Source organism: Schistocerca serialis, chromosome 7, assembly GCF_023864345.2.
Source record: "Schistocerca serialis cubense isolate TAMUIC-IGC-003099 chromosome 7, iqSchSeri2.2, whole genome shotgun sequence".
Classification (NCBI taxonomy): Eukaryota; Metazoa; Arthropoda; class Insecta; order Orthoptera; family Acrididae; genus Schistocerca; species Schistocerca serialis.
Window position 1 is genome coordinate 181,312,479 of NC_064644.1, and position 288,358 is coordinate 181,600,836.

Sequence of the window (288,358 nt, forward strand, 5' to 3'; positions counted from 1 at the left end):
AGGGACGGGTAATGTACAATATGCACAAGAGCCGAGAGGGAATAATAAGAGTGAAAGACCAAGAACGAAGCGCTCGGATTAAAGAGGGTGTAGGAAAAGGATGTAGTCTTTCGCGGCTACTGTTCAATCTGTACATCGAAGAAGCAATTATGGAAATAACAGAAGGGTTCAGGAGTGGAATTGAAATTAAGGGTGAAAGGATACCAATGATACGATTTGCTGATGACATTGCAATCCTGAGTGAAAGTGAAGAGGAATTCAGTATCTCCTGAATGGAATGAACAGTCTGATGAGTAGATAATATGGACTGAGAGTAAATCGAAGAAAGACGAAAGTAATGGGAAGTAGCAGAAATGAGAACAGCGAGAAACTTAACATCAGGATTGATGGTCACGAAGCAGATGAATATAAGGAATTCTGCTACCTCGGCAGCAAAATAACCAGTGACAGAGAAAGCAAGAAGGACGTCAAAAGCAGACAAAGACGGTCAAAAAGGGCGTTCCTGGCCGAGAGAAGTCTACTAGCGTCAAACATAAGCCTCAATTTGAGGAAGAAATTTCTGAGAATCTGCGTTTGGAGCACAGCATTGTATGGAGTGAAACATGGACTGTGGGGAAAACCGGAACAGAAGTGAATCGAACCGTCTAAGATGCGGTGCTACCGACGAGTGTTGAAAATTTGGTGGACTGATAAGGTGAGGAATGAGGAGGTTCTGCACAGATTCGGAGAGGAAAGGAATGTATGGAAAACACTGACAAAGAGAAGGGACAGGATGATAGGACATGTGTTAAGACATCAGGAAATGACGTCCGTGGAACTAGAGGAAGCTGTAGCGGGCAAAAACTGTAGAGAAAGACAGAGACTGGAATATATCCAGCAAATAATTGAGGACTTAGGTTGCAAGTGCTGCTCTGAGATGAAGAGTTTGGCAGAGGGAGAAGGGAAAAAAAGTATATAAAGTGATGCTTTAAGCCCTGATTATATTACAGTTATCACAAAATACCTAAAACAGTATTACAATGGAAGGAATTTATAGAAACACCCGGCCAATAGAACACAATTTTCAACGTATTACCATATGTGTCAACATAGCCTCTTTGTCTTTGTGATGGCCCTAATTCGGCGAGGAAGTTGTACACAAGGTGCTTCAACTATCTCACGGACATTCATTGTTAATCAGACCCTGTTGAGCTAACAAATAACGAGAAGATTCCAGAATGAGATTTTCGCTCTGCAGCGGAGTGTGGGCTTATATGAAACTTCCTGGCGGATTAAAACTGTGTCCTTGACCGAGACTCGAACTCGGGACCTTTGCGTTTCGCGGGCAAGTGCTCTACTGAGCTACCCAAGCACGAGTCACGCCCCGTCCTCACAGTGCACACTCCGCTGCAGAGTGAAAATCTCATTCTGGAAACATCCCCAAGGCTGTGGCTAAGCCATGTCTTCGCAGTATCCTTTATTTCAGGAGTGCTAGTTCTGCAAGGTTCGCAGGAGAGCTTCTGTAAAGTTTGGAAGGTAGGAGACGAGGTACTGTCAGAAGTAAAGCTGTGAGGACGGGGCGTGAGTCGTGCGTGGGTAGCTCAGTAGAGCACTTGCCCGCGAAACGCAAATGTCCCGAGTTCGAGTCTCGGTCCGGCACACAGTTTTAATCTGCCCGGAAGTTTCAACGAGTAGGTTGTTTGCTACGGTCTACCCCCTGTTCCTAGTAGGTCTCTACATTTCTGTGGGATTTATGCCGTCGCCACACGGGACGAGGCAGCTAACTCTGACGTGCACGTAGACGGATACCCGTCACGGGACACAGGCTGCCGTCGGCAAAGGCCAGGAGCTGATTAACGTGTTTTTGCACTTTTAGCGCCATCAAGCCGGACATGTCGGATTTATGTGGCTCGCAAACGATATAATTTGTTCACGCAAATGGATGCACATGGAATTCATACGTTAGTCCTACTAAAAGGCACATTTGTAAATAATAGATTTCATCTATCAGTCGTCCTTTTGAAATTTTATTGGCAGATCTAGATTTCAGCTAGAAACTAGCCACTCTCAATGCACTATCGTTTTTGATCAATGCAAATACTAGTATTCAACGAACTGTGGATGAAGCCCGACCAACAGGCATTACATGCATTGATCAAAAATGATAGTGCACCGAGAATGGCTAGTTTCTAGCTGAAATCTAGATCTGCCAATAAGATTTCAAAAGGACGACTGATAGCTGAAATCTATTATTTACAAGTCAATATAACAGTCGCTGCGTGCAACAGCCTTCTGAATGGAAGGTAACGTGATAAAATGCACATTTCCTTTTTTGAGGATATGCTAATCATGTTGTTATGTCTGTGGCGTACAGAAATAAAAACTTCATTAACCCGGACGTCTAGTAAGACAAAAGGAAAGATACATGTCTACTCCCGGAGGGACATCAGCTTACAAATGTTCACCTAATGGAACAAACTCCCTCATGATAGAGAGCGCACTTATAACATCAAATATTACAGAAACTATCTCTACAGATTTCGTGGGAAACTCCATAAGATTTTAGAAAATGCGAAGGTGGAAAAAAATTGAATGCATCATGACGCGAAACCTCTTCCATTCCAACTCGTAATGCCTCAACCAACTATGCTTTACTTTTTTCTTTATAAGTAAAAAGAAAACTGCCATCTTAGTATGGCGAGTAATACCTGTTCTTCACGTAAAGGAATGTAAATCGAAATTTTCTATTTTAAAATGTGTTCTTGCACAACTAAAATTGGCTCCTTGCCGAATATGGGAAAAAGATACGAATAATATTGATAGTAACTTAAAGATTCTTTTGTACCTTGTGCTGAAACTTTTTTTTCCTATCTCAGCGTAGTGCCTGTATAAAATTTCTTCTTGTTGTATGTTTGAGTTTGTGGTTTTTCCACATTGAAACGTCCCCTTTTGAAGAAATTATACATGACTGTGCTTAAACTGACACACAATATTTTGTTAGAGCAACGCAATCTGACTTTCAAAATTCCCTACAAAAGAATGGCCCTGACTAACATTAAACTATACCTTTCACAAATCACTTACCTCACAAAAATCTTCGCTGCTCAAGCTACTGCAATACAGCGAGCGCCACTACTGCCAGCTAAATAAAAGATTCAAACTATGGAAGGCACTAACTACTGATAGGGATAGTTAGCAAATGAAAGATATTAATAGAGAACAAACAATGTATTTACCTTGATATCATCATATATAAATATAGCAGTTCATGACAAATTTCAAAACTCCGCCATCTCTCTCCCCACATCCACCACTGCTGGCGGCTCACCTCCAACTGCGCAACGCTATGCGCTGTTCACAGCCAGCTGCCTAACACTACAATGGCGAGTATTACAACAATGCAAAGCAGCCACAGACTGCACACAGCACAGCCAGTGATTTTCATACAGAGGTGGCGTTACCAATATAAGAACCTAAGCAGCCTACATACGAGAACCTAAACAGCCTACTTACATAGCCCCCAAGCTCCCCACAAAAAATTTTACAAATTGGATTGGGCAGTGGCCAATAATGATTTGATAAAATTTTTCATAATTACAATAACAAAGATATCAAATGCACACACTTATTGATACAATGTTGGTCAAAAGCTAAAATTTTCTCACAGTCCATAAAGACAGTCCTGATCGTTCATTACGGTAAAATAGTAGTGTTTTTCTCAAAGTCTGAGCAGTAGAAGAAAATGCACATGGAAGTAGTGGATTTCCATGCAGTCTTGAAGAAGTAGTGTTGTCCTTCCAACGGAAAGACAGTGCTGACTCTTGAGATGCTGACAGGTAATGGGCCACAACAGAGCAAACCAACAGCAGAGTCATTCGACAGTTTGAAGAAGATTGGTAGGTAGGTCATCACAGAGCAGACCCACTGTAGTCCTGGTAGAGATTATGGTATTGGTGGGCCACCAGAGGTGCAGACCCACTGCAGTCCTTGTAGAAATAATGGTATTGGTGAGTCAGCAAAGACGCTGACCCACTGTAGTTTTTGTAGAGATAATGGTATTGGTGGGCCACCAGAGGTGCAGACCCACTGTAGTCCTTGTAGAGACGGCCAGCAGCCATCTGTTGCGACTGTGCAGGTGCACAATCACCATTGAAGAGTCCATAAACCACCACTTGTGCACTCACAAAGTTTTTGGAATTGTCCTTAGAATAAGCAATGCTGTTAACCAGTCCCTTGCTCAGTTGTTAACACACGTGCAAACACTAACAGTCCCTACTTCTCACATATTGTCCATATACTATGACCAACAGAAACGTGTGCAGTGAAATACAACTTAATTTGAAGAACTGGTGTCTATACGATTATAAATTTACAACATGAAAATACAATTACAAAGGTAGAAAATACATCATTAAAGAACATAATGGTACAGATAACATTTGTAGTACAGGCTTTACGAAAGAATCGAAATAATATATACCTCAGTGTTACAGGAATTATGACATGAGTACATACATAAAAGATCACAATAACTTTTGAAACATCAACTTCACACATGAGCATTAAACAGAACAGAATTAATAATGTCTAACATCTTTACAAAGTAAATAACATATTATTAATGCCAATTATATTCGAGGATAACAGTATTCCTCATCATAGTGAATGTAGCTTAATATTAAAAGAAGAAAAAATTCTATGAAACTACACAGAGACAGGAAAAAAACAAATACACAAGGGTACACAAACACATAGTGGGATAACACCAATAGGAAAGGACAGGGTTCGTTTTCAGTGTAACATTTGGTACTGCAGTCCAACCCAAAACTTCATATATCTTTCCTCTTATTTCATCCTTTGTTTCCACCAAAAAAATTCTATCTAAGCATGCTTTCTGTATTTATATGTTCACACATTTCTTACCTCAACATTTATTTCCAAGAAAATCCTACCTAAACCTGTTTTCTGTACTTTTTTTCGTATAACTTCTCAATGCATTTCTTATAAATTTATAATAGTTAGTTTCTTATATAGTCTCCTCTTAAACTAACTTAAATCTACTGAGCTCAGATACTAAACTAAGGGACGAGGCAATGCAGCAGCACATAACAAATTAACACAAACAGCAATGCAAAAAAAAAAAAAATGGAAAATTGCAAAGCAAGCTACAGTAAATATAAATTACCAAGCAATGCAACATTACAACTAATATGAGCCAATGTACAGTAACAATAAAAATAAGTCAGTAGTAAAACTAGCTTAACAGAGTAACACAATTTAAAATTCAGTAGCACTATGCCTGGCAAACAGCAGCAGCAAATACAAAAAATATAAAAAATATAAAACTTATATCTATACATGACAAAGCTCAAGCAGAAAAGATATTACAGTAAAAACAACAATGCAGATAAGGGAAGTGTATATTCACATCTTAATGTCTATGTAAATTAAAGTGGTGCACCACAACAACTTATTATAAAAAAAATATTACCATGAACTTGAAAAGAAAATTATGTGTCCAGTTACTGTTACTAGTCCCTTCTTATTGTTCTTTCCTTTCCAAGTGCTCCTTTTTTTAAAGAATGTGGATTACAAAATTATCATTTAATAGATCTGTTGACAGAAAGTGTTCACATTAGCAAATGCATCTAAGTTTATTTTATAAAACTAATGCTGTAACACAGCTGGAAAACAGGTATCAAATGAAATAAGCAATTATGCAAACCAAAGCATAAAAATATCATTCAATAGTCATGTGACATTTCATAAGTTAGTAGAAATTCTCTCAACTCTCGTAGAAAGACGCTTGTCGTAATCAGGTGTGCAGATGTAAAAATATTTCTCGTCATTTCATTAGGCATTTCAGTAAATATCATAAATTACGAGCTCCACAGTATGCTTTCAACAAGGAAATGTCAATAGCGAGTATAATGGCCTCCCCTTTTTTTTCTACCTGTGCCGCTGAAAGGCTAATGGCTTTTTTTTCGGGCGGCTGTCGCCCAGGTGGGTGCCCGCGACGCATTACGTGCAGGTGGTCACTTAACTTTCTTACGGAAATATTTACGACAGCAGTTTCCGCTACAGTGACAGTCTCATATAAAATATTTCACAGGTCAAGAATTTGCGTTGCAAATGTGTAGAAACAAAATGCTATTGATATAACAGTGCCCAAAAAATTTTCGCCAGCATTGTGATACATTCACGCATTTACACACATTTCATAACTCTTAAAGTACGATTCTTGGTTTCCAACAACCTTTTCCACAAATCAGAGTCCCTAATCACTACTCATTATTCCTTACCTTATTCGTCGACACTTCTTCAGTATTTCATCATAAGAAATATGTAGCATAATCAAACTCCTCATATACGGTATCATCATCTTATTGATCATAAACACACCTCAACAGAATAATACACATCGTCATCGTAATAATATCATTACACTTCAGTCAAATCTCAAAATCGTCGTAGCTTCCTCCAATAATTTCAAAACCTAAAAAATTCTCTGCTCATGTCAAAAGTGTCATCTGCCTCAAATGTACTTTAAAAATCATGATCTCATACCAAATACATCATTCAAAGCTCTCATAATATCACAATGGGTCCAAAAAAATATGAACAGTTCACAAAGTACAGACAAAATACAATTTCATAAGTGTGAAGTAATCCAACTCTGTAATTGCGTAAACATCTGTCACTGACGTAGTAAAAAGAATGTTTGTTTCTCTGTCAAATAATCAGATAGCTGTGTAATTCTGTGTTCGAGAAATATGGTACCGAAGTGTAAAGTTGTATAAGCAAATACCATATTAGCTAGGGCTCTTTGTGCTTGCCAAACACATGGTACACAAAGTAAGCGTGTACCCCCCTGAGGATTATTGTAATTATACCCTCAGGTGTTACAGATTACAGCAATGGAATGAAATGTATCACGGAAAACTTTCTTTGTAATTCAAAAATCTTTAAAAATAAATGTTTTAAGTACAAAATTAATCACTCAAATACGTGTCCTGTAGCGCTAAATATGCGTCTTGCTGTAAGATAATCTCTGTGGAAGTGTCGTAGTTATCGTCCTCCGAAAGCTAAGTTCTGCAGAAGACAATGTACTTACCTCATGATAAACGAAAGTGAAATGCTTTGCGTATAGATATCTTAGTTATTACGCTTATTGTTGTGGTGAAGAACGTACTGTGCTGTAACGTATTGTTGTGCTACGGAAAACCCTGTCTCATTGTAGCTATACTACAAAAGTTACTACTAAAACATGTTTTACTTTCCAGAATAAAACAGAAAAACTGTGCAGATATAAAACAGAAACACCGCAAAAGCAACATTGTATATTGTCACTCATTAGTAGCGTCGTGATAAAATCGTGTAGCTGTCACATAAACTAACCACTGTGTCATCTGGTATCTCACAGAAAGTACTTTAAATCCAGAATATATTTTCAAGTAAACCAAAATGTTGCATTAAAATCTCATTAGCAGTACCAGTATGTTTTAAGTATGTGAGCCTTATGGTCATTACGTAATCGTGCCACTAACAAACAAGAATGTACACACACAATAACGATGTGTCGTCAGTTCACTATAACAATGCATTCTTAATTTCTGTTTAAATAAGTTCTCTTGGTTCTTGACTGGATATTTAACTTCAAACATTGTTGCATATTAACAGATTCTAAGTCTGACAAAGCATACTAGTAATGTAAAGTGAAAAGTTATATGGCAAAGACAAAGTTAAAAAGCAGATTATCTTTCAATAAACGGTTTTACATGTGAAATGTGGTGTAAACCTTTACTCTTCCTAGTACGCAGAGTTTCAACTTCAACGCAATTATCATGTGGTATACGTCGGATTCTGTAAGGTCCATTGTAAACTAGAAAGAATTTGTGACTCAAGTGTTTCTTCTTATGTGACAATGAATGAGCTTTAATGAGAACTTTCTGACCAATATACAATTTCTTTGCATTTGCTTTACCGTGTAGTTTTCTCCTTTTGTCTGCTGCAGATTTTATATTTTTAAGAGCCAAATCAATTACGTCTTTGTGTCGAAGTTTACGTGTATTTGGGAAAGGTACAAGCTCTCTGATTCTGTTCGGTGGTTCTTCATTCTTTAGTACAAGAGTAGGTGGTAAAGCAGTGGAATCATGAGGCATTTCATTCAGCACATTTTGAAATAAGTGTAAATATCTGTCCCAATGCTGATGCTTTCTGTGACAATAAAGTCTGCAAAGCTTATTGATTTCTTTCATAATCCGTTCAGACGGGTTACAATGTGGTGAGTACAATGAAATAAAAACTGGTTTGATTTTATGATTCCGAAGCATGCGTGACCAAACAGCAGATCTGAAGTGAGGTCCGTTATCTGAAATGACTTTGCTAACGTGTCCAACTTCACGTAAGAAATTTTTAACAAAGGCGTTGGATACAGATCGTCCAGTGGCTTTACGTAACGGAGTGAAAGAAACAAATTTTGAAGTAAGTTCAACAGCGACTAAAACGTACGAAAATCCATTAGATGTTCTGACAAGCGGTCCCAAGAGATCAACAGCAGCAAATTCTTTTAATTTAGAAGGAATAATAGGAAATAACGGAGCACGATGTGAGACAGTAGATGGTTTCGCCTTTTGGCAAAGTTTACAAATAGACAAGACTCTTCGAATTCTCTTTTCCATATTGTTAAAATAACAAGTCGTTCGAAGAATATGATAACATTTTCGTGGACCAAAATGTGCGTAGCTGAAATGAATGTACCAAATGAGCTTATTAACAAAATCGTCTGGAATGCAAAGTACCCATAGCTTGTCATCAACAGTGCAGCGTTTGAAGAGTATGTTGTTTCTAAACAGGTAATAATGCCGAATCTGTGTGTGTGTCTTTTCATGCCATTTGCTCTTGATGTCTTTCCAAATCGGATCTTTATCTTGTTCATGAGCAATGTCCTTTAAAGATGTGGTGATGAAGTTTTCAAAGGCGACTTTCTGAATGTAAAGAATACTGAAATTTTTCTCGAGGTTGCCTTCTGTGTTACTTTTCTCAAGCCCAGCCGGTGCGCGTGACAGTGCGTCCGCAACAATGTTCTCCTTGCCGGGAATGTAGACTATTGTGAAGCGGAATTCTTGCAGAAACAATGCCCAACGTTTTAACCTGTCATGATTTAATTTTGAAGACATAAGAAATTGTAATGCACGATGATCACTGTATACTTTTACGTGCTTACCAGAAAGAAAGAAACGGAATTTGTTAAATGCCCAAATGATAGCCAAAGCTTCTAATTCAGTAACGGAATAATTTTTTTCAGATTTTGTTAGCACTCGGCTAGCAAAAGCAATGGTTTTCTGAACGGTAGTGTCATTTTCTATGGCTTCTTGAAATAAATGGGCACCAAGACCGACTTTAGAAGAATCCGTGCTAAGGCAGAAATCTTGTGACAGATCTGGATGAGCTAGTATTGGCGCGTTAAGTAGCGGTTCTTTCAAAGAATTGAATTCCAACTGTGCTTGTTCGTCCCAGTTCCAAATAGTATTTTTTCCAGTGAGAGAACAAAGTTTTGGTGTAACAAGAATTTGCATATTCAGAAAACGACGGCAAAAATTTACGAGACCTAGAAAACTGCGGACTTGTCTTTTTGTAGATGGAACTGGAATGGCTCTGATTGCTTCTAACTTTTCAGGATCCGGCTGAATGCCTTCAGAAGAAATAATATGACCCAAAAACTTCACTTTTGTCCTACCGAATTCAGACTTTTCCAAGTTAACTGTAATTCCAGATTCTGCAAAAATATGTAACACGATGTTGAGGATGCGATTGTGTTGTTCCCATGAGGCTTCTGCTATCAGAATATCGTCTACATATAAGGTGATGTGACGTTTTAAGAATTCAGGTAATATGGAATTTAGCCCGCGAATGAATGCTGCTGAAGAAATGTTCAAACCAAAAGGAAGTTTCCGAAACTGATAACAAACGCCGAAACAAAGGAAAGCTGTGTATTTTCTACATTCTGGATGAAGTTCGATCTGATAAAAGCTGGATCTGAGATCAATGGAAGACAACACTTTTACACCATTAAAATTTTGAAGAAGTTCTTCCATCGTCTGCGGCCTGTCTGTTTCAGGAATAATGATAGTATTGATTTGTCTCGAATCTAAGACAAGCCTGATCGATCCATTTTTCTTCTCAACAACATGTAACGGATTGTTGTATGAGCTTACTGCAGGCTCAATAATGCCCTCGTCAAGCATAGATTGTATTTCTGTTCTAACACGGTCCCTATAATGTGCTGGAATTACGTATGGTCTAACACAAAATTTAGTATGCTCACGAACACGAAATTGGTATTGAAATCCCTTGATTGTTCCTGTTTTGTGAGTAAAAACTGTGGAATGTGCTTGTAAAATCTCAAAAAGGTCCTGCCTATCAGTGTCATTACAATTCTCAATTGTTTGAATTTTATTCTGAATTAACTTATTAGTGTCAAATGCGCCGTCGATATCATCCCTGTCAGTACTTGCAGAATGATTGTTAGCGTCAAGTTCCGTCGAAAATTCCGAACTGTTGTCTAACAGGAGGTAAAGCCGATTAATTTCTTCGTCATGGTTTGAGAGCCAATCTTCAAATTTCAAAGCTACTGACTTACCTTCTTTTTCTAAAGTTATTTCAGCATCGTGAAAGTTTAAGATTGCTTTGTATTCATTCAAAAAGTCTACTCCCAGTATAATTTCCGTCGACAATAATGGAACAATAAGAAAGTTCATAGAGAAGCTGTGGCTTTGACAAAAGAATTCTAAGATGGTTTGTTGGCGTACATCTACACTTTTTCCAAAGATTGCACCTTGTAATTTAATCTTACGTAACGGAAGTGTGGGGCAATCGTTCGATTTGCTGCATTTGCTAAAGGCTGTTTCACTGATTACTGAAATGGGACTGCCAGAGTCAAGTACTGCCGTAAATTTTACGTCGTTTACTGTAATGTGAATCACAGGATATGCAATGTTGTTATGTTTTACGTTGTGTTCTTGGAGTAAGATGTCCCTAATGTCTTCCATTTTTACGTAATTACTAGCTACGGCAGCTGCGTCGTCAGTTTCATAAGTACGTTTTGTGGCAGCCAGCGGTGTGAGTCATTGCCTATGGTCTCTTTGTTGGCGCGCATCGTTATTGGGGATTGGAGACCTAACTTCTACAAATTCACCGTGACGAGAAGGCCCTGCTCTGTTTGAATCCCGCCAGTTCTGATGCAATTCAGGTCTGTCGTTACGATCACATCGTCTGTCGTCATGTCGGTAGTTCCTGTAGTTTCTTTCTTGTCGGTTAAGTGGTGGAGAATTTCTCCCTGAATCGTAACTGCGCGCTGGACCGTTGCGTCTAAAGTTATTCTGTCTCCCGTAATAATAATTATTTTGGTTCCCATATTGTCTGTTTCTCTGATTGTCTCTGTGATAGTCACTACCGCGGAGAGGTGATCTTTCCCTGTAATTATTACTACTCTGCCAACGGTTGTCATACGGGTGGTGTCTATTTTGGTCACGATTTGCGTTGTAAGAATAGACCTGTCGTGTCCAGTTATTGTTTCTGTCGTCACGGAATTGTGACGGATGTGACCTGTAGTGATTGTTTTCCTGTTTTCGCATCCCGCGACTGTCTGTGTCAATTTCCAGTTCTTGTAACAGTCCCTGAAAAGCCTCAATGCTTCTTTGCAACGTCCTGCTAAAATAATATGTCGTAAATGTTCAGGCAATTTGAGTAAGCAAATGCGGATGAGTTCTGAGGGGCTGTATGGGTTTGAAAGATACTGATTCTTATGCAACATGTCTTCAAAATATTTCACAAGACTGGAAAATTCAGATTGTTCGAAATGTTTCATCATTATGATGCCATGTTTTACTCGGTCTTGTGTGGCTTGAGACCAATATGCTGAGAGGAAGGCATGGTAAAATTCTCCTTCACTGTGGCAATCGTGAATGACTGATCGCATTCTTACAGCTGGTTCATTCTCTAAGTAGCCACACATAAATTCTAATCTGTGTTCTAACGACCAGTTGGGAGGAAAACAATGAGAGAATTGATGGAGCCATGCTTGTGGATGAATGTCGTTGCCAGAATTCTTAAATGTTTTGAATTTACGTGTAGTAATGAACAGTTTATAGTCAAAATCGTCATGTCGGCGAGTCGCATGTCGGTCATTGTTACTTCGTTTCGGCGGTTCCATCTCAAAATCCAATGCGCCTTGCCAATTTCTTTCATAATTTCCGAAGTGTCCTGTGTTATTATTTTGTGTTTGTTCCGTATTTCTATGTCCCTCTTCCCGTATTGGAGCGCGAGTGTCCTCTGAAATACGTAATTCTTGTATTACCTGCGTCAACTGATCTTGTACTTCCCGGATTTCTCTTTTGTACTGTGTATTGATTTGATTTTGATTTTGTTTGAATTTTCTTATTTGTTCATACTCTTCTGTGTCAGTGAAGGCTATGGGTCTTGTGTCATTCAGATCATCATCTACCTTTGTAGATAAGTTAGTGACCTGATCCGAAAGTTCGGCTACTTTCTCCGATAGTGTACTTATTTCCTCCATGTGTCTTTCTGAACCAATTTTCAGGGTATCTACTGTGTCCTTTAAGTTTTCCTGAGTTTTTGCAAGTTGCGTAACCGAATCGGTAGATGCAACTGAGTCAATCTTAGCCCACAAGGTCTCATGATTGTCATGAACAATAGTTTGCAGTTCTTTTATGGCTGCTTCGTGATTCTGTAATGCATTTTCATGCCGCGAAAAAATAGGTTGAAAATGCTCACAAATTTGTGTTTTTACGTCATTACAGACTTTTTGACATTTCGATTCGATGTTATATAACTCAGTGGTTAAATCTTCACGTGTTTGTTCAAGTGTAGTGTCTAACTTTTTGAGATTTTGTTCCACTGTGTCTAACTTTTTGAGATTTTGTTCCACTGTGTCTAACTGTTGCTGTGTTTGTCTCTGGTGTTGTTCCATTGTGTCTAATTTTTCAAGCTTTTGTCCCATTTGTTGCATTAATTGTAATAACAATGCACTGGTGTCTGAAACATGTTCCTCAGTGCTTTTCGGCAGTGAAGTTGCACCGGCAACATTCACATTTTGACAAGCAGAAAATGTGTCTTGACTCATTTGAGAAAACGGTGAGAACCCAAAACCTGAGTCTACAGTATTTGCAAAATTGTGTCCTGTCATTCCCGATTCCTGAGGCAAGCTGTTGCCGACCGATCGATCGATAATGCGTCCCTCTTCACTAATTGTTTCACTGTCCACGCCATTGTTTGCCGCCTGCTCCATTTCCCTATGCACAGTTACCAAATTACTACTTTGAATGTCTGTTAATTCGTTACTCTGCGGCGCTATCACACTGCTTTCGTCTTCACTGTCATTTCTCAGTTTGCTTTGGAGCCTAGTATTACGTTTTTCACACGCCATTATTGTCACAATATTTCACACGACAACACAGAAAAGCACAATTTGAAGAGCAAAAATAAGAGAACACATTAACATAGCACTGAAAATAATATTTAGTTAATTGCAAGCGCAGCTGCGAAAAACTTGCTGCAAATCTACATGAATGCCACAACTGTTTTACTGTACAACAATGAAAAACTACAACTACAAAGGAAATTCTCTCTATAATTGCGCGCTAGCAATAAACAAAATCTACACTAATAACACAAACTACAAGAAAAAATCAGAAGATTCCAGTGAGGTATCCTCGGCTAAGGGTCGACATATGAAACGTCCCCTTTTGAAGAAATTATACATGACTGTGCTTAAACTGAAACACAATATTTTGTTAGCGCAACGCAATCTGACTTTCAAAATTCCCTACAAAAGAATGGCCCTGACTAACATTAAACTATACCTTTCACAAATCACTTACCTCACAAAAATCTTCGCTGCTCAAGCTACTGCAATACAGCGAGCGCCACTACTGCCAGCTAAATAAAAGATTCAAACTATGGAAGGCACTAACTACTGATAGGGATAGTTAGCAAATGAAAGATATTAATAGAGAACAAACAATGTATTTACCTTGATATCATCATATATAAATATAGCAGTTCATGACAAATTTCAAAACTCCGCCATCTCTCTCCCCACATCCACCACTGCTGGCGGCTCACCTCCAACTGCGCAACGCTATGCGCTGTTCACATCCAGCTGCCTAACACTACAATGGCGAGTATTACAACAATGCAAGACAGCCACAGACTGCACACAGCACAGCCAGTGATTTTCATACAGAGGTGGCGTTACCAATATAAGAACTAAGCAGCCTACATACAAGAACCTAAACAGCCTACTTACAACATCTTATCTTAATTTGAGTAGTATGTCAGTTTCCAGATGTTGGTGTTCTGAGTGTGGTGTCTCCCTGTTCTAAGACGACAAGCTGCGATTTTTTCATGTGCTTGTGATATGTTATTTAGTACTAGGTACTGACTCAAAAGAAAATGATTCGCTTCTGCATCATAATTTTCAACATGTTACCATATGTGTCAACATAATCGCTTTTTCCACTTATCTTTGCATGTTCATATTCCATATAAGCACAGTACTCTTCAAGTATTGGTGATATAATCAACGGTGTGTTCCAACCAGCGGCATTGTGGTTCCTACGGGGGTATCTTTTTTTTCTGGCCTTGTTAACTGATGTGGACGTTGTGCAGATCCTGTGCCGTGATCAGTATGTGAATTAAGGTTTCCATGTGACAGCATGTGACACAACTGGTGTGGGTTCAGGTGGATGACGTGGAACATCTCATTGGTGATAAATTTGTCGTTAGTGATTAGATACCATGTAGACCGGACGCGTGATGGTAATACAGTATTATGGTTATTTCTCCGGATGGTATTCCATTTAGCTTGCTGCTATTTTTGAATTTGACTGTTTTCTCTGTCATCTGCTGTGAGAAAGGTATAGATTCTCGTGTTGGTCTAAGGTGGACGGATGTTGTCAGCTTTTCGTTTGTAGGTAACTAAACTCGTTGTAGTAGAGTCTAATATGGCGAAAGGTTAATTGGTAGCATTATACTGCATGGCCTCCATTCTGACGTTAAGTTCTTAATTAAGCTTGGTATGTCATTGCTGATAGTTTTACGCATGCGGATGTTCAGTAATGTCCGACATTTACGTCTGGCACTAATGAGACCACGTACTCCTCGTGCTGTTGGTAAGACCAACGTTCCATAGCTGTAGATAGTCTGATTGTGTGCACTCTTTGCAGGAGATCCAAGTCCCTGTCAGGATAAGTTCATGTTGTGGCTGTGATCTAGTGCAACATGTCTGTCCTGTTTTTTGTCGCCATCACATCTGGTACTGCGCCCCAGTAAACTCCGTGCTGTGCTTTCGTTGCACGCCAAACGAGATGGGTAGCATCACCAATGCCTCCTCCTATATGGAGCACCGTCGGCTTTCTCTTGGTTAGCTTCGCACTGACGAAGGTGTTAAAGACGTTCAGGTTCCCCACTTCTGTCAGATCTGCTATGGATTTAACTGCTAAGCAAACGTAGTCAGCATAAGCAATAGAAGCCACTTTCTCCGTTCCGATGTTGATTCCAAGTAATCACTGGCTGATGCGTAGAACGCCATTGCTAGGAGACAACGTTGCCTATTACATATCGCGAATACACATACTAAAAACAGTTTTGCCTCACTTCGGTTCCGAGAGTTTCGGAGCCTGTACAGAAAATTGGAATAGATATCAACATAAACATCATTTCCACAGTTTTTATTGCTAATGAAAATCACACATTGCATGCTGTACCACCATACGGCGAGAGCTTCAGAGGTGCTGGTCCAGATTGCTGTACAAACCGGTACCTCTAATACCGAGTAGTACGTCCTCTTGCATTGATGCATGCCTGTATTAGTCGTGACATACTATCCACAAGCCCATCAAGTCACTATTGGTCCAGATTGTCCCACTCCTCAATGGCGAACCCTCAGATCCCTCAGAGTGGTTGATGGGTCACTTTGTCCATGAACAGCCCTTTTCAATCTACCCCAGGCATGTTCGATAGGGCTCATGTCTGGAGGACATGCTGGTTACTCTAGTTGAGCGATGTCGTTATCGTGAAGGAAGTCATTCACACAAGATGCGCACGATGGGGGAGCGAATTGTAGTCCATGAAGACGAATGCCTCGCCATTATGGTTGCTCTATCGGTAGGAGGTTGGCATTCACGTATCGTACAGCCGTTACAGCGCCTTCCATGACTACCAGCGGTGTACATCGGCCCCACAAAATGCCACCGCCAAACAGCAGGGAACCTACACCTTGCTGCACTCGCTGGACAGTGTGTCTAAGGCGTTCGGCCTGACCGGGTTGCCTCCAAACACGTCTCCGACGATTGTGTGGTTGAAGGCATATGCGACACTCATCGGTGAAGAGAACGTGATGCCAATCTTGAGCGGTCCATTCGGCATGTTGGGCCCATCTGTAACGCGCTGCGTGGTGTCGTGGTTGCTAAGATGGACCTTGTTATGCACGTCGGGAGTGAAGTTGCCCATCATGCAGCCTTTTGTGCACATTTTGAGTCGTAACACGACGTCCTGTGGCTGCACGAAAAGCATTATTCAACACGGTGGCGTCACTGTCTGGGTTCCTCCGAGCCATAATCTTTTGGTAGCGGTCATCCACTGCAGCAGTAGCTCTTGGGCGACCTGAGCTTGGCATGTCATCGACAGTTCATGTCTCTCTGTATCTCCTCCGTGTCCGAACAATATCGCTTTGGTTCACTCCGAGACGCCGAGACACTTCCCTTGTTGAGAGCCTTTCCTGCCACAAAGTAACAATGCGGACGCGATCGAGCCGCGATATTGACCGTCTAGGCATGGTTGAGTTACAGGCAACACGAACACTTTACCTCCTTCCTGGTGGAATGACTGGCACTGATCGGCTGTTGGACCACCTTGGTCTAATAGGCACTGCCCATGTATGATGGTTTACATATTTGTGAGGGTTTAGTGACATCTCTGAACAGTCAAAGGGACTGTGTCTGCGTACAATACCTACAGTCAACGTCTATCTTCAGGAGTTCTGAGGACCGGGATAATGCAACACTTTCTTTGATGTGTGCATTGGTTCAAATGGCTCTGAGCACTATGCAACTTAACTTCTGAGGACATCAGTCGCCTAGAACTTAGAACTAATTAAACCTAACTAACCTAAGGACATCACACACATCCATGCCCGAGGTAGGATTCGAACCTGCGACCGTGGCGGTCGCTCGGTTCCAAACTGTAGCGCCTAGAACCGCACGGCCACTCCGGACGGCGATGTGTGTATTATTTTGTCAGCCAGGTGGCCAGTAATCAAGATATGCGATGTATTGAAACGAATTGCTGCAGTAGTTGACGAAACGTTAGCCGAAACCCATGTTCGTCATTGTCTTAATGATATATTCATGATTTATGAGTTCATACGCTTTTTCAAAGTCTATAAACAATAGCGTGCCCGTGTCTTCATTGTCCACCAGAGTACAAACTACATCCCCACATCCCGTAGATCGCAGGCAGCTGATATCACATTGCTTCCAGGTCGTGGGGTTTTCCGAGTATTTTATCTAACACCGTTTGCTTTCCCTGTTTCACATTCCTTGTTATGATTTTAAAGTCTGAGTCGTGTAAGGTGATTGGTCGCATTTCATGTATTTTTTTTTGCTGTTTCCTTTTTTTTTATGAAGACGCAATGAAGCCTTATTTGCGTTCTCCTGGTACAAATTCAAACTGCCACAATTCATTCACAAGCTGGACTAATGTTGGGGCCAAGATATTCCATTAGTGTGTAGGCTGTTGGGTACAGGAGGTTTTCGTTTCGTGGCCCTGAGCACGGCGTATTGTATATCGTTTTCATTGACTGAGGCCTCAAGTGTATCACTGTCGTCACGTGACTATATGCAGACTATTTCATGAACCACTTCGGAGCAGCGTGCGTCACTGATCTGCTGCCTGTCGTAAAGTTCTCTGTAGTATACATGCGACGAGATATCGAGGTGTCTTGTAACTAGTCCCCGTCTCATCAACAACCTCTTCAATTAGCTTTCTGTCGCGGCAAGTTTTATAAACTGTGGAACAGTGAGGCCGTTTCTTCTGACACGGTGTCCTTTGATTGGGATCGTGTTATGGCGCCTTAATTAGTTTACTATACAGGTTCGTAATTTTCGCCTTGTACTTGTTTATATGGCAAGAAACGTCATCAGCTGTGTTGTCGGTGGAATGATATTATTCACGGATACATGACAAGTTAAAATTCTATTACCAGAATGAAATTTTTACTCTGCAGAGGAGTGTGCGCTGATATGAAATTTCCTGACGGTTTAAAACTGTGTGCCGAACCGTACCTTTCGAGGGCAAGTGCTCTATCAACTGAGCTACCCAAGCATAACTCACGACCTGTCCACACAGGTTTGATTTCGGCAGGACCTCGTCTTCTACCTTCCAAACTTCACAGAAGCTCTCCTGCGAAACTTGCAGAACCATCTCTCCCAGAAGAAAGGAAAATTCTATTGTTTGTTTGCACCAATAGGACTTCTGCAGAGTATAACTATGTACTGTTGATCTAAGTTTCGGTTTGGCACTGTGTAGCCACTATTCAATAATCGATCTGCATTGGGTTTGAGAGCGCTTTACTAGCTCCTACGACCGTAGCAGCAGCGCGGTTCCTCCGGACTGAAGCACCTAGAACCGTTCGTCCACAGCGGCCGGCTTCAGTGTGAACTGTGACGCTTATTTCCAAGCTGTCATGTCACTTCTTGTCGTTGGTGCTGTTACGCTTATTTAAAGAGTCTATGGCAGGAACGGTGGATTTGATAGTGGTGTTGTCCAACGTTGCATAAGATGTACCTTCTTCCCCAGCAACAGATTCTTTCAGAGCTGAAACACCCACGAAGCCGCGTGAAGGGGAACTAAGTTCAGGAACAAAATTAGATTGCGCATCGCTGTAATGTCTGCTTGAGCGTCGGACATTCCAAGTCAGCTCTCACAGGGAGTGCTTTAATTTGCAACACTTCAGTTACTGCCGCAGCGGCAGCGATTGCTACGTCATCGGGAGGGCGCACGACCGACACCCCCGGGATAACAAGGCCGTACAGCAGTGTTAGTGACGTCACACTAAGCGGCCCATAGCCGACGCAGCAGTCCACGGACACCTCCGTACAGACGCGCCTGATGCTAACGATCTTCTCTCCGTCATACAGAAAGGAGCCAACTATAATTCGAACCAAAGACCAAATTATATATATTCTTGTAAACAGCATAAAGGTTCATAACGAAATACCGATTACATATACGGGCAGGAATAAGTTTAATCGATTGAGGAACTTTGCCACTATTTTATAATTGTCAGAATACTATTTAGCTTTAAAACTCGCATACAGGTGGTGACAAATGCCAACTGACAGCAGGACTTAACATTTTCAAGCTATTACACTGAAAGTAAATTATCTTAAACACTGTCATACATAGCAACACCCGCACAACTTTCCTTTACAATAAGGTAACAAGAGTTCGCTTTATCTCATAAAACACATGACTATTGTGAATTTACTCATGTTCATGGTGACAGCTCTTTTCAAGAATTTTTACAAATGTATCCCCAGTAATAAAGAATGGAAACAAAAGATAGATATCAAATATTCTCCTTTTAACATAGACATCACTGAACACAAGATTCTGTCTCGCACTGTGATACTAAGGGACTGCTCTTTCCTTTAAGAAAAGCCTGACAATTTGAAGTTCACTCTGCTATTGAAGATACACTTCTTGAAACAATATTAAAAATGTTATGAAAGGTAAGGAAATGAAAAACAACCAAGTGCATTACATGTAAGAATGTGAGCAAAAGGCTGAGGCTCTCTTTACTTACCATTTTCAATCTCTCTACAGATTTTCCACGTAGAAATCACCAACTGCAAGTCTCATTATTGCTGTCTGTTACTAACAAAGTGCTTTTCTATTTAGAAAACCTGACAATTTGATGTTCATTCTGGTACTGAAGATACACATTTCAGAGGAGTTCTAGAACCTATTCCTGCCCGTATATGTAATCGGTATTTCGTTATGAACCTTTATGCTGTTTACAAGAATATATATAATTTGGTCTTTGGTTCGAATTATAGTTGGCTTCTTCCTGTATGACGGACAGAAGATCGTTAGCATCAGGCGCGTCTGTACGGACGTGTCCGTGGACTGCTGCGTCGGCTATGGGCCGCTTAGTGTGACGTCACTAACACTGCTGGACGGCCTTGTTATCTCGGGGGTGTCGGCACGACGGTGTCGCCGCGCGTAAACAAACGAATGGCGACTGCGGCATACTGAGCCTGGGCCTGCCTCCGGAATCTACCTTTTTTTTAAATCTCATTTTGATCGTTTCAACTGCTGGGGACGGACGTCGCAAGACATCCGTTTCAGTTCGTCGTTGATCCATTAACTCAGTTTTTTATTACAGAGGGCAGCTAACCCTCTGACCGAACACGCTGAGCTACCGTGCCGGCTGTCTACCTTGGCAGGCGGCTGTACCCTTCGTCCTAGCGGACACTCCGCCCTAAGATGGCAGAACAAGTACGTGGTTGCCCCTCGTAAAAACTACGAGAACTTGAAATCCGGACACTTTGAGAAAGGGCAGTATGCGGGATTGTAAATCAATTTTAACAGTTCTCACACCATTATCCATTTTGTAGCGCGTGTTACCTCCACAGCCTGTTTAATGTACACCAGATCAAGTTCAAATGGTAACACATGCACTTTTACGGCTCCGAGACGTAACCAAGCGTACGTAATGTTATCACGAGTCTCCTCGCATAGTTTCGTACTCGGCATCCACGTTAGTGTGTACACATTTCTTCGGCAGATTTCCTCGTTCCGCAATTTCACCGTGTGTACGTCACTCAGGAAGTCGTATGCCAGTCCACAGACGTCTTCTTCCGGTACTTTAAATGTTCCCAAGAACCAATCTTCAAATTCGTAAATGTTTGGATAATCCGTACTAAAACTGGAACTAAACTTCAGTGTAGACTTTCGCACTTGAGATTCCACTTGAAATCAGAGAGTAAATTTGTGACTTGCATTGTTGGGAACGCTGCGCACACATAACCGGCCACTACAACCGCGCGGCGGCGACAGATTAAACTTAAGGTCTAGCCGCCACATACTTTATGTTACAATTTCCTAAAGGCTTTAACCGCCAAATTTTTATTGACATTTAACGATAACAAATAATAACAAGAAGGACACGTTTTCGAAACTCTTCAATGAGTCGTCGCCTTATTTCACCTTAGCGGCATGACACGCGAATTATAACGTGAAAATAGCTAAGTATGCAGATTCTTTAATCACCAATACGATGTTTACCGTCATTTTATTAAAACAAATCGTTCTCGAGGCATTCAGTGTGCTGGTTCTTAGAAACAGCATATATTCATAGGCTGCAACGTATAACGTAAACCCACCGAATAAGGGCTTCTACTGAGCACGACAAATATAGTATGGGGTCTCGCTTTCTGCTTGTGACGTAGGGAGTGTTCTTGCTTCCCATTGGTTCTAATTTACGTGGCACGTTTCCGAAATATCACAGAACTTGTGTTTAATGTGACAAAACGGGTCCTCCACGAGAAATAGGAGAAAGTTACGTCACAAAACTCGTAGAGCGCAACGCTAACGTTAGCGGACCGTGCATCCGAACGTTGAGCGTTGAGCGTGCCGAGTTTCTGACGTCATAGCGTGGAATAGCACGTTCAAGAGTCTTTCGGAACGTGCAGAGCAATATCTGGCATGTCAGATATTCTGAGCGTGCGTCTGAGCGTTGACCAATGAGATGGCACAACGCCACCTACGTCACACGCACGCCGTCCCCCTTCAGTACAGAGTTGTGAGGCGTCATATTGGCATTCATTTCAAGAATATACGTACATATGCCGTTTCTGAGCACAAGAAAATTGAGAATCACTGGGAAACCCGTTGTTAGTTGAGTGATTCGTTCTAATAAAATAATGAGAAACATCATATTCGTGGCAGAAGAATTATTGTAACTTGAGTATTATGAGAGTAGGCTATTTGAAGGCAGCGACTCACTGAAGATCCACCCAAAATGCATTGTTCTTGGTACAATTTGTTATAGTTAAATTTCTGTTAGTAACATGATTATCTACGATTAACGTTTTAGCAAGAGTAATGCAATATGATTAAGTGCAAGTAGCGCGTTGTTGGATTAGCCTAATGAGTAGCATCTCTGTCCGGTAGTGAGTTTTTGTTGGGACGGTGGATCGCGTCTTAACACTTCCAAATTTTTTCCTAACATTCGCGTTTTGTTTGGTTCTGATACTTTACTATTAGTTTAATATAAGTATATGCTATAATAATTGATGTTATGTAAATATAAGTTCACCTGTTTTTGAGGGGTGACTTTGTTCGATTGGCTTAATCTACAGGACAGCTTGCGGTACTTGTATAAAGATATTTTGCTCCTTTTCCTTTTACGCTTCGTAATTCATATGTTGCAAAGATTCTGCTACTGGGTAGGAACAGTAATAAAGTAAGACTGACCTTGGGGTTTTACCAAAATGTGGAAATGATGAAATAATGTTTACCTTATGCGGAGAAGTATTCCAAATTTGCACCGCAGTGTTTGTTCAAAATGTTTCAAATGGCTCTGAGCTCTATGGGACTTAACATCTGAGGTCATCAATCCCCTAGAACTTAGAACTACTTAAACCTAACTAACCTAAGGACATCACACACATCCATGTCCCAAGGCAGGATTCGAACCTGTGACCGTAGCGGTCGCGCGGTTCCAGACTGAAGCGCCTAGAACCGCTCGGGCAGTAGTGTTTGTAATGGAACTTTTATAAACCTGTGTTCTTATTGGTTGGACATGGTACTTTCCTTTTCGTGGACGATGGAGGAAATGTGCGTTTCAATAGAGCTAACGTGGGAATTTTACGCGCGCCCGTTGATTATACAGTGTGATTTACGAACTAGAAACACCCCTCAACTGCCGCTGCAGTGAGTTGCGATCGCGTATACCACGTTGGGGCCCACGTACCGTATGCACAACTCGCATATTTCCTGAGCGTTCAGCAGCACGTTGTACGTTCGACAGCACGGCCATGTGCCGACGGCTTAAGGTCGAGCCACTCGAGCAGTCGAGGTCCGATAGCGTGCCTGGCTGTTGTCACCTCGGAAGACGAGATTATCCACACCGCACTCTTCATGAAGACGCTGAAGAAAGGCCAACACAACATTACCGAGAATGCTGAGATAAACCTCCAGTTTCATGTTCACGGTAAGGTGGATAAGTGAGCCAGGGTCTCGAAACGACATTCACCCCCGAAAAATCCCAGAACCACCTCCAGCCAGAGCCACATCCGCTCTACACTATGAGTTGAACGTCTTATTGGACTGTCGCTTCACTCGACGTCTTGCACCAATTGAACGAACGCCACGCCTGCCGTCAGCAACTATCCAACTGTGTTGGCCCATTGTAGACATGTGCCGCTACAGCAATGCCTCGACCCAAAAGGTCTGTTCTTCACACTTCCCTTCGCAATATAACTGATTCAGATAGACCTCCTTCCACTGAACAGCAATTACTGTCTCGGATTTGAAATCGATTGTCGTCGACAGGAGTGACACTCGTCTCTAGAGTCTGTCGGTAAGCATCTTTTTACGACTATTCTTACACTATGCTACGTGGTTGCGAGTGATACACCACTTGTTGTAGTCATGTCGAGCAGACCTCGTTGATTCACTAAGACATCCTGCAACTTCATTCTTGGTGCCATTCCTCCACATCGTCCTTCTTACTGCGCTCGTTCCATACAGCTGACTGGCACATACTCACCACTTCATTGTCATGTTTTACGTCAGAGGTGGACGTTCGCATGACTGCCTGGTATCAGTACTGCATTATACAGGGTGTTAGAGGTCTAACTGCAGATAATGTGATCGTTGGTACCATAATATATGTCCACTCCAGTGTGTGTGTTTCTCTTTACGTCTAACACTCATCCCACAAACAGGTCACATAATTTACTACCTGATCCTTTCTGCACAGTCGTAACTGCACCGCTAAGTGGACTACAACTGTCACTGTAGGCTACACGTTTTGCGTCCATGCGTCCACCTTTCGTCACCTGACCTGCTACCCAGGAGAAAGTAACTGAGAGCTGTTCGGAAAGTAAGGATCGATCGGTCGCGAAATGGAAACCGCAGTGATAATCAAAAATGTTTTATTTGCAACAGTTTGCTATACCTTCCAGTTACTTCTTTACATAGGCGTCGCTCCGACTTAGACATTTTTTCGTAACATTGTACCATCTTTCCAACACGTTATCATAAAAAAACAGCTGCCTGTGGTTTCTGTACGCTGGTCTGCTACAAAATGTCTTCATAGCCAGCGGTTCACGTGAGCAGAGAGCCAAGTCCAGACTGCATGATGGTTGATCAAATATGTTCCATCTAAAACGCTGCAGGGGCGTCCTCATTGCCTCTGAAGTGTGCGGCCAAGAATTGTCATGAAGGAAGAAATGTTTGAGAGTTACGTTTTGTGGGGTTGCATGAAATCAGGAGAAATCTCTCGGACCCATACTTAGCGGCAGACACTGTTGGTCTAGGCATCTTAACGTGCTCACTGTGTGCTCACAAGGGGACCTCACCATCGCACCCCCCTCAGATTTAGTTATCAGTTGGCACAGTGGATAGGCCTGGAAACACTGAACACAGATCAATCGAGAAAACAGGATGAAGTTGTGTGGAACTATGAAAAAAGTAACCAAAATACACAAACTGAGTAGTCAATGTGCAAGATATGCAACATCAAGGACAGTGCGAGCTCAGGAGCGCCGTGGTCCCGTAGTTAGCGAGTGCAGCTGTGAAAAGTTCAAGGCTTCCCTCGAGTGAAAAGTTTAATTTTTTATACAGCCTATACAGGAAAGAAGGATCAGGCGTTGTACAATTTTAGTGTGGGAGTAGACGTGATTACCATTCCTCCAGGTTGGACACCTCTTGTGCAACCGTTAGATGTGTTTGGTTTTCGGCAAGTGAAATACTTTGTGAAAAGAGTCTATGATTTTGCGAAGCTGTACAGGTACACAGAGCAGTATTGTTTACGTGATCGTGTCTCAATTATCAAAGTTCAGGCACTGAGACATAATCAACTTCGCTCTCCAAAATTCCAGGACATGTTCAGATTTGCTTGGACATATGCAGGATTTGACGGACTACACACGGAAAAATTTGAAAACCTTAAAAACATATGTTTAGACAGAGCACAGGGAAAACTGTGCGACTGTGAAACTGTTGCATTCATTTGTTGCTGTTTATGTGACTAACTCTTACGTTTTCATCACTTTTTTGGGGGTGATTATCACATCCACAAGAAAACCTAAATCGGGCAAGGTAGAAGAATCTTTTTACCCATTCACCAAGTCTACAAGTTAGGTGGGTCGACAACAAATTCCTGTCATGTGACGCACATGCCGTCACCAGTGTCGTATAGAATATATCAGACGTGTTTTCCTGTGGAGGAATCGGTTGACCTATGACCTTGCGATCAAATGTTTTCCGTTCCCATTGGAGAGGCACGTCCTTTCGTCTACTAATCGCAGGGTTTTGCGGTGCGGTCGCAAAACACAGACACTAAACTTATTACGGTGAACAGAGACGTCAATGAACGAACGGAAAGATCATAACTTTGCCAAAATAAAGAAAGTAAACTTTTCACTCAAGGGAAGCCTTGAACCAAGGACCCCTCGTTCGACAGCGGCTCACGCTAACCACGGGACCACGGCACTCCTGAGCTCACACTGTCCTTGACGTTGCCTATGTTGCACATGGACTACTCAGTTTGTAAATTTTGCTTATTTTTTTCATAGTTCCACACAACTTCCTATTTTCTCGATTGATCTGTGTTCAGTTTTTCAAGGCCTATCCACTGTGACAACTTATAACTAAATCTGAGGGGAGTGCGATGGGGAGGTTCCCTTGTCAGAACTAAAAAGAGATACGTGAAACGATCGACAGGCTTCCTAGAGACTGCTCAACACATCTGTGCAAAGCTGCTGCGGATTTTCACTGTCATTTCCATTTCGCGACCGATCGGAGCTTACTTCCTGAACAGCCCTCGTAAGCATTAATGAAATCTCTTGGCACTACTCCTTGTAGATACTAACCTATCTAGAAACATACTACTCCTAGTAGTTATAACTGTTAGTCTGCAGATGAAGTACATACCGATATAATGTTGTTCAGTTCACTGTCTTCAGTCATCAATAAAAATATCTGCTCTCATATCCCTAAAACCCTGTATGTAGCGCTCCAAAGCGACAAGTGTGTAAAATTTTGCAAACTTATGTGAGGTGTTTGATCTGGTCTGAGGACCTGGAGATCTCAATATGCCCAGACCAAATCACTGAATAAATGAATAAATAAACTTTGAACCTATCGTTGCCTGAAGGAGTTATGCTACATCAAAGAATGCTGAAGGGCATCTTTCTACATCTGAAAGATGATGTTTATTCATATATCGTGCCAGTCTCATAAGAGTCGCGCTAGTAGCGTCACTATAACGATGCGGATCAGGTTTGCTTCAAATACACACAACAACGGTCGTGGGTATAAGTTACCTTTGAGCCAGGACGTGCTGAGTAGATGTTAATCAAGAACGCCATTAAGGCGACAAAAAATGCCGTTCTCAATAGGGCTACGAGAAGGATGTTTCTCCTGAGATATTGCTGAAAGACGTGGCAGAAATGTAGCTGCCGGCCGCGGTGGCCGAGCGGTTCTAGATGCTTCAGTCCGGAACCGCGCGACTGCTACGGTCGCAGGTTCGAACCCTGCCTCGGGCATGGATGTGTGTGATGACCTTAGGTTAGTTAGGTTTAAGTAGTTCTAAGTACTAGGGGACTGATGACCTCAGATGTTTGTTAAGTCCCATAGTACTCAGAGCCATTTGAACCAAATGTACCTACTGTACATGACCGCTGGCAGCGGTAGTCACTAGGATGTAAGGGTACAGGCAGACTGGGCTCCGGACGCTCACGTGACAGTGCCGGGAGGGAAGACCATCGTGTCCAGCGTATGGCTCTGACGCATCGTTCAGCAACTGCAACAACAATTTGAGCAGAATTTGGCATCACAGTGACACAATGAACGGTGACTAATCGGTTACTTCAAGGACAACTCCGAGGCAGATGCCATCTAGCATGCATTCCACTGACCGGAAACCACCACCATTTGCGATTTCAGTGCTGTCAAGCTAGAGCTCATTGGAGGGCAGGGTAGAGATCTGTTTTGTTTTCAGATGAAAGCTGGTCCTGCTTCAGTGCCAGTGACAGTCGTGTTTGGTTAGAAGGAGGCCAGTTGATGGCCTGAAACTAACCTTTCGGCGTGCTACACGCACGACATACACCTGAATTTTGTTTTTAAGAAGTGGAGCCCCTCCACGCCCACACCGGCATGATGGCCAACTCAAAAGGTCTACTGCCATCTGTGCATAAGGGTTAGTGTTCACTAAAGTGAGGTGTCGCAGGATGTGGGTACTGCGATGTTTGCGTACGTCTGGTTAAGGTTAACCATTAATACGCGCTCATCTGGAGACAGATTGGGTCGAAAGTCGAACGAAGGGAAGCGGTTTGAAGGTCAGAGGGAAAAAAGTGTCAAGGCACGCGCCAAGGAAAAAAAACCTCTACGATAGTTAGGTCGGGTAATAAGAGCAGTAGCAGATGTCTTGCGGACTGCGATAGGTCATGCAAGGATGAGTTAGAAGCGGGTGCCATGCAATCGGATACCATCTCATGCCAAGTGTTCGTCATAAGAGATCAGTCCGTGACGATATTGCAGCACTGTGTGCTAGAGTTTGAGCTGTGAGAGCCCAATGCCGTGCTGTCAGTGGTGACTACGCGCGGGAGAGGGTCCAGGTCGTCCATCGGTGTCTGGTGGGCGTGCGTCGAAGCCAAGCGCCGCGGCTGAGTCTATCCCGTGTGGCGGACGACGTAGCCCATGCCCTTGAGCGTCCTGATCGCCCCGGTAGCCCACTCGTCAGAGCAGAGCTGCTCGGAGCCGACAGGCTTCGGCGTTGTTGCGGCGCGTTCCGTCTTCTTCGGTGTCCAGTGTGTCCGCCGCGGTGTGTCCTTCCGCCGGCTGCTACGTCAGGGGAGCGGCGGCTGGCGTCTTCTCTTCGCCTGCGGCGTCCGCACAGGTGTCGTGCGCCATCTGCGAGCGCAATTGCCGCAGTTGGCTGCATGCCTCCTCCGTCTCTGCAGTCAGGGTGGCCTTAAAGGCTGCCCTATCCGCGTCCATGGCTGCTTTGGGGTTATGGTCTGGATTGCGATATTGTTTGACAACAGGAACATTCTCGTGGTTGTTCCAAGCGACCTGAGTGCAAATTTGTAGTCATTCTGGTGCTTCGACCTGTTGTGACACCATTCATGAACAGCAGTCTGCGGCGTGTTTTCCAACAGGACAACGCTCGCCCAGCTACCGCTTTTATAGCCCAACAAGCTCTACAGAGTGCCGACACGTTATCTTGGCCTGCCCGACCACCGGATCTGCCTCCAATCGAGCACATATGAGACATCATCGGATGACAACTCCAGCGTTGTCCATCACAAACAGCATTAACCGTTCCTGTATTGACCGACCAAGTGCAACAAGCTTGGAACCCCAACCCACAAACTGACATTCGGCGCCTATACAACACAACGCAAGCGCCCTTGCATGCTCGCATTCAACATTTTAGCATTTACACCGGTTATTAATGTACCAGCATTTCACATTTGCTATGGCTTATTTCACACTTGCATTAAGCTGCGATTTGCAATGTTAATCACTTAAAAATGTTACCTAGACAAATGTGTTCCCGTAATTTAATTAGTCTACATTAATTACTTTTTGCTGCTGCGATTTTTCCCCTTCAGTGCAGAGTAACGTTGTTTAAGTTGAAAGGGTACAGTACTGCCCAACATAGAAAAGACGTGCAACAACATACTTTGTTGTTCTTGTCAGAACAGCGTTTTTTATAGAATAACACTATTTTATTTAATACACCGAAGCCAGTTACCAATGTAGGAAAGAAGGGCAATTTGTATGTTTAATTATTCAGATGTGCACTTCCTTAAAATAGATCCCTGATTCCAGTTTGGTAATGTTTGTGAATTGAATGAATGGCTGGTCGTCTGCTGACCCCAGATAGTGAAGGTAGATACTGTAATCATCTTTGAGACGGTTCTCTGGTCACCTTTGGCCGAACCAAAGAGAGGAAGTAGACCAGAGCACCAGAGGGCCTGGAATGTGGCTGACCAATACGGTGGCAAGGCCCTCCCTCACTTCTGCGGAAGCGCGGGATGACCGCATGAACGGCCATGTTTCAGCACTCTGTCGTTGGTTCCTGAGGTGTGAAGACGTGTTCTATGTGTGCTCCAGAAAAACGAAGTTAAATGAAAATGGTATGCAAGTAGAATATTTAGGTGTAGGTGAACTAATAATTTCTCTTTTCAGAAACTTTTGGTGGGAGGCTGATGTAAATTGTTCTGAGAAAGATAGGCAGATAAAAATTCATGGAGAACATAGGATTCTTCGGAAGTGACAAAGAAACCACGTGTTGTAATGATAAGACGAAATACTAGCGTGTGGTAGTATTAAGATGAAATACTTGCGTGTCTAAATCTAAGTTGAAAATAATTAAGATTTCCGTGTGCAGAACTTGAATTAGAGGAAAGCACTTCCACTTGGTAAGTACAGTGTGAGCATCAACCTGACTATGAGACAATAAAAAGAATTAGAAGTGCTTGTGCTAGCATTCAGTTGAGGATCCATGTGTGAAATAAATAAGATACCAAAACTTCCATTATGAGATACATTCGTGTGATGCCAGTTTGATATTCAGATACTCTGAGAGTGAATTAAGGTGAGTCAGCCATCTACCCGGCAACACCATGAGGGTTGAATTGCACAGGGAGATGTGCACAAATCCTCCAGAGTTTTTGGTAGGAAAATTATTACGTGGGTCAGTGACGTGTGAATCTGGGATGACTATTGTTTGGTGTGGGAAAGCAGAACGAGTATAAAACAAAACATTTTGTTTTTAGAGATGTGTTTTATACTGTTAGTGTGATTTATTATGTGTATTTAATCTGTGTGATTTGTATGAGACAGTAGCGAAATTAGTGGGTCAAGCATGATTTTCCCTAGTACAGCACGAAAGTTAGTAAATTCGTTATGTTGCTAATGAATGAGAGTATGAGAGCGTGGGAGAGAATGAAGTAGCAAAAGATTCCTTACCAATCCAGAAAGTGCACAGTAGAAATAGACAGAAACATTACGAGACCATAGTATAATGCCCATTGGGTGGAGAATCACTTGTTTTACTATTGTGTTAAAGTGTAATGCAAGATATTTTGCAACATTAGCATGAAAGAATTTATTGCAATATAAGTGGAGATATATCAGACAAATAGTGGTCTTCTTTATTGAGTTGTGGGTAGCCATTTTGTTGAATTATTTCACCATAACCTCCATTTTCTTGCGGGGATGTCCAAGTTTTGGATAAAATATATACCACAGGAAGGAAACGTGTCCTTGCCAGAGTGGAGTGAGTCCATCAGAAATGTGCACTAACTATTAGCCAGATGTGTTATCCATTCCGTTGCATTAAAAAGTAAGGACGAGAATAAATTATAGCTTAACTGATAGGCACTACGGCTCATATTTCAAGCATAGTTTCAGTGGGTACGATAATCATGAAAATATTTCTGATGCACTCGCTTGGCAACCCACTCATCTAGTGGGCCTGACTATTGGATGCCACGGAATGGGGTAGGAACCTCCCTAAGTGTATTAATGTTTAAATGTGTGGATCAATATGTCGTACTGTGACGCGTGCATGTATTGGTGGCAGTAGCGATTGGTCTTGACCATGTGCTGACGTGCGCAGGACCCGCAGCCGGCTCCCTCGTGGTCCGGGGTTCGAGACGCGCTTACCCTCGCGCGAGGCTGCCCCCAGACCGACTACGACGGCTCCGAAGACTGCCTCTACCTCAACGTGTATGTGCCGGCTACGGGGAGTGGTCCTTTCCCCGTCATGGTCTACATTCACGGTGGCGGCTTCTCAAAGGGTTTTTCCTTCAATGGTACTCCACACTATTTCGTGGAGAAGGGCGCTGTGTTGGTCACAACCGCCTATCGTCTCGGTGCCCTTGGTAAATAAATCGTTTTATTTGCTTCAGGACAGGCGTTAGCTACGAATATTTTCGAGAAATCCAGAAGATTCTGGTCTTAAGGGAAATCGATTAGGGCGATTAAACCAACACAGAATCGTGCGACGCCGAAATGAGCACAGTAAGAGACAAATCGAAATCTTACGATCGATACTTAAAAAATCTGTTTATGATGGTATATCAACCTGTGCTTTCGCTGTTTGGCAATATTAGCAAATTTCGAAACCACTGGAATGAAACAGAAATCAATATATTTTCAGGAGGGAGTGCCCAACAACTTTTATACATTTGAAAAATGTCGTATTATCGTCTTGAGCTGCTGGTAAAATACTTTATTTATACAACCAGTTCCAATCGTCTGACCATCATCAAGTTCATAGAATTATTCACAGCATCATGTTAGAAGAAATATAAACTCGTTATTGCCAGTTCATAAAAACATAGACAATACACTGTCATCCTATCGCAATATAAAATACGTCGTTGATCTTTAAGAACTGTGCTGTGGAGTGTACACACTCACGTTAAAACTGCAATCCTGTTATGAACGTGTGATCTCCGCATCACAGTTTTTATAGATTTTCGACATAATTTCTATTAAAATATGGTGACAGTCTATTGTTAATGGATTTATCACCACCGCTGCCACCAATCATCTGCCAAGTCTTCAGCAATATCACATGATGCTGCGAGTACTTTTATGAACTTGATGACGGTCAGACGACTGAAAAGGTTGTATAAATAATTTAACCAGTAGCTTAAGGCTGTAATGTGACATTTTTCGGATAGTTAATACGCTCAAAAGCTTAGCTTACATACTTTCTCCCAAAAGAGAACTCAGTTCATGTGCTGTAACCACGACATAGAAAAATTGTCCACAATTGATTTGAGGGAGTTCCGTACTTAATATTCCAATGCGAGTTCCTTGAATCTACTGTGGAAGAAATAAATATGGAACAGAGAATTTCTCTATAGAAATTCAAGCACACAATACAAAAAACAAACTCTACAACATAATTACAAATTATAAGGCCCGTATGTCTGCAAAAATCTTATATTCATATCTTATATTCATATATGAGGGGCGATCAAAATACATTATTGGCCATTAAAATTGCTACACCAAGAAGAAATGCAGATGATAAACGGGTATTCACTGGACAAGTATATTATACTAGAACTGAAATGTGATTACATTTTCACGTAATTTGGGTGCATAGATCATGAGAAATCAGTACCCAGAACACACCACCTCTAGCCGCAATAACGGCCTTGATACGCCTGGGCATTGAGCCAAACAGAGCTTGGATGGCGTGTACAGGTACAGCTGCCCATGCAACTTCAACACGACACCACAGTTCATCAAGAGTAATGACTGGCGTATTGTGACGAGCCAGTTGCTCGACCACCATTGACCAGACATTTTCAATTGGTGAGAGATCTGGAGAATGTGCTGGCCAGGGCCGCAGTCGAACATTTTCTGTATCCAGATAGGCCCGTACAGGACCTGCAACGTGCGGTCGTGCATTATCCTGCTGAAATGTAGGGTTTCGCAGGGATCGAATAAAGGGTAGAGCCACGGGTCGTAACACGTCTGAAATGTAACGTCCACTGTTCAAAGTGCCGTCAATGCGAACAAGAGGTGACTGAGACCTGTAACCAACGGCACCCCATACCATCACGCCGAGTGATACGCCAGTATGGCGATGACGAATACGCGCTTCTAATGTGCGTTCATCGCGATGTCGCCAAACACAGATGCGACTATCATGATGCTGTAAAGAGAACCGGGATTCATCCAAAAAAATGACGTTTTACCATTCGTGCACCCAGGTTCGTCGCTGAGTACACCATCGCAGGCGCTCCTGTCTGTGATGCAGCGTCAAGGGTAACCGCAGCCATGGTCTCCGAGCTGATTGTCCATGCTGCTGCAAACGTCGTCGAACTGTTCGTGCAGATGGTTGTTGTCTTGCAAAGGTCCGCATCTGTTGGCTCAGGGATCAAGATGTGGCTGCACAAGCCATTACAGTCATGCGGATAAGATGCCTGTCATCTCGACTGCTAGTGATACAAGGCAGTTGGGATCCAGTACGGCGTTGCGTATTACCCTCCTCAACCCATCGATTCCATATTCTGCTAACAGTCACTGGATCTCGACCAACGCGAGCAGCAATGTCGCGATACGATAAACGGCAATCGCGATAGGCTACAATCCGACCTTTATCAAAGTCGGAAACGTGATGGTACGCATTTCTCCTCCTCACACGGGGCATCACAACAACGTTTCACCAGGCAACGCCGGTCAATTGCTGTTTGTGTATGAGAAATCGGTTGGAAACTTTCCTCGTGTCGGCAAGTTGTAGGTGTCGCCACGGGCGCCAACCTTGCGTGAATGCTCTGAAAATCTAATCATTTGCATATCACAGCATCTTTTTCCTGTCGGTTAAATTTCGCGTCTGTAGCACGTCATCTTCGTGGTGTAGCAATTTTAATGGCCAGTACTGTGTTTCTGTTAGAGCGTTGTTCCGATGCGGGTATATAAAAACCGACGTGTAGGTATTTGTGTCTTTTCGACGTGCGTGCGGTAAATGCAAGTATGTGAACTATGACGACGTTATTACCAAATGCATTCAAACGGGAGCAATGTGCTGGTATTTTTCTTAGCTGCCGAAATCCAAACGCCGGTAGACACCCAAGGGAGGAAGAAGAATTTGTATAGGGGAGATGTCTCCCGAAAACCACCGTAGTGGAATGGTGTGCCAAGTTTCGTGCTGGTCACGATTCGACACAAGGTCTGGGAGGGAAGCAGAAGTTCCGCCAAGCCAAGTGGGAGACACTGGAGCACCCGCCCCAGAGTCCCGATCTCTACCATTGCGAATAACACGCATCGAGTCCCTAAACGAAGGCCTTGTAGAGTCGACGACTCCTGTCGGTCAGGTATGTGCAGGAGGCACTTACGGATCTCTCCACTCAGCTGGACACGGTATTTTACCAAACGGATATCTTCAACCTGGTGCATCGGTGGGATGATTGCCTCGAAAGACTGTATACCAATTAGGTTCCTTTCGGAGTATGGTGATGCATTAGCTCCATACTTAACAATCATATACAACCTTTCGGTAGACGAAATATCCGTAGCCAAAGACCGAAAAGTTGCACAGGTCACACCGATATTCAAGAAAGGTAGTCGGAGTAATCCACTAAATTACAGGCCCATATCGTTAACGTCGACATGCAGTAGGATTTTAGAACATATATTGTGTTCGAACATTATGAATTACCTCGAAGGAAACGGTCTATTGACACACAGCCAACATGGGTTTAGAAAACGTCGTTCCTGTGAAACACAACTATCTCCCTATTCACCCGAAGTGTTGAGTGCTATTGACAAGGGATTTCAGATCGATTCCGTATTTCTGGAGTTCCGGAAGGCTTTTGACACTGTACCACACAAGCGGCTCGTAGTGAAATTGCTTGCTTATGGAATATCGTCTCAGTTATGTGACTGGATTTGTGATTTCCTGCCAGAGACGTCACAGTTCGTAGTAATTGACGGAAAGTCATCAAGTAAAACAGAAGTGATTTCTGGCGTTCCCCAAGGTAGTGTTATAGGCCCTTTGCTGTTCCTTATCTATATAAACGATTTTGGAGACAATCTGAGCAGCCGCCTTCGGTTGTTTGCAGTTGACCCTGTCATTTATCGACTAATAAAGTCATCAGAAGATCAAAACAAACTGCAGAACGCTTTAGAAAAGATATATGAATGGTGCGAAAAGTGGCAGTTGACCCTAAATAACAAAAAGTGTGAGGTGATCCACATGAGTGCTAAAAGAAACTCGTTAAACTTCGGTTACACGATAAATCAGTCTAACCTAAAAGCCGAAAATTCAACTAAATACCTAGGTATTACAATTACGAACAACTTAAATTGGAAGGAACACATAGAAAATGTTGTGGGGAAGGCTAACCAAAGGCTGCGTTTTATTGGCAGAACACTTAGAAAATATAACAGATGTACTAGGGAGACTGCCTACACTACGCTTGTCCGTCCTCTTTTAGAATACTGCAGCGCGATGTGGGATCCTTACCAGATAGGACTGACGGAGTACATCGAAAAACTTCAAAGAAAGGCAGTATGTTTTTTATTATCGCGAAATATGGGAGAGAGTGTCACAAAAATGATACAGGAGCTGGACTGGAAATCATTAAAAGAAAGGCGTTTTTCGTTGCAACGGAATCTTCTCACGAAATTCCAATCACCAACTTTCCCCTCTGAACGCGAAAATATTTTGTTGACACCGACCAATGTAGGGAGGAACGGTCACCACGATAAAATAAGGGAAATCAGAGCTCGTACGGGAAGATATAGGTGTTCATTCCTTCCGCGCGCTGTACGAGATTGGAATAATAGAGAATTGTGAAGGTGGTTCGATGAACCCTCTGCCAGGCACCTTAGCGTGATTTGTGGAGTACCCATGTAGATGTAGATGCAGACGTAGAATCCTCACGGCAATTTTGCGTGATCAGCATACCGATTGTGGACTGTACTGACTTCGAACGGAAAGGTGTTGATCGCCCCTTGTAGGAGGTGATATGTGAGATATGCTGGGTGAGAACAGATGGATACAAACCAAACTCAAATGAAACAACAGAAAAATTATTCGACATCGCCGCATGGATTCGAAAAAGAACATTAAAGTCTTAGGGGAGCATCCACAAACTCCCAGCAAACTCCCACGAAATTTTAAGATACTCGTACAAGCAACAACTCCGTATTCAACACGTTAAAAACGATTACATAGAGTTCAGATAAATTCATCGGACGTTTTATACAGAAATAGTACATATAAGGCCGGCCGGGCTGGCCGAGCAGGTTCTAGGCGCTACAGTCTGGAACCGCGCGACCACTACGGTCGCAGGTTCGAATCCTGCCTCGAGCATGGATGTGTGTGATGTCCGTAGGTTAGTTCGGTTTAAGTAGTTCTAAGTTATGGGGGACTGATGACCTCAGAAGTTCAGTACCATAGTTCTCAGAGCCAATACATATAAGATTTTGACAGATGGGAAGTGCAGTCAGACTGAGACAGAGAAGAAAACAGGTGCAAAACTGAGTTAAGAAAGTAATAGAACTCACAGAAAAAATTAGAGCTGCATGAAAACTCAGAACATCGCATTATCAAGACGTGAGTGATCATCATGGTCCAGTCGCACATTGTATACACCGATGTACATTTTTACCACCTGCATAATAGCATGTTGGTCAACTCTTGGAACGCAATGATTCTGCATGGCATGGAATTAAAAACTCCTCGGTAGGTCTCTGGGTGTGTCTCGTTTTTGGAAGTGTCTGGCAGCAGAGTTCTACGCACAGGGCAGGGAATTCCCGTAAAATAGGGTCAGTTGTTTGTGTGGCGGAGCTGGTGACCTATGGCGTCCTAAATGCGTTCTGTTGTTTTGTGATCAGGTGACTTTAGTGGACAAGACACGACCGTGAATTAACTATCCCGTTCCTCAAACCACAGTGGCATGATTTTGGCCTGGTGACACGAACAGCTATCCTGCTAGAAGGGGCATCCTTGTCAGGGAAGACATGAAGTATGAAGGGCTGCAGGTAGCACACAATAATGTTCACACAGTCCACAGCTGCCATGGTGCCTTCGATTATTACCACACTTTCCATGGAGGCCTAGATGAATGTTCCTCATACTATAAAACGAGGGTGAGTCAAATGTAAACCTTAAATTTGTAATAACAAATCGAAATTTCGCGCCGTTATCCTGTAAGTTGGTAAGCGTGCTACAAACAGCGTGCAGAGTGGCCTGTAGGTGGCAGCATAGTGCAGATGCACACATACCGTCGCAGTATCAGTATAAAGATGGTCGCCCCACTTGCGACTTGCACCAGGGAAGAACAGCGTTCTGTTATTCGGTTTTTCGGTAGTGAAGGTGTGAAACCTATTGAAATTCATCGACGAATAAAGGTTCAGTGCAATGATGCACGTTTGTCACAACAGCAAATCTATGAATGGAGTAGGAAGTTCACAAATGGTGTGACTTCAGTGGAAGATGCTCATCGTCCAGGCCAGCCACAAGGAGTTGTGACTCCACAGAACATTGCAGCAGTTGAAGCCATAGTGAAGGAAAACCGCCGAGTGACACTGAATAACATTGCAGCATGTTGACAGATTAGTCACTGGTCAGCACATCACATTGTGCATGATGTGCTCCGGTTTCACAAAGTGTCTGCAAGATGGGTGCCATGGCAGCTGACTCCTGAAATGAGAGAACGACGTGTTGATGCTTGTGAAGAACTTCTTAGGCGCTTTGAACGAGAAGGTGATGGCTTCCTTGCAAGAATCGTTACTGGGGACGAAACCTGGGTTCACTTCCACCAACCGGAAACGAAGAGAGCGAGCAAGGAATGGCGCCATTCCTCATCACCAAAACCAAAGAAGTTTCGAACAGAACCATCAGCAGGCAAGGTTATGCTGATTCTCTTTTGGGACGAAAAAGGCGTCATTTTGGAGCATTACATGCCTAGAGGGACCACTGTCCCCAGTGCATCATATACAGATCTCCTAAAAATCATCTGCGGCCTGCAATCAAATCAAAGTGACGTGGATTACTGTCAGCAGGTGTCCTTTTGCAACATGACAATGCAAGGCCCCACACTGCCCGTGCAACAGTTGCAACAATCACAGACCTGCATTTTGAGTGTCTTCCTCATCCACCATACTCACCGGACCTTGCCCCAAGTGATTTCCGTATGTTTGGACCACTCAAAGACGCAATGGGAGGAGAAAAGTTGTTTTCTGATGAAGAGGAACGACACGCGGTGCATGAGTGGTTCCACGGACTAACAAAAGTTTTCTTCCTAAAGAAGAAATTTATGCACTTTGTAAGCGCTGGAGGACTTGCATTGAGCATGGGGGAGATTATGTTGTAAAGTGATACAGCTTTGTACTACTTCTGCACAATAAATAAAATTTAAAAATATGTTTAAAGTTTTCATTTGACTCGCCCTCGTACTACTCTCACCAGCCTGCATCCGTAGCGCGGTGTACGTTTCCAGCTGCTGTTCGCCTGGAAAATGGCTATCCAGACACGACTACCGACCTTCTGCAACAAGAAACGTGGTTTATCCGACCAGTTGACACATTTATATTCATCCACGGTCCAGTCTCGTTGATCCTGTGCCCACTGCACAATGTCGTTGGGTCATCATGGAAACACGTAATGGTGTCTGGCGAAAGAGGCGTGTATGGCGTGAAACGTCTCAGAGCAAACATCCTGCAACAATCATTAAAAGGGTCCAGGAAGGAGGCCGGAGCGTTACGGTCTGGGAAATGTGACTCGACACTGTATATAAAAAAACATTTTAGGGAAGACTTCGTAATAACACTGCCTAAATTAGGGTCTCTGATCATAAACTTCTTGTGGGGATTCCTGAGGAATTATCCGAAATCGGAAAGAAAATTACCCTCCAATTAATTGCTTGCAGCAGAATTGTACTCTGTAGCCTGATCTACAACAAAAATAGTTCAAATGGCTCTGAGCACTATGGGACTTAACATCTGAGGTCATCAGTCACCTAGTGTTGGTGCACAAATTCAGGCACCAGCTACGGAGAACCCATACTCAGCAACGTTCGCTGAATCGTCGTTGAGGGACACTGTAGGTAACCCCTTGGTTCATCTGGGCGCTCAGTTGCTCAACAGTTGCTCGTCTGTTCTGTACACATCTCCGCAGCCGTCGTTTACTCCATTCATCTATGGCTCGTGATGCGCCACAGTTGCTTTGGCTTCAGTTTTGGATAGACCATTTTGCCATGCACGGTATGCTTTAACCACGGCAGTTTACAAACTTCACTGTTTCCAAAATGCTTCCAACTATTGTTCCGGAAGCCAGTGATCATGTCCTTTTGGATGTCAGATAAATCGCTCCGTTTCTGTGTAACGACAACGACTGCACTGTTCTCCGTGTCCCCTCCCCCAAAACCGCGACACGCTTCATTTACCCTCCACTGCTAGTGCTGCCACCTGCCGCCTGTGAGTGATTACTGCACGTTGACGTCGAACGTAGAGGAACAACGAGAGAGAATAAAAGATTTGAAATGCGGTGGTACAGACGAATGCTGAAAATTCAATAGGTACATTGAGTTGGTTCTATGGATTTGAGAGATATTAATGAACAGGCGATATACAGAGGCACCAAGGCACTGCTAAAGGAATTGTGCATGTAAAAAAATGTACGGACCAAAGCTTGAACACAGTAAAGAGGTTCAAGTGGATGTAGGGTACTGCATATACATATGTGCTGAAACCTACAGTAACAAGTAAACATTCTTTCAATTACAGTATTTGTTAGTCATCAAAAAGTGGAAGGATCTGACAAAGTTTCAGAAGATCAGTGTCTATCACAGGATCCAGTAAGTGGCACTTGATATTAACGTAAGAAAGTACAGAGAGCACCACACGACCCAGACATCGCTAGAGCATCTATCCGGTGAAAATGTTTCCGAGCCTATCATCCGCAGTCGAACGCTGCTGGCGAACTCCTCTGGGAGTAGAGCATGACGAGGCAAGGCATTGGGCAAGTCTATGGTTCAAATGGCTCTGAGCACTATGGGACTTAACTTCTGAGGTCATCAGTCCCCTAGAACTTAGAACTACTTAAACCTAACTAACCTAAGGACACCACAAACATCCATGCCCGAGGCAGGATTAGAACCTGCGACCGTAGCGGTCGCGGGGTTCCAGACTGTAGCGCCTACAACCGCTCGGCCACTCCGGCCGGCGGCCAAGTCTAGCAGAGGAGACTGATAGTGTCCAGTGGTGGTCGTAGAAGGAAGACGGTGGCATAGCATAGCTGACGTGGACCTTCTTGAAATGGCTGCAGGAAGAGCATTTATTTCCATCTGCCCTGTTGGCAGTTACATCGCCAGTTTTGTAGTTCCCCAGGCGTGTGAATTGCATTTCTGGCGGTTACGTTCTGCAGTTACTTCCGCTTCTGACGGGGCCGCTGAACTACGAAAGCTACGGTTTCTGTCATCGATACATCTTCGTCCGTCGACGAAGAAAAATGTAAGAATATGAAAGACTTGCACGAGATATGCTGCACCGTAGCGTCTTGAGACTGATCACTATAATGGGATGTTAATATTTGATAGGGGTGAAAGTAATGCTATTACTGCTTTTTCTTTTAATTGTCTTTATTTTTTGTTCTTGATTTCTACTAATTATGATATACTTGCGACGAGTGGACTCATTTCCATACTAGAGCCCAGTACATGGTATGTGCTGAACAACAGCAAGATTTGAGCTTCAGAAACTTAAGATCATTGTCCCAGATTGCTTTGTTAATCGAAAGAAAAATAGATGCAATTTTTTCATTCGTTTAGAATCCAATAATCATGCCCAGTCACCAACACCTCTCTCTACCAAAAAACGATATGCGCAGCTCGCTTTGTCCAGACATCTTCCCTAAAGAAAACGTTACAATGGTCTCCACAGCCGAGTCAGATCCACATTACGTCAGTCGGCTGATGAAGGTATTATCTAGCATTGAAGAATATATGCAGATTATCAGAGGTTCTCTAATAAAAGGGATTTATCTCAATGTGAAGTGCACATCTTAGCAGTACCTGATATTTATGTTGTGGAGATCAATTTTCACTGTTTTCACACCTTACATACCATAATGAAATAACGAAACAATAATCAAGTCTTGCATCCATCTTCTTAGGAGTTTCAAACGTCGTGCCAGCCCCATGGCGGGAAGGAGTTGCTAAGAGCTAGCCGAGTCACCTTCCGCGATGCAGCGTTTCGGCCCTCTATGATTAGTGCCGGATGCTGCAATCATACCTATATAAGTAGAAACCACACCAGCCCCGGCAGTTAGTGATTTTTACTCCTGACGACGATGCGTAGACAGTCTTGGTACGCTCGAGTATTTTATCGCAAACGATGTCTCTTGAAAACTGAGAAGATCTTATTCAAGTATATTGCCGTGAAAGACTCTGGCATAAATCTTCCCTCCACAGTAAGGACGCAATGCGAAATACGAGATTTTTCAAAAAAACTGCACAGAAGAAAATCACAACTCTGAGGTCACAGTAAAATGACACTGGCGTTTATAGAATTGTTTCCATGTTGACATGAAAGACAGTTTCGTAAGTTCGAATCTGCTGTCATCTTAATAAACTGCTCTAGGCATGGTCCAAAACAATCTGTATTCATTTATTATGATAGTGAGTGTGCAGTTTTTTCCAGTATTTGACACGTTTTAGATCTCTAATAAATTTTCAATCCCACAGTCATATTTGTCTATCGTGATGTCCTTGCATGACCTTTTCGCAAATGGAACATACGGCTGGTGATGTGCTGACGAAGTATTCCATTATGTGAAGTGGTTCACTGTCTTCAATGTAAAACAGAAAATACATTTAAAAGTTTCATGTTTTGAATGAAACAAAAACCATATGCATTACATTCTAAAGATTAAAATGTCAGGGTATGACACTGTGTCGTCCTATCCAACAACTATAACCTGCACCTATAGGAAATTGATAATATGACTCTGAGTACAGCATACAAAGAAACCATAAAGAGTCATCTAGCAGATGTAGCTAACTAGACTCCTCTGGCTAGTTTTCTGTTGTTTCTGTGCTGGATTTTTTATTTTTGTTTTTCAGAGCAAAAAATTCAGAAACTAGATGATAAGGAACTTGTATATTGGATAAACAAGGTAGTTGACGTCTAGTAGTTCATATTTGAGAGATTTATGTGTTGCTGGCATGTGGTAGGTTTCATGAGCCTGCAGAACGATGACATCCCGGGCAATGCGGGCCTCAAGGACCAGGTGCTGGCACTGCAGTGGGTGCAGAACAACATCGCCGCCTTCGGTGGGGATCCTAGCAAGGTCGCCATATTTGGTGAGAGTGCTGGTGGCGCCTCCACATCACATCTCTTCCTTTCGCCAGCGACCAGAGGTGAGAAGCACCCCTTAAGTTATAAAGGGTATAAACCATATGGATTCATTCAAGAACTATAAGACTTCTAAACCAGATACAGAAAGAAAATATATCACCTCATTAGACGGAATTAAAATTTTTCCTCACTTGCCTACTCCACTTGTGTTTGTCTTTGAGTTACCAAACTAGTGTCATAACCTTCTTCATCAGACTGTCGGCGTTTATGTGAAATCCTTGACTGGGAAGTTTAGTCTCCTTGTCATTATTGTTTACAGACATTGTTATGCACTCTGTCATTCTCTTTAGAGTTCCATCCATTTTTCTCAATTCTTTTTATAAATTTTTAAAGTTTTCTATTAAAAATATTGTAAACTAATCTGTGTTTCAGATGTTAATTGAACCCTGGATCGTACAGAAATTTGGTATCTTGGCTCTACATCAGTATTCAGCAAGAGACAAATAGTATTTTCCCCTTGACACAGTATTTGGTGTTGTTCATCTTCCATTTAGAGACTCCAGGTTGATTTCAGTGCACAGCAGCAGCCCAACACCAGTAAATCAACTAAATTTTTCTACTCTTTGACACTTTGGTACAGGTGAGAGCTGGTAGCGAAAGTTAGTGTGTGCGACTGACTTTGTTTTCTGCTACTGTACTATGAAGCTCGTTTATGATGGACCTTGATTCGATACCGTCTGGATCTGTATCCTCCACCAATCTCAAAACATGCAGCATAAACGTAGTACAATTGTTACCAACGAATACAATAAAGACAGTACACACAATACATAATCCTGTCGTATCAGTAGACAGAATCACTGAATAGGCAAATCAGCGGGAAACGTGTAGTGTTGACTCTAGTATTGGAATTTCGTTAACTAGCGAAGCACATGACGACTTAATTATTATTAGTTTTTAATCTTAATAATAAGATTTGAGTGTAGCTAATTGAGCTAACTATTATGATTACTGTCTTATGTGTTCTCTCTGGATGCGAAAGGTGCATTCCTCACAAGGTATAACAATATGTTATAGTAAAGGTCACTTCTTTAGTTAAGTCATGCTACTCTTGGAATCTCTTGGTGCTGTCAATGGCTAATGGATCGTAGCTGTCGTACTGTATGTTAAAGTTAATTTGAAAACTTTGCCAGACAGGGCTAATTCAGAAGCACAAGTTCGTTCTACAAGTCCAGTGATTCATTCGATCCACAAACCGCCGCTAGTACGATTGTAACCAGAATCATTAATGTGGACAGTAACACGTCGAAATTCCCTTTTACACATGTGAGTTATATTCTCATAGTTCGGTAAAACTTATCCCTACTACTGATTATTACATTAATACTTAATCCCATCCAAAACTCGGACAATAAGTTTACAAAAATTACAAAATTGCTCCAACGGCGTCTCTAGACAATACAAATCATCTATCCAGACCCCTCTCCAAGCAGAATTAGCAGAAAGAAATTTCTATCTACGTTAATATTCCAGGAGTAAAGCCTCGTCGCAGTCCACAGTGTTCCAATTTTTGTTTTCTGAGAACTTCTATAACTCCTAATTAAAAAGATGGAATGCATTATCATTAACCCCAGATTGTATTTGTGCAACTTCAGTATCTCAATATATCTCTGTAATATATCCGTGGATAACAATTGCATGACTGAGTAGTATAAATCAATGAATGTAATTTACAAAATTTATTTTTTTCTTACCGTCTTGCTTCATGTTTCTATTCAGTGGCATCTTCATCTGCTTATACAATACGTCAAGAGCGGCGTTTTTTAAGTACCTGTTTTCATTTCTTTAAATGTGACTGTATTTCTTCACTTTGTCTTAACACTACGTACGTCGCAACGTACTTACTTAGAAGCTGACACTCTGATGAGAGATGACGAGGGATTTGAGGTCATCCAACTCTGACAAGCGAGCGGATGCGTACAGGAGTGAGATAGCAGTTGGGTCAGGCTGAGATTTTTCAGGTCTCCGTGATTTGAGACAGTACAAAATGAGTCCCATGTCAGGCTAAGGAGATAGAGATGGAAACGATAAGGATATGAGAATCTGGGTTAGCCTACTGGTCTGCCCTTAATGCTTCTTCATGTGTTTGCCATGAACATGGAGAAGAGCACAGACACAGTTTTATAAATTCAGTAAGTGTAGTACATAGATAATGCGGCCAATCAGTAAATAAGAACAATAGCCACACCGTCCTATAACTCTCTCAGGATTCGGGCATACAGAGTAGCAACGAATGGTGGTACAGACCACAGGTCATGGAACAGCCAGATCCGGTTTTCTTAATCGAAACCTTAGGGTCAGTTGCACACTTCACCATGGAAGTGACAAACAGAAGCACGTACATGAAGACAAATATACGGATTAGATCAGTGACCATAGTCCAAAGGTACGTACACGCAAGCTTTACATGTCCTTGTTACTGTGCAAGCTTACTTGAATGTAATGCTCAATCACACAGTATCTGCTGCAGGCCGTTGTTAATACGAGGCTGCTGTATGCAACTCTTCTCCGTCTGGAACTCTGATGTTTGAGGGCTTCTATATACGGTCTTTGGGCCTTTTTGCTTGTACGTGTTACATTTCTGCATCGCCTTGCCTTCAATTCGCAATCAGCGAGAGTGAAATCATCAGTTCCTCAATGCATATGACCTCCTACTGAACTGACGAAAGCGGCTTGCACTGTATGTCTCCACTAAGTTACACGATCTACTACAATAATCATGGTTAGGTAATTCTTCTTTTCTTCTGGCAGCCTTTAATGAGTCGGCCATTGTAGTTTGGTTTCTGTATATTCTTAGCGTGACGCCAATAAGCAACAGGTAATTTGAACGGCGTCTAGTTATTTGCACATTATTGCGTTTCACTCAGTCTCCAAATATATAAGTAATTGTATTTATACGAATAATTGTATTTACAAACCTAAGTCAAATCCTGTCCCACCAAAACAACAGAAACACCAATTCAAAATTGCTTTGAAAAAACGTAGAACGATCATTGGATACTGACTAATAGGATTCGCACACAGAGGCATTAGTCGTGAAGTATCAGACTCTGTTTTAAGTGTGTTAGTCAACAGTCTTATTGATTATTACTGTTTCTTATCAAGTTTTTGTTCGAGAATCTCCGATCTTAAAACCTATTGCTCGTGAAACACAGGTAGCTGTCCTGAAATAACAGCATGATACAAAATTTAATCTTCTTACGAATATTACATACAATCAATGCAGGACAGTAGGGGATAAATTTCCTTTGTGATTACTACATGTGATTATTATATGTGAGTCATCCATTTTCGTTGGAACTTCTCGACAGGGCTCTTCAGCCAAGTGATCATGCAGAGTGGAGTAGCGACGACCCCCTGGGCGCTGGCTAACAATCCTCGCGAGAAGGCATACCGCATGGCAGAGGCGCTCGGTTTCCAGGCGCAGGGGGGCAACCACACTGACGACGACGACGTACGGTTGGCTGCCTTCTTTCGCGCTGCCAACTACTCAGACCTCATTAACGACACCTCAATCACACTCTCGGTTCTCGTAAGTGAACCATGTACTTTAATGAACAAATTACGCTCCAACCATATATTCAAAGCATATTGTTGTCGTTGTTGTCTTCAGTCCAAAGATTGGTTCCATGCAGCTCTCCACGCCAGTCCATCCTGTGCAAGCCCGTGCAACTCCATATAGCTACTGTGAACTGTATCCATTCCAACATTGTACTGTACTCAAGCCTTGGCTTTCTTCTACTGATTTAGCCCTCCTCCCCCCCCCCCTCCCCCCTGCTCCCTTCGATTACCAAGTTCACAATTCCTTAATACCTCAGGACACATCCTGTCAATCGATCCCCTTCTTGAGTCAAGTTTCGCCATAAATTTCGTGCTTTCCCAATTCGATTCAGTACATCTTCGTTCTGTATTCAATCTACCAAACAAATTTTCAACATTTTCAACTACTTTTCAAAAGCTTGTTTCTGTTATCAAGATTACATGCAGTCCATACACACTGCCGGAAAATATTGGTACACCCGGAAAAACGACGTCGATTTTGATCCTATGACAGTATATGCCAGCTGGTGGATGGTACTAAGAAAAAGCACTCCGTCTTCAGGCCACGAGTGGCCTACCGGGACCATCCGACCGCCGTGTCATCCGCAGTGGAGGATGCGGATAGGAGGGGCGTGGGGTCAGCACATCTCTCCCGGTCGTTATGATGGTATTCTTGACCGAAGCCGCTACTATTCGGTCGAGTAGCTCCTCAATTGGCATCACGAGGCTGAGTGCACCCCGAAGGTGGATGGTATACGTACTGATAATGGTTTCAACGTCGTCTGCCAACAGATAATAACAGGGCGCCATCTGTGTCTACCCTTTAAAAGGGGATTCTCGCAGGTAGAGGGCTCAGTGTGTTGCAAAAGTGTGAAGCAAGCAGGCAACCATATCACGGAAGTGCACTCGTGCTTCCTATAGCCAAATGAACGAGTTTGCAAAGGGTTAAATCGTGGCCGACCGAGTGGCAGAATATCCTTTCGTTGAACTGCCACACAAGTTGGACGTGCTGCATCAACTGTGCAACGACGCTGGTGTCAGTGGTCACTTGTACATTCTCTCGCCCGTAGGCGAGATTCTGGACTTCCAAGCAGCGCCGATTGTCGTATTGTAAGGGCACCAGTGGCAGACTGTCCAGCTACCACAGCGCAGCGCTTGTGAGCCCAGACGTGTCAACACTAACGGTTGCGAATCGGTTATTAGGAGTGAGACTGCGGACATGCATACCTATAGCCCGTCTTCCACTCACGCCACAGCATCGACGTGCCGTCAGAAGATAAACTTGGAAGATGGAATGGCGTGCCGTGGTCTTCAGCGATAGAAGAAGATACTGCCTGCACGCAGTTGATAGTCCTCTGCGCGTGCGTCGTAGACCTAGTAAGCGCTGTCTCGTAGAATTCATTGCCCATTACACACCGGTCCCATCCCAGGCCTTGTCAGATAAGCCACAACTCTCGTTCAGCTTTGGTGTTTGTTGGGGGTGGGGATGCTAACCAGCGCTCGGTAAGTGCGGGATGTTGTTAGACCCGTTTTCTCGCCTTTCTTGCAACAAGAAGGTAATATGTTGTCCCAACAGGAAATGTTCACCCACACACTGGCCGTGAAATTCAACGTGCTCTGCAAGACGTGCAGCAACTTCCGTGGCGAACACGATCTCCAGACTTGTCTCCAGCCGACATGATGGGACGAGAAGTGAGTCGCGCGACTCGGCAACCAACAGCACTTACAGGACTACGTGCACAGGTCGAGCAGGCGTGGCAAAATGTATCCGACGAGAGTAATCGTCATCTGCACGATCGATTGGATGCCAGAGTCAATACCTAGGGGACTGATGACCTCAGATGTTAAGACCCATTGTGCTCAGAGCCATTTGAACCATTTGGTCACTGATGTACACCACAAGCAACAACGAAACAAAATAGAAGCAAGTGGTCCAGACCTCTTGATCTAATCAGGAAAATCCTTTGAAATCGGAGAGCAGAATCATGGAAATACTATCCAAAGAATACTAGTCATTCTGAAACGAGATATTGTTACAGCTGTAACCTAGTGTCTTGTAGTTACACACTACCCTAGGTAGACTGTTTCCATACACATTATTTTAGGAAGTTTGTACTTCAGGCGATATCTCGTGTCAGTTATGACGAACGTATCTCGTTTATACCAACGAGTAGATGATGACTTTGGTACTACTAAAATTTACAGGAGAACCGCTGTCCACTATCGCTGGCGTTCGTACCCGTCGTGGAACCACCATCGGACTCGGCGGTGATCGTCGAGTCTCCAGCAGAGATTCTCAGGACCGGCAGTTACAACCAGGTGCCCATAATTGTGGGCGTCACTTCCGCAGAAGGCACCGTCGTACCCACCTGTAAGTAACATGATCTGTGCACATTCCCTGCTATGCTTCGTCTACTTGAATCAAATGTGATTCACATGCCACTTTTGTAATAGTTGCATCTATACACTATACTGTGGTGAGGAGGGGAGGGGGGGGGGGGTTCTATTGTCTTCTTCGTTATTCTGATTACGATTTCTGCGAAGGTCACCATGTTTTGATTCAGGTCCAGATGGAACCCCAATTCGGTTTCATAGAAAATATTCTGTGGCATTAGCCCCTTACTTAGCTTGCGTTTGTCGTTAATCTCTCGCACATAAAATAATCCCAAGCGACTGGAAAAAAGGTAAGTGACTCCTGTGTATAACAAAGGTAAAACAACGCTCTCGCATAATCACGGACCAATGTCCTTTGGTTTGCTGCAGAATTCTTGAACGCTTTGTGAGTTAGAATACAATAAATTTCGTTGAGACATAAAAGTTCCTGTCCAGAAATAAGCACTGATTCAAAAAGCTTCGCTAGTGCGAAACTCAGCTTGCCACTTTTCTCACTTGATTTCCTACAAACCAAGGAAGGAGAGCAACAGGCAGATTCCATGTTCCCAGATTTCCGGAAAGCGTTTGACGCGGTGCCTCACTGTAGACATTGACGAAGGTCCGAGCATTTGAAATACGTTCCTAGATACGTGAGTGGCTCGAAGCCTCTTTAAGTAATACGAGGGTAATCCCAAAAGTAAGGTCTCCTATTTTTTTTATAAGTACATAGACCTGCGAATATCTACAGTGGTTTATATCAGTTTACAACTTGAACATGTAGCTATTTTTCGACATAATCACCATTTCTGTCGATGCATTTTTGTAGACGCTGTGGCAATTTTTGTATGCCCATGTCATACCAGCTCGCCACCATGCTATTCAGAAAGTTATGAGCGTCTTCCTTCACCTCGTTTTCGGAGCTGAATCGCTTTATGGCCAAATGTTCCTTTAACCTAAGGAACTGGTAATAGTCACTGGGCGCCAAGTCAGGACTGTAGGGGGGGTGAGTGATTTTGTTCCACTGAAACTGTTGCAGGAGAGCAACGGTTTGCCGGGCGATGTGTGGGGGAGCGCTGTCATGGAGAATGTGTACGCCCTTGCTCAACATTCCTCTTCTCCGGTTCTGAATTGACCGTTTGAGTTTTTTTAGAGTCTCACAGTACCTGTCAGCGTCAATTGTGGTCCCTGTGGGCATAAAGACCGCTCTCAAAAAGCGATTGTCATGACTTTACCGGCAGAGTGTGTTTATTTGAATTTCCGCGGCTTTGGCGAAGAAGGATGCCGCCACTGGCGTGATTGTTGCTTGGTCTCAGGTGTAAATTGGTATGCCCAGGTTTCGTCACCCGTGACAATTGAGTCCAGAAAGTTGTCCTGTTCGGCTGCAAAGCGATGAAGAAATGCGCGGGAAGCATGTTGTTGCCGCATGTGGTCCTCAGTCAGCATGCGTGGTACCCATTTTGCGCACACTTTCCGGTAGTTCAATGTTTTCGTTGAAATTCTGTCAGCGGTGCTTCGGGAAACCTCAGGAACCAAAGTGCAGAGATCATCCAGGGTGATCCGCCGATCTTGAAGCATGCTTTGCTCAACCTTCAACACTGTCTCCTCAGAAATTGACGGTCTCCCGCTCCTTTGTTCGTCGTGAATTTCGATCCGACCAGCTGCAAACTCTCTCCACCACTTACGAACATTTTTGACATCCATGCACGACTCACCATACACGTTCGTCAATTGGCGATGGATATCAATTGGCGCAGTGCCCTTTGCGTTCAAAAACCGAAGAAATGCGAGCAATTCGCACTTGACGGTAACATCCAACGGGAGCACCTGTCTCAACGCCCTCCGCCACACACCGTTGGGTGGCTTGCGGAGTATCAATGTAGATGTAGATGTAGAACGGCTGCCAAGCCAACACTGAGCGCCTCGGTGCTGTGTGCGCATGTTTACGCACAGCGCGTGAAGCACTCTTCATAACAGTGTGACCAATTGCCACACAAACAGAGTTCTGTACTTATAAAAAAATAGGAGACCTTACTTTTGGAATTACCCTAATACAACTCACTGCGTTGTCCTCGACGGCGTGTGTTCGTCAGTGCCCCACGGATGTGTAACAGGACTGCTCTTAATCTCTACATACATAATGATCTGACGGACAGGGTGAGCAGCAATTTACAGTTGTTTGCTGATGCACGGCAGTCTACAGGAAGGGTTTGTTGTTGAGTGACTGTAGGAGCATAAGCTGACTTACACAGGATTTCCAGTTGCTGTGACGAATGGCAATTTACCCTAAATACAAAGAAATATAAGCTAATACCGATGAGTACGAAAAACAATCCTATTATGTTCTAACACAGCATTAGCAGTGTGCTGTTTAACAATCATATCGACTATATATCTAGGTGTAACGTTGCAAAGCGATCCGGAATTAAATGAGCACATGATGTTGGTAGTAGGGAGGACGAATGCTCGACTTCGTTTTATTGAGAGAATTTTGAGAAAGTGTAGCGCATCTATAAAGGAAACGGCGCGTAGAATGCTAGTGCAACCCATCCTTGACTACTGAGCGAGTTTTTGAGATCTCCACAAGGTCGGATTAAAGGAATATATCGAAGTAATTCAGAGGAGTGCTGTCAGATCTCTGACAGGCAGGTTCGATCAGCACTCGAGAATCATGGAGGTGCTTCGGAAACAACGCTCTTTTCGCGAGGGACTACTGCGAAAATAAGGGAACCAGCATTTGAGGCCGACTTCAGATCGATTCTACCACTATCAACGTGCGTTTCGTGTAAGGACCACGAAGATAAGACGAGAGAAATTAGGGGTCAAAAGGAGGCTTATAGACTGCCGTTATTCCCTCGCTCTATTTGCGAGTGGAACAGGAACGGAAATGACTAGTAATGGTACGTGGTACCCTCCGCCCTGCACCGCACAGTGGCTTGAGGAGTAGGTATCTAACTGTAGTTGATAAAGCAGTCGGTTCACAATAAAGTTCGATTACTGCACACTCCTGAATAATGCTAAACTCTGAGCCATGTGGATATTGGTCGTCACATCTGCTTCAGTTGCCAATATCGAGAGTGGAGCATGGAAAGTTCTAAAGCCTTTAATGACCTTCGTAGGGCAGATCATAATACTTTTCATTTATTATCTTGTTGATGTTTGTTTACGTTGTCTGTGATGAATCTTCGTGTAGTATTGACATGGCAAGGAAAAAGATGAACGAAAATAATTAGATGCCAGTACAGACTATATCTCAACAAACTCCCAATAGACCACCAGACTAACGTGTCAATCTGACATTGATAGTTCGGGAATTTAAAGAAACATGTAAGTGCACGCCACAGGAGTCAGAAACTCTTCATCCCTAGTCCTGTAGAAGCTGCTGGACGCACATTTTATGGACTTGTAGCGCGCAGAATCCGGGTGCTACTGCAGAACTGTCTGTTTGTTCTAGTGACCGAAGCAAAGATCGCGGACTTGAAGGAGAACTTCACGGTGCTGATCGGCTCCCAGCTGCCGCTGCCCACGGAGGAACAGCGGACTCGTGCTGCGGAGCAGCTGCAGCAATTCTACTTTGGGGACGAGGGCTTCTCCACGGACGACATGCAAGCCGTTATTGATGTAAGTATATGTCATTCACCACTCTACTGTAGCAGAGAAATCTTCTAAGGTAGTGCTGATATGACGTCAGTCTCAGAGTCGATTTGAGAGGCAAACTTAGTTTGCCCACTTGGAAGAACCACATCCTCAACAACAAGTTGAGGTTGTAGGCTTCTGAAAACAAAAGAAATGTTTCAAAAGAGTTGCGTGCGTATCTCTACCTGAGGACCAACTTGTTTGGAATGGTTTGGATTGTAACATGAGAGGTGCTCATTAAATCGATAATCATTAAATGGAGTTTATTGGTAGTGTCGTAGAAAATACAAAATAAAAAGCTTGTGCTTCCTTAATTCTGTTATCTTGTATGTAATATAATAATACGAGCAATACATGACGGAGCCTCATCATTCTGATAGGCTCTGAGCACTATGGGACTTAACATCTGAGGTCATCAGTCCCCTAGAACTTAGAACTACTTAAACCTAACTAACCTAAGGACATCACACACATCCATGCCCGAGGCAGGATTCGAACCTGCGACCGTAGCGGTCGCGCGGTTCCAGACTGTAGCGCCTAGAACCGCTCGGCCACCACAGCCGGCTCATCATTCTGACTCTCCGTAGGGAAATCACGACAAAAATTACTGTGTAACTCACAACTTTTAAAACGTTTCAAGAGTTCTTATTACAGAATGAGTGAAACATTATCTGAGTTAGTATTTTAAAAAGGGGTAACCATCATTTGTCATTACAATGACAATAATCCATCGAAGTTTATTGGTCCCGTGTTATTTGTAGACAATAACCATCAAACTCATCGCTACATCCAACACAAACGATTGTAAACAGGAATGACCTTTCTTGCATAATATTTAATCTCGTGTATCACCACAGAAAATGGATTTGAGATCGATTGCCGCGACAGTCCTGACAATAGTAACAAGGTTTCTGGCTTCTCTCTATTCTCATTTAAGTAGAAACGTCCAGTATCGTACGTAAAAGGGTCGTACTGAATCGTGGTAGGGTAAGAGATTAATCCGTAATATATTTGATCTTCATGATAAAAGCACACAATGGAAACGCACGTGATTACGTACGATGACGAACCATTCTATTGCGATTCAATACACATTTCGGATTTTAGTGCATTTCTCAAATGCTTCTGCAGTGGGGGAGTCTTTCAAGGGGTGACTCAAACTGAAGATTAATTCCCGTAGAAATCAGTTGTTTGTTACACAAAATTTCAGTTCAAAATAAAGAACGACCTTATCAGAGATAAATCTTAGATTACTGTGGTCTTCTATAGACATGAAAAGACATTGATTAACTTAATTACATTGATCAGCAAGAGCACTTCTCGATAATAGGTGGGATGTAATTTACACTGGAGAGAAGAAAGCTGCAAGATGAACATGCCCTTTAAGAATTTAATTATTCCGCTAATACCTGTTCAAGGAAAGCATCACCCTGTATGTGTGGGTTCATTCTATTCAGGATAACTGGTGTCACACGATTATTTCAGAGGCTAAGAATGGATAATGGAAACAGACCACTCACGTCAGCAAAGTTAGTTAACTCAAGTAAAATTCATTAGAAGAGCTTTATATTATTGATATGGATATTCAGTATGCTCTTAGAATCGAGTTCTCTCTGGTAAAAGGAATTATTAACCGTAAAACACCGCTTTGTCCCCATGTGTTCTCCAGCACCACACAAAGGATGGACATGATCCTACTAAACGTTTGCTTCGAGAAAGATAACAACCAGATGGCTTATGAATCATAATGGTAAAGCTCGTTTACCGCGACTGAAAGAAGAAATAATAATTAGAACTCAAGATTACTAAGGATCGTATGTTGTGACTTGGCAAGACAGCCAAGCCACTATGAGGTAGCCGAAAGGCACGCGTTTAAGCTCACGCAGACTGGCGTGAGGTCTGGAACAAGGTAAAGTAATTATACTATCAAGAAAAGTACGTAGCTGCTGGAATACTTAACTTTAATCCATAATTGGTGAACATCTGTCTGACTGTACATGCATCACAAGATAAATGGCAAATGATAATGCCGCCTTGCTAGGTCGTAGCAAATGACGTAGCTGAAGGCTATGCTAACTATCGTCTCGGCTAATGAGAGCGTATTTTGTCAGTGAGCCATTGCTAGCAAAGTCGGCTGTACAACTGGGGCGAGTGCTAGGAAGTCTCTCTACACCTGCCGTGTGGCGGCGCTCGGTCTGCAATCACTGATAGTGGCGACACGGGGGTCCGACGTATACTACCGGACCGCGGCCGATTTAAAGGCTACCACCTAGCAAGTGTGGTGTCTGGCGGTGACACCACATCGTACATGGGGCACTCATTCATAAAAGATACAAAGTCCGCTCCACTACTAGAATTTCGTTGCCGTTAAGCATTTCGTTCAATCATTACTCCGCTAAACTAAGAGCACTGGCTAACTGAGGCAAGACATGGAAGATATCGACAGATAGGACAAAGAACAAAATATGAACACAAGGCCTTAATTTGAACACGAATCTATTGGTGTTCAGTATTCAGCGGGAATACTATTTACCAGAAACTGAAAATGAAAGCGCTGATACTTTCAACTAAGAACACCTTCACTCACACAACTCAATCCGTCTTATACAAAGACCATTTTCCAAACGAATCGCCACACTCACACGTCGAAGTCTGCAGGAAGAGAGTCCGCAAAAAAAAAAATCTAGGTTCCTCTCGTCCGTTGAAAAAGCGGCCTCCCTTTTTCCTCAAGGGCCCTAGGCTAGTCAATCGAGTAAAATAGAAAACCGAGAGAGCTCACAATCCGCGGTGTTTTTTTCTTCTTTTTTACTGGTAAAACGGAAAGACGAGTAACGCTCAGGATTCGCTTCACGTTATTTTATTGGAGCTCAACTGAGAGGAAAGGAACATAAGGTTGGTGTGGACACTATTGTGAGAAGGAAACTTCTCTGATGTACTCGGCACACACACCCATGCTTCCACATCATGCAGATAAAGAAATCAGGACCTGGAAATGGAAAAGGAAGAGGCTGCTCATCTCAACAGAAAATAAAACAAAACGAATCATTGCACACTTGTCCTAAGCATCGTCGTGTATTGAAGATATGATAGTGAGAGCAATAAAACAGCGCCACTAAAAGGCCATGAAACCATAAAACTACGGAAAGTCATTGAAGTATAATTATCTCCTTACCAGGGCTTTAACATCACTAACATATTACGGCGAGTTTATATTTCCTACATTCTTGTCCTCACTGCTTTACTGCCTCCTCTACCTGAATAGATTTTCAGCAGTGTTCCACCTCTCATCACCTTTTCTCCCTTAAAAATTTGATTTTATCTACTGCGGAAGTCAGGATTTTCATACTACTGTCTAACATTAAGATAAAACAGCCACTGATCGCAAACTGTTTCATTTGCCATAACTGGTTTCGATTCTCTGCCGCGAGCACCGTCAGATTACCCTGCACACAACGGGATTAAAAGTACGGATCGGTAACACAGTCAAACACCAGTGGCTGTTTATCTGAATACTATTTACAACGGTCACTACGTCCTCGGTAGGCCATGCCTGCGTTTGCTACTATAATAATTAAAGCCTTCTGAGAGCGTCGAAATAATGCAGTGGGTTCAATCCAAAAGATTACCTTCATATTAAAGACTAAAATTAAAAATTTTTGGTATATGCTTTTGTGCCTGTATGTTAGTGGGATAGTTTGTGGTAGTGGGATATATGTTGTAAACAGCAGTGGTAAATGTATATTGCGATAGATGCCTGCAGAGTTGTCAAATCATTAACAAAGTGAGAAATGACGCACTTGCTACAAAAAAAATGCGATAAGGTACAAATACTCTTTTCGTCAAAACAGAATAGTAAGTTAAAATGGCATGGTGAAAGCACGATACGTCCCACCTTACAATCTTCATTTATTTTACTGTCATAAAATTTTCATTTCACTTACTGGAAGAGCGTGAATTTATAACTATCAAGAGTTTTATTAACAACGCTGGCGCACAAATCTAGGAACCAGAAAGTGAGGGCAGCTGAAGAACGACAACATTCACAGCGAGCTCAGATGGCGACGGACGACCACAGAATCAATTTCGACTCATAATTGCCATCTGAAAATAGTGAGAGGTACCGCGAAAGACAGACAAAGCATTATGTTTCCTATTCCTAGTAAAGAAAACATACTATAAAGACTGCTAGGATAGACTGTGTTTCATATGCCGAAAATGCGCTTATTTTTTTGTCTTTCATGTTTACGTCAGAGTATGTTGTCCATCGCTTTCCCAGTGAGTGATTCTGGAAGCTCTGCGTTTCATTCATCTGGGGTTGTTGTAACCGTCTCGTTGGAAGATACGAAGATAAGTCTTTTGCGGTCCGTCAGGAGGTGGACATATGGAAGAATTCTGTAGAGATCTGTGAGGAGATAGATCGCGCTCTTTTCAAAGGAATCATACCGGCATTCATCTTCAACCATTTTGGAATACCACGGAAAACATAAGCATGGAGGACCGGATGGAAATTTGAGGCGCTCCTTCTCCCTAATGCCAATTAAGTGGCTTAAGCACTCCGAATAAGCTGTGTTTCCCCTATACTGGTATTGTAAGACGGTTCAAATGGCAAACATTTTATACGCTTGTTGCGAAACGCCGCGCGGGATCAGCCGAGCGGTCTCAGGCGCTGCAGTCATGGACTGTGCGGCTGGTCCCTGCGGAGGCTCGAGTACTCCCTCGGGCATGGGTGTGTGTGTTTGTCCATAGGATAATTTAGGTTAAGTAGTGTGTAAGCTTAAGGACTGACGACCTTAGCAGTTAAGTCCCATAAGATTTCACACACATTTGAACATTTTTTTGTTGTGAAACACTATCAGGACAGATGTCTCTAGTGCTACTTTGTATGTGTTGATGCAATTAACTGCTGTCTCCCAAGTATTTCTACAACGTAACTGTTTATTTGCAGCTGTTTTCAGACTTGTACTTCATACAATCAGCGGACTCCTTCGCTAGGACCGTAGCCAACTCCAACAGCTTACCTGTTCACTTCTATTTCTTCGAGTACAATGGAACTGGCTCTACAGACTATGGTATGTGTTTGTCGTGAGACGTTACTGTTGCATGTAAATATATTATGTTCCTGAGAAGCATAATGATTACATTTAGTGTGGTATTAATGACGGGCCGGCCGGTGTGGCCGTGCGGTTCTAGGCGCTTCAGTCTGGAACCGCGTGACCGCTACGGTCAGAGGTTCGAATCCTGCCACGGGCATGGATGTGTGTGCTGTCCTTAGGTTAGTTAGGTTTAAGTAGTTCTAAGTTCTAGGGGACTGATGACCACAGATGTTAAGTCCCATAGTGCTCAGAGCCAATTGAACCATTTTTTTATTAATGACGTAAAAAGTATTACCGAAAATTTCGTAGTTCTGATAAACAATTTATTGCAAGGAGTACCTCCTTGTGTGCAGTATTACTCTTACAACGTGTCACATAATCCTAATCCAGAATAGCTTTAATTACTGGGTAATACTGCTAGTTGTCTAAATCTATAGCATTTTGCTTTCAGTGTGACGTATTACTCAGTACATAGTTGTCAGTTTTGTTACTTCGAATTTCATAAAGCAATATAGCAGAGACTGAACCTAAATAACTGTCAGCCAATTGCTTTAGCCTATGCTACTCACGCGCATATAAAGGATGAGCCTTTCTATCGTTTCAGAACCTCCGAAGCAACGAATATGACCCTGAAACAATCCAACATAAATAAAATAAAAGGCGGTAATGTTCCAGAATGCTACTATAAATGTTGCTCGACGTGTTAGATTAACAATAGGTCTATTTCGGCAAAATCGTCATCTTCAGGTTATCTGCAACTAAATACGCTTTGTTAAAATTGTAACATCATAACTAATAACAACTTTATTTTACTTTAATTATTGAGTAATAGTGCTAGTTGTCTAAATCTATAGCATTTTCTTTTCAGTTTGATGTATTACTCAGTTCATAGTTGTCAGTTTTGTTTCTTAGAATTTCATAAAGCAATATAGCAGAGACTGAACCTAAACAACTGTCAGCCAGTTACTTTAGCCTATGCTACACAAACGCATATAAAGGATGAGCCTTTCTATATATCGTAACATTATATTTAATAACAACTTTATTTTACTGTATGCTAGTACCTACTTCTACACTCCTGGAAATTGAAATAAGAACACCGTGAATTCATTGTCCCAGGAAGGGGAAACTTTATTGATACATTCCTGGGGTCAGATACATCACATGATCACACTGACAGAACCACAGGCACATAGACACAGGCAACAGAGCATGCACAATGTCGGCACTAGTACAGTGTATATCCACCTTTCGCAGCAATGCAGGCTGCTATTCTCCCATGGAGACGATCGTAGAGATGCTGGATGTAGTCCTGTGGAACGGCTTGCCATGCCATTTCCACCTGGCGCCTCAGTTGGACCAGCGTTCGTGCTGGACGTGCAGACCGCGTGAGACGACGCTTCATCCAGTCCCAAACATGCTCAATGGGGGACAGATCCGGAGATCTTGCTGGCCAGGGTAGTTGACTTACACCTTCTAGAGCACGTTGTGTGGCACGGGATACATGCGGACGTGCATTGTCCTGTTGGAACAGCAAGTTCCCTTGCCGGTCTAGGAATGGTAGAACGATGGGTTCGATGACGGTTTGGATGTACCGTGCACTATTCAGTGTCCCTTCGACGATCACCAGTGGTGTACGGCCAGTGTAGGAGATCGCTCCCCACACCATGATGCCGGGTGTTGGCCCTGTTTGCCTCGGTCGTATGCAGTCCTGATTGTGGCGCTCACCTGCACGGCGCCAAACACGCATACGACCATCATTGGCACCAAGAAAGAAACGACTGTCATCGCTGCAGACGACACGTCTCCATTCGTCCCTCCATTCACGCCTGTCGCGACACCACTGGAGGCGGGCTGCACGATGTTGGGGCGTGAGCGGAAGACGGCCTAACGGTGTGCGGGACCGTAGCCCGGCTTCATGGAGACGGTTGCGAATGGTCCTCGCCGATACCCCAGGAGCAACAGTGTCCCTAATTTGCTGGGAAGTGGCGGTGCGGTCCCCTATGGCACTGCGTAGGATCCTACGGTCTTGGCGTGCATCCGTGCGTCGCTGCGGTCCGGTCCCAGGTCGACGGGCACGTGCACCTTCCGCCGACCACTGGCGACAACATCGATGTACTGTGGAGACCTCACGCCCCACGTGTTGAGCAATTCGGCGGTACGTCCACCCGGCCTCCCGCATGCCCACTATACGCCCTCGCTCAAAGTCCGTCAACTGCACATACGGTTCACGTCCACGCTGTCGCGGCATGCTACCAGTGTTAAAGACTGCGATGGAGCTCCGTATGCCACGGCAAACTGGCTGACACTGACGGCGGCGGTGCACAATTGCTGCGCAGCTAGCGCCATTCGACGGCCAACACCGCGGTTCCTGGTGTGTCCGCTGTGCCGTGCGTGTGATCATTGCTTGTACAGCCCTCTCGCAGTGTCCGGAGCAAGTATGGTGGGTCTGACACACCGGTGTCAATGTGTTCTTTTTTCCATTTCCAGGAGTGTATTATTGTGGTTTACAACTAATCCAGCGATGCTGTATGATTACGATTTGTTTATTCATTTGTTAATTATCTATGGAGTAGTATTATAATCTTTGTTACGTTTTTGTAGTGTGTATATTTCTCTGTTTTTGTTTTATTACAACTAGCCCGAATCGAGCTGTAAGATTTCAGTAAAGTGATTTAGAAACTATTTATGTTTTAGGTCCGTTTGTTCGTTTAATATTTTATCAGTGTCTGTATGTGAGTGTATAAAGATTTCGATTCCTTCCAAAACACAATCAAAATCTTACATATAACACAAAAGGGAATTAAAATCAACACTATTAACACAGTTCATCTTTTGCTTTCTTTTCTAATAGAAAATTGGCAAAATGAATACTTGGGCAGTACTGTGTTTGTTAACTAGTAGTATATATATGGTTGAGTCTTGGTTTTTTTATAATGTGCATGAAAGATTACAGAAAAATATTTTTACTGTCACTTGTAAGACGGAACATTTGTTTTCTTAGTGCCAGTGTTGATTAAACATACCTGGATGTTGAACCGTGTTGTGGCCAGCTGTAGTGAAATTCCTCTTACAATGAAGTGTGATGTTCATTAGTAAACGAAGAATTGATATTTGGTTCGGTAAAAGCACAAGCATGCTCCACACTGTCATGCACACGCTCCCTGCCGCAACACCAGAAAACTTTCATGTCAACTGGCTCTGGCCACGGAAAGCTGCCTATTATATTCCCACCTATGTTTGTTGTACGAATGTTTGCAGGTATGAAGCATGCAGGGGAAACTCCGTATCTCTTTCCGAGCAACTCATCGGGACCAGACACGGACTCCAATTCCAACGATGGGCAGGTGGCAGACCTGTTGGCAACTCTGTGGACCAATTTCCCCAAATACAGGTAAGGCATGACAATAAGAATTCTACTTATTTAATTTTGTCGAGCAATGGATTCCTAAATCAATAATGACTTGAAAAGTTTGTTAACTAGTGGTATTTAAATACACTACTGGCCATTAAAATTGCTGCACCACGAAGATGACGTGCTACACACGCGAAATTTAACCGACAGGAAGAAGATGCTGTGATATGCAAATGATTAGCTTTTCAGAGCATTCACACAAGGTTGGCGCCAGTGGCGACACCTACAGCGTGCTGGCATCAGGAAAGTTTCCAACCGATTTCTCATACACAAACAGCAGTTGACCGGCTTTGCTTGGTAAAATGTTGTTCTGATGCCTCGTGTAAGGAGGAGAAATGCGTACCGTCACGTTTCCTACTTTGATAAAGGTCGGATTGTAGCCTATCGCGATTGTCGTTTATCGTATCACGGCATTGCTGCTCGCGTTGGTCGAGATCCAATGACTGTTAGCAGACTATGGAATCGGTGGGTTCAGGAGGGTAATACGGAACGCCGTGCTGGATCCCAACGGCCTCGTATCACTAGCAGTCGAGATGACAGCCATCTTATCCGCATGGCTGTAACGGATCGTACAGCCACGTCTCGATCCCTGAGTCAACAGATGGAGATGTTTGCAAAACAACAACCATCTGCACGAACAGTTCGACGACGTTTGCAGCAGCATGGTCTATCAGCTCGGAGACCATGGCTGCGATTACCCTCGACGCTGCATCACAACCAGGAGCGCATGCGATGGTGTACTCAACGACGAACCAGGGTGCACGAATGGCGAAACGTCATTTTTCGGATGAATCCATGTTCTGTTTACAGCATCGTGATGGTCGCATCCGTGTTTGGCGACATCGCGGTGAACACACATTGGAAGCGTGTATTCGTCATCGCCATACTGGCGTATCACCCGGCGTGTTGGTATGGGGTGCCAAGGTTACACGTCTCCGTCACCTCTTGCTCGCATTGACGGCACTTTGAACAGTAGACGTTACATTTCAGATGTGTTACGACTCGTGGCTCTACCCATCATTAGATCCCTGTGAAACACTACATTTCAGCAGGATAATGCACGACCACATGTTGCAGGTCCTGTACGGGCCTTTCTGGATACAGAAAATGTTCGACTGCAGACCTGGTCAGCACATTCTCCAGATCTCTCACCAACTGAAAACGTCTGGTCATTGGTGGCCGAGCAACTGGCTTGTCACAATACGCCAGTCACCACTCTTGATGATCTGTGGTATCGTGTTGAAGCTGCATGGGCAACTGTACCTGTACACGCCATCCAAGCTCCGTTTGACTCAATCTGAATTTAACGACGGATGGGAAGTGTCACTGTCGCCCGTGCCAGCGTACCTATTCGGAACTGCAGGGGCACCCGCTGCCAGCGAAAACCCTGTGGGAGCCCCATTAGAAAGTCAATCGTTGCCACCTAGTATTACTAGTGGCACGATTCCGCGATTTCGGTCTTGCGCAACATCCTCAAGGCCGCGTGCGGGCCAGGACGTGCCTGACCGGCTTGGACATGTGCCAGATGGTGACGCAACTCCTATGCGCCGCCGTGGGTATAAAAAGAGAAGCGATTCGTTTCTTATCACAGTGGATGCTTCTTCTGTTGGTGGAAAACAACACTTTGTTGTTATAGGTACTTTGATTTTAGGCAAAATCGTAATAGGGCGTTGTGGTACAATTATTAGAACCTCAATAAACTAACCTCACAAGTCATACCTCAGACGCACAGCCGAAGGCCATTATAGAAAATGGCCTCACAGTTAGTGAGGTCTCCTGATCAGGGTAGAATAAGTATAGGCTTGTATACAAGTTATCAAAAGAGAAGTTGCATTGGCATTGTAAATGTTCATATGAATTTTGTTTTCGTTATTACGGCCAGAGGTGGTTGTTCTGGGTACTGATTTCTCAGGATCTATGCACCCAAATTACATGAAAATGTAATCACGTGTCAGTTCTAATATAATATATTTGCCCAATTAATATCATCTGCATTTCTTCTTGGTGTAGAAATATTAATGGTCAGTAGTGTATTATCCCGAATATATCATAAATTGTATACCAGTAACCGCATAATAATCAATAATAATGATGCTTAGTCACTGGAAACGGAACGTATTTGTAGTAACAAGTGAAATGATCAGATAGTTTAGAAGACATTCTGGCAGCCATGTTTTGAACAAATGCCTTCACTAACAACTTTTATTGATTTGAAATCTTTGGTTCTCTCTGTTGATCTCAGTTATGTGTATGACATATTCTAGAGAGATGAGCTGACATACAAACAGGTAATTTTATTTACCATTGTATCTCAGGGCCTAGTCCAAGCCTGTGTTTTTCCTAATTTGACTACTTGGAAAGACTACATGTAAGGCATTTTGAAGGTAATGTTCCCGATTTGCGTTTGGTATGAGTGTGTGTATGGTATGGTTCAAATGGCGCTAAGCACTATGGGGCTTAACATCCGAGATCATCAGTCCCCTAAACTTAGAACTACTTAAACCTAACTAACCTAAGGACATCACACACATTGATTCCGGAGGCAGGATTCGAATATGTGACCGTAGCAGCACGGCGGTTCCGGACTGAAGCGCCTAGAACCGCTCGGCCACAGCGGTCGGCTGTACGGTATGGAGTTTACGTTGTTGATAGTCGTGAAAAAGAAGGGAGAGATTGAAAAGTCATGTCGGCACATAACTTAATCGTCTCGGACACCACCACGAGGGTCGCCGAAAGTAACACTTTCATTGGAGGGGTTATCGAAAGCAGATCACCATCAAGTATCTCATGCCTCAATACTCCAGTGAATTTTGGAACTTAACCCAGAACATCGACGTAAAATTTGGTGATGAAGACACGTACACCATAGCTTTTCACCCAATCCGGCAGAAAATGACGATGGGAATCCCTTCACCCGTGACTGTAACGTCTATATAAGAGATTTGTAGATTATTGTAGCGGACGTCACATCCAGTGACTTGCGGGGCAGAGCACTATAAACAAAAAGATTTCCATGGGCTGTCCACAAGACTTCATAAGTGGTCCGTTGTTTTGGGATCTTAGTATTGAACCCTACTATATCTGTCAGACGAGCAGACGCCACTGAACGTGTTGTTGTACACGCAGATGACATTCTAGTAGTTGTGTCTGCAGACTCCAGGCGAGACTTGAGGCAATGACGAATGATGTGCCTCGCTCAGCTGCTGCATTGGTGCAAGGACAACAAACGGAAGGGAAGACTTTCTCTCCCCAGAAATCCTTTTTTGAGGCTTCATGGAAACCCTGCAAAACGCAGCAGTATTTGTAGGTATTTAAGTGTTCTTCTAGACGAGAAAAGAAACTTCCTAGGAAATATAAAAGCTGGTACTCAGAAATCGGCTAATATTATGAATACGACTGCCCGTACTGACACTGCTGATTATAAACTGCCGTTGCTTGTGGTGCGATTATATCACGAAGCTATCTTCTACATCGTTGCGGGCTTCCCTGTCAGAGTCTGGAGGCATCGCCTTCGACAAGGAAGCTGCGAAACAATACTGCCCCCAGTTCACTGGAGCGTGCTTCTGAGGCTCACCGGCTTCTTGCGCACTGTACTGGTGGAGGCCTTTTTGGTGATTCACGGGATACGTCCCATGGATGTCGTTGTACGTTACAGGGCAGTGCTGCATTGGTTGGGGCGTGGGCAATGTGATCGAGCGTACGAGGTCACATCACTCATATTGCTGATAAAAGACGTTTACATGCCTGCAAGTTAGATGAATGGCAGTCTGACTGGAACACTAGAAGCACTGCATGTTGACAATCATCGAGAACAGCTCCAAACTGTGCAACACTTCTCTTACTCGAGATGTGGTGCACCTATTGACAGGTCACGATTCATATCCCAAACATTTGCATCGTGTGGCATGTAGTAACACACCAATCAGTGAATGTGGACAGGATGCCCGCTAATCATAAGTTTTTCAAATTTCCCCTTTTTCAGGAAGAGAGATATTGCAGACTATTAGACTAATTGACCGAAACTTGTGAACCACAGTTACTATCCAAGATGAAATTTTCACTCTGCAGTGGAGTGTGCGCTAATGTGAAACTTCCTGGCAGATTAGAACTATGTGCCGGACCGAGACTCGAACTCAGGATCATTGTCTTTCGCGGTCTAGTGCTCTACCATCTAAGCCATGTCTCCGCAGTATCCTTCTTTCCACGACGGCTAGTTTTAAAAGGTCTGCAGGAGGGCTTCTGTGAAGTTTGGAAGGTAGGAGACGAAGTACTGGCGGAATTAAAGCTGTGAGAAGGGTCGTGAGCCGTCCCTGAGTAGCTCAGATGGCACAGCACATGCCCATGAATGGCAAAGCATTCCGCTTCAAGCGAAAATTTGACTGTGGAAACATCCCCAGGCTGTGGCTAAGCCATGTCCCCGCAATATCCTTTCTTCCAGGAGTTTTAGTTCTTCAAGGTCTGCAGTAGAGCTTCTGTGAAGTTTGGAAGGTAGGAGACGAGATACGGTTAGAATTGAAACTGTGAGGCCGGCTGAATAATGGTGTGGAAAAGAATAAGAGTACATATCTGGTCTAAACATATCATTAATGACATAAAAACTGATTGCGATGCGAATTCGGCACTGTGTTAAAGGGGTTTGTAATTTAGAAGCACGCACGTCTGGGTTGAAACTGCAATGAGCACAGTTCTGCCGACGTCTAGCGTATTTCCCTTTAATACATTCTTCCACAAGGAAACGAGTAGTAAATGTCCATGATAAGAATCAAATGGAATTAAAATAAAAGTGACTATATTGTAGCAAACAACAAAGAAATTGTATAGTATGTGATGACCCTAAACAATTTTACAGTTTTAAATGATCTTACTCACATAAGAACTGGAGCAAAAATAAATAAAAATCTTGTAACGAACACTCATCAAGCAGCAAATCAGAAATGTATACTATGATAATTTATAAAACAAGGGAATTTTACTACACGAAGCTTCAAAGTAAATGTAGGTATACATAGCTGAAAGAGGATATTATTTAACAAAGATTCTTATGCAAACAAGAAAGATATTTCAGATATGAAGAAAGTTAAAGAAACGAAAATCTCAAGTGGAACAAGGCAGCAGTGAAACAGGCAACATTTCCAACAAATGATAGAAGGAATGTTAGAGAATGTGTTGGTTTAATCTAAATTATGCGTAAATAGATTCGAGAGTATGTGAGAAAACAACGTCAATTTGCATAAAAGAAACAATTGAAAATAGTGAAATGGTATGGAGAAAACAAGTAGAAACTAGTGCTGGCTAAACGTCACATTCCATTTCTTAAGATGACGTAGCTAGCAACATTGTGTTGTTTAAGAAATGAATCTGAAACAAGAGCAATAACGATGTGATGATTAGATGCTGGTGCTGCAATAGAAATGCAGAAAGTTAAATAATACGCGAAGAACTTGTTGAATTACTTAAGGAATACAGTTCTAGAAAACTGGGAAAATGGCGTAATTATGGTACTTCGCGAGGCAAAAACTTTTCTATCTATCCACTATCTCTCCATAAAGGACAATGCCCTTGAGAAACATTTGTACACTGAAGAATGTATGCGTCAGTAAAATGCTTCCATTTAACATCGGCATGGCAGTGGAAAACTCAGAAATAGATGAGGAACCAGGATAGGGAATAACATAATTTTATCACCCAAATCATTCTTATCAGTCCAAGTGGAAATTTTCAGGTCTTTGAACTGCGGAAACTGTGCTACTGAAACATACGTATACCACCTTTGCTTAGGTGACAACATTTTGATGTTTGCTTTTAGTGCAAATAAAATTCCACAACTAATGTGAAACGCTAGAAGGGCATCTTTGAGTGTTGACCAAAAAATCCATTACCGTAATACTAAAATTATCTATGACCAAAACATGGAAATAAAATACTTCAGATGAACAATGAAGTTGTACTACTGTTGCTGTACGTGTTTTATTTGGGGCAGCTGTAGACAACGACTCGATGGATGCAGAAAGAAATTATCGAAAGAGTTGGTATGGCCTCGTGTGCACACAGTAGAATAATCTATATTTTCGAAACTAATATTCTGATTTACTGTATCTGAAAAATGGAAAGTTTACAATGTGGATGTATTTTAAGCATTAAGATTTGGCATTCAGACGTCGACATTTAACTGGAGGCTGTTCTACAAGCAATGAAGCTTTGCATTTTTATGGTTATAGCCTTTTCACCATATTGGACTACTCAGAACGTTAAAAATCAATGACTCCTTTTACCAATATTTTATCCTACACTATTAGTTGATTTCAGTACGTGGTCATTATCTGTTGCTTCATAAATTAAAAGTGTGAACTTGAGAGCGTTGTGATTGAGTGAAACCTACTATACTCTGAATCGTGGAATGATTTCATCATAGGAACTCCAGATACGTCCAGTGGATGCATAGTGAGACTGTATTTGTTGATGTCTTTCAAACAATGTGGTACCGGTACAGCTTTATATGAAAAAAGGAACAACTCTGAATAATAGTGACAAATCTAAGATTTTTTTGTCTATTGTGATATAGATGGACTATGTCAAGACACATTATGAATCCAGTATCAGAGCCCAGTTCAGTCAAAGACCACGTGTTCATACATAAAAGCTTTAAAAAGTATAAAAAACCATACCAGTCTACTACAGCACAAGTAGTTCTAATACGTTGTGTGATTAACAGGAGTACCAATGCAGCAATGATGGTACCAGCAACTTCCGTAAGACGTGAATGAGCAACGTCATATAAAACTGCTCTCCGGCAAGGGCGTTTGGAGAAAGACTGTGAGAACAACATGTCTCATGGGATCATTCCAGACGTGCCCTATGACATTAATGTAGGGGATCATGCTGATAATTTCTAGCGCTGAAGTGTTTGATGCTGAATATATTCACCTGCTAGACGAACGCTGTGCTGTCGAAGTTTTGTCGACATACAGAAACGTTTTCTGTAGACAGTTTTGCACAGATTGAATCCATTTAAAGAAGGGCATCGTGGAACCACCAAGTTCTACTGTACTGAGTACGTATTTCCAGATAACTAATCTCTGGTAAGCAGAAACCTGCAAGTCATGGCTTAATACTACATCGCCTGTAAGGGAGGCTCTTAGGTGTCAAAGTCTGTTCCATATACGTGCTTCTATTGTATTACATGCAATCCAGCAGCCACCAAGTGCAAAAGTCTGTACAATAAACTTACCAAGTTTATCGTACGATTTCGTATAGACAGTACACTTAACACTGTAATAGGCTCTCGATTTTGCACAAGATGACCGCTGGAAAATGTATAACAGACACGTGTGTATATGACAGATTCTGAAAGTAAAAAGAGTCATGTATTTGCCCCCTAGAAACCTTCCTTATACTTACTACACTGTCAAACCATGACTAGTTCCCTGGAAATAAAATGTTATCTACAGCGACTTGAGATGTTTCCGTGATGCCTGTCTTTTGTACAGGGATGCCATCTTCTACATCCTCAGCATGAACCAAATCAGCAACATACGTTCACTGCGTGGTCGACACATTCTTTTCACAGATGTTTGTCAAATTTCTCACTAGATAAAAACACGTTAGCTTTGCTAATGAAACAGACTCACCCAGTAGAATAACGTTTGTCATCGACCTTAGTCCAGTGTACATGTTAAGAGCCATTTGAAAAACCTTTCTGTTGTGACTGGATGAAAGTGGTACGGCTAAATTGCATGCCGCCTTCCCGAAGTCTTCTGCGAATAGTTGTCAATAACACTATTATTTGAATGTATTCGTAAGAGCTCATCGTGATTTGATGGTATCGCATTCTTAGTACCATAGATAATAGCAAAAAATAACGGTCCTTCCCTGAATCCTCTGAACGTTGAATCCATGGTCAGGAATTATTGCCACGAACACCAGAAGGGCAAGCTATTAAACACCTAGCGATTCTTACTCTACACAGCTGATATTGAACTTCCATTGCTGCTTGTGGCAAGAATACGACTTCACAATGCGAGGTGTCTTCCTTTAATCCCACAGCATCCAATGTACTCTCAGATAATCAGATTCTGCCTCTTTCTCGGTAAGGATGATACTGTTATGATACTGTTAATCATTGCATTATGCCGTACCGTAAAAAATTTCGTTTCCGTTCCGACACACTTAAGAATTAAGTGCATTTGTCGAAGTTCAAGGAGAGCAGCGTCATTGTAAGTTTTACCTCCCACAGGTATGTACAATTTATCACACGGCTGTTTTTCGTATTCCAGTGATCCGGCGCCATCCGGAAGTCCAGTGGTGTGGGAAACGTTGACGGCGAATGCTTCCAACTATCTGGATATGCAACTGGAGTTTACAACACGTCAGGACGTCCTCAAGGAACGGATGGATTTCTGGAGAGATATACTAGCTTCTTAAAGAGTTGAATGCTGTGATATTATTTATTATGTTCTGCTCACTGCAAAATACATTTTAATGCGTTTAGTTTGAAAACAACATTTAATCACAATGCCAGTCTGAGTTTCATTTCAGGTTCTGACCCACAGTTTCTTATTTAAAATTTTTAGATGTGGATGTTCCAGCGGTGATTTGTCGTTTGTAGTCCAGCATGATACAGTAAGTATGTTTCCATGCTAAATGAAGTGCCCAGTTTTTTTCATATTCCGAGCCCTACATCTGGTTCTCTCATACAAAGATCACACACTAACTATTCAAGTATTTTTTATGAAAATTATTTGTAGTAATTAATATTGTTTCCTTGCAAAAAATATGAAGTTACACAGTTACTTGTCACCTGAATCTACTCGAAGACTTCAGAGAAGAATGCACCTTTAAGTTCCAGAGCAAGTGATTGAGACAAATTTCGAGAAATTTTGGAACACTCAAACAGAGCGAAGCGTGTAAAAAACACGTCCTGTAAAAACGCGTGTTCGGAAAGAAAATAGTTGTTGAGATATGTACCATTTTAAATTTTGTGTGGAGAACGGTCAGTCCTCAGTATTGTAGGCCGTTTCTTTGTTGACATTCACTGCTCATTATTTCACGCTTATGTTTGTCTCTTTAGTAAGTCGTGAGACACCAACAGTATTTTCAGCACTCCTGGCATTACAACAAGATTAGCAAATACAGAAAACTGCAACCAGTCCATTTTCTGAAGCAGTTATTTCTTCCCTGAAACTGTTTTCGAATTTTTTTCAGGCTCATCGTCAGACGATGTACAGGAGGTTACATAGCTATTTCAAAGTATAATGCTGGGTGCTGGCTTGCAACTGTGTGGGTGACCTTTGTTTTTAATATCCATCTGTCTACATCCATTGCGATGGACAGTTGGCATCACATCACTCTCTTTTACAGGATATGTATGTGTATACTCTGTAATATCGAAACTTTGGCAAAATCCAGCATGTGTAGTACAACTGTCACTTGTTACAACAAGTATAAGTCATTTTGCAACAGGCGTATTCATTCGTTTTTTATTAAAGCTTAAACTCGAATCTCCGTAACAAAATATCCGATAACTGACAGCACCAGAGCATTACTGTCACGACAGACAGGACGGGAGGGGGGAAAAAGTCCCGTGAAATTCAGTTTATGTCAACTGCGACGCTGTGTGACAGCAAACGTGAATGCAGTAACTAGGTACATGCTTGGAAAAGTATGCAACCAAGTTTACTGTCATCTACATATGTGCCTTAAGTCACTTGGATGAGACATTAAACTTCTGTGAAATATAAATGAAAACTGAACTCCATTGAAAAATAAAAACTTTATATTCTAACTGGATAGGATATTGCATAGGATATAGTCTTAGAAATCAGATAAATCTTGAAGAAACACCTTGAATGTCTTTTGATATGTGCAATGAAAGAATAGCTTCGATTTTCAGTGCCACGTTTACCAGGTATATTCTCTGATGAAACTTTGACAACTAGTGGAATTGTACATATCATATTCAATTTGTATAAATTGGCTTTATTCAGCTAGCCCATGTCTTCTCTTTCCGTAACAAGCTTCTAAAGTATCAGAGCTCGATAGCTTTAATTTGTAAACTCCCACACTTGTTCCTTCATTTTGTACGCATGCAAATATCGCTAGCGAGCAAACACTCATTATGTCATATCGTCTCTAAATTCTCGTACCTACATAGACATGGAAGTTCGATCTCCAGTCTAGGTACACCAGATATATGGTGCGGAAAGAAGTCAGTTTTATTGTTTGTTTAAATTAATTAGGAAATTGAATACTGTTAACATTCTATGGCTGGTGTAGGCTATTAAAAACTATAAATTAGCATCTTACTACTCCAAAAGCACAATGGGGTTATAAACAGCTTTCAAAGACACTTATATGTATAAGACGACAACTTGCTAAAATATGTATTGTAGTGCTATCTGTTTCGACCATACGTCTCTTCTGGCAGACTTAAATTTCTAAAGTCTGCAAGATGATTACTTACGGTCAAAACAGGTAGTAGCACGATAAATACTTTAGCAGGCTGACGCCGTATACATAAAAATCTCTTTGATCAGAACCTAAAGAAAATTTTATCCATTTTTATGTCTGTGAAAAAAAAGTAACCGTCTTAATGAGCCAGTCAGACACTTCACGAAAGATGCAAGCACAAGACCTTGTGTTAATTTTTGGTAATCAATGAAATAATCAGCGAAACATTTCAGAATGGATCATAAAAATATCTAAATCGGCTATTTGTATAACAATATTTTGGCTGAAGAAAGATCATTCATTACTTTTTATGTACAAAATAACCATATTCAAATTTATACACACGATCCGATTGAGAAAGGACAGTAGCTAGCAACACACCTACAGTTATCACACTTCGCACACTCCCTACGGAATATTTTCAGGAGTTTTAGAGAGATTAGAAGTTAATGTGATAGTGTTCAACATAGAGTGGCGTTTTAGTTGTCAACTTTAAGGAGTTTGGAAAGAAATAACATACAGGAAAACTTCTTAATATTTTCCATGTAACGTCAGCAATATACCTGGGAAAGAAGTGTGCAGGGTGGATGAACCTTTTTGTCACATTTTTATTTGTGAGTACTAAGTTTACGTTTGTTCAATTTAAAAAGCAGTCTCAGATACTGGTGGTCAGCTACACACAATAGACGATGTGATAGTTCAAAAGTGCAGTCTAAAATAGAAACACAAAACATTCAATGATGTCACAATAAACAGCTTCAGAAGAGACCTTCAGAATATCAGCCGAAATGAAGTATACAAAGGAAGCGACGGAAAGTCTAAATGCAGTTCATTCCGAATAAGTTTCTCTTTATCTCCGACAGAGGTTTCCCATTTAAAACTGCAAATATGGTATCAATAAAGTGTCGAAAAAACCTCGTATATCCGAAGACATCAACGTGTACGTAACAGTAAAATACAGTCATACAAAACAGTGAGAATAATCACAGGAAAGCAAATTCTTTCGTTTTATGGAAGTTGTTATTTGTTGAGGAGATTTGACATATTAAGCTGGAAAGAAATACACTGTAATACTGTGATCAACAAAATACTAGGACACCTGATGCATTTTTTCTTTCTAAACGAAAAAAAAAATCGTTTTACACCAAAAGATTTCGCTTCTCTCGTGATCAAATGAAGGTAACGAGCGTTGTAAGGTAAACGAGCGGGGTAAGATGACTAACCACGTACTGAAAGTTCATACTTCTAACATGTAAGGAGCATACTCAATCGGGTGCCCCTAACGTGTCACACGGCGAGACACTAAAAACTTGCACAGTGAAACCACTATCGTCAGTGTCCGTAAAACAACTGCCATATACATTTTATGTGCTCACTGCTTGATGCGTTATTAATATTCATGACTTTCAAATAAACTCTTGTAGAAAAACTGGATTGTGCTTAGCTGGTTGGGAGGATTCACACATGTAATGATTTTGCGTTCAAAAATGTGTCTGAAATCTTATGGGACTTAACTGATAAGGACATCAGTCCCTAAACTTACACGCTACTTAACCTAAATTATCCTGAGGACAAACACACACACCCATGCCCGAGGGATGACCCGAACCTCCGCCGGGACCAGCTGCACAGTCCATGACTGCAGCGCCCGAGACCGTTCGGCTAATCCCGCACGGCAATGATTTTGTGGTCCTGTTGTTTATTAATTCCTTCAAAGGCTGTAAGCCTATTGCAAAATAAGAAAATTTACCGCTCTGTACATCAGAAACGGATCCTGTTAACAGTAGTGTCTGCACGGTACGATTTAGTTTAGTCGGCTATAGGAAGTTATCACGGCTTACGCAGACACCATGCACTTTGTGGTTCCTTACTTTTTCAGTGATTCGTTGAAGCTGAAGATTCAGTGTGAAATAGTTGTCAAATCTGTGGCATGAAATAAATATTTACGTAATATTCGCATCCGTAGAGTGCCTTGAATAAGTAATCAGTAAACCGCAGTCGTTACCCCTTCGGTTCTATATGTCTTCGTTGGCCATGTCATTTTAAGTTTCTCTGTAGGCCTATAAACAAATGGGTGAGAGGAGAGGTCGTTAGGCAAGACACAAGTCACCTAAAGGGACCTCTGTTGCTGCTTGATCTTTCTCATGCCAACATTGATTTTAACAGTATATCCTTTCTTCACCTTATAACGTAGTCTGCGACACCCTCTTAGTTCCGTGTTACTAATTGCAGTTTATGGTACGGATCATCACGAGCAACCTCCAAAACTTATCAATAAATTTGTGTTAGAGGCAATGCAGACTTTTCTTCTCAGGACTCCTACAACTCGTATTTGTGAACGAGGCCCAATGCTTCAAATTAATTGCACTATTTTATAAGTCGTTTCTTGATGTAAGTACTAATGTCGTTTGGTGTCAATAGTTTCTTCTTTTTGTCTTATGCTGTTTTAGTATAAGGAGTTCTGTACCGAAACTGACTGTGAGTTACCAACGAAAATATCACATTTGTTTATATATTTTCATGTTACATATTTCTGAAAATCTGTTATATTTGCAACCTATAGCCTTCTCAAAATTTAATTTTATTCAGCTATAATTGTTAATTTGTCTGCAAATTTAAGAACCTACATGTTTATCCTGTCTAAAACTGCTATTTCATCACACGTTTCTTCACATTTATTTCTTATAACTTCATCGTAGGTGTTGAATTGTAAGGAGGAAAGCTGCACCTAGGCTAAACACAGGCCTTTTAACCTAGTTTCTGCAGTAGGTGTGTTATTTTCCTGTCTCTATGAGCCAATGTCAAGCAGTTCAGAATCTATTCCGTTTTAGACCACACAGTCGAAAGTAATTCCTTCGTCAATAGATTCCACAAAACTTTGGAATATTTTGTCTAATATAATTATAGCTTGCCTAGTTCCCTACACTGTTGTAAATCTACATTGATTTTCAGTCAAGTTTTGAAGTTGAGTATATGGTACAGCGAGGATGGTAAATCCTCTGAAACGTGCACGACAGCAAAATATTAGCACAAAACAAAACTCTCAATTTACTACTAAAGGAAGCTAATACAAAAACAATAAAATCCCATACTACAGTAATTTAATTTTTATTCACAATATGTTCTTAGCAAGCCACATTATCTGAAACAGTTTTAGAGAATAATGTAACGTTTGGAAAATCTATCATTCGCATCTCCCATTGTGAAGAAGATAAGAGTCATCAGTTGGTGATCTTTCGGACGAACTCGTTGAGTGCAGGAAACTATCAGGTCTTCCTTTTACATAGGAATGTTCTCGTGCCAGAAGTTCATGCGCCCCTGGTCTTTGTTCTGCCTCAGCTCGTAGTCGGTCGTGATGTGCAAGTAGTTTGTCGACGACACACTGAAAGGCTCCCACACGACGCTGTCGTTAGCGTAGTTTGTATCTCTGAAACATTACACTAGTCTCACTATCAGAAACTGATTAGCGCATAGATTCGTTCAACAGAACTCAATTTTGAGAGGAAAATAGTTGCAGAAACAGAATCAGAAATAATATCTTTCGGGTGAAGTGTGTAAACTACGAAATTGTACTTCTCAATCCATATACCGTTCTTTTTCCATTCATTACACGCATAACATATACGGAGAAGCAAACCTGTACCTGTGACATGAATTGTAAATTAAATTTTGACTACATAGTCTACGGTAAGCAGCGACCTGATTTTATACGAGGGTTGACTGAAAAATAATGCTTCGACATTCGTAACTCTTCATCAGTTGGCAGCATTGGTTTGCGGCAGGTACTGGCTTGTTCCGTAGCCACTTCTCTACAGTTTCAGTTGGCCGTAAGCCTTAGCATTGAACGGTTGTGTTGTTACAGTGTAAATTATGGAACCTTGCGCAGACTGTCAGTCAATGCTATTTCAGCAACGTGCAGTCAGGGAGTTCTTGACAGCAGAAGTTGTCACCCCAAGGAGATTCATTAGAGAGTGAAAGCAGTTTATGGCGATTGTGTTTATGTGACTACTGTGCGTCGCTGGGCGAGTAACTTTAAAGATGTTGAGGCGGGAACATCTGACCTGCGTGACAAACAAAGAGTTGGACGACCTGTGACAGCAACCACCGAGTTTCACAAGCAAAATGTTGACAGATTGATTCAGGACGATCGTCGTATCACTCAGAGAGAAATTGCAAGCACAATCGGCATTCCACAAGAACGTGTGGGTCACACTATTGCTTTGCTTGGCTATCGAAAGATCTGTGCACGATGGGTACCCCAGATGCTGACTCCTGAAATGAAAGCGCACAGACTCGAAATTTGCCAGGAACTTCTCTTGCGTTACGATAATGAAGGTGACGTCTTTCTCCATTCAGTTGTGACAGGAGACGAAACATCATTATGCTTCTGATGAAGACATTACCAGCAGCTATGTCATCCGGTCGTGAAAGCCTTCATTCTATGAACGCATGAAGATGTTTTTACTATACGGACATAAAGCTCTATAAAGAAAAGACTAGAAAATTTCAAGTAACTGCGAAACAGTTTTTGTAAAGTGTAAATGACATTTCAAACCGCTAGCAGTAGTAGACACGCTACACTAGTTGTGGAGCAACTCTTAACTGTTAGAAGCTTGCCGCTACATTTGCACTCGTTAATCTGTGAATAACCACATCCCTTCTCAAATACTTTAACTGCACTATTTGGAAACCGATTTCCTCTCAAAATTCAGAATACATGGCGTGAATATTAAACTAGAATTAAATAGACAGATTTCGGTAACTACGTGGGTAATCCCAAAAGTAAGGTCTCCTATTTTTTGTAAGTACATAGATCTGCTTATTTCTACAATGGTTTACATCAGCTTACAGCTTTAACATTTAGCTATTTTTCGACATAATCACCATTTTTGTCGATGTATTTTTGTAGAAGCTGTGGCAGTTTTTGTATGCTCAAGTCATACCAGCTAGCCGCCATGCTGTTCAGAAAGTTATGAACCTTTTTCTTCACCTCGTCGTCGGAGCTGAATCACTTTCCGGCCAAGGGTTCTTTTAACCTAGGGAACAGGTGATAGTCACTGGGCGCCAAGTCAGGAATATAGTGTGAATGGGTGATTATGTTCCACTAAAACTGTTGCAGGAGAGCAACGGTTTGCCGAGCGATGTGTGGGCGAGCGTTGTCATTGAGAATGTGTACGCCCTTGCTCAACATTCCTCTTCTCCGGTTCTGAATTGACCGTTTGAGTTTTCCCAGAGTCTCACAGTACCTTTCAGTGTTCATTGTGGTCCCAGCCATTCAGCTCCGACGACGATATGAAAGGAGAGGTTCATAACATTCTGAGCAGCATGGCGGCTAGCTGGTATGACATGAGCATACAAAAACTGCCACAGCGTCTACAAAAATGCATCGACAGAAATGATGATTATGTCGAAAAATAGCTAAATGTTAAAGCTGTAAACTGATGTAAACCATTGTAGAAATAAACAGGTCTATGTACTTACAAAAAATAGGAGACCTTACTTTCGGGATTACCCTCGTATTACGCAAGTCGACAGTGTTTGAACTTGCATTTGTTCAACAGGGTTCATCAAAGGAACACTCATCTTTCAGCTACATACTAGTGGACATGGTTTTATGGGTTTGGTTTTTTTCTCGTCTTTGGTGTAAACATACCCATATTTGATGAAACTGCTCCAGCTGTTCACCATTCTTTGGGTAAGGCCGCCTTCTACCGTCCCTGGTTCCCATTCTACAGCACTGTCGTTTCTGTGGAAGATGAACGCTAATTCTGCTGCGTGTGGACTACCTACAAAAGAAATTTGAAGCATTGACATTTCTATATATCTTTCCAAGCAATTGAATCTTAGTACTTTAAATTTTGTTTTAATTTACATGAAATGACATTGTAGTTGCTCATCGTTGGATCCATTTAAGAAGAGTATCTAGCATTTACAGCCATCTATAACACGGCAATGGAAGGTGGTACCAAGAAAAACTGCTGACTAGTTCATCACAATAATAAGAATGATTCCTGTTACACACACTCACTCACTCTCTCTCTCTCTCTCTCACACACACACACACTCACACAAGCACTCATGCACAGAAAGTCAGTATATCCACTCTCAAAAAAACGTGTATCATGTCTCACAAAATTTGTACTAAAATGAGAGCTAAAATAACAGTTCAGACACACAAGGCTTCATTATAACATACATTGAAACGCCAAAGATACTGATACAGGCATGCGTATTCAAATACAAGGACATGTAAACAGGCAGAAGATGGCACTGCAGTCGGCAACGCCTATATAAGACAAGTGTCTGGAGCAGTTGTTAGATCGATTACTGCTCCTACAGTGGCAGGTTAACAACATTTAAGTGAGTTTGAACGTTATAGTAGGCGCACCAGTGGTAGGACACAGCATGTCCTAGGTAGCGATGAAGTGGGGATTTTCCCGTACACCATTTCATGAGTGTACCTTGAATATCAGGAATCCGGTAAAACGTCAAATCTCCGACATTGCAACAACGATACCAGTGACGACTGAAGAGATTCGTTCAACGTTGCAGAAGTGCAACCCTTCCACAAATTGCTGCAGATTTCAATGGTGGGCCATCAGCAAGTGTCAGTGTGCGAATCATTCAACGAAACATGATCGATATGGGCATTCATAGCCAAAGGCCCACTCGTGTACCCTTGGTGACTGACGACATAAAGCTTTACGCCTCGTCTGGGCCCGTCAACACCGACAGTGGCGTTTTGATGACTGGAAACTTGTTGCCTGGACGGACGAGTGTCGTTTCAAATTGTAGTGAGCGGATGGACGTCATGAATCCATGGACCCTGCACGTCAGCAGGGGACTGTTCAGGCTGGTGCAGGCTCTGCTGTCGTGTGGGATGTGTGCACTTGGAGTGATATGGGACCCCTAATACGTCTAGATACGACTCTGACAGGTGACACATACGTACGCATCGTGTCTGATCACCTGCATCCATTCATGTCCATTGTGCATTCCAACGGACTTTGGCAATTCCAGCAGGACAATGCGACACTCCATAAGTCCAGATTTGCTACACAGTGGCTCCAGGAACACTCTTCTGAGTTTAAACACTTATGCTGGCCACCAGACTCCCCAGACATGAACATTATTGATCATGTCTGAGATGCCCTGCAACCTGCAGTTCAGAAAAAGTCTCTACTGCTTCGTACTCAGATTTGTGGACAGCCCTGTTCAATTCATGGTGTCATTTCCCTACAGCTCTACTTCAAACATTATTCGAGTCCATGCCACGTCGCGTTGTGGCACTTTTGCGTGCTCGCGGGGGCCATATACGATATTAGGCAGATGTACCGGGTTCTTTGGCTCTTTAGTGTAACTGTACCGCGGAAAAGTGGCTGATTCTAGGTGGTAACAAGAGATCCCATGGTGATTATTCACCGACACGTCTTTGTCTTGGAATATCATTCATTGGGGTAGAGTTGTCTTCAGTGATGAGTCGCGCTGAGAAATGAGCGCCGATGACCAGCGAAGAGATGTCTGGAGACGCCCGGTACAACAGTGGGATACCAACCTGGCTACTGCCATCTAAGCGGTCTGATGGCCGGGAGTGATGGTCTGAGGTGTCATTTCTTTCCATAGCAGGACCACCTTGGTTATCATCAACAGCACCCTTACAACACATTGGTACGTATATTCCAACAACCTCACTTTGTTGCACTTCAGGCCAAACCATTCTAGGATTGCATTTCACCAAAATAATGTCCGCCCGCAAACGGCAAGAGATTGTAGTGCTTGTCGTTGTGCTTGGAAAACCCTACCTTGGACAGCATATTCACCTAATCTCTACCCAACTGCGAATATTTGGATAATTATGGTCAGGGCCCTCCAACGATCTCGGAATTTTGACGATCTAACTCGCCAATTGGACAAAATTTGGCGCAGTATTTCTCAGGAAGACGCCCAACAACTCTGTCAGTCAATTCAAAACCTCATAGCTGCGTGCATAAGGGCCAGAGGTGAACCAACACATTATTGACTTCCTTAATTTGTGAAGCTCTTTCTGGTAGATAAATGATACAATATTTCTGAAATTATAATCATTTGTTTCTCCGTACACGTACATCACAACTATCGATTTCTGGCCCATTCGGATAATTCCTTCGTGGTACGACATTTCTTTTTTTTTTTTTTTTTTGTCGTCGAATATATCTCAGAAGAAGTGTTTGGAACTCTATATGCCTGTTACCGTGTCCATGATTGGACTTTTACGAGCAACCACGCTGAAAGAGGCGTGAAGTGACTCATAATATGAAAGGTGTTGCACTCTAAAGTGGTTGTGGTTGTTGTAGTAGTCTTCAGTCCAGAAACTGGTTTGATGCAGCTCTCCATGCTACTCTATCCTGTGCAAGCTTCTTCATCTCCCAGTACCTACTGCAACCTACATCCTTCTGAATCTGCTTAGTGTATTCGTCTCTTCGTCTCCCTCTACGATTTTTACCTTCCACGCTGCCCTCCAGTACTAAATTGGTGATCCCTTGATGTCTCCTACCAACCGATCCCTCCTTCTAGTCAAGTTATGCCACAAATTTCTCTTCTCCCCAATTCAATTCAATACCTCCTCATTAGTTATGTGATCTACCCATTTAATCTTCAGCATTCTTCTGTAGTACCACATTTCAAAAGCTTCTTTTCTCTTCTTGTCCAAACTATTTATCGTCCACGTTTCACTTCCATACATGGCTACACTCCATACAAATACTTTCAGAAACGACTTCCTGATTAGTAAATCTATACTTGATGTTAACAAATTTCTCTTCTTGAAAAACGCTTTCCTTGCCATTGCTAGTCTACATTTTATATCGTTTCTACTTCGACCATCATCAGTTATTTTTCTCCCCAAATAGCAAAACTCATTTACTACTTTAAGCATCTCGTTTCCTAATCTAATACCCTCAGCATTACCCGATTTAATTCGACAACATTCCATTATTCTCGGTTTTCTTTTGTTGATGTTCATCTTTTTTCTTCCTTTCAAGACACTATCCAAGGTGCTCTTCCAAGTCCTTTGCTGTCTCTGACAGAATTACAATGTCATCGGCGAACCTCGAAGTTTTTATTTCTTCTGCATGGATTTTAATACCTACTCCGAATTATTCTTTTGTTTCCTTTACTGCTTGCTCAATATACAGATTGAATAACATCGGGGATAGTCTACAACCCTGTCTCTCTCCCTTCATAATCACTGCTTCCTTTTCATGCCCCTCGACTCTTATAACCGCCATCTGGTTTCTGCACAAATTGTAAATAGCCTTTTTCTCCCTCTATTTTACCCCTGCCACCTTCAGAATTTTAAACATTGTCAATGCCTTTCTCTAAGTCTACAAATGCCAGAAAAGTAGGTTTGCCTTTCCCTAATCTATCTTCTAAGATAAGTCGTATGGTCAGTATTGCCTCACGTGTTCCATCATTTCTACGGAATCCAAACTGATCTTCCCGGAGGTCAGCTTCTACCAGTTTTTCCATTCGTCTGTAAAGAATTCGTGTTTGTATTTTGCAGGCGTCGCTTATTAAACAGATAGTTCGATAATATTCAGATCTGTCAACCCCTGCTTCCTTCGGGATTGGAATTATTATATTCTTTTTGAAGTCTGAGGACATTTCGCCTGTCTCATACATCTTGCTCACCAGATGGTAGAGTTTCGTCAGGACTAGCTCTCCCAAGGCTATCAGTAGTTCTAATGGAATGCTGTCTATTCCCGAGGCCTTTTTTCGACTTACGTCTTTCAGTGCTCCGTCAAACTCTTCACGCAGTATCGTATCTCCCATATCATCTTCATCTACATCCTCTTCCATTTCCATAATATTGTCTTCAAGTACATAGCCCTTGTATAGATCCTCCATATACTCCTTCCACCCTTCTGCTTTCCCTTCTTTGCTTAGAACTGGGTTTCCATCTGGGCTCTTGATATTCATACAAGTGGTTCCCTTTTCTCCAAAGGTTTCTTTTATTTTCATGTAGGCAGTATCATCTTACACGTAGTGAGATATGACTCTACATCCTTTCATTTGTCCTCTTGCCATCCCTGCTTAGCCATTTTACACTTCCTGTCGATCTCATTTGTGGGACGTTTGTACTCCTTTTTGCCTGCTTCATTTACTGCATTTTTGTATTTTCTCCTTCCATCAAATAAATTCAATATATCTTATGTTACCCAAGGATTTCTACTAGCACTCGTCTTTTTACCTACTTGAGCCTCTGCTGCCTTCACTATTTCATCCCTCAAAGCTGAGCATTCTTCTTCTACTGTATTTCTTTCCCCCATTCTTGTCAATTGTTCCCTTCTGCTCTCCCTGAAACTGTCTACAACCTCTGGTTCTGTCAGTTTATCCAAGTCTCAGCTCCGTAAATTCCAACCTTTTTATAGTTTCTTCATTTCTAATCTGCAGTTCATAACCAATAGATTGTGGTCAGAGTTCACATCTGCCTCTGGAAATGTCTTACAATTTAAAACCTGGTTCCTAAATCTCTGGTTCCTAAATCTCTGTCTTACCATTATATAATCTATCTGATACCTTCTATTATCTCCAGGCCTCCTCCATGTATACAACCTTCTTTCATGATTCTTAAACCACGTGTTAGCTATCATTAAGTTATGCTCTGTGCAAAATTCTACCAGGCAACTTCCTCTTTCATTTCTTACCCCCTTCCACATTCACCTACTACGTTTCCTTCTCTTCCTTTTCCTGCTATCGAATTCTACTCACCCATGACTATTAAGTTTTGCCTCCCTTCACTATCTGAATTATTTCCTTTATCTCATCATACATTTCATCAATTTCTTCGTCATCTGCGGAACTAGTGGACATATAAACTTGTACTACTGTCGTAGGCGTGGGCTTCGTTTCGATTTTGATTACAGTAATGCGTTCACTATGCCGTTTGTAGTAGCTTACCCGCACTCCTATTTTTTTTATTCATTATTAAACCTACTCCAGCGTTACCTCTATTTGATTTTGTATTTATAACCCTGTATTTACCTGACCAGAAGTAGTCCTCACCCGGAGATCCGAATGGGGGACTATTTTACCTCCAGAATATTTTACCCAAGAGGACTCCAGTGTCATTTAACCATACAGTAAAGCTGTATGCCCTCGGGAAAAATTAAATCTGTAGTTTCCGCTTGCTTTCAGCCATTCGGAGTACCAGCACAGCCAGACCATTTTGGTTAGTGTTACAAGGCCAGAATAGTCAATCGTCCAGACTGCTGCCCCTGCAACTACTGAAAAGGCTGCTGCCCCTCTTCAGGAACCACATGTTTGTCCGGCCTTCAAGAGATACCCCTCCGTTGTGGTTGAACCTATGGTTCGGCTATCTGTATCGCTGAGGCACGCAAGCCCCCCCACCAACGCCAAGGTTCATAGAGGGGGGGGGGGATTCTAAAGTGGTATTTGGTATAAATAGATTTCAAATGTGAGATTAAATACAACCTCCGACAGAAATTGTGATTTTGCCTTTCTAAGCTGGGATTTGAGTAGGTAGACTGTGAGAGTTCTGGGACAAAGAAAGTCGTCGGTGATGTCATCGTTGAGTCATCGGATTTCCTGCCCCCCTTTACATAGGCAAAGGACTCTATGTATAAAATGACAAGAAATTCAAAAACAAGCAGGAAATTCAAAATAGCCCAACTGCACTAAAGTGTCTTTGTCCCACTCACATAATGTCACTGTGGAAGTAGGGCTGTTGTCTCAAGTATAAATTGGCAGAAAATAAAATATTCCAAGATAGTGCATTGCCCTGTTGGTGGAGGTAGATCACTTGTGCAAGATACATAATTGAAGACGGCGACTGGGTTTTTGCCCTGATGTAACTGTGGAAGTAGGTCATGTGTGCTAAGTATAGACTCAAAGATGGTCGACCTGGGATATGGACACAGTCTCTATGAAGTCATAATCCAAGATGCTGGGATAAAATGAAGTAACATGTCTGCTGTCCTACTTAACATGTTTTCCCCAAACTATTATTCACTCTGACTTTTATGGCTATTTATAGTAGTCAGGTCACTTACAGAATTCCAGGTTTCTCCACCTGTAATGTCACCATTTAAACAATTGTCACCCTAAATTTAAGTTTGGTAGGAAATTGCAAAATGGCCAACACATATGTCACACTACATGTGTTATTTAAATTCGAAAATCGTAAAGCCACTTTCCCCCAAGTTTAAACCACCGCCTTTCTAGCAATACAGTTTGAATCATTATGCCTCCACACCAGTTCTATAAACTTAATATGATAAGAAAATGCAGGTATGCTGGTTTTCATAACTAGAGCACTTGTCCTAACTTTAAAAATGTCTATCAGACTGATGTAGCCCGTATAGGTGTCGCATTCATCTTTAGTTAGAATAGGATAGAAACAATTGTGTCTTTATTTAACATCACACTGGGCAAGGGCTCTGCTTTTCGCTTCGCCGTTGCCACAAAGTCGACACGAACACTCGCCGGACTGTGTTGGGCAACAGCAGCCACCACTGTGCCGCTATCAGCCAGAGTAGAGGCCAACTGACCACTTTCAGTTGAGAGCCAATATCACCACGAACCTCCACTGCACTCCAAAAGACGTAATGCGGCACCTGAATGCACCAATACAGAGAGGCTGCTTCCTGAGTCTAGGGCAGCTGGCACCACATATGCTATTAGGAAAGCAGGTGGACATCCTTCACCTTGCAGGGTAGGTTGGTCATTGGCAAGATTGCTCTGTGACCGCCATATGCAGAGAGATTGATCGAGTACTATGCGCGAGGGTACTTCTGGTGTCAGTGGGCTATGGCAGCAGACGAGCGACGTGATTGCCTTTGCTAACACCATGACATCACCTTCAGCGGCTCTCCTGGACCCTCCACGACTGGTCAGATGAGTCCCGACTTCAGTTGGTAAGAACTGATGCTAGGGTTCGAGTGGGGTGCAGACTTCGCGAAGCCATGCACCAAAGTTGTCCACAAGACGCTGCGCAAGTTAGTGGTGGCTCCATAATGGTGTGGGCTGTCTTTACGTGGAATGGACTACGTGCTCTGGTCCAACTGAACCGATCATTGACTGAAAATGGTTACGCTCGGCAACCTGGGAGACAGTTTGCAAACATCCATTGACTTCATGCTACTTGATACGTGGGGAGGCGCCGGCGCCAGTTGCTTTCTCCGTTCGATTCACCCAGATCAATTGTTTCCCTCTGGCGTTGCTTATCTTTGCCTCGTTGGCCGGTGGTGGTGCTGATGGGCTGGCGGGCAGACTGGGTTTTGGCTTTGGAACGGCTGGTATGTGTCGCTCCACAGAGGGTGAAACTTGTGTTTGCGTGGAGTTAGCTGGATTTGACCGGTATGTGTGTCTCGGAGTGCGGAAGCGGGCCAGTTATTGCAAGTTCTTGAAACGTGACTGGGTCATGGTCTTCTAAACAGGACGCTGAGCAATGTGTTACTCATTTTTACTAGTGGCATAGAACTATGTACCACGTAGCTGTCTACTGAAGAAGTATACATTCAAGCTTTCTAGTTTTGCAATCGGGCCTACCTGTGTTATCACTAGCTTCTACCTTCTCTTATGAGTGTCAATATTGTATTGGAACTGTGACGTACTGGTGTAATAATATTACGCTTTGTATTACCGTTGCCCTTTTAAAACTAGTCTGTTTGTGCTGGGGCAATTTTACATATTTTGAAATTTGAAGTCTACAGTTAATGCTTTTAACCATTTTTAATTTGCCTTTGTCTTGATGTGATCTGTCTTTGCAGAATTTTATCTTACTATATTCTGGGGTTGTTAACATTGTTTCTTTTGGCTGTGGCTGTGTGTTTGTGCTTTTCTGTTGCAGCACTGCAGGGGGCACCTAGTCCATGTCTAAATCGATGTCCAGAGTATGACCTTCAAAACTATAAAGGAAGGAGACTAGTGTTCTGAATTATATCTTACGTGCAGCGGGAGTTGAACTTAGAGAAATACTTGATGGGTTGCGGAAACTGGAAATTATGTGAATCGTCCTCTTCTGCTTGCCCAGGTGACCTATTTAAAAGAATCTTATTTCACCTTTATTGTTCAAGTGTCCCTTGTTAAATGAAACTGATTTTACCTTTTATTATTGAAATGGTTACAGATAGTATAGAAGTTATAAGAAGTTCTTGTTTGCAAGTAATTCAATCAGAAAGGTTTTGTGTAATGTACTTTTTGACTTGTGTATCCTGTTCAAAAGAAACTTGTTTCACCTTTATTGTTCAAGTGCCCTTGTTAAATGAATTTGATTTCACCTTTTATTATTGAAGCTCTTATAAGAAGTTCTTGTTTGCACCTAATTCCATTAGAAAGGTATTGTGTAATATATTTTTCTGATTTGTGAATAATAGACACTTGTACAAAGTTTTTGGGTAAATACTGTGCCCTTTGGGTTAAACTGTTGATCAGTAATAAATTAGTTGTATCTTGCAAGTCCTCTGTAGGCATTATTTCACTTGTCACCGGTTTGCACGTAACCAACACGTTTGTAAGACAGTTGTTATACACATACTGAGGAAGTAATATCTTCACTTTAGTCCTACAACACGCAAAGATATTCAAATAGCGTTTGGGTTCCATCGAGCCTGTAATTTGGCGGACTTCGAATATCACCTAAAGGTTTAAGACAGGTCGGGTAGGAGAAGTACCTACTTATACGAGAGGCTAGTTTTCAAAGGGGATAGACGTGCCTGCAGCTGCTTTGAAAATTTTGGCAAAGTTTCAGCACTTATTCTGGCAAGTAAAAGTATGATAGAGAACATGGTCGTTAATATCCTATTTTTATAAATTTTCTGAGAGTTTGATTAGCCAAACCGAAACTACCCTGTTTACTATAAGTGACATTGTATGTTGCAACTGGTGCATCAGCCTCTGCTTAGAAACACTAGGTCAGTGACAAACGAATACGATGCGAATATTTAATTGTTAACAAGCTTATTGTTTTGCTATTTCTATTCGGTAGGTCGTTGGTTCCATATGGGTGATGTCTGTTACTAAGAATGTTTAGGTTGAATGAAGAGAATAGAAAAAGAAATATTAATATTCGTACCAATAACAGTGCGCTCGAAAGGTCTACTTTCTGTTTAGCCCTGTCTTGGCTTCAGTACTTCTGACTTTTCTACATGAATATACCGTACAGTTTTTTGGCAAAGAGCTGTCCTCATTTATTAGGACAACCTAGATTTGACTTGTATAACAAACATGCAACAGACTAACGAATAAAATATGTTTAGGGAGACGCACATTGCGTTTAATTATTACAGCTATTTTTGAATTGGTTGTATTGCTCATTGCCCTCCACGAGACAGCGAATTTGTGGACTTTTTGAGGTAAGTGAGCAATGAGCAAACCTGAAACCATTGCAAGCTTTTTCTCTAATTCCGTAATGTTTCAACATACGGTACTGGTTATTTCTATGTAATACTAATTGATAAAAAAGAGAGAGCAACAGAGATGATGAAAGCGAGTTCCTTTCTAACGCAAATTCAAGCACTTGCACGCACTGAAATGCTGTAACGCATAGACGTTTGTAAATTAAGATTTGTTCAAACGTCCATTACCAACTACGTAAAAATGGTAGGCAGAAAGGAGCTATCAGCCGTTTACCGTAAGTGGTGTTGCCTATATTGGCGCCGCGGTAGTCGAAGAGGTAGTAGAATACTGGCAGCTCGGACAGCTGCGACACGTATCTCACCAGAGAGTCTGTCGGCTCTGCGAAGTGCAGGTCAGTCGCTAGCTGCAACACGCAAAAGTGTTTTACTTTATTTATTTATTTTTAGCTTTCGACAGCAAACATCATACAGCCAACAGTGGTTACAAGAGTACCATATTAACATAAATGCAATTTCCACGGTATAACAACAAAAAAGTTCCATGTAAAAACGTAAGTTCTTAATGTAAAATAAAAACACTCAAAGACGAACACCACAGCCGTCAGTAGTTACAATAGCGCCAAGTTAACATTAGTGCAATTTTCACAATAGAACAAGGATAAGAGTGTGAAGTACAATGATAAGTTCACCATATAAATTTAAAAAACCGCAAAAGTACGACCCAGGTTTCGAACTGTGACGGTTCTGTGTAGAATGACGTCCATATCAACTTATAATCGAAAGTTGGACAACGGCGTCGTTTACAGCGATAAGTTCTTAACGCAAAGTTAAAACACAAAAAGATGTTCCACTTTTCGAACGAGATGGTCCCATTGGAGGACAAGATCCACACAACTTATAGATCAAAGTTGGACATCGGCGTCTTTTAAATAGTTCGCGAGCAGATAATTCTTACACACTGACAGAAAAAATTGCACCATCAGCAAACAGTTGCGCGACATAATTGAAGTTGGTTGGCATGTTTCTACATCTGAAAGACGACGTCTACTCAAATTTCGCGCCAGTCGTATAAGAGTGGAGTTAGTGGCACAAATCATTCATCATCATTTTCTTTGGGCCTTTGTCCCGCTTCAACGCTGGGTCGGCCTTATTACTATGGATGTGGCGGTGTTCGTTAAAGAGGGTGGCCAGATGCCCTTCCTGTCGCTACCCCGAACCCCCTGGGACGGAATCAGTGCGCCCCAGCTGTCTACGTCTAGTGTAAACCATGATAGTACGAACGTTTTCAAATGTCTGCGAGTCGTGTAACTAAGGCGGAACGTGGGGACCAGGTCGGTATTCTCCTAGAGGGATGAGGGAAACCGCCTAAAAACCACTTCCAGACTGGCCAGCATACCAGCCCTCGTCGTTAATCCGGCAGGCGGATTCGATCTGGGGCCAGCGCGCGTACCCGAGTCCAGGAAGCAGCGTATTAGTGCTCTTTTTTATGACCTGTTCAAGTATATTTAAATTTTATAATTAATAGTTTAACATTGCGGGCAATGACATAAAATGAAAAAAAAATTGCTAGCAGCGGGAATCGAAACCGGGTCCGCTGCATGATAAGCCTTTACCTAATTTTTTTTCTTTTTTTTAATTTTTTTCCTGCCAACTTTTCTATATATTTTTTAATTTTTTATTTTTTCTCTTTTTTATTTTTTTAAAAACTTCCGACCCCTTTTTTCTATTTTTTTTAATTTGCCCCCTTTTTTCCTGTCTTATTTTAAAGCCCCTTAGGAAAATGGAACTACCAAAAAAAAACTAAGTGCCACCGCCACTTTTCATCCCATAACAAAAAAATCTGGTCCACTTCAGGCGTTGGCTCCTGACTAAACCTACCCCAGAGAGCTGCCTATATACCAGGGGAAATATGGGAAATCAAGGTTAGGGCTATCCTTACAAACAAAACAAAATCTTCCTTTTTCTGAATTTTATTTTTATTTTTATTTAGTTTTTGGTTATTTTTGTTGTGTAATTGATCAGAGGTCTTCTGCGCCCCGCTGGTAATATGTTGAGTCACGTCTTCTCGAAATTGATGTGTTCCGTTCAATTGTTCAGAAATGTTCATTGGTTCAAACAGGATACCTTCTTCTCTCTTGGCTTAACACATTCCAGCTGCGAGGCAGGTCGTGGAAAGCACTCCCAAGGAAGTTCGAGAAAAATTGTCTGTATTTTGGGTGACAGACAACGACATAATGACGTTCATTGAGGTATGTCCAAAAATCGAGTCACTCTCGGCTATACTGGCGGTTTGGAGCTAGTAGCGCAAATATGAGCATGCAAATCAGATTTGTTTTAAACACACTCTGTAACGATCGTGAGCGTTAGTAACCTTTGGTACTGGGCGTGCTGAGTTTGTGTTACTCAAAAATGCCTTTAAGGCGACAAAGCCGTCATTATCAACACCTCACTGACTTTGCAGGAAGTGTAATAGAGTTACGAGAAGCTGGATGTTCCGTGTGCGGTACTGCAGAAAAATTTGGTAGGAATGTAGCCACTTTATGTAATTCATGGCAGCGGTGGTCACGGGACTGTACAGTCGCAAGAAGATCGGGCTCCAGAGAGCCACGTGGCACTACCAACACAGAAAATCAGCGAGTTCGGCTTATGGCTCTGGCGTATCGTGCTGCAGCTGCAGCAGCAATTTGAGCAGCTCCTGGCACCACAGTGACACAACGAACTGTTACAAATCGATTACTTCAAAGACAGCTCCGACGCCCTGTGTTGTGCTTTCCACCGACCCCAAACCACCAACATTTGCAATTTCAGTGGTGTCAAGCGGGAGCTCATTGGATGGCAGAGTGGTCAGCTGGCACTGGCTCGCTGCCAGTGATGGCCGTGTGTTGGTTAGGAGTAGGCCAGTTGAGGACCTGCAACAAACCAGTCTGCTTGCTAGACTCAATGAAGCTATCCTTGGAGTTGTGGTCTGAGGTGTGATCTCGCATGACAGCAGGAGCACTCTCGTCGTCATCACAAGCATCCTAACTGCAAATTTCTACGTCAATCTGGTGATTCGACCTGTCGTGCTGCCATTCATGAACGGTATTCCATGGGGTGTTTTCCTGTAGGATAACGCTCGCCCACATACCGCTGTTGTAACCCAACATGCTCTACACAGTATCAACACGTTGCCTTGGCCTGCTCCATCACCAGATCTATCTCCAGTCAAGCACCTATGGGGCATCTTCGGATGACAACTCCAGAGTCATCCACAAACAGCGTTAACCATTCCTGCATTAATAGACCAAGTGGAATAGGCATGAAATTCCATCCCACAAACAGACATCCGACAGTCGTGCAACACCACGCATGCATCTTTCCACTCTCACGTTCAACATTCTGGCTGTACTCCTATTATTAATGTACTAGCAATTTACATTTGCAACTGCTTGTCTCCCGCTTACGTTAACATGTGATCTTGCAAGGTTATTCGCTTAAATATGTTACCTAGACAAATGTATACCGGTATTTTCGTTACTCTACATTAATTATTTTTTGTTGTTGAGTTTTTTTGGTCAGTGTTTATATCGAACAGGTGAGGAAGTAACAGGTCGTAACCAAAGTTTTGTACAAGACCACCTGTGATTCAGACCCATTACCACCGTTACATCCTGATCACAGTGCCGAGAAGCTAAGATTTTCAGTCGTAATAGGTAGGCGGGGTAACACCCGTACCCAAGCTTCATGCTGATGAGAGATGTACATAACGTCTACAAAGCTTCACAGAGGTGAATCATGGCAGAGAAGAGACATTCGATTGTATGGCCACCAGATGGCCGTCCTTGTAGTGCTGGAATATCTGTCATTCACAATTCTGGTCGTGATAAGCAGCTTTCTTGACCATCGGGATGAAATCCTTACAAGCGATTGGTATTGCGCCGAACTGTACTTCCGTAATACTTCTCTCAGCGAGGAGAATGCTTTGGTGCCCTTTTATCCAAAGTAAGTGGGCGTCAATGGCCAATGCCTTCACGTCTATTACGTCCTGTTTATCAAACGCTGGATGTTGTAGTTTCTGCAACACACTTTGGGAGTCCGCGAGGATAAATACAAGCTGGAAAGTCTGCGTTCAGTAATAAATAGTCACCCTCAGGCGGCAGTGCAAACATTTGGTATGTGTCGCTAGAGAGGCTGAAGGAAAAAAATATTTACCTGTAATGTTTGCAGCAGTTATTCTTAATGGGGAAATGAATTAAAGACAACTACAATGTAGGCTGAGGACAGCATCGATTTACCGTTATAGGGATACCTCAGGTTACTAGAAACTTCTCTCTCGACAGTGTACGAGACCAGGATGCTGGTCAGATGATGACGGGGACGAGGAAAATATTATCTTTCTTAATGGAGTGTTCATCTAACAGCATTACTAAAATATTATAATTATGCTACCTACATGTCTTTGGATCAATTCAGATATGTTGCGAGCTAACTCTGTGGTCATGTCATATGTGTGCTCTACCTCGTTGCCAGTAGGCAGTAGTGACGCCACTGGAGAATTTCTCTGGCCGATACGTGGTACAGGGAGCTGCTGCTTGGACAACGTAGTTACCTGTACTAAACCCTGAGCGGGCGTTGGCCATGTCTCGATGACATACGTACATCTTCACTCGCATGTAGTGGCCAATATGAAAGCATGATATGTTACAGCCGTCTTGAATAATTAAAGGAAAGCCATTAATTAGCATTTATTTGAGCTAGGCAAATGTACTATCTTCCAGAAATCGACATTGATGACTTGAAACAAAAATTAATCGTTATGTGGCATAAATTGAAAGTCCCTATGCCCTCCATTAAGTACCGATAAATTAACAGTACATAAAATCAAAGTTCGTAACAGATTCGCCAATTCGCCATTAGTGAAACAGAATGTATCCAACACGCAAATTATTGTTTTATAAATCTTTTACTTTTTAGTTAAACAAATCAGAATTAATACAAAACATTTTTAATAGATTTATCCTTTGGTCCAGTTTTTGATCGTTGCGAATTTTTTTTTCAACTTTCAGAATCAAAACATTCTGTTGTGGTGCTACAACTGGAAGTGTGTTGCAGCGTCTCGGTTCTAGAGCTTCACACGCCGACCATATCTCTTTCCACATTGCTCTGCTACCGCTGCACTGATCAGCCAAAACATTATGATGAACAGCTTAATAACGTGTTGGTCTACGGCGCTGGCGTCCGACAGCGTCCCAGATGTGTTCTGTTATATTCATGTGAGGCGAATTTGGTGACCAAGATATCAACGTCATTAACACGCTACCCAATCCTCTGTAGAACGATTGTGTGCGTATGACACGAATTGTTATCCTGTTGGAAGATGCCATCGTCGCAGGGAAAGATATCAGTCATCCAGGGATGCATGTGGTTCGCAATAACGTTCACTCAGGATGATGGTGTTTCTCGACATGGCCATCGATCTGGTGTACCAGTAAAGGTGATTCATCCGAGTAGGTGACACATTTTCATTGATTCTCAGTACAATGATCGAGCCCAATCCAATAATACTGACACTGTCGTTGAGTCAACATAAGGGTTGTCAGCTACGGAGCCTCATGATCAACAGCGTGCGCTTAGCGATGTGCTCCGAGGCACTTGTCCATGCACCAGTTTTGTACTCTATTGTCAGATCTGCCGCAAGTCGCCGCCTATCCTGCTGTACAGAGAGGGTAAGCCTCCGACATCCACCTTCTGTGATCATGCGTGAATGTCGAACATTTTGTCACCTCTTCGTATTTTCACTGTCCTTCAACTACTTTCCATAAAATTTCACTTCATCCATCCTTACCAGGATAGACGATGGAATGACAGCCGATCTTAGGGTGCTTCATAAAAACACCGACAAGTTTTAGGGACAGATTCCTTACACCATAACAATAAAAAAAAATCTGTTAAATGGACCCTAAAGCAGTGCAGGGTGACCGCGCCGTTTAAATCCCCATGTCACGGAGTGCGCGGCCCTCCCGCCGGAGGTTCAAGTCCTCCCTCGGGCATGGGTGTGTGTTGTTCTTGGCATAAGTTAATTTAATTTAATTTACGTAGTGTGTAAGTCTAGGGACCGATAACCTCAGTAATTTGGTCCCGTAGGAATTCACACACATTTTTATGGACTCTAATGCCTCTGATGGCTCTGAGCACTATGGGACTTAACATCTGGGGTCGTTAGTCCCCTAGACTTGGAACTACTTAAACCTAACTAACCTAAGGACGTCACACACATCCATTCCCAAGAGAGGACTCGAACCTGCGACTGTGGCAACAGCGCTGTTCCGGACTAAAGTGCCTAGAAACTCTCGGCCACAACGGCCGGCATGGACTCTAAAAGGCATACCTAAAGATCGATAAGCAATTGTTCAATACAAGACATATGTCCCACACTAGTGAAATAAACAAGTGCTCATAATTCTTGAAGGGTGCATTGTAGACCCCACGTGTACTGTATATTTTTTTTCTTTATTTGCTCCATACTACCTACTCCAAAAATATGGGAAGCAAATTCCCTGCAGTACAAGAGATCTGTTTCAGAGTTTCGAAGATGAACAAGTGCTCATAGCTCTCGTTGCGAAATTGTGGCGAAAAGGGTATGCGATGAAGTCGGACGTTGTCTCTTCGCTATTGAGAAGGACCATGCCGGTATATGCTGGAAACGTGTACTCAAACCGTGTTGCGCTAGCACTCACAGCCACGTGAATAAGTCACGAACCGGGTCAGAGAGGCAAGATACACGTCAAATGACATCAGCTGATCCGACGTATCCGCCTCCCAACATGCTTACCTCCCACCATGACTATCCTGCTGCATGCTCATATAGGAAACGTGTTTTAAACGACTGTAACACGGAAACGGTACGTTTCGAGAATTGGGTTCCTGTTCAAAATGTTATATACTCGCTGCCCTCTACAAGTCACAGACGTTTGTAACGGGAATTTCCGAGCACCCTCGATAGGAAGAAGACACATATAGACCTGTGCCTACAACAAGCTGCCACGATCCAGTGCAATAGCAAACAGTGCTGACCACCCTGGTATATAGAGCAGGCGTCATCTGCGATGAAGAAAACCTGTCAGACGAACTGCAACACCTGAAGGAAGCATTCCGCAAAAATTGGTACAGTAAAGTGTAGAGGAGTGGGGCATTCAAGAATATACAAGAAGTTGGAATCCACGAAGAGGAAGAAGAAGACAAGACATCCGCTTTCCTTCGTACTTTGGACTGCTCTCGGCCAAAATTGCGAGGCTACTTAAAAAATATAAAATAAAAACCCCCCTTGCGACCCCTGTCCTCCGTAGTGATCATACACCGTATTAAGAACCATAGCGCGCCGTTTGAATTGTTCAGGAGACCATCATGAGTAGCGTTGACATGAATGTAATAATCGTCTTTGAATAGAAGTGTCAACTCTGTTCGTGTCATTGCGTATTTCTTTCAGTAACGTTCTGTACTAGACCGCAAGAGTTCTTTTTATGTATGGTCCAAGTTTCATCGAGGTCGGCCTACGTTACTTCACAGTGAAATATCATGCGAAAGTTGCTTTTGTCCTTGCGTTTTGCTCACCAGTACCCTAATACTAATGTAAGCTAGTTATTGTCATTACATTAAAACATTTTATATGTATTACCATTATTATTATTAAATTCTAGGAACATTAAAAGCAGGAGTGACAGAGAATTACGTTTTGGGTGGGGGAGAGGAGAAAGTAAGAAACTGTGAATTCCAGCTCTCTTCCCGCTTTGCCCCGTTCTTCCCTTTCAGTCCCTCCCCTCCTCAATCGTCCGCTCCTCCTACTTCTCCCTTCCCAATCCCACAGAACCTAGCCCTCGATCCGTGTCTGCTGTGTTGTGTCTTCGCTTGTCGCCGAAGAGATTTAAGGGAGTCGCTTCTTTCTCTAATGAAACCGCCAGTGGAACAAGTGCTCTTTTCGCCGTGTGGGCACACTCCACAGTGATTGGTAGAGTATAAATGTATCCGCATTTCTAGATTTCAGGCAACAGTTGCTTGACGGTCACCACGCGGCCAGATGGAGCTGAAATCTTTGTTAGAAAGATAGCTAGTTTTGACATCCTGTCAATTGCCCATCGGCAGATTCAAATACGTAAGAGGATGCGGCAGTTTCCCTCCGTGTAATCAATGGGCATTCTGCATAAGATGATCACGTAAAGTAGTCCATCTCTCATACAGTAATAATTAGGATCATCTCTCACATTTTTTCCTATCCTCAGTTATTTGATAAAATAGGCAATCACATTTCATTGCCACGGCCATGGATCAGAAAAAGATGAGACCAGAATGAACTACACACCTGTGTCTTTTCACGTTCTAAATTTGTTAAGTTAGGAATTGTCCTGAATGCTAGTAATTTTGTCTCTTTCAGTATTTTAACATCAATATTTGCTCGTTGCTCTGTTAATATAAATCTACCTCTGTACTGAGAGTACACATATCTCTTCATTCTATATTGGGTTCTCGATTTTTTTAGTTGTTGTTACTGTATTTGTTCTCCATAACTAAAGACATTATAAATAAAAAATTCAATTTAATGATGGAAACTAACCATGTCTTACAGTAAGTGCCAAAATCTGAAGTTTGACACACAGCGACTGAATCAATTCGATAATCATTGTCGTCCATTTGTGATTTTCGGGTATACCGGGCCAAATACCTCACGAAATAAGCGTCAAACGAAAAAATTGCGAAGAACAAAACTTGTCTAGCTTGAAGCGGGAAACCAGATGACGCTATGGTAGGCCCGCTCGATGGCGCTGCCATAGGTCAAACGGATATCAACTGCGTTTTTTTAAATAGGAACCCCCATTTTTTATTACATATTCGTGTAGTACGTAAAGAAATATGAATGTTTTAGTTTTTCGCTTTGTGATAGATGGCGTTGTAATAGTCACTTACGCCACACAAATAACCCCGAAGTATACATCTATCCACGAAACGTGGACGTAAGCAGAAACACAGCTCCACTTAAAAAGAAACCACACAGCAATTTAATTTTTGTAATTTTTTGTATTTATGGTACGTTAACTTCAGAACTCAATAATCAGTCATCAAAGGCCATGCATCTCTCAAAAATTTACGAGAAAATCAACTTTGAAGATTTCCGAGAGTTTTTAATATCTTAAATGAGGGTCATTTTTCTTTCGATGGGTAGAATGCTCGCGTGCCACGTAGGTGGCCCTGGTTCTATTCCTGGCTGTGAAGTGTAAAATCAATTTAATTTGTAGTGTTTCTTTTAATTTAAAGAATCCTCACTAACAATCTTTTATAAAATATTGGTAATTAAGTTTTTGTATTTGCTACGAAAACTTTATCTTTGTTTGAGACACGTAATTAGAAATAAAAAGATGTGCATCTGTCATAAGAATGGCAATTATATGTGTTAATTAGCATATATTCAGTGAATTTTATATTTAAAATCTTAGGCATTCGAACTGAACAGAAGAAAAACGGAAAAAGTAATGACCACAAAACGAGGCTTGATCGAACGTTCGAATGATAAGCAGTCTCGAGCGCTACTGATTTTTTCGATATTTATGTGTATCATGCTTCACTAAATGCTCGTAAAAAATACACTTTGTTTCAAAATTTAACCTTTCGGAACAGGTGAGTATTCCACCACAGAGTCACACTGTCTGTCGAAAACTCTACCTTACTTTCGCGTGTTAAATGCTCTCAGAAACTTCAAAGTCGATTTTCTAGATAATTTGTTACAGTTGTATCGACACGTTTCAGGGAACTGATGTCTCAGTTCTGGACTTCACGTACCATAATCTGAGGTCATCAGTCCCCTAGAACTTAGAAGTATTTAAACCTAACTAACCTAAAGACATCACACACATCCATGCCCGAGTCAGGATTCGAACCTGCGACAGTAGCGGTCACGTGGTTCCAGACTGTAGCTCCTAGAACCGCTTGGCCACAGCGGCCTGCCCTCGGTGGTAGTCAGAACCTCGACACAATACTGCAGTACCTCAACAGAGGACTGTGTTGCGAGATACTCACGACACCTCTACAGTCGCCGCCAAGAGGTTCCAAACTGGATGTTATACAAGTGATGTCAGTCACCATTCACTGGATCTAGGACTATGCCAGAGTTAAAGACAGAACAGTGCAAGTGAACACTGACCTATATTGCCACGCACAATCTTCATAATGCAGCTAAGTAGTTTAAAAATTCTATCGCTAAATCATTGCAAGATGTTGCCAATCTGTATTGCCATCCATTTTTTCCATAGCTGTTGCCTAGCCATATTTGTCCCAGTGACGGGGCTGTATAGTTGCTGCATGTAAGCTGGTGATCTCATAACAGCAACTACGAGTATTTTCGGTGGCAGGGATCCAAGTGCGTTTGGTAAATACAATAATTCTTCAGAGTAACTACAGTCCGATTAAAATTATTTTATAGCTGACATTTCATGCGTTGGAGCTGGTTTCCTCCTATCAAGACTCTTCAAGGTCGCACCAAAACTGTTTGCTGTTGCCAAATTGCCATTACAGTTGGTCAGTTCACTTCCAATTATTTGTCCAGCTTCCTTTCTTCCTGTGTTTGGATCCCAAATCTGGTCCTTTTATTTCTTATTCCATCACACATGATAAACACAAGTAAACCACACTTAAACAATACATACACAAAGATTCTAATGAAATATACACGTTTCATCCAAAGCACCAACCAAACACTACTCGATCCTTTCGCACGAAACGCCATTCACTATCACATGTACATTGATTATAATCACAGAGATCGTCTTACATCAGATCAGTTTCGCATGACACTAAGTGAAGCCGAATTTTTGGATCCTGCAATTCATCTTTGCAACTGAGTCACTAGAGTCATAAATAAAACTTTGTGGTGACATTAATATTTCGCCACAGAGTAGCGGCTAAAGAAACGAGAGTATTGCGTTATAGCGTCAAGGACTTGTAAATCTGATGAACAGTTTTTGTTGTTTATTCCTTGGTCGTTTAGTCATTGCTAGTATCTAAAAGAAAGTAGTATGTTAGGTTATCTCGTGCCTTGTCATTCTCACTTATTGTAACTGGAAGAAAGTAACTACCAAAATCTCCAACCACGTGGTAGCGGAGCGTAGTGGTTAGCGCATATACTTGATGTATAGCAGATCATGGGTTAGATTTTATACAAACCCCACGAATTTTTCTCTCATTTCTAAATCTAGTCAAAAGACTTGGATTACAATTTTTATTCAAAGAATTCATTCAAATATATATTTTTTATTTCGAAAACTTTGGCGCGTCATTTTCATATCGTACTGACTTTTTTGTTCTTTCTTACTTTTCTTCCTATCTTTCCTTTTCGCTTGGTATCTGCCTGTGTCACCCGTAATCTGCTACCAAGTGGCAACCAGGACTGCACATTGGTTGGTAATGCGACAGGTCGTGCGCCCAAAGTGAGCATAATCTCATGTAACCAAGATAACGAAAAACTGCAGTTTGCTTTCAGCACTGTGTCGTGTGACTAGGGCCTCCTGTGGGGTAGACATGTTCGCCGGGTGCAAGCGACAGACCACCAACTGTCGAGTAATTGCAATGGGACTACAGCTCCTCCCCCCTTCCCCCCCCCTCCACCCCCCCCCCCCACCCCCTCAATTCAATGCGGCACACTATTACACACGGTGACTTTCCGGTGCGTACGGAAATGTCGCCAGCAGAAAACGTAGAAAATTTTCAGACAAAAATATTCCTTCCTTGGCTTTTTGACGTGAAAACAACTATTCAGTCGTCAAATGTTCAAATCTGTGTGAAATATTATGGGACTTAACTGCTAAGGTCATCAGTCCCTAAGCTTACAAACTACTTAACCTAAATTATCCTAAGGACAAACACACACACCCATGCCCGTGGAAGGACTCGAGCCTCCGCCGGGGCTAGCCGCACAGCCCATGACTGCAGCGTCATAGACCGCTCGTATTCAGTCGTCAGTCGAACTTGCTTGGGTGACAAAATATCGGCAGATTCTACTAATAACTACGAGGTGTAAACAATGGCTGAACCCGCAATGGATAGATCATGGTACCAGTGTAGGTTCATCCGCGTAATTATTACGGATTAAGTTGATGCGAAGTTACATATTGGTTTAGCATGAAAATCGTTTAGCTTGGACATTGATTCGGGTGTCATTGTTAAGAGCTTGCGGAGCACTAACAGGACTCAATGTGAGAAGCTAAAAATATTCGCCGGAGTATAAGTAAAAATCGGTAATTACTTAGAAAACTACAAAACAGTGAATGATGTCGTCTCATACCAGTCGTTAACGTGCACGGAAATATAGAAGACACAAGTCAGAGGAAAGCTCGCATCGAAACGATCTAAAAAGCCTATAAAGTCCAATGCCGAAGAAAGCGAGAGTTACGACAGCGTCCAAAGGAATGAAAAAATGTAGCAAAGCGATTGCGTAGCTAGCCGATCGGGCAAATTATCGCGCATGTGAGCCTGTGATCTGCCTCAGGCGGTTATCTATTTTATGAAAGATGCCACTGTTGATCATGTTGACTTCATCGATGGCGATACTATGCAACATCACCTGACGTACTTGCTTCGAGTTCATGAGCCCATAGACCGTTTCTACATTCGGTAAACTTGTGAGTTATCTATTCTGTAACTACGGTACTGCTTGTATAGGCAATGAAGAGATTGATGATTAAAAATTACTTATTTATACAAAACGCTTATTATGATTTTATCTCAGCGTTTCCGCCAAAAATCTACAGCGTGGACCCCAATTGCGCGAGCAAAAATTTTTGTCTTTAGTTGACCGTTTAGTCCATAATCAGCGTCAAAATCATTTATTAATACCGCCCGCCTTTGGAAACGTGCAGTGGAGAAAACAACCTGCCATACGAGAGGCTTCCTGACTCGTACTTTCAATATGCCGAAGACGAGTGCGAGGAAAAAACTCTGCCACATTCAATCGACAGAACTCGTCAAGCAGCGCGACCAGTGAAGCTTGGAGAAAGTGCGATGTATGAAAAACTATCTTTCGTTTGCTTCATTACTTTAACGTTTCGTGTATTTTGTGACTAGAGTACTTCCTTTAATCGAAGAAGCTAGGTGAAATCTTTATAAAGCAAACATTTTGCTTTAGCGTTAGTTTTATGTTTTCCTGACTTGTCTTTACAGAAAAGCACTGATAACATAGTAGTTATTACCGGTTTGCGTAAAAAATGCCACATAAGTTTTCATTCATTTAAGCCTTATCTGTATGCCCTTTGACTTTCCATACACACTGAAAAGTCAGCCTGTATACGATACTTGGTCATACTATCCTCCAGACAGCATGTAATATGAACACCATCTGTGGGATAATCTACATCTACATCTACATTTATACTTCACAAGCTACCCAAAGATGTGTGGCGGGGGGCACTTTACGTGCCACTGTCATTACCTCCCTTCCCTGTTCCAGTCGCGTATGGTTCGCGGGAAGAACGACTGCCGGAAAGCCTCAGTGCACGCTCTAATCTCTCTAATTTTACATTCGTGATCTCCTCGGGAGATGTAAGTAGGGAGAAGCAATATATTCGTTACCTCATCCAGAAACTCATCCTCTCGAAATCTGAACTGCAACCTACACCGCGATGCAGAGCGCCTCTCTTGCAGAGTCTGCTACTTGAGTTTACTTAACATCTCCGTAACGCTATCGCGCTTACCAAATAACCCTGTGATGAAACGCACCGCTCTTCTTTGGATCTTCTCTATCTCCTCTGCCAACCCGACCTGGCATGGATCCCACACTGATGAGCAGTACTCAAGTATACGTCGAACGAGTGTTTTGTAAGCCACCTCCTTTGTTGATGGACTACATTTTCTAAGGACTCAGCCAATGAATCTCAACCTGGCACCCACCTTACCAACAATTAATTTTATATGATCATTCCACTTCAAATCGTTACGCACGCATACTCCCAGATATTTTACAGAAGTAACTGCTACCAGTGTTTGTTCCGCTATCATATAATCATACAATAAAGAATCCTTCTTTCTATGTATTCGCACTACATTACATTTGTCTATGTTAAGGGTCAGTTGCCACTCCCTGCACCAAGTGCTTATCCGCTGCAGATCTTCCTGCATTTCGCTGCAATTTTCTAATGCTGCAACTTCTCTGTATACTACAGCATCATCTGCGAAAAGCCACATGGAACTTCCGACACTATCTCCTAGGTCATTTATATATATTGTGAAAAGCAATGGTCCCATAACACTCCCCTGTGGTACGCCAGAGGTTACTTTAACGTCTGTAGACGTCTCTCCATTGAGAACAACATGCTGTGTTCTGTTTGCTGTAAACTGTTCAATCTAGCCACACAGCTGGTCTGATATTCCGTAGGCTCTTACTTTATCAGGTGACAATGCGGAACTGTATCGAACGCCTTCCGGAAGTCAAGGAAAATGGCATCTACCTGGGAGCCTGTATCTAATACAATAAGATAATAAGAGTATAATAAGATAATAAGAGTAGAAACTGCCATCAGTGTCTAGTATGAAAGAAATGAAGACCAAGGTCCCACAGAAGATGTGCAACAAAGAGCAGAAAAGATTCGCTGGAGCTTGCTCACGTCGACAAGCGACTGCGCATCGTCTAGCGTGATGTCTCCTTCCCCAAAGTAGAAGTCGTGGAGCTTCCGCGTGGCGTTTATCCGCTCCTCCTCCGTTGGCAGATGGATGTCCGGCGCCGTGGCGACCTCGAAATTCTCGTTGAACGTTCTCAGGACTTTCGGGTCTGTCAGGTAGCCGTCACCTGCAGAGCAGAGGACGGATACAGTACACTGCTCATACAGGGTGTTTCAAAAATGACCGGTATATTTGAAACGGCAATAAAAACTAAACGAGCAGCGATAGAAATACACCGTTTGTTGCAATATGCCTGGGACAACAGTACATTTTCAGGCAGACAAACTTTCGAAATTACAGTAGTTACAATTTTCAACAACAGATGGCGCTGCAAGTGATGTGAAAGATATAGAAGACAACGCAGTCTGTGGGTGCGCCGTTCTGTACGTCGTCTTTCTGCTGTAAGCGTGTGCTGTTCACAACGTGCAAGTGTGCTGTAGACAACATGGTTTATTGTGATTCTTGAGTTTCTCCCGGCGTATTTGATAATCAAAATATCCACGGTGCCCGTTGGACACTATAGACCGGCAGCATACCCGTGGATATTTTGATTGACATGGTTTATTCCTTATAACAGAGGATTTTTCTGGTGTTGGAATTCCACCGCCTAGAACACAGTGTTGTTGCAACAAGACGAAGTTTTCAATGGAGGTTTAATGTAACCAAAGGACCGAAAAGCGATACAATAAAGGATCTGTTTGAAAAATTTCAACGGACTGGGAACGTGACGGATGAACGTGCTGGAAAGGTAGGGCGACCGCGTACGGCAACCACAGAGGGCAACGCGCAGCTAGTGCAGCAGGTGATCTAACAGCGGCCTCGCGTTTCCGTTCGCCGTGTTGCAGCTGCGGTCCAAATGACGCCAACGTCCACGAATCGTCTCATGCGCCAGAGTTTACACCTCTATCCATACAAAATTCAAACGCGGCAACCCCTCAGCGCCGCTACCATTGCTGCACGAGAGACATTCGCTAACGATATAGTGCACAGGATTGATGACGGCGATATGCATGTGGGCAGCATTTGGTTTACTGACGAAGCTTATTTTTACCTGGACGGCTTCGTCAATAAACAGAACTGGTGCATATGGGGAACCGAAAAGCCCCATGTTGCAGTCCCATCGTCCCTGCATCCTCAAAAAGTACTGGTCTGGGCCGCCATTTCTTCCAAAGGAATCATTGGCCCATTTTTCAGATCCGAAACGATTACTGCATCACGCTATCTGGACATTCTTCGTGAATTTGTGGCGGTACAAACTGCCTTAGACGACACTGCGAACACATCGTGGTTTATGCAAGATGGTGCCTGGCCACATCGCACGGCCGACGTCTTTAATTTCCTGAATGAATATTTCGATGATCGTGTGATTGCTTTGGGCTATCCGAAACATACAGGAGGCGGCGTCGATTGGCCTCCCTATTCGCCAGACATGAGCCCCTGTGACTTCTTTCTGTGGGGACACTTGAAAGACCAGGTGTACCGCCAGAATCCAGAAACAATTGAACAGCTGAAGCAGTACATCTCATCTGCATGTGAAGCCATTCCGCCAGACACGTTGTCAAAGGTTTCGGGTAATTTCATTCAGAGACTACGCCATATTATTGCTACGCATGGTGGATATGTGGAAAATATCGTACTATAGAGTTTCCCAGACCGCAGCGCCATCTGTTGTTGAAAATTGTAACTACTGTAATTTCGAAAGTTTGTCTGCCTGAAAATGTACCGTTGTCCCAAGCATATTGCAACAAACGGTGTATTTCTATCGCTGCTCGTTTAGTTTTTATTGCCGTTTCAAATATACCGGTCATTTTTGAAACACCCTGTATTAGCTTTATAACCAAAATAATTGGGAGGAAGTTCAATACGTTGTATTTTATTTTATTTATTTATTTTTTTTAACATTCACATGCAGCTTCGTTTCTGCACAGAAATTCTCAGACATTTGGCTTTATCTAAAGTATTTTAGAGAGAGTGAAAGTACGACTGCTTTTTTCCCCTCCGATCGGTCGCGAAGTGGGAATCACAGTTAAAACCAAAAATGTTTTATTTGCCACGTCTAGCTACAACCTTCCAACTGCTTCTCTAACTAGTCGCCGGCCTGGCTTAGACATTTGTCGTGGCGTGGTACTTTCGTCATAGAACGCAGCCACCTGTGCTTTCCGTCAATTTCGTGCTCTGGACTGCAGTTCACTGTGTTTTCCAAAATGATGTCCTCACAGACAGCGGTTCATGTGAGCAGAGGCGAATATCAGAGGGAGCCATGTCCGGGCTGTATGGTGCGTGGTGAAACGCTGGAGAAGTGTCGTTGTTCCACCAGCAGTGTGCGACCGAACATTCTCATGAAGAAGGAAGCACATGCAATTACGTTATGTAGGCTGCACGAAATGAGATGGAGCCCCTCAGTACCACTTCACACTTCGTGGGGTACTCTACGTACTCACTGAGCGCTCAGAATTGAAAATTGCGACGTGACGCGGTCGAGGCGAGGCGAGGAGAGGCGGGAGAGAGAGAGAGAGTTTATGGTTTTGTGTTCCGGTACCGCTCTGGATTAAATTCAACCTAACATGGTATGTATACGACACAGTATTAGAACACCATTATCGTAAGGGGACAACACCCAATGGACCCTCTCCCGAACGAAATGGCGCAGTGGCTAGCACACTGGACTCGCATTCGGCAGGACGACGGTTCACACCCGTGTCCCGCCATCCTGATATAGGGTTTCCGTAATTTCCCTAAGTCGCTCCAGGCAAATGCACGGATGGCTCCTTTGAAAGTGCACGGCCGATTTCCTTACCCACCCTTGACGCAATCCGAGCTTCTGCTCTGTCTCTAATAACCTCGATGTCGACGGGACGTTAAGCCCTTCCTTCCCCAAGGGCTCCTATTTGTTAGAAGAGGTGAAAAACTGATGACGTACAGTCATAACTCTAAAACGCCCTGAATAATTTGAATCAAATCTAGTTCAAGTTCTAACAAAAAGTCGCACTGGACGCCTGTGACCATTATGTGAATACTGAACATGCCTTTTCCACTGATTTTTGACTGCTGAAAATAAGTGTACACAATTCTCTTGAAATTTCCAGCCAGATTAAAACTGTATGCTAGACCGAGTCTCGAACACGGGACCTTTGTCTTTCGGAGGTAAGAGCTCTACAAACTCAACTACCCAAGCACGATGCACGATCTGTCCTCTCAGCTTTACTTCCACCAATACCTCATCTCCAACTTTCAAAACTGCATAAAAGATCTCTTGTGAAACTTGCAGGACTAGCACTCCAGGAAGAAAGGATGTTGTGGAGACGTCGCTTAGCCATAGTCTGGGAAATGTTTCCAGAATTAATTTTCATTCTGCAGCGGAATGTGCGCTGACGTGGAACTTACTGGCAGGCTGAAACTGTGTGCCGGACTAGACTCGAATTCGGAACTTTTACCTATCCACACATAACACTCGAGTGTGAGAACGTTACAATGTGCATAACAATTCATTAACTGATTATTTTGTTCATATGTTACTGTGATATATTTCTGTAACGTTATTTTGTCAAATACAGTTTTGAGGAGAAAACAAATTTTGTCCGCAAAAGTCAAAGGTCCCGAGTTCGAGTTTTAATCTACCAGGAAGTTTCATATCTGCGCACACTCCGCTGCAGAGTGAGAATTTTTCATTTATGCGTTTCGGGCATAGTCTCTGCTCAGAATATCTGGAAAAAGCATCACCAATTGTCATAAAAGTGCAAACACAACATCTGAACAACATTACAATTAACATAGTGTCATAACAGTTTGCTTACCAGACAAAAGAAGACTTCACAAAGAATATGTTGTCACATAATTTCAGTCTTGACATTGCTGCTCAACTGATTGGGTGTATTAGGGGTTGAACCGTGTACCTAGAACGACAGAGAGGCTTCGCCCGCCATAGAACCTCAGTGGTTCACAACCCCAGAACAGGCTACAGCAGTCCACTCACCCCACCGCCGCCCCACGCCGAATCCAGGGTTATTGTGCGTTTCGGCCGCCAGTGCCCCCTCCCCCCCCCCCCCCCTCCATGGGAATGTCTCATACCAGACAAGTGCAATCCCAAATGTTTGCGTGTTTGAGGAATTATGGTGTACGTGTACGTGGAGACAGTGGTTGCGCAGCAATCGCCGACATAGTGTAACTGAGGCGGAATAAGGGGGACCAGTCCACATTCACCGAGGCAGAAAGAAAACCGCCTTAAAAACCATCCACAGACTGGCCGGCACACCGGACCTCGACACTAATCCGCCGGGCGGATTCGTGCCGGGGACCGGCACACCTTCCCGCTAGAGTAGCAGTGTGTCAGACCGCGCGGCTAGCCCGGCGGCCAACTGACTGCGTACTGCCATTAGAAATACTACGTATTGTTACACGTCACCTGGTGGTGTAGTGGTAGTGGCGTTGGGATGTTGGAAAGGTCAACAGAGCGTTATTAACAAAAATATTCGCAGAACACGATATAGTAGCGACCTCCTCTGAAGGAAAATTAGAAATTACAGTTTAGAGTGGACAAACAGAAGTACATCACGAAATCATGTGATCTGGGTAAGAGATGAAGGGAAGTGACGGAAGGAAGGACAGAAGGGTTGCTTCGCAATCTCAACCATTCTAAGAAGGAACAGCCTACACAAAATTTAATCTCAGTACTGTTTTAAGTATGTATAACTTTGTCACCAACTTTATCTCTAACGATAATTGTATGGATTCCGCATCATGAACGTGTTTAACCTAGCTGTCTATGTTCTTCCACGAGACCCTAAAGGCAGTATATACCAGCGCCCAGGTGATGTCGTGTTTATTGACACAGACACTCGATACATTTCCGTACTATCGCTTAATGAACAAAATATCAGCGTATAAAATATTACTTCATGTTTGTGATTGGATTGAGGAATTCCCAGCAACTAGAACTCAGTATGTAATTCTTAACGAGCATAAATCTCTGGACTTAAAACTTCTCGCGTGTCTCAAGAGAATATTACAATACCATTTCTGTTCATAATATACACTGTATTCCAAAATTAAAGCTGTTTCCCCGCCTTATGTCTAATTCACGATGTAATCATACGAACTGTCAACCAGATGTCCGTTCGATGGTGTTCTGCGCGGAAGATGGCATTCCAGTCAACGGACAACCGTGCCAACGATGTTGTCAGGGCACCTACGAAACTAGGTAGTGTTGCCGGGTAGCCCGATATCCACAATCGCTGTGTACACGTCACAGGTGGTGCAGGATGGCTCAGAGAAGATTCCTACCAGACTCTCTGCAGTGGAAGGCCATACAAAGAAAGGAAGCAGGACAGTCGCAAACTGATTTGGCCTCATGTCTTAATGTGAATCGTTCTTTGTTCCTCGGATGTGGCGACAGTTTATAGAGACCGAAACTGTATCCCGAAGACCAAGGCAGGGCGACCACGTGTGACTTCAGAAGAGATGACCGTATTTTTGTTGTAAGGGCAGGACAGTACCGACTTAATACTGCACGGCAACTGGCATATGACCTCGCAGCATCTACTGGACGTGTTGTGTCAAGGTAAACGGGTTTGCAGAAGGCTTCAGCAGAACAGCCTTTATTGTCAGAGACCTGTTGTATGTGTACCTCTTACGCGTCTTCACAGTAGAGTACGTCTAGAATGGAATCATCAACATGCCACTTGGACACTCTAACAGTGGACTGGAAAGTGATTCTCGAGGGATTCGCACATAGAGGGAATGTGGAACACGATTTCGGGACCCAAATATTGTGGAAGGAGATTGGTATCGTGGAGGATCCCTAATAGTGTAATAGTTAACTCTAGAACCCCTCTTCACGAAATTGTACAGGTGAATCGGCAAGGTTTAACTGCTCTCAGGTATCGTGACGAGATCTTGGGATCTCGTTTACGGTTGTTGCGAGGTGCTGTGGGCCCAGACTTCTTACTGGTGGACCATAATGCTCGACCTCATATAGCGCAGGTGGTTGATTTTTCTTGGAAACGGAAGATGTTGCATACATGGCGTCGCCTGCTCGCTCTCCCGATTTGAATCCCATAGACGAGTAGCATGCCTGGAATTCACTAGGAAGATGGCTTGCATCAAGTCACCAACCACTCTCCAAGATTGTGAGCAGTTTCTACAGAAAGAATGGGCGTTATTGCCTCAACACGAGACCGGTGTCATCATTCACAGCATGGCCTGTCATTGTCTGGTCTGTGCATTGCTGCAAGAGGTAGTCACACCCCATACTGAGCACATTAACCAGTTGTCGTAATGTGTGTGCAAATCCCTTAAGATGGAAAAAAAACGAAGAACATTTTTGTCTGTTCTGTATTCTTTACAGTGTTTCCGTTTTGCTATTACCTGTATATATCGTTTTGTGACAAAATAAAAGCAACCTTGCAAACTTTCCGTTTGTTGCTTTAATTTTGGACATCATTGTATACTATAACCTACTGGAAAACGTCGTAAATTTCATGTGGTTCTTCCCGGAGGACACTGTTGTATACAGAGATGTAGCAGCGCCAGGAAATTATATCGAAATGCAAGAAGACCACCTGAGAGTCGACACTTTGTGCCGGCATTTTCACTCGACCCTCAACATTAATAAATCTGCCATGTGGTATATAAATGGGCGGAAAGAGACGTTATTGTACCATTACAGGATTGCCGAGCAACCTCTTGAAACATACACGACAATTAAATAGGGGCGAGTATGCGTATGGAGTGCCTTGAAGTGGAACCACCACATAAAACTTATCTTAGGAAAGGCAAATGACAGACTGAAATTCCATCGGACAATCTTCTGTATATGCAGTCCACCAACAAAGAAGATCGCTTACGAAACGCGTTTTTAGGATTAATAGTGAAAATAGAGGATATCCAAAGATGAATATTGTGTTTCGTCACAGATTCGTTTAATAATCGCAAAAACATCAGTGAGATTTTCATCCAACTGCAGCAGCAGATGCTACAAGGGAGACATTGTGCGTTACGGTTAGGTTTATTGTTGGAATTCAAACAGTGTACGATCCTAGAGGAGTCAAACAATATGTTGCCTCTTCCTACGTGCATCTACCGAAAAGAACACGAAGGCAAAATGAGAGAGATTCGAGATTACACGGAAGCTTATAAGAATTTGATCTCCTAGCGCACCATTTGAGACTTCAACGGGAAAGGAGAGAATTAACAGGAGAACACAATGTATCTTGCGCCAAACACCTTGAACTGCCCGGTGGTGTATTGATGTAGATGTAAATTTTCAGAGTAGCTTCATATGTACTAAAATCCATTGTTACTTATAAATTTGTTTCTTACTATTTGCTTGGCGTGTTCGACAGGTGGTATGTCCCACTCAAGCTGCTATGATACGTAGCTCGACCTCTGGAAGCAACTAAAGAGGTCGACTCAGGCAATTGTACAAAAACAGAATAATTCATAAAACTGGATGGGATGATGGCAAAATTTTGAAGGGTGGGACACTGAAACTCATGGGAATACCTCTTTCTCAGGCTATGATCAGTGTCCAATGATTCAGCTTTGAATGAAATTAAGCTTAATGAGAAGTTCAGGCACGAGGGTATCTGAGATGTTAGAACATCACAAGATTCTCATAAAAGAACAGTGAAAAATAATATTGGTATGTCACAAGATTCTCGTAAAATCACAATGAAAAATAATGTTAGTATATTTCATCAGAATATCAGGGGATTAAAATATGAAGTAGGTGCTCCTCTTGTTTATTTAGGAGATTTAGAAACGAAGGGGCTGTCTGAACATCATATAATCACAGGTATGGGAAAAGTAAATGTGGGTGGGTATATGCTTCCAGCACATGCATGTAGAGACACTATGGAAAGAGGAGGGGGTTGGCATATACGTTAAAATCTGGTATAGTGTGAAAAATGTAGAAAGTAAAAAATTGTGTGTAGGGTAACATATAGAAGTACGTGCGTGTGATCTTAAATTAAATAATGGTAATTTTATAACTGTATCCATGTATAGGTCCCCATTGGGAAATTTTCAGCTGTTTTTGAAAAACTTTGATTATTTGTTGTGCTATCTGTCAGACATAAGGAAGAAACTGATTGTTTGTGGGGATTTGAATGTAGATTTTCTGAAAGAGTTCGATAGAAATATTGACACTGAAGTATTATTTGGTTCTTTCAATTTGACTTCAGTTACTGATTTTTCTACTTGGATGGTACAGGAAAGCACCGCAGTGATAGACAATGTTTTTATAGATCAAGATAAATTTAATCGAATAAATACTTTTTCTGTTAAGAATAGTCTGTCTGATCACGATGAACAGCTTGTTACAATATATGACATAACTCCACACAGTAACACAAAACAGTCCTCCAAAATAGTGCGCTCAATTAACAATATAACAATTGAAAATTTTAGGGAAAGCTTGTGACAGTTAGAATGGGATGAGGTGTACAGCGAACCTGGTACTAATTTAAAATTTAACCTACTTCATGATACGTTTCTAGTATATTTGAAAACAATTTCCCTAATAAGGCAGTGAAATATAATTGTATGAAACCATCTAAAAAACCATGACTTACTAAAGGGATGAAAATATTTGTAAACAGAAAAGGGCAATGTAGCTTATAGCTATGAGGAGCAATGATCCAGAAATATTGAAACATTATAGAAACTACTGCACTGTATTAAGAAAAGTTATTAAAAGTCCAGAATTATATGCATTACATCTGAGATTAGCATATCTGATAATAAAATTAAAACAATTTGGAATACTGTTAAAAGGGAAACAGACAACTGAGAGTACAGGAAAACTGTATTTTTCTCAAACTCAATGAAGAGACTGTTAACAAAAAAAGGATCCAGCTATTAATTAGAAAATGCAAGGAAATATATGGAAGAGGCATAACTATGCAATTTGTTAAAATTGAATTCAACTCACCTCATCTACTGAAATTAGGAAAATAATAAATTCACTCAAAAGTAAAAGCTCACACGGAATTGATGGCATTTCTAACAGAGTACTAAAAGCTTGTTCACAACAGATGAGTAGGATTCTCAGCCACACACACACACACACACACACACACACACACACACACATATATATATATACAGTAGCTCACCAAAATAAGGCATTTCTTCAAATGAATTGTAAAACGCTACTGTTACCGTTGCATAAAAAAGTGGATAGGTTGGTGCTAACAACTATGGGCATATTTCAGTTCTGACAGCTTTATCCAAAATTCTTGAAAAAGTAATGTATTCAAGAGTAGCGTAATATATTTCTGTAAAAATGAAGTACTAACAAAATTTCAGTGTTATTTTCAGAAAAGCTTTTCAATAGAATAAGTTATATATATTTTTTCACTGGTCAAATATTAAATGCTTTAAATAACTGAACAGCAACCACTGGAATATTATGCGATTTCTCAAAGGCATTTGACTGTATGAATCATGAAATTCTTCTAGATAAGCTTAAGCATTGTGACAGTGCACAAATGGTTTACTTCATAATTAACTGGAAGAACGCAGAAGGTTGAAGTTAACAGTACAGGTAATCTGCAAAAATCAACAACTAACTTGGGAGGTATCAAGATTCAGTCTTGGGTCCCTTATTATCCTTAATATACATTAATCACTTGCCACGCAATATTCATGAGGACACAAAGCTAGTTGTTTTTGCTGATGATACAAGTATAGTTATCACACCCAACAAACAAGAAACAGCTTGGGAAATTGTAAATATCGTCTTTCAGAAAATTATGAAATAGTTCTCTGCATATGGACTCTCACAAAATTTTGAGAAAACACAGTATATATAATTCTCTACAGCAAATGCCATATCACCACTGATAAATGCAGACTATGAACAGAAGACTGTTGCTAAGGCAGAATATACAAAATTTCTTGGTGTGCACATTGATGAGAAATTGAATTGTGAAAACATATTGCTGATCTGCTGAAACGGTTCGGTTTAGCTACTTATGCTGTTAGGGTTACTGCAAATTTTGGTGATAAACATATCAGTAAATTAGCCTACTATGCCTATTTTCATTCGCTGATTTCATATGGCATCATACTTTGGGGTAATTCATCATTAAGAGAAAAAGTATTCGTTGCATAAAAGCGTGTAATCAGATTAACAGCTGGATCCCACCGAAGATCATCTTGCAGACATTTATCTAAGTAACTTGGAATATTCGCAGTACCTCCACAATTCATACACACATCAAAAAGAGTTTTGCATCATCCCGGTTCCCAGAACTTCTGAAGGTAGACATTGACTGTGGATATTGTATCACAGACACAGTCCCTTTGACTGTTCAGAGAGGTCACTAAACCCGCCCAAAGATGTAAACAACCATGCTTGAGCAGCACCTATTAGACGGTGGGGGTCCGACAGCCGATCAGTTAGAGTCATTCCACCAGGAAGGAGGTACACGGCTCGTGTTGCCTGTAATTCAACCATGCCTAGACGGTCAATACCGCTGTTCGATCGCGTCCGCATTCTTACTTTGTGCCAGGATGGCTCTCAACAAGGGAAGTGTCCAGGCGTCTCGAAATGAACCGAAGCGATGGTGTTCGGGCATGGAGGAGATACAGAGAGACAGGAACTGTCGATGACATGTCTTGCTCAGGCCGCCCTAGGGCTACTAATGCAGTGGATGACCGCTACCTACGGATTATGGCTGGAGGGACCCTGACAGCAACGTCACTATGTTGAATAATGCCTTTCGTGCAGCCACAGTAAGTGTTGTTACAACTCAAACTGTGCGCAATAGGCTGCATGATGCTCAACATCACTCCCGACGTCCATGGCGAGGTCTATCTTTGCAACCACGACGCCATGAAGCGCGATACAGATGGGCCAACAACATGCCGAATGGACCGCTCAGGATTGGCATAGCGAGTCCAGCAAAGTGGAGGTTCCCTCTGTTTTGGGGTGGCATTATGTGGGGCCGACGTACGCCGCTGGTGGTCACGGAAGGCGCTTTAAAGGCTGTACGATATGTAAATGCCATCCACCGACCGATAGTACAACCATATCGGCAGCGTATTGGTGAGGCATTCGTCTTCATGGACGCCAGTTCGCCCCCCCCCCCCCCCACACCGTGCACATCTTGTGAATGACTTCCTTCAGGATAACGACATCGCTCAACTAGAGTGGCCAGCATGTCCTCCAAACATGCCTGGGATAGATTGAAAAGGGCTGTTTATGGACGACGCGACCCCCCAACCACTCTTAGGGATCTATGCCGAATCTTCATTGAGGAGTGGGACAATCTGGACCAACAGTGCTTTGATGAACTTGTGGATAGTATGTCACGACAAATATTGACATGCATCAATGCAAGAGGATGTGCTACTGGGTATTAAAGGTATTGGTGTGTACAGCAATGTGGACCACCACCTGTGAAGGTTTGTCTGTATGGTGGTACAACACGCAATGTGTGGTTTCCATGAGCAATAAAAATGGCGGAAATGATGTTTATGTTGATCTCTATTCCAATTTTCTGTACAGGTTCTGGAACTCTCGGAACCGAGGTGATGCAAAACTTTTTTTTATGTGTGTATATTCACTTAGTAAATTTGTTATTACTAACCCATCCCAGTTCAAAAATAACAGCCAAGTGCATAGCTACAGCACTAGAAAAAAGGATTATCTTCACTACTCTGGGGTGAATCTGACTTTGGCACAGGAAGGGGTGAAGTACGCTGCCAAAAAAATCTTTGGTCATTTGCCAAATAGCATTAAAAGTCTGACAGATAGCTAACCAACAATTAAAAACGAATTAAAAGAATTTCTGAATGACAATAGATGAATTTTTAGATATGAAGTAGTATTGTGGAAAGGAAACTTGTGTCAAAGTGACACGTTCCAAATAATTACGAAGTGTCATATTCATGATCTATGGAACAAGTATTAAGGTAGTGTATTATAATGTAATGCAACATAAAAATTTCACCATTGGTTTCTTTTTGTCACAATTTTTTTATCTTAGTATCCATGCAGTTCCCTAGAATTCCACATTATTCCAGTAAGATGTCCCCCGATGACAGCGTTCGTATTCAAGCTGGTGTTTAATGTGTTCAAAAGGTGTCATACAACCAGCCAGTTAATGATTATGCTTACAAACATATATGAAGAAAAAAATTGGTACTTCATGAAAGCGAACACTCAGAATGAAGGAAAGATATTTGCCAGTTGTAACATAAAAACGTCAAAATTAGAGAAAGCCCATATTTACAGAAATTTTTTGACTTCTATTACAAAGATCTTTTCATAATTGTTAAAGACCACAATGTTACCAGTCGCCATCAGCATTGAAAACTGTTTGGGCCTGAGGCTGATATTACATATTTCTTCCCAAAAGCTATTTTTTCCATCACTAATCGTATTCCCATCTCGACATTTATCTCATTTCCAATACAGATTAGTATTAGATACAGGTATTCAGTGGAATTTATTCCATAGGAATGTGAAAGCAAAATCATTAACCTATAATTTCGTTGTTGGTGCTGAAGTTTCTTACGTTTTTATGGTGCTCTGTGTTGCCATTGTAACTTCTAATTGGGAAGTAAATATTGTATGAAGTTCAGAGACACAACGATATTAGTAATTACAAACAAGTCATCACCTTAAAATTATTACCCGAAAATTAATACGTCGACACATGGTTTTAATCAACTATTAAATTTTATACCTCAGCAAATTATTCTGTCGTTAATGTTTATTCATGTGTCGTTGATAATTACTGATATGTCAGATGTTCCTTGTGATTTCGAAAAACCTGAGGTGTGAGGTTCTGTTTCACCTGATTGGAGATTGTTGATGGAATCAGTAGTGTCTATGACCAACCAAAAATTGCAGAAAAGCTTGTAGAACGCTTACCGGCCAGGATTCAGGATTCTAAGTCAATGGTCTGACTCCGACACCTCTACAAAGCGTATCCGACAGCAGACTTACCGATTATGAAGAGAACGCCCTCGCCCGAGTCGACTCCAGTGAGGACCGGCACCTTGTTGAAGCGACCCTCTTTGAGTACAGTGATGGGGTGCTCTCTCACAAAAGCATCCTCCACGTCTGGTTCGACAACCGGAGCGAAGGCCAGACGCGCTAGCTTCACTTTCTCCTGAAACACCAGCCATAAATGCAAATTACATTGTAAAAAAAAAATTTATATTAAAAGTAAGTCAGGAACATTACCACAAACTTGTGGTATGCCGCATTGTTTCACACCCTAAGACACACCTAATAGAAATCTATCCATATTGTCCATGTAGTACTACGCGCCTTGAAAGAATGACTTTTTCGGAAACCCGTAATTGTCTCCCATTGCGAAACATAAGTTTGAAATTTGGTTGAAAGGTGCCTACGATCTTCTACCCTAATGTTCGTCACTTTCGGGCTCGACGACAGACTCTGCTGACACTATCGGAAGTTCCAACCCCTATCTAAAGATGTCGTGAGGCTGCATTCGCATTAAACGTGCTCTGACAGCTTTGGACGGCAGCACGACCGTAAATTAAGCTCTTGTGTACAGTTTGGGGCCTTTAAAAAATGGTTCAAATGGTTCTGAGCACTATGGGACTCAACTTCTGAGGTCAGAACTAGTTAAACCTAACTAACCTAAGGACATCACACACATCCATGCCCGAGGCAGGATTCGAACCTGCGACCGTAGCGGTCTCGCGGTTCCAGACTGCAGCGCCTAGAACCGCACGGCCACTTCAGCCGGCTGGGGCCTTTAGAAACTGTTCAAAACCATTCGCCGAAATTTGGACGTGACCTGTGGTAGGCAAGGGCACTTATGCATTTTCATCCCTTCCTTTTCGCGCCCTCTTGTGGCGTCATCACGGGGGGGAAGGGGGAGATAGGGATGCACCATTGAGACATTTGTCATAAAAGAGAGGAACAGCCATCGGGCTGTATTTAGTAAAGATATTAAGCATCACAGCGCATGTGTAAAGAGACAAAATACTTTATAATGTGCGCCTACAACAAGACGCGCGTCCAGCGTTAAAATATTTCAAGTAAACAGTATGACCCGCTGGGCGCAGATATTTAAATTATTGCCACAGCGCTCGATAGCAATAAGCTGCGAAACTTTTGAAAGAACAGTCCATCATTTGTTAACAAATGTTCTATAGACTTCATTACCCTATTTGCGTTTGATCGCCGACTTGTTAAGACGTGTTATGTAGCACCGGTACAAGTTATATGTTATTTAGTGTCAACTGGTTCAAATGGCTCTGAGCACTATGGGACTTAACATCTGAGGTCATCAGTTCCCTAGAACTTAGAACTATTTAAACTTAGAACTATTTAACCTAAGGACATCACACACATCCATGCCCGAGGCAGGATTCGGACCTGCGACCGTAGTGGTCGTGCGGTTCCAGACTGAAGCGCCTAGAACCGCTCGGCCACACCGGCCGGCTATTTAGTGTCAAAAACCATGTAAATCACCAAGCAAAACGCTTCGGTAAACTGTGCGCACGCCAGAACATTTAAGTTTCAAGAAATCTCGGACAGACAAAAGCAGCGATTGTTGAACTGCTCCATGTGCGAGAAAACATCAAAACGTAAGTTTTGTATACATTGTATATTTGTTAATGTCTACTAGTTTAATGCCTTTGTGCTTTGAGAATATATTGATGCTTCACGTTTTAAAAAAAAAAAAACTTTATTGATACAACAACATTATAAAAAAACAATCAAAAAAAAGAAGGTATTGTGATACAAATTATTTATAGACACAAAATATTGTATGATACACACAAAACCCACCACCTTATGTAATTAGTGGGTCCAATTATTATACTTGAACAACAAGCAGCTTATACTACTTAATTAATGGCACTTACTATGGACAGGGTTAATCTAACTACTTGACTACTCTAGTTATTCTAAATCTAGCTGCTCTGCAGCGTTACAGGTGTGCCAGACTAAATACAAACCTACTAAAACGGCCTACTCACTGAGCTAATCCCAGTGAGCGTGCCCCTGGCACTGGGCTGGCTTACTACTTTTGGAATCGCTGCAGTCCCTACCTATGTTAGTGATGTTAGTAATCTAATTTTACGTTAATTCTAGTGTAACTACTTCCTATCAAATCTTAGTGCATATGTCAAGTCCGGGAATGGTGCTCCTGCTCCCCTGATCCGGTAGCGCGGCGGATTCCAGTTGTGAAGCAACCGGCCAGTACCGCGCTCGGCGGAAATTGGAGGTGCACCTGAGTCTTCATCGGGTTATATTTTTGATTTCTAACCGTGTTGGTTACTAATAAAATCCCTCAAGATCTTTTGGGATATTTCATGTGCCAAATTTTTGAGGACATTGAAGGTCTCGGCACGTCGCAGTAGTGTGTATGTGTCCCTGTTTGGTAATTGATTCCCAAGTTCGAGCGCCACATCGTCATATAACGTGCAGTCATAGACGACATGTTCGGGTGTTCCATCCGGAGCACCACAGTCGCACGCTGGTGTCGCCCGTTTTCCAAATCGACATAGATATGTCGGATATGGCCCATGACCTGTAAGAAAATGCAGCAGTCCTCTGCTCGGCTCAAAGTGGCTCATTTGAAGCCTTTCTCTGATGTTCGGTAGTAGCTGGAATACCCTTCTTCCCGTTTCCTCAGTTTCCCATTGCTGTTGGCATAACTCTTCGCCCTTTCTCTTTATTGCATATCTATCCCCAACTTGTACCCCCATGATTTCCTTGGTCTTATCTATCTTTCCTTTGGAGACCCAGTACCACGCTCCCTGTTCTCTAATTTTTATGTCTAAGGGACATAATCCTATTATTGTCAGTAAGGCGCCCCCCAGGTGTTGTTAAGTATGCTCCGACTGAACACAACAGCATGTTCCGCTGCACCCTTCTTACGGTCATTGCGGGCACCACCCTCGTGAGCCTGTGTGCCCAAACCCCGCTCGCATATCCTACTAAGGATGTTAGGACACTGTTGTGATAAAGTTTGATCAAGTTGGGAGGTAGGTGGAATCTTCTATGGCCTATACTGATAAAATTATTTAGAACTTCTAATGCTCGCTGCGTAATGTTTTCTATATGAGTATTATAATTCCATTTTTCGTCTATTGTAACTCCTAGATATCTAGCCTCTCTACGCCGAAGAACTGGAGTTCCCTCTATTCTGACGGTTGGATTTCTGACGAGACTGCCTTTCATTAATAAATATGTGGATTTGTGCGGTGCAACTTTCATCTTTGCTTCTTTCACCATTTCTGAAGCACTATCATAGCTTGCTCTACCTTAGGCTCGAGTTCCTCTCGGCTGCAGCCGCCTACCAGCAGGAGGAGGTCGTCAGCATAAGCTATCACGTCTAGCACGTCCTCACTTAGTTGTAATTTCTCTAGGAGGGGTTCTATGTTTATATCCCAAAAGAGTGGCCCCAGAACTGATCCCTGGGGACACCCCTTCATGATGGTTTTACTTGTTCTTCCGCTAGGTGACGATAGCCATACCTCCCTGTCCATGCAATAGCTCCTCAGACAGCCATAGAGGGGCCCTGGGCACTCCTTCTCACGCAAGCGGGAGAAGAGCGAGGGCCACCACAGGTTGTCGAAGGCGCCACTGATGTCCACCATGATGCCTACCACATACTTGTGCGGGGTTGAGCTGCAGACCTCAGCTGCCAGGGCAATTGCGTCAGACGCCGATCGCCCCGGCCTAAAGCCAAACTGCCTGTCGCTCATCCCGCGCAGTATCCTATGCGCTGTCAGTCTGTCAGCCAGTAGCTTCTCCAACAGTTTTCCTAGATTGTCCAGGAGACAGATTGGCCTGTAGGATTTGGGTTCTGTGGGGTCCTTATCCTTCCCTTTTTTAATGATTATTACGTTGGCCCTTTTCCAGATTTTAGGGAATCTCCCTGTTCTTAGACACTCATTGAACAGTCATGTGAGAGACGCCACTAGCTGGGGGGGCAAGGAACTGCACCACCTCCGCGATTATGTCGTCTGGCCCCGGTGCTTTGCCCTTTTTTAGTGTTTTGATTTGTGCTGCCACTTCTTCCTCTGAGAAGGGGTACACCATGGTGTTGTTGGTGTATTCATTTAGATCCTCCCTGCGAATTTGTTGTTGGAGGTCATCCTCCTCATTTACCTCATCATCTGGCAACAGAGTGCGCAGGAGAACTTCAGCAGTTTCCTGCCACGACTCTGTCATTCTGTCTCCGTCTCTGATTGTCGAGAGAACCGCAGGGGACCTGATTTTTTCCCTAACCAGTTTATATGGTATTCCCCAAGGATCTGTGGCTAGCTGGCTCAGAACATACCTCTCCCAACTTTTCATTCTTACTTGTTTTAATTCTTTGTGGAATCGTTCTTTTTCTTCCCTTTACTGCTGCAGCCAGAACTGTTTTTCTTGCCAGACGGCACTTCGCTGGTAGTACCTCCTCGCCCGTCTCACAGACTGACGCATACGTTCAAGATCGGCAGACCATGGCGATGGGGAAGCCGCCACGGCTCTCCTCCTGGTTGGCACAGCGGCCTTGACCGCGCTAACTATCGACCCTACCAGCTCTTCGGCGTACCTGTGTATGTCCAGGTCACCTTCCGGCAATGGCGAAATGTCACGCTCCCGAGCCAGGCAGTCCCAATCAGTTTTATTGGAATTTAGTTGGATCTCCCATCCTAGGTCCCAGCGGCACTCTTCTTCTCTGAGGCAGAAGGTAATTAAGTTGTGATCACTCGTAGTGGCGTGTTCATTAACTTTCCAGCCTCCAATGATGCTGATGGCGTTAGCACTTGCCAGGGTGACATCGATGTTTGTCCCCTGCCCTCCACCTCCACTATAGGTGGGGGGATTACCAGGTTTATTTGCCACTACAAGTTGGGAAGCCATGATTAATTCTTCAGCCTTCTCACCATTGGCATCCCTTGTGCCGCTGTACCACATAGGGGATTTGGCATTGATATCTGCTGTAACAATTACCTTGCGCCCGCGTAGTGTCGTGATGATTCTCGCAAGGTGGTCTGAGAAATCTTCAAAATTACCTCCGTATTGGAAATACATGTTTACGAGGTGTATTACTCCTACTGGTGTTTGTAATTCTACCACATTGCAATGACTGTTTGATAACTGTGTTAGTGTAGTGGCCCTTAGGGCCTTGTTTGTAACTATTAAGACTGCCTTCGGCTCTTCTCTGGCAGAGATAGTCTGCCAAGTGGTAGACATGAAGGAGATCTGCCCCGCACTGGAGTATGGCTCCTGCAGACAGACTACATCCAGTCTCCTCTCCTCCACTACCTTCCGAAGCTCTTGCATGACCAGCCGACTCTTATGGGTGTTTATTTGTGCTATTACAATTTCACATGTTATGGGAAGTAGGTGTGGAAATAGCAATCAGGCCATGGTTTATTGTAATCTGAGGCAATTCGGCCATTTGCAAGGACTGATTGCACAGAGATCTCTTGCATGTTGAATTCCTCACCTCTTCTCTCGAAGACCCTTCTGAGCAAGTCACGCAGAGCTCCGAAATCTGTGGGAAGATTCATTGACTTTAACTGTATCCTATCCACGGCCTCCATTGTCGAGAAGGTGACCTTTCTGCCATATTTATGCCTTATACGTACGACGTGCCTGAGTGCTGTGGTAAGGACAGCTGGCTGCTCCAAGCGTGAAAGCTGCATAGCAAGCTCCAGGTTCGGGTAGATCCTTCTAAGATCCGGATCTGGGGCTCTCGGAAATACTTCCATATGCATTGTACTTGTGATTGTATTATCCTGTACTATGATTTGGAGAGACCCTTCCTGAAGTGGAACCATGCTATTACTTTCTACCGGTCACGGACTGTCTTCTGTTTCCTCTTCTGGCTCCGTCTGTATGCATTGGTCAACCATGATTGTCTGTTTTGGGCTTGTTATTTCATGATTGGTGATGAAGATATCTGCCTCTGGGTTGAGTGTCGAATTGACACTCAAATGATCCAGAGTCTTGGGCTCTGTCAAAATATCTGAGTCAGCCGTTTCTTCTATTTCTTCAATTTCTATTTCTGGTTCGGTTTGGGTGCTTGAATCAACCACAGTTATCTCCTTTTTCTTTATCTCCTGGACATATTTCAGAAATTCTTTGAATTTCTCTGCTCTTTCTGCGTCCCTTTTCTTCTTAATTGGAGATTTTCTTTTGTTGGTTGATCCGATTTTGTTGTTGCCATTAGCCATAATCTGTCCTGGAGATTAGGCGTTGTTCGAGCGTTTTATATGTTGGGCAATTTCTTCCGGTTGTGCCGCACGTCTTTTTGCCCCTTCGTATACATGGTATGCATACAGCGGATTTCCTACAATCTTTTCTTACATGATCGTCCTCTCCACATCTCGAGCAGGCCGGCTTCCTACTGCAATATTTATGAATATGATCAATGTCCCCACAATTGTGGCAACGGGTACGATTAGGTAGTCTTTCACGTTTATGGGGTGAAAACCTATGTACACCCTGCCCATAGCTGTCAGTGTTCTCCATAGTCCCCCTGTAACTTCGGCAACATGGTGAACTACGTATCTGTCCCTAGGTCCTGTCTTGAATCTGAGTTTAAAATCTTTTAGAAAGGTTTCCATACTTATGTTTGAATCGCCAAGGTTTTGTTGATACAGGGTCTCACATAGGTCCTCGTCCGTCATTGATTTGGGGGACATCATACAAAATGACCAGTGGATTTCGCTTTCGGGGGGGTTCACATTTTACTGACTTACATAATTTTTGGTTTTCTAAAAGCTTATTTTTATCTTCCTCTGAAGCTACATCTACAATAACTACATTTTTTGTTACCTTTACCTTGTTAATCCTGATCTCTTCTTTAACGGGATTTACTGTGGTAGCAAAAACTTCCAGCACCTTTTTAATGTCCTGGCTGGGTAATGGTCTTAAGAATACTGCTGTGTCTGGTCGTTTAGAGACTTTTGCAATGGTCTCTTTTGTTGTTTGGGCCTTTGGCGCAGCTTGTGCTGCGACGCCGGCCCATGTCTTCCTTGGTTGTTTCCTGAGCCGTTCGTTTTCCTTTTCCAGCTCTTCAATTCTCCCTTCTAGTTTCGCATTGGCTATCGCCCATGCCGCCAGTTCATTTTTAATTGCCTGCACTGCGGCCTGACTAATTTTCCCATTTTTAATTTTTTGATCTAAAAGCCGTGTAATCCTCATATGTCTGTCTAGATTGCTTTCTTCCGTGGTCTGACCCAGGCCATCCTGTGGCGAGGGATCAGATAGCATCGAAGCCCTTATGGGCGCACTTAAGTCGCTTGTCTCTTCAGTGGCCATCATTGTTAGACAAGTGAAAAAAGGTTTGGAAGCCCGTCTCTTACCCCGGACCGGCTCCTCTGGCATGGGGGGAACTAAGATGCAGCTCGCCCACCAACCTCGTCCCTAGGTCAAGGGCATCCCTGAGCCGCCGAGTTCAGTACACCGTTGCCAGTGCCCTGGTCCCCTTCAGTGGCCTCGTCACCGACGATTTCTCCCAGTGTTTATCGGCAAGTGACCCCGCACTCCGGAGAAGCGGATGCACTTCTCGTCCTTCGCCGCCTACAAGCCCGAGCTCCCACCTTGCAGGCCAGGGACCCGCTCCTACTCAGGTGGCGGGCCGGTCACCCAGTCGTTCGACGGTCTGGACCCAGCTAACCTGGCCCAGGCGATGTCACCACCCCCTGGGTTTGGCAGAACACGCCCAGTTACCCACGGGCGCGGCGAAGCGCACTTGCCGACTCGCGCCGAGTTCCCACGCCCACGCCGACAAACATGCAGAGCACCAGCTGGTATTGTGCCCTGTGAAATAACGGAGGGACAGATGGATAGTCCCTCAGACACAGCTCCCCCTGTGCCATGCACCCTTTGCTTTCGCCTTGGGTTGGGGGCGTTTAACGTCCTACCTTGACGGGAGTTTAACGTCCTTCCTTGACACACTTGCTTCACTTTACAGAAAATCTCTGCTTATTCTTTTCTTTAAGATCATCATGATTTTTCAGAGTATGTAAGCTTTGTTACAGGTTCGCTCTTCATCGCGGTATCTCGATTGTATTCGGGAAGTCATTAATGTGTTCAATTTCCAATCTGACAACATTTTACAAAATTTCACTGTTTTGCATTCATTTCCATTTGTTATTATTCAAACTGGTCCCTTAGGTATTTTCATCGAAGTTTCTGATTGCGTGAAGGCAATCCGGGTCAAAGGTCAGTCGCGAAACCACCTTCACGTCATCAAACCTTACGTCTCCTGAACACAGTCGAGAACCGACACATCGGCTATCATACATTAATTTTTTTCTCTTTCTAAGTCGTACCAAAAACGGTAAAGCAGAACTGCAGTGAGTACGCAATCTAGTGTTATAGGTTGCATTCTTTAACTTGTCGGCAAACATTGCCAAATATGATAATATTCTTCTCGGGTGTGGAGCCGAAGCATAACGTCATCTGGACACAATATTTCAGCCGTCCACCTGGCCGACATCTTCAGGTCAGAGTGCTGGTACACGATCTCGCCAGAACTGACTTCCGGCTAGATCGTGTACCAGCACTCCCACCTGAAGATGGAGACCAGGTGGACCGCTGAAATATTGTGACAAGATGACGTTATTATACGGCTGCACACCCGAGAAGAATATTATCAATTATTACGCCGGGAAAGCCTTCGTAGTCACATTGACAGACATGATTATCATTACAGTTATATTTGATTAAATGTGTGTGAATATCAAAATCTATAACACTAGAAAGTCTGTGGCACAATGGTGCCGTATATGCTCAAAACTGAGTAGAAGGACAGTCAAAGAAATGTGTGCTTTGGGCTTCTTGAGAATATTGCCAATGACCACGACAGGTTCAGTTGTGTTATCACAGATGAAAAATCCTGGAGTTTTTAGTAAGATCGTCAGACAACACGGCAAAGTGAGGAATGGCACACTGAGACACGTCATCGGCCGAAAAAAGTTCGAATGAGTAAATCAAAGACAAAACAATGCCGATTTGCTTTTATGACAGTAGGGGAATAGGGCATAAAGAATTTGTTCCTCCAGGACAAACTGTCAACTAAGTGAAACGCTCAGGAAAATCCTGAAACGAGTGAGACCGAACACTGCGGACAATTGGATGCTGCATCATAACAATGCCCCATGTCACACGGCCACTTTTATCACGGAACTTTTGGCCTCAAAAAGCATTCCTGTTGTTCCACAGACCCTCTGTTCACATGATCTGCGTCTTTGTGACTTTTTCTTTTCATGAAATTCTTTAATATCTTAAAACGACGTCATTTTAGGACTCTCAAGAACATTCAAAAGAATGTGTCTGACATGTTGAATGCCCTACTAGTTGAAGCCTTTCAGTGCGCCTGCCAAGACTGAGAACAACGACTCCGCCGGAGTATAGCTGCCTAAGGGAACTACTTTGAAGTGGACATTATTTTTGGTTGAAAAAAATTACAACTTAGGTAGATAAAAATTCTGTCTCATTGCTTTTCTCACACAACTCGTATATCATACATTGCAGCGGCCGCAAGTCGCAATACTTCCCTCCAACAACGGAGGGTAAACAGCCTACACTCTCAAGTGAAGCGACTCCGCCAGCGAATTTCAAGGGCCGGAACTGTGTTTCACATCACGTATCACGCGGAACTGATAGTGCGGAACTTAGTACCACTGGGCCCCAGGTCATGTGTCGCGTTCTGCAGCTTAAGCCGAGAGATTTCCAGTGAGGTTTAGATTGGCCGCCAGTTCCAGTTCCAGTTCCAGTTGTAGCCTCCACTATAGATCCAGTCATTGCACCTCAGCCATCTGAAGAGTATCGACCGCTCTTCGGCAACACCTGACACTCCCACAGCAGTGGCTACGCTGGGTACTAGTCTGTACCGTATTACAAATTAACTTAGCCTCAGACCAGGACTGCCACAGGCTAGGAATATTGTACAACAATCTCTTGAAGATAAGTATTTGTGTCTGACTGGATAAAAATGTGTTTTTGGAAATGGAGTTGCCGTTTCACTAGTTGTGTTTGTAGACAAGCGTCCCTGATATGCGATTAGGAGTACTGCCCTTGGCCGGCTGCTGTGACCGAGCCGTTCTAGGCGCTGCAGCCTGGAACCACGCTGCTGCTACGGTCGCAGGTTCGTATCCTGCCTCGGGCTTGGATGTGTGTGATGTCCTTAGGTTGGTTAGGTTTAAATAGTTCTAAGTCTAGGGAACTGATGTCCTCAGGTAGGTCCCATAGTGCTTGGAGCCATTTGAACCATTTTTTGAGTATTGTCCTTGTTTACACTCACATCAGTGACAATTCGGGGTTTGTTGTCAACATCCTACGGTATCGACAAAGTGTGTCTACAACATGCATATCACGATAATAATGTTCGTAACTGGTTGTGTTTGTCACTCTCACAGATCCCTGCTTACTAACGAAAGTCAACCACATTTAACACACCACTGATTGTAATACCTCATTATGTAAACATCAGAGACAACAACGGCAGAGTTATCGACTCAAAGATCTTTGAACGTTCGTTTGTCTGTCATGGAAAAATCTAAAAATAATCTGTGTACAATGTTTGTATCTATCGAGATTTTTAGAAACAATATTCAATGATGTACAGTATCATCCCACGTACACAGACCTTAGTTACCATTCAAATCCTCATGACAAAAAAATCAACTTAGAAAAAAAACTCATACAAGACGTCGTCACTAAGAGACGTCTGGCGTATTATCTCTAATTTTTCAGTATGTATCTGAAATTTCGGTTTTGCAGTGCGTAGCTGGGGCCAGCCAAAAAAAATACTACTCATCACGTCTTTCAAGCGAAGCCCAGCGTTGAGGGAAAATATCGATTTGTTTTGCGTTACAAATAAAAGGATTTTTAAGGGGGAATCTTATGTTCCAATTTGATAGAACGGTTCAAAATTACTCTAGTGTGATATTAGTTTTATCTACATTTTGTGGTGTCACCGCCAGACACCACACTTGCTAGGTGGTAGCCTTTAAATCGGCCGCGGTCCATTAGTATACGTCGGACCCGCGTGTCGCCACTATCAGCGATTGCAGACCGAGCACCGCCACACGGCAGGTCTAGAGAGACTTACTAGCACTCGCCCCAGTTGTACAGCCGACTTAGACAAGAATGGTTCACTGACAAATACGCTCTCATTTGCCGAGGCGATAGTTAGCATAGGCTTCAGATACGTCATTTGCTACGACCTAGCAAGGCGCCATTACCAGTGTATATTGAAATGGAGATTATATCTGTACAAGAGCGATGTACACCGATTATGGATTAAAGTTAAGTATTACAAGATTTTCGTACTTTGTTGCAATTCTCAAGACATTGTCCTGTTCCAGACATCGCGCCAGCCTGCGTGAGTTTATAGCGTGCATTTCGGCCTCCTCTAACAACACGCTGTTGACACTTCTGCCAACACTTCATATTGGCGACGAGCTAAATCGCGTTTGTACCAATTGATCTTGCCTTAATTTACTTGTGTCATGGCCTCGCCACCATCTCCAGATGTACTGTCCGAATTTTATCGCTTGCAGAATCAGCAGACGCAGGCCTTATTGGATGCCCTTGGACAGCTCGTCCAGGGTCAATGTGCAATGCAAAACGATGCGGCCGCCGCCGCTCCACCGCTACCGCAGCCACAACATGCAGCTGCACCACCTTTTCGTCCGTTTGACGCGGCACTGGAAAGCTGGACTGAGTGGTCACGCCAATTTGGATTCCATCTCGCCGCCTACAGAATTCAAGGTAACTAGCGGCAGCCTTTTTTGTTGGCATGTGTAGGTGTGTCCACCTACCGTGTGATAGTGAAATTGTTTCCCGACGCGACGTAGCAACTCTGTCCTACGAAGAAATTTTGTCTGCATTAGATGCATATTTCAAAGAAACAGTCAATGTAGTTGCAAAAAGGTATACGTTCTTTCGTACAAAACGTACGGCCGGTCAAACTAACAGGGAGTGGGTTGCAACTTTGCAAGGCCTTACTAGGGATTGTGCTTTTGAGTGTGAATGTGGACTCCCTTATTCAGATACTATGGTGCGTGATGCAATTGCACAGAACGTTTCTGATGTTCGTATACGGGAGCAAATTTTGAAATTACTCAATCCCTCCTTTCAACAAGTGATAGACATATTGGATAGGCAAGACACACTTGACTTTGCTCAGGAATCATTTGCAACTTCGCCAGCCGTGTGTCACATTAACCGGCCCGCCGGGCGAGCTGCACGGAACAGTAAACAGCCCTCGCGCCTGTCCGCGCAGCCACGTGTGCCGCGTAAGCAGACCAATGCGGTGCTCAAATCATGCCCGCGGTGTGCTACTAGACATTCGCGTGAGAATTGCCCGTCACGCCAAGCTATTTGCTTTTTCTGTAATAAAAAAGGACATGTTCAGAGTGTTTGCCAGAAAAAGCTCAGAACGGACACTCACAACCATTCCAGGCCCTTTGCTTCGCGCCGGAATCGAACCAAGGATACTCAGGCTCGTGAACATTCGCCCATGGGCATTCTTGTAGTTAATTCCACTCCGCCCAGTGCCACTTTCTCTATCAGTGACTGTGTTCGTCCCACAAATAGTGTGCGTTGACGTCGCCGGAAATCCCGTCAAGTCGCAAGTGCTTCTGTACCAGTGTCAGTTCACGTTGCACGAGACAGTCGCTCTTGTCGTCAGCAGGACAATAAACTTTTTGTAGACTTGGACATTCATGGCAACGTGATCCCATTCCAGCTCGATACCGGAGCTGCAGTTTCATTGATCAATAACGACACGTACAAACAACTGGGGACACCTCCGTTGCGTGCCGCAAATGTTAAGTTAAATAGTTATTCAGGTCAGAAGATCCCTGTGTTAGGACAGTGCAGCCTTCCTGCAACATACAAGGGACAAACGAAACTTGTGTCATTTTACGTACTTCGTTCTTCTTCTGCAGTGAACTTGTTTGGTTTAGATTTATTTCAGTTGTTTAACTTGTCAATAGTCAATCAGGTCCTCTCAGTGAACCAGACTGTGCCTTCAGACAGTGTTTCTCGTCTGTGTGAAGAATTTGCAAACATTTTTGCACCGGGCCTTGGTTGCGCTAAGAACTATGAAGCACATTTGGAACTGAAAGTAAACGCGCAACCGAAATTTTTCAGAGCGCGCAATGTTCCCCACGCATTGCGTGATGAAGTCGCAAGAACATTACACGATTTGGAATCACAAGGTGTGATTGAACGTGTGCAGGCTTCTCTCTGGGCATCACCCTTAGTCATTTTGCCAAAACCTTCCGGAAAATTGAGACTTTGTGTGGACTTCAAAGCTACAGTGAATCGACAACTAATGATTGCAACTTTTCCGTTACCCCACCCGGACGATCTTTTTGACAAACTGTGCCCGGGTAAATATTTTTCGAAGTTGGACATAGCAGATGCGTACTTGCAAATACCGGTGGACGAAGAATCCCAGCGAGTTTTGGTGGTTAACACGCATCTTGGTTTGTACAGATTCAAAATACTACCATTCGGGTGTGCATCCGCCCCTGCATTGTTTCAGCAGTATCTGCAAACTGTTTGTGCGTCGGTCCCTACTGCAGCAAACTATCTGGACGATATTGTGATCTCCGGAAAGTCAGAAGAAGAACATTTAGCCAATCTCCGAACATTATTTCAGGTCTTGCGACAAAATGGTCTTCGCTTGCGGAAGGACAAATGTGTGTTTTTTGCTCGTGACTTACCATATCTGGGCCATGTACTCAATGCCCAAGGCACACATCCCAGTCCAGAGCACCTACGTGCCATACAAGACTTACCTTCGCCGCAGAATTTGAAGCAGCTACAGAGTGTGCTGGGCAAAATCAATTATTACCACCGCTATATGCGCCATGCCTCTTCCATTTCAGCTCCGCTGCATCGCTTACGCCGTAAAGGTGTTCCGTTCGTCTGGACGACGGAATGCGAACGCGCCTTTCGCCAGTTGAAATCGGCGTTGCTTTCTAATACTTGCCTTACGCCATTCGATCCCCAGAAACCCCTTTTGTTGATGGTAGATGCATCGGATTTCGGGACCGGTGTTGTGCTTGCGCACAAAGATGGATCGCATGATCGCCCTATTGCTTTTACGTCCAAATTGCTCTCGTCCGCGCAACAAAATTATTCACAGATCGAGAAAGAAGCGTTGGCTCTCGTATTTGGTGTCACAAAGTTTCATGATTTCTTGTATGGTCGTCACTTTACCACCATCATCACAGACCACAAACCTTTGACATCGCTTTTTCATCTGAACAAGCCTGTACCTCCTCGTACAGCGCATAAATTCATTCGCTGGTCTATTTTCCTCTCGCAGTACCGCTACTATATCTTGTATCGGTCCACTGCTAAGCACGGAAACGCCGATGCGTTGTCCCGTTTACCTGTTGCTGAGGATAGAGCATTCGCTTCCTCCGAACTTGCTTGCATGTTCATTGATGCGGAAACCGATGACGTGGTCGAATCGTTTCCGATTGATTTTCGTCGTGTAGCTACAGCCACAGCTGCTGACCCTGTCCTTGCTACCGTTCTGCGTTTTGTTGCTATGCAATGGCCCTTGTCAAAGTCACGGATCGGGGATCCGTTGGTTCGCCGAATTTTTGCTCACAAGGAGAGACTTTTTGTATGACGTGGTGTTTTGCTGTTGCGTTCTGATAATGATCAGTCCAGGGTCGTGGTACCACGTTCGTTACAGTCCTCTGTCTTACAGCTTCTCCACCAAGGACATTGGGGTATAGTGAGAACGAAACAACTTGCTCGTCAGCACTGTACTTGGTTCGGAATCGCTGCTGCGATTACGAATATGTGCTCTTCTTGCCTGGCATGTGCCGAACAACAATCCGCACCACCGCGGAAATTCGTTGCATGGCCGAAAGCCACTTCTCCTTGGCAACGCTCACACATCGATTTTGCTGGTCCCTTCTGGAATGCTCGATGGTTGGTTCTGGTCGATTCCTTCAGTAATTTTCCTTTTGTTGTCCGGATGTCTTCCGCGACGTCATCTGCCACCATCCAAGCGTTATCCGCTATCTTTTGCATTGAAGGTCTTCCGCAGACTATTGTTTCCGACAATGGCCCACAATTCATGTCCGCAGAATTTCAGTCATTCTGCAAGGCCAATGGTATTCAACATGACATCCGCGCCGTTTTCGCCTCAGTCAAACGGTGCCGCTGAACGATTGGTCCGGACTTTCAAGTCACAGATGTTGAAGTTGAAAGAGTCGCATTCTCGGGAGGACGCGTTATTGCTCTTCTTGTCCTCGTATCGCTCTCAGCCCCGAGATGGTCGCTCGCCGGCTGAGTTGCTCCACGGTCGTCCTCATCGAACCTTGATGTCTTCGCTGCATCCGCCGCATCAGGTTCCTGTGCAGCGGCAGACAACTGCTTTTGCTCCAGGCGACGTTGTCTCTTATCGCAACTATCGCGGTTCACAGCGTTGGCTCGCAGGGCGCAATCTTCGGTGCCTCGGCCGCGCTATGTATTTGGTTTTGGGGGCCTGTGGTGAGGTGCGTCGGCATCTCAATCAGCTGCGCCTCTGTCGTCGCACGGGTTCTGCCGCTCTTCGTCTGCTTTCAGTGACGGTGCCGTCCGGTCAGCGCCCTGGGGACCCATCTACTGGCTCGCCTCATCCCCAGGTGTTACCGACGCTGCCTTCCATTTTGCCCCATGGCGACGCGCCGCCGCCGCCGCCTGTTCTCCCGCCGGCGCCGCCCTCAGTGGGCGCGTCGCTGCTGCCGCCGGGCGCCTCCCTGGGTCACGCGCCGCCGATCGCTTCCCGTGACCAGCTGTCCTCCGACATGGACCTCTTGCCCGCTCCGGACCAAATGTCGTCTTCGCCCGTCGGCTGCCCCGACCAGATGGAGATCGACTCTTCGGCCCCTCCTGTCTCTTTCCGGGCGCATACACCGCATGTTGGCGTGCACCCTGGACTAGGTTTTCAGGCGTTTCCTAGCTCCCCTCGGACCGAATGGCCGGGTGCGGGTGGCACAGCCTCGTCTGTTGTTAGGCTCCCCACCTCGTCGCATACGTCAACATGGGGTCCTCCCCACGGCGGGCGGAAGCCTTATAACACAACCGTTCGCCGATTTGCGGGGGAGGAATGTGGTGTCACCGCCAGACACCACACTTGCTAAGTGGTAGCCTTTAAATCGGCCGCGGTCCATTAGTATAGGTCGGACCCGCGTGTCGCCACTATCAGCGATTGCATACCGAGCGCCGCCACACGGCAGGTCTAGAGAGACTTACTAGCACTCGCCCCAGTTGTACAGCCGACTTAGACAGGAATGCTTCACTGACAAATACGCTCTCATTTGCCGAGACGATAGTTAGCATAGCCTTCAGCTACGTCATTTGCTACGACCTAGCAAGGCGCCATTACCAGTGTATATTGAAATGGAGATTATATCTGTACAAGAGCGATGTACACCGATTATGGATTAAAGTTAAGTATTACAAGATTTTCGTACTTTATTGCAATTCTCAAGACATTGTCCTGTTCCAGACATCACGCCAGCCTGCGTGAGCTTATAGCGTGCATTTCGGCCTCCTCTAACAACACGGTGTTGGCACTTCTGCCAACACTTCACATTTATTAACTGGTGCAGTAAAACACCAAGAATAACCAGCACTCCAGCAGCTACAGCGCCGCCCTGGCGTGCACTGACTGCCACCGCCATTAGGACGTTCCTTATTTTCCCACCAAAATTTTTCATTTCGAAATATTTTATGCTCATTTTTAAATGTTTTCTCTTTGGTTACATCTACTATGGGAAAAATTCATCTGAGTGGGATGACACCCTTGTCGACTAGAGTGACATGTTTTAATATCGGAATTTTAGATTTCGTAATTTTTCGTTAGTGTAATAGGTAGTAATGACCGGATAAAATGAAAATTAAACGCCTTTTTATTTCTTAGGATCCGTTTAATGTTTTCTTTTCAGTGATTCTTTCTTGCCATCTAGTTACAGTTTACGATGTTCTTGAACGCAACAAAATACAAATTCTTTTTGCGCCACGTCTACAGTCAATAGTACGTCTAAATCTTGCATTAATTTAATCCAACGTTTCTGCATAGTCATAAACAACTTACAAGTCCTTAATTACCCCTTTACCACCCAAAACTGAGATGCTGCTCATCCCTGTCGAAGGGCATTCTTGAATAAAATTAGTGTTCATGATCTTCAGGCAAGAGAACAGACCTCTGCTCTTGATTGACACGAAGTCGCTAATGTATTCTCTGAAATGAAGATGAGAGTGCATTTCGAAAAGGAAATTAGCGAATTAAAACCACTAATAAATGGTAATTAGAATAACACTAAACTCAGTGCACTCAAGTCGGCCGGGGTTATAGTGCTTCGATCTCAGCAAAATTTTATATATATATATAACAGAGGGAAACGTTCCACGTGTGAAAAATATATCTAAAAACAAAGATGCTGTAACTTACCAAACGAAAGCGTTGGTATGTTGATAGAGACAATAACAAACACAAACACACACAGCAATTTCAAGCTTTCGCAACCCACGGTTGCTTCATCAGAAAAGAGGGAAGGAGAGGGAAAGACGAAACGATGTGGGTTTTACGGGAGAGGGTAAGGATTCATTCCAGTCCCGGGAGCGGAAAGACTTACCTTAGGGGGAAAAAGAGACAGGTATACACTCGCAAACACACACACATATCCATCCGCACATATACAGACACAAGCAGACATATGTAAACGCCAATATCTCTGCTGGTGTCTGTATATGTGCGGATGGATATGTGTGTGTGTTTGCGAGTGTACACCTGTCCCTTTTTCCCCCTAAGGTAAGTTTTTCCGCTCCCGGGACTGGAATGACTCCTTACCCTCTCCCTTAAAACCCACATCCTTTCGTCTTTCCCTCTCCTTCCCTCTTTCCTGATGAAGCAACCGTGGGTTGCGAAAGCTTGAAATTGGTGTGTGTGTTTGTGTTTGTTATCGTCTCTATCAACATACCAACGCTTTCGTTTGGTAAGTCACTGCATCTTTGTTTATATATATACTTATACCCCCCCCCCCCCCCCATGAACCATGGACCTTGCCGTTGGTGGGGAGGCTTGCGTGCCTCAGCGATACAGATAGCCGTACCGTAGGTGCAACCACAACGGAGGGGTATCTGTTGAGAGGCCAGACAAACGTGTGGTTCCTGAAGAGGGGCAGCAGCCTTTTCAGTAGTTGCAAGGGCAACAGTCTGGATGATTGACTGATCTGGCCTTGTAACAATAACCGAAACGGCCTTGCTGTGCCAGTACTGCGAATGGCTGAAAGCAAGGGGAAACTACAGCCGTAATTTTTCCCGAGGGCATGCAGCTTTACTGTATGATTACATGATGATGGCGTCCTCTTGGGTAGAATATTCCGAAGGTAAAATAGTCCCCCATTCGGATCTCCGGGCGGGGACTACTCAAGAGGATGTCGTTATCAGGAGAAAGAAAACTGGCGTTCTACGGATCGGAGCGTGGAATGTCAGATCCCTTAATCGGGCAGGTAGGTTAGAAAATTTAAAAAGGGAAATGGATAGGTTGAAGTTAGATATTGTGGGAATTAGTGAAGTTCGGTGGCAGGAGGAACAAGACTTCTGGTCAGGTGACTACAGGGTTATAAACACAAAATCAAATAGGGGTAATGCAGGAGTAGGTTTAATAATGAATAGGAAAATAGGAATGCAGGTAAGCTACTACAAACAGCATAGTGAACGCATTATTGTGGCCAAGATAGATACGAAGCCCACACCTACTACAGTAGTACAAGTTTATATGCCAACTAGCTCTGCAGATGATGAAGAAATTGAAGAAATGTATGATGAAATAAAAGAAATTATTCAGATTGTGAAGGGAGACGAAAATTTAATAGTCATGGGTGACTGGAATTCGAGTGTAGGAAAAGGGAGAGAAGGAAACATATTAGGTGAATATGGATTGGGGGACAGAAATGAAAGAGGAAGCCGCCTGGTAGAATTTTGCACAGAGCACAACATAATCATAACTAACACTTGGTTTAAGAATCATGAAAGAAGGTTGTACACATGAAAGAACCCTGGAGATACTAAAAGGTATCAGATACATTATATAATGGTAAGACAGAGATTTAGGAACCAGGTTTTAAATTGTAAGACATTTCCAGGGGCAGATGTGGACTCTGACCACAATCTATTGGTTATGACCTGTAGATTAAAACTGAAGAAACTGCAAAAAGGTGGGAATTTAAGGAGATGGGACCTGGATAAACTGAAAGAACCAGAATTGTACAGAGATTCAGGGAGAGCATAAGGGAGCAATTGACAGGAATGGGGGAAATACATACAGTAGAAGAAGAATGGGTAGCTTTGAACGATGAAGTAGTGAAGGCAGCAGAGGATCAAGTAGGTAAAAAGACGAGGGCTAGTAGAAATCCTTGGGTAACAGAAGAAATATTGAATTTAATTGATGAAAGGAGAAAATATAAAAATGCAGTAAGTGAAACAGGCAAAAAGGAATACAAACGTCTCAAAAATGAGATCGACAGGAAGTGCAAAATGGCTAAGCAGGGATGGCTAGAGGACAAATGTAAGGATGTAGAGGCCTATCTCACTAGGGGTAAGATAGATACCGCCTACAGGAAAATTAAAGAGACCTTTGGAGATAAGAGAACGACTTGTATGAATATCAAGAGCTCAGATGGAAACCCAGTTCTAAGCAAAGAAGGGAAAGCAGAAAGGTGGAAGGAGTATATAGAGGGTCTATACAAGGGCGATGTACTTGAGGACAATATTATGGAAATAGAAGAGGATGTAGATGAAGATGAAATGGGAGGTATGATACTGCGTGAAGAGTTTGACAGAGCACTGAAAGACCTGAGTCGAAACAAAGCCCCCGGAGTAGACAATATTCCATTGGAACTACTGACGGCCGTGGGAGAGCCAGTCCTGACAAAACTCTACTATCTGGTGAGGAAGATGCATGAGACAGGCGAAATACCCTCAGACTTCAAGAAGAATATAATAATTCCAATCCCAAAGAAAGCAGGTGTTGACAGATGTGAAAATTACCGAACTATCAGCTTAATAAGTCACAGCTGCAAAACACTAACACGAATTCTTTACAGACGAATGGAAAAACTAGTAGAAGCCAACCTCGGGGAAGATCAGTTTGGATTCCGTAGAAACACTGGAACACGTGAGGCAATACTGACCTTACGACTTATCTTAGAAGAAAGATTAAGGAAAGGCAAACCTACGTTTCTAGCATTTGTAGACTTAGAGAAAGCTTTTGACAATGTTGACTGGTATACTCTCTTTCAAATTCTAAAGGTGGCAGGGGTAAAATACAGGGAGCGAAAGACTATTTACAATTTGTACAGAAACCAGATGGCAGTTATAAGAGTCGAGGGACATGAAAGGGAAGCAGTGGTTGGGAAGGGAGTAAGACAGGGTTGTAGCCTCTCCCCGATGTTGTTCAATCTGTATATTGAGCAAGCAGTAAAGGAAACAAAAGAAAAATTCGGAGTAGGTATTAAAATTCATGGAGAAGAAATAAAAACTTTGAGGTTCGCCGATGACATTGTAATTCTGTCAGAGACAGCAAAGGACTTGGAAGAGCAGTTGAATGGAATGGACAGTGTCTTGAAAGGAGGATATAAGATGAACATCAACAAAAGCAAAACAAGAATAATGGAATGTAGCCTAATTAAGTCGGGTGATGCTGAGGGAATTAGATTAGGAAATGAGGCACTTAAAGTAGGAAAGGAGTTTTGCTATTTGGGGAGCAAAATAACTGATGATGGTCGAAGTAGAGAGGATATAAAATGTAGGCTGGCAATGGCAAGGAAATCGTTTCTGAAGAAGAGAAATTTGTTAACATCCAGTATTGATTTAAGTGTCAGGAAGTCATTTCTGAAAGTATTCGTATGGAGTGTAGCCATGTATGGAAGTGAAACATGGACGATAAATAGTTTGGACAAGAAGAGAATAGAAGCTTTCGAAATGTGGTGCTACAGAAGAATGCTGAAGATTAGATGGGTAGATCACATAACTAATGAGGAAGTATTGAATAGGATTGGGGAGAAGAGAAGTTTGTGGCACAACTTGACCAGAAGAAGGGATCGGTTGGTAGGACATGTTCTGAGGCATTAAGGGATCACCAATTTAGTATTGGAGGGCAGCGTGGAGAGTAAAAATCGTAGAGGGAGACCAAGAGATGAATACACTAAGCAGATTCAGAAGGATGTAGGTTGCAGTAGGTACTGGGAGATGAAAAAGCTTGCACAGGATAGAGTAGCATGGAGAGCTGCATCAAACCAGTCTCAGGACTGAAGACCACAACAACAACAACAACACATACTTATGTCGAAAAATAAGGGACACCCTAACCGCCAAGCAGCAGAGCTGCTTATTCGCTGCTGCAGTATCGGCTATTTTTGGTGTTTTACTGTCCCTGTTAATATGTATGTCGATAAAACAGATATCGCACTATACTAATTTGGAAACGGTTTACCGAATGACCTCGTAAAATTCCGCATTAAAAATCATTTTGTTTGCAACGCTAAACAAACTGACGCTTATCGTCGACACTGAATGTCTCATGAAATATCGACACGAGCCATATTTGCTTGGGTTGATTCCAGTGACACACGGCAGGAACGAGACTGTAGATGGTTGCTGAAACATCACAGAAAATACGCCTGAACGACTTAGGAGGGAGGGTCGGCATAAAATGTTACAGACTACACTGAAGCTTATGTAAGGGAGGAATGAGAAGGTTCTTCACAGAATTGCCGAGGAAATGAATGTTGGGAAGAAACTAGAAGAAAGTACAGCGTTAGTTAGGACATTAGGGATTAGCTTCCATCAGTACCTAACCGGTCGGAGAACTGATGTTCCAAACAGGATGCTAGACCTCCTGGGACGTCAGTGGGCCCAACGACAGCCAGAGCTGCGCCCCCTGGCTGCCAGCTATACTCACGTCGTCAGTGAGGATCTCCTTGCCGCGGTCGACGAGGTCGCTGGCCTCCTGCGCCCTGAGGAAGGCCGCCAGCTCCTGGGAGTCGTTGGTCTGCAGGCCGAGCAGCGCGCCCAGTCGGAAGGCCATGTCGCGGGCGTTGGGGAAGATCCCCCACGGTGACACCGACTGCCCGTTCTGGATGATCACCCCGCGGAACAGACCTGCGCGTACGTCCGACTTCTAAGGCAGGCGCAGCTTCAGCCCGAAAGACATAGTAAAAATTATCCCTGCAACCCACATCGGAAGTCAGCACATGTCGAAGCAAATTTGTTATCTCGACACCAAACTTAACCTCAACTAGCTGCAACGAAACAGAGAGAGGAACGCGAGTGAAAAGAGAAACCACATCAAAACTGACTAAAATATCAGAGTCTGATAACAAATTTGTTTCCACATGTGCTGACTTCCACTTAATCTTTATTCAATGGTCAGCACTACGAACAGACTGATGGAGTTGCAATGGGAAGCCCGTTGTCACCTATTGTGGCCAATTTGTTTATGGAGGACTTTGAGGAACGTGCATTGGAGTCAGCGACCTTGAAACCTGCCTGTTTTTTCGGATATGTAGACGATACGTTTGTTGTTTGGCCTCATGGTAGCGAGAATTTAAACCGGTTTTTGGAACATCTGAATTCAATCCACCCGAATATTCAGTTCACTATGAAGGTGGAAAAGAATGGATGCCTTCCCTTCCTTGATGTGTTGGTCAGAAGGAAGACTGATGGTACGTTGGGACATTCTGTATATAGGAAGCCTACTCACACTGACTTGTATCTGCGAGCTGATAGTTGTCACCATCCAGCTGAGCGTGAAGGAGTACTTCGCACCTTGGTTCACAGGGCCCACGTTATCTCAGACCCTGAAAGTTTGGCAGCTGAGCTATCACATCTCGAAGTCACCTTTCGTCAGAATGGTTATAGTGAGAGGCAGATCAAACGTGCGCCGCGCCATCAGCCTTCTGTGCAACGGGTGAGTGACGATAGCAACGCAGTGGCACCTAAGTCTACGGCCTTTTTACCTTACGCAGGAAGCATTTCCAGCAGGATTGCCCGTATTTTGCGGAAATATGATGTGAAACGTGTTTTTCGATCACCTTCTAAGATTAAGGACCTGTTGGCGTCCGTAAAAGATTATCTTGGTTTGCGTAAGGCTGGGGTCCATCGTATTCCTTGCAGTTGTGGCACGTCACATATTGGTCAGACAATCGGGACTGTGGAAGACCGGTGTATTGAACATAAGCGTCACACACGCTTACAACAGCCGAGCAAATCCGCTATTGCAGAACATTGCCTTGACACCGGTCATCCTATGGAATACAACAACACGGAGATTCTGGCTTGCACGTCCAGCTATTGGGATAGTGTTATTAAGGAAGCTGTTGAAATCAAACTATCAAGCAACCTTATTAACAGAGATGGTGGATTTTGTTTAAATGCTGCTTGGAATCCGGCTCTGTCCCTCATCAAAATACAGAGGGACAGAATTAGTGCTACCTCACCTGTTGATTAATAGCAACTAACTATAGATATTTCTGATGTTGGTTATCTTTGTTTGTGTTGCCACTTGTTCTGCGTGTGCTGTCTTCCTTGTTTCTCCTCTGTGAACCGAGGTATTAAATTTCCTTGCACATTTCTTCTTCCTTGCATTTATGCCTTGAGAATGGCAGGGTGTGCTCCTGTCGAAATATCGGTGGTGTTCGACGACGTCAACCGGCAGCAAACCCGTAAGTTATTTGAACATTCAATTCGCCGGGAAAAGTTAAGGTCTCGAAAGCTCTCTTGACTGCTTCCTAAGGGACAATCGCCATTCCTTCCAAACTATGTAAGCATAGACCAAATGTGGCTCCAGGAAAAACAAAGCTCGCAGACATTTTGAAAAATTTTTCTTTGTTTGGATGCAAACCACGCGGAACGAAACATTTTCGTAAATACTGATGTCTTAATTTGTCGTAGTACGACTGAATGTATTTTCATAGCATCTTCAAAAGAAGAGTAACTGTTGCCGAAAGAACAGATACCATAGATGAACGTGCAGCTTTTCTGGAATAAATGATTATGAATCGAAACCCTCAGCTGCCGATAGGTGTTGTTGATATATCTCAATGGGGACAGCTGAAAATGTGTGACGCGAACCCGGGATCTCCTACTTACATGGCAGACGCTCTATCCATTTGTCGGCAGCTGCGGGTTTTGATTCATAATCATTTATTCTAGAGAATCTGCAAGGTCATCATGGTATCTGTTCTTTAGGCAACAGTTACTTTCTTCATATACAGTTAAAGGCTACCCGGCCATTGACCTTCGTCTGTGTGAATGAGCACAGGTTTCCCGAACACTTACGGGAATCGTCACCTTAGCTGGCGCGAGTAATGAGTGAATGGGCAAATATCTATTACGAACATTACGAATGTAGATTGCGGACATTTGGGAATGTGGGTCTCACGAGAAGCGTGCGAGGGATAAGTCCCTGAAGTCGCGCTATCCATCTGTGTCCTCGGTGGCTATACCCATTGAGGTATATCAGCAACAGCGGTCGGCAGCTAAAGGTTTCGATTCATAATCATTTATTCAAAAGAGGCAGTTTCTCGTTCGTTGTGGATCAAATATGTACAAGACTGAAGGCGCTGGATAACGGTATCAGCTTGCCTGTAGAAACACAAGTTGTATCATATTTCTAGTAACTATAAAAATTAGTAAACAAGGAATAACACTGGAATTTCAATAACAGTTCATGCAAATATACATGAGTTTTCATCACACTACCTTTCAAATCTAATATGTACGAAATAATACGAATAGTGTTGAAATAATATAAATTATTAGATGAGCGGGACTCAATCCAGCGATCCACCCATTACTGAGTTTGGACGCTAAGGACATAACCGCCGCCAGTCTGTTGTCAACTTCTCTTGTGATTTTCTCGAAATGGCCTAACTAGTATGTCTTACTACTTGCACATTGTGTTGTCCTAATGGACTATTAAAGGTGTACAAAGTTTGAAGTAAATATGTGATCCGAACGTCGCGGCCTTCCATTGTTACTTGCGCCAAAGCGACTGAAGATACAGGGGGGAAAAAACGTAAATTAGTTACAAACTACTGCGTGAACACACTTTCTTCAATACGTAAATGTCACTACAGATATTCGGATTTAGGTTATATCATGTTCGATATGCCTGTCATCACTGGCGATTATGTGGCGCAGGAGAATAGCGAAATTCTGCATGACCAGCTGAAGTGTCGGAACATAGATGCTGTCGATGACCTCCTGAATGGCTGTTTCGGGCACAGAAGTGGCTTTTGGGTTGTTGCTGCACACCTTGTCTTTAATATAGTCCCACAAAAGTGAGTCGCATGTATTCAGATCCGGAGAATTAGGTGGCCAATCGAGGCCCATGCTAGACCGCGTTCTGGCTCTGGGGTGAGCCAGAGTGCGGTCGCCAAAGTACTTCTCCAGACATCAAACCGTCACCTGCTTCGAGGGGTCGTGCTCCGTCTTGCATAAACCATTGCAACGGTCACTTTGGATAATGAGAATGAAATCATCTTCCAAAACCTTCACTCACTGTTCGAGAGTCAGGGAATATTGCACCGATTATTCCGTGACTGGATATTGCACATCACACAGTCACCCTTTGAAGGTGAAGAGACTCCTCGATCGCGAAATGCGGATTCTCAGTCCTCCAAATGCGCCAATTTTGCTCATTGACGAACCCATCCAAATGAAAGTGGACTTCGTCGCTAAACCAACCCATAATGTCCATACTAATTCCCATCACGTCCCGCGGCCAACCGTGCAGTTTGAACGTCCTAACCTAAACCGTTAAGGATCTATAACTTTTTGATTTCATATAGTTCTATAATTGTCACCCTGTATTACTCGCGAGCGTAAATCTTGATAGTCCCAACATTTACTTGTAGACGAAAAGTGATTCTGTGTTCGATGTTTAGAAATCAGGTGCGAAGTATCGTGGTTCAGTATTTTAAATTGTGTTCCATTTATATAGAGAACGCCAAAAGTAACTTGTGCATTTCTGCAATTTAATTTAATCTGTAGATATTGCAGCCATGGGTGAGATCTTACCGCAAACTTCTCTTTCTTTTGAACTGGTTGAAGTGGCCGTTGATTGAGGTGAAGTTCCTTTTTTATTATGGTATCTTTTCTCGACATGGATTATCTCAGGGGTTGAATTTATTTAATGGCATCATCTGAGAGACAATTCCCCAGTTACGGTTCCTTAAGTACTACCTGATACCCTGTTTAAATGTGCGCGACTGGGATAAAGGGGCCCTGTGATCTATCGAGTTACAGGAACACTGATATAATGAATTGGTTTATGCTATTGATTTGTGGATAAGGTGCAACTCAGGTACCTTCGCTTAAATTACAAGTAACTGTTTTAAGATGTTATGGCATGCCTGGTAATTGCGTTTTTTCTTAAACCTAATTGTTTCTTTACACCTGTCTAAATGTGCGAAAGGTCTGTTTAGACCTGTGGTGAATGTAAATAATTCTTACATCAACTTCTGGACGAAGTTTTTCAGGGGTGAGTCTGTTAACTTCTTTCGTCAGATATTGGTTTGCTGTTCTGGTGCTGTAATTAAGTTGTTGACTGCAATATAACGCTTCTAATCGGAATTTTGTCAGCTACTTGTTCTGAATTAATTGAACTCTGAGGCACAGAGATCCTTTTAAGAAAAAAATATTCTGATATTTAGGGCGTCTGATTTAGTTGTTAGTTATTTTAAACAACTCAGCATTTACCTTGTGAGTGTTTATAACCGAGTGTGCTCGGGTTACCAGTGTGTGCCTTGTATGAAATTATTAGTGTGAAATAAATTGTGAAACTTCATTATGCTGAGTGTAGGCTTGGCAGCTTACCACTCCCAGATCCCCGCATCCTCACCGTTTCACTCTGATACTAACCGTAATCTAAAAACTACCTCAACGTTATATAAGCATGCATCTTTGTATTTTAACCGTTGCACGATCGACAACTCGCGCCACGTCTCCTGGAACAGAATCTTTGGCGTGAAGGGGGACGTGGCACGTTTGCCGCAAATGTCATGGAGGCCGTTTCCCAGGAGAGGCAGTCAGTGAACCAACACGGACAGCGCAAGCATGCAAGACAACGGCCCATCTGTTTGTTCTACAGCCCGTGTGACTTGCAAGTTGACCTGGCGGAGCATCTTCCGGACACGAGAGACGTGCACCGGAAACGGGAGTGGACACATTATTCCTTTGGCCGACCGGGTCTGGAGGCGAGCGGTGGGTCGTCGTCATCCACAAGTCTCGTGGAGGCTCCAAGTCTTTCCACTGTTTGTCGTCGCACAGCGGCTTTGCATGCTCGGTGAGCTACATTTAGTTTGTTGCTTCGGTGTCGAGACCACAAGGCATTCGTAAAGACTGATCATCCGCCCCAGTGAGAGATGTGATAATTGTGGCTTTGCGCTTCCTGCACATTTTGGTGCCCTGCTTCTTCTATATCGAACTCAGTTCAGCCTCCGGTTGTTCCCTGTTCCTGCGTCTGGTCAGGATATTTGAGGAGCGTGTCACTCGTATCAGAACATAATAGCTTCTGTTTGGTACTTGTCATAGAGCTGTGATTTGATTGTGTTTTACAATTTTGGGGTTTTGTAAACTTCTTTTCTGTTCAATGTGTTATTAGTAAGGCCTTCCAATATACAGGGTGGTCCATTGATCGTCACCAGGCCAAATATCTCACGAAATAAGCGTCAAACGAAAAAACTACAAAGAATGAAACTTGTCTAGCTTGAAGGGGGAAACCAGATGGCGCTATGGTTGGCCCGCTAGGTGGCGCTGCCATAGGTCAAACGGATATCAACTGCGTTTTTTTTAAATAGTAACCCCCATTTTTTATTACATATACCTGTAGTACGCAAAGACATATGAATGTTTTAGTTGGACCACTTTTTTCGCTTTGTGACGAACAGTTGGTAACAGGTAGGTTTTTTAAATTAAAAATCACAAAGCGAAAAAAGTGCTCCAACTAAAACATTCATATATCTTTACGTACTACACGAATATGTAATAAAAAAATGCGGGTTCCTATTTTAAAAAACGCAGTTGATATTCGTTTGACCTATGGCAGCGCCATCTAGCGGGCTAACCATAGCGCCATCTGGTTTCCCCCTTTAAGCCAGACGAGTTTCGTTCTTCGTAGTTTTCTCGTTTGATGCGTATTTCGTGAGATATTTGGCCCAGTCACTATCAATGGACCACCCCCTCTATATATATATATATATATATATATATATATATATATATATATATATATATATATATATATATAGGGGCAAATCTTGTTGCATGTGTTTTGGTGGGTTACATCGTACTTCCAACTTCCAAGCCAAGCTTGTGTTTAGGTAGTTGAGGTTCACCAGCCAATCGTTCGGCCCTCCATCCACCTATGTTTTCTGTCCCGCGCCTGTGAAGTATTTACCGTTTCCACCTCGTGGCGTGATTTGAAGCTGAATCTCGGTTGGCCGCTCAACTTCTTTACTATCAGGTGTAAGTGGGTGTAGCAGCCTTGTCCAATCGCCCTATTATCTTTAAGTAACTTTTCACAGCTGTTTCGTCTACGCTGCCAGCGTGTAATCTGGTAACTGACGTTTTTTACTCGTTTTGCTTAAATATTAGTTCTCTGTTCATCAGCCTATCATTGTACGTTTTTGCCTGAGGTTTTTTCCCACTGGTCGCTTAGGAAAGGAGTGTGGTGAGCAGCGTATCAGGCCTGCCCTAAGTAATTTCTGATCCATTCATCCACACCACATTGTGCGAAGCATGGCGGCTTCATATCAAGCACCTTTAATTATTTTGGTTTCCTTTCAATGCAATCCTTTTTAGGAAAATTTGAATTATTTGTTCTATTTTGGTCAAATGCGTTCTAAAGATCTTATTGGCCTACTTGTTTTGAAGATTGTATGCTTAGAACCTTTAAAGAGGTTGTTATGTAACTTCATTTGATGAAATATTATCTTGCTTCTCTTATTGATTTTTTTCTGTAAATATTTCAACAATAATAACTAGTGACGCATACAAATGGCATACTTTTGGGAAGAGAATAACATTTGTTGTAAATTTAAACTTTCATACATCGTATTCCCATGAATGGCTTTTGGAGAGTTGAGAGCAATTATTTCATTTAACATTACAACCGGTTTGTTATTTGGTCTCACTGAAATATTTGCTAACATTGTTGGTCGATTTCAGCAGTTGTTCTTAAATTTTTATGTAATTATTGGGTTTGTCTTAGTATGTCAAGGTCCTGTTGACCTAATTGATAAAATCATTTATTCGGAGGAGCACTAATAAAATTCTTAATATCAATAATGTTCAATCCTTATTTTGCCCAGTCCTTCCACTCCCAGGCAACCTTATGCCAGTAATGCATGCCAATATTCCTATTGGTAAGTTCTGATTTAATCAAAGTTTCTATCTTCATTTTCGCACAAATAGCCACCTTGAAGAAATACACCCTCTGTAAACAGATAAGCTGGAAACCATTTCACGGGACAAGGAAATGGCTAGTGTAACGGTAAGCACCCAGGAATCTGAAGTTTGACTCGCAGAGGAAGGACTAGTAGTCTTATGCAGCTTGCTGAGCATCCTAATCAACATAGACAGTGATTAACTAAAAGCAGTGCGCTTTCAAAGTTTGTGAGGCAACGGGAGCAGGCATACCCGCAGACTGCGGAGAGGTGAAGTGGTGCGAGGCGGAGCAACCGCCGGCGCTCTGGCCTCCAATGGTGACCCTGGCGGGGTCGCCACCAAAGGCCGCAATGTTGCGCTGCACCCACTGCAGCGCCATCTGCTGGTCCTTGAGGCCTGCGTTGCCTGGTATCACCTCATCCTCCAAGCTCAGGAAACCTGTTGGCAGATGGCGACAGAAACTTTTTACATAAAACTGAAGGGAACTTCCTTTTCTTGAAAGATGTTGGACTGTACCAGTATAAACTCAACGTCTCAGAACATCAGTAATACAGACATAGACGAAAGGGATACTTTAGCGCACCAGACAATATCAGCATTGTTTTGGTCTTTTTTCAGCTCATTCGAGCTTTTTGCTGTCGAGGAGATGTCTCAAAATGCCACTACTCCTCACTTTACCACTTTGTCTCAGGATGATACTCAGTGATCCAGGATAAATCACCTGGGAACACACAACTGAACCATTCGTGGCCATTGGCAATCCTCTCAAGAAGATCACACACGTTTCTTCAATTGTGGTTCTGCTCAATTCTTAGGTTCTTTGGCACCATTTTGGCACAAACCTTTTGCATCTGCAAATCTTCAGTCAAAATCTGATATACAATGAAGGTATTTAAGCTTAACAGGTCTCCTATAATCAAATGGATCTAAGCACTATGGGACTTAACATCTGAGGTCATCAGCCCCTAGACTTAGAATTACTTAAACCTAACTAACCTAAGGACATCAGACACATCAATGCCCAAGGCAGGATTCGAACCTGCGACCATAGCAGCAGTGCAGTTCCGGACTGAAGCACCTAGAACCGCTCGGCCGCAAAGGTCGGCTGTCCTGTAATCCTTATCGATAAATGTTTGTCCAATCTCACAAGAGCACGCACATGTTCGTCTGTTTTTGAAATTGAAGGTCTCCCTAAACGAGTTTCATTTTCAACGTATTCTCTGCCTTCCAAAAATTATTTGTGACAGAGAAAAACTTTTGGTCTTGATGAAGAATGTTCCCATAAGCCTTATTCAACTTTTCAAAGGTCGCACTCGCGAATTTCCCTAGTTTAACAGAAAATTTGATTGCATAATGTTGCTCTAAATTCTGCTGTTCCATTTTCGTACATACAACAATAACACAACTTGACTGATGGTGCTCTGAAAAATCACGTGATGGCTGCATGGAGTTGAAATTCCGAGTGAGCATCTGGAAGGAGCGAACACACCAGTCTACACAAGTAGAACAACACAGCGTTCCCATATCGCTCGCAGTGTTGTCGGTCTCATTACTTTTGTCAGAACTGGCACAAAGCGGTGATGACAGTACAGTGGTGCACATGTGTCAGTTGACTGTATGGAATCACAGTAGTAAGGTCAGTCGACTTGGAGATGTGGCACAGTAGCGCTATCGTGTTTGGACGTTCTCAAGACCACACAGTAAATAAAGTTTTTCAGCTTGTTCTTGTTTCGAAGTGGACTGTCCAATACTGGGTTACAGTTTCAGAGTATTTACATTTCATTAGCAAGTAGATCGATTCCTACATAAAAAGATTACTTATTACTGGTTTAACACAAATTGCAGTCTAATGTGTAAAGAAGAAAGGGGCGAGTCCTCATTAGTTACAAATTTTCCTTATTGTTTCTCTCCTTATTTCTGACTCTTTGAAACAAACGTAATTATCGAATTTAAAGTGTCACACCACCTGTTCATACTGGGTACAGGAGAAACAGAGGAAAAACATTTATTCTATGTCCTTGAGTAATCACCGATAAGACATTACATATAAGTGAAGAAATGCTATCCACTTTCATTAACATGCAGAAAGCTTTAGATAATGTAAACTGGCTGGTAATCTTTTATGCCCTCAAAATTGAAGGAAGCTCAGGTACTGAAGTTTACAGGTGGACATCGTGAAGGAATCTGCATGCAGTACACATCTGGACTGAAATACCTCGAAAAACTCCAGTACTCAACAATGGAGAAACTCAAAATCAGCTGAGTGGAGGCATGTAATGTGGGCTAAGAAGTGGCGGCCAGCCAGTGTGGTCGAGCGGTCCTAGGCACTTCAGTCTGGAACCGCGTGACCGCTACAGTCGCAGGTTCGAATCCTGCCTCAGGTATGGATGTGTGTGATGTCCTTAGGTTGGTTAGGTTTAATTTAATTTAATTTTTTTTTAACAAGTAGCGACTTTGCTCCTTTTCAAATGTTGTGGGGCGTCGAGTGCACCGACAGACTGATGAGACATTTTACCAGAGTGTGTAGAAAATGTAGTTCAAGCCAGCCAGTTTTTTGGGAGTGTTTTTGCTGACCATGGCTTGAGTTTACTCATTCAGCTTACCATGAAATTCTATAATCAGAATGTTTATTGCAACTTTTTCGATGACCAAGTGCTGCCCTTTTTTCTGCGTCTTCATTATGAGAATGCTCGGGGCTCTCCATCTTCCGGTATGACGACAACCGTGTTAAGTAGGTTTCGCGCTTATGCTTACAATTTATGGAACACTCAGGAACACTACTGCAATTCGACTGACTCACTAACTCATCCAGTGTTAGTCCCATAGAAAAGATTGAAAAATGTGTGATGTTATTAAAGAAATTACTCATATTATTAAAGGACTCCGTCATCAGGCTACAAGTGGCCCATCGGGACCATCCGACCGCCGCGTCATCCTCAGATGAGGATGCGGATAGGAGGGGCCTGTGGTCAGCACACCGCTCTCCCGGCCGTTACGATGATTTTCTTAGACCACGGCCGCTGCTATTCGGTCGAGTAGCTCCTCAATTGGCATCACGAGGCTGAATGCACCCCAAAAAAAGGCAACAACGCATGGTGGCCCGGATGGTCACCCATTCAAGTGTCGGCCACGCCCGACAGCGCTTAACTTCGGTGATCTGACGGGAACTGGTGTATCCACTGCGGCAAGGCCGTTGCCCTCATCTTATTAAGGGAGAATAAAATTTAATTGGGACTAGAATTTAATAGTAGCAAGAGGAAGAGAAGGAAAAGTAGTAGACTGGAGAAATAGTAGTGGATTGATGGCAAAGAAATGGAACAGGAAGCGCAGGAGGCTGGTGGTGATAGGTTCCTATGGAACCAAACTGTTCAGGTCATCGGTCCCTAGTAGGTTTACACACTACTTAATCTAACTTACGATAAGGACAACACACACACCCATGCCCACGGGAGGAGTCGAACCTCTGATGGGGGGGAACCGCGCGAATTGTGGCAAGACACCTAGACCGCGCGGCTATCCCTCGTGGCAGCACAGGAAGGAGCTTTGAACAGAGGGTAATGTAATCATCGCTGTCACTTGGTTAAAGAATCATGAAAGATGGCTATATACGTGGAAGAGGCCAGGAAACGTGGAAGGTTTTAGACTGCTTATATAATGTTAAGATAGAGATCCCAGAACAAGATTTGAAACAGTAAGATTTTTCCAATGATAAAAGTGAGCTCTGACATAATTTATTGGTTATGAGGTGTACATTACCTGTAAAGAGTTTGTAAAAAGGTAGGAAATTAAGAAGATGTGATCTGGTTAAGTTTCTTTTTACTTATTTATTGGACTTCGGTTGCATGCAAACAGATAGTCCAAACACACAGTGTCTTAAAAGATAAAAAGCTGCAGGTCCTTGGTGAATGGTATAGAAACCGAAAATACAGTGTCATGGACAGTTCAAGCATAATAATACAGGCAGAAATACTTCGGCCCCTTACGATAACAGTCAGATTTCAAACACACAAAAACACCAGCACACCACACGCTTATACACGACTCGTGCCCACACTTAACAGCTACAGTTCAATTTACACTTTTAAAACCAGATCCATTGGTACTTCTTTATTTTTTGAGTCATCAGTCTTCTAACTGGTTTGACGCGGCCCACCAGGAATTTCTCTCCTGTGCCAACTTTTTCACCTCAGTGAAGCACTTGCAACCTATGCCCTCAATTACTTGCTGGATGTATTCCAATCTCTGTTTTCCTCTACAGTTTCTACCCTCTAATACCACGGAAGTTACTCCCTGATGTCTTAACAAATTTTATCGCCGGCCGTGGTGGCCGAGCGGTTCTAGGCGCTCAGTTCGGAACTGCGCGACTGCTACGGTCGCAGGTTCGAATCCTGCCTCGGGCATGGATGTGTGTGATGTCCTTAGGTTAGTTAGGTTTAAGTAGTTCTAAGTTCTAGGGGACTGATGACCACAGCTGTTAAGTTCCATAGTGCTCAGAGCCATTTGAACCATTTATTTTTTTTTTGTTCTACGATCCTGTCCCTTCCTCTTGTCACTGTTTTCCACACATTCCTTTCCCCACCGATTCTCCAGAGGACCTCCTCATTCCTTATCAGTCCACCTAATTTTCAACATTTTTCTGTAGGTTCACACCTCAAATGCTTCGATTCTCTTCTGTTCCGGTTTTCCCACAGTCCATGTTTCACTAGCATGCAATGCTGTGCTCCATACGCGCATTCTCAGAAATCTCTTCCTCAGATTAATGCCTGTATTTGACGTCCGTAGACTTCTATTGGCCAAGAATGCCCTCTTTACCAATGCTAGTTTCCTTTTTTATGTCCTCCATGCTCCGTCCGTCATGGGTTATTTTGATGCCCAGGTAGCAGATTTCGTTAATTTGATCTACTTCGTGATCACCAATCCTGATTGTAAATTTCTCGCTGTTCTCATTTCTGCTACTTCTCATTACTTTCGTCTTCCTTCGATTTAACCTCAGTCCATATTCTGCGCTCATTAGACTGTTAATTCCATTCAGCAGATCCTGTAAGTCTTCTTCATTTCCACTGACAATTGTCGTAAGGGAATCTTACCACTGATATTCTTTCACCCTGTAGTTTAATACCACTCTTGAACATTCTTTTATTTCCGTCATTACTCCTTTACTGTAAAAATAGTATACAGCCTTTTTAATCCGAGCACTTCGTGTTTGGTCTTCCGCTCTCATTGTTCACTCTTGGCTCACGTAGTTATTGTATATTTCCGTCTCCCCCTATTGCTTACTCCAGTTTTTCGCAGAATTTCGAACAACTTGCGCGATTTGATTCCTCTTTTTCAAGGTCGACAAATCCTATGAACGTGTCTTGATTTTTATTTAGACATTCTTCCGTTATCAGCCCCACACTCAGAATTGCCTCTCTGCTGCCGTTACCTTTCCCAAAGCCAAACCGACCGTTATCTAACACATCTTCAGTTTTCTTTTCCATGCTTCTGTACATCATTCTTGCCAGCAACTTGGATGCGTGAGCTGCTAACCTGATTGTGCGATATTTCTCGCACTTGTCGGCCCTTGAAACCATTGAAATTGTGTGGAAGATGTTTTTCCGTAAGTCAAATGGTATACCGCCAGATTCATACATTCCACACACCTATGTCGATAATTGTTGCCACTCCCAGCATTGATTTTAGAAATTCTGATGGAATCTTGTCTACCCTTCTGTCTTATTCGACCTTAAGTCTTCATAAGATCTTTTAAATTATGATTCTATTACTGGATAGCCTATTATATCTTCTTCCGTCACGTCATCAAACAAGTCTTCCCCCTCATACAGGCCTTCAGCGCACTCTTTTCACCTATCCGCTCTCTCCTCAGCAGTTTACAGTTGAATTCGCATTGTACTCTTAAAGTTACCACCCTTGCTTTCACGTACACTGAAGGTTATTTCGACTTTTCTGTATGATTAGTCAGTCCTTCCGATAATCATTTGTTTTTCGATTTATTCCCATTTTTCATGCAGCCATTTCGTCTTAGCTTCCTTGCACTTTCTATTTATTTTATTCCTAAGCGACTTTTATTTCTGTATTCCTGAATTTTCCTGAACATTTTTTTGCTTCCTTCTCTCATCAATTAACTGAAATTTTTCTTCTGTTACCCATAGTTTCTTCGCAGTTAGCTTCTTTGTACCCACGCTTTTCTTTTCGATTTCTGTGATTGCCGCTTTTGGAGATGTCAATTCATTCCTCTTCAACTGAAATGCCTATTACTAATTTATAAAAGTCTAAATTGTTAGGAAAAAATAGTATTAGCGTATGAGAAGGAAGCGCGTGATGGATCCATAACCTACCATTCGGATTCCGTTCTGTAGCGAGGGCAGCTGAAGAAAATGTAATTTCCTGCAGCTCCGCACAGTTGCAAAATGGTGATGGTACGAGTAGTCTAGAAAGGTGGTGTCAGTACCAGCTGTGGTCGAGCTTCAACCTGGCAGTGATCCTCCCAAACTGTGTCTCATTACCTATGCTAGATGCTCGCTATTTAACATACCACTGGGCCTTCAGTTGATGAGGATGGACTTGTTTGTACCTGATGCCCTAATGCAGATCTTCGGTCTCCCATGTCTTGTTCCATTAGTTTTTGGCTGTGTCTGTAACTACTGGAAAGACACTATTTGGTGGGATGCATCGCTCTTGTACTTCATTCGTCGTTGCGTCCTTAGTAGAGATGTGAAACTACCATAGAGTGTCGTAAGTAAGCGTAGAATATGGTAGTTTTCCTAGTAGCTTTGGTCAGTTAAGATCGTAACCGCAGCACCTGCCAATAGTAATGTTGCATACCTATTATGCGCTACTTCATTTCGATCGCTCCGTTTGCGAATGCTATCTGTCTCTTACTACGTTCCCCTAAAAACCGAGAGCGGCGAGTGAGGATATATGCAGGGCTGCATAACCTAAAGAATATTTTTCTCCTGCAATGTTATCCTCCTGACAGTTATTGTCATATAGCGGTAGAAAACGCAATTTCCTAAAAAAAAAAGGAGTAAAATTAATAAAATAAAAAAAGGCAAAATATACATTCAGGGTGTAACAGAATAACCTGAAAAATAAGCAGCACACGAAAAAATGTGTAGAATCCAAAGTTGATTATTTTCGAGGCGGACATCTACTGTTTATGGCTCTGAGCACTATGGGACTTAACTTCTGAGGTCATCACTCCCCTCTACTGGTTAGCCCGCCACCTCAGCCCCCTGGGAGTGGGGCAGGAGGCAACTTTAAAATTTCAAACGGGAACCCCCATTTTTTATTGCAGAATCAGATACTACAAAATAAATTACGTACATTTTGCCTTAAAGATTTGTTTTGATTCTTGGTAGCTGGTTCTGTAATTCAAGAAAATCCATGTTCTCATTTTTGTGTGGAAAATGGTTACGGATAAATAAAAAATACTTATTTACTTCGTAAATTTTGATTCGCTAAAACTAATACTCTCCCTGTCTCCCTATAGGGTGGGGTTTGAGAGAGAGGAATTAGATTTTTGCAAATGTTGACCCGAATTTGAATTTTTCCGCAGATTCGGACTGGGTCAACATTTGTAAAACTCTAATTCCTCTCTCTCAAACCCCACCCTAGGGGAGAGATGGAGAGTTTTAGTTTTAGCGAATCAAAATTTACGAAGTAAATAAGTATTTTTTATTTATCCGTAACCATTTTCCACACAAAAATGAGAACATGGATTTTCTTGAATTACAGAACCAGCTACCAAGAATCAAAACAAATCTTTCAAGACAAAATGTACGTAATTTATTTTGTAGTATCTGGTTCTGCAATAAAAAATGGGGGTTCCTGTTTGAAATTTTAAAATTGCCTTCCGCCCCACTCCTAGGGGGCTGGGGTGGCGCGCTAATTTTAGCACCAGCAGATGTCCCCCTCGAAAATGATCAACATTGGATTCTACACATTTTTTCGCGTGAAGCTTATTTTTCGAGTTATTCTGGTTTGTCAACTTAAAATTTACACCCTGTATATCAAACACTTCAGCGCTTCATCGAGCTTATATAAAACAGGTTTCTGTTAGGCATACACAACCTTCGCGCTTATCGATAGTAACAAGGAAGTCTAACCTTTGATCAAAAAGAATATTCTACTGAGTACAACACAACGACAATAATTACATACATATTTTTATGTATGCCCATGTAAACTGTACTTGCATCAAAAGTAATTGCTTTGGTTACATAAAAGCGCAGAAGTTACTCAGTCAACCAAGTAGTATTACACATAAAATGCAATTTATATTGTGTGAGGAGATAAAATACTCAATAGAGTAACATCGTACGATATGCGGTTCTAATTACGTGCAAAAAAAACAAACGAAAAACGGAGAGAAGTGGTCGGATCAAAATTTCTCTTACGCACATTCGTCTACGTTTCTTTCAAATGGTTCAAATGGCTCTGAGCACTATCGGTGTTTCTCATCTCAGCAGCAGCTATTTGGTACCTCGTACGAAAATAAACGCAACATTTTCTACGTGCATCCTGAGCCGCACGCTACAGACAGATGCGGCAGAACGAAGCTAGTTGCGGGTGTGTCACGTGGTACACTGCCCCTCTGTACTATGCATCGCCACACTAGTCGCCTCCTTTCGACAACAGCTCAGCCGACGTGGACGCAAAGGAAAGTTTGCAGAAGTGACTCACCGAACGCGCCGAGCCGGTAGTTGATGGTGACCACGATGATTCCGTGCTCTAAGAAGAAGTCCGGGCCATAGTCGAACTGAGTGCCGCTGCCTGCTTCGAAGCCGCCTCCTGGGATCCAGACGAGCACGGGCAGCTGCTCGCTAGCGTTGGCGGCCGCCTCGTGGGGCACGAACACATTCAGGTAGAGGCAGTCCTCGGAGCCGGCGCCCACCTGCGGGCACACCGGGAGGTCGCGCTGCACCCTGCGGACGCCTTCCCAGCTGGCTGGCGGTCGAGACCTCTGCACCAGAGACGCCTCGTCAGTCACACTCTCTCTGAATCTCAGGGAAAGATGCTGCGATCGTTGGATTATTCGAAATGTGAGGAATATTCGTAAGGTTTAAATTGCCATCTCAAAAAAATATGGAGTAAACCGAAGTGTGCATAAGTTCGTAGCGTTTTTGCATATTTTCAATAAACACAACGGATATAGATAACAGAGACTTTAGTCGTCAATACTCTACTGGCCATTAAAATTGCTACACCAAGAAGAAATACAGATGGTAAACGGGTATTCATGGACAAATATGTAATACTAGAACTGACATGTGATTACATTTTCACGCAATTTGGGTGCATAGATCCTAAGAAATCAGTACCCAGAACAACCACCTCTGGCTGTAATAACGGCCTTGATACTCCTGGGCATTGAGTCAAACGGAGCTTGGATGGCGTGTACAGGTACAACTGCCCATGCATCTTCAGCACGATACCACAGTTCATCAAGAGTAGTGACTGGCGTATTGTGACGAGCCAGTTGTTCGGCCACCATTGACCAGACGTCTTCAATTGGTGAGAGATCAGGAGAATGTGCTGGCCAGGGCAGCAGTCGAACATTTTCTGTATCCAGAAAGGCCCGTACAGAAACTGCAACATGCAATCGTGTATTATTCTGTTGAAATGTAGAGTTTCGCAGGGATCGAATGAAGGGTAGAGCCACGGGTCGTAACACATCTGAAATGTAACGTCTACTGTTCAAAGAGCCGCCAATGCGAACATGAGGTGACCGAGACGTGTAACCAATTACACCCCATACCAACACGCCGGGTGATACGCCAGTATGGCGATGACGAATACACGCTTCCAATGTGCGTTCACCGCGATGTCGCCAAACACGGATGCGACCATCACGCTGCTGTAAACAGAACATGGATTCATCCGAAAAAATGACGTTTTGCCATTCGTGCACCAAGGTTCGTCGTTGAGTACACCATCGCAGGCGCTCCTGTCTGTGATGCAGCGTCAAGGGTAACCGCAGCCATGGTCTCCGAGCTGATAGTCCATGCTGCTGTAAACGTCGTCGAACTGTTCGTGCAGATGGTTGTTGTCTTGCAAACGTCCCCATCTGTTGACTCAGGGATCAAGATGTGGCTGCACGATCCGTTACAGCCATGCGGATAAGATGCCTGTCATCTCGACTGCTAGTAATACGAGGCCGTTGGGATCCAGCACGGCGTTCCGTATTACCCTCCTGAACCCACCGATTCCATATTCTGCCAACAGTCATTGGAACTCTACCAACGCGAGCAGCAATGTCCCGATACGATAAACCGCAATTGCGATAGGCTACAATCCGACCTTTATCAAAGTCGGAAACGTGATGGTACGCATTTCTCCTCCTTACACGAGGCGTCCCAACAACGTTTCACCAGGCAACACCGGTCAACTGCTGTTTCGGTGTGAGATGTCAGCACGTTGTAGGTGTCGCCACCGGCGCCAGCCTTGTGTGAATGCTCTGAAAAGCTAATCATTTGCACATCATAGCAGCTTCTTTCTGTCGATTAAATTTAGAGTCTGTAGCACGTCATCTTCGTGGTGTAGCAATTTTAATGGCCAGTAGTGTATTATTCTGTAGTTTCCTTCACTATTTACAACAGCTTGTCAATGCTGGTGTTACTTTTCGATTCGCGATTGTAGAAACCACGTGATTTTGAGGCGAAGAACTCGCTTAGCCATATTCGAAGCGCATTTTCATCCGGAAAGGATGTTCCGTGAAAGTTGTTCTATAGACAGCAGAAAAGGTTAAAATCTGAGGTCACAAAATTAAGTGAATGAGGTGTGTGCTCAATGACATCCCAACACAACTCCTTTGTATCTTTTTTTTTCACTCTACCAGAATGCGGGCGGTCGTTATCCTGAGTAGCTTCACTTCACTCAGTATTCCTGATCGTTGTTCTTGGATTCCGCCTGAAGACGGCTCAGTTGCTGACGATAAATGTCAGCAGTGCTGGTTACACCTCGGGGAAGCAATTCGTCGTACATAACACAGTCGCTGTTCCACCGGATGCATAACGATATCTTTTGTGTATACGGGCAGGCCTTTGTATGGGAAGTTGCTCTTTTATTTGGGCTCTGCCAATTACTTTCTTATACTTACATCAGCTTCATGAGACCATTTACAGGATAGGAATGTTCGGTGTTTTTCACGAGCCAGCTAATGACTAGCAAGCAGAGATGCACATATAGCCACCCACTGATTTATGTGATTTTGGCTTAGAGCTTACGGTACCCACACACTCGATTTTCTAACCTTCGCCATTGCATGCAAACGTCGCACAATGGTGAAATGGTCACAGTTCGTCACATTTTCCAGTTCTCGAGTACAATAACGTGCAACATTGTGGATAAATACGTTTAAACGATCTTCATCAAACACCGAGTCACTAGTGTCAAAACGATCCTCCTTAAGACGAGAAACCATTTTCTTGCCATCCTCTGTCCAATGGCAGTATTCCTATACATGGCGCAAGTGTTTCTGGCTGCTTCCGCTTCTCGCACCCCTTTATTGAACTCAAACAGAAGAATATGTCGCAAATGTTCCGATTTCTCCACTTGTCACTCCATTTTCTAGCGTCCAGAGCTCCACTCACTATCTCCAAATGACAAAATGACATATATAAACTCAAATAGCAGCAATGTACTACATATTAAAATGACAAGCGATAAATAAACTCTTAGTAACCGGAATATCAACATGCAAAACAAAAACGCTACGAACTTATGCATCAATATCATATTTGCCGTCTTCTGTATAAGGTATCTGAAGGGTTTCTTTTGAACTGTCTGTGTTTCGTAATCCATTAAGACGGGACAGGTGGGTTTCACATCTAGAACGAATTGCACAGCACAATTTAGCCCATTCCATAGAGGACGGACTTCAAACAGGTGACACCATCGGAGCTCTTTTTATTACGCTATCTTCAGTCTATGATGTAATTCAGTATTGTATAATGCTCCAGAGGACCTACATTATGAAATTATTATGGCTTCACAAATATAACTGACACTTTATTGCACAATAAAAGGTCCTTCGTTGAGTTTCAAAGAATACGAAATCGTTGGAGGAACCAAGGAACATTTTTGTGTCCTGTACCGAGCGAGATGGCGCAGTGGTTAACTCATTGAACTCGCATTCAAGAGGACGACGGGTCGAATCCGCATCCGGCAGCCGCATTCAGCCATCAGATTTAAGTTTGTATGATTTCCCTAAATCGCAGTAGGCAAATTCTGGGATGATTCATTTGCAAGGGTACGGCCTATTTCCTTCCCCATCCTTGCAACACAACGAGCTTCTGCTTCGTCTTTGATGCCTTCAGTGTCGCCGGGACGTTAAACCTTAATCGTCCTTCCTTTCTTGTATTCCATAATGTATACACCAGCGACCAACCATGGCCTAAGATAAGCAAAAGCTTAATATGCGGAGACGACCTTGTTTTAACAATCCAAGCAAATAAGTTTGAGGATGCATCGCAAGAAAATATTTTGTAGTACGAGGGTCACTCCAAGAGAAATGCACACTATTTTTGTAAAATACAGTTTCCATTCTGCATATGTGAAAGTTTTACAGTGTGTAGATACATCCTTGCCGCTTGTTTTCAAACTTAGTTCAACCTGTTCCCGTGAGTGGCGCTGTCACAGCATATCTTCAAGGTGGCTGCTACACTTGACGTTCGTCAGAAGCAATGTGCTGTCATAGAATTCCTGTGCTGTGAAAACGAGACGGTGGAAACATCCACAAAAGGTTAAAAAAAGGTGTATGGAGATGCTGCTGTCGATCGCAGTACAGTTAGTCTGTGGGCAAGCAGGTTACGTGATGAAAGCGGGCACGGCAATATTGAGGATTGTCCTCGCAGCGGCACATCTCGTACTGCACACATTCCAGACAATGTACAGAGAGTTAACGAATTGGTGACTGCTGACAGACACATCACAGTGAACGAATTGTCACGCTACTTTGGGATAGGGGAAGGAAGTGTTTGCAGAATACTGAAAGTGTTGGCGTTAAAAAAGGTCTGTGCCAGGTGGGTTCCCAGGTGGGTTCCCAGGATGTTGACAGTGGCTCACAAAGAAACAAGAAAAACGGTATGCAGCGAGCTTTTGGAACAGTACGAGAATGGTGGAGATGAATGTCTTGGAAGAATTCTGACAGGTGATGAAACATGGCTCCATCATTTTTCACCAGAGACGAAGAGGCAATCAATGGAGTGGCATCACGTAACTTCACCCCAGAAAAAAAAAATTAAAAACCACACCTTCTGCTGGAAAAGTTATGGCTACTATGTTTTTCGATTCCGAAAGACTCTTGCTTGTGGACATCATGCCAAGTGGAACCACCATAAATTCTGATGCACATGTGACGACACTGAAGAAACTTTCTAGCTCGACTGAGTCGTGTTCGACCACATCGTCAAAAGCACGATGTTTTGCTGTTGCATGACAATGCACGGCCACATGTCAGTCAAAAAACCATGTAAACGATCACAAAACTCGGATGGACAACCCTGAAACACCCGCCTTACGGTCCTGACCTGGCTCCATGTGGTTATCATCTCTTTGGGAAACTGGAAGACTCTCTTCGTGGAACAAGGTTTGAAGATGATGACTACCTAGTGCACGCTGCCAAACAGTGGCTCCGATAGGTTGGTCCAGACTTTTACCTTGCGGGTATACAGGCGCTGGTTCCAAGATGGCGTAAGGCAGTGGAGAGGGATGGAAATTATGTGGAGAAATGAAAATACTGTTCCTAAAGGATGTATCTACACACTGTAGAACTTTCGCACATGTAGAACAAAAAATTGATTTAAAAAAAAAATAGTGTGCATTTCTTTTGGAGCTACCCTCGTATATCACTAGGTTTAATGGCCAGAGCTTGATTTCTTCGAGCTTATAATAGCACAGTCCAGTCACACTAATATAACAACCTGTCAAAAACCCGAAAAATCACCTGTTGCAGCACAGACCGCTGTGTGTGAATTCCTAAGGGACCAAAATGCTTAGGTCATCGTTCCCTAGACTTACACACTACTTAAACTAACTTATGTTAATCACAACACACACACCCATGCCCGAGGGAGAACTCGAACCTCTGGCGGGAATGACAGACCGTTGCAAGACGTGCATGAAGAGAGTCAATGAAGTTCTGGAAAAGTACTGACAGGGATGTCGAGCCAAGTCGACAACAGTGCTGTGGCCAGTTGGAGGATCAATGTCGCGAACAGCTGGATCAAGATGGTCCCACGGATTCTCGACTGGGTTTAAATCCAGAGAGTTTGGTGACCAGAGGAGTACGCTAAACTCATCCTGGTGCTCTTCGAACTGTACATGTATACTGTGCGCAGTGTGATGCGATGCACTTCTCGCTGGTAGATGCCATATGGGGGACGGGAGGGGGGGGGGGACATGGCTCCCAGGTAGATACACACTTGTGTCGATACACTATGTCTCCAGAATGACTAGATCACCCAGGGAACGCCACTAACATATTCCTCAGCCCATAAAGCATACAGGGTGTTTTCTTACAGACGTTTCGTGCAATACATGCCAAGGATGGATCATAAAAAGTGGTTCATCTGAAAAAGCCACCTGTTGCCACACCGTGGACATCCAGATGCGGTACTGGTGTGCAATTTCCAGCATTTGTCGCTGATGAACAGTAGTCAGCATGGGTGCATGTAACAGGTGTCTGCTGCGGAGGCCCATAGGCAGCAACGTTCTCTAGACGCGCGTTGAGGAGTGGTTGGTTCATCTGGACGGTTAGTTGCTCAACAGTTGCAATTTGCCCAAAAATCAATATTCCTGCCCATTTCAACGTCAAATAAATCGCTCGGTTTCCACATCATGACAACGACTGCACTGTTTCGCGCGTCCCCTTGACGCACTTTAAATACGCTCCACTGCTAGAACTGCCACTTTGCGGCCTGTGAGTGGTCATTGCATGTTCACTTCTAACATAGGCGGTGGTCACATTGTGACTCCACAGTGCAAATCTTTATGACTAACGCACGTACATGAACTCACAAAGACTGACATTGTTTTCCTCTCTATAAGGCCAACCATGAGAGCAAATAAACAAGTAAAGGCATTCTTTAAAATGAATTTTTTATTGCAGAAACACATTGCAAGTAATTTCATTTCTCTACATAGTCTCCGCCAACCTCTTTTCACTTGGTCCATCTCTAGTCAAGTTTCCAACACCGTCTTCTGAAGAACACTTGGACTCCTCCTACAGGTGCACATTCATCTGCCCCACATTGTAAAAATCACTTGAAGCTAGATCAGGTCTGTATTCCAGGTCGAAGATTTTGAACAGAATCGATTGTTCTTTCAACTGAATGATGGCGGATCTTATTCTGAAGCAAAATCACACCTCTTGAAAGTTTCCCACACCTCTCCGTTTTGATTTTGGGTTTCAGATCTAATACTAGCTCTCAGTACCTGTCACTAACCACCGTTTAACCTTTAAGTAAGTAATGAACCAGCCGCGGATCTTTAATATCCCGAACCACGGTCATCATCAACTTTCATAGAGAAGCTTGACTTTTGAAATTTCCTTCTGAAAGCGGAGATGGAGGTTTTCGTTACATACTCTGTCGCTTAATCTATAATCTGCTTAACATACCCATGACTAACGACGCCTATTACGCGACTGAGAATGTCATCCATGTTTTTCAAATCCCTTTAAATATGATTCCAACATTTCCATAGGTTTCTGTTTGTGCTTGTATGTCAGTTGATGTGGTACCCAGCGAGTACAAACTTTACTATTCTTACGAAATTCACGGAAAACTGCATGTGATGAAGTATGGCAAACTATCAGCTCATGCGCTATGTCAGCAGTTCTGGCACGACAACCATTTGCTCAGCTGTCTCGAAGTTACCGTCCGTTTTCTAAGTGGAGGTACAGCAGGACTCTCTTCGCAGCGGATACACCTCTAATTTTAAAGTGATTTGTCCACTGGTAAGTTTTTTGTCCGCTAGCACAGCTCTCATTAGCCTTCGTATTCATTCTGTGTATAATGTCCACAGCTTTAATCCTTTCAGATTACAGAACACGAACAACTGTCGCACATAACGAAATACCCTGAAATCTTTATAAATGAAGATACTCGCTGTACCGATACACCTGATGCAAGCCGGTCGGAGTGGCCGAGCGGTTAAAGGCGCTACAGTCTGGAACCGCACGACCGCTACGGTCGCAGGTTCGAATCCTGCCTCGGGCATGGATGTGTGTGATTTCCTTAGGTTAGTTAGGTTTAAGTAGTTCTAAGTTCTAGGGGACTTATGACCACAGCAGTTGAGTCCCATAGTGCTCAGAGCCATTTGAACACCTGATGCACGAGAACGACAGTAGGAGAAGATAAGTAATTGCTGAGACTTTGCTGTCAACCCGTGGAGCAGAAACATAACCTGTCCTCACTTACTGACTTGCCCTCATAGAACTTGTACAGAAACCAGACAACATTTACAAGAGTCGTACGTAGGACATGGAAGGGAGGCGGTGGTTGACGAGGGAGAGACACAGCTCTTGACTATCCTCAATGCTACTCAGTTTGTGTAGTGAGCAAGCAGTAGAGGAAACCAAGATAAAATTATAGCCTAATTACATGGGGACTTAATCGTAAAGTTTACATTACAAATACATTTGTATTAACTTCATACTGAAATTAGTGGAACTCGTAACCACATATGTAGAATGTTCCCGCGGACTACTTGTTTGAGGGCTCAGCTATATTGGACCGTTATTGTACAGTTTCATCTTTGTCAGTTATAGCTATTAAGTATGGTAAAAACCTGCTTATTATAATTTCCTAAAATATATCTTCCGATGAACAAAAATTGTTGGTTGAGTGTGTCGCTAGTAATGGGAATATACTTCACTTACTCTCTCTGTCACTTTGTATTACATAACATTTTATGCCTACTTTTGCTATAATTAATTTCTTTTTCTGAGTCCGTAGTTCTCTTTTTCTGCAGGTTTATTTCCGAATCCCACGCGGACAATTATTTAGCTATTTTGTTTAGCTTGCGCCACAGCGATAAAACTCATGCAATGTGCTACAGTGAGGTGAAGAAAGTCACTGCATACCTACTGGTGTCGGGTCGGACCTTCTTTTCCCCGGCTTAGTGCAGCAATTCAACATACCGTGGACTCAACAAGTCCCTAGAAATCCCCTGCAGGAATATCGAGTCATGCTGCCTCTATAGGTGTCCATAATTATGAAAGTGTTGCCGGTGCAGGATGTTGCGCACGAACTGACCTCTCGATTATATCCCTTAAAACTTCAATGGGATTCACAGTGGGCTATCTGGATGAGCAAACCAATCGCCCAAATTTTCCACATGTTCTTCATACTAGTTGCGAACAATTGTGGGCCTGTGACATGCCGCATTGTCATCCATAAAAATTCCATCGTTGTTTGGGAACATTAAGTCCATGAATGGTAGCAAATAATCTCCAAGTAGCCGAATATAACCTAACCACTTAGAGTCAATGATCGGTTCAGTTGGACAAGAGCACCAAGCTCATTCCACGTAAACATATCCCACACCATCATGGAACCACCCCCAGCTTGCACCGTGCCTTCTTGATACTTGGGTACAGGGCTTCGTGGGGCCTGCAGCTCTTACCGACGGAAATTGGAACTCATCTGACAAGCCATGGTTTTCTTCTCGTCTAGAGTCCAATCCGTATTGTCACGAGCCCAGAAAGGGGCGATGTCGTCTGTTAGCAAAGGCCCTCAGACAGGTCGACGGCTGCCTTAGCCCATTAACGTTAAATTTTGCCCCACTGTGCTAACGAATACGTTCTTCGCACGTCCCACATTGATTACTGCGACATTTCAACAGTGTTGCTTGTCTGTTAGCAGTGACAACTCTACTCAAATACCGCTTTTCTCCCTCGGTCTGTGAGTGGAGGCCGTCGGCCACTACGTTGTCCATGGTGAGAGCTAATACCTGAAATTTGGTATTCTCGGCACACTTTAGACACTGTGCGTCTCGGAAAATTGAATTACCTAACGATTTCCAAGATGAAATGTCCCATGCATTTAGCTACAGCTACCATTCCGCGTTCAACGTTTGTTAATTCCCATCATGCGGCCGTAATCACGACAGAAACCTTTTTGCACGAATCACCTGAGTACAAATGACAGCTGACCTTTTATAGTTTGTGTACGTGCATACCGCAGTCTCATGACTTTTGTCATCTCAGTGTATACTGTTCCATTCCCTATTTCAGCTGTTCCACATTCGGTGATGCGAATGAATACACTCCCGGACAGTATGGTCTGGCGTTCCGATTCCTCAAAGTCACAGTTACCTAATAATTCTCTGTCTTGTTCTGTCGGGTACATGATGTAAGGCCAATGTCCCATACGAAGTGCAGGAAAATGATATGCCATTCTGCCGAATATTCTTCCGGGAAAGCCAGAAACAAGACCCAGAGCATCTGTTAATTACAGCTGACGCTCCGTTGTAGTGCAGATATTGCCACTCACCGCGAACCGCAGCTCCCCGATGGGCGGCTCAGCGAACGGAACGGCGATGAATCGGCGGTAGGTGGTCCCCAGAATGGTCTGCTGGAGTTCGCCTTCCAGTTCACCCTGCTCCACCGTAGCGTACACGTACTGCGCCTGGAAATGAATAAGCATTGCGTTTTACATGACTACCACAACTGTAATCCGCTATCGCACTGGTTAAATACCTGAGAGAAGTCCTTTAATAGCTTGCTTGATAGTGACCAATAAATGACGGTGGAAGCGTGCAATGTTTTAAATAAAAATCCGTGTGAACTTATCAGGTAATACAATACCTGACACTCTGGCGTGAAAAAATATTTATAGTGACGAAAAAAATACAGACTACTTCATGAAAAACAATTGAAGCATCACTTTTTCAAAACCACATAATTGTCTCCTGTTCCGACGTATAAGTTTGAAATTTGATTCAAAGGTGCCTACAATCTTCCTCCTTATGGTGAAAAGGCTTGGCGTTACGATATTCACCCTTGGCCTCGGTGACGCTTCAAATAGCGAGCTACCAGCACAGGCACATGCATAAAGAAAGACCAGAGCAGTAAGGTGGGGTAATGATGCCGCACTGGCACCAAATTTCACCACAACTCTCCCAAATGCCGCTACGGACTTGTACGCATGAAAAGGTCGTCGTATCCTCTCTTTCTCACATTTTACCCCTTCTTTCGACGCCGCTATGAGTATGCACCACGACATCCAGAACTGAAACCACGCTGTTTTCTTATAGGTGGCGAGGAAAACATCTCAAACAAGCCACCGATCAAAATCGACTCGAAAAGGCCTCAGAGGGAAGGTATGAAGGGCATCAATGAAACCATCTCATGACTTGTGGCGTTGGTTCCCATACATTTTGAAATCGAAAACAACAGTTCGCAATGTAACATTTTTGAAATTTTTGAAAACATAGTCATCGATCTTAAAAGTAGTTAAAATTAAAATTTAAAACAGTCTTGATCGCAGTCTGAGCAGTTACAGGAGGGTAGAGGGTCGACGGAACTCATGTAGCAATGTCCATCCACCACTCTGGATTCTGAAGATGACTCTTTCATAGAGTTGAAACCGGTCACTCACTCCAATAAAAAGATAATTTAACAAGATTGCGATTAAGACTGTTTTAAATTTTAATTTTAGTTCGCAATGTGATAAGCAACGACAACCTTTGACACTGTTGACATCCGCCCCCCCCCATTCCTCCCCCCCCCCCCCCGCCCCACCCCCCCCCCCCTCCCGCCACGGACAACTCAATACTTGTCTAAGAGCATCATGGGCCAGCAACCACACTGAATGTGATCACATCTCTCAGGAGTGCAGTGCGACCGCAATTTTTGCTCTGGTGTACAAGGTGCAATCACTAGGGACCGTCCAAAACCGCTCGATGAAATTCGTACGTGTTCTGAAGCAGCAAAGTGTACTTTGCTTTTTCAGCCCTTCTGTTTCGTGCCCTCTTGTGACATTATCCAAGAGAATGCGACAGTGACAGATGCAAGAATAAAATGCCAAAGAGCTTCCAGTCCGGCAACACCCGTCCACGTTTTTTAAGCACTTTAAGAATGTACCTACCTCTACAGAGACAACCAATGATGAAAGGCCTAGGTCCTGCAGGCAGGTTACGCTGCTGCCCTTTCGTCTGCTAGTATGCATGTTGAATAGCAAGGGTATCAAGGGGTTGCGTATATCCGAGCTATATTCACGCATATGTCAACGTCGCACTCTTCCGTTAGCAATCCGCAGGAGGGTACGGAACAGCAGGCCCGAAAAAGCATAAACAGCCTTTGCTGCTTCGCATTGTCTTGAAATTTCGTCGAATGGCTTTTAACGACCCCTAGTAGTAACATTCTGTGCAGCAGACCAAAAACTGCGGTCGCGTCGCACTCTAAATGTGTGTGATCACATTCAGGGGGGAAGTGTTGACGACCTTCCCATTGTGTGAAACATCCGCGATGGTGCTGAGCATAATGGTGGTGAAAATTGGTTCCACTGTGACATCATTAACCCATAAATTACACTTGACACGAACTTCTGTGCACTGGCCTTTTCTTCCACGTGTTTCGACATTGCTGCCTGAGTGTCACCTAGCCCGAGCATGACTTCTCAGTACGCCATGCTTTTGTACTATTACAGAAGAAAGTGGTAGGTATCTTTGAGCCAAATTTCAAATTTATGCACAGCAATGGGAGACAAGTACAGGGTTTTGAAAAAGTGAACATTTAACTGTGTTGCGCAATATAGTACGATAAATGAATACCTTCAAAAATGGAGGGAACGGCTGTTTCCAAATTGTGTAGAAGACAGGCTCCAGTAATAAGAGCCAATCTAGTTGAAAGCAGAGCAGTAACTCAGCGGGTGAATAGGATTTGTAGCCTAATCTTGATGTTAATCAACATGTACAGTCGCGCTCAAAAGTACCCGAACGACCTCAATTACATTTCGCCTGATTCGAATGCAACCCACATAGCGCAGCTGTCTAGCAGGTCCTCTAATCGCTCCTCGGTAGAGTCGTTTGACTATTGAAAATGGTTCCAACAAATCACCACTAGAAAACACTACTCTGCATCGCAATAACTCAAGATGTTACGTAATACCAAGGTACTACAAATATCAGGGAACATCTCATCACAGATAAGACGCTTCTTCAGGCTTGTAAGCTCACATTTGTTACAATTAATGACATACATGAAATGTTGCCACTCTCATTATCACGTCAGATAGGTAACTCACGTAGAAAGTTCGTCGTATTCATGATTTCCTCTTCAAAATAACATACCGTACTTATTATTTAACACAGAATGACATTAAATATTTAAGTTATTCACGAGCAGCTAGTTTCGAATATGTATTAACTTCAAATGACACGACGAACCGTCTCGTTCTGCATATGGGTTCAAACCCAGGTCATGCAGACGAAGCAAAGACTTCGTGACTGACGGAATCTAACAGTCATTCCTGACTAGGCATACAGAGAGTGATATACCTCGATTTTAGACAGTATCAGTTACCAAATATCAACTTTAAATTACATAACGTAAACATTGTTAACGGACGCGAATTCCCACCCAACATCTATTGTCCTTGTTAACGAACTACGAGAGATGATAAATATTGCTTCTTCACAAGTAACTTACTTGAAACGCCGTGAGGTAAAGCTTTGTGTTGGACAGGGATTCGAACCCAGAACCTAATTGGATTGCCATCGATGCACAATCAATTGTGACATATCGGATTTTCTCGGCAGTAGCTAGATGTTTTAACTGAAATGACGAGACGAAACATTAATTTTGACTTTCCCAGGACTCCAACCTGCCACCTATCGCTGTTATATTCTAGAGAAAACGAACGTTAAAAATGGGTTTGTTACACCAGCAGCGACATGTGAGCATGTTTTAACTAGAAATAAGAAGACGAAGAGTTCAGTGCTGACTGGGAATCGAGTCCCACACATATCGTTGTTGACTGCACACAGAGAGACGTCAGCTACCGAATTTTTCTCCACCAGCAGCTCGGAATAACGTCCTTGAATTTACAATGACTTCGCAAACAGTTCTGTATCTCACTGGGACTCAAAAACGTCAGATACCGTTAGTGTTGACAACGAATGAAAATACATTAAAAATCAAAATTATTACCCACCAGCAGATAGGTGTTCTCATGCTTTAGTGCCAGGCCAGGCATCGAACCCTTTCACGCGCAATATGTGGAGATGTTGAGGAATCTGCAGTTTTGAACAAAACAACAAATTGCAGTCGAGCTGTATTGTCACGAAGGGATCAAATTCCGCGTTAAGGGCGGTCTGAGTTGCAATCCCAGATCTGAACCAATTTTATCGGCAAACAGAAGCTCGAATAAAAGATGGAATAAGTGTCCTGTGACCCTACGTAACGTTTGTTTCGTCACTAGAAATAAATAACTAGTATAAGAAAGGTTACTGTTGATAGAGTTTCTACGTGTCGCGACTCCGGACTTTATTGTGGTTCAACCTAACGTCTACTTGGTAGAGAAGGAATATCACGTTAACATGAATGTCAGACCACAATGCCATTATACCTTCTTCACTTGGCGTAGCCAGAAGAGAACAGAATCTGTCTCTCCTTATCAAAAATTATCAGCAGAGGTTGGAATCGAACCCAGACGATAAGTATATGAATCTAGCATCAATCCAAGGGACCACCAAATTGTCTTCCCTCTCACGTATTTTTCTATCATAACAATGTTGCGCCACAGTGGATGAGAATTCTGACACACAGACTCCCTGTAGTGGTTTGCAGCATGTTCAGTACATTCATTTACTTGGTTGACCGAATCGCCATGAACTAGCTGCCTCGGCTACCCAGTGCATACATTCGTCTCTATTTTGTAATCACCGAAATAAAATCACGTAACTGACACCTACACAGAACTGCCAACAGTGTAGGATGCAGAAATTTAAACAGGAAATAGTCTTTTCGACTTGAGCTACTCTATTGCGCTATCTGTTTGTTAAAAACGTCGTGCAGTGCCAAAGAAAAGCTGTAACTGTCTGTCTCTCAGAAGTCTAGATCCGGCCATATGCATTATCTCACAGCACTGTGCAATGCGCAAGTTCTGGAGGAATTGTTGTTGAGTTCTGGAGGTGATATAGCTATGTGTCAGCTAGTAGCGTAACGGTACGCGTATTTCACTGTTGATAATACGTCGCGAGTATGGATACATTCACTGCTGCATTTTTTAAAACGCTATGCTGCTATCTGCTGTAGTTATCGATGTAACGGAACTTTGGACATAATTCCCTTCGCATCTCAACCCAAAATAGTCGCATGTGGAAAAAGGGATAACTTTTGCGACATTTTGTTCTTTTCAGGTGTAATAGGTGGCCAGACTGCAGATGCATCTCGAAACTTTTGTATTATGTATGGGGAGAGCGCATCGTGCCAATATACAACAGAAAAGTATGTTCTACATTAGCTTTCGTGTGGCAGTGGCACTTTATTCTTCATAAAACCTTGTTTGACAACTTTAACTCAGAACATGCATGTAATCAATAAACTGCATGTGCATTGTAGACCGTTATAGATAACATCAGAGAATTCGTATATATCGTTGATGATTAATTTCTCTCTCATGGTAACTAACGTTTTAACAACACTGAAAGAAACCGTACGAAATCTGTGCACTGTATTATAAGAAATGAAATAAAACTACCCACGATAACCTTACGACGAAAGTCTGTTTCAATAGAACTGAGTAGCTGTACACAAGCGTGCCTCTATCGGCACGAATTAGTAAAATACTAATCACTTAGATTTCGATTGGGTCTGTGTTTGATTGGTATGCCATGTCATACTAAAGTGTTATGCTAATGTGGCATTTCATAAATAAAGTTATGTATTCCTAGAAACCCAAAATTTGTTTGTCAGCAGCGGAAATAGGCGTTACCTGTTGTTCAGCATTGTAAGTTTTTTCACTATTGCACTATGAGCCGAAAGCATTTGCATGCGATTTCCTTATCGATGTGCGATCTGACTGCTTGTAGCTCTTTCACAGAAGGGATAAAAACGTTACAGTCATGGAGACTGGAACCGCAAACCATAACAGACGCGTTCTCCTAAGTTAGCACGTTCCCACAGAGCTAGAGAAGGGGCATGCGTCTACGTCTCCTCTTACGAGACAAATAGTGACTAGAACTCGTAAACCGCTATTTAAAGGACGATATTAGATGCGATTTTCACGTGCAACGACTATCCTGGGCAGAAAACCGTAAATTTACAATCTTTTGTTAGAGCTCAAGAGTTAATGATAACTCAGATTATTCAATGGAAATGACAGGAAAAATCAAGTGAACTTTGAGGCTTAATTCCGTGCACACCAGGAAGTAACTCGTCGATCACAGAGTTGCCAAATATACCTTGCCTTGTTGCCAAATCTCAGTTACATTACCAGCAGGAAGAAGACGAACCGATGTGATCCTACTGTGGGCTGGGAAGTGACCATAGCTGCTAGGGCCTGGAATACGTTTATTGCAAAGGTAAACAATTGATTTTCTAAAACATTCTCTGCCATACACAACTTGAAACAGGTCACATATACCAAATCTTGTGGAAGAACTGACAACGACGTATAACGGAAGGCAGTAAGATCCCTTGTTGTGCTCGACTATCGGCGAGGCACGAAAACGTTCGTCTATGATTTTCTTAGTTTTGAGTACACTTACGAAAGATATATAAAAACAACTCTGAGATTTACTGATTTATGAAGCTTAGTTTGCAGTCAGTTCTGACAAACAAATTTTGGGTTTCTAGGAATACATAACTTTATTTATGAAATGCCACATTAGCATAACACTTTAGTATGACACGGCATACCAATCAACACAGACCCAATCGAAATCTAAGTGATTAGTATTTTACTAATTCGTGCCGATAGAGGCACGCTTGTGTACAGATACTCAGTTCTATTGAAACAGACTTTCGTCGTAAGGTTATCGTGGGTAGTTTTATTTCATTTCTTATAATACAGTGCACAGATTTCGTACGGTTTCTTTCAGTGTTGTTAAAACGTTAGTTACCATGAGAGAGAAATTAATCATCAACGATATATACGAATTCTCTGATGTTATCTATAACAGTCTGACAATGCACATGCAGTTTATTGATTACATGCATGTTCTGAGTTAAAGTTGTCAAACAAGGTTTTATGAAGAATAAAGTGCCACTGCCACACGAAAGCCAATGTAGAACATACTTTTCTGTTGTATATTGGCACGATGCGCTCTCCCCATACATAATACAAAAGTTTCGAGATGCATCTGCAGTCTGGCCACCTATTACACCTGAAAAGAACAAAATGTCGCAAAAGTTATCCCTTTTTCCACATGCGACTATTTTGGGTTGAGATGCGAAGGGAATTATGTCCAAAGTTCCGTTACATCGATAACTACAGCAGATAGCAGCATAGCGTTTTAAAAAATGCAGCAGTGAATGTACCCATACTCGCGACGTATTATCAACAGTGAAATACGCGTACCGTTACGCTACTAGCTGACACATAGCTATATCACCTCCAGAACTCAACAACAATTCCTCCAGAACTTGCGCATTGCACAGTGCTGTGAGATAATGCATATGGCCGGATCTAGACTTCTGAGAGACAGACAGTTACAGCTTTTCTTTGGCACTGCACGACGTTTTTAACAAACAGATAGCGCAATAGAGTAGCTCAAGTCGAAAGGACTATTTCCTGTTTAAATTTCTGCATCCTACACTGTTGGCAGTTCTGTGTAGGTGTCAGTTACGTGATTTTATTTCGGTGATTACAAAATAGAGACGAATGTATGCACTGGGTAGCCGAGGCAGCTAGTTCATGGCGATTCGGTCAACCAAGTAAATGAATGTACTGAACATGCTGCAAACCACTACAGGGAGTCTGTGTGTCAGAATTCTCATCCACTGTGGCGCAACATTGTTATGATAGAAAAATACGTGAGAGGGAAGACAATTTGGTGGTCCCTTGGATTGATGCTAGATTCATATACTTATCGTCTGGGTTCGATTCCAACTTCTGCTGATAATTTTTGATAAGGAGAGACAGATTCTGTTCTCTTCTGGCTACGCCAAGTGAAGAAGGTATAATGGCATTGTGGTCTGACATTCATGTTAACGTGATATTCCTTCTCTACCAAGTAGACGTTAGGTTGAACCACAATAAAGTCCGGAGTCGCGACACGTAGAAACTCTATCAACAGTAACCTTTCTTATACTAGTTATTTATTTCTAGTGACGAAACAAACGTTACGTAGGGTCACAGGACACTTATTCCATCTTTTATTCGAGCTTCTGTTTGCCGATAAAATTGGTTCAGATCTGGGATTGCAACTCAGACCGCCCTTAACGCGGAATTTGATCCCTTCGTGACAATACAGCTCGACTGCAATTTGTTGTTTTGTTCAAAACTGCAGATTCCTCAACATCTCCACATATTGCGCGTGAAAGGGTTCGATGCCTGGCCTGGCACTAAAGCATGAGAACACCTATCTGCTGGTGGGTAATAATTTTGATTTTTAATGTATTTTCATTCGTTGTCAACACTAACGGTATCTGACGTTTTTGAGTCCCAGTGAGATACAGAACTGTTTGCGAAGTCATTGTAAATTCAAGGACGTTATTCCGAGCTGCTGGTGGAGAAAAATTCGGTAGCTGACGTCTCTCTGTGTGCAGTCAACAACGATATGTGTGGGACTCGATTCCCAGTCAGCACTGAACTCTTCGTCTTCTTATTTCTAGTTAAAACATGCTCACATGTCGCTGCTGGTGTAACAAACCCATTTTTAACGTTCGTTTTCTCTAGAATATAACAGCTATAGGTGCCAGGTTTTAGTGCTGGGAAAGAAAACATCTAGCTACTACCGAGAAAATCCGATATGTCACAATTGATTGTGCTTCGATGACAATCCAATTAGGTTCTGGGTTCGAATCCCTGTCAAACACAAAGCTTTACCTCACGGTATTTCAAGTAAGTTACTTGTGAAGAAGCAATATTTAACATCTCTCGTTGTTCGTTAACAAGGACAATAGATGCTGGGTTGGAATTCGCGTCCGTTAACAATGTTTACGTTATGTAATTTAAAGTTGGTATTTGGTAACTGATACTGTCTAAAATCGAGGTACATCACTCTCTGTATGCCTAGTCAGGAATGACTGTTAGATTCCGTCAGTCACGAAGTCTTTGCTTCGTCTGCATGACCTGGGTTTGAACCAATATGCAGAACGAGACGGTTCGTCGTGTCATTTGAAGTTAATACATATTCGAAACTAGCTGCTCGTGAATAACTTAAATATTTAATGTCATTTTGTGTTAAATAATAAGTACGGTATGTTATTTTGAAGAGGAAATCATGAATACGACGAACTTTCTACGTGAATTACCTATCTGACGTAATAATGAGTGTGCCAACATTTCATGTATGTCATTTATTGTAACAAATGTGAGCTTACAATGCTGAAGAACCGTCCTATCTGTGATGGGATGTTCCCTGATATTTGTAGTACCTTGGTATTACGTAACATCTTGAATTATTGCGATGCAGAGCAGTGTTTTCTAGTGGTGACTTGTTGGAACCATTTTCAATAGTCAAACGACTGTACTGAGGGGCGATTAGAGGACCTGCTAGACAGCTGCGCTGTGTGGGTTGCATTCGAATCAGGCGAAATGCAATTCAGGTCGTTCGGATACTTTTGAGCACGACTGTACATTGAGCAAATTGTGAAGTAAATCAAGGAGAAATTTGGAACGGAGACTGAAGTTCGAAGAGAAGGTATTAAAAACTTTGATGTTTGACGATGACTTTGCAGTTCTGTCAGGGACGGCTAAGGCCTCAGAAGAGCAATTGAACGGAATAAATAGTGTCTTGAACAGATGTTACAAGACGAACGTGAACAAAAGTAAAACAAAGGCAAGGTTAAGAAGTCGAATTAAATCAGCCGATACTACTGAAAGGCGGTTCTAGGCGCTTCAGTCTGGAACCGCGTGACCGCTACTGTCTCAGGTTCGAATCCTGCCTCGGGCATGGATGTGTGTGACGTCCTTAGGTTAGTTAGGTTTAATTAGTTCTTAGTTCTAGGGGACTGATGACCACAGATGTTAAGTCCCATAGTGCCCAGAGCCATTTGAACCATTTGAACTACTGAAAGTAGTCAATGGATTTTGCTATTTGGGCAGAAAAGTAACTGATGAAGGCCGGAGTGGGGGAGTATATAGTGCAGTCCAGCAATAGCAAGGGAAGTATTTCCGAAAACAAGGAATTCGTCAACATCGAATTTAAATTTAAATATGAGGAAATCTTCAGTACAACGAAAAACTAGTCAAAAATTGCAAATTTTACTTTTTTTTATTCACACGATGACTAATTTCGGGCAGAGACCGATTTTCAAATCATTCTACAGGGCAGAAAACCAGGGCAGCTCATTTGTAATACAGGTATTACCAATTCTTTTAAGCATATGCCAAAAATTCAGAACGTATTGTTCCAAGACTTACGTAACATAGTCAAAAACGATATGTTCTCCGTTTTTGGCACATGCTTCAAACAAACTGGTAACACCTGTATTACAAATGAGCTTAAATTTGGTTTTCTGCCCTGTAGAATGATTTGAAAATCGGTCTCGGCCCGAAATTAGTCATCGAGTGAATAAAAAAAAGTAAATATTGCAACTTTGGATTGGTTTTCCGTTGTAGTGATTAACAGAAGTTGCTGATCCGCAGGTACTCCAACATGTTGCAAGTTAGTACGGAAATCTTTCCTGGAGGTGTTGTCTGGAGTGTAACCTTTTACAGAAGTGAACGTGGGCAGTAAACAGTTCAGACAAGAAGAGAATAGAAGCTTTTGAAGTTCATGATACAGAAGAAAGCTGAAATTTATAAGGGTAGATGGAGAAACTAATGTGGAGGTACTAAGTCGAACTGAGAAAAAAAGAAATTTATGGCACAACCAGTTTAAAAGAGGAGCTCGATCGATAGGGTACATGCTGACTGATGGAGGAATAGTCCATTTGGTAGTGAAAGGAAGTGTGTAACCTTTTACAGAAGTGAACGTGGGCAGTAAACAGTTCAGACAAGAAGAGAATAGAAGCTTTTGAAGTTCATGATACAGAAGAAAGCTGAAATTTATAAGGGTAGATGGAGAAACTAATGTGGAAGTACTAAGTCGAACTGAGAAAAAAAGAAATTTATGGCACAACCAGTTTAAAAGAGGGGATCGATCGATAGGGTACAGGCTGACTGATGGAGGAATAGTCCATTTGATAGTGAAAGGAAGTGTGTAACCTTTTACAGAAGTGAACGTGGGCAGTAAACAGTTCAGACAAGAAGAGAATAGAAGCTTTTGAAGTTCATGATACAGAAGAAAGCTGAAATTTATAAGGGTAGATGGAGAAACTAATGTGGAAGTACTAAGTCGAACTGAGAAAAAAAGAAATTTATGGCACAACCAGTTTAAAAGAGGGTCTCGATCGATAGGGTACATGCTGACTGATGGAGGAATAGTCCATTTGGTAGTGGAAGGAAGTGTGTGAGATGAAAAATGTAGAGGGAGCCGAAGGTTCGCATACAGTAAGCAGGTTAAAATGGATCTAGGCCCCAGTAGTTATGCAGAGATGAAGAGACTTGTACAGGATAGATTAGTGAGGAGAGCTGCATAAAACCGATCTTCGACGGAAGAGCATGGCAACTATCTACTGGTATCATTCTAAGTATTTACTTCACATCTATTATCAACGTAAATCGCTAAATGCGGCCACCAAAAGACATATAAAATAAAATATGAGTAACATACCATACAAACGAAGTGAAACGTGGTATGAACTATCTGTAGCTGAGTCACAGACCAAGTATTTGATGAAGGAGATGTGGCCCATGTAAATGAATTCAAACATTTAAATAAAAGACCAGATATTGTGTAGTAAGCCATCGCCTTTTATTCATTGTAAACAGGCATTATCAATAAGTAAATAGAGTAACGATGGGGAGATACTGGAGAAGGATATATCATGGAAGACTAGTTGTGAGAAAATCAAAATCCAGACCGAGATTCATTCGAAGAAATTCATCCACGAATTTAAGGGAACCGCTTAACTCTCGCCATATCGCTGTTGTTAGGGAAAGGATAGCTACAGAAGGAATCGGTAGTGTGATTTGCAGGCAGCCATTCTGTTAATCGCTTGTAGTCGCTTACGGAAACCAATCAAACCTTTACTCTAGGTAGGTAGTCGAGATAAAGTAGTGTCATCTCCAAGTACGATAAGACAAAAGAAAGAATTCGACGTGGCAAACACAGATACTTCAGCAGTGGTCAGAGATAGAGAATCGAATGACGTAACTACAAAAAGTAATTGAGGCTCCTTCAACGTTACTAAAATCAGTGTAATTTGTACTACTAGATGGCCATTTGATTTGTTATCCATTATCTGTGAGATAGACCTGCCATCGCCATATCACATAAGAAAATTCAAGCCAATAACAAATGTAAGTACTTTTTTATATCTCAGACTTTTAAATTACTGGCTGGAGTAAAAGACAGCGGAATACCTTTAAAAAAAAGTAACTGGACGAATATGCTTGCGGCATCATAAAAACTATGGGTAGAATAAAGTGTGGCGTTTATTAACAAACGGAAGAAAAACAAAAATCAAAGATGATTTTATAGCATCCGTGGACCTAGTGAAACACTCCGACTGTGCAAGGCCGAACACGACGAATCAAATCCTAAAAAGAATCACGATTAAGTTCAGAGATCATCTACGATATCAACAGGTACCAAACTGGTGTTATTATAATGGACGACCCCGTAGGATAACTTTGTGTAAAACTACAGCGATCGTTGCAGCTTCTTACCATTTCCTTTTCATTTTTATGCTTCAGGGAGAAGAGGAAAAAATGCGGAAAATGGTATTTGGGCTGAGCTTTTTGGATCAAATCCACATTAAAACAGTGATCTTTTTTCTCGGTCAGGAATCTACGACCGCTTGGTTCAGTAGCGGAACAATGAAAAGAGGCTGAGCGCAGAGAGAACAACAAATCTTGATCAAATGTGAAATGAACATTCTTATCCGTCGTCAAGTGATCTGGAGGCCAGAAGTACTGATGGATCCGACAGTGCGGCCATTCTGGTGCAGAAAGAGTAGAGTAACTTGTCTCACTCCTAAAACGGACTAACGTTAACAGATAAAGATTGTCGTGAGGCAAGGCAATACACTAGTAAACTATACTTTCAGTATAAATTGTCAAAAATAAATCAAATGATAATAAGCTAAAACAGCTCTTTTAAAGGTATGGTATTAATAATAGTAGCCTACATATCACTAGTGGTTACTGATGTAATAGATTCAAGTAATAAGAGAGTCTTCTGTGGCAGTTTCAGTAGCATTACTAGAGGTAGTAATTCTAGTAGTAGTCGTACAAGTGGCTTTAGTCGTTACTTTCGTAATAGTACCGGCAACAATAGGTGCCAAAGCTTAATGTAAAATATGTACAAACGAATAGCTCAGAAAGAAAAGTCGTGGCTGTTTTTCTGTGAAAGGAAACTGACCTCCTTGTGGGAATAGGAATAGAAATGGTAGGAATAGGGGAAATATGGGGAAGAATTAAGCTGTGTCCAATTTACGAAAACCGTCCCAGAATTTGCCTCGTGTGATTTATGGAAAACACGGTAAGCGTAAATCTGGATAACTGGCAGGAGATTTGAACTTAATCGAAAGTGAGTCCAGTATGTTAACACTGCACTACCTAACGGAAAATAAAGTGATACAGAACAGTATGTAGAGGGTGTTTGGAAATTCCCGTTACAAACTTCTATGGCTTGTAGAGGGGAGTGAATACGAATATTCTGAATAGGAACCGATTTCCGGAAGCCTACCGTTTTCGTGCTACAGCCGGTTGAAAAGATGTTTGCTAGGTAGGTTTGCAACAGGGTAGCCATGGTGGCAGGTGGTTACGTCGAATGGGCTGGCGTCATTTGATATCTGTCCTACCTCTACGGCCTGGTTCAACGCTCACTCATGTGTCTGTGTGTGTTACAGCAAAAATGTTCAGTACTCGTTTCCAGAACACCGACATGATCCTCCTGAATGGCGAAGTCACCTTTATCAAGATCGTTCTCCATCGATTCCATTGCATACCCTTTTCGCCACAATCACCTAAGAGCTTCGAAAAGGGGACCTTCACAGTCAGCAGCCGTGACTGTTGTGCTGCAAATAGACGCCGCACACACGAGGCCGTACTGCATTACGTTGAAGAAAGCTCATCAACAAGCACATGAACAATTTATTTGGCTATCAGTGAGTGGAATTGTAAAACAAGTGATGTACTAGGCCACGCCTAATCAGCTACTTGTAAAAGTGGTCTCATTACCAACATGTTTTCAAATGGCTGTAGTATGGAAACGGTAGATTTAAGGACATGGGTTCCAATTCAGAATATTTACCCACTTCCCTCTACAAGTCTCAGCAGTTTGTAACGGGAAATTCCGAACACCCTAGAGATTAAGGTGAAGGCAGAAAAATGTTGGAAATACAATGCATTGAATATGAAAAAATATTGCATATTCAGGTTAAAATTTAGCACACAATTAATCACATTAAAATGAAAATGTTATATTAAACAATTACATCTAACCTAACCAGGCTGACGGCATCAAGCACATCCATGCCAAGGGCGTGCAACTTAACCTAACTAGCCTGAGGGCATCAAGCACATCCATGCCTAGGGCGTGCAACTGTGCGGTAGATGTTAAAATTTGAACTGCAATGGTCCATTATTGTTTTTGAGGAATCGTACTTCATTGAATGAATAGTAAGAATACAAAGCAAACATATACAAACGCCAAGCATACAGTCAACGTACGGTTTCTGGATGAAGAAAGGGAAAAACTAAATAGACCCACTAAATAGAATCAGTGGCTTAGCACACAGGCGGAAGTGGAGAAATTCCACATCAAAAAACTGCGTCACTCTGTTACGTTAACGTTCCGCCTCTCGCACCAGAAGACTTTGCAGAGTCACTCCAAGCTGATGCAAGAAGACACTGTTCAGGACGAGTCAGATGTCTTTGCGTAAGACACTCTAAGCTGATTGTGTTGACACTGTAGAAACCGTTTCTGAAAACACAGGATTTGGTACGCAGGGCGTCCATGATAATTAATTCAGACACATCACACATCTGATTCAGTTGTACTAACATTTCTTTGTACCACAAAGTGTATTGGCAGAACTGAAGAAGATCTCTCTAAATTAATTATCGTTTCTGGAAAGCTAAGTTATTACACAGCCAGAGCTGTCGAGCCACTGACACGACGGGGAAGCTCGTTGCAGGACGATTATGCTTTGCGCTTCAATCCTGTTTTGACTTCGAGGGCAAAAGCCCCAGCTTGTCAAAAATAACTACAGGCCAGCTTTGCATATACACTGACGGAAACCATGTGCAACACCAAGAAGGTGTTGTGCGACGTAAACAAAAGTTGGTGGGCGTGATTCTACATCTAAAAGATGCCGTCTATTCATATTTCACGCCAGTCTCATAAGAGTGGCGCTAATAGCGCCCCAATGAGGGTGCAGGCGAGGTTTCCTTTAAGTACACTCTGGACGTGGTGAAGTAACGTTACTCAAGAAAGCCTTTAAGATGACAAAGACGTAGAAGTAAATATCCTCGGAGCAGTGAAGCAATTTAAATCAGTTAATAAACGCAAGTTTCTGGCCCAGACTGTATACCAATTAGGCTCCTTTCAGTGTATGCTGACGCATTAGCTCCATACTTAACAATCATGTACAAACGTTCGCCAGACGAAAGATCCACACCCAAAGACTGGAAAGTTGCACAGGTCACACCAATATTCAAGAAAGGTAGTAGGAGTAATCCACTAAATTACAGGCCCATATCCTTAACGTCGATATGCAGCAGGATTTTGGAACATATATTGTGTTAGAACATTATGAATTACCTCGAAGAAAACGGTCTATTGGCATACAGTCAACAAGCGTTTAGAAAACTTGTTCTTGTGAAACACAACTAGCTCTTTATTCGCATGAAGTGTTGAGTGCTATTGACAAGGGATTTAGGATCGATTCCGTATTTATGGATTTTCGGAAGGCTTTTGACACTGTACCACACAAGCGGCTGGTAGTGATATTGCGTACTTATGGAATATCGTCTCAGTTATGTGACTGGATTTGTTATTTACTTCAGAGAGGTCACAGTTCGTAGTAATTGACGGAAACTCATCGAGTAAAACAGAAGTGATTTCTGGCGTTCCCCAAGGTAGTGTTATAGGCCCTTTTCTGTTCCTTATTGGCAGTTGACCCTAGATAACGAAAAGCGTCAGGCCATCCACATGAGAGCTAAAAGGTATTCGTTAAACTTCGGTTACATGATAAAGCAGTCAAATCTAAAGGCGGTAAATTCAACCAAATACCTATGAATTACAATTACGAACAACTTAAATTGGAAGGAATACATAGAAAATTTTGTGGGGGAGGCTAATCAAAGACTGCGTTTTATTGGCAGGATACTTAGAAAATGTAACAGATCACTAAGGAGACTGCCTACACTACGCTTGTCCACCCTCTTTTAGAATACTGCTGCGCGGTGTGGGATCCTTACCAGATAGGACTGACAGAGTACATCGAAAAAGTTCAAAGAAGGGCACCACGTTTTGTATTATCGCGAAATATGGGAGAGAGTGTCACTGAAATGATACAATATTTGGGCTGGACATCATTTAAAGAAAGGCGTATTTCGCTGCGACGAAATCTTCTCGCGAAATTCCAGTCAGTAACTTTCTGCTCTGAATGCGAAAATATTTTGTTGACACCGGCCTACGTACGAAGGAACGATCACCACGGTAAAATAAAGGAAATCAGAACTCGTACTGAAAGATACAGGTGTTCGTTCTTTCCGCTCGCTATATAAGATTGAAATAATAGAGACTTGTGAAGGTGGTTCGATGAACTGTCTGCCAGGCACTTAAATGTGATTTGCAGATTATCCATTTAGATGTAGGAGAAGCCATTGCCAGAACCTCACTGAGTTTGAACGAAGTGTTATAATAGGGCTACGAGAAGCTGGATGTTCCTTCTGCGATACTGTAGAAAGACTTGGCAGGAATGTTGCCACTATACACGATTGCTGGCAGCGGTGGCCGCGAGAATGTACGGCCGCAAGAACATCGGACTCCGGATGCTCACGTGAAACTACACAGAGGGAAGACCATCGTGTTCCACGAATGGCTCTGGCGCATGGTACTTCATCTGCAGCAGTAATTTGAGCAGCACTCGGTACCACAGTGACACAACGAACTGTTACAAGTCGGTTATTTCAAGGACAGCTCCGAGCCAGACTCCCTGTAGCGTGCATCCCACCGACCACAAATAACCTCCATTTGCGACTTCAGTGGTGTCAAGCGAGAGCTCATTGGCAGGCAGGATGGAGGTCTGTTGTGTTTTCCGATGAGAAATGGTTTTGCCTCGGTGCCACTGATGGAGACCAGTTGAGAACCTGCAACAAACCTGTCTGCGTGCTAGAAACACTGAACTTTCATCTGGAGTTATGGTCTGAGGTGCAATTTCGTATGACAGGAGGGACACTCTCGTGGTTATCCCACGCACCCTGACAGCAAATTTTTAAGTAAATTTGGTGATTCGGCTTGTTGCTCTGCCATTCATGAACAGTATTCCAGGGGGTATTTTCCAACACGATAACGCTTGTCCGCACACCTCTGTTGTAACCCCAACATGTTCTACAGAGTGCCGACATGTTGCTTTGGCCTACACGGTTACCAGCTCTGTCTCCAATCGAGCACGTGTGGGACATCATCGAACGACAACTCCAGCATCATCGACAACCTGCATTAACCACTCCTGTATTGACTGAACAAGTGCAAGCGGCATGGATCGCCATCCCACAAACTGACATCCGGCACCTGTACAACACAGTGCACGTACGTTTGCATGCTTGCACACACCATTCCGGCAGTTACACCGTTTATTAATGTACCAGCATTTCGCATTTGCAGTGGCTTATGTCCCGCTTATATTAACCTGTGATCTTGCAATGTTAATCGCTTAAATCCTAGACAAATGTACTATCGAAAGTTTAATAATTATATTGCGGTTTTGAGATTTTTCTCCGTCAGAGCATATAGCCAGTTTTGGCATTATCAGTCACCATCTGGAGAGGGTTACAAGGGGAGGTTCACGCCAGCCTACGAGTTTCGTCCAAATTTATGGTATACGCAGGGGTTGGGCAGAAATGAAAGTGACAGAATCTGAGCTCCGAATCGCCAAGCGTTTACAAAACATTTTTGGCGCGGTTTGGGCGTTGTGTGAGCCATTGATGCTAGCGTAGTTCCCATGCAGCAGTTGGCGCAGCGGAAAAAGTACAGAACGATAAGACAAGCCTCACTTTCTCGAATCCCTGTGTCTAAACTTCTTTTCATTGTCAGTTTTTAAGCACCACCACAGATGTATCTTGAGAATGACTTTATTGTCTCACATGACTAGTTTCAGTACCACATTTCCGCCATCCTCATTCATGCCCACTGCCAAAAGAGTATTAAACACATTTGTTTTACAAGTAACAGAAGTATTAGATTTCCTTGGCGCATTTATTGTGGAGTCCAATGCATTGGAGACAACAAGGTGTCGAGCGGAGACTCCTGAGGTGAGCTAGCCCACGTGTACTAGTAACAAGGGCTCCACAATAAATGCACCAAGAAAATTTAATACTCTTTTGACAGTGGGCCTGAGGACGGCGGTAATGTGCCGCTGAAAGTATTCGTGTGCGACAATAAATTCATTCTCACGATACAGATATGTCATTAGCTGAAGTCCCTCGGCCATGCAGTAAGATGCACATCCATAAATAAAATTAAATCATTTTATTAATTTACAGCTGATGATTTACAAGTACTGGGGTGATATTCATCGTACAAACAGGGGAACCTATTCTTCGTTTGCAGCTGCTGAGGGCTGCTCGATGATCAAAACCAAACTAACGCAATGCAAAGGCCGTAATTACTATCCCCTCTTAGAAACTTATTTGCAGAGTCCTCGTGGGTGCTGTAAGTACAGTCCTCTGTGGGAAATTATTTGCTATTCCAAACTTTCTACTACTTTCCCTTTTCCAGCATTTTCCGAAGATGTTAAGTAATACGATTTGTTGAGCATTATTTCTGTTTATCTGCATCGCAAGTAACGTAAGAATGGAAAGTAGAAAAAAGAAAAACGTTTACACACAGAGTTTCAAATCCAGGACTCACGGATTATCGTTCTGCATTCTTTCGGTTGCTCCAACTGCTGCCTTGAAACTACGCTAACATAAAAGGCTTGTGCTTCGCCTTCTGGTGCCAAAAAAGTGTGCAATTTTTCCTAAAAGCTTCACCATCTAGAGCTCCAACTTCTGTCACTTTCATTTCTGGCCAACTCATGCATGTATCATAAATTGATGGTGACGAGTAGGCTTGGATCCATTGTAAGTCTGAATGGTGCTCATTTCGTGCCTCACAGCCGGTGGGCCACATACCGGTTATCTTTCGACGACTGCTGGCCAAGTCTCATTACCTGTGCAGACAAACTCCATGCGGGCAAACGCTGTTCCTGATCATCATCGTCTGTCCATGTGCACCTCACCACGGTGAACTTCTGTCGGCCACATTGGGGATTGCAATTCAATTCTGCACTCCCCGATGAGCCGCACACCCACCGACTTCATATAAGAGGATATATAGTTATATTGCTTCCCTTAGGACTTCAATAGATGTTGTTGTTGTCGTTGTGGTCTTCAGTCCTGAGACTGGTTTGATGCAGCTCTCCATGCTACTCTAGCCTGTGCAAGCTGCTTCATCTCCCAGTACCTACTGCAACCTACATCCTTCTGAATCTACTTAGTGTATTCATCTCTTGGTATCCCTCTACGATTTTTACCCTCCACGCTGCCCTCCAATACTAAATTGGTGATCCCTTGATGTCACAGAACATGTCCTACCAACCGATCCCTTCTTCTAGTCACGTTGTGCCACAAACTCCTCTTCTCCCCAATCCTACTCAGTACCTCCTCTTTAGTTATGTGTTCTACCCATCTAATCTTCAGCATTCTTCTGTAGCTCCACATTTCGAAAGCTTCTATTCTCTTCTTGTCCAAACTATTTATTGTCCATGTTTCACTTCCATACAAGGCCACACTCCATACAAAAACTTTCAGAATCGGCTTCCTGACACTTAAATCTATGCTCGATGTTAACAAATTTCTCTTCTTCGGAAACGCTCTCCTTGCCATTGCCAGTCTACATTTTATATCCTCTCTACTTCGACCATCATCAGTTATTTTGCTCCCCAAATAGGAAAACTCCTTTACTACTTTAAGTGTCTCATTTCCTAATCTAATTCCCTCAGCATCTCCTGATTTAATTTGACTACATTCCATTATCCTCGTTTTGCTTTGTGTTGATGTTCATCTTATATCCTCCTTTCAAGACACTGTCCATTCCGTTCAACTGCTCTTCCAAGTCCTTTGCTGCCTCCGACAGAATTACAATGTCATCGGCGAACCTTAAAGTTTTTATTTTTTCTCCATGGACTTTAATACCTACTCCAAATTTTTCTTTTGTTTCCTTTACTGCTTGCTCAATATACAGATTGAACAACATCGGGGAAAGGCTACCACCCTGTCTCACTCCCTTCCCAACCACTGCTTCCCTTTCATGTCCCTCGACCCTTATAAGTGCCATCTGCTTTCTGTACGAATTGTAAATAGCCTTTCGCTCTCTGTATTTTATCCCTGCCACCTTCAGAATTTGATACAGAGTATTCCAGTCAACATTGCTTAAGCTTTCTCTAAGTCTACAAATGCTAGAAACGTAGGTTTGCCTTTTCTTAATCTAGCTTCTAAAATAAGTCGTAGAGTCAGTATTGCCTCACTTGTTCCCATATTTCTACGGAATCCAAATTGATCTTCCCCGAGATCAGCTTCTACCAGTTTTTCCATTCGTCTGTAAAGAATTAGCGTTAGTATTTTGCCGTCGTGACTTATTAAACTCATAGTTCGGTAATTTTCACATCTGTCAACGCCTGCTTTCTTTGGGATTGGAATTATTATATTCTTCTTGAAGTCTGAGGGTATTTCGCCTGTCTCATACATCTTGCTCACCAGATGATAGAGTTTTGTCAGAACAGGCTCTCCCAAGGCTGTCAGTAGTTCTAATGGAATGTTGTCTACTCCCGGGGCCTTGTTTCGACTTAGCTCTTTCAGTCCTCTATCAAACTCTTCACGCAGTATCATATCTCCCATTTCATCTTCATCTACATCCTCTTCCATTTCTATAACATTGCCCTCAAGTAAATCGCCCTTGTATAGACCCTCTATATACTCCTTCCACCTTTCTGCTTTCCCTTCTTTTCTTAGAACTGGGTTTCCATCTGAGCTCCTGATATTCATACAAGTTGTTCTCTTTTCTCCAAAGGTCACTTTAATTTTCCTATAGGCAGTATCTATTTTACCCCTAGTGAGATAAGCCTCTACATCCTTACATTTGTCCTCTAGTCATCCTTGCTTAGCCATTTTGCACTTCCTGTCGATCTCATTTTTGAGGCATTTGTATTCCTTTTTGCCTGCTTCATTTACTGCATTTTTATATTTTCTCCTTTCATCAATTAAATTCAATATTTCTTCTGTCACCCAAGGATTTTTACTAGCCCGCGTCTTTTTACCTGCTTGATCCTCTGCTGCCTTCACTACTTCATCCCTCAAAGCTACCCATTCCTCTTCTACTGTATTTCTTTCCCCCATTCTTGTCAATTGTTCCCTTATGCTCTCCCTGAAACTCTCTACAACCTCTGGTTCTTTCAGTTTATCCAGGTCCCATCTCCTTAAATTCCCACCTTTTTGCAGTTTCTTCAGTTTTATCTACAGTTCATAACCAGTGGATTGTGGTCGGAGTCCACATCTGCCCCTGGAAATGTCTTACAATTTAAAACCTGGTTCCTAAATCTTTGTCTTACCATTATATAATCTATCTGAAACCTTAGAGTATCTCCAGGGTTCTTCCTTGTATACAACCTTCCTTCATGATTCTTAAACCAAGTGTTAGCTATGATTAAGTTATGCTCTGCGCAAAATTCTGCCAGGCGGCTTCCTCTTTCATTTCTTAGCTCCAATCCATATTCATCTACTATGTTTCCTTCTCTCGTTTTTCCTACTCTTGAATTCCAGTCACCCATGACTATTAAATTTTCGTCTCCCTTCACTACCTGAATAATTTCTTTTATCTCATCATACATTTCATCAATTTCTTCGTCATCTGCAGAGCTAGTTGGCATATAAACTTGTACTACTGTAGTAGGCGTGGGCTTCGTGTCTATCTTGGCCACAATAATGCGTTCACTATGCTGTTTGTAGTAGCTTACCCGTACTCCTATTTTTTTATTCATTATCAAACCTACTCCTGCATTACCCCTATTTGATTTTGTATTTATAACCCTGTATTCACCTGACCAAAAGTCTTGTTCCTCCTGCCACCGAACTTCACTTATTCCCACTATATCTAACTTTAACATATCCATTTCGCTTTTTGAATTTTCTAACCTACCTGCCCGATTAAGGGATCTGACATTCCACTCTCCGATCCGTAGAACGCCAGTTCTCTTTCTCCTGATAACGACGTCCTCTTGAGTAGTCCCCGCTCGGGGATCCGAATGGGGGATTATTTTACCTCCGGAATATTTTACCCAAGAGGACGCCATCATCATTTATCCATACAGTAGAGCTGTATGCCCTCGGAAAAATTACGGCCGTAGTTTCCCCTTGTTTTCAGACTTATGAAAAAATTAAGCATCCGTAAAACGTTTTCCACTTAGTTATGAAGCATGTGCAACTCTGGGCGAGAGGTTAGGACTAGCAACGGCCTGAAGCGCGTGGCAGATACGGAAACAAATCACTTTCTTGTAACCTTGCTGAAAAGGCTAAAGGACAAAGTTGTTCCAAAAGTTATCACTTTACACGTAAGACTGAGACTCAGATAAGCACGACGTGACCATCTGCTACCCTATCACATCAGGTCAACACTAGATAACTAGAGTTTTCACATGCATCACACTTTCACATTCTGATAACCAACAGGCCAAGTAGCTGATAATGGCAATGTCTCTAGTGCGCCAGTAATTCTTTAGGAAATTATCTTCTTCGTTTTCTTCAGATCTAACTCTAGCTTTCTGTCGTAGAGAACCGACAGCAGCAAAGAATAATTAACTGTCAAAAGTTGTCGTGGCGCTGCGTATTTGTTCGTTTTAAATGGTTCCTGTGGCATGACATAAAGAGTTAGTTAGTTTCCATGTAGACCTCTCACTGACTTAGTGGATATATCGGTGTGCGTCTAGGTCTGATAGTAGTGCGACCTCCTGCGTGGTGTAGTGAGGCACGGCAGCTGGCGATTAAGGCTTGGGAGAGGGAAAGGAGTTTTCATTGGTACTACCAGTAATTTAATTTGGGTACAGTTCGTGGAGGCAGCGTGGCTATTTAGCCTGATAGCCTCTGCTCATATAAGTGGCTGTGGTGGTTGTTTCCTCCCAAAGTTGAGCAACGGAGTATACAGAGATTCTGTGGGATTTTCTGAGTAGTCGCTGGTGATACACTGGTTTTGGCGAATTTAGGTACACGAGCTATCAATTGATTGTCGTCTTGTGGACAGTTTCGGTGGTAAAGTTTGCTGTGGTAAATCCAGCGTGAGCCTGGTTAGAGAGAGAAGTAGATTGTAGGTGCTAAGTTTTTGGGAATCGGTGGAACCGATATCCTGTCCGTGTTGTACGATTAGTGGTCGCGGCTCGCCCAGAGGTAATTGGGTTGTTAGCCGTTTCGTTGAAGTGGGTTGGTGTGGTCGGTGTGCGTGTCGAGAAGGGAAAGCCTCAAACACATGTTCGTAGTTGTTGTTTAAATACCACTGTCTTACAGCGGGTCGAGAATTGGCTCGAATAAATACGAACTGTTTCACTATATTGTGATAGAGTGCACCAACAGTTAAGTGGATAACCGACGAGAAAATGAAGGAACCATTTTACAAGCAGCACGCAGATAAACAAAAACTTAATTAGCCAAAGTGACGAGTGGCCGAATTCAAGAAGGGAACTTAGCGGGTCGCGTATTGTCAACGCCTGAGGAGGTTGGGGATTGTTTTAAATTGTCGCTTAAGGTTAGATTTCAAGTGGCGGTGGCACTTAGGGTTTTTGTTTATTTTTTTTATTACTGAATTTCCGTGTTATGGGGTATAGTCTTTGATGGCACTCGCTCACTTACGTGAATGGAATTGTATTGAAATACCTAGAGAAAATAAATTCAAGTTGTCTTGGGTTAATATAAACCTTAGTGTATTTAATTAGTATCTGGTGTATGCATATATATTTTACGAGAAAAGAAAAGGGTGAATTCCAGGTCACAAGTATACGCTGGTATTAGTAAGATTGCCTAATCAAAAGTTCATTGAGTGGAACCACGATAAACCTACAGAGGGTAGACATTCTAAAAAGTTAAAACGATTTCATTGATGGAAAGAGTGTCTAGGTAAATGAAAGTAGAATTGAAGTTGTCGTAGTTTGTTACGGGATGGTAAACGATTACACCAAGGACAAAGATAAGTAAATCTGTGAAGTACGCGACGTCATATTATTTACACACAAACGCTGGTCTAAGTGGAAAGAGATTTAGTGGTAGCATAAACTATTTCAGTTCTTACAGATATTGGTGGAAGCGTCTTAATACAAACTGGTCATAACACGAGGGTATATCGATTATGAATTTTGTAAGTAATTAAAAAGTTACAAGTCTTTTCCAGAGATAATGTACTGCGATTTGAGAATTTCGTTGTGTGGGAGAACAATTGCAAGCTAGGTGGGTGATTTATCTCGACATAATATAAACAGGTACTATATATTTAAAGAGATTTGATGCTTCAATTCGACCAGTAGCTTAGATCTACATATACATCCATACTCCGCAAGCCACCTGACAGTGTGTGGCGGATGGTACTTTGAGTACCTCTATCGGTTCTTCCTTCTATTCACGTCCCGTATTGTTCGTGGAAAAAAAAGGATTGTCGGTATGCCTCTGTGTGGGCTCTGATCTCGAGATAACGAGAGTTGTTATCTGAAATGGTCTAACTCGTAATTACTGCTTGATATTGGTGATCGTTGTCATTAGAATGTTTGGATGTGTTTATTCGTAATGTAATCGTGTCATTGTTCGATCTCGACGTTGTGTAAAGTAAGGGTGCTGTCTTCCATTGTTCTATATTCGAGCCGGCTGCATAGGCAGTGCTTGAGGTTGCCGCAGTAGTAATTATACTAAGGGTGATCTGGCTTCAATTTGTTACTTGAGAGTGCGAATACGGTGCGAGATAGACTTCTAGTAGTCGCCAGGCCCTCCACTACGTCTGGAATCTTCTAAAATAAGATATTGATCCGCAGTCATAACATCAACTGTGAAATTAAAAACTGTACCTAATTAAAGGTGTAGTGGTCGATTGGTTCGTCCAAGTATTTTGGGCGTTAGGAAGCCATACATTAACTGCGTAGCGACGTTGGTACAGTACGATCCATTGTCGTTGTAAGTTCGATTTTTGCTAACGCCAGTCGGCGCATTACAGTCTTTGGCGACCTTGGCGCAGGATGTGCCTAGCCTCAGGCCATCCTGAATAGCAAGACGTAGTGAGAGGGTGCTGGATGACGGAAGTTAGTTTCTCGCACGTCGTTGCATTGTTAAAGGTTATTTTGAGGAGGTTTCTGTTGCTAGGAGACGAATTAAGTCATCTCTTCACCGAGACACCTCACGTGGCCTGCCTAGCGGACTGGCCGGTAACATTCCAACCAAGTATAGGTTCGCATTCACGGTTTGACAGTAGTTGTTGTCAACAACAAAGGCGCCACGGTTGGTGAGTCAAACCACAATAATACATATATGTAGTTCCTGTTCTTTCAGACATGTCCGAAAGAACAGACACCATTTTGGTCCAGCAACCAGAATGAATTAAGGCACAAAGTAATTGTAGGCATTGGCTGCGAGCAGATATTGATTTAAATTCGTTGGGAAGGTTTAAAATTTATTCCAGACCGGAATTCATACCCGGATCTCCTGTTTAAGAGCAATATGTGGTGACCACTGCGCCATCTAGACACAGTAGACATCGCAACAGCACGGGCTACTTTAGCGCATCTTCCGCCAGACCAAAATTCCCAACCTATCCACACACTACTGACGTAGTGAACCTTGCCCATTATCCTCATTACTGACGGCATATTGCCGATTCCTGTAAGAGTTTGAGCCTGGTGTGCATGCGCACGAAAGATATCATTGAACGTCCTCGCCTTTATTATATATATGTGGAGTCTGTTCTTTGAGACATGGAAAAGGGGCTCTGCATCTGTAGTGTGTGAATAAGTTGAGAATTAGGATCTGTCGGTTATCCTTGCACATGCGATGACCACTGAGTCTGGATGGCGCAGTGGTCAGGGCATCTGCTTAGTAAGCGGCAGACCCAGGTTCGAATCCCGGTCCGGCACAAATTTTCAACCTTCCTCATTGATTTAAATCGATGTCCCCTGACTGCCAGTGTCTGTAATTCCTCTGTGTCTTCAACCAAGTAAGTTGAATAAGGAAAGACTGGAAGGAAAAGACCTTCCAGTAGTAAAACTATGGAGACTCCAGGCCAATGTAGCGACTCTCCTGGGCTCGTGACCCAAGACAACGAGAAAACCATGGCCTAGTCAGATGAGTCCCGATTTCAGCTAAGAGCTGATGGTAGGGTTCGAGGGTGGTGCAGACCCCACGAAGACATGAACCTTGTTTTCAACAAAGCGTACGCAAGCTGGTAGTGGCTCTATAATGGTGTGGGCTGTGTTCACCCTGAATGGACTGGATCCTCTGATCCCACTGAACCGATGGTTAACTGGAAATGGTTATGTTCGGCTACTTGGAGATCATTTGTTCCCAAACAACGACGGCATTATTACGGATGTCAATGCGCCATGTCAGCGGGCCACAATTGTTCACGACAGGTTTGGAGAACACTCTGTACGATTCAGGTGAATGATTTGGCCAGCTAGATCGCCCAACATGAATCCTATCGAACCTTTACGAGGCATAATCGAAAGGTCAGTTCGTGAACAAAATCCTGCACCGGCTACACACTTTCGTAATTACGGACAGCTATAGAGGCAGCATGGCTCGATATTCCTGAAGGGGTTTTCTAATGACTTGTTGAGTCCACGGTATATCGAGTTGCTGCACTACGCCGGGAAAAAGGAGGTCGGACACGATATTGAGAGGTATTCCCTGACTTTTCTCACCTCATTGTATGACTGAATCTTGTTCAAGTTTAATGATAAATTTTCGATGTTTTCAAGTCTCTACCGTTCCGATGAGTTTGAACTCCCGCGCGCGCCTCTGCCGCTGGCACTTCTAGTGGTGCGACTATCGCGCGTCCTATATGGTGCCGCCTGCCTTCTGCCGCGGAGTGACGTCACGAGTTATCTTACCGCCACCAGTTGGAAACCTGCAGCGACCATCGGCGGAATCCTCCCTCCCCTCCCGCCCCCCCCCCCCCCACCGCCGCCCCTCCTCCCAATGGAGCCCTAATTGGACACATTTGTTTTCGGGGGCTCAGCACCATCAGTGGTGTCGTCTACCATCGGGTGATCTAGTGTGCTAGAAGTCGGCTGCTCTGGCCTGTGAACTGTGATGTGCCTCGCTGCAGGACTGCTGGGTGGCTTCATTTATTATCCAGAAACTCTTCGTTCGTGATTCAGGAAACAGTTGGTATGGCTGGCGAAAGACAAGTTCGCTGTCTTAAGTTTGTCTGTGGTGTCTACAATCTTATCGGTTGCTGTATTTCAGCGGAGTTCAGTTTGAGTACAAGACATAAATTTTATTGACTATGTTCATAAATGTGAATAGTGTTTTTTGCGCAAAGGAATTTTTTTTAAAATTGAGGCTTAACGTCATTCATGTCACAGCAGTATTTTACTGTAAGTGGATAATCACAAATTTATAAATTTGTGTAACAACCTTGGTTTGAAACTTCCTGGCAGATTAAAACTGTGTGCCGGACCGAGACTCGAACTCGGGACCTTAGCCTTTTGCGGGCAACTGCTCTACCAATTGAGCTATCCAAGCACGACTCCCGCCCGGTCCTCACAGCCCTACTTCTGCTAGTATCTCGTCTCCTACCTTCCAAACTTCACAGAAGCTCTCCTGCGAACCTTGCAGAACTAGCACTCCTCGAAGAAAAGATATTGCGGAGACATGGCTTAGCCACAGCCTAGGGGATGTTTCTAGAATGAAATTTTCACTCTACAGCGGAATTTGCGTTGATATGAAACTTCCTGGCAGATTAAAACCGTGTGCCGGACCGAGACTCGAACTCGCGACCTTTGCCTTTCGCGGGCAACTGCTCTACCAACTGAACTACCCAAGCACTACTCACGCTCCGTCCTCGCAGCTCTACTTCCGCCAGTACCTCGTCTCCTACCTTCCAAACTTCACAGAAGCTCTCCTGCGAACCTTGCAGAACTAGCACTCCTGGAAAACCTTGTTTTACCATCGTGTCTTTCACAAATTATTGTTGTTACATTTTGTAATGGATGAGGAAGTTAATGAAATACATCCATTTTACTGTTTTAAAATTATCCACTTCTGTTTTGAAAAAACGAGACACACAGAAGCAATGGTACGCAACACGCCATGATAAGAGGACGTGTAGAACAGGGGAACCGTAATGAATGTTTTAAATGGCAGAAAAGTGGCATGCACATGGGTCCAACAGCGCCCTCTTTTGTGTGATCGGACACGTCAGCGTTATGCAACGCTCAGTCGGTGCGGAGGTGTCATAAGAAGTGGAATCCTGTAACCAAGTACCACCATGGCTCGCCGATATCACGGGGTGGAGTATCGACATGTGAGTGCGTTCGAGCGGGACAGAATGATTTTTCACTGGGAGACGGGTCTGCCATTCTGTGGCATTGCCTGTACAGGACACGCTGCTCCAACAATGAGGCGTCTGTGGAACCAGTAGAGAAGAGAGCACCGACAGGGCACTGGACGACACAGCACGAGATGAACGTCATCTTCTTCGCTTGGCCGTAACGGACTGAACAGCTTCGTCCCTACATTTGGCGCAACATTGAATCACTGCAACGGGTGTGGACACGTCTGTGGCTGTGGTTCGATGCCCTCTTCTGAGAGCTGGACTGGTGGCACGCATGTCACTGCGACGGTTTCCATCGACCAGAACCCACCAACGCCGCAGAGACCAATGTACACGTGAACACCGGAACTGGCGTGCTAAGTGGCAAAATGTAGTGTTCTCGGACAAGTCCCGCTTCAACTTGTCCAACAATGATGGTCTCATACGTCTTCGACGCCGCTGTGGTGAACGCAGTCGGGCGGACCGTATTGTTGAGCGGCATAGCGGACAAACGCCAAATGTGATGGCATAGGGCGCCATTGCCTATAACAAGAGATCCCGCCTCCCACGTCTGGAGGGAAATCTGAACAGATACAGCCACTTCATGGAGGTTTTACAGCTCGAGGCACTGTCCTTTCTACAGGTCGTTCCACATGCCAGATTTCAGCAGGAGAACGCCCGGCCCCATGTAGCGAGGAATGTGCAAGCCTTCTTCGAAGAACGAGGGGTACCACTGCTTCCCTGGCCTGCCCGTTCGCCTGAAATGTCACCCCTCCAGCATATCTGGGATATGGTCGGTCGGCAACTTATTCGTTCTGGTCCTCTTGCAGCTACAGTTGAAGCTTTGTGGTCGCGCCTAGAAACCGCGTGGCAAAGTATTCCCCAGCATCATATCCTGATGCTCTCTGGTACAATGCCACGGCGTCTAGCGACACTGATTGAAGCGTATGGTGCCGCTAGTCCGTTCTGAATTACCACAGTCACTTGCATGCACAGGTCTGTAAATCTTATCATTTGTGTAGTGTCATGTCCCTAATCGGTGGAATAAATTTTATCGTGATCACATCTCTCGGTCTTGGTGTTTCACTTTCTCCAAAGATTAGTGCATTTAAATTGAGCGAGAGTTTTGGAAATACAATTTTAATGTGTTTTGAAAAAAAAGTATCACACTCACTTCAACCTAGCCCCCCATTCACTTACTCCTTAACACAAATGTTTTATAATCTGTCTCTTCAGCTAGAGGACTGGTACTATTTCCGTTTCTATAGTTGCACCGTCTGCAGAAAGGACAAAATTTTAATCCTCTGACAACACAAATGTGCGAAATGTCAGAAACAACAAAGGACCCAAATAAGACCCTTTGTTATACCACACCTGATCACTTTGAAGTATGGGTAACCACTGCAGTGCGATCATCATGAAACTGGTGCATTCTACTTTCTATCTCACACCTACCTTTAAAGCTACGAACTTGCCGTGTTCACTATTCCAATAACATTCCATCCTTTATATGAGAATATTGTGGTTGAAACATTCAAAAGCCTTAGATGAGTCTTAAAATATTGCGAATAATAACAGATTCAGGTTTATTGATTCTACTTCATTATCCCTAAGCTAAAAAGATCTCGATGACTGTTCCATCTACAAAGGTACAGCAATGTCTTTGGATGACAGAAAAACAGATATAAATTATGAAATAATGGAAGAATTGCAGTCTGATTTTTTTGCCTCCATTGCACGTGTCTCGTTATATGCGTATGGACAGAAACATAATTAGTACCAATACTGGGACATTCTGTACTTTCCATGACATATTTCTCCGCCCATATGCTCTCAAAGACTTTCCTACGACTATTTCTAAAAACTATGAAAGAAAAAAAAACTCCTACATGCTTGTTTTTGTGGCCTTATGAGCGTGCTTGTTATTTTACCGTCAGTTGCGAGTCAGTCCCGCCATGGACTCAAAATCATTCGAAAAAATATTTTGTATATTGCGTTGAATACTCACATTACAGGATGCAGCAAGTGCCAAGACGAAAATGGCACCAAGTGACAAGCAGAAACCGTCCATTTTGCGTGAAGTGTTCCTGACGGTGGGAACCTTCAGACTGCGCTGACAAGGAAGTTTTCTCAGGCCTTTATAACTGAAAGTCATCCTCATAAGAGCGCCGCGTTCTAACGGTATCGGACACTTGAAGCTGATTCAGCGAAATAATGTTGCTTGGTGGTCAAAGAAGAGATAGGAACGAGTGATATCCTTTCTGACGCCACCGTATAAGTATGGTCGTTACATAAAGGTACCAGGCCAAGAAAAGGTTATCTCGGCTTATTTATCTCGACCTCACACAAGTTCACTCTTGCCCCGGATGAGATCGTATCTACGCTACTGGCCATTAAAATTGCTACACCACGAAGATGACGTGCTATAGACGCGAAATTTAACCGACAGGAAGAAGATGCTGTGATATGCAAATAATTAGCTTTTTAGAGCATTCACACAAGATTGGCGCCGTCCGCGACACCTAAAATGTGCTGACATGAGGAAAGATTCCAACCGATTTCTCATACACAAACAGCAGTTGACCGGTGTTGCCTGGTGAAACGTTGTTGTGATGCCTCGTGTAAGGAGGAGAAATGCGCACCATCACGTTTCCGACTTTGATAAATGTCGGAGTGTAGCCTATCGCGACTACGGTTTATCGTATCGCGACATTGCTGCTCGCGTTGGTCGGGATCCAGTGACTGTTAGCAGAATATGGAATCGGTAGCTTCAGGAGGATAATACGGAACGCCGTGCTGGATCGCAACTGCCTCGTATCACTAGCAGTCGAGATGACAGCCATCTTATCCGCATGGCTGTAACGGATCGTGCAGCCACGTCTCGATTCCTGAGTCAACAGATGGGGACGTTTGCAAGACAACAACCATCTGCACGAACAGTTCGACGACGTTTGCAGCACCATGGACTATCAGCTCGGAGACCATGGCTGCGGTTACCCTTGACGCACAGACAGGGGTGCCTGCGATGGTGTAATCAACGACGAACCTGGGTGCATAAATGGCAAAACGTCATTTTTTCGGATGAATCGAGGTTCTGTTTACAGCATCATGATGGTCGCATCCGCGTTTGGCGACATCGCGGTGATCGCACATTGGAAGCTTGTATTCGTCATCGCCATACTGGCGTATCACCCGGCTTCATGGTAGGGGTGCCATTGGTTACACGTCTTGGTCACCTATTATTCGCATTGACGGCACCCTGAACAGTGGACGTTACATTTCAGATGTGTTACGACCCGTGGCTCTACCTTTCATTCCCTGCGAAACCCTATATTTCAGCAGGATAATGCACGACCGCGTGTTGCAGATGCTGTACGGGCCTTTCTGGATACAGAAAGTGTTCGACTGCTGCCCTGGTCAACACATTCTCCAGATCTCACACCAATTGAAAACGTCTGCTCAATGGTGGCCGAGCAACTGGCTCGTCACAATACACCAGTCACTACTCTTGATGAACTGTGTTACCGTGTTGAAGCTGCATGGGCAGCTGTACCTGTACACGCTATCCAAGCTCTGTTTGACTCAATGCCCAGGCGTATCAAGGTCGTTATCACGGCCAGAGGTGGTTGTTCTGGGTACTGATTTCTCAGTATCTGTGCACCCAAACTGCGTGAAAATGTAATCACAGTTCAGTTCTAGTATAATATATTTGACCATTGAATGGCCGTTTATCATCTGCATTTCGTCTTGGTGTAGCAATTTTAATGCCTAGTATTGTACTTCGTGAGTGTTATTACCTGTTACACCACCGCTGTCAATATTATGTTTTCCGGGTATGGACTGCCACTTTTTGAAGCTACAGAGTAATCACCTGTGAGCGTTCAGTATCCCCTGGTTTTAGATACTGGAAATACAGTATGTGTATAGATCGTTAACTACAATTAGACTTTGTAAACAGATACTTTCGTCGTCACTTGTAGTCATATGAGGACGTGCTGACAAGTAAGACCTCCTAATTTTTTGTGTGAAGACTCTTAAGGCTTTTTAAATAAAAAAAATGTACTTAACATTCAACATCTTTACTCCTCAGGATTACATGTTTATTTCGCAACACAGACACGCTAGCTGACCGCTGTGGCCGAGTGGTCCTAGGCGTTTCAGTCCGGAACCGCGCTGCTGCTATGGCCGCAGGTTCGAATTCTGCCTCGCACATGGATGTGTGTGATGTCCTTAGGTTAGTTAGGTTTAAGTAGTTCTAAGTCTAGGGGACTGATGACATTAAATGTTAAAGCCCATAGTGCTTAGAGCCATTTGAACCATTTTTGAAGCAAATGTGTTACGTTCGCAACTTCCGGTCCGGGCAGTACAGAAAATGATGATAGGCACAAAGCCTCTCCATACACCCCGCTCTGGAAGTCCTGATGTCTGGTTTTCACACAGTTTGGAGGCCAAACAAAACCAGTGGCAGCATGAAGGTCCAAATGTTTTCATGGCACATGAATGCGGCCTTTAATGTTCTGTGCCATCGCTCCACCATCCTGTTACTCGATGTATGGTATGGTACAATGGCGCCAAAACCCAGACAGTTTGGACATCTCTAGGAACAGAACTGAGTCAAACTACCGTCCTTGGCCCATGTTGGTCTACGATGGGCAGCCGAACCGTACTATCCATGTTAACAAAAAGGTTCTTGCTGCCGTTTCTGCTGATATGCGTGTGATGGTGCTGTCTTGGCCGGTTGAGTACTCCTGTCATTGGCAGTCAGTAAGTAGCGAAAACCATTAGAGGGAGGCAGTGGTACCACAATATTTAAATGAACATGTGAGAATCGGTCTGCCAGCTTTGGAAACTCCCCGACCTGCTTATGCAGACATCTGTCCACCTTGCATTGGCAGCATGCTACTCACTCTCTCACCCCCCTAGACCAATCCTTCTTAATGTTGGGCCATATGAATCTGTCATAGGTTTTACGCTTGAGTTCACGCCAGGATGAGTCAAGTTATCAAACCGTCTTGCACAGTCCTTCGGGTATGAAAGGCGGCGCTCGGTCTGCAATCACTGATAGTGGCGACACGCGGGTCCGACGTATACTACCGGACCGCGGCCGATTTAATGGCTACCACCTAGCAAGTGTGGTGTCTGGCGGTGACACCACACAGTCATCATCATGTGCTGTCAGCCGGTGAAGCCGGGTGTCACAGCTTGTGGGACGTAATCGAGAAGTCAGTTCATGCACAAAATCCTGCATCGGCAACACATTCTCAGTTATGGGCGGCGGTAGAGGCAGCATGGCTCAATATTTCTGCTGGGGAGCTCCAACGATTTATCGATTTGTTGAGTCCATGCCACGTTGAGTTGCTGCACTACGCCGGGCAAAAGGAGATCCGACACGACGTTAGGCGGTGGCTCATGACTTTTGTCATATATGATGTGCGCCTTGTATCGAAGTGTTCCGTGTTTCGGTAACTCGCTGCTCACTGACTGACAGGTTGGCAGTGAAGCCCAGGTGGGTGCCGTGGCACACTGCTGTGCCAGCAAATCGTATTACGGCAAGTGGCTTCCTCAAGGGAACGAGCCCTCTTGCCTTAGTCTGGCGCTGTTACAGCCTGACTAACTCTCTCTTCAAGTGATTGGTGATTCAGGCCGCTATTGCCGGCAAAAACTAAGTAATCAGAATTATTTTTCACAGGACGTACCAGTATTTGCGGAAATTGGTCCACAGTGTTGTCAACTGACTTGCCACCTTCCCATCGTTGGAGTTAGGGTCCGTGTCTGGTCCCAGTATGCCTTTCGGAAACAGATACGAGGTTTCCCCGGCATGCATCATACCTGCAAAATATTTTTACATCAGCTGTATTTGAGAATGTTTCACACTATCAAGCCCTAACTATATTTTTCGTGAAAAGTGCTACACAGGTGCATATGCATTTTCAATACTTCTACTAAAAATCGTGGTAGAACGTGCAACAGTTTCTCTAGCTGACGCTAACTGTTCAACAGCTTAGTTCAGTCTGCCAATAAAAATGTGTTAAGTATGCAAATGGTAGTCGTTGGAGCCACGACGTCGTTGTTTCTTATTACCAGAGAAGTACTAAATAGAATGATTCCAAAAACTAGTGGTTTTTCAAGGAAGAGAAAACCAAAGATTGTGAATTTTATGCTAGGAAAACTACTTCGTTACGTTTATAAAGACAGACATGACCTACAGTGGAAATAGCGACCGGTACACTGGTAAGGACAAGGAAGACTACGTCAGGTTGCAACCTGAGATTTTCAGCTACTTTAGGCTAAGCGTGTAGTCAGTAGTGAGTCCGTTTAACTGTTACAGAAGCGTGCCGGAAAAGATTACAGAACTGTCGTCACTTGTGAGTAGTACTAAAGCGGCAATTTATACTCGCTACAGAAATCTGACTATGACTAGAAATAAACAGCAGCGAAATCTTAAATATCGAATGCAATACACTTTGGTAAGGCGGGGAAGGTTGGGTTGGGTTGTTTGGGGGAAGAGACCAAACAGCAAGGTCATCGGTCTCATCGTATTAGGGAACGACAGGGAAAGAAGTCGGCCTTTCCCCTTCACAGGAACCATCCCTGCATGTGCCTAGAGTGCTTTAGGGAAATCACGGAAAACCTAAATCAGGATGGCCGGACGCGGGATTGAACCGTCGTCCTCCGAAATGCGAGTCCAGTATGTTAACCACTGCGCCAGCTGGCTCGGTAGGCGGGGAGGACACCAATAGTTATAGACTGTCACTTGTCGTGAAAAACTCAACAATGTTTCATGTGATAAATATGGAGTCAAACTATGAAATAACGAAGAATGATATGCTTCAAATTAGAAACACAAAATAATAATTGGTTTGTTCTGTCGTCACCTAGTTAACAAAACAATATGTGAACGCTTTGAAGAGAGCGTCATAATTATAATGTATAATGTCTTCGATCATGCGGAAGTGGTTACGAGAATATTTCAGTCTGTCAACGACGCGTTGTTAAATGCATGATTTTAGAATGGATGACAGGGACAAACAGTCTCGAGATGGTGTTCTAAAATTGCCTCGGACACTGTGTTAGCTACTTATCCGTGAGCTAACAAACTAAATACATTGCTGACAAACAGGGTCGAACTTTTGTATTCACTGGAGGTCACGACAAAACTATTGCAATATCGTTGATGAATAGTAATGAACCAGAACTTGCAAAAGGAGGAAGGTATTTCTCCTTAACACGGATTACAATTAGAGACCACAGTATATACGTTTGTGCCGTGGAAGACTGTGCTGAATTATATTAGCGAATTACCGCGAATTCAGGAAATGCGGCGTAGCAGATTGAAAGAGGCCGAATCCTTGGTGACAGACAAATGGTCGGCAAAGTCAATAGCGTGATACGGACTGTTATGCGAGAAACGATTAACACTTTGTGATAAAGAGCCATCCTATGCTCTTTCGTTCCGATGTCATAATAATTAATGACCATATAGATAGCGGATTTTGCTCCACTCTTCGTGGAGCATAATTGCTGGCTAGATGCTCGCTCACTACAATGACATTGAAACAACATTACACCAATACTGAAAAGTTAAATGCAGTCTTCAGAAACAGTTTTTTCCAGAGACAGGTAGACAGTTGCTACTTTCGACTGCTATATGGCTGGGCAACTGACAAGTAAAAAGTTAAGTCGTATGGCATGATTGGCTGGGACAACATGATGGGCTGATCCAGCAGCCTAATTGGAGAGGTTTTACGTGCAATTTTCTTCCGTCAGTGCATACACTGCCTCACAGACTAGTGAAGCATCCTGAAAACGTGGTCGCATGTTTATGTTACCTCGTACACGTACACAATATAGCCTGGTATGTAAATGATTAGACATGTAAATAAGCAGAATGATCACTAGAGTGCATTAGTGCTGTTGCTGTTCGTTCAAAAAATGGTTCAAATGGTTCTAAGCACAGAGGTCATCAGTCCTCTAGAACTTAGAACTACTTAAACCTAACTAACCTAAGGACATCACACACATCCATGTCCGAGGCAGGATTCGAACTTGCGACCGTAGCGGTCAAGCGGTTCCAGACTGAAGCACCTAGAACGCCTCGGCCGCAGTGGCCGGCTGCTGTTCGTCTTAAGTATTGTTACTAGACATGGCATAGTATACAAGGGGCATGAATAGCGTGAAGGACAGGGAGATGTTACGTACTAGAGTGAGGCAGCGTTATCAACACCCAAGAGAGTGTGAAAGGGGCCTCATTGTGGGGCTCCTTCGGCCCGTCTGGTCCAGTCGTGCAGTATCCAGATTTGTGGGACATTCGGATGTTGGACTGCATGGGAACGTCAGAGCAGGTTGACGTGTCGTCAAGACGCCGCTCCAACAAGTCTGGCCATCACAGGGGAGGATCACCGTTATTGTGAACCAATCACATCGTAACCTCTCCACATCTGTGACCGCCATTCGAGAAGAAGCAATGAACCCCCTACAACATTCTTGGCTATCACGAACAGCTAGTTGGAGTATAGAGAACCCGGACTACGAAGAGATTGTCCCATGGGTAGACTGCCGTTAACGACACAAAACACACGGCTACGTTTGGAGAGCTGCCATGACTGGGAAGCCTGGAATGTGGGCCCATGGGGAACACGGTGTTCGGAGATAAACAGTAGGTGAGCAAAACCTAGAATAACCATCTTTGAGAGTACAGTGGCGACCTGGGGAAAGGTCCCAGTTTTCCAACGGTTTAGAGACCCTCTGCAGGGTCACTTCTGCCATCTTGCTTTGGGAAGCCGTTGGGTATGACTTTATGACACGGCAGGTAGTGGTTGAGGTAGCTCTGATGGCGCAGTGGTACGTCACAGACATCCTGCGTTCTCAAGCCTCATGCGACAATATTGTGGTGCGATTTTTCAACAGGGCAATGCTCGTTCATACATGGCACGTGTCTCTATCGAATGACACGGTAATGTTGAGTACTCTCGTGACCAGAAAGATTCTCAGATGTATCCTCGATAGAACATGTGTTGGACCAGCTCCGGTATCAGCTCTGTCGCGATACAAAAATCCAGGATATCGAGGAACAGTTACAACGTTTGTGACACAGCTTGCTTTACGAGAGGATTCATCAGCTTTATGAGATCCATCGCAGCCAGGCCAGAGGGGGTGCAACGTCTTACCGGTAAGTAGGTTCATATTACCTAGATGGCTCAAATCTGACTCGATTAGTGAACAATAAAATAACATCACATACTCTTTTCTTCCGCGAAGTTTCATTTAACTTCCTCCTACCCTTCTGAGCGTTTCACTTTTTTTCTCAAAATGTATATGTAATATCGGAAGCTGCATGAATATGTTGGCAGATTATGTGGTTGTCTGTAACAAGGTAGCAACGTCAGTAGCCTGTATCAAAAGACAGGTGGATCCGAGGACTGAGAGTTGAGCCTGAACGTAAAGAAATGTGACATAATGATCGTACGTAGGAGAAGAAATTCACTATGGTACCGTCGCAGTATTGATGACAAACTGCTAGCAACAGTAACTATAGTAAAATATCTAGGAGTGACCATCTGGAACGACCTACCGTAGAAAGACCACATAAAACAAACAGTTGGATAAGGAGATGTCAGGCTGAGATTCACAGGAATTGATTCACGAAACAAGAGGCTAACAAAACACTTGTTAGATGGATACTTGAGTGTTAGTTATGAGTCTGACACACTTACCGAGTTGGATTAATAGAAGTGAAAGAGAAGATCCAAGGAAGAGCGACGCGTTTCGTCTTGGGGTCGGTTAGTCAGCGCGCGAGCATTGTGGAGATGTTCAACAAACCCCAATTGCAGACGATGCAAGAGAGGCACAGTGCTTTATGGAGAGATTTGGTATTGAAATTCTGTGAGAATTCGGTCTGACACAAAGCATATTACTTCCTCCAACATAAGTCTCGCGAAATTATTACAACGTAAAAATTCGAAAAATTTGAGCTAATAATACGGGGATTTATCGACAGTCACGCGCCATTCACGAATGGAACAGACAAGGGGGGGGGGGGCGGGGGATGGATCAAATAGAGGTACCAGAAGTACTTTCCGCCACCCACTATTAGCTGACTTGTAGACGCAGATGCAGATGAAAAGCAGTGCGTCGTAGGGAAGACTTACCGTATTCTATATAGCCGGTTCCGTTGTAGCTGAAGTAATAGAAGTAAACAGGTATGTTGCTGAAGTTCGCCACGGCCCTAGCGAAGGAGTCCGCTGGTTGTATGAAGTACACGTCGGAAAGCAGCTGCAAATAAAAAGTTACTTTGTAGAAATATCTGGAGACACTATTCAAGCGCATCAACACATACAGAGTAGTTCTTCAGAGGGCTGATTATTTCCCCCTGTAAGCAAATACAATGTTTGACATTTGAACCGTCGTACAACAAAACTATTGGAAAAACACAATTTAGACGCAGTGCTTAAGCGACCGGATTTCCATTCGGGAGGCGAAGGGGTTCAAATCTCAATCCTATCTTCCATATTTAGATTTTCTGTCGTTTGCCAAAATGGTTCAAGATAATGCCGGCACGGTTAATCTGAAAAGGACACGACCGATTTATTTTCCGATCTTTGGGGAATTCTTGATTATTTTCGCCTTTAACGACACTATTGTCGACGGATTGTATCTTCGTACCATCCAAGGAAGAGGTTACGGCGGTGGCAGATGGATACTCTGCTGACCTCCCAGAATCACACTCACTGGAAAAGAGATGCACAACTTACATTTACCAAAACGTGAGCTAAGTAAAAGAAATAAGAGTATTTTCCACCTATGAAACACAGCGTAACTCTAGTAGAACTAGAAATTTGCTTCTAGTCTTTGTACTGTGTTCGCCTTCCCTACCATAGTTCTCACAGTTTTGCAACTTAACGCCCATATATTTAAATGATTTGACTGTGTCAAGCAGGACACTATTAACACTGTATCCAATCATTAAGGGTTGTTTTTCCTACTCAGCCACAATAACTTAATTTTTCTATATTTAGAGCTAGCTGCCATTCATATCAATAACTAAAAATTTTGTCTAAGTCATCTTGTACCCTCCTATAGTCACTCAATTTCAACACCTTACCGGACACAACAGCATCATCAGCAAACAACCGCAGATTGCTGCCCATCCTGTCCACCAAATCATTTATGTATACAGAGAACAACATCGGTCCTATCACACTTCCCTGGGAACTCCAGACGGTACCCTTGTCTCTGATGAGCACTCGCCGTCAAGGACGACATACTGGGTTCTATTAGTTAAGAAGTTTCCGAGCCACTCGTATGTCTGTGAACTTCCATATACTTCGTTAACAGCCTGCAAAGGGTCACCGTATAAAATTATTTCCGGAAATCTCGAAGTATGGAATCCGCCTGTTGCCCTTCATCCGCAGTTTGCAGTGTATAATGTGAGAAAAGGGCAAGCTGAATTTCGCTTGAGCGATACTTTCTAAAACCATGCTGATTGCTGGACATAAGCTTCTTAGTCTCAAGAAAGTTTATTATATTCGAACTGAGTATATGTTCAATGATTCCGCAGCAAACTGCAGTTAGGGATATTGGCCTGTAATTTTGCAGGTCCGTTCTTTTGCCCTTCTTACATAGTTACTGGAGTTACCTGCGCTTTTTTCGAGTCCCTAGGGACTTTGTGCCCGGTGAGAGTCTCACGATAAATGCAAGCTAGGCAAGCGGCCAATGCCGTAGAGAATTCTTTTTAAAATCGAATTGGGATTCCAACCGGAGCTGATGATTTATTTTCTTCAAATCTTTCAATTGTTTCTCTACGCCAGCGATGCTTACTACAACGTCACTCATACGGCAGTCTATCCGATGGTCAAATGACGGTATGTTTGTACGATTCTCCTGTGTGAACGACTTATTGAACGTTTAATTTAAAACTACATTGCTCTCCTCAACTCGCACGCCAGGCATATCAACAACAGCTTGCATATCCTCTGTAGAGAAGCCCTCGTCCCCAAAATACAACTGCTCCAGCTGTTCCGCCGCACGGGTCCGCTGCTCCTCCGTGGGCAGCGGCAGCTGGGAGCCGATCAGGGCCGTGAAGTTCTCCTTCATGTCGGCGACACCCTCTTCTGTTAGCATACCGGAGACTGGAATATACAAGCAACTCTCCAGCATAAGCCAGCTTTTGCTTTAATTATGGCATTACAAGTTAGCGAAAAGGTATGTTTACTAGCTTGTACTGTGGTCTGTGGTGGACAGATTCTAGCCCCTGAGAGTGATTGCTACTACACAGGTTTACGTTACAAACCTATCAATGTTAGATTAACACATAAGCCTGGTGGTTCTTAGCGAAGCATTTGAAGATCATATACCTATTGGCATCTGATTTCTTTTAGTTTACCTTTTTTCTTCCCTTGTTTAATCTTAGAACGTTACACAAAGATTCACTCACGTTCAGAAAAAACAGAACACCTTGAACGACCATAAACATGACGCTCATATTCACAGGACGTGTACATTAGCATGTTTTGCAGAAATTCAGTCATCGACGCTTATAAGGCGCGAATGGCGTCCTGTGGTATAGCTATGCATGCTGCATTCAACTGGTTTCAAAATTCATCTGTGGAGGTTGGCACTGGGTCACAGCGTTGCGCCCGTCGTTTCACAGTAGTCTGCACATCTTCTATTGGCGGACATGGGCAACATTCTGACACCCTGTGACACCAAGAAGGCACGTTTTCGTGCAGCAACATATGGTTGTGCATTGTCGTACTGAAAAATGGTGTCTGGAGTGTTGTACAGAAAGGTGGCGGTCAGGAGTCTGAGGATGTCATTCACATTGGTCATTCTGGTGCCAGTGCACTGGGCACACACCAACTGTGGTCTGTGATCGTACCCAATAGCACCCCATACCATAAGGCCTCGAGTTGGCGCTGTATGTCTTGTGCTAATGCAGTCACACTGACGCCGCTGCCCCTGTCTGCGGCGAACCAATATGCAGCCATCATTTTCAAACAAAGGGTGCCTGGACTCGTCCGAAAACACTGTCTGTTGCCATTCCTGTCCCCAGTGAGGTCGTTCTGTACACCATTGCCGTCTAGCATGTCTCTGCACGTTTATCAAAGGTAGGCGGAGAAGTGGACGACGTACACGTAACCCATGCCGTAATAAACGATGGCGGACTGTCACCTGTGATAGTCTACGATGTGTTACACAGTTCCACTCTTGCGCCAGATCCGAGGAGGACGTAGGTCTGCCCAGCAATGCCATTCGAATTAGGTGTCGATCTTCTCGGGGCTGGTCTGGGTGTTGCGCTTGAACCATCTCGTCGTGTTATACGACATTCCGTGAATCATTCTGCATACAGCTGTTGCACTGCCGAAACTCTTCGTCCCACACAAGCAGCAATTTCTCGGATGGATGCGTCGCATTCTCTCATGCCAATAATGCGCCGTCTTTCAAACTCAGTGATTTAACAGTGCGGTTCGCACATACGTCTGTGAGCCGTGGTGCACTTCTGCTCAAGACTCACTGATCCATTTTACAGGCTGGTGGTGTTGCGCCGTGTTGTCGATGTTGACCTCGAAGCCGCGGGCCGACATGGTTGAGATGCTTATCATTTCTGCAGAACATACTAATGTACACTTGACAGCAAAAAAAGTGGGGTCACTGCCGAATGCAACCGACATTACGTAGCTGTGTTGCAGGTCCTCTAAACACCAAAACCCCGTGGGGTACAGTCGTTTGACTACACACAATGGATACCACAAGAGGCTACTAAGAGACCAAAGGTCTTTATGGCAGTCAGTCTAAGCGTCAACTAATATTGTCATACAAAACATATTAGAAAACACTTTCTTAGCGATGAGAAACCCCATAACACTAATAAACTAACTTTAATTACAACAAGTGACATTCCAAAAGTTCCTTAGTCAAAATTAAATACTTGAGACAATATATGGAGTTACAAAGCTGTACGGCAATTGGAAAAAAGTTTTTCGCTCTCTAAAAGTTTTCCATCCACGTGCTGAAGGTCGCTCAACGGCGAGTGGCTCTGGAAACCGGATATTGGACGAACCAGTAGAAAAACGCGATTAACGGCAACAAGCACTCTAAGGAAATCTCAACGTTAACAGTTAATCACCAGTAATTTCTCGTAACACATTAACAGATACGTGTACACAAATTTGAACTTTAAATGACATGACCACCGTCGTCGTTATGGACCTGGATTCAAACCCAGTACCTATAGCCATTGCCACCTAAGCTAAGCTTTGTGCCTTATTGAGACCGGATAACTGGGCACAAAGAGACGTGAAGTATAGACGTTTGCACCAGTATTAGTTATCAATTCAGATCCTGAAAATAAATGACGAATATCTTTGTACTGAACTGGAAATCCTGTCATAACAGTTACTGTCCTGAGAACTACCCCCAACGACGTTTAATATGGTGTCATTGACAAGGAACAAGGTATGCTCATGTTTAAAATTGAAATGCCACCATATAAAGCTTGTGACAGGGATGCGAACCCAGCACCTAATCGGATTGTTAACGAAGTACACTCATGCTCAAAAGTATCCGAACGACCTGGATTGCATTTCACCTGATTCCCATGCAACCCACATAACGCAGCTGTCTAGCAGGTCCTCTAATCGCTCCCTGATACAGTCGTTTAACTATTGAAAATGGTTCCAAGAAGTCACCACTAGAAAACACTGCTCTGTATCGCAATAACTCAGGATGTCAAGTAATACCACGATACTAAAAATATCAGGGAACACCTCATCGCGGATAAGACTGTCCTTAGGGCTTGTAAGCTCGCATTTATTGGAATAACTGACATACCTGAAATGTTATCACTCTCATTATTACGTCAGATAGGTAATGCACGTAGTAAGTTCGTCGTATTCATGATTTCCTCTTCAAAGTAACATACCATACTTGTTATTTAACACAAAATGTCATTAAAATTTTACGTTATTCACGAGCAGCTAGTTGAGAATATGTATGAACTTCAAATGACACGACGAACCGACTCGTTCTGCATATGGATTCAAACCCAGGTCATGGAAACTAAGATTTCGTGACTGACGGAAATTAACAGTCATTCCTGACTAGGCATACAGAGAGTGATATACCTCATTTTTGGACAGTATCAGTTAGCAAATATCAACTACATACAATTACATAGTGTAACATTTTTAACGGACGCGAATTCCTATCCAGCATCTTTTGTCCCTGTTAACGAACTACGAGAGATGTTAAATATTGCTACTTCACAAGTAACTTACTTGAAATGCAGTGAGATAAAGCTTTGTGTTGGACAGGGATTCGAACCCAGAATCTAATCGGATTGTTATCGAAGCACAATCAACTTTGACATATCGGATTTTCTCAGCAGTAGCTAGATGTATTAAATGAAATGACGAGACGAAACATTAATTTTTCCTTTCCAGGACTCCAACCCGGCACATATCGCTGTTATATTCTAGAGAAAAGGAACGTTAAATATGGGTTTGTTACACCAGCAGCGACATGTGAGCATGTTTGAAATAGAAATAATATGATGAAATGTTCAGTGCTGACTGAGAATCGAACCCGTAAAATATCATTGTTGACTACACACAAAGCGGCGACACTTACCGAATTTTTCTCCACCAGCAGCTCGGAATAACATCCCTGAACTTACAGTGATCTCGCAAATAGTTCTGTCTCACTGGGAGTCAAAAACGTCAGATATCGTTAGTGTTGACAACGAATGAAAATGCATTAAAAATAAAAATTATTATCCACCAGCAGATAGGTGTTCTCATGCTAGAGCTTGAGAATACATAGTGAAAAGTTTAGTGCTGGGCCAGGATTCCAACCCATTCATGCGCAATATGTGGAGATGTTAAGGAATCTGCAGTTTTGAACAAACAACAAGTTGTAGTCGAGCTGTATTGTCACGAAGGGATCAAATTCCGCGTTAAGGGCGGTCTGAGTAGCATTCCCAGTTCAGAACCAATTATATCGACTTACAGAAGCTCAAATAAGAGACGGAATAAATGTCCTGTGACCATACACAGGGTTTGCTTCGTCACTAGAAATAAATAACTAGTTTCAGAAAAGTTACTGGTGATAGAGTTTATACATGTCGCCACTCCTTACTTTATTGTGGTTCCACCTAAAGTCTATTTGGTAGAGAAGGAATATCATGTTTAATGTGATTTTCAGACCACAATGTCATTATACCTTCTTCACTTGGCGTAGCCAGAAGTGAATAGAATCTATCTCTCCTTATCAAATAATATCGGCAGAAGTTGGAATCGAACCGAGACCATCTACATCTACATCCATACTCCGCAAGCCACATTACGGTGTGTGGCGGAGGGTACCCTGAGTACCTCTATCGGTTCTCCCTTCTATTCCAGTCTCGTATCGTTCGTGGAAAGAAGGATTGTCGGTATGCTTCTGTGTAGGCTCTAATCTCTCTGATTTTATCCTCATGGTGTCTTCGCGAGATATACGTAGGAGGGAGCAATATACTGCTTGACTCATCGGTGAAGGTATGTTCTCGAAACTTTAACAAAAGCCCGTGCCGAGCTACTGAGCGTCTCTCCCGCAGAGTCTTCCACTGGAGTTTATCTATCATCTCCGTAACGCTTTCGCGATTACTAAATGATCCTGTAACGAAGCGCGCTGCTCTCCGTTGGATCTTCTCTATCTCTTCTACCAACCCTATCTGGTACGGATCCCACACTGCTGAGCAGTATTCAAGCAGTGAGCGAACAAGCGTACTATAACCTACTTCCTTTGTTTTCGGATTGCATTTCCTTAGGATTCTTCCTATGAATCTCAGTCTGGCATCTGCTTTACCGACGATCAACTTTATATGATCATTCCATTTTAAATCACTCCTAATGCGTACTCCCAGATAATTTATGGAATTAACTGCTTCCAGTTGCTGACCTGCTATTTTGTAGCTAAATGATAAGGGATCTATCTTTCTATGTATTCGCAGCACCAACAGCATATGAAACTATCATCAGTCCAACAGACCACCACAGCCACTTCTCTACGGCTCCTTTCTCTATCATAACACCGTTGCGGGACACAAGATGAGAATTCCGACACACAGGCTCCCTGTAGTGGTTTGCAGGATGTTCAGTACATTCATTTACTTGGTTGACCGAATCGCCGTGAACTAGCTGCCTTGGCTACCCAGTGCATACATTCGACTCTATTTTGTAATCACCGAAATAAAATAACGTAACTGCCACCTACACAGAACTGCCAACTGTGTAGGATGCAGAAATTTAGACAGGAAGTATTCCTTTCGAATTGAGCTACTCTATTGCGCTATCTGTTTGTTGAAACCATCGTGCAATGCAAAATAAATGCTGTAACTGTCTGTCTCTCAGAAGTCTATATCCGGCCATATGCATTATCTCACGGCACTACGGAATGCCAAAGTTCTGGAGGAACTGTTGTTCACTTCCAGAGGTGGTGTACCTATGTCACAGCTAGTAGCGTAACGGTAAGCGTCGTGCACTGATGACAAGACGTCGCGTGTTATATTACATTCGCTACTACATTTTTTTAAAACGCAATTCTGCTGTCTGCTAAAGTATTCAATTTAATGGAACTTTGAACATAATTCTCTTCACTTCTCAACCCAAAATAGTCGCATGTGGAAAAAAGACTAACTTCTGCGTCATTTTGTTCTTTTCAGGTTTAATAGACGGCCAGCCAGCAGATGCACTCGAAGCTTTTGTATTATGTATGGGGAGAGCGCATCGTGCCAAAATAGTCAGAAAAGTATTTTCTGCATTAGCTGTTGTCTGGTAGCGGCATTTTATTCTTCTTCAAACCTTGCTTGACAGCTTTAACTCAGAACAAGTTTTGTACATGCATGTAATCAATAAACTGCATGTGCATCGTCAGACTGTTATAGATAACATCAGAGAATTCGCATATATCGTTGATGATTAATTTCTCTCTCATGTTTAGCATTGTTTTAACAACACTAAAAGAAACCTTACGAAAACTGTGCACTGTATTGTAAGAAAGGAAATAAAATTACCCACGATAACCTTACGACAAAAGTCTGTTTTAACAAAACTGAGTATCTGTACAAAAGCGTGCCTCTATCTGCACGAATTAGTAAAACACTATTCACTTACCTTTCGATTGGGTCTGTGTTTAAACGGTATGCTGTGTCATACTCAACAGGTATGCAAACGTGATATTTCATAAATAAAGTTACGTATTCCTAGAAACCCTTAAATTTAGTTGTCAGCAGCGGAAAGAGGCGTTACCTGTTGTGCAGCATTGTAAGTTTTTCACCATTGCACAATGAGCTGAAAGTATTTTCTTACGATTTGCTAATCAATTTATTTCCTTCATACGTATCACCCTGGCATGGGAGTCTTAAGTGAAGAACATCATTGCATTTCGTATCGTTGACGTTCGTTTCTAATTTCTTCAGAGACGCTTGTATTGTATAGCAGCTTGGCAGTCAGAAAGCCGAGATCTACGACCATTAACACAAGTTACTGAGTCGAGCTGCCAAGAGGATTTGATGTGTAAAGGTTTCCTTCTGATTTTGTTACAGAATTTTTTCTGGGAATTCGCAGCTCCATGAAATAATACACAAAAAAAAGCTCGCACGTTCTGCCCCTACCACAGTTAGAACTGACGATTTTCTTAACCGGCGGAACACGAGACGGGGCTACGGATACGCTGCTGCCAGCACGCCACTCTCGTCATCGTATTGGTCACTCAGCCTCATAACGCATCGTGAAAGATGTTTAAAGTTGTCACTTATGTGAAGAATAGCATTTCTTAAGCCAAAAATTGAAATTTCTGTCTCAGTGTCTTAGTTTACGTGAGGATTATATACCACGAGTCATTCAAATGGAAAGGGAATATCAAGTGAATTTAGCGAGTCAGTTCAGTACCATACGCGGAAGTAATTACACTCTCACAGTGTTGCCAAATGTTTGTGACGATGTTGCCAATTCTCATAAATGGTTCAAATGGCTCTGAGCACTATGGGACTTAACTTCCAAAGTCATCAGTCACCTAGAACTTAGAACTACTTAAACGTAACTCACCTAAGGACATCACACACATCCATGCCCGAAGCAGGATTCGAACCTGCGACCGTAGCGGTCACGCGGTTCTAGACTGTAGCGCCTAGAACCGCTCGGCCACCCTGGCCGGCGCCAATTCTCAGCTGTGCTAGGAACAGCTCTGTAGCGTTATAGGAGGAAAATCCTGTGCTCGTGTCATAGGAGGATACGGAGAGGAGGCGCGGGGTTTGGTTAGATTAGATTAGATTAGATTTACTTTCATTCCAATTGATCCGTAGTGAGGAGGTCCTCCAGGATGTGGAACATGTCAGAAAAACAACAATACATGACAAATATTTAAACTAAAACAAATAAGCTAATGTACCATTCCACAGGTCCCAAGTGGAATGATCGTCATTTTTTAATGAACACTAAGAGTCATTTTACAAATACTATTGCACTGAATTTAAAATAAAAAAGTTTTTTATTTATTTATAAGGTAAGAAACATGTAATACAACTACTGTAATACTTATTTACAATGAACACATTACTGCACTGAAATGGTGCAGAAGTTAGATTATACTTACACACACACACACACACACACACACACACACACACACACACTCAAATTTTCAGTGAACACATTACTGCACTGAAATTGTGCAGAAGATATGTTGTACTTATATACAAATCAGTTGGTTTTCCTCAGAAATTCATCAATGGAGTAGAAGGAGTTGGCCACCAATAAATCCTTTAGGCTTCTCTTAAACTGAATTTTATTGGTTGTTAAGCTTTTTATGGCTGCTGGCAAGTTATTGAAAATGTGTGTTCCTGAATAATGCACACCTTTTTGTACAAGACTAAGTGACTTTAAATCCTTGTGAAGATTATTCTTATTTCTAGTATTGATTCCATGAATTGAGCTATTGGTTTGAAAAAGTGATATATTTTTAATGACAAATTTCATTAAGGAATAAATATATTGGGAAGCTGTAGTTAGTATCCCTAGTTCCCTAAACAGGCTTCTGCAGGATGTTCTTGAGTTCACACCACATATAATTCTTACTGCACGTTTTTGTGCCCGGAAAACTTTAGCTTGGCTTGATGAATTACCCCAGAAAATAATCCCATATGACATTATGGAATGAAAGTAAGCATAGTATGCCAGCTTTTTCATTTTTATATCCCCTATGTCTGACAAAATTCGCATTGCAAACAGAGATTTGTTAAGACGCTTCAGCAGTTCTGTGGTGTGCTCCTCCCAGTTGAATTTATTATCAAGCTGTAATCCCAAGAATTTAACACCGTCCACTTCTTCTATCTTCTTGTCATCATATGTTAGACATATACTCTTGGGACACCCCTTACAAGTTCTGAACTGCATGTAGTGTGTTTTTTCAAAGTTTAGTGACAAAGAATTGGCTAGGAACCAGTGATTAATGTCTACAAATATTTTATTGGCTGATCTTTCTAAGACTACACTTGATTTGCTATTTATTGCAATGTTTGTATCATCAGCAAACAAAACAAACTTGGCATCTGGTAATGTTACTGATGAAAGGTCATTGATATACACAAGAAAAAGTAAGGGCCCCAAAATGGAACCTTGTGGGACCCCACATGTAATTAGTTCCCAGTTGGATGATGCCTGATAGCTTGATACATGTCTCTTTCCTAATAACACCCTTTGTTTCCTGCCAGAGATATAAGATTTGAACCATTTTGCAGCATTTCCTGTTACACTATAATATTCTAGTTTACTTAAAAGGATATTGTGATTTACACAGTCAAATGCCTTTGACAGATCACAAAATATACCAGTTGCCTGCAATTTTTTGTCTAATGAATTAAGTACATTTTCACTGTAAGTGTAGATAGCCTTCTCAATATCAGAACCTTTTAGAAATCCAAACTGTGACTTTGACAGTATGTTATTTGAGATAAGATGGTTATAAACACGACTGTACATTACTTTTTCGAAAATTTTTGAGAATGCTGGCAACAGTGAAATTGGACGGAAATTTGATGCTATTTCTTTATCTCCCTTCTTAAACAGTGGCTTAACTTCAGCATATTTCAGCCATTCGGGAAATATTCCACTGATAAACGACTGGTTACACAGATAGCTTAATATGTTACTTAGCTCAGAATCACATTCTTTAATTAACTTTGTTGATATTTCATCATACCCACTAGATGTTTTTGATTTTAAAGATTTTATGATGGACATTATTTCTGTTGGGGTAGTGAGGGTCAAATTCATATTATGGAAGTTACTTGAAATGTCTGGTCTAAGGTAATCCATAGCAGCATCTACCGAACCTGACAACCCCATCTTTTCAGTAACAGTTATAAAATGTTTGTTAAAAAGTTCTGCAACACTATACACATCTGTCACCAATGCATCATTTACTCTTAATGCTATTTGTTCCTCTTCATGTCTGGTTCTACCGGTCTCCTCCTTCACTATATCCCATATTGTCTTTATTTTGTTATCTGATATGACTATCTTTTCCTTGTAATATATTTGCTTTGACATCCGTATTACAGTCTTTAATATTTTGCAGTATTTCTTATAATGTGCTATAGCATCAACATTGGAAATGTTTCGGATTGACAGATACAGTTTTCTTTTTGTTTTACAAGATACCCCTATTCCTCGAGTAATCCATGGCTTCTTTGTAGACTTTGCTCTAACCTTGGTAAGTTTTGGGGGAAAGCAGTGTTCAAATAAGGTAAGCACTTTATTAGCAAAAATGTTATATTTTTCATTCATGCCATGAGCACTGTAAACATCAGTCCAGTGAATGTCTCTGAGGAGTGTCCTAAAATAATCAATTTTTGGCTTACTGATTACCCTCTTTAGCTCAGATTTAACAGATTTTATATCTTGTTCAGTATTAACATTTAACAGAAGGAACTGCATGTCATGGTCTGAGAGGCCATTGACTATTGGTTTTGTAATATAATTTTGTTCATTTGACTTTTCTATAAAGATATTATCAATGGCTGTTTGTGAGCAAGTGGTTATCCTAGTGGGGAACTTTACTGTGGGAATTAAGTTGAATGATAGTGTTACTAACTCAAATAGGTTCTTATTGGGAGAGTCTTTAAGGAAATCTACATTGAAATCACCAGCAACCACTATTTCTTTGTTTTTGGTTGTTAAATGGGCCAGTACAGCTTCAAGGTGGTTTACAAACAGATTAAAGTTACCTGCAGGTGCTCGATATACACTTAATATTATGAAAGATTTTTTGTGAAATTCTAATTCTGTTGCACATGCTTCCATATGCTGTTCTAGGCAAAATTTATGAATGTCTATGTTCTTAAATTTATGACAGTTCCTGATGAATGTGGCAACTCCTCCTTTCTCCATTTCTGATCTACAATAGTGAGATGCTAACCTAAACCCTGTAACACTTAAAAGTTCTATACCAGTGGTCACATGATGTTCAGAGAGGCAGATTATGTCAGCTGGGTTTGAAGACTCTAATTCATCTATGCAGATAGTTAATTCATTAATTTTATTTCTCAGTCCTCGAATATTTTGATGCAATAAAGATAGCTGACATTTCACATTGACTGACTTAAAATTGGATGGAGTTAAAATATCTGCTGACAGTTGAAAATTCTTAACCAATGGCTGTTTATGTTGATGTAATAAGCTGGAATTATGTTTTTTGATTTCTTTCTCAAACTGAAGGTTTGTCTCAGTTCTAACCTCTCTTAAAATTTGTTTTCTTTCTGTCCTCCCTACCCTAAAAAAGGGTCTTTTCTGAATCCTATAACCACTGGTATTTTACCACTCATGACAGTGCCTCCCCCCTTTAACTTTCCTGCTATTTCCCCAGCCAATTTACCCTTCCCCTTCCTGTTGAGGTGAAGGCCATGCCTAGTATAATCCCACCTACTGACAGAATCAACATGAACCACACCAATGTGTGACCCCGCACCCGACATGAGCAGCCGTTCCAGCTCCAAATTAACTCTCTTGACAGAAGAGTTCAAATGAGGTCGGTCATGGCGCCCAAGAACAGATACAAACTCAACACTGGTATGCCTCGATGCTGATGCAATCTTCGCCAGGTCACACTCTATGCTGTACCCAGGATCTCTGTCAATACTGTTACCTGCCCCACCCACTATAACCACGGTGTCTTCCTTAGTGAAATCTTTGCAAAGTGATCCTAAATCCTCTGTCACCTGCTCCAGACCAGCACTAGGTTTAAAAAAATTGGTGACCTTATGCAGCGTTTTCTCCTACCAGCTGTGTCAAACATTTAGGTGTGTAATCTTCCATCACGATTACAGTTTCCCACAAAATATATACGAATAAAACACTTACCTTGTTAAAGATAACTTTCCTCGTTTTTATGACAGTATTTGACGACGGCAGTCTGCCTGACTTGTTATAACAGCTGATGTGGAAAAATTAAATGTGCTGTAGATCTATCATTATATAAGTTCTACCATGATTCACCTTTTCATACGATTACAAGTAAATGACATACTAATTAATTCACACACACACACAAATGGGCGTTTCTATTGTAATGCACTTACCTGTAGAAATAAAAAGATAGTGTCTATATAGATGGGAAAAGGCAGCTGTCAATGTTTTAAGTTATCTTCAGATGTAAATTTCAAAGAACGAAAATTTTTTAATTAGAGTTAAACGTCATCATCCCCTCCGTTTGCTGAAAATCGATGGTATGCGTAGGCTCCTCTGCTGACAGCCAACTTGTGTGTGCTCTGGGATGCCCTGAACTTCGGCCCCAGTTGCCCGCGGTCTGATGACGTCTCTGGGGATAACCCCCACATCAACGTGTACGAGTCAGTCCGAGACAACGGCAGCTTCCCATTACCTGTAATGTTCAACACCTACGGCGGTGGCGTCAGTGATAGCACCGGGACCATCAAGGCGGCAGTCTACTTCGTGGAAAAGGCTGTGCTCCTAATTACTTCCAACTACTGCATCGGTGCCGGCCGGAGTGGCCGAGCGGTTCTAGGCGCTTCAGTCTGGAACCGCGCGACCGCTACGGTCGCAGGTTCGAATCCTGCCTCGGGCATGGATGTGTGTGATGTCCTTAGGTTAGTTAGGTTTAAGTAGTTCTAAGTTCTAGGGGACTGATGACCTCAGCTGTTAAGTCCCATAGTGCTCAGAGCCATTTGATCATTTTTTTACTGCATCGGTATTTTCAATAAGTACAATAACTATGGCATCACTATCATTCTCATTACCATTCCTAGTCCAAACCCACCAGATGGAAAAAGGGTGGAGACCTCCATCATTGACATTACTCTGATATCGTGTAATATTGCCTCCAGTTCTAATAATGCATCGATTTGGCGATGCGAAAGTCCACACACTGCTTCAGGTTTGCCATGTCCAGCTCGAGTCACTCGCTGATGAGCAGATCTCGTTGAGCTACCATATTATTTGGGATGTGAACTGCTAAGTTTCATTCGATGTGCCAAACAGCCTCAGACGTTATCTATTGGATTACTATCGTGAGATTCCCCAGGGACATCATGGTGCATTAGGGTGCCCGAGTATTTGTCAAACCATAAACGTATGTGAACTGTTGGATGAATATGACTCTTGCCACCTAGGATGATGCGAGAGACTGTATTCTCATAAAGACGTAGAAGAAAAGAGGTCATCGACAGTCCTGAAATAAACGTATTGGTTTTTGTCTGTACTGTCCTCGAATGACCAACCAGATACAATGGTTTACAAAATATGGTATTTCGACAGCGTACTAGCGTGCTATTATGAAAAGACGGCTGTCGTCGCTTTGGAGTGCTCTCTGTCACCAGTTATGGCAAACTTGTTCGTGGAGTAATCCGAACGGAAACTTCTGAAGAAAGCTTCACTGGAGCTCACATGCTTCTTTTTAGATATGTTGATGACCATTCCCGTTGTAGCCACACCGGACTGACAAACTTCAGGAGTTTCTCCAACAATTGAAATCTTTCCGTCGCAGCATCAAATTAAACATAGTTCTGTGGAGTATGCGGACTCCCATATTTGAACGTCCTAGTCAAGCCAAAATTGAACAGAACTATGGGGTACAGTATGTGCAGGTAAACCGTTCTCTGTGATTTATATCTCCACGCCTCCAGTTGTCGTCATTCTTCACTGTGATCGGGTGTGCTACTTACACTGGTGCACGGGACTCGTGCGACAGCAGAGGAAAAAAGCAAATAAGTGGAGCTCAACCACCTTAAGGACATATTCGAGAAGAACGAATATGGCGGGAGACATATCCGAAGTGCTTTCAGGCAGAATCATCAGGCTCAGCAAATAGAACACGACGAGGAGTATAATACAATGGTGTATCTTCCTTGTGCCGACAAAGTCGGCAGAATCTTGGCTCGACGTAATATGAAATGTTTTCTGTTCGCCTCCGGAAGCGCGAGCAAGGTGTATAATGACTTGCGGTTCCATAAACCGTGTATCTACTGTATTCCACGCAAAGGTGTAACCTCCCCACAAAAATTTTACAAGACAATATTATATAGAAATGGAGCCAAGAAGCAATATTGTCCCCACAGAAATATTTAAATAAAAAATATAGTAATAAATGGGAGCCAAGTGTAACCTCCCGCAATGAAATCTACTGACAATGACAATTAAACAAAAATTAGCAGTCTGACCCAAGTATAAGTTCCTCACAAAAAAATGAAAGTCGATTCAGTGATAAGAAAATCTCAGTGATAATGAAAATTCAATTAAACCGAAATATCGGTCTTTGGCCCTGTGCAAAAAAATTAGAATTAAATTCTTACCTCAGTATAACTGCATGTCAAATTTCTGCTCTTATTGTTGCCCACGGCTTGGAGGAACTGCATTGCAAATAATATTTTTTTTTTTTTTGAAATTTAACTGAAACTTTTCTTTAAGGGAAATGGAAGGAAATCGTTGGTTCAATTAAATGATTTTTTGTTAAAAATTGCTTTGAAATCAAAATTATTATTGGGGCACTTGTTCAAAATTAATTACAATAAATAAACTTTACGTTATCTGATGGTTACCTACATTAACAATATACCTCATTCAGCATCTTGACCAGAATGCCATGTCGACGCTCGCCGACTGCGTCCCGCTCGCGACCGTGACAGGACTAGACCACTACTGCCGACAGACTACATCACACAGCTGCACTGGGCTGCTACTACTGACCGACTGCTCTGCATGACGACTACTAGCGTACTGCTCGCAACACTCGCGCGGTCAAGCGCAGACTAACTACGATAAATGGCTCTCTGGTCAGAGACTCTGCAATGCCTCGCCATCGCCGCCACACAACATACGTGTTTCAAAGGTGAAAGGGCATTAATCAGGCACACTGTACGGACAGACAAAGAACGGTGCTAGGACCACAGGAGACACAGCGAACTCAAACAATGAACAAAATCTGTGCTTGCGGAACACCGCATGGCGATAGGGAATTCAGCGGAATATGAAAATACTGAAGTGCTAAGACAGACCTCTTCGTTCTGAGACTGTGTGCTATGGGAGACTATTGCAACACCGAGGGCCGACAGGCTGATCAGTAGAGGCAGTGGCTTCATTGCTCTCAGTAAAGCGTGGAATCCAGCGCTCAGCCAGCTGGTGACCCATCAGACGAGAGCGAGTTCCACGCCCGACTTGGGCGTCAGAAGCATCGAGCGAACGGAATTTCCGTCCAGCGGTCGGCGGTAACGTCTACCAACCACTCTGCCCAACGCGGCATGCTACCAAATTGTGAAGTTAGGGGTGGGAAGCGATAAAATCTACATCTACATCTACATGATTACTCTGCAATTCACACTTAAGTGCCTGGCAGAGGGTTCATCGAACCATTTTCATACTACTGCGCTACCATTCCACTCTCGAATGGCGCGTGGGAAAAAGGAACACTTAAATTTTCCGTTCGAGTTGTGATTTCTCTTATTTTATAATGATGATCATTTCTCCCTACGTAGATGAGCGTCGACAAAAATTTTAGCATTCAGAAGAGAAAGTTGGTGATTGAAATTTGGTAAATAGATCTCGTCGCAAAGAAAACCGCCTTTGTTTCAGTGACTGCCACCCCAACTCGCATATCATATCAGTGACACTCTCACCCCTATTGCGCGATAACACGAAACGGGCTGCCCTTCTTTGCAAAAAAAAAAAAATAGTTCAAATGGCTCTGAGCACTATGGGACTCAACTGCTGTGGTTATCAGTCCCCTTGAACTTAGAACTACTTAAACCTAACTAACCTAAGGACATCACACACATCCATGCCTGAGGCAGGATTCGAACCTGCGACCGTAGCAGTCGCACGGTTCCGAACTGCGCGCCTAGAACCGCGAGACCACCGCGGCCGGCCCTTCTTTGCACTTTTTCGATGTCCTCCGTCAGACCTACCTGATAAGGATCCCACACCGCGCAGCAATATTCCAGCAGAGGACGGACAAGTGCAATGTAGGCTGTCTCTTTAGTGGGTTTATCGCATCTTATAAGTGTTCTGCCAACAAAGCGCAGTCTATATTTCGCCTTCCCCATAATATTATCTATGTGGTCTTTCCAATTTAAGTTGCTCGTAATTGTAATTCCTTGGAATTTAGTCGAAATGACAGCCCTTAGATTTGTGCGATTTATCGTATACCCAAAATTTATCGAATTTCTTTTAGTACCCATGTGGATGGCCTCGCACTTTTCTTTGTTTAGTGCCAATTGCCACTTTTCGCACCATAGAGAAATTCTCTCTAGATATTTTGTAATTGGAATTTATCGTCTGATGATGTTACTAGACAGTAAATTACACCATCATCTGCAAACAATCTAAGGGGGCTGCTCAGATTATCACTTAGATAATTTATGTAAATCATGAACAACAGAGGGCCTATGACTCTACCTTGCGGAACGCCAGATATCACGTCTGTTCTACTAGATGATCTTCACTCAGTCACTACGAACTGTGACTTCTCTGAGAGGAAATCACGAATCCAGTCAAACAACTGAGACGATACTCCATACGCACGCAATTTGATTATAATAGTCGCTTGTGAGGAACGGTATCAATAGCCTTCTGGAAATCTAGGAATATGGAATCGATCTGAGATCCCTTGTCGACAGCACTCATTGCGTCAGGGAATAAAGAGCTAGCTGTGCTGCACAAGTAAGTCATTTTCTTCAAGGTGATGCATAATGTTTGAGTACAGTATATGCTCCCAAATCCTACTGCAAATTGAAGTTAGTGATACGGGTCTGTAACTCAATGGGTTGCTCCTATTTCCTTTCTTGAATATTGGTGAGAACTGTGCTTCTTTCAAGTCTTTAGGAACAGACCTTTCGTCAAGTGAGCGGTTGTATATGATCGCTAAGAAACGCGCCATTGTGTCTGCATACTCTGAAAGGAACCTGAGTGGTATACCATCTGGACCGGAAGACTTGCCTTTCTTAAGTGATTTGAGTTGCTTCACAACACCTAAGGTATCTACTTTTAAGTCACTCATGCTAATAGATGTTCTGGTTTCTAATTCTGAAATATTTATTCATCTTCTTTCGTGAAGGAATTACGGAAAACTGTATTTACTAACTCCGCTTTGGTGGCACCATCATCGGTAACATTTCCGTCGCTATCGCGCAGTGACGGTATTGACTGTTTTTTTCCCACTGGTGTACTTTACATACGATCAGAATCTCTTTGGGTTTGCTACCATATTTTGAGACAATGTATATAAATCGGGTGCGACGTAACGCATTCTTCATGTATCACCCGAAGATTGCGCCAAGTTGTCGAAATATGTTCATTGTAATGACCGACCTTAAGGCATGGCAACAAACACGAGAACGTCACAGAACCACATTTGGACGGAACTTAAGTCCTTCGATTTGTGCCATAGTGGAAGCGGTGCAGCAATTGAAAAGAGGAAAATCTGCGACTGGGTGGATTATTTTCCACGCTCTAGTCATCTGTATTCCAATTATTAATCGACCACCAAACACCCAATTTTCTAAAGAATGTAACTCCCATGTACTCGCATGAAACAGATTCAAACGTCTGACTGCAATTTTGTTAATGTGCTACATGTTTCCTTTTAAGCATATATTCGCCGGCCGAGGTGGCCGAGCGGTTCTAGGCGCTACAGTCGCAGGTTCTAATCCTGCCTCAGGTATGGATGTGTGTGATGTCCTTAGGTTAGTTAGGTTTAAGTAGTTCTACGTTCTAGGGGACTGATGACCTCAGAAGTTAAGTCCCGTAGTGCACAGAGCCATTTGAACCATTTTTTAAGCATATAATCAAGAAATGTGTGTTAGAAGTCGCTAAGTGCTCTCTTTATGAAGCCCTTAATGAATACAAACTGGATAATTAGCGGTTAATTTGAAGCAAAGTTAGTTTTTCACGTATCTCAGTGTTTATGACGTCATATCCCCTAACTACAACGATGTACAACGATGTAATTTTGCAGGTGCGTTACGTAACATATGTAGACACTGTACATAAAGTGCGTTGCGAAAGAGTTAGTAGTAAAGAAGTAATAATTTAAAACACATGCTTGCCGTTGATGTTTTACTGAGCTGCATTTTAAGCAAAAGTTAGTTTTTCACGCAACTAAACGTTTATAATCTCCTGAACTATGTTTCCTGAAGTGATATATCTACATCTACATCTTCATAGCTAATCCGCAAGCCAGCGAACGGCGCGTGGCGGAGGTACCCTGTACCACTAACTGTCATTTCCTTTCCTGTCCTACTCGCAAATAGAACGAGGGAAAAACTACTGTATGTATGCCTCCGTATGAACCCTAATTTCTCATATCTCATCTTCGTGGTCCTTAAGCTCAATGTATGCTGGCGGCAGTAGAATCGTTCGAGGGTCAGCTTCAAATGCCGATTCTCTAAACTTTCTCAATAGCGTTTCTTGAAAAGAATGTCGCTTTCCCTCCAGGTATTCCCATTTCAGTTCGCAAAGCATCTCCGTAGCACTTGCGTGTTGTTCGAACCCACCGGTAGCAAATCTAGCAGCCAGCTTCTGAATTGCTCCGATGTCTTCCTTCAATGTAACCTCGTACCGATCCCAAATACTCGAGCAGTACTCAAGAATAGATGGTACTAGCCTCCTATATTCGCTCTCCTTTACAGCTAAACCACTCTTTCCTAAAATTCTCCCAATAAACCAAACTCGGCCATTCGCCTCCTTTTCAACAGGTCTCACATGATCGTTCCACCTCATATCGCTTTGCAACGTTACGCCCAGATATTTAAACAACTTGACTGTGTCAAGCAAGACACTAGTAATGCTGTATCCGAACATTACACGTTTGATCTTCCGACTCATCCGCATTAACTTACATGTCTGCACATTCAGGGCTAGCTGCCAGTCATCACACCAACCAGAAATTTTGTCTAAGTCGTCTTGTGTTTCCCTACCGCGACTCAACTTCGACACCTTACCGTACACCACTGCATCATCAGCAAACAATAGCAGATTGCTGTCTATCCTGTCCGCCAAATCATTTATGTGTATAGAGAACCACAGCAGTCCTATCACACTTCCCTGGGGCACTCATGACGATATCCATGTCTCTGATGAACATTCGCCGTCGACGACAAAATGCTTTAAGCAGTCTTCGAGCCACTCGCATATCCGTGAACTTAATTCAGCAATACCATTTGCTAATTGCGTCTGAATACCCGTTAGTGTAATGGAGTAATAAGCTAAAACATCACGCCTAATACTGAAATTTGACTGCACGAACAGAGTCCCGATGTCGGCGAGAAAAACTTCCTTAGCGTTTTAAAGTTGTGTGTAAGCTTTGCTGAAAGTCGTTAAGTGCTCTCATTCTCAAATACTGGTCGAATGAAGTATGTGAAATTGCTCGCCGTCAGAAATGCTGTTTCAAGACAAACACACGGTTTGCAATTTAATATTTGTCTTATTGTGTTAAACTTGAGCGTAGCTCTTAGTCAGTAGATTATGACACCATATTGATTTTATAAATTCGGTCAGTAATTACGCGAAATATTGAAAATCGAAATTTCGATGCCCCTTTCCGGTTTCCAGAATAGCATTTCAGTAGTACATGTGATCCATAAAGAATGAACAGATTTCAACTGTTGATTTCGGTTGTCAATTTCAAACTATGAAAGATACATACACATTGTCCATGCCACTGGATAGAGGAAAGTCCAATGTTTTGTGGTAGGACAGACACTGTACAATACACTCGACGTGAGCACTATGAGTTGTTCGAGAAGCATCGAAGCGATAGTCCATTCGATTTCAGACACGAATCGATAGATCCTTGTTTACTGAATCGACAGGTTCAATTCGATATCTCAGCAAACTGTGCAAATCGATTTATTCTTTTTCTGTTCCTGAAGTACTGTGGTTTAAATTTGAGCATAGGGTAATACGTAAAATTCGTTCTTAAGTGAACTGAATGCGTTGAAACGTTTTAAAGTGAAGCAAATAAATAAAAAATGCATTCTTACGATAAAATTGAAAACTCTCTTTCATTCGGTTTGTACGTGCAAAAAGCGTTTTCTGTGAGGTTTTTCAAGAGCGCTATATTTTATGTGCAAAGAAATACATTTCTGGAAGGTTTTTTAAGCGAGTCTTTTGTACTTTAAACTTGCACGAATCGGGTCAAACTTTGCAGGACGATACATAAACAGCTAAAATAAAAACGAATTTTCTCGTCGAAAAATCTTGATCCGTTGTCGAGACCTACGTGAAGGACGTAAAATTCGTTTTCAAGTGAATTGAATGCGCGGAAACGGTTTGAAGTGAATCAAATAAATTTTAAAAAAGCATTCTTACGATAAAATTGAAAATTCGCTTTCATAAATCTTACTTCATTCGAATTTTACACGCAGAAAACATATTTTTGGTGAGCTTTCGTATGTGCGCTAATTCAGGTTTCAGATTCGTGAGAATCATTTACAATTTTGTAAGAAGGTAGACACATTTAATTAATGGTCGTTCTGTTGTTTTGTGAAAGCTGTACCCGTTACCTCGACATAGCGATCTACAGATGCACATAAAATGCACGAAAATCTTAAAAACTCCTAAACTGTCTCATGGAAAATTTATTGTAGGACAAAACAAGTTAGTCAGTTTTCGTATAGGAATGAAAATTTAACGGTATTTCGTCGTGTATACATTGTTTCAGCCAATAATATTCATACTTAATTCGGATTGGTTGTTGCAACATTTTGCGGTAGAAATTTGGTAACCAGAATGTTAAGTTCTCCTATTATAGCACGAAACAGGCTGAAGAGCATACATGTAATAGCGAAAAAAGTTTTTCTGGGGGGATAAAATTTCTGGGGATGGATTTGTTCTTTGGGGGATGCTACCCCTAAAACAGTTTCTTGACTTTTGGGTGGGCGTGGTCGATTTCTTCTCCGAGACCATTTCTCCCCCAAACCCACTACTCGTACATATCAGGTGAGGGGTGTGAGAACAAACAGATACAAATTTATGTGCTTCTTTCGAGTGGCATGCCTCTACAATTGGAAGTGTCAGGGAGTGGGGATTCAGCTCTAATAAGAAGTATCACAGAGTGGGGTTGCATGCATCCTAAATTTTATTGATGCGTCCTGTCATATTGCGCGACATAACAAATGCTATGCTCGATAATATGCTGGTATGTGTCTTGTTACACGACGTGACATCTTGTATCATGTTACTTTACTTGACAGGATGCATTATATAAGACTACATGACATGGGTACTAATATTAAGGCCCGAATATGTAAAGACGTTTTGATTTAAATATATTTGAAGCTGCCAGATAATTTTAAAAGCAAGTTCCCTTCTTTTATACCCTAACTCTGCCTGGGACATATTCAACTTTTTATGTGCTACGATAGTAATATTTTTCGTTATGGTTTCCAACATCTGTTATGCCTAAAATTTAAATCTGCGCGAATCGCATGAATTTGAATTCAGAATGCAGTGATGTTTAACTACTGCGACTGGAGTTTTTATCCAAGTTTTGACGTTTCCATACATCTGATTTGAAATTGAAATTGTAAATAAGTAAGATTCTGACAACAGACTGCTTTTAGCTATCTCTTTGAAGTGTAGGTGGACACACTGAAAACTCAGTAGCAAGCAACGCCATTAAATGGAAACACATTATTTTAGATGGCTTCTTTTCGCTAACGTGATACATGTGGGCAGTAAGTGAATCAATGGAGTAGAAATACAAGGTTTGTGCCTTTAAAGAGCTCGCAGACAAGCAGTAGAATAGTAATGAATGGCGATCGCTCCTCTTGGAACATTTATCAGTTCCCATGAACGGAAATGTTGCGCAAATTGACCTGACATTCTGGTTTTTCCTGACAGTGTAAGTGTTTTCGTTGCCATATATCTCATCGTATCTGAGCACTACGCCTTACGTTTAATGTCATCGGAGTTGTTACTTATCTATAGGTCAATGAGTGTGAGAAGACTGGATATAGCAGGCAGCCATGAATCACTTACTGTCGCGATTGTTTCTGTTGACATTAAATCAAAGTTAATGGACGATGACTAAGAGCATTTCATTGTCTACAGCCACGGTGCGCAACAATCAAAAACTTTGTCAATTCTCTTGCAGGTCTGTGTTGGTCATATGTAGCACACACGTAGTAGCCTATTGCACATGGCTCATACAGCGTCAGATACGATCTACAAGTTGTATTATTCAATATTGCGCCGGCTGGAGTGGCCGAGCGCTTCTAGGCGCTACAGTCTGGAACCGCACGACCGCTACGGTCGCAGGTTCGAATCCTGCCTCGGACATGGATGTGTGTGATGTCCTTAGGTTAGTTAGGTTTTAGTAGCTCTATCTTCTAGGGGACTGATGACCAAAGAAGTTAAGTCCCATAGTGCTCAGAGCCATTTGAACCATCAATAGTGCGTCACTATGTTTGGTTTATGCTGGTTAACTACAGGTATGAACAAAGCTCTGTGGTACCGAGACGAGCCAAATATTTCACGTAAGCATGACCTTGTATTTTGTGTATCTTCCCTGAAACACGGGGTCCTGTGGCGTACAGAAGTACTTTAAGTATCTCAGTTTTCATAAATAGGCCCCTTAATAGGGCAAGTTTGAGAGAGAGAGGATAGGATTAACTGGTGTTTTGACATGTCACTCGCTTATAAAAAGTTCCACTTTTCCAAATAATGCTTCGGTGCACCAGCCCCAGACGGTGCAGCGTTTAAGGAAGCAGACTTGTAGAAATCCATACCCGTCCACACTAAACCCGAGATAGATTTTCTGTGACTCTTTGTAAATTAATTAAAGCACATGTTAGGATGTATGCCGAGCCGAGTTTCATCTCACCTGTGGTGGCATGGGGTGGATGGCCTCCACGCTTGCAGGGTTGGATAGCGGCGTGGATCGTTGTCAGGATGTTAACCTTCAATAACACATCAAAACCGCGTGAATAGACAAACATTTGATTCGTATTCAAACCAAAAAGTCTCGTGACGCTGCTTCACGGCGACCTTGCCTCCCTTTGGCATGTGAGTAGAACAGCATATGGAGATGTGGAAGTTTTTTGTAAATCTTGCAGGGGATGTTGGACTTGGGAATTGGAACTTGCCCTTGTGATTGATGCCCACACTAGCATAGGATGGTGTGCAGCTGCAATTCCCTGGTCTTGGACAGCTGCTGTCCAGGACACAAGTCTGCAGTACCCAGAGTGAGTAGAACGTGGCTCACCAGTGGGAAGGCGCCAAGTACAAGAAGGTAGAGTTAAGCCTGCGGTCAGACTGCTGGTGGTGGTGAGGAGCGAAACTTGCCGAAAGTCTTACTTCTTTGAATACGTATAAAATGTTTGACTATTCATGCGGTTTTCATGTTTACCGAAGCTTAACGTCCTAACAACGATCCACGCCGCTACCCAAACTTGCCGAATGATATCGCGCCATAGCCTGGTGTGGCCCTCTCCTCGAGGTTGTCGCTTCACTTTTCCATATAATGCTTCGCAGAATCTCCATCAGATGTGCTGAGCAAGATGGTATGCTGTGTTACGTGCAAAATGCAAGGGATGAAACTGTGCAGAGCAGTAAAAGGAAAATACATGGAAGTCAAGGAGCAGATTAGCATCGATTTCGAGTCTTCACACACAGTAATTGCTAACATAGTAACTACTTAGAATCTGTCTGTGAAGGTGGTTCTGTGACTCGACTTCTAGAAGTTCTACAATGTAGTACTGTACTTAAAACAAAGACGTGCATTGGTATATCTGGACGATAAAGATCTTAAATTAGTCTTTAGGGACAATTTTGATGGTCTGGCTAATAAGCACATAAACATGTTGAGAACTGTACTCACTGGTGAAAGAAGAAAGCTACCAGAAAGTGAGGACGAGCGATTACTGGCCGTAATTGAGGAGGAGTTAGACCAAGAAGAAGGGAGGACAGATGTTCCATTGCCAGTGACAGAATTAATGTCATGTTCTGCAGAAGATTGCAAAGATGCTGATGATGAAGAGTGGGAACATGTTTGGTGCAGCGGCTTTGAAGATGAGGAAGCAGATTACCTATACTTAGAATGGAATACTTTAGAGGACACTGGCTAAACATTTGACATGCGAGAGAATGGATAGATGCAGTATTAGATTTACTGGAAGAAGAAGAAGGTGATGATTCATGTGAAGATGAGTACAAATGTGTGAATGGAAAAGAAAGATTTTATGGACATTGGGATTCCAGGTGTTCTGATGACTGAAACAGAGAAGGCAGAAATTACAGCACTGAACAGTGATGAAGAGGATTCATGGGGCGATCTATTCAAATTAAGAGATGAGCATATACAATAAATACTGGAGCCAGGAGTACATACGAGGAATGTCCAAAAAGTAAGTTCCAATCGGTCGCGAAATGGAAACCACAGTGAAAACCAGAAACGTTTTATTTGCAACAGTTGGGCACACCTTCCACCTATTTCTCTACATAGTCGCCGCTCCAACTTCGAGTTTTGTCGCAGTGTTGCATCGACTTTCCAATATCCTCGTCATAGAAAGCAGCCGCTTGTGCTCTCGGCCAGTTATCTGTACTGGTCTGCAGCTCGTTGTCTGTGGAAAAATTTTGTCTTCATAGCCAGCGGTTCTTGTGAGCAGAGATGAGACTCAGGGGGAGCCAGTTACGAACTGTATTGAGGGTGATCAAACACTTCTTATCGGAAACGCTGTAGGAGCGTCTTCATTGCCCCAGTAGTGTGCCGCCGAGGATTGGCATGAAGAAGTAACTGCTCGACAGTTGCGTTATGTGGTTTTCATGACACAGGCGAAATCTGTAACCAGGCCCTCATACTTGGCGGGAGACGCTATTTCCCACGCATCTTTACGTGTGTACTAGAGACACTGCCCAACGCATCTGTGCAAAGCTTTACCGGATTTTCACAGTGGTTTCCATTTCGCGACCGATCGGAACTTACTTTCTGGACAACCCTCATACATATATATTTGTTTTGTCCATATTTTCCCTGGTCTCTTCTTCTCTTCGTGTTCATAATTTTGTTTCTGAATTTGTCTCTTTCATCCATCATTTCTTTATTGATTCCTGCTTGTTTTAGGTCTTCTTCTATTTCATGAAACCAGTTGGTTTTTTTGATTGAGCTGTTGACTACACCAAAAAACCACTTTGTGAGTCTGGTATTGTTCATTCTGTGTATGTGCCTAAACAATGTTAATCGTCGTTTCTTGATAATGTCTGTGAGTTTGTGAGTCTGTCTGTATCTTAGTATAGTTCTTTGGTTGGCCTCTTCATCCATATTCCATCTCTATGTACTGCCCCAAAATTTTTTTGAAGGATTTTATGTTCTATCTTTTCAGTCTCTGTGATGCCTGATGCTCCGATTGTGGTCGTTTCTGATGCATAGTACAACCGTATTGTAGTGCCTGAGTTTCGCCTGCATTGAGATGCTTCTTTTATTGCAGTGCGTCCATGTAAGTTTGTACGCTTTCTGAAGTTTTTCTGTTCGTTCTGTATTGGATGCCTTGTTTGATCCTCCTATTTGTAAGTATTCTGCTAGATACTTGAATTTCTCCACTCTATTAAACCATCCGTATTTTGTGTGCGTGACTTGTTTATTGTTGGTCTTTCTTTCCATATATTGTGTGTTGTCGTATGATATCTGCAACCCCGTTTTAGCAGAGACTTGATGTAAATATTCCAGGGATTCTTGCGCTTCTTCTGTGTCGTTGCTGAGTATTGCCAAGTCATATGCATATGCTGGACATTTTATGATAGTCTTGTTTGCACTTGTTCTTCCTATCTGATTTCCTTTTACTTTTTATTCCCACTGCTTGACAATTTTATCCAGGACTATGTTGAATAGAAATGATGAGAGACCATCTCCTTGTCTGACCCCTGTATGTATCTCAAGGGCTCTGAGATTTCTCCCACAAATTTTATTTTGGATGTGGTGTCTGTGAGCATCTGTTCTATCAGTGGCCTAGTTTATCGGTATATTCCATAGTCTTCTAGTGTGTCAAAGAGAGTCTGCCTGTCGGTATAGTCTTAGACCTTCTTAAAGCCCACAAATGTAACTACAGTGTTGTTCGCCATTTTGACATTCAAGAGGGTTTGCAGATTCCAAATTTGTTCAGTACAGGATCTTCCCTTTCTGAACCCTTCCTGGTATTCACCTATCTTTGTATACATTTGTGGTTCCAGTCGGTTCAGTAACACCGTGGACAGAATTTTGTAAGCGACTAGTAATAATGAGATCTTTCTGTAATTATAAGGGTCTGTCCTGTCTCCCTTTTTTTGGAGTGCGTGAATCAGTGCGCATTTAGATTCCTGTGGAATTTTCTCTGTACTTCATATTTCCAAGAGAATTTTATGAATTTTGCTTGTAATATTTTGGTCTGTGAGTTTCCAGATCTCGGCGATAATGCCATCTTCCCCTGGGTCTCTGTTGCTCTTCAGTTGTTTCATAGCTTCATCTACCTCTGTGATTGTAGGCGGCTTCGAGTCTGGGTTTAGTAATGTTCTCGTGAACTATAATTTTTCTTTGGCCTTCTCACAGTTGAGGAGTTTATCAAAGTATCCCTTAAGAATGTTGCAATTTTCTTTAGCGTTTGTTTCTAGGGATCCATTTGTTCTTCTCAAGCAGATATTTAGAGGCTGATAACCCATTACATTTTCCCTGAATATTTTAAAGAAATGTCTCGTATTTTTCTTGGAATCTTCCTTGAGTACATTTAGTCTATTTTTGTCGTATGCCTTTTTCACCGCTCTAATATCTTTCGAGGATTGTTTTTGGACTTTGTGGAAATCCTGCCACGTTTCTCCAGTTCTGTTGCTGCTAAAGTTCTTCCATACCTTAACTCTTCGTTCAACCGCCTGATTATACGTTGCATTACGCCATCTATGTTTGTGTTTCCTGGGAGGCTGACCTCAATGCAATGCCTTCGGAATTGTCTTCGACAGGTCTGTTCAGTTCTCTATTGTGCTGAGTTAGGAGAATTTTTCAGAACAATCTCATGGTGATTGAGAGTATTCAGGGCCGTAAATCAAAAAGATGGCAAGACCTTTCCCACCAGAAGTGGTTTACAGAATAAAGAGAGTTTGAGGTCATATAGCAAATTCTAAATCCCACAAGTGTGGAAATGTAAAGTAACACATGTTCGAACTGAAGAAGAATTTTGATAAATTAAACCTTGGATGACTTCACATGAGATTTGGTACCATTGCAGCAGTATGGACGATGACAGGGTTGAAATCACTGCACAAGCTTTTGGATGAATTTGCTCAGTTAGAATGACTTGCATGTCGGAGATGTTATTAGGTGCCAATTACAGGATGCTCTCCTACAACTGCCGATAGTGTGGAAGCACTAAGATTTGTTGATTTTCCAGTCTTCATGGAGGGCTGGCCAACATTTTTTTTAAAGAGTGTCACTAGCGAGAAGCACTGGGTCACTAAGAGGAACATTTGGAGCACATAGACACCTCTTCATTTGCAGGTCTGAGAGTTTGATGAACTGAAGGAGTAGAACATTTTGTGTCATCTTATTACAATTTTCACAAGGAGCACAACTGCCATCTGAGGAAGTCCAAACTGGAAATTATAAATGTAATGGAAAAGAAGAAGCACAGCCCACCAACGAAACGATGATGTATAATGTAATTTGAAAGATAATGTTTCCAAGTTCACAGGCACAGAGATATATATACAGAAAACATAGTTTTCGAATGGAGGATCTTTACAGTGTGTTATCTATTCTTTTAGCCTTACCTACCATGTGTTACATGTGTTTCTGTTGTTTGTTTCTGGTAACTATCCATGAATTATATTGCACCTCTCTCTTCACAGGTGCCAGTCATATTGCTCAAAGTGCCAACATCTATATGGTACATTAAATGATAAAAACACCAGACAGTTTTATTTAGAATTTTTCTTGAATCATTCTAAACTCAAGGAACAAAGGGATGGAAATAGTTATGAAAGTGATGAGGAACTGTTATTCATGAAGAGACTAAAGAAAAATTGATGTGCATGCTGTAAGCGCAGTAGTTAGTCTGACAGTTGTTGTTGTGGTCCTCATTCCTGAGACTGGTTTGATGCAGCTCTCCATGCTACTCTATCCTGTGCAAGCTTCTTCATCTCCCAGTACCTACTGCAGCCTAAATCCTTCCGAATCTGTTTAGTGTATTCATCCCTTGGTCTCCCTCTACGATTTTTACCCTCCACGCTGCCCTCCAATACTAAATTGGTGATCCCTCGATGTCTCAGAACATATCCTACCAACCGATCCCTTCTTCTAGTCAAGTTGTGCCACAAGCTCCTCTTCTCCCCAATTCTGTTCAATACCTCCTCATTAGTTATGTGATCTACCCACCTAATCTTCAGCATTCTTCTGTAGCACCATATTTCGAAAGCTTCTATTCTCTTCTTGTCCACACTATTTATCGTCCATGTGTCACTTCCGTTCATGGCTACCCTCCATACAATACTTTCAGAAACGACTTACTGACACTTAAATCTATACTCGATGTTAACAAATTTCACTTCTTCAGAAACGCTTCCCTTGCCATTGCCAGTCTACATTTTATATCCTCGAGCATCATCAGTTATTTTGCTCCCCAAATAGCAAAACTCCTTTACTACTTTAAGTGTCTCATTTCCTATCTAATTCCCTCAGCATCACCCGACTTAATTCGACTACATTCCATTATCCTCGTTTTGCTTTTGTTGATGTTCATCTTATATCCTCCTTTCAAGACACTGTCCATTCCGTTCAGCTGCTCTTCCAAGTCCTTTGCTGTCTCTGACAGAATTACAATGTCATTGGCGAACCTCAAAGCTTTTATTTCTTCGCCATGGATTTTAATACCTACTCCGAACTTTTCTTTTGTTTCCTTTATTGCTTGCTCAATATACAGATTGAATAACATTGGGGATAGGCTACAACCCTGTCTCACTCACTTACCAACCACTGCTTCCCTTTCATACCCTTGACTCTTATAACTGCCATCTGGTTTCTGTACAAATTGTAATTGGCCTTTCGCTCCCTGTATTTTACCCCTGCCACCTTCAGAATTTGAAAGAGAGTATTCCAATCAACATTGTCAAAAGCTTTCTCTAAGTCTACAAATGCTAGAAACATAGATTTGCCTTTTCTTAATCTTTCTTCTAAGATAAGTCATAGGGTCAGTATTGCCTCACGTGTTACAACATTTCTACAGAATCCAAACTGATCTTCCCTGAGGTCGGCTTCTATCAGTTTTTCCATTTGTCTGTAAAGAATTCGCGATAGTATTTGCAGCTGTGACTTATTAAACTGATAGCGCGGTAATTTTCACATCTGTCAACACCTGCTTTCTTTGGGATTGGAATTATTATATTCTTCTTGAAGTCTGAGGGTATTTCGCCTGTCTCATACATCTTGCTCACCAGATGGTAGAGTTTTGTCAGGACTGGCTCTCCCAAGGCTGTCAGTAGTTCTAATGGAATGTTGTCCACTCCGGAGGCCTTGTTTCGACTCAGGTGTTTCAGTGCTCTATCAAACTCTTCACGCAGTATCATATCTCCCATTTCATCTTCATCTACATCCTCTTCCATTTCCATAATATTGTCCTCAAGAACATCGCCCTTGTATAGACCCTCTATATACTCCCACCTTTCTGCTTTCCCTTCTTTGCTGAGAACTCGGATTCCATCTGAGCTCTTGATATTCTCCAAAGGTCTCTTTAATTTCCCTAGTGAGATAAGCCTCTAGATCCTTACATTTGTCCTCTAGTCATCCCTGCTTAGCCATTTTGCACTTTCTGTCGATCTCATTTTTGAGACGTTTGTATTCCTTTTTGCCTGCATCATTTACTGTATTTTTATATTTTCTCCTTTCATCAGTTAAATTCAATATTTCTTCTGTTATCCAAGGGTTTCTACTAGCCCTCGTCTTTGTACCTATTTGATCCTCTGCTGCCTTCACTATTTCATCCCTCAAAGCTACCCATTCTTCTTCTACTGTATTTCTTACCCCCATTCCTGTCAGTTGTTTCCTTATGCTCTCCCTGAAACTCTCGACAACCTCTGGTCCTTTCAGTTTATCCAGGTCCCATCTCCTTAAATCCCCACTTTTTGCAGTTTTTTCAGTTTTAATCTACAGTTCATAACCAATAGATTGTGGTCAGAGTCCACATCTGCCCCTGGAAATGTCTTACAATTTAAAACCTGGTTCCTAAATCTCTGTCTTACCATTATATAATCTATCTGATACCTTTTAGTATCTCCATGGTTCTTCCATGTATACAACCTTCTTACATGATTCTTGAACCAAGTGTTAACTATGATTAAGTTATGCTCTGCGCAGAATTCTACCAGGTGGCTTCCTCTTTCATTTCTTAGCCGCAATCCATATTCACCTACTACGTTTCCTTCTCTCCCTTTTCCTACTACCGAATTCCAGTCACCCATGACTATTAAACTTTCGTCTCCCTTCACTACCTGAACAATTTCTTTTATATCATCATACATTTCATTAATTCCTTTGATCATCTGCAGAGCTAGTTGGCATATAAACTTGTACTACTGTAGTAGGTGTGGGCTTCGTGTCTATCTTGGCCACAATAATGCGTTCACTATGCTGTTTGTAGTAGCTTACCCGAACTGCTATTTTTTTATTCATTATTAAGCCTACTACTGCAGAACCCCTATTTGATTTTGCATTTATAACCCTGTATTCACCTGACCAAAAGTTTTGTTCCTCCTGCCACTGAACTTCACTAATTCCCACTATATCTAACTTTAGCCTATCCATTTCCCTTTTTGAATTTTCTAACCTACCTGCCTGATTGAGGGCACACTCCGATCCGCAGAACGCCAGTATTTTTTCTGCTGATAACGACGTCCTCTTGAGTAGTCCCCGACCGCAGATCCGAATGGGGGACTATTTTACCTCCGGAATATTTTACCCGAGAGGACGCCATCATCATTTAATCATACAGCAAAGCTGTATGCCCTCAGGAAAAATTACGGCTGTAGTTTCCCCTTGCTTGCAGCTGTTCGCAGGACCAGAACAGCAAGGCCATTTTGGTTAGTGTTACAAGGACAGATCAGTCAATAATCCAGACTGTTGCCCCTGCAACTACTGAAAAGGCTGCTGCCCCTCTTCAGGAACCACACGTTTGTCTGGCCTCGCAACAGATACCCCTCTGTTGTGGTTGCACCTACGGTACGGCTATCTGTATTATTGAGGCACGCAAGCCTCCCCACCAATGGCAAGGTCCATGGTTCATGCGGGGGGGTCTGACATTATGCCAGTAAAATATTAATTACCAAGGTAATAGACAAGTTTCTACTAGGTATCAATGGAAACCTTGAGGGTAGATGGATTCCCATGTCGTGCCCATTATTGGTTTGACCACAAATTTGCACACATATCTGCACACCATGCACATTAACCACTTCTAGCATTAAAATAAGAATGTAGACATTAGTCTGCACCTCTCTGCTCACAGGTGCCAGTCATACGGCTCAAAGTACCAACATATATATAGTACATTAAATGGTGAAAACACCAGACAGTTTTATTAATAATTTTCTTGACTCGTGTTAAACGTAACCTCATAATAGTTTATTGCGCATTTGTTTTATGTGAAAATAATTGTTATTTATGTTGAACATGGTAGTGTTATGCTTTCCATAGTTAAAATATCACACCAACAACGGGGTTTTACAAACTTGTACTCAAATTTTTCTCACAGAGCGACACAAGTGATACTGTAGAAGAATTTTTAAAATGTTTTGAAATCTATGTTTTATTCTTTGTGTATATAAATTCAAATGATAAACAACACAAGCGATATTGTAGAAGAATTTTTAAAATGTTTTGAAATCTATGTTTTATTCTTTGTGTATATCCATTCAAATGATACTATATCAATCTATTTGCAAGTGTTTTACATAGACTCTTGATGTATTTACGTATGTGAATGTGAATTTTAAGTTGTGATCTTAACAGGATACCCAAATTCATATGGTATTCCAAGCCATGAAGTACATTAACCTACTGCCAAAAAACGTGGAAAAATGCTACCTAAAACCAAAATAAAATTTCTTTGATGTACTTCGGCTACAGGCATCTACATTGGCATCATTTCCAAAACTGAGGAAAAGTTGATGATATGGGACAGTTTATTCAAAACTGCTTTATAACTGTATTAACCTGAGAGTGGGCACAGTGATGTAGTTTATACACTAGAGTCATCTTTTTCCCTCATCATCATCATCATCATCATATAAGACTGATTATGCCTTTCAGCGTTCAGTCTGGAGCATAGCCCCCCTTATAAAATTCCTACACGATCCCCTATTCAGTGCTAACATTGGTGCCTCTTCTGATGTTAAACCTATTACTCCTCCTACCCTCTACTGCTGAACCCATGAGTCTCTTGGGTAACCTTGCTTCTCCCATGCGTGTAACATGACCCCACCATCTAAGCCTGTTCGCCCTGACTGCTAAATCTATAGAGTTCATTCCCAGTTTTTCTTTGATTTCCTCATTGTGGACACCCTCGTGCCATTGTTCCCATCTACTAGTACCTGCAATCATCCTAGCTACTTTCATATCCGTAACCTCAACCTTATTGATAAGGTAACCTGAATCCACCCAGCTTTCGCTCCCATACAACAAAGTTGGTCGAAAGATTGAACGGTGCTCAGATAACTTAGTCTTGGTACTGACTTCCTTCTTGCAGAAGAGAGTAGATCGTAGCTGAGCGCTCACTGCATTAGCCTTACTACACCTCGCTTCCAGTTCTTTCACTATGTTGCCATCCTGTGAGAATATGCATCCTAAGTACTTGAAACCGTCCACCTGTTCTAACTTTGTTCCTCCTATTTGCCACTCAATCCGTTTATATTTCTTTCCCACTGACATCACTTTCGTTATGGAGATGCTAATCTTCATACCATAGTCCTTACATTTCTGATCTAGCTCTGAAATATTACTCTGCAAACTTTCAATCGAATCTGCCATCACAACTAAGTCATCCGCATATGCAAGACTCCTTATTTTGTGTTCACGTATCTTAATCTCACCCAGCCAGTCTATTGTTTTCAACATATGATCCATAAATAATATGAACAACAGTGGAGACAGGTTGCAGCCTTGTCTTACCCCTGAAACTACTCTGAACCAAGAACTCAGTTTACCGTCAACTCTAACTGCTGCCTGACTATCCATGTAAAGACCTTTAATTGCTTGCAAAAGTTTGCCTCCTATTCCATAATCTCGTCGAACAGACAATAACTTCCTCCTAGGAACCCGTTCATATGCCTTTTCTAGATCTATAAAGCATAGATACAATTCCCTGTTCCACTCATAGCACTTCTCCATTATTTGTCGTAAGCTAAAGATCTGGTCCTGACAACCTCTAAGAGGTCTAAACCCACACTGATTTTCATCCAATTGCTCCTCAACTAATATTCGCACTTTCCTTTCAAAAATACCTGAGAAAATTTTACCCACAACGCTGATTAAAGAGATACCTCTGTAGTTGTTACAATCTTTTCTGTTTCCATGTTTAAAGATTGGTGTGATTACTGCTTTTGTCCAGTCTGATGGAACCTGTCCCGACTCCCAGGCCATTTCAATTTTCCTGTATAGCCATTTAAGACCTAACATTCCACTTTATTTGATGAGTTCCGACTTAATTTCATCCACCCCAGCTGCTTTATTACACTGCAATCTATTGACCATTTTCTCCACTTCCTCAAACGTGATCCTATTTCCATCATCATTCCTATCCCATTCTACCTCGAAATCTGAAACATTACTGATCGTATTTTCACCTACATTGAGCAACTCTTCAAAATATTCCCTCCATCTGCCCAAGGCATCCACAGGATTCACCAGCAGTTTTCCTGACCTGTCCAAAATACTTGTATAGCCATCTAATTGTTGATACCTTTCTAGTCATTATTTACCAATATATGATAATAACTCTTAAAGCGAGGGTGGCGAAAGATTAACTTCATTTAGTATTGAAGACGATATATTTATTTGTAGGGACAAACAAACAAAACAGATGAAAACTGATGTGCATAAAAAGACATCCGGTGTACCAGCATAAATATTATCAGTATCTTTCCAGGCCCAAAATGGTAGCACAAAGCATTATAGAAGAAACATAAAATCATCAGTATTGATGATAGATGAAATTATGCGTTTTATAAATGTGTACATTCACATAAAAAGACAAGATGAAAATTATTTTAGATAGGAGTGCTAAGTGGACAGATCGAAATGATATATGTGGAGTATTAGGCATTTTTCGTTTGATTCGCCTCAAAGGTGAAAACAACACAAATGCATTGGAACTTCGGACAACTGATGGAACAGAAATGATTGTTTTGAGATCCGGCATGAATTAAGAGATTTTTATTGCTACATAGGTGTATTAGATTTGATGATAAAAAAGGTCGGTTTATGAGATGTAAAGCAGATATGTTAGCAGCTATCAGGAGCTTTCTGGATGCGTTTGTAAGGAACTCTTGAATAGTTACAATATTGGAGAATTTGTTACTGTTGATGAGAAAGTAATTTTCAAAGGTCGTTGCAGCAGCACACAATACATTTCCAATACATCAGAAAAATATGTCATCAAAATAATTGTTCTGTGCGAGACTAAGTCTTCTACATCGGTTGGTTGGAAGTTGAAATATTTTTTAAAGAGTATCATCAGATTTGGCTCCAGTTGCAAGGGCCAGATTCATGAGATAGTAGCGATGGTGCTTTCAAGGCAGGCAGCACAAATCGACAAAGGACCGGCAGTCAGTAGACAACGAAGAGCTTTTCTCTAATAGTAGGCAGCGAGCGGAGGACCTTTAGCCTTGTCTAGAGCACATGTATGGTACAATGGCGGCTTTTGCTACAGTGAGAAAGACGGCCATATTACAATACGTCGTAACTCTGTAAATCGTTGTTTCACAGTTCAATAAATCCAGTGTGCTTATTGCATTGAGGCGCGTTTATTAAGAGCTTCATATTATTATTATCATAAAAACTGTAGGACTTACTTCAACATAGTCAAGAAGTATAATTACAATTGTCACTGCTGAATGCTTAATGCGATATTTATCACCGAAGTACTGGATGACTGCTCTGGAGACCAGCTGCTATCCCTGACTGTCACACATAGACATATTTTCTTTATAGAATTATTGCCTTTTATATCTTTTAGTCATCTAAACATGTAAACTCATAGTATCCTCCACAGATATACAGCAAAAGAAAACAGTACGGCAGTTGTCAGATGTAACCATATGTGGCCGTATTACATTTATATCTATTACTAACTGTTACTGAATCATATTTAAAAGTTACTTTGGCTCCCATTAAAACCTTTATGACGTAAAAGGTAAATGATCCATAAGATTTAATGCCGTCAGTAGACTGAGCTTGTAAAGACGCATCAGTTGAGCAGGCCACATTTATGTTTCATTTAAGAATGAAATTCTCACCCTGCAGCAGAGTGTGCATTGACATGAAACTTCCTGGTAGGTTAAAACTGTGTGCCAGACCGAGAGTCGAACTCGGGACTTTTGCCTTTCACGGGCAAGCGCTGAACCGACTGAGCTACCCAAGCATGACTCACGATTTGTGAGGACGGGTTGTGAGTCATACTCATAGCTGAAGTGATCCTATTGTCTCACATCCATGATTGTTATAGGATTTGTTTCTACCCAGACCTGAGTACATACGATATCATCTGTTGTAAATCCTGCCCACACCACATCTCAACAGGTATTGGTTTCAGGACATATCATTATCGTCACTTTTCTTCTAGTTTTGACCAGTACTACCTTTGCAGTAATATGCGACGCTTTTTGTAAACAGCCTAAATTTAGAACGCGAGTCTTAGTCCTTCCTTTAACTAATATAAATATTCTTGTAGGGACTAAATAAAAAGTTTCACTGAAGAATGAAGTTCAATGTTCTTTCGTGAAAGTTGTTATTTCTTATTCCAGTAACTAATTTAGTCCGTTTATTAATAGGGCGCACTCTACATCCGATTCCATTAGAGATACCCTGTAGTCTAGAGTCATGGATTCAGACTTGGTAAATGTGGTTACGTTTTTGGTGGTGAAAAGTGTGTAAGCGTGCTGCACAAGTATTTCGCTTGCTTGAGATACAACGAGCAGAGCTAAGAGACCGTGGTAAGCAGCTTTGAGTTCTGGTAACATCCCGATAGGGCCTGCAGAATTTAAGCACTATTTATGTCCGTTGCACATTTCATTTTCCAGATAAATGAATTAATAGCGCTTGCTGCAAAGTTCTTCTGGCGAATGTGATTTTAATCACAGGGGTCGTGTGTTCAGCACTAATTCAGTGGAAGGGCATAAAATTCTGTCTGAGTCTGCACAGATGTTTTGCAGTTTAGACACAAGTTGGCGGATTGCTGGACGGAATATATTTCACAAGCTACTCTGAGAATTAGTTGGGAATTACCTACAACAATTTTCCACAGCGACAAAGAAAGCAAAAAAGGCTCTAACAGTAAATAAAATCTAACGTGTGGCTCTAAATTCTTATTTAAAAATGTATCTTGTCCATCTGGCCTCATTCTGGGTCTACACATAGTAATGCTCCAGTTTAATATGTACAAATTCTGTTATATGTGGTAAACATTTTGCAGTTGCAAAATTTTAATTAGTTAGTGCATCTTATAAGTAGACTTCTTTTGTCTCGCAGTAAGACAGAATGCGTGAGATGAGTTACTGTGTTGGTGTAGTTCTTTATTTCTCTCATCCTCAGGGCAAATGCGTCCATTAATGTCCATAAGTTACGTTAAATCTGTTACTCTTCAGCTTTAAAGAATTTTAAAGTAATTGTTGTTTCATTGCATTAAAGCGACGTTCGCGTTCTCGTGGTGGTCTTGTGTCAGCTCGAATTATAACTTGATAGTTATCAGAAATCACTCGGTCTAGTGTTGTTTTGAATATGTGAATCAATTGATTGTCTTCGTGTAAGATCCTCTGTGTATCATGGACTGTTCCTTGTCTCAATCGACTGGTATTTGTGCATCGTTGATCAATTCCTGTTTCTTCATTTCCGATGAAATCTACCTGTACTGGCAGAAATTTGTGGTCTTCGTTGAGTAGTGGTAGTAATGATGCTACGTTGTGATAGATTTGTCCTTGGATGGAAAAAACATAATCGATTTCATCTCTGTTAATACTAATTAAAGTGATACCGAAAGAAGTCATTTGGAAACATTGTATGCTTTTATATTTTAAAGAAAGTTTTTTGATTCTGGAGTTTCCCCGGTCTATAATTTAAAAATTCTTCCGGAGGTACTTCCAGTGGTGGTAATCGAATGTTTCAATTCATGCAACAGATTCTGGAGTTCCTCTATTGAATTTTTTCACGCTGCAAGTTTGGCAGATGTCATCCATTTTTCCGATTACGAAGTGTTTGAGTTTATTATATTCTTTCTTCGGGTCATGGTAGAGTGCTTCATTTGTTAGGTTGTACTGTTTACTTGTCCTCGTCCGTTTTTCTCGTAGGCTGATATTTTCATGGCTGACTGTGAGTTCGCAGTCTTCCATTACAAGATTCTTCGACCCGTTCATTTCGTTGTTCTTCGGTTACTCCACTTCCCACAGTGCTCGTTCTCGTTCGTTGGGTGCCTAAATGTGCTTCGCGATCTTCGTCTGTTTCGTTTTTTTGCTATTGTTCTTGTTTTCGCGCTTTTTTTCTTCAGAGCTGGCAAGATCTCCTCATATTGTATTTTTGGGCATTTCCTAAAATATAAATCAAATCAACTTTCTATTAACAAATACACTAAGTACACGAAGTACACTTTTCACACTTTATTTTCGATTTATATTCAGTCACTGTATCACTTTGAGTACTCACACTTTTCTGTTTTCATTCACTCACTGCACTACTTTTTCGCAATTCTTGATTCTGACGAATTCCAAAACACACTAAAATGTCTTCGAATGGTCCACAATGTTCCAGAATCTGGAATCTTCCCGAATGTTCCATACTATTCTAGAATATTCCAGAATATCCCAGATAATTGTGGAACATTCCGGAACATTCTGGAATGTTGTGGAATTCTCTGGAATATTCTCAAATATTCTGGAATGTTTTCGAATACTCTCGAATGTTCTGGAATGCTCTGGAAATTTCTAGAGGGTTAAACTTCCCAGCATTTATATCTTCAAAAGCACGCCCTTCAGATAAAAACGGGAACCTTCTTCACGGCTGGAGGATAGGTCTACCACGCCTTATAACTCCCTTGATCGTACCGTGACTTGATTCTGAGTTTTAGAAGCACGTACATTGTACACTTATCTTTGTTATATATATTGTTACTTATTATGCGTCTCTCCCTGTAGCTTACACACGTTTTTCTGATAATTTCGAAAATGTTGTGCCATTTTACATTTGTCGATGCTATTTCGAGAACTAAAGCTCTCACTTCTGCATGTTTATCAAAGTGGTAACGTGTTTGTCTGCCACGCAGCGGGCACGGGTTCGATTCTGGGCTGGGTTGGAGGCTTTCTCCAATTGTGGATTGGGTGTTGCCCTCATCATCCTTTCATCATCATAACTGACACGCAAGTCGCCCAATGCGGCATCGACTGAAAAAAGACTTGCAACTGGCAGCCGAAATTCCCCTGATGGGACCTCCCGGCCAACAATGCCACATGGACATTTCACGTTTTAACAACTGTTATAAAAGTGTCTTGATTTTTCTTATATCTTACTTCCATTACATGAGAATATCCTCTCTGAAGCTTACACGTTTCCTAAAGTCAAAGCGATTGTCTCTAACAGATCTTTAATTTTTCTTTCCCACTCTTCTGTGTATTACTTTTTTCAGTAGCCTGAACGCATGAACCGTTAAGCTGATTGTACCATGTTCTCCCACTTATTTGCTCTTTCTGTCTTTTGAATTGTGTGGATGAATTGCTTCCAGAAGTCTGATAGTTTTTTCCAGTCTCACTGATTTAAAACTCCAGTTTTTAATAGTCATTCTGTCGTCACTTCCACCAACGAATTCGGAAATTCCGAAAGAATGTTGTATAACCCATATGCTTTATCTGATATCTGATTCTCCAAAGCTCCGTTAAACTCTGGACTCCAACACTGGATCCACTATGTCTTACATGTCGACTCCAATTTCTTTTTCTATTGTGACATTAGACAAGTCATCCCCATCTCTGAGGCCTACAAAGTGCTCTTTCCACGTATCTACACTCTTCTCTGCGTTTAACAGTGGAAGTGGTTTTGATATCTCGGGTTAAATTAAAAGCAAGGGCGGAAACTCCAAGGGTGTTTTGATTTTTCTGGATACTGAGTGCGATGGTAGCTAACAATTACTGGTGAGTAGGTGCTTTCCAAAGAGCTTCACTCAAAGACAAATCAGTTTCGACTTTGCCTGATGTTGCACATGCCTTAGGTACTTGGGCTAAGTACATCTCTGTTTAAAAATGCTCGATGTAGTCGTAGATCGAGCCGTGCACCTCTGCTTCCATGTCCCACAGCTAATTCGCTTCAAATAATATGTAGCTGTGATGGTACAGTCAAATAGTCTGTGCATTGGCTAAAATTAATAAAATACACGAATACAAAATAAAAGTTAAACGATTAATAACATTGGTTCTGTTCTAATAACTGTAATTGATATAAAGGAGAGAGAATTATATTGAATAACATTTATTTAAGAAATGACATCTGAATCAAACAGGAAGTGATCCTTTGATATTCAGTTAAAATGCTGACAGAAAATACAGTCATCAACTGCAGTAAAGTTACGTTGATAGTGATACGGGAATGGTAGCGAGATTCCTAAACTAATCAGTCAGCGAATAGTCTTCCTACGTCTTCCTACGCCTGATTTTCCCATCTTGACCATTTCCCGGAATGAATTAATATATTAGAACAACATATATACAAAGAAATTTTATAACGTTTGGTTACACTCAGAACATATATAATAAATATAAATACAGGTTTGTCCATACATAAATAAGCCAGTATTTTTGTGCAAGTGCACTCATGTCATAATGACAACGACGTGTCATCAAATATTATTTTAAAAAATTATTTATGTCTTCTTGACAGAAGTGTCTTTTGGTTATCTTTTGAATTACGGTGTCCGCTAACACAAGTGCCTGACCAGAGCATTAATAGCAGTTGGCATCAACGTTTAAATAAAGTTAGTGACACAATAGTAAACTGTCCATGTTATTAAAACACTAGTTCATCAAAGTATGAGGTACTGCTGTTGTGTTCATTTGGTGCGCAAATGTGGAGAATATGATGTTCTAACAAAAATTTTGCATAATCAGAAAGATATAAAAGACATCACAAATCAATTAGTAAAACAGATACTGATATGTAGCATTCAGTGATGAGAGCCACATCAAATGCTACCATCTGAGATATTGCTTGTTGAAATCACATGAAACGATTAAAAGCTGTTAATTCATGGATTCATTGTATAAATATTTATTCACTGTGAAGTATTAACTTCTGTATTTTTAAAGATATAGAAATACTGTTGTGTCAGTAGCTGCATCTCATTTGTCTGAGATGGCCGATGTATTCAGATTTGCTTTAGTAGTTGATGTTAATTATTATAGACTCTCAAAGAGCTGTAAGAAGTCATCTTTCAGTTTGTCTCATAGCCCGCCATTGGTGTAAGAATAACCGCCCTTCCTAAGCGATCGACGCGCCGTCCAAACGGGATTTTCCCCGTTTCCGGCGAAGCCTTTGTGCTCGCACCTGGGCTCGCCAGAAATTGTAGCTGTCTCTTCACCGAATGCGGCGTTTCGACAGCCCTGGAACTGTCTACCAGCGGTCAGACGTACAAGCAAATTCAACTCTTGCTAGTACTCGCCTAAATAAGGGTAACGTTGCACATCTCAATTTAATGTGGCACATTAGCTCGCTGATTTGGCACATTAAATTGCTCCAAATTTGACATACTTACGTAACATAATAAATAGAATACCCTAATTGCTTGTCAGAACAAAGCATCTTTGCAGTGATGTACGAAACAGCATTTATCTCATAGGATATGTCATATCGTCTTATCAGTATGAATTTACTAAATCTAACGCAAATTATAAAAATTGTGACACACTAATTAACTACCCAAATAAACACGTAACGTTTATGTAGCTTTCGAAACACCTCGGATTTTCGAAAGTTCTTATAGCTTTTGCGCTCATCTGACAGCACTTTTTTGCTTCGTCCTCATTGCAGTGCCTCACCATCACCAACACTGCACACAATCGTTGTTCTGGCATTGGAAGTTTAGATGGTTCGCAATCCAGACGCCACTTCAGAAATTCATGACACCCTTGGGTAAACACTGCGATGAACATGCGTGAATCGACAGTCACCGACAGTGCTGAAGGACTATAACCATCGACAAATGACTGTGGTTTGGTTACCAGTAACTATCCAACTTCCCGGATGTCCATAAATCAGTCACTGAACGCCCTCCGCAGTGGAAATGATACATTCACAAACAGGATAGCAAGAAAAAACTGACTTACAGTGTGTGCAAAACACATTTGATTCAGCTCGTAAGTTCAAACATTCTGTCCCTGTTCCCACTAGAAAAGCACGTCCTCCACGCTATGAAATTTGTTCGTCACTATAAATCAACTAACATTTTAAGATTTTCTAAAATTTAACCATGTATAATTAGAAATCTTGAATTTATATCACTCTGTGCAGAAATCGCTCATTTCACTGTCATTTTAAATCATTGGATAATTGGTTCATAATTCATCAATATGTTATTAGTATAAATAATTACTCAACCACAGAATTATTTTGATGGCCTTTATACGAAATTATCTCCAACATTTACTTACATTAATTATTAAGAACCCCTCCAAAGTAATATATATTACAGTATTACTCAACGAAATAAACCCCCAAAACTTTGCCCCACCTTACAGCTAAACACATGTTCTACCCCCACAAACAATTTAAAATTTATATTGAGGTCTGTCTACGTCTAGGCACCAAATTTTGTACGACCAATAATTAAACATATTACACGAGAAACTCATCCAAAATACTACAAGTTACACGTTTAAATAATGGCTTGAAATTTCTCCCCAAATCTTATGTACACTACAATTTATACTTTTCTCTTTCAAAAATAACGAAATTAATTATGTTCTGCTGACCTCCGAGCACCAACAGTCGTGTAGCTCATATTAGCTAACTCTTTGCACGAAGTATTGCCTCCATATATTATCACTTTTATCTTAAATTTACCAGATTAACGCTAACACAAGAAATAATTATACCCCACAATTAAGAAAAAACACATGAAATTACATTTTTTAGACACTTATATTAATACACACCACATTTTTCATTCACAAGGTGCACCTCTACCACCGTTGCCGCTCACATTTATCCCGACAATGTGAGTATCTTTTGAATCTTGTTTTATTTGTGTTTTCTGAACTGCTCAAATTGGAGACCTCTTTCCTTGTTCACGAACGGACTCATGTTTAGAGGCAAAACCGGTGGAACACCATTTCTTAGTTTCGAGAAACGCACACTTTATTTCTTCATAAGCATCGTTTATTTCACTTACAGGTCGCACATTTATTTATTTAACGTCCCTCTAAACACTGTTCCATCAGAGGGAACATTTTCAACGTCCCTTCCTTTTCCTTCCATATTTATGGTACACACTATAACTTCAGAACAACCCTCAATCTCACTCTCCAATCCTAGATTCTCCTGACCTACCTCCAGCTCATCTGTAGGATTTAAATCACCCTCAGCATCCTTCGTTTCGACATCCTCGTAAACGTCAAATATGCTGATCCCTTCCTCTGAAGTAACGATATCGGTAGCTGCAACGTTCTCACAATTTATCACATCGCTACGGTCGCAGGTTCGAGTCCTGCCTCGGGCATGGATGTGTGTGATGCCCTTACGTTAGTGAGGTTTAAGTAGTTCTAAGTTCTAGGGGACTGATGACCTCAGAAGTTAAGTCCCATAGTGCTCAGAGCCATTTGAACCATTTGAACACCGTCAACTCCCGACGATACAACAAATAGACTGCCACTGCTACATCGTTCCAGATTAGAAGTCGCAGTACACATGAATTCAGGAGAGCACGGATCTAGCCCGTTCTCCTCTACATTTTCTTCTCTGTTAGATTCCTCTGACATTTTGGATTCTGATCTACCATCTAACACTTTACTTTCACATTCTTCCTTCCACACCTACTCAGAATTCATGCTTTCATTAAGAGTCATCGGTTCACTTCCATTAATAGAAATAAATGCACAAATTCATTCTTCCGAGATATGTAAATCAATTGCTTCAATTTTCGCAACTTCAGCACCTAAAACATCATCTTCAGCTTCCATTAACGATAAATCACCCACATCTGCAGAAACATAACAAAATTCGTCACCAACTGACGAGACTACTGCTTCACCGCCTTCAGAGATAGCTTCACCTAATTTCTCTGATAAAAAATCATCTTTATTATTTTCACCTACGTTACTATAATTGTTCCTATTGACTAGTGCCTCATTAGAATTCGTTTGCATTCCACCTCCACCAAATTCAGATCCACCTCTGCCTCTCTTTTGATCACAGATCTTTCAGCAAATATATATTATTTCAGCAAACTTATATTCATTCCTTCATTCATCCCCCTTCCACCAAATAAATTCTCACCACCATCGAATCTCTCAACACATTTTACAAAGTTTATTGCGCCCTCTTTATGGTTGTGTTTCTTAAAATTATTCCCACATTTGTGGCTCATTTGCCGAATTTTTCGACACCCACAGAATTATTAAAATAACATGTCCTTTTCAACGCCGTTTTATTTCGCCGCCTCTGGAACTGATGTGTGGCGATCTCTAGTTTACCGATATCTTTTTCTGGTATTGCATTTCAAGAGTCTCTTGCTCCCGAAATCTTGTTCCCGGTTTTGATTTTCATTATGAAAGTTTCCGTTTCCACTTCACTTCCCCTTTGGTAATTGCTATTACAATAATAACTATTTTTGTGATTATTGTAATTACTATTCTGGTACCCATTTTGCTGCCTACTTTTCTCATAATGCTGCTTGAATTTCAACACCTGTTTAAGCATCTCAAAAAAAATTTAAAAACTCGTCAATGGAATTTGTCAGACTGTGGACAAGATCCCATTGCAAATATTCCGGTAAGCGTATCTTGAACCTCAGCCAACACTCCCAGCGCAGCGGACGATTTATATCCGTCAACTTAGCCCGTTCACGCTCACACAAATACCACATCGACTCACGTCCGTGTGTGAAAACTGGTCCGTTAGGAACTCATTCTGAAATCGCTTTTGCTTCGCTTCATTCCTGCATTTGTTCAGGAAAAAGCTCTTAAAAATTTCGTAGGTAGGAAATGAAGCTCACATTAAATTTGCCCATGATTGTGGATTGCGCTCATGATGCCTTCTAGCGAGCTTAGTTTTTGCCTCTTGAGACATTCCTCTCACAAAATCGTCTCTACACGAAGCAAGAAAATCAGCTGTACAGTATCTTCCATCATTCGCAAAACACTTTATGGTTCTTGAATTAACGCATGAAACACCTGTCGCAGTAGTAGCCTGATTCGCTGCTAAGAAATTTAATTCTGACCTCAAGTGTATAAACTGCTATTTATGCTGCACAGTTTCTTTGTCTGATCGTCTAAATCTACATCTACATCTACATCTACATTTATACTCCGCAAGCCACCCAACGGTGTGTGGCGGAGGGCACTTTACGTGTCACTGTCATTACCTCCCTTGTCTGTTCCAGTCGCGTATGGTTCGCGGGAAGAACGACTGTCTGAAAACCTCCGTGCGCGCTCGAATCTCTCTAATTTTACATTCGTTATCGTGATTCAAATTGTTCTCTATTTCAATGCACTTCCTTTTCATATTTTCCAACTCTATCTGAGAAACTGTTAACAGACTTTTTGGTCACATCCTCGAGCACATTTCATCTTTGCACACAAATTTTCACTTCGCTGCCCTGTTCGTCCTGTATCTTTTCCAAATTGCTCCGAAATCTTTTCCCACTGTGTCGACTCCGGTGTTAACTAGGCCAACCTTCTCAGAAAAATTCCCTACATCTGTCCTTACAGATTCTAATTTTAAATCTATCCTCACTTCTATATCAGATTTAATTTTCTTCACCTCAGCTCTTACAGTTTTTATTGAACCAATCTCAGTACCCAATACCCTTATTTTACAGCTCAAATTTTTGACAGCATTTCCCTTAACCATGGCCGGCTGCTATGGCCGAGCGGCTCTAGGCGCTTCAGTAAGGAACCACGCGGCTGCTATGGTCGCAGGTTCGAATCCTGCCTCGAGCATGGATGTGTGTGATGTCCTTAGGTTAGTTAGTTTTAAGTAGTTTTAAGTCTAGGTGACTGATGACTTTAGACATTAAGTCCCATAGTGCTTAGAGCCGTTTGAACCATTTGAACCTTAACCATGTCACTGAATTATCCACAATTACCCATCTTCCTTCTCCGATTTCGGAATATCTGCTACTAATGTCGTCTTTATCAACACTATCACTTTCAGATTTTGGTCAGCCTTGCCCACTCACATTATCTGAACCACACACACTGGATGGTTGTTTAATCATTGGAAGCTCCTCCACTGACGATTACCCTGCGGGGTCATATTAACGCTATCGGTGCAAGTAATTAATTCGATGGACATGATGGCACTGCTGCCCAAAGAGTCGATGCTGATCAACTCGAAGTAGCCCCCGGCAGCCCGTGATGCTGTGACCAACACTGTCGCTATGCCGCTGGCCGCTGCAGACTCGAACTCCGCACGTCCCTGCCTAGACTTCTTCTTAATGAACTTTGCGCGGCGAATTTCCCAGACCTCGCTTTTTCTCGTAGTACTAAGGCCTGCAGCTGCGGCAAAATCTCATGCTCGGAGCCCCCACGCGAACTATCTATTATGCAACAGGTTTGGTCCTGGATCACAGGATATTGTAAAGTGTTATAATTGTAATTGCAATTCTAAAGGGATTAGTTTTAGAACCCGGAGGAGAAAACTCCATTTGCGACGGTACCTAACGATTACTGCTGAGTAGATTCTATTCCATACAGTATCTCCTGCAAGCAAACGAGTTGCGACTTTGCCTGATATTGCTTATACCTTAGGCAGTTAGGCTATGCACGACTCTGTTTACAAATAATAGCTCAATGTAGTCATAGGGTCGAGCCGTGCACGTCTGCTTTCACGGCCCACAGCCAATTCACTGCAAATAATAACTTGTACCTATGATCATACAGTCAAATAGTCTATGCGTTGGGTATAATTGCAAATCAATAAAATATACAGAAATACAAAATAAAAGTCAAACGATTAATTTAATATGAAGGGTCCTGTTCCAACATCAGTAATTTACACTACTGGCCATTAAAATTGCTACACCACGAAGATGACGTGCTACAGACGCGAAATTTAACCGACAGGAAGAAGATGCTGTGATTTGCAAATGATAAGCTTTTCAGAGCATTCAAACAAGGTTGGCGCCTGTGGCGACGCCTACAACATGCTGACATAAGGAAAGTTTCCACCCGATTTCTCATACACAAGCAGTTGACCGCCGTTGCCTGGTGAAACGTTGCTGTGATGCCTCGTGTAAGGAGGAGAAATGCGTACCATCACGTTTCCGACTTTGATAAAGGTCGGATTGTAGCCTATCGCGATTGTGGTTTATCATATCGCGACATCGCTGCTCGCATTGATCGAGATCCAATGACTGTTATCAGAATATGGAATCGGTGGATTCAGGATGGTAATACGGAACACCGTGCTGGATCTCAACGGTCTCGTATCCGCATCTTATCCGCATGGCTGTAACGGACCATGCAACCACGTCTCGATCCCTGAGTCAACAGATGGGGACGTTTGCAAGACAACAACCATCTCCGCGAACAGTTCGACGACGTTTGCAGCAGCATGGACTATCAGCTCGGAGACCATGGCTGTGGTTACCCTTGACGCTGCATCACAGACAGGAGCACCAGCAATAGTGTACTCAACGACGAACCTGGGTGCACGAATGGCGAAACGTCATTTTCTCGGATGAATCCAGGTTCTGTTTACAGCATCATGATGGTCGTATCCGTGTTTGGCGACATCGCGGAAGCGTGTATTCGTCATCGCCATACGGGCGTATCACCCGGCGTGATGGTATGGGATGCCATTGGTTACACGTCTCGGTCACCTCTTGTTCACATTGACGGCACTTTGAACAGTGGACGTTACATTTCAGATGTTTTACGACCAGTGGGTCTACCCTTTATTTGATCCCTGCGAAACCCTACATTTCAGCAGGATAATGCACGACCACATGTTGCAGGTCCTGTACGGGCGTTTCTGGATACGGAAAATGTTCGACTGCTGCCCTGACCAGCACATTCTCCAGATCTCTCACCAACTGAAAACGTCTGGTCAATGGTGGCCGAGTAACTGGCTCGTCACAATACGCCAGTTACTACTCTTGATGAACTGTGGTACCGTGTCGAAGCTGCATGGGCAGCTGTACCTGTACACGCCATCAAAGCTCTGTCTGACTCAATGCCAAGGCGTATCAAGGCCGTTATTACGGCCAGAGGTGGTTGTTCTGGGTACTGATTTCTCAGGATCTATGCACCCAAATTACGTGAAACTGTAATCACATGTCAGTTCTAGTATGATATATTTGTCCAATGAATACCCGTTTATCATCTGCATTTCTTCTTGGTGTAGCAATTTTAATGGCCAGTAGTGAATGTAAACGACAGAGAATTACATTGAATAACATTTACTTAAGAAAGGACGTCTGAGACAAACAGGAAGTGGTCCTATGATATTCAGTTAAAATGCTGACAGAAAATACCCTTAACTGCAGTAAAGTCACATTGACAGTCATACGACAACGGTAGCAAAATCCTCAAATTAAATAGTCATCACAGACTCGCGAAAACTACGTTCGTTTCGTGATTACAATACATGATTCATCAGCTCAAAACAGTTTAGAGTTGGACATGATGCCGGCCGGTGTGGCTGTGCGGTTCTAGGCGCTTCAGTCTGGAGCCGCGTGACCGCTACCGTCGCAGGTTCGAATCCTGCCTCGGGCAAGGATGTGTGTGATGTCCTTAGGTTAGTTAGGTTTAAGTAGTTCTAAGTTCTAGGGGACTGATTACCACAGATGTTAAGTCCCATAGTGTTCAGAGCCATTTGAACCATTTTTGAACATGATGATTCACAAATTAACACTCGCGATAAAATGAATAGTAACTCATACTCTGTCTGTTCTCAGTTCTGTACATGAAGTTGCAGAAGTTAGGAGTCCTATTATGGAGCACATTCAGACCTGTCGAAACATTAAGTCCCTTCGGAAGTTGAAGTATGGTAGTGGCCGTCCACTGGCAAGAATCAAACCGCTCCATGATCTAATGTCCCTCTTTACTACAGCAGGTTTGTCTCCTGCCAGCACTCGACATAAAGTGTCCAGAATCGCTTAGCTGAGCTTCACTTGAAAAGCCACTGTCTGTACTTGACTCCCGTGGTTTTCCGCCACTATCCGCTTTTCATTGGCTGAAAGGCCATCCCTACCAAAAATACATCGTTCTAGACATGATTTGACTTGTCTTGACCACTTTCTGGACTAAATTAATACATTATAACAATATGCAAATAAATAAGTGTTGTAAAATGCGATAACACTCAGAACATTCACAATAAATGTAAATACAGGTTTGTCCATAAATAAATAGGCCAGTATTCTTGAGAAAGTGCCCTCACGTTAAATGACAACGAGTTACCGTTAAATATTATTTATGCCTTCTTGACAGATACATCTTTTGGTTCTTTTTTGCTGACCGAGTGATTCAGTATTTAAAGGGAGATAATAATCTGATAATTATGGAGTACTGAAAGGCTGAAGTTGGGAAAGGAGATAAAGAAGTTATGAACTGGGCTCCGTAGTAGTAACCTAACACATGTGATTGACAGGCAGTTGATCACTTTTATTCAAACATAAGTATGACAAAACATGAGTTAGTGATACTGTGTTCGTTTGATGCGTAAATGTGGAGAATAAGATGTTCTGCCAGACATTTTCATAATGAGGAAGATATAAAAGACATCATAAATCTATTACTAATGTAGATTCAGATACGTAGCATTCAGGGATGAGAGCCTTAGTCTTCTGAGATATTGTTTATTGAATCACATGAAGCGATTAAAAGTTGTTTATTGTGGGGTTCACTGTGTAAACATTTATTCGCTGTGAAGTACTAACTTCTGTAGTTTTAACGATATTGAGATGTTGTTGTATCAATGGATGTACTTCATTTATCTGAGATCGCCAATGCATTCAGATTTGCTTTAGTAATTGTTTAATTATTATAGACTCTCAAAGAGCTGTGAGAAGTCATCTTTCAGCTTGTCTCATAGCCCGCCATTGGAGTTAGCAAAACCGGCCCTCCTAAGCGATCGACGCGCCGTCCAAACGGGATTTTCCCCATTTCCGGCGAAGCCTCTGTGCTCTCACCTGGGCTCGCCAGCAGTTGTCGCTGCCTTTGGATCGGCTGCGGCACTTTGACGGCCCTGGGGCTGTCCGCCAGGGCTCAACCGTACAAGCAAATTCACCTCTTGCCAGTAGTGGTTGGCCATTAGCTCGCCTAAATATTCGTAACGTTACTTGAGTCAGTCCCTCAAAGCACTTTTTCTATATCTTCATCTTTTTCCTGCAAATATTTCGCCTTGGCGTCCCTACAATTCCTATTCTCTTCATTCCTGACTGACTTGTAACCTTGTATTCTTCTCTTTCCCTGAACATTTTTGTACTTCTTTCTTTCAGCTATTAATTAAAGCCTTTGTTTTTTTCACAGTTACCACCTCCCACCAATATGTTCAGTCAAATATCCGTGATTGACATTTTTGGAGATGTCTATTTCTCGTCAACTGAGCTGTCTACTGTGGTATTCATTGTCGCAACTTCATAGTATCTAATCATTCCTCAGTACTTCAGTATCACACTTCTGTCCACATTTATTCTTAACAACGTTTCTCGTAAACTTCAGTTACCTTCATCATTACTAGACTGAATCTATATCAGCGCCTGGATGCGCCTTACACTCCAGTATCCGATCTGGAATCTCTGTCTCTCTATGATGTAATCGAGTTGGAATATTCTCGTGTCTCTGGGGCTTTCCAAGTTCATCTCCAGTTCTTACGATTCTTCAACAAGTTTTTCGCTGCACAATGTGAAATTTATCGCTGAACTAATTTACTTCCTCATTCCTACTACGGAGCCCATAACCTCTTTATCTCCTTACCCAACTTCAGCCTTCCAGTACCTCTTTATTACTGGATTACTATCTCCCATTAAATACTGAATTACGCGGTCATTATCCACTTATACTCTCCACCTCTCCATCTTTTCATTGTAAAGTTGGAATGCATACCTGGCGTTCATAATTTCCTGTCGATTCTAACGATAACAATCCTATCACTGAATTCTCACTGTATCTCAAGCTCTGTCCTATCTTCCCACTCATAACGAATCATACGCCCGTTATATCTTTCTCCTGGTCGTATTTTTGGTATCAGGATGTCTTATCTTTCCATTTCACTTCGCTAACCCCTCCCTCCCCCCTCCCCCACCACATTCTGGTTGAGCCTTTGCATTTCCCAATCACACATATAATTCCTCAAAACATCGGCGGTCTTGGTGACTTTGCTTTCTTTTAAATCTGGCATACTTTATTCGATGTTTACGCAACAGTGTTCCGATCTGTTTTGTGTGGCATGGGGGTCAGTTCTGTCTCTTACTAATTTATTTGCTACTAGTCTCTCAATTGCTGTGATTCTGTTTCTTTGTGTTTAAGCTACATCTGGTCTACGCCTACACAGCTACAGTAGTTTGGAGGAAGTGGATATTGTTTCTTAGGAAGGCGCCAAGCGATTTTTTATCTGCTTTTCTGAATAGATATATCTTGGGTTATTTTCGGTGCCTTTAGATGTTACTGTATTCTCTCTCGCTACAACAACCATGTCGCCACTAATCCTTATATCACTCATGACGCTTCCCATTCGCGCAGCATTACTTGTTGTTAAGAGGCCAACTATGTTTTCACATTCGTTCACACTTTGAGTAGGCTCTTGAGATAGTTGATTAAAATAATTTTCGGAGACAGCATTTTGTACAATTTCGGACGATATTTTACACCTACCACTGACTTTAAGGTGTGTATTCGCCAACCTATCGAGGGTAGCTTGAAGTCACCACCCGTTACAGTTGTATGAGTGGGGTACCTAATTCAAGTGAGACTCAAGTTTTCTTTGAACCTTTCGGCAAGAGTATAATAAGTCACGGGGTCGATAAGAACAACCAATTATTTACTTATAACTTCAGTTTCCCTGCAATGTAAACTGCTACTAACAGCAACGGACACACCCCCACCAATTGTATTTAATCTATCACTTCTGAATTCATTTAGGTCCTTTACAAAATTTCGACGGAACTTATTTCAGCTTTAGCCAGTTTTCAATAAGCGTTACTTTAACGATTAGAGACGCAACGTTTCTTTTAGAGCGTGGTGCTCCATATCTTTCTTAATAGTTTATAGATGAGTTGAGAATACACGAGCACCAAGGTAAACACTGAGTTCCGGCTTCCGTTAAGCACTGTGCGGCCCTTATTTGCCAGGGAAACTTTTATTATGATATCGTCGAATCAACTCAGTATACTTAAAAATTTCGATATCATAGGTGGGGTGCCGCCCCCCCCCCTCCCCCCACGAACTATGGACCTTGCCGTTAATGGGGAAGCATACAGATAGCCGTACAGTAGGTATAATCACAACAGAGGGGTATCTGTTGAGAGGCCAGACAAACATGTCGTCCCTGAAGAGCGGCAGCAGCCTTTTCAGTAGTTGCAGGGGCAACAGTCTAGATGATTGACTGATCTGGCCTTGTAACATCAACCAAAACACCCTTGCTGTGCTGGTAATGCGAACTGCTGAAAGCAAGTCCCACTACTACTGTAATTCTTCCCAGAGGGCATGCAGCTCTACTGTATGATTAAATGATGATAGCATCATCTTGGGTAAAATATTTCGGAGGTAAAATAGTCTCCCATTCGGATCTCCAGGAGGGAACTACTCAGAAGGACGTCGTTATCAGGAGAAACAAAACTGGAGTTCTATGTATCTGAACGTGGAATGTCAGATCCCTTAATCGGGAAGGTAATTTAGAAAATTTAAAAAGGGAAATGGATAGGTTAAATTTAGATATAGTGGGAATAGTAGAGTTCGGTGGCAGGAGGAACAGGCCTTCTGGTCAGGTGAATACAGGATTATAAGTTCAAAATGAACAGCATAGTGAACACATTACTGTACCCAAGATAGACACAAAGTCCACATCTATCACAGTAGTACAAATTTATACGCCAACTAGCTACGCAAATGATGAAGAGATTGAGGAAATGTATGATACGATAAAAGAAATTATTCAGATGGTTACGGGATCCGAAAATTTAATACTCATGGAGGACTGGAATTCGATAGTAGGAAAAGCAAGATAAAGAAAAGTAGTAGTAGACGGTTAAGGGAGCCGAAAATATAATAGTCATGGAGGACTGGATTTCAATAGTAGTTGTTTTTGGGGAAGGAGACCAGACAGCAAGGTCATCGGTCTCATCGGATTAGGGAGGGACGGGGAAGGAAGTCGGCCGTGCCCTTTGAAAGGAACCATCCCGGCATTTGCCTGGAGCGATTTAGGGAAATCACGGAAAACCTAAATCAGGATGGCCGAACGCGGGATTGAACCGTCGTGATAGTAGAAAAAGGAAGAGAAGGAAAAGTAATAGTGAAATACGGACTGGGGGAAAGGAATGAAAAAGAAAGCCCCGTGGTAGAATTTTGGACAGAGCATAATTTAATCATAACTAACACTTGATTTAAGAATCATGAGAGAAGGTAAGCAAAGAAAGGAAAGCAAGAAGGTGGAAAGAGTATACAGGCTTATTCAGAAGTGGTGGTCAATATTCAGGGATGTGACAGGAATGAGCATTCGAAACAAAAGTGTCAAGTAAACATGGACTGTAAAACGCATCCCTTAAGAGCTATGAGCAAGTCATGATCTATGGCACTGTGAAACAAATCTCGTCTACTGTAAGCTCTTTGTTTTCGATATTTTGGGAAGTGGTAGTATGGACCAAAACAAGATAAAATTCCCAGTAAACATCTGCTCTAAGACGCATACCGTAAGAGCTATGAGCAGTTGCTCATCTTCACTACTTTGAAACACAACACTCCTAGTCAACAAGTGCTCATAACTTGTGAAGCAGATGTTCCCTGGACTTTTTTCGTTTTTTTGGTCCGTACAACCACTTCCCAAAATATGGAAAACAAAGAGCTTGCAGTAGAAGAGATCTGTTTCACAGTATCGAACATCAGTAACTGCTCATAGCTCTTAAGGTATGCGTTTTAGACCCCATGTTTACTTGACATTTTTGTTTCGAATGGTCATGTCTGTCATATCCCTGAATATTGACCATCCGTTCTGAAACACCCTGTATAGAGCGGCTATATAAGGGAGGTGTAGTTGCGGGCAATATATGGAAATGGAAGACAGTGGAAGATGAGAAGGGAGATATTACACTACGTAAGGAATTTAAGGAGATGGGATCTGGATAAACCGAAGGAAACAGAGGTTGTAGAGGGTTTCATAGGGAGCGTTAGAGAACGATTGACACGAACAGGGGAAAGAAATATAATAGAAGAAGAGTGGGTAGCTTTGAGAGATGAAATGGTGAAGGTAGCAGAGGATCAAGTTGTCTTTGGACTGAAGACCACAACAACAAGAACAGGTGAGATGGAACCCGTGGTCTAAGAGTCTGATTAGTAATAAAAATGTCTTGTGGTCTGGGTCCGAGTCTAGCTACTACTTACGTTAAGAACAAAAACCGTTAGCAATTGCGGACGAAGACGTCTGGTATAAGGAGTCCCGCACGTTCTCCCAGTAGACTTGTCAAAGCGGATAGAGCAGCACACAGAGCTTCAGGACAACATCTTGGGCTGGGGAAATTTCCGTAAAAGTGGAAGAATAACAAATTACCGAAAGCATGAGCATGCAGAAGGCAATGGAAATCACTGCATTAAAGACGCAAGATGTGTATTTAATGGATTTACGGTTTCTATTTGACAAAAATCTCATAATGATCTATCCACTGGCAAGTGATTCCGGTTTGGACTCCACAGTCGTATCTCCGGAGGGGTCTGTCGAGGAAGAGGCAACCATGATAAAAAAGACTGAATAACTAACGAAAGGGTGGCATTCTATGTGTCAGAGTATGGAATGTCAGAAGTTTGAACGTGGTTGATGTTCTTAATTTAGTGATAACTTCAGTGCGAGATGCTTCTGATAGTTTGCACAACTAAACTATCTCGAAATCTGGCAGAAAATCCAAAGATATTCTGGTCTAATACACTCCTGGAAATGGAAAAAAGAACACATTGACACCGGTGTGTCAGACCCACCATACTTGCTCCGGACACTGCGAGAGGGCTGTACAAGCAATGATCACACGCACGGCACAGCGGACACACCAGGAACCGCGGTGTTGGCCGTCGAATGGCGCTAGCTGCGCAGCAATTGTGCACCGCCGCCGTCAGTGTCAGCCAGTTTGCCGTGGCATACGGAGCTCCATCGCAGTCTTTAATACTGGTAGCATGCCGCGACAGCGTGGACGTGAACCGTATGTGCAGTTGACGGACTTTGAGCGAGGGCGTATAGTGGGCATGCGGGAGGCCGGGTGGACGTACCCCCGAATTGCTCAACACGTGGGGCGTGAGGTCTCCACAGTACATCGATGTTGTCGCCAGTGGTCGGCGGAAGGTGCACGTGCCCGTCGACCTGGGACCGGACCGCAGCGACGCACGGATGCACGCCAAGACCGTAGGATCCTACGCAGTGCCGTAGGGGACCGCACCGCCACTTCCCAGCAAATTAGGGACACTGTTGCTCCTGGGGTATCGGCGAGGACCATTCGCAACCGTCTCCATGAAGCTGGGCTACGGTCCCGCACACCTTTAGGCCGTCTTCCGCTCACGCCCCAACATCGTGCAGCCCGCCTCCAGTGGTGTCGCGACAGGCGTGAATGGAGGGACGAATGGAGACGTGTCGTCTTCATCGATGAGAGTCGCTTCTGCCTTGGTGCCAATGATGGTCGTATGCGTGTTTGGCGCCGTGCAGGTGAGCGCCACAATCAGGACTGCATACGACCGAGGCACACAGGGCCAACACCCGGCATCATGGTGTGGGGAGCGATCTCCTACACTGGCCGTACACCACTGGTGATCGTCGAGGGGACACTGAATAGTGCACGGTACATCCAAACCGTCATCGAACCCATCGTTCTACCATTCCTAGACCGGCAAGGGAACTTGCTGTTCCAACAGGACAATGCACGTCCGCATGTATCCCGTGCCACCCAACGTGCTCTAGAAGGTGTAAGTCAACTACCCTGGCCAGCAAGATCTCCGGATCTGTCCCCCATCGAGCATGTTTGGGACTGGATGAAGCGTCGTCTCACGCGGTCTGCACGTCCAGTACGAACGCTGGTCCAACTGAGGCGCCAGGTGGAAATGGCATGGCAAGCCGTTCCACAGGACTACATCCAGCATCTCTACGATCGTCTCCATGGGAGAATAGCAGCCTGCATTGCTGCGAAAGGTGGATATACACTGTACTAGTGCCGACATTGTGCATGCTCTGTTGCCTGTGTCTATGTGCCTGTGGTTCTGTCAGTGTGATCATGTGATGTATCTGACCCCAGGAATGTGTCAATAAAGTTTCCCCTTCCTGGGACAATGAATTCACGGTGTTCTTATTTCAATTTCCAGGAGTGTATAAAGAACACCATCGGCAAGACACAGCCAATACCTTCACTGCGCTATAGAATAGTAATGTTACCGATGACAGTGCCACTAAAGTGGACTTACTCCTGCTGTTTTCCGTAATTTCTTCACCAAACAAAACGAAGTCAATATTTCAGAATTCGAATTAAAAACAGTTGCTAAAATGAATAACTTAAAAGTAGATATCTCTTGTGTATTGAAGGCAATTCTTACGGTCCAGATTGTACACTGAGGTAGCAGAAGTCATGGGATATGTCCTACTATCGTGTCGGATCTCCTTTTGCCCGGCGTAGTGCAATAAGGCGAGGTAGCATGCCCCCCATACGGGTCCGGGGATTAGAATAGCACCGAGGTATTCCTGCCGGTCGTAAGAGGCGACTAAAAGGAGTCTCACACTTCTCGGCCCTGTGAGTTCAGGGCACATTCTATGGTTTGACCTGCCACTTTCAAAATTCTATAGAAGTGCGGGCCATATGGGGAATGACGCCCTACGTGGTGCACGAGTGTCCTTAGATTCGATCTCCTGAATCTCTTGTCATGGCTTTGCATCTCCACCTGCGATTCAACTATTTGGGCGAGGACACTTTCCGGGACATTTCATCTTCTTCCGTTGACTCCTGTCCTCTTTCGCCCCCTTGACGATACTGGATTTCTCTGCACCCAATATTCAGCATAGTAGCCAGTCCGTGGTGGTGGGGCCGTTATGTACCCATTTGGTGGTAGCCCCCTGACAATACAGGGATCGCAATGCTGATACCTGAGCTGTAAACTCCCCACGTATGCCAAGAATTAGATGCCTGTCTTCAGGACTCCCAGCAACGGCCATCATGCCAGTTGGACTTTGCTGTTGCTGGCTGGCGCCCGTGAGGAGAGCCCCTGATTGGAGTGGGTGGCATCAGGGTAGATGACGTACAATGAAGCTTACTAAGTCATTTCTTGCTGGTGGCCACACTGCGCCAGCAGCCTCTAAGAAGGGCAAGATAGAATACGATACCGACAAGTATGACCCTAAATCGTTTCCCTCCCTCGCTACACCATGGAGGATTGTAGAGCTACAGAACAGAGAGAGTCATATTCACCTCGGTTTTTAGTCTGTAGCAGAACCGATGGGGACTCTTTTCTACATACGAAGCCTCAGTTTTTCGTTGAACACCTTGAGGATAAGTTTGGAGAAGTGACAGCGCACTCCAAGATGCGAAACGGCGCAGTCTTGATTCAGACAGCATACCCAACCCAATCCTGAGCGTTACTCGCCTGTGACAAACTGGGTGGTATTTTTTTTTTTTTTTTTTTTTTTGCATCTTTACCTTGGTTACATGAAAACTTCTGCTTCCATGTTCAACAATACTGACATACCTTAATTAATCTAACTCTTGGTGGCTTCTCACAGCACAACACAAAAACTGCCTACTCCATCGTCTTTCCCTCACAAACAGCTACCTACAACTGAGCGCCAAGAGCTCTCTTACTCCAACACTATAATAATCTCTGACCAGATATCCTTGACTCTGCGGTCGCGCACAATCAGCGATCCGCATTACCGAGCCTATCTGAGACTTTCATCGTTTATAGTATACCAGTTTCATTTTAATTTATTAATTCTCTTATCATATTCTGGTGTCACATACAAGTGTGCCCCAGTATACTCTTTTCAATCATAACTGATTTTTATGTAAAGCCTGCAACTATGTCATTCATGATTTAATTAATGAAAAACTGCACTAGTTACTTATTTTTTCATGCATAGCACAATGTGTTTCGAGAATTTATTCTCATTTTCAAGCGCATTTGTATACACAAATATCGTTTGTGATGTTTGCATGTGTGAGTTTCTGCTCTCTTGCTATGTATTTGTGTTTTTTAAGTTATACTGCAATCGTAAAATCGGGCAAAATAAATCTTGGGATGTTTTCCATATGATAATGTTAGAGACAACATTTTTGTTTGCCTACTTACAAGTACTGTCCCTCCTCCATTTCATAGAATATCACACACACGTAAATCACCACTTACGCTGGTTGTTTTTGTCATCAAAACATACTACAGAGATGTTACGACAGTATTGTTTCATAAAGTATTTGTATACATCCAAAGGTGTTACACTCCCTGTGGGTTACGTTACAGACACAAAGCGGGGCTTACACGGACACGTATCGTTGACGCACTTTGACTTACGCACGTAAACATGTGCGCGAAATCACCCAAAATCGCACATGTAGAAATGAAAGTTGAAGCCGGATCTACTTACTTGTACATGTTGGCTTCCCCCACTAATTTTTTATCGTTTTCACGAGATTGCTCTTCTTGTCAAACAGCATACAGTCTGCTTTTATCCGTTCGATAGTTGACATCGTCCAGATTTTACTTTGTTTCCGATGTCTGAAATACAATAGTAGTGACAAAAAGTGGACGTTACAATACACTGGCAATATCTGGAACTCTACGAAGGACACCGTGTTTGTGGAACATTACTCTTGGTACTTGTGACAGAAATATGAAGGAAAAAGCAACAAGAGACACTAAACAGACTGAGGGAATACGTACCACATATTGATGAAAATTAACTAAAATCCGAACTCCGAAGTTTACGAAATGCACACATTATAGAGAACAACGAGGTTAAGAGTAATTTACCTTCAGAGGCTCTTGTAATGCCTCATATATTGCATCCAGAACTTCGGGCATGAGCTTAGACGTTGTAAACTTAGGGATGAGGAAAGTATATTGCGATGAGGCAAATGAACCGCCTCATGCAAGATACGTTAAGGCAACTTGCAACTTTAGAAGAGCAGGAATAGAATCCCACGTTACAGAATCTTTTCTCTGAATATAAGTGCCTACGAGGCTCAATAAATGTTCAGAACTACGTCTGTTCATTCGAAAACGGTTTTTGAAGAAAGCTTTGTCCTCATTCCCCAACATCCTAATTACTATTCTAGACGCTCTCGACTAGTTTCTCCTCGCAATCCACTTTCGAAGCCAAAATCTGCGTGTCCTGTTTTCCCTCTTCAGGGGTTCTACAACTTTCTGAATTGCAGTTAAATCCACAAGTCGATTGCCCGCACATATTGATACAGTTATCGCAATGTTGAAAAGCTACACTGGACTTGCTTGGACTGAAAATCTTCATGCCGGTGTGAATGATCACTGGCGCATGTGTAAGTCATTTGGCGCACGTAAACATGCCTGTGTAAACCCGCTTTTAGTTTTCCATTTAAAATTTAATTCCACCATTATAGACGATTGAATTCTCGATTATATTTCTAATTTGTTGCAGACGTTGACTAAAATCTATGAGGAAATGTACAAATTTCTGGAAATTATTAATTATCATCTGCAGGAGAAGTATTAAAAATATTTAACTGATTCGTTCTCTAGTTCGTCACTCAGAAGTCTATTTCTTTGCTTTTTGTGGTGACAAAAATTTTCAGCTATTCAATTACATCCATTGTATGCCATTTTTGTAAATAGTGGAGTATGTTAACATCTTCTTCTATGTTTTTGAACGGGTGTCCAGCGTCTTTTATGTGTGTTGCTATTGCTGATTTTGTAAACTGTTTACGTGCGTACTAGTTGTTGGTGTTCAGCGCATTTAATCTGAAAGTTGCTTCCATTTTGACGTATGTAGCTTAAGCTAGTCTTGTGAGTGATTTTGTATATTCCTGCGTCTGAGAATTTATCTTTTTTATTGTTCCCGGTGTAGAGTTATATACGTTGTAGTTTTTTGTTCGTGGAAAAAGCTACTTTCGCTTTATGTGATCTAAACAGGTTTGCTGTTGTCTGAGAAATGTTACCTACGGAAGGTATACTGGGCATACATTCGATTGTATTATTGATTCCTTCTAAAGAGCTCGGAATTTCTTTCTCTTTTGTTATTTGTTTTTGCATTTTGTCTATCATTGACTTGGGGAAGACAGTACCCACTGAAATTCGCTTAATGATATCTAATTCCCTGTCCTCTTTGTTCAACGTGGTTTTGTTTGCTCTCTATACCATCGATTTTTATGCAGCTTCCCTGCGTGCATCTGGGTGATGTGATCGGAAGGGACTGTGTTCCTGGAAGTTGTCTTTTTTTTTGTACATCTTAAAATGTGCTTGTTGTTTTGAATTTCTATCACAAATCTAGAAAATTAATACTATTATTTCTTTTTGGTATTCACGAAAAGTTTCGGCACTTTACCGTACTGTTCAAAGGAAATTTATTTCGTGTTTTGAGGGTGGACACCATTGTAACAATTAGAGTCCCACATATGCAGTTCCTTATGTACTAAATTTTTGACAGGGTGGTTTAAAAAAATATTCACTACACATATCGATTGCTGTTATGGTGTTTTGGAGAGACACAGAGGAACCGAGCGCAGCCTCGTCTGCATGAAGTCAGGATAGCAGTTGGAGCGCCTCTGAGGCTAGTTAAACGTTGGCAGAGTTCCATCATTTTGATTTGCGGCTCCTTGTATTGGCCGTGTTTGCAGTCAAAATTGTTGGTTGTGAGGTCCGCCAGTTATGCAAAACACCGTTTTTCTCAGTACCCAAACATGTTTCAGCACCACTGTGCCACCATCAGTGTTTCTATTTATTCTGCAGTGTGAGCATTTTTGTTAAATCACTATAAAGTTACGTGCATTTTTAGTTCAAACAACAGATCGTTTCTTTTTGTAAATACCTTTACATTTGATGTGCATGAATTTTCTGGATCACTTGTGTGTTAATTACTACAGGTAGCTTGTCATCTGCAACCAAACGATGTTGATGAGAAAATTTATTTCGCTGGGAGTTAACCTATCTTCTATTATGTAATTCAGTTTTTCGCGATTGCAACACGAAAACGCAAGTAAAAACGAATATAGGCGCGAAAACATCGCGAAAAACTGAATTGCATCCTAGAAGATAGGTTAACTCCCAGCAAAATAAATTTCTCATCAACATCGTTTGGTTGCAGCTACCTTAGTAATTAACACATAAGTGATCCAGAAAATTCATGCACACCAAATGTAAAGGGATTTACAAAAAGAAACGATCTGTTGTTTGAACTAAAAATGCACATAACTCTATAATCATTTAACAAAAATGTTCACATTGCAGAATAAATAGGAACGAAAACCCACTGATGATGGCACAGTGGTGCCGAAACATGTTTGGGTACTGAGAAAAACGGTGTTTTGCATAACTGGCGGATCTCACATCCAATAATTGTCAAAGTTCACTCATTTACTAACCATGTTTACAGCCGATGCCTCATCCACCTGCGGGTTGTATTTCCGCTAACGGCTGCGGAGTCAGCTCCTCGTCTACAGACCTAGACGAAGACTGAGTGACCTCGTGCCGCGATGCGCTGCCGGCGCGGCTATAGTCCAGCATGAATGGTCTTTTGCTAGATGCTGAAATGTGCTCAGCCCCACTCCGAATTCTTTGTTGACTCTTGATGACTCATCCGTGACGTGTTGCTGCTAGAAGTCGTGTGGTCGATCGATCTCATTCCTAGCACCCAGGTGTTGAACAGAACAGAAACGTTCAAAGTATGAAGGCTTTCACGACCGGATGACATATCTTCTGGTAAACCTTCCGGGATGTAAGGTCGTGGTCCATGAAACTCTTCAGCTCCTAACGTTTCGTCCAGAGCTGCGCTGGACATCTTCAGAGGGGTGTTTCTCCTCCGGTGAGTCTTGCCGACTGACGGGTCGGACGTCTGAGAGCGACTTATGTATCGTAGAAAGTGGGTGTGACCAGAGTTACACGTGATATGCAGAGATAACCTTTGTCAGAGATAAAACTTAACTATCGATCGTAATCTCGTCACGGATAAAACTGTCTAGCAATTCTGTAGTGCTACTGTCCAAATATCACTAAGTTTCATGGTCTCTTCTTTCCGATTAAAATTATCCCTATGTTTATATATTTCAATTGCTTCTCTACAAAGCCGTGGGTAATAGTTCATCGTCGTAGATAAAATTTTTGTTTCGGAAAACTTCACTTGATGATTTCCTGGCTGAAAAGCGTGTTCTGCTACAGCCGATTTATCTGTTTTTCCTAATCGGCAAAGACTTCTGTGTTCTTTTAACCGTGTATTTACGCTTCTTTTTGTTGTTCCAACATAAACTTTACCAATTGTACACGGAATTTTATGTACGCCACTGGCTGATAGAGGAGCGCGTTTATCTTTTACAGACCGAAGAACATGACAAATATTCTTCGTTGGTCTAAAAACAGGTCTAATATCATGTTTACTTAAAATCTTTCCAATCTGATCCGTTACTTTCTTTATAAAAGGGAGAGAGACTGTATTCTTCCATCGTTTTTCGGACTTGTCCTTAAGCTTTTTGTTGTTTGGGTGCAGAATTCTGCTTACTTCTTTCTTTGAGTAGCCATTTTTCTCAAAAGCATGCTTCAGATGTTTTAATTCGTCGTCTAGATACTCCGGCGTGCAAATCCGTCTGGCTCTGTCAACGAGACTTGTAATCACACCTCTTTTTTGTTTTGGATGGTGGTTAGAGTTTTTATGTATCTGTACAGAAGCAGCACTACTTCGAGAGAGGATACATTATACAAGACGAGAGATGGATTCTGTTGACCGTAAGTTACTGCAGTTACATTTATTCCTTGCTAGTAAGATACAGAGAGACCTATGGAATAAAATAGATTTCCTTACATTTCGATCTATGGAAACCATGATGGAAACGACTACTAGAAGGCATAAGAAGAAGTTCGAAAAGTTACAAACTTATGCAGAATCTACAAATAATATAGTGATGTCCGAAACTGTTATTAATAAGTCAGACAGAGTTTTATCTCAAGACGAAATTTCAGTTCTTGCAAAAGGAGGAAACTACTTTTGTGGTCTGGCCACATGGTAGAGAAGCCTTAGGCGAATTTTTTGATTACCTTAATAATATAAATCCAAGAATCCAGTTTACCATGGAGAGAGAAAATGATAACAAAATACCGTTTTTGGATGTTTTAGTTATGAGACAGACGGATGGAAGCTTGAAACAACAGATTTTTAGAAAAATAACGCACACAGACAGATACTTACATAAAAACTCTAACCACCATCCAAAACAAAAAAGAGGTGTGATTACAAGTCTCGTTGACAGAGCCAGACGGATTTGCACGCCGGAGTATCTAGACGACGAATTAAAACATCTGAAGCATGCTTTTGAGTAAAATGGCTACTCAAAGAAAGAAGTAAGCAGAATTCTGCACCCAAACAACAAAAAGCTTAAGGACAAGTCCGAAAAACGATGGAAGAATACAGTCTCTCTCCCTTTTATAAAGAAAGTAACGGATCAGATTGGAAAGATTTTAAGTAAACATGATATTAGACCTGTTTTTAGACCAACGAAGAAAATTTGTCATGTTCTTCGGTCTGTAAAAGATAAACGCGCTCCTCTATCAGCCAGTGGCGTACATAAAATTCCGTGTACAATTGGTAAAGTTTATGTTGGAACAACAAAAAGAAGCGTAAATACACGGTTAAAAGAACACAGAAGTCTTTGCCGATTAGGAAAAACAGATAAATCGGCTGTAGCAGAACATGCTTTTCAGCCAGGAAATCATCAAGTGAAGTTTTCCGAAACAAAAATTTTATCTACGACGACGAACTATTACCCACGGCTTTGTAGAGAAGCAATTGAAATACACTCCTGGAAATTGAAATAAGAACACCGTGAATTCATTGTCCCAGGAAGGGGAAACTTTATTGACACATTCCTGGGGTCAGATACATCACATGATCACACTGACAGAACCACAGGCACATAGACACAGGCAACAGAGCATGCACAATGTCGGCACTAGTACAGTGTATATCCACCTTTCGCAGCAATGCAGGCTGCTATTCTCCCATGGAGACGATCGTAGAGATGCTGGATGTAGTCCTGTGGAACGGCTTGCCATGCCATTTCCACCTGGCGCCTCAGTTGGACCAGCGTTCGTGCTGGACGTGCAGGCCGCGTGAGACGACGCTTCATCCAGTCCCAAACATGCTCTATGGGGGACAGATCCGGAGATCTTACTGGCCAGGGTAGTTGACTTGCACCTTCTAGAGCACGTTGGGTGGCACGGGATACATGCGGACGTGCATTGTCCTGTTGGAACAGCAAGTTCCCTTGCCGGTCTAGGAATGGTAGAACGATGGGTTCGATGACGGTTTGGATGTACCGTGCACTATTCAGTGTCCCCTCGACGATCACCAGTGGTGTACGGCCAGTGTAGGAGATCGCTCCCCACACCATGATGCCGGGTGTTGGCCCTGTGTGCCTCGGTCGTATGCAGTCCTGATTGTGGCGCTCACCTGCACGGCGCCAAACACGCATACGACCATCATTGGCACCAAGGCAGAAGCGACTCTCATCGATGAAGACGACACGTCTCCATTCGTCCCTCCATTCACGCCTGTCGCGACACCACTGGAGGCGGGCTGCACGATGTTGGGGCGTGAGCGGAAGACGGCCTAACGGTGTGCGGGACCGTAGCCCAGCTTCATGGAGACGGTTGCGAATGGTCCTCGCCGATACCCCAGGAGCAACAGTGTCCCTAATTTGCTGGGAAGTGGCGGCGCGGTCCCCTACGGCACTGCGTAGGATCCTACGGTCTTGGCGTGCATCCGTGCGTCGCTGCGGTCCGGTCCCAGGTTGACGGGCACGTGCACCTTCCGCCGACCACTGGCGACAACATCGATGTACTGTGGAGACCTCACGCCCCACGTGTTGAGCAATTCGGCGGTACGTCCACCCGGCCTCCCACATGCCCACTATACGCCCTCGCTCAAAGTCCGTCAACTGCCCATACGGTTCACGTCCACGCTGTCGCGGCATGCTACCAGTGTTAAAGACTGCGATGGAGCTCCGTATGCCACGGCGAACTGGCTGACACTGACTGCGGCGGTGCACAAATGCTGCGCAGCTAGCGCCATTCGACGGCCAACACCGCGGTTCCTGGTGTGTCCGCTGTGCCGTGCGTGTGATCATTGCTTGTACAGCCCTCTCGCAGTGTCCGGAGCAAGTATGGTGGGTCTGACACACCGGTGTCAATGTGTTCTTTTTTCCATTTCCAGGAGTGTATATAAACATAGGGATAATTTTAATCGGAAAGAAGAGACCATGAAACTTAGTGATATTTGGACAGTAGCACTACAGAATTGCTAGACAGTTTTATCCGTGACGAGATTACGATCGATAGTTAAGTTTTATCTCTGACAAAGGTTATCTCTGCATATCACGTGTAACTCTGGTCACGCCCACTTTCTACGATACATAAGTCGCTCTCAGACGTCCGACCCGTCAGTCGGCAAGACTCACCGGAGGAGAAACACCCCTCTGAAGATGTCCAGCGCAGCTCTGGACGAAACGTTAGGAGCTGAAGAGTTTCATGGACCACGACCTTACATCCCGGAAGGTTTACCAGAAGAAACGTTCAACTCATGAGACCCTGCTGCCGGTTTCCGCGCTGAAGTTCGGTGTTGTCAGCACTCCGCGATGTGGTGTTGTCGGCAGGCAGTCAGCTTCTCCATCAGCAGTGGTAGGCGGTGAACAGTATGAAGTTCATCAGGCGAAGACCGTCAACTCGGGTACATTTTCGGCTGGTTCGTAGACTGTTCTGGAGAATCTAGGACATAGATTCGCTACAGTATCGCAATCCTGGAATCGTATACCATTACTACGGACGTCATCGATCCGAATGATCAACTACTTGAGACTTGGAGAGCTCGAGTATTTAAAGTGAGCTAACGGAACGGTTCGTAATGACTGCATGTGTCCTTATTCTGCTGTATTCGCGTAACAGGCTCTTGACTACTGTGTAGGTTCTCTCACATTGGTTCTTATGAAAAAAATTTAGGTTTCTTTCGACATTTGTTACGAGCTAACGAATATGCGTGTCACGTTTCCATTGGTTTTCTGTCCCACGCTATTTTCTGCTCAGCTCATCCTCTCTCTCTCTCTCTCTCTCTCTCTGCGCGGTGTTGTAACGTGATGAGGTCTGATCCACTTCCCCCATACCACTTACTTCCTGGTTCTGTCTCTGCCTCTGGCGTGGCCGCACTTTGCTCTTGGCAAAGTGAATGAGTTTTAATAAAATTTTCTGATTTTCAACCCCTTACTATTCAGTGCTGTAACAGAGAACTAAGTGACCACTCAACAGAATTTTATGTTTTCTCGCAGAAAACAAAGAACATTGTGCAATATCCTAATTTAGAGTCTGCTATAACGCCTGTATCACAGTGAAAAATTACGGGTAACATGCTTCCTCAGAATGTGACAGTGGGTGAAGATGAATACAGCGGCGACAATGCAGGAGACTGCAAAGGAGACAGGCATGCCGATCCAACATTTCAAGGCCACTAGGAATCAAATGAACTGTACGTTTTGTTTCAGTGGGTGTAAAAGTTCTTGTTGTCATTTTAAATTTTTCCATGCCATAGTCTGAGCTAGCTTCACGATTAAAATAACTGAATCTTTTTCTTGGCGAAATGAAAGTCTTTTCGTTACCACCATGCTGTTTTTTTCTTAATATTTCTTCAAGGAAGTTAACATGGTTTTTATTACATCTAATCCGTCATGGACACTCTTGTGCATGTGTTCATTGTAACTGAATGGCGCTTGTTCATAGATTGCAGTATAGTCTGAAAGCAGTATTTCTGCACAACGGCCACAATGATCCTTTATCTCTGACTGCCGATGCAGTTAAGTCGAAGGAGACATGTGAGAACTTTAAATCGGTATTCATACTTACCCACTTTGAGAAATATAAGTGGTGTCTGTGTGTTAACTGAAACTCTTCTCAGCATTCAGATTGAATACACAGAGTATCCCCACATTCTACGCGAGCGGCAAAGCTGAGAAATGAAACGGGAACAGATGGCGTGCATAGTATGACGTACTGTCTTAATAGAAGAATGTGGTGGACACTCCTCTCGTGACCCACGCCACAGGGAACACATAGGGGTGTGTCAGTGAGTTGGATGTGGATGCAAACGAGACTGGTTGACCTTTTTGTCATTGACAGTGATATACCAAGCTGATTGGACGCTGGTGTCGACGAAGCCTGCATGTCATGTTTTCCATACACGACACCATATGATCTGGGAAGACTTGTGTTTGATGGGATTTGGGGGCCGTTGCATTTGTATAGCATTGTAGACAGTCCTTCTTCGGAGTAGTTGTGAAAATGGTAAGGACTGGAGGATGTAGCTTAATTCTGGAAACAAATGCTAGAAGTGATAAAAGGGTTGTGGAAGGTCTGATAAGATGACTGTGGCTGACTTGGAGACCGACACATATTCATGTAAAAGCAGTCCTCTGGGGGTCGTTGGACAATGACACCAGATTTTCAGTTGGAAGCTAACTAAACGTGCCATGACTCTGTCCAGCGCGTGGCGAAAGCCATTAACGCCACGTTCCCGTGGGAGGGCAAAGGAGGCATTTTGAACTTTGAACAACGTGCTGATACAGGTAAAGGATCACATGGCCATCAACATACAACGGGCGAGTGTAATCAGGACCGGGAATACTTGTGCCATGTGAGGTATGTGAAAGGCGCGGTAGACATTCATGTACCACGCACGCTGTACAATGTCGAAGGATCTAAGCCAATGATCAATGCGGCCAGCCTTTATTGTTTGGAGGAGACGTCTGGTGTATGTTGCCGCTGAAGGACGAAGATCTTCGTGAAAGCAGTGCCCAAGCAGCGTACGGTGGTGGCCACACTTAGAGGATCGGCACTTCTTTCAAGTAGGCACTCACTAATTAACAGAACCTGCGATTTATAAACGTTAAGAGAACTGTCCGATGCCTCACCATATGTCACCGCCCATATCAGAGCCGCATGGACGTGATCTTCACTGAGCAGGCAGAGAACAGTAGCGGTGTCCGTGCAATGACAGGCCTACTACAATTACAGGCATACCAGCCGTTGACGAATCCCCTGGAGTAGAGGTCCTAACGCCAAAGCATACAGTATCGTGGAAAGTGAGCAACCGTATTGGACAGAGAGCTCAATCGCTAGAAGCGTGGTGAGGCGGCTATTCTAGATTATTTTTGAAGTCGTACTGCTAAAGAGGCGCATCGCCACTGCACTATATGTGGCAGAATACCCGTGTCCTGAAGGACCATCCTCAAAAAGGTGTGCTAAACACAGCCAAATGCTTGACTGAAGTGAAGCGATGCCAATGCACCACGCAGATGTCGCAACCCGACGAGTGTGATTATGTCTCTGTGAAGGCAAAGGGCCATATGAATATTGTTGTCACCACCCAGAGATGTCAGATCAAAGGACGTGATGTATCACGCTGCTGTCTCGAATATTGATTCCCACAAATGGGTGAAAATTTTCATGTCGTCGTTGAGTAGAGTGCTGGGCCGGTAATCACAGATCCGGAATCGCCTATGCAGTTTGGGGACTGGGATAATGATCCCATCAAGGAATGTGGCTGGTACTATCATTATTGGCCACATCAGTTCACGACAGAGGGACGTCCAGGTAGGTACCAACATATAGCTAAAACACTTGTAAAATTCGAGGGGGAGGCTGTCAGGTGCAGGGAACGTATTGGAGGCTCCTGCCTTGGTAACGTCTGGGACCTCATCCATGGTCACATCTCTCTAAAGATCTTGAACCGCGTTCTGCATTATGGTGTTTACGGTGAGTGTTACAACTTCCTCAACTAAGGTCAGGTGATGCGGGATGAAAGCTTGCAGTTGGGTGAAGTGAGAATGGAAAATATGAACAATGTCGAATTGCCTAGTATATTGCCATCCTTCTGCATTTGTGAAGTTGCGTATGAGAGCTTGACGACAATGCCGGCATTCTGCGAGGAGATGGTACATCGACGTCGTTTTTTGAGCCATATGGTCATGAGTGCGAGAACTGACAAGGATCCCTTCCAAGCGTCATTGTTTGAGTGCAGTGATGTGTGCTTAGCATGGCGCACTGTCACCTAACGGACGGGAGAGGTGCAGTCACATAGGATTGCGTAACAAACTCCATGGTGCTCACATGCAAGCATTGATGTGTTTGCCATATCCCATCAGTGCCCTGCATAGAGTCGGTTTGGTAAAGGATAGTCCCCAGGCTAGGATAGATGTTTAGGCGGGGCAACGTCGGTGAAAGAGGTCCCACGCGTCTTCAACGATACGTTGGCAGTCAGGAGCTGTCAGGGGGGAAAAATGTAATTTCCAGAGGCCACGACTGCGCTGCACCAATTGACACATGAGGTCGACACTGCAGATGCAGGCCTCATGGTTCGAGAAAGCCAGAGGCCAAACGTTGGAGGTAGATAAGGTCGAGGAGACCAGACGAATGCATTGTAAAGTATGCGACACCTGCGCAAGTGCCATGAATCATCATCCATGAGTCGATAACTGGCCGTCCTCTTCGCGCATGTCTCCCTACTGAAGGTATAGTGTACCTTCCTAATGCTAGAGGTATTTCTTTCAGACTGTTCGGCATCCACACCCTAAATGTATACTCACTTCCCGGCTCCAGTCGACTTCGCGAACAACATGCCTTCTCTGTTGAATCGCCGTTGTTTGAGGGTGAGGACTTCAACTCCACACATGAGCCTACCAACTCCCATGACATTCCTCATACGTGCCCCTCTCTGTCATCATCGGTCTTGGTGTCGCATCACTGTGCATAAAAGTTTTTTCATTTTTTTATTTCCTGTTTCTACGTTATTTACGCTCCAAATAAATCAAAATATTTCTTAATACATTGTATTCATTAATATTCGTATGATCATAAAATGCATGAAAAGAAAAGACAAAGGAAGAGTTGGCAAAATATAGGAATGTTGTCACTCTTTCATCAAAATCTGGAAAACTTGTAGAGATATTATTTGAATTGTGTGACGAACCCTTACATGCAGGAGAACAAATTTCTTGTGTTAACTGACATATTCACATCCGTACGACGATATTTTTTAAGATGGGCGACTGTCGTCATGCCGTATTAAACTGATTCCCCACCCACCAAAATGAACTAACTACTGAGCCCCTCTGCGATGTCTATTTTTATTGTTTGACAAAAAGCTTCGAAACGGCTCTGATATCATCGAGAGAGAAAAAGAAATCACATCCCGAGATGAATGCATCAAAATGCGTTCCATTGGCTATGTTTTGTGAAAAGATGCGTTGCGCGTGTTTTGCTGCTATGCTGTGCGATGGCAGAAACATTTATGAATGTAAACCAAGTTTGCTTATGTACAGAATTTTGAAAACTACCATGTAATTGTAAAAATACGGCTTTATAACGTGTACAATATGACAAGAAAATTACTGCTTACTGTGTTTTTACGATGAATATACTCCTTAACATGTAAACCATCAAGTGCAAAATAACAGATTTATCTAATTTTATATACGAAGTTCGCATGTACGCCTTACGATCTGTTCCTGGAAATTTATTTGCAGTCCTAAATTTTCGCTGATCTCTCATTTTCATGCCTTTTATGAAAGTATTAATAAATTCAATATATTGAGAATCATTTCGGTTTATTTACAGGGTAAGTAACGTAAAAACTGAAAATAAAAACAGAAGAACAAAGTTTCCGAATAGACACTCGACATCACGACCCTCCCTTTACAGTTTCGTACGCTTTTCGTGGCTCAAAGCGCTGCGCGGGGACTGTGCTAATCAATAGACTCTTGGCTCGCCCGACACGCACTAGAAATGCTGCTTTTTATAAATGTTTGTCTATCTGGAGCTCCACTTCCTTGTAAAAGATGGCTCTAAGCACTATGGGACTTAACATCTGAGGTCATCAGTCCCATAGACTTAGAACTACTTAAACCTAACTAATATAAGGACATCACACACATCCATGTCCAAGGTATGATTCGAACCTGCGATCTTAGCAGCAGCGCGGTTCCGGACTGAAGCGCCTAGAACCGCTAGGCCACAGCGGCCGGCTCAACGTCTTTTTCATTTCAGGCAGAGCCATGCATGTACCATAAATTTGGACGAAATCGTACATGACGAATAGTCGCGGTCTCGTTGCAAGTTCAGCATAAGGCAAGATACAGAAAAAGAAACAAAAGAACAGATCCTAGTCGTGCTCTTATTTGACGTCGTCAGTAATGAAGAAGGCAAGATGATTTGCCGAGTAGAAACCAAACCAGTTTTCCGGACTGGCCCCAGTATCCTGGATTTGGTCGGGTCCTCTAAGATGCATAAAAGCTTCCACTGTGAAGGAGTACATGAAATACAGTGTAAGTGCGGTGTCGCGTACTTTGGGGAAACCAGAAGGGCTTTAGCACCCGCGCGTCAAAACTTGAACCCTATGTTCAGTTCAGGTAGCACAACAGATCGGCACTAGCGGAGCACCATTGCCATTGTGTTCAGTCTCTCAAGTATGAATATATACAAGACAGCCGTGGAAGCGCACACGCAAAATAAGAGAGACAACTGAATCACGAAGCAGCCTGTCAACATCGACAGGGAGACGGTTACTGGCTTCCGGCGCCCCGGCTGACAGCAATCACGATACGACGGGCAGCGTGTGATTGCAGGGCAGCGGCCTCCCCTGACAGTGCCGCAACCAGCTAAACAAATGCTGCATGCACAACTGGTGTCGCTTCGCCGCATTTAACAGCAGGAAAACACCGCCTTCCAGATGCCTGTCGCTAATTCGTAGCGGACTACCAGTTAGCAGCACATCCTTTAACACACATATCCCTCCCTCATGCTCCAATGTTACATGGTTATTTTCAACGATGGACCCATTTTCAAACATTCGTATGTATTGAAGTACAAATCCAAAATGAACAAGCTTTATACCAATGGAAAGGGGAAGTTTCAAAGTATTTGGAGGGCTGGGGTGATGGTTTCAGAAGCGGCCCGTTATGTGGAGGAAGCTGTTTACGTCCCGACTCTACTAACCACTCTGGACGATTTGCGGAACCGGATCGCAGATACGCTTTCGCGTTTGTGGGACGAGTTTTTGATTACCGCGTTGATGTTTGCCGTGCAGCCAACGGTGGCCACATTGAACATTTATAGCATTTATCACATTTCTAATTATCAAATAATTATTAAAACTAATTAATTACAAATTATTACATTTATTAAATTAATATCAAACATTATGAAAGAAAACCTTGAAACTTCCTCTTTTCATGGGAATAAAGCTTGTTCGTGTTGGATTTGTACTTGGATAAACACGAAGTTTTGGAAATGGGTCCATCATTTAGAATAACGCTGTATTTTAAGGTCAATAAAATGTATTAAACGTGGCAACGGTGGTCTAGTGAACCATGCCGCTTTCCTCGTCCTTTACCCTACCCTCCAGAAATCACAATAATCCCTCCAGATCCACCTCAAGCACTTTTCCTCCTCGTGTAAGCAGTGCCTCCTCAAGATCAAGCTCACTTAATAATTACAGAACGAACAACCCGTCTCCAGGACTTTTGCCTTACCATTTATGACCATCCTATCCAGTTAACTAATAAACTAAAATAACTTGGACCGGCAACTAACATGGAAACCACTCCTACTAACTGGCCAAACTTCGGAACTACACAACTCCACTATCCTCTGTGCCTAAAAAAACCTTGCTGCATCTCATCCTCTTCTATTAAAATGTTACATGAATATCTGCCCCACCAAATTTAAGTCTCTCCAAATCCTCGAACGCCGTCGGGCTTTCAGCATCCGTCTGCAGTCCCCCACGTGGATCCTCTGCCATCTCATTGAATTCCTACCTCGCCTCAGTCACATCTAACACCTCCGCATTTCCTATACTGCCCACAAAACTCGATTCTAATAACTCCATTGTTTCCCTCTGATTGCCATCCCGGTATGCTGCCGCACCTTTGTAAACACGCTCACCATTTCTACACCTACACACAGTCCATATCATATCCCAACGAAACTTCAAGCTCTGATATTTGTCCACCCTACCAAGTATGGTTTTCCCATCTTTTTTCACTCCACATCAGGACTCCCCTCTATCCTCCCTCTTCATTTTACTCCATCCCTTCCTCTCCTGATATCTCGGCGCTGCTCGTCTACCAAGCTCACCCTTTTTCTGTCTGTCCAAATTTTCACCCCATCCACCTACCCTGCTCCTACAGATGCCACCCAGCGGCTTGTAAATTAACACCCACAACCATCCAACAGTTAATACCTACACAACTTCTTCATCCAGCGCCGATCCTTCAGCTTGTTAATGAAAGTGCAGTGCTTCTTTTTCATAATGGTCGCCGTCCTTTTTAAAGTTTTCAAACGTCAATTTTGTCTTTTTACCTTTACCTGTCACAATTTAGATCCTTTTTAAACTTCAAACAAAAAAATAACGGTGTATATTTTTATTATCTCTAATTATATTTCTTGTTTTTTCTTCAATTTTGCATCCGTAAGTATAACTTTCAATATCTCCATTTACTTTCTGTAAATGAGCGGGATATTGTACCGCTGGCAACCCACCCCGGCTCCTACGTTGCGAAGTGAACTAAATAACAATAAAGAAAAAAGTAGTGACAGCGTAAGGAAAGCGGCATACTGAAGCACGCACTCCTCAGTTAGTCTTTGTCCTGGAGAAGGCCGCTTCAGAAAGGCCAAAACAACGATTTATTTTAGATTTTTGAGTATTTCAGAGATGACCTTTCAATAAAAACGCGTCAATGTGGGGCACACGTGAGTGCCGGCGACGCGGCCACGGCCCTAGTCAAATTGTGCAGCGTAGCCACGGAAGGCTTGATCTCGTGATCTGCATCGGCTGCTGTCATTCACTCTGGCTCCCAACAATGAATACTTTCTGCATAACTGAAAAATTACCTCAGAAAATTATCCCGTAGGGCATCAGTGTATCTAAATGCTTTCCAAGTTGACAGTTACTCTTACGGCAGCAGTATCTGAATATAAGTGTTTCAGCTGGTCTACTATACGCTTTTTCTAATTAAGTTTTCATCAAAACGCACACTCAAGAACGCAAAATTTTCGAGCCAGTTCATTTTTTCCGCATATTAGTAATTGGTGCAATATTTTTGATCGTAAAAAACAGAAGGACTTGGATTTTCAAAGGGTTAAAGCTTTTCCATAAACATTTGAATAACTGTAAGAAAATATCTTTACCGTTCTCCTTGTACATGCTTCTTGACAATAATTCGGTGTAGTGTCCAATTGAATTTTGCTTAAATTCATCGAATTAATTATCACGCAGTTGTTTTGTTTACTCACGAATTTTTGTGTCTTTGCGTATGATTCCTGGTCATGGCGACCAAGGCAATGTGTCGCTGGAGCGAGTCCATGTTCCAGCGCTTGTTTTAAAACTTAATCCGTCTTTTGTCATTCCTCTTCCGGGGTACGATGAGCTAGTGAGCTGTACGCATTCTGGCTGCTCCAGTGGTTGCTCCTATTTTAAGCAAAATCGACTCACCACCTACGAATATCCATCTTGAACTTCAAATGGGGAGAGGATCAACGGCTGGTCAGTGTGTCAGAATTAATGGTAACACCATCGTCCGTGTGTCTAAATCTCCTTATTCGAAACCGACCGTTTTCGGTGAGACACTGCACTGTCATCAGCCCCTACTATTGGTAAAAACTGGAACTGTAACCCACTTTTGGTAGCTGTTTCATGTTTCAGGCATGAGCAGGACTGTGGAAGCCAGTTTAATTTTTACCCCCTGTTAGGGGCCATCCATAAATCGTTGTTTTTCTGGTTGTGGCCTTCACTCCGAAGACTAGTTCGATGCGGCTCTCCATGCTACTCTATCTTGTGCCGGCCTCTTCATCTTGTAATAACTACTGCAACCAACATCTTTCTGAATCTGCTTATGTATTCATCTCTTTGTCTCCCTCTACGGTTTTTATCACCTGCACTTCCCTACAGTACTAAATTGATGTTCCCCTGATGTCTCAGAACTTGTGCTATCAACCGATCCCTTCTTTTGGTCAAGTTTTGCCACAAATTCCTTGGCTTTCCGATACTATTTATAAATTACGTCACACAAATTTCGTGGTGACTGGAGCTGACCTCCGTCTTTGTCACAGGTGGTCACATTTGTGTGTCACACCCCTGTCCCTCCCACCCCTGTTGTGAGCTCACATATTTCGAAATTTTTGATTCAGAAAGTATTAATTAATACAGGACTTACAATGTTATTTATATATTTCTAAAGAAAATCTTTTTTTCATTCGCTTGAAAAAATTAGCATGATCGGGTAACGCTACGTGCATCGGAAACGTTATTCACTATTCTAACACAACCACCAAGTTCCGTGTGAAAATAACGCTCAAAGTACGGGCAGGGATAAAAGTACCAACATCGCTGGACTCTACGTTCTCGTGATGATTATGAAGCAAGTCAGACAATGAAGGCGCTAACCTGCAAAACCTATTTGTTGTTCATCACTTGGTCTGGCATAAGGTCGCACCGAATTCCCCCGAAAAACGTTCAAATGTGTCTGAAATCTTATGGGACTTATCTGCTAAGATCATCAGTCCCTAAGCTTACACACTACTTAACCTAAATTATCCCAAGGACAAACACACACACCCATACCCGAGCTAGGCCTCGAACCTCCCCCGGGACCAACCGCACAGTCCATGGCTGCTGCGCCCTAGACCGCTCGGCTAATCCCGCGCGGCAATTCCCCTGAAGAAGGATTTACGTATACAAGTACATGTAAAAGAATGGATAAATTTGTAAAGATGAACGCCCTGATATATATCTTCATTGTGGTAACGGAAAAAAACAGGAGAGCCTTGACATTTTACCAGACACCATTCAGAAAAACTGTTTGGGATGGGCTTATTTCAATAGTGGTACAAGTCCATTACCTCCACCTTTCTGTCTATAATGCTTCTGACATTAATGTTCCAAACAAACAGAAAGAAAGGTTCATCTCTAGCAAGAAGACATATGCTTGAATACTTCTGGTATCTCAATTGCAGATTTTTCAGCGCTCATTTAACTTTAGAACTCCGTATCTCAGAATGAACAAAAGTGGACTTGTACCGCTATTGAAATAAGCCCTTCAATTATGAGTGGGTACTATCTCAAATTTTCGTGGACAGTTTTGAAGTTTTCTTATCGAGTAAGGTAAGAAGTAAGGTAAGGTAAGAGATAAAATTAAAACGTGAATCACATTTGTCGATGATTTTTTGTGTATGTGGTATGGTACCATTAAACAATTATGTACATTCGTACAACATATAAATTCTCAACATAATAAAAGTCAATCACACTAGAGCCGGGAGGCTGTTCGAGAAAGTTACTGGATTTTTATGGTGCATTCAGTGTAGTGTAGTGGTTAGCCGCGCTGGCTGGCGTGATGCGGATCGCCAGTTGGAACCCGACCATCAGCAATTGCTTGTTATTTATCATTTCTGAAAGATTCTTGAAATATCTTATGATTGTGTATTATGGAATATTTACTTTACAACACAGTTTTTCAGAGTACATTTATGTACTCTTTTCGGTGGCGCTGGAGGAATTAATTTCGTATATGCGTTCATAAATATCAACGGGTAGATTTTCTCTAGTTCGGCATCCACTTGGCTAAGACACATCCCTGCTAATGTCAAGGTGGCAGCCAACCTTTTAATAGTTTCAAAATCTTCTGTGTTGGTTTGAATTTGCACAGACTGTCCCTCCAACATATCTACAGACTGATCCACTTCAATACAACACTCTTTACTTACAGTTTCTTGTTTTTCATTGACCGTTTTAATTTCGCGATCTAATTTTTTTCAAGATTACGACAGACGGTTTCTTGAGCCTTAGTCATTAACTTCTTCAAAGTTATTGTCCATTCATTCTGTCAAAGAATTTATGTTATTTTTCAGTTTTTCTTTCATTGCCTCGTTCAAGCAATCAATTTTGGTATCAAGTTTACAGTCCAGTATACTGTCATTTGACTTGTCCAAAGAATCTATTTTCATTTTGCAGCTCACTGATTTGCGCAAGGAATCTACTTTACTGTTCATTTATTTTTCCAAGTCCCTTATGTGATTGGTTTAGGTCTTCGCCATTTCACTATTCACTGAAACAGCATAATTGTCATACACCTACTGTGTACAGTCTATAGATGTATCTCTCATAGTTTCGTGATCCAAATCTGTGCTTTCTGGTGCCATTGTCAAGTAATTTACTCCCTCAGTAACTGCCTGATTATTTCTCTCGCTGTTACTAGATTGTCCTCCTTTAAACATTATGCTTTTGTAGTAACCAACTTGCAGCTATTGTTGTAATCGACATTCCTTTCTACTGCTGTTTGAAAATAAATTTTTTGTAACTAAATCTAAACTGAAATTAAATGTTGACTTTTAATTTTTCAAGGCTTAAAGCACCAGTATATGATATCCTGTCGACCTCTGGGGCCACGTGTAACTGATACACTTATAACTTCAGTCCCATCACTGGTAACACGTATAGCCTATCTGCACTTTCGAATATAACCTGATGTGCTGTAATATTTACATAAGACATCAATTCAAGGAATATGTACCGACACAGAATAACTCATCACTAATCGTTATAATCGTAAAAAATGTACTAGATCAATAACGATCGGAAACGAAATGTTTGATTAAATGGGTTAATTTTTTTAGAATTTAACAAAATTGTTATCAATTACAAAAAATTATTGTTGAATCTATAATTGTCTAATGAAATAAAACAGCGCAGGCACATTTAAACACAAAAATGATTATGTTGCGTTGAAATTAAATTTACGTAATAATTACTGGTACTTATGTGGATGACAGCGGTCAGTACACGAGTAGAAATGTAACTGAAAATGTAGGAGGTTATAAAATATTTAAAAGTAATTGTCATTGCACTGAATACTTTGGAATTACTCAAAATCAAAAGTAATTCACTAGTTGCAACAAGAGATGGGCAGTATTAACTGAGAAACGTTATTTCACTATAATGATTACTGTCAGCAGGTTTAACTATATTTCTTTCTAACAAAGAAAACGCAAATCAGAAATACAGTATGACAAGCAAGAACTCAGTGCGTGACCTTTACGGAAACAGAAAAATAACGCCGAAAATGTTAAAGCCAAGACGAGACAATAAATTTGCAAATACACGAAATTAAATCACTTTCAAATCGAAGCACAAACTTTTGCTTTGCCAAAAAATTTGAAATAAAACTTTCATTTAGCTTCTCAGATTCATCACTTCATTGAAATTAATTATAATTTCTGATTCTTTCATGAATTTAATATAAAAGTCTTCCTCAGTAATGTGACATAATAGCGAGATTTTAATTGTATCGTTCTGACTAGTGCTTGTAAAATTTATGTTGGCTTTACAAATGCTTACAGCAGGCATTTATGTACAAAATGATAGAATTATAATTTTCGTGTTACGTTACCAGTGTCGATCAGTCACAATGGAATGCTGCAACCAAATACGTCTGTCAACCAATGTTCAACGGATACGAATGTGACATAATTCTATGTTGTTGTCAGCACCCTGCCAATAATGATGTTATGGGTGTTAGCTCACATTCATGGCACCATTGACAACATGACGTAGTTGTAATGGATGCATTATTTGTTAGTGTAATGTATTTAAGTGTTTGTGGGTCGAACCTATGATTATAATGTACGGCTGTTTACAATGTCATGTGCCTGCATGTTAACAGCGCTTGGTGTGTCCTGTAGCTGCAATTTTTGAATAGAAAATGACGTATTTGGATGTATTTGTCACATTAAGGTTCATACCCGCATAACTGAGTACCATGGTAGTACCGTTGTACGTAACAAGATCAGCTGATGGCTCTGTAACGTCTCACTGTGACTTGTTATGTAGTGTTGCGCGTCGCTGCTGCTGAGCTTTGAATCGTACGATGCTACGCCGTTTTGTTCCTTGTTCAACAACAGATGCAGTGGCATGTTGCAATGCCATCATACTACATGCAGTGTATCAATGTATTAAAGTTTTCTAACTGCGTGAATAACTATTCTGAACAAACATTTCATGTCTACTGTGCTCTTGACGCACACGACTCGAACTGGTTACATGACGGTGGACTATAGGAGATTACTCTGACACGACACGTACTGCCATTTTAAAATTTTGTTACTGTTTTTCGATTTTCATTTATAGTGGACTATGTTACTGGTTAATTTACATGACATATTGTCAAATGGTGGCAGCTTAGGCTAACGTGAGTGCAACATGGATTTTTATTATTTTCTTCTCTAGCGTATTGTTCACGGGACAGCACCTTTTATATGTCTTACTCACCTACGCAAGTGGATTTGAATATGGTTTTTGTTATTTGACCGTCCGTGTTTTTCAATAAAAATTCGTCATTTTAACGAATTAGCTGTTAGTGATAATTAAATATAACTGTAACTGGATTAGTTAATACGGATGTAGCACAAATTTTGTTATATGTACGAACTACTGTAGGCTTTAATAAAGAGCAAACATTGGTATTTGTTATTTTTCCTGTAGGATTTGTGGAACGCTATACAGGGCGTTTCTGTAAGAACATCCAAATATGTAACAGAACATAGAGAATGGTCCACTGAACTATTTGACGTAGGAAACCTGGAGTCGGAGAAGCCAGCTTAAGGGGATATGGAAGTAAACTTTTCTACAGATCTGTCTAGCATTACTGATTTCCAGCTTGTATACAACTAACATAAGTTTGCACGTACTGTGCCGTTTATTTACATGTATATTCTTTGTTTCCCACAAGGAAACAAGAACTACGAGCGTGAATAATAGGAAGTCATGATGCAGGCTTTTTTTTTACTTTACTTGTTCATAAGGTGGGTCTGTTGCATCGTATTTACATTGTCCCACGACAAAACATGCCATGAATCAACGACGTATGCATTCATTACTTAGTGCTATTCAGAGACATACAGTACAATACGATGGGGCTGCACCGGTACCGTATTTCCTGATCGCTGGATTAGAAGAGGAGATCGTATTCCATGGCTTGTGAGGTCATCTATACTGAATCCTCTTGATTATTTCCTACGGGGATATCTAAAATCACTTGCGTTTGAATCCCAGAGGATACGTAGATGGAATTAGTTGCCAGAATTATAGCTCTCTTTGCTGTGATTGGAAACACACCACGGACATCTGTCACGGTGCGTCAGAATCTTGTTTGCCGATGTCATGCGTGTATTGATATTGATGGCCGTTAGTGTCGGCACATTTTGTAAGATACAGTGCAAATGTAAGTTCATTGTGTCAATGAAGATATTTTCAGTTAACTAATGTAAATAAAAAAGTATATGGTAATGTGATTTTATTTCTATTATCTCCTTAAGCTGGCTTCTCCGAGTGCTATTTTCCTATCCAAATTGTTTAGAGGAGCATCCCATATGTCTTGTTAAATTTTTTGGCGCTCTTAAGGAAACAGCCTGTGTAAAGATGCACACGGACAAAAGAATGGCTCTGAGCACTATAGGACTTAACATCTATGGCCATCAGTCCCCTAGAACTACTTAAACCTAGCTAACCTAAGGACATTACACAACACCCAGTCATCACGAGGCAGAGAAAATCCCTGACCCCGCCGGGAATCGAACCTGGGAACCCGGGCGTGGGAAGCGAGAACGCTACCGCACGACCACGAGCAGCGGACTGCACACGGACAGTTTCCATTTAAGTTGCGATGCGCCTTTGGCTGCAGAAGAGCGCACGGATGTTAAACGAGACATAAGCGACATCGGCTGTTTTCCTGTGGAACTGACTCCTGTGCTAGACCTTAGTCTAGTTCAGGTGCACTTCATGAATCCACGTTCAGTGTGAAATTGGTCTGACATTTCACGTGACTAAGAACACTCTACGACGAAAAAAATAAAAAAAAGCTTCGCACTATGAAGGAATTATTAGAATGGGACGACAATCGGTAGATGTGGATGATTTATTCAAGGGAAAGATATTCACAAGTGGAGCAAATCAGTAACGAATTGGTTCACCTCTAACTCTTACGCAAGCAGCTATTAGAATTGTCGCGTATTGATAGACTATAGGGATATCGTTCAGTTTTCGTCAAATTGGCTCGTTAGATCGCCAAAAGACTAAAATGGTTGGAGGACCGTGCCCATAGTTCTCCAAAAGTTTGCAGTTCAGGAGAAATCTGTTGATCTCGCTGGATAAGGCAGGATTTGGCAAGCAGATAGACAAGCTGTAGATATCCCCGCCTTGTGCAGGCTGGCATTATCTTGTTGAAATGTAAGCCCAGGATACCTTGCCATGAAGGCTGTAAGGGTGCCCCGGATGACAACTAACGGGGTTTTGCTATGAAAATAAATGGTAACACAGAGCATCACTCCAAGTTGTCGGACCGTATGGCAGGCGACAATCCGATTAGTAGCCCACTGTTGTCTGGAGCGTCTCCAGACACGTCCTTGCTGGTCTCGGTGCTAAATTCGAAGCGAGACTCATCAGTGATGACTATTCCAGTCAGCGAGATTCCAGGCCGAAGGTGGAGACACCTTGGACAGCAGTGAGATACTAACCTGACTGTCGCCCGTCATATGGTCTGAGACCCAGGAGTGATTGTCTGGGGTGTCATTTCTTTTCATAGCTGGGCTCCTTTGCTTGTTATCCGCCTCACCCCTACAGCACAATCGCACGTCGACGATATTCTACGCCCGTTCTGTTGGCTTTCATGGCAAGCCATCCCAGTATTACATTTCAGGAAGATAATGCCCGCTCGTACATGGCTGGTTTTTCTACAGCTTGTGTTCGTGCTTGACAAACCCCACCTTGGCCAGCAAGATCACCGGATCTCTCCAAAATCGGGAGAGTTTGGAGCAGTGTGGGCAGGGCCGGGCCCTCAATCAGCTCTGTATTTCGACCATCTAACGCGCCAGTTGGACAGAATTTGGCACAACATCCCTGAGAAGGACATCCAACAAACCTCTGTCAATGATAAGCGGAATCTCTGCCAGAGGGCCAGAGGTGACACGGACCAATGCGTTATTGACTTGCTCAATTTGTGAAGCTCTTAGCCTTGAATGAATCATCCAGTTACTCTGAAATTGTGATTATTTTTTTGTCTGTACATGTATATCGCATCGACTGATGCCCAAAATCGCTTTTTTTAGTGTATTATGTGTCGTGTACTACCCACATGTGGCTTGTCCGTCGACTAACAAAGCACTATTACTACAGGCATGTTAAAGTACATTGAACAACTACTGAAATTTTAAGATCTGTATTTTTAAATTTTTTTATTTTTATTTTTATGAGTTGTTATAAATGTTTTCAACTTAAGCTTTAACAGATCTGGTTTGAAAATGAGGTTGATAGTTCTAATTTAGTCGCCAACATAATGAAAAGCAACTGTTATGGAATTAAAATAAAAAAATTATTTTATCCAAGTTGCTGGTCGTGTCCATCTTTATCTTGGAAATAAGTCAAAGTATTCAGTTTCGGCGCCTCTACCATCTGCTTAATAGTTACCCTGAGCGTTTGGAACACTTGCATAACGTGAACCCTAATGATTGCTGATCTTTTTGATCTCGACAGCTGACATTAACTTTAACGATTAACGAGAACAACCTCACATGTGTAACCTGTATTACATATTTATTCTGTTACGACGGGTTCCGTTCGTTGAACATCTTCAGGTTGCCTAGTTGTGGTAGAGTCATTATATAATTGACGCGGCCGTCGTAGGTAATATTACAGACCAAAGCCAAAAACACTGATCATTGATCACAATGTTTATGATCAATATTTTTCGATTTGGTCTTTAACATTAGCAACGACAGGAAGACCATTTATGTCATGCTTCAGCACAACTCGGCAACGTGAAGATGTTCTACATACGAAACCGGGCGTAACACCGTAAACGTGTAATAATACAGCTGAAGTGGATTTTATTGATCATTAACAGTAATAATTCCATCACATTAATTGTCCCACACGAACGAGTCCAGGCTAACTTATTACCTTCTGCAATTAAGAAATGTTCTGTATCACTTGAAACGAAGCTCGATATTTCATATGAACGTATCTCCATTCGCAATTGTCGGTGTGCCATAGAAACGGTAAATCTTACTACAGGATAGAAACATTGAATGGATCCGGTTATCACCACCTGATGATTTGAAAATTCCACAGAGGTACGTTTCATCGATTTAATCTACGATGCTGTTGTGCACTACTTCGTACACAATGGCAAGGAGAAGTGGGCTAGAGAGTGATGCAGCAGAAAGGTGGACAGGTGCTGAAATCGTTAGTGAACGAGTAAAACGAGGCTTTATTTAACTTGTAGCTTTCTACGAGCATATGAAGATTCTACACAAATGAACGTACAGCAATAAAGTCCAGCTAGTATAATAGGAAGAAGAGCATCTTAGTATGAGTCTCTCGTAACTAATGCATGAGTGATACTGACAGGGCAGCAGTTGGGTTGCATCTCGGTGGTAACTCTGTTGCGACTGGGCTGCGTATCGTTGCGGATGCGCCGTGTGGCTGCCGCCGACCATCCTAATACTATATTTCAGTGGCAGAGGGCGCTCTTGATATAGAGCGGGCATGCTCCAGTGGGTTCACTGGACCCCACACAACCACTATCGGGGTCTGACGGCAACGTGTGTTGCCTTGACCAGCTGTGGGACACCAGTGAGTTGGTGTTTATATGTGACACCAGAATTGACTAGCTCCTTAGTGGTTCTGAAGCAGTTATTCTTGTCCAGTTCAGTTTTATATAATTTGAGATTATGACCTAAGCTGACCTAAATAGATAAACATCAACTGCCGAAAATTTGTTAATTAAATTTACTCCTTACCCAAAAATGGGAATTGCAACTATGGATAGAAGTAAAGGAAATCGAACAAGTAAAACAGGTAGATAAAGAAAGGAAGGAAGTCAGTCCCATCTTAACTGCATCTGGGATCTAGAAGCTTTAGAATAAATACAGGGTTATTCAAAATGATCTAGAAGTAGATCTATTTGGTGGGTTCTAGCTTAGCTAGTTCACTCGCTCATTCCACTCACTTGTTCACTAACTTAGCCAGAATCTACCAAATGGATTTACTATAATCCAATGCTCAGGTCCACCTCGTATAATTTCATTTTAAACAGGTGTATTTTATATTAAATTACTTACAAAAATTAATAAAAATGAATATTTTCCTTATCACGTTCACCAATTATAAAATAATTCATATACGTTCGGCTACCACAGTTTCAGCTATTTTTTAAACCATTTAATTTTAAGGACTTTTATATCTTTTAATAATAATTTTGTATCTCTAATTGTAGCAACTTTTTCACAAATCTAATGCTTTTTTTGTCTCTATAAATGGAAGCTGAAAATAAAACATGTGCTACAAACAAAAAGAAAAATTCTGTAATGGAGCTACTTGGAAATAAAACAAAAACAACTAACGAGAGATTTGGTTGCTAACAGAAAATTTAAATAATAATAACCTTATTACAGATATTGGAGATATTATCTACACAAAAGGAGAACAAAAATTAGAAGAATTTAAGTCAATTACAGTATCTTTTTGCGATAATATTATGATAGTTAAAATAACAGATTTTATACATTGCAAAGGAGAAATGAAAAATGGAAAATTTCTTGTAAAAAAAGGAAGCATATGGTGGGTTTAATAGTATTTTGAGTTCTAGATTTTCTAAATTTAATTTGGCAGGACATGGAGTCAAAGCAAATATTCTATGTTTATTAGATTCCAATACATAAACAATTAAAGGTATAAGCAAATCTGTAGCAAACATATAAAAATCATAAGACAAAACTACAAAAAGCCTATCGCTGTTCCTTATAAGATAGAATTAGCAGATGTTAGATACACTTTTAAGAAAATTACCTGAAAGTTAAAATTGATTTTAATTATATTTCTGCTAATGTTTATGTTTAGTTTAACGTCTAACATTCTCTTTGTTTCGAGTTTAATTAATTTATTTTCATTTCAAATTCAATTCATTTTTTTGTTTGAAGTTTAATTAAATTACCTCTATTTTTTTAATTTGATTGATTTCATCCCTATTCCAATAAGAGAAATTTATCAATTTATCTTCGTTTCGAGTAGAATTCAAGGAGTAAGCCATCTCTGCCCAGGGCTTTATTTATTTATTTTTTTAGATAATCGTGTTGCTTATCTCTTGTTTGATGAAAGGGGCGAAGGGCGTTTATCCGGCTTTTGGATCAAAGCTGATTCATTCACTGAAGGACCTCGCTTTCCTGTTGTGCATTGGGTGTAGTCTGCGCATACAGTTATACAAAATATGTTAATATCTGAGTTTCTAAATTCACCCATGCCTCGTAGGAAACCCATTGTTCGTCGGTTAAGTGCAAATTTATTTTTGTTTGGCATATTTCTCGTATTATATGGAAAATGGAGGTATTCTCCTCGTTTACTTGGTCAACCTTGTCGTGTGAGTGATATAAGCTTAGCTTTGACCCTTTTAACTGCAAGGAACTTCTTTGCAAGTTTTTTCGGTCGGCGTGCAGTTGGAAACGCACGTGAAGTAGTATTCACTGGTGGTCTTATTCCACATAGTCTTTGTTGCGGCTTATAGTTTGATCTTATTTGTAAAGTTAAGTTTAACGTGCTGCAACCACAAATACGGTTGATTTCTGTAACAAGCCCGTTTGGGTATAGAAACATTTCAGTGCCTAATTAAAGTTCATTTTATTTCTACATCTTGCATAAACGATATGTCTAGCTTCCACAGACCCTTACCGCAGAAAATTTTGCGTCGTTATCTTTAAACAAAAGTTGGTAAGTGCCCCGAAAACCACACCTGCCAAAATTTCTAAGGCTGAAGTGTTTGGAGCATGTAAATTCTCCTCTATCCCCTAGCCGAAGTAGGCGTTACAGAAGTAAAAGCTGAGTAGTTGGGTCGCAATGTTATCAATTTATCCTCCGTGTCCAGTCCACTTACTGAAATTTTTTTTTATCTTCGCTATAACTTGGTACTGTTCATACATTACGCAGTTAATTGCGCCTTCTGAAGCAACCACTGTGGGGATTCTTCAGCAGGACTATCTCTTCTCGTAAAGAGTGTCCTCTCCAAGTCCTACAATTGGAACCTGACGACGCTTAGACGGTAGTCAATAATATCTGCTATAAGCTTACTACTGTTATTACTCTTGCATTAGATTGTATGAGTAATCGTACTCCACAAGTGGGACTTTTTCCGTATGTTCTCCTACCATTAGAGACTGATGACGTATGGACGGTAATTAATAATATCTATCGTAAGCTTACTACTGTCATCACTGTCGCATTGGATTGTCTGAATAATCGTATTACACAAGTGGGATTGTCTCGTTTAATAGATCTATCATAACTACTATCATTGAACCCACACGACTTCTTGTAAGGGAAAGACGCCTATGTCACCTGCGAGAAAGTAGTTTCGTGAAGCCTTTAACTTGAGTGTGGACTGGATGCGGCTAACGTTGAATGTTGCTATTTTGTAATCTTCCATTTTTTAGAACGCGTAATGCTAGCAGCAAGCACAATCTGTGCGTTCTCTACACGATAGCAATGGAAATAATACAATGACAGTGCTGTTAAAGCAGAGTTACTAAACAAAACCTTCGAAATTCCTTCACCAAAGAAGACAAAGTAAATATTCTAGAATTCGAATCAACATGAATAACTTAGAAGTAGATATCCTCGGAGTAGTGAAGCAACTGAAATCATTTAATAAAAGCAAGTCTTCATGTCCAGACTGTGTATCAATTAGGTTCCTTTCAGGATACGCTGACGCAACAGCTGCATACTTAACAGTCATATACAACCGCTCGCTGGAAAGTTGCACTGATCACACAAT

At 42.5% G+C, this 288,358-nt stretch overlaps 2 protein-coding genes and 1 pseudogene across 2 annotated transcripts; all 3 read right to left on the reverse strand.

Moving 5' to 3' along the window:
- Nucleotides 1-73,782: 73,782 nt before the first annotated feature.
- Nucleotides 73,783-192,336, reverse strand: LOC126412532 (acetylcholinesterase-like). The gene is made up of 10 exons (XM_050082174.1): nt 192,155-192,336; nt 161,655-161,789; nt 151,840-152,119; nt 143,407-143,592; nt 135,665-135,864; nt 113,686-113,851; nt 100,673-100,854; nt 86,329-86,458; nt 76,352-76,484; nt 73,783-74,125 (listed from the first exon to the last, which is right to left on the reverse strand). Exons 1-10 carry the CDS (start codon nt 192,305-192,307, stop codon nt 73,978-73,980), a joined length of 1,713 nt encoding a protein of 570 aa, XP_049938131.1. The 5' UTR covers nt 192,308-192,336; the 3' UTR covers nt 73,783-73,977.
- LOC126413460 (5S ribosomal RNA) lies at nt 146,235-146,352 on the reverse strand (annotated as a pseudogene).
- Nucleotides 192,337-195,829: 3,493 nt separating the features above from the next.
- Nucleotides 195,830-202,266, reverse strand: LOC126412956 (uncharacterized). Its single transcript, XM_050082848.1, has 3 exons — nt 202,087-202,266; nt 200,295-200,418; nt 195,830-195,975 (listed from the first exon to the last, which is right to left on the reverse strand). Exons 1-3 carry the CDS (start codon nt 202,264-202,266, stop codon nt 195,830-195,832), a joined length of 450 nt encoding a protein of 149 aa, XP_049938805.1.
- Between the last annotated feature and the right edge of the window lie 86,092 nt (nt 202,267-288,358).

Bases quoted from the DNA above. Each gene is read 5' to 3' on its own strand.
- LOC126412532 (XM_050082174.1), bottom strand. From the start codon at position 192,307: ATGAGGATGACTTTCAGTTATAAAGGCCTGAGAAAACTTCCTTGTCAG. The intron at 152,120-161,654 runs GTGAGTGGCAAT...TCTCTGGTGCAG, and splicing joins TCGGGGAGCTGCGGTTCGCG to AGGTCTCGACCGCCAGCCAG. The intron at 100,855-113,685 runs GTAAGTCTGCTG...TCTGCTCTGCAG, and splicing joins GGGCGTTCTCTTCATAATCG to GTGACGGCTACCTGACAGAC.
- LOC126412956 (XM_050082848.1), bottom strand. From the start codon at position 202,266: ATGCTAACAGAAGAGGGTGTCGCCGACATGAAGGAGAACTTCACGGCC. The intron at 200,419-202,086 runs GTGCGAGTTGAG...TTTTATTTGCAG, and splicing joins CTGTTGTTGATATGCCTGGC to CTGCTTTCCGACGTGTACTT. The intron at 195,976-200,294 runs GTAAGTCTTCCC...AATATTTTGCAG, and splicing joins AACCGGCTATATAGAATACG to GTATGATGCATGCCGGGGAA.